This window comes from Nerophis lumbriciformis, linkage group LG29, assembly GCF_033978685.3.
Source record: "Nerophis lumbriciformis linkage group LG29, RoL_Nlum_v2.1, whole genome shotgun sequence".
Lineage (NCBI taxonomy): Eukaryota > Metazoa > Chordata > Actinopteri > Syngnathiformes > Syngnathidae > Nerophis > Nerophis lumbriciformis.
This window is the reverse complement of record NC_084576.2, coordinates 811,900-1,100,000: the sequence shown is the minus strand read 5'-3', so window position 1 is coordinate 1,100,000 and position 288,101 is coordinate 811,900. Positions and strand designations below refer to the sequence as shown.

Sequence of the window (288,101 nt, the reverse complement as noted above, 5' to 3'; positions counted from 1 at the left end):
GAAAACACTCGGGTCACCAAGTACCACCATAATGGCCAACATTGAAATACGGTAGCGTAGTAGGCCTAAGTATTTATTAAAAATGAGGCAGAGGTTTTATTTAACAGGTATATGTAATATTTTCGGCTACTGTAACATTACACACAGTTTAAATCAGAATCAGAAATACTTTATTAATCCCCGAGGGTAAAAGTAGACAGTTTTATGTCATCCACAGCTCCTTTACCACATGGGGTCCCCCAGGGCTCAATCCTTGCCCCAATTTTATTTGTGCTTTACCTTCTCCCCCTTGGTTCTATTTTTAGGAAGTACAGTATTGCATTTCATTTTTATGCCGATGATTGCCAGATTTATTTTCCCATGGCACAAAATAACACGGTTCAACGTCTTATTGACTGCCTGCACGACATCAAAGTCTGGCTTTCAGCTAACTTCCTGAGCCTAAATGAAGATAAAACAGAAGTTATGTTGTTCGGTCCAAGTCGCTCTCCCTCCCCCAACGTTGACCTCGGCACTCTGACCCCGTATCTCAGCGACTCTGTCACAAACCTGGGGGTAAAGTTTGACTCAGATTTTAAATTCGAAAAACAAATCAGCAGCGTCGTTCAAAAAAGCTTTTATCAATTACGCCAAATAGCGAAAGTGAAACCGCTTCTATCAAGACATGATCTTGAGAAATTAATCCACGCTTTTATCTCGACTCGTCTTGATTATTGTAATGCCCTGTATGTTGGCATTAGCCAGGCCTCCCTCGCCCGCCTGCAGCTCGTGCAGAACTCTGCTGCTCGTCTGCTAACACAGACCCGCAGACGTGAGCACATCACCCCTATTTTAGCGTCCCTTCACTGGCTCCCTGTGCGTTACCGAATACATTTTAAACTCCTTTTATTTGTTTTTAAATGTCTAAACAACCTCGCGCCAACCTATCTCTCCGACCTCCTTCAGCCTTACTGCCCCACCCGATCCTTAAGATCAGCCGATCAGCTGCTGTTGACGGTCCCTGACACAAGGCTGAAGCTTAGAGGTGACAGAGCTTTCGCCGTTGCTGCTCCCAAGCTCTGGAACGACCTACCCCTGAGTGTTAGACAAGCCTCCTCTCTTCCTGTTTTTAAATCTCTCTTAAAAACATACTTTTATTCCATGGCTTTTAACACTGAGTGATATCCATCCTGCAATGGCGCCCCATAATACACCTGCTGTGATCCTGCTTTTATGTTTTTATGTTTTTATTAATTCTATTTTAATTATTTATTTTTTATCGTGTTCTGTTTGTGTTGTGTTGTGTTTGCTCGGTACTCGTTTTATCTTTTAACCTGCTCATTGTACAGCACTTTGGCTACCCCTGTGGTACATTTTAAATGTGCTCTATAAATAAAGTTGAGGGGAAATGACATTATTCTATAAGTATAATATACACAGTGTTAAATAATGACACTGTGTATATAAAAGGGGAACATTATCACAATTTCAGAATGGTTTAAACCATTAAAAATCAGTTCCCAGTGGCTTATTATATTTTTCGAAGTTTTTTTCAAAATGTTACCCATCACGCAATATCCCTAAAAAAAGCTTCAAAGTGCCTGATTTTAACCATCGTTATATACACCCGTCCATTTTCCTGTGACGTCACATAGTGATGCCAACACAAACAAACATGGCGGAAAGAACAGCAAGCTATAGCGACATTAGCTCGGATTCAAACTCAGATTTCAGCGGCTTAAGCGATTCAACAGATTACGCATGTATTGAAACGGATGGTTGTAGTGTGGAGGCAGGTAGCGAAAACCAAATTGAAGAAGAAACTGAAGCTATTGAGCCATATCGGTTTGAACCGTATGCAAGCGAAACCGACACGACAGCCAGCGACACGGGAGAAAGTGAGGACGAATTCGGCGATCGCCTTCTAACCAACGATTGGTATGTGTTTGTTTGGCATTAAAGGAAACTAACAACTATGAACTAGGTTTACAGCATATGAAATACATTTGGCAACAACATGCACTTTGAGAGTGCAGACAGCCCAATGTTCATCAATTAATATATTCTGTAGGCATACCCTCATCCGCGCTCTTTTCCTGAAAGCTGATCCGTCCAGTTTTGGAGTTGATGTCAGCAGGCCAGGGAAGCTAGGGTCGATAGCTCGCTCGTCTGCGGGAACAAACTGCCGCCATTGCTTGCCGTGCTACCGATTTCCTACACTTTGAACGCTGCGGCTTACAAAACCATGTGACTAATTTATGGTTTTCCTTTGCTAACCGCCATAATGTTTTGTAAGATTTGTATGTTTTTATGTAGATTTTTTTGTACAGCATTTTGTGTTTGTGACTTGCCTGTGTATAATAAGTGCTACATAAAAAAGTTTGATTTGATTTGACATCGACAGACACTGAAAAGGTGTTATTGTTTTTACTATGGCGGCATCTTTTGGACGAGTTTGCTCACTGCAAGTGCTGCTGGTTGAAAATGTACTTCCTGCTTCGGACATTAAAGGAGTATATCCCGTTTTGTCTATTTGCCTATATCTTTTCTGCTCGAAAATATTCTTTATTCATCCCTCCATGCAACATTTGGCAGTTTCGCAATATAACTACAACTATTCATACTTACTAAACTGTCCCATGTGTGATGTCTGTAGGAAAGTTTTCATGCGTATTTGTACATGCTATCGTAATGTAATCAAGCTAGTGTCATTAGCATTAGCGAATATGCTAATCCATTTACAAGTGTCTGCTACTTTTAACATACAATGAGTTTTTTTTACGTTGTTTCAGTTTTGTAAATTCACCAAAACATCACCGTGGCATTATTATGTCTGTTTAGCTGATTAGCGAGCTAGCTTCCGCAGCTAGTGGGTCCATGACGATGACTTCTGTTTTGTTTGTTCATCTATTTTTACCGCCATGTTACAGACACCATTTGGAAATAATTCAGTTCTATAAATAAATATTTACAAAATCTTTCGTATTGGTATATAGCTGTGACTTCTGATTCAGAGTGGAGATTATGTATGTATGTATGTATGTACATACATGTATGTACATATATACATATACATACAATATGTATGTGTATATATTAAAGTAGCAATGATTGTCACACACACACACACACACTAGGTGTGGTGAAATTTGTCCTCTGCATTTGACTCATCCCCTTGTTCACCCCCTGGGAGGTGAGGGGAGCAGTGGGGAGCAGTGGTGCCACGCCCGGCAATCATTTTTGGTGATTTAACCCCCAATTCCAACCCTTGATGCTGAGTGCCAAGCATGAAGGTAATGGGTCCCATTTTTATAGTCTTTGGTATAACTTGGCCGGGGTTTGAATTCACAACCTATCGATCTCAGGGCGGACACTCTCTAACCACTATGTACATGTTAAAAAGTTAAAGTTAAAGTACCAATGATTGTCACACACACACTAGGTGTGGCGAAATTATTCTCTGCATTTGACCCATCACCCTTGATCACCCCCTGGGAGGTGAGGGGAGCAGTGGGCAGCAGCATGTATGTACAAACCCCGTTTCCATATGAGTTGGGAAATTGTGTTAGATGTAAATATAAACGGAATACAATGATTTGCAAATCCTTTTCTACCCATATTCAATTGAATGCACTAAAAAGACAACATATTTGATGTTCAAACTCATAAACTTTATTTTTTTTTTGCAAATAATACTTAACTTAGAATTTCATGGCTGCAACACGTGCCAAAGTAGTTGGGAAAGGGCATGTTCACCACTGTGCTACATGGCCTTTCCTTTTAACAACACTCAGTACACGTTTGGGAATGAGGAGACACATTTTTGAAGCTTCTCAGGTGGAATTCTTTCCCATTCTTGCTTGATGTACAGCTTAAGTTGTTCAACAGTCCGGGGGTCTCCGTTGTGGTATTTTAGGCTTCATAATGCGCCACACATTTTCAATGGGAGACAGGTCTGGACTACAGGCAGGCCAGTCTAGTACCCGCACTCTTTTACTATGAAGCCATGTTGATGTAACACGTGGCTTGGCATTGTCTTGCTGAAATAAGCAGGGGCGTCCATGGTAACGTTGCTTGGATGGCAACATATGTTGTTCCAAAACCTGTATGTACCTTTCAGCATTAATGGCGCCTTCACAGATGTGTAAGTTACCCATGTCTTGGGCACTAATACACCCCCATACCATCACAGATGCTGGCTTTTACACTTTGCGCCTATAACAATCCAGATGGTTCTTTTCCTCTTTGGTCCGGAGGACACGACGTCCACAGTTTCCAAAAACAATTTGAAATGTGGACTCGTCAGACCACAGAACACTTTTCCACTTTGTATCAGTCCATCTTAGATGAGCTCAGGCCCAGCGAAGCCGACGGTGTTTCTGGGTGTTGTTGATAAACTGTTCCGCCTTGCATAGGAGAGTTTTAACTTGCACTTTCAGATGTAGCGACCAACTGTAGTTACTGACAGTGGGTTTCTGAAGTGTTCCTGAGCCCATTTGGTGATATCCTTTACACACTGATGTCACTTGTTGATGCAGTACAGCCTGAGGGATCGAAGGTCACCGGCTTAGCTGCTTACGTGCAGTGATTTCTGCAGATTCTCTGAACCCTTTGATGATATTACGGACCGTAGATGGTGAAATCCCTAAATTCCTTGCAATAGCTGGTTGAGAAAGGTTTTTCTTAAACTGTTCAAAAATGTGCTCACGCATTTGTTGACAAAGTGGTGACCCTCGCCCCATCCTTGTTTGTGAATGACTGAGCATTTCATGGAATCGACTTTTATACCAAAATCATGGCACCCACCTGTTCCCAATTTGCCTGTTCACCTGTGGGATGTTCCAAATAAGTGTTTGATGAGCATTCCTCAACTTTATCAGTATTTATTGCCACCTTTCCCAACTTCTTTGTCACGTGTTGCTGGCAACAAATTCTAAAGTTACGTATATACGTATGTATGTATGTATATATATATATATATATATATATATATATATATATATATATATATATATATATATACGTATGTATGTATGTATGTATGTATGTATATATACATATATGTATGTATGTATAAATACATACATGTATGTATGTATGTGTGTATATATACATATGTACGTATGTATGTATGTATATATACATATATGTATGTATGTATAAATACATACATGTATGTATGTATGTGTGTATATATACATATGTACGTATGTATGTGTGTATGTATATATATATATACAATATTTATATGTATATATATATATAATATTTATATGTATATATATATAATGTATGTGTGTGTATATATTTATATAATGTGTGTGTGTATATATATATATATATATATATATATATGTGTGTGTGTGTGTATATATATATATATATATATATATATATATATATATATAATTTGTGTGTATATATATTTTTTATTTTTTTTGCATATATATATATATATATATATATATATATATATATATATATATATATATATTTATTTATTTTTTCATATATATATATATATATGTGTAAAAATATGTATTTATTCTGAAATTTTATGTGTGCAGCTTAAATACTGTTGCGCTCTATAGATCAGACATTACGGTATGTATGTCCACATATTTTAAGTTTCAGGCGTTCCATGTGGTCTGGATTTTCGAAATTACTATTTGTTACACTCATTAAACGATTAATCAAAACAACATAATATAAATCAAAGTTTTTTTTCTAATCAAATGAATCACTACAATCCTATATTATATATTATCTTTTTCATGCATGCTTAGTTAACTTTTGTTATGTTCAAAGGCAAAACTAGTTTTTACTTACTACAGTAAAAGATTAAACATATTCCAAGGTGACTAGAAAAACCTTACAAATTATTCTATGGAAAATCAATATTTCAGGCAGTAGGGGAGGACCCAATTGTATTTGATTCTCTGAGGGGAGTCTCAGTGTGCCACACATTGAAAGCCCCTGAATTAGACTACTAGTGACAAAACATTCTGTGTCTATGGGGAATCTGTTCCTTTCAATGACAAGTAATGGCGTATTCCATCACTATTTGGCTCTCAAAAGCACACGTCACTGTATCTCATTATTGACAAGTCACGACCCAGCTCACTTGTTGTGATCAATCACTTTCCAGACTGTTCCATTAGCCTTGTCTTCACCTTTTTCTCAGCCTTGATGACATCACAAAGGCCATGCAGACTCGGGATGACGACCACTGTGCCAAATGAATCCCGCGGCGTGACCTGCTTTGAGCACCGCTCTGATAAATAACTGCGCGGAATTGCTCTTGGCGACAACTGTTTGACTTCAATCAATAAAACAGGGACGAACTAATGACATGTTCTCTCATTGTTTCACGGTAATTTCACAACACAGACATGCCGGAGCTGTCAGACGCACTGTGGGAACGTCACATGCCTGGAATTTAGTCTGCCGATTCGTTCAATGCGTTTACATAGACACAAGAGAAAACCGTAAACACTTATTTTCTTGCTAGAGTAAGACGATTATTTTATTACGGCATGACCACACTAATTAAAAAAGTCTATTTGTGAGTGAAAATGAGCTGATGCCATTTAAAAAAACATGTATTTCTCTACTTTTCTCAACATTGTACCTGTTTAGTGCAAAGTAAGCCCAGAGTTAGCGCAGGGTTTTAAAATTTAAAGGGGCCCTATTATGCAAAACCAACTTTTCTAACTTATTGGTACTTGCTGTTGCGTATTTGGGATCTGCATAAGTCCTGGAAATTTGGGCTGAAACCGTAAAGGCATTGCGGGAGATATTTATAAAAACATTCTTGACTTTGTGGGTTCTCTCCAGAGGTGGGACCAAGTCATTGTTTTGCAAGTCACAAGTAAGTCTCAAGTCTTTGCCCTCAAGTCCGAGTCAAGTCCCGAGTCAAGACAGGCAAGCCCCGAGTCAAGTCCAAAGTCAAGACTGGAAAGTCTCAAGTCAAGTCCTAAGTCCTGCATTTTGAGTTTCGAGTCCTTTCAAGTCCTTTTAAGCACAGACTAATATATTAACACAGATTGTGTATGCTTTTCAAACGCTGTATTTATTTATTAAAACAAGTGCATTTTAAATTGCAGGAAAGAAAATTGTGCTGACATTGCACTTTATAATAGCACTATTAACCAGTCATTTTAAACATTAACTCATTCCTTTACAGAACAAACACATTGAAAAATAAAGTGCAAATGTACTTATTTGTACAAAAGTGTTAACATTGAAAAAACATGACATATACGTGAACATAACAAAAAAGTTGTACTTTTTATATGTCAGGGCCCTATGCTGCATTGCATTTGCAAAAGACCAAATTAGCCAAGAGTCTGTCAGTCATTTGTGCACGATGGGGGCGTAGTATGATGCCACCATGGCTGAAAACTCGCTCCACTGGAGCACTGGAGGCAGGCACTGCCAAGACTCTCATGGCCACTCGGAACAGTGAAGGAAGAGTCTTCATGTTCAATGCCCAGAACAAAAGGGGGAGAGAGTTTTTTTGGGTTGGTGCACTACTTGTAAGTGTATCTTGTGTTTTTTATGTTGATTTCATTTAAAAAAAAAAAAATTCTTGTGCGGCCCGATACCAATCGATCCACGGACCAGTACCGGGCCGCGGCCCGGTGGTTGGGGACCACTGAGGTAAACAACCAACAGTATGTCAGAAAGCTAGCTAAAACGGTACACATATTCATAATATAGTATACATTTTAACTGACCTTTATTTGACTATTTTTGTCTTTTTTTTTTTAGGTGGCTAAAATACGCGGTGCTGCTGACCGCCGTCTAGCGTTACGTGTGATATATTGACTAACGTAACCCTGCTTAAAAAAATCACTGAACAAAAAGTATGAATAAGGTAGTGAACTGCAACAGATTCCCGTGTTTGCAATAACGTTAAAACGTTAGCAGTGAGTTTACAGCCTCACTGATTTAACTACACAGCAAATAAAAGTCACGTTACTTAGCCAATAAACGTTATCTTACATTCAAAACTTACCGTTCTTTGTGCAACTTCAAATGCCGGACGAAGTTGGAAGTTGTTGCCTCTCCATCAGTCATTTTGGAACCGCATGTGTTGCATACTGCAAACCGTTTTGTGTTGACCACCTCGTAATTTTTATACCCAAACGAATTTATTTTAGGCATCATTTTTTGTTCACTGGCGTGTGGTTTGGACATGTCTTCTTCGTTGGTTGTCCTGCAATTTGATTGGATGAATGCTGTGTGATGAAAACAAAGTAGATCTAATTTGATTGGCTGTTGTACTGAGAGCACACCAGCTGACACACGCAACGCTGATAGACAAGTACACAATGAAAAATACGGAGCGCTCCCGAATAACTTTTTCATCTTTGGGTTTTGGGGAAAGTAGCAAGTCATGTCAAGTCATGTCAATTCAAAAGGCTCAAGTCCAAGTGAAGTCACAAGTCATTGATGTTAAAGTCTAAGTCGAGTTGCAAGTCTTTTTACATTTTGTCAAGTCGAGTCTAAAGTCATCAAATTCATGACTCGAGTCTGACTCGAGTCCAAGTCATGTGACTCGAGTCCACACCTCTGGTTCTCTCCGGGTACTCCGGCTTCCTCCCACCTCCAAAGACATGCAGTGAAGTGAAGTGAAGTGAATTATATTTATATAGCGCTTTTTCTCTAGTGACTCAAAGCGCTTTACATAGTGAAAGCCAATATCTAAGTTACATTTAAACCAGTGTGGGTGGCACTGGGAGCACGTGGGTAAAGTGTCTTGCCCAAGGACACAACGGCATGGCGGATGGCGGAAGCGGGGATCGAACCTGCAACCCTCAAGTTGCTGGCACGGCCATTCTACCAACCGAGCTATACCTCCCCAGCACCTGGGGATAAGTTGATTGGCAACACTAAAATGGGCCCTAGTGTGTGAATGTGAGTGTGAATGTTGTCTGTCTGTCTGTGTTGGCCCTGTGATGAGGTGACGACTTGTCCAGGGTGTACCCCGCCTTCCGCCCGATTGTAGCTGAGATAGGCTCCAGCACCCCCGCGACCCTGAAGGGAATAAGCGGTAGAAATGGATGGATGGATTCTTGCCTTCCTTCATCCTTCCGGGAAACGAGCCATTTGGAATTTGCCCCATTAGTGATGTTTTTGCAGTGGGTGACGTCAGCGGATTATCCATATATGGTCAAGTTTTACCTGAAGAGCTTTGCGCGAGTCCGCCATTGTAGTTTACTGTTGTAGTCAATAAGTGCCTTCTTATTCTCTATTCTCTTGTTGTGGGGGCGGACTGGCTCATATATTCACATGCATCCTCCGCTGTTGCCATTTCCAACACAAAGTAGCGTATAGTTCAAACTTGTATCTGTCAGTAGACTCCGAATGAAAGCGCTAAAAACTACAACATGGCTAACGGGGAGAAGACGCAGTCGAAATGGAGGCACGTAAAACAAGTCCGGCCACAAAACGACGCATCCTGAAAAGACGGTAAGAAAGCAGTTTGAAAACGGTCTGTAAAACATAATTTTTGCTCAATCTCCATTACCGTATTTTTCGGACTATAAATCGCATTTTTTTTCATAGTTTGGCCGGGCTCCAGTACGACTTATATGTTTTTTTCCTTCTTTATTATGCATTTTCGGCAGGTGCGACTTATACTCCGGTGCGACTTATACTCCAAAAAATACGGTACATGTTATGTAGACCACAAGGAAGTGTTTTAAATGTCGAGAAAAATCATAATATTACCCCTTTAAGACCCTTTAATACGGCATAATCACGGTTTGGCACATACCTCAGTTGTAAAAGGGTCATATTATGATTTGTTTTCTACATTTAAAGCAGTCTTGTTGTCAACATTTTGCATACATTTGTTTTACAGACCATCTTCACGCCGCTTTATGACTTTCTCTTCAGTATACGTCACTTTATTTAAGCCAGTGGTGTCAAAGTCAAGAATGATCTATGGCCCCAGAGATGATATTTGATTAGCACAGTGGTTCTTAACCTGGGTTCGATCGAACCCTAGGGGTTCGGTGAGTCGGCCTCAGGGGTTCGACAGAGCCTCCGCCGCGGAGGTCAAGACACGCCCGACTCATCGTGTAAACAAAAACTTCTCCCTGTCGGAGTATTATGAATACCCCCAAACAATGTTCCCTCTAATTTTCCATATGTGTGAGCAAACGCAAAAACTCCTTGAGCATTCATGTGAAGCGCATGTGAGCGACGTCAGACGTGCACATGCACTGTGGTCACACCTGCAGCACACCTGTCCCAAACCTGACTAAATAGCAAGTTAAATGTTTTATTATTGTAACCAAATGACAGCAGTCATTTCCATGAGATTATTTTCTAATATAAGTGTTTTGGCCCACTTACAATGACTATAACATATTGTTTTTCATGAGCTGTGTACTAGTATTATATGTCTGGGTGGGGGTCCTGCCTTGGAAATAATGTGTATCCCTTTCAGATATCGCATTTAGTTCCCACTAAAACATTCACATGTTGCACAATGAGATGTAAACATGGGATTGTGTGTACATTCCTGTAACTTTCCGTTTGTAAAATATATCTTTATTAGTATTTCTTAAATATAACAACATCATTTTATGATTACGGTTCGGGTTCGGTGAATGCGCATAGGAAACTGGCGGGGTTCGGTACCTCCAACAAGGTTAAGAACCACTGGATTAGTATTAGAACAGGCCCGCAGGCCACAGCCGCCTGCTGCTGTTTTGCACGCACTAATACTCCATCGGTGTTGGCTTTAGGGAATTTTCAAAATGGGGTCCCAGGAACCCCATCAAGTCAAAAAAATGGGGTCCCACAGTACATTTTTAGGGTCCCACTTTTTTTTGTAACCGTTTTGAAAACAAATGATAAATGTATGCATTATCCTGTTATATCTCACATTCTATATTGTGTTTTGGAAAAAGGTTGTCATAAACATTACTGAATTTATTTTTAAAAAATAATTCAAAAGAAAACATTTTTATGCATATGTAAATGTATTCAGTTATAAACATTCATTCACTTTCTTCTTTCCTTCACGCATCTCAACTTTACCGCTGCCGGTATTTTTTTCTATATTTGTTTTCCTAATGTATTTGTTCTATTTTTGGCCAAAGTAAGAGAAAGAAAACTATCTGAAGTTGTCTTTGTTTTTTTAGTCTTAATGCCATCATTTTAATAGTCCGGCCCCTGAGCTAGAATGAGTTTGACACCCCTGATTTAAGCCCTCCTCCAGGCCAAGCCCCATTCAACTGCATCTCCACTCTGTCAGCCCTGTTGTAGTTTTTAGCGCTTCCATCCTGACAGATATAAGTTAGAAATACAGTATACACTACTTTGTATTAGAAATGTCAACAGCGGAGGATGCATGTGCATGTAGGAGCCAGTATACCTCACAAGACGAGGATCGAGAAGACAAAGAAACGTATTCACTACCACGTCAAATTACCACTAGATAAAATGGGGGACTTGCATATAGCTCTACAGGTAAACCACCATTTATAGAGATGTCCTCTGACATAAGACAAAAGACGTCACTGAAGTCTCTAATTCCAAAAGGTTCGTTTGGAGGAAGTATGAAAGAAGGCAAGTTTATTTTATAAATATCTCTGCAATTCCTCCATGATTGAATTTCGACTTTTCAGGACTTATGAGGATCCTAAATACACAAAAACAGGTACCAAAGGGTAAGAAAAGTGGGTTTTGTATATTAGGACTGTTTTCAGGCCATGGTATCGTTCATTTGCAGTACAGAGTGTGTAAACCGTTTCAAAGGGAACCTATGATGAATTTATTCTACATTTTAAACACTTCCTTGTATTCTAGATTTAGCTTTGGGGTATATTTAGCTCCAGAGTCACATTAATAACCTACTTTTCGCTTATGTATGCAAAATGTTTGTTTATGGAGGCGTTCCCAGATTGCAAAAGAAACCATGCCCCACCCTCTCCAAAAATATATGAATGTATCTTTGGAAAATGCACCCTGTTTGAATAAATATGTTAAAGATGGTCAAAAATAAAATGTATAAACATTACATAGATTCACCAGGTCTCAATATTAACAAAACCTGCCCACTCTGATTGATACAGAGCTGCAAAAAAGGTTTGTTTTTTACCAACGTTTATTTCACTGCATTTCACACGTTGGTGTTAGAAAGACATTATGTTAACCTATACCATATCTTGCTTCCTTAAAGTATTGATAGAGTTGACTTTGTATGCTTATTTGTGTTTCATTGTATTCATTAAACCATATCCAATAGTATTTTACAATACACAAAGTATGTGAAAAACACTGTTTAAACACCACCCAATTCCACAAATTCAGTCAGCCATATTTGAATATTGTGCTCTGAATACCTTCGGCTATTTTCGGGGTTTGACATCACAGTGGGAACGCTTCTGCACTCTGACCATATTATCAGATCAGTCATACTGGAAATACGCACAAATTGGAAAGAGATGTGCTGTCTATCATTCACAATCCTTATGTAAGACATGAACACACATGCTTGGCTTTTTTATGCATTCAAAATCATAAATAAATAGCTAACAATTGATTCAACAGATCGAGGGTCCTCTGTTGCGTTCATTACTCAGTGGCATAGTACCTACTCAGTGTTCGCCCTGAGATCGGTAGGTTGTGAGTTCCAACCCCGGCCGAGTCATACCAAAGACTATAAAAATGGGACCAATTACCTCCCTGCTTGGCACTCAGCATCAAGGGTTGGAATTGGGGGTTAAATCACCAACAATTATTCTCGGGTGCGGCCACCGCTGCTGCCCACTGCTCCCCTCACCTCCCAGGTGGTGATCAAGGGTGATGGGTCAAATGCAGAGAATAATTTCGCCACACCTAGTGTGTGTGTGACAATCATTGGTACTTTAACTTTAACTTTAACTTTATTATACTCTCCGTAAAAACATCCAGAAACCACGAACAATACTCCATTTTACATGTCTTGACCTGAAAATGAACCAAATATGAGTAATATTGAATAACCGCCAATGCAGACGGACTATTTTAGCGGCACATTGATAGCAGGGAGTGTCAAGCTTGCTAAAAGTACATTTTAGATTATAATGCATGTATCTCTCACCTGGTAGTAGACAAATGTGGCCATGGTCTGACAGGCTGATGGCGAAGTAGGCCCCACAAGACTTTGTAAAATGTTGCCTATTGTTCACAATCATTATGAAAGACATGATGGATGGATTTTTTTTATTGCATTCTAAATATTAAATCAACTTAAATGCTGAGATAGGCTCCAGCGCCCCCCGCGACCCCGAAGGGAATAAGCGGTAGAAAATGGATGGATGGATGGAAATAAATGTCTGCTTACAGCGGAGCCAATGGGAGCTCCTCTATTCCGCCCATAAAATCCAATAAATAACCATTCAAAAAGCGCCAACAATACTCCGTTTACATTTCGTGACTTGAATATTAACCAAGTATTAGTGATATTGTTATTATAAGTGCTAAGCGGCGCCGTGATCACTTCCGTGTGTCCCTATGTTGACATCATCGAGTGGTCTGCTACGTCCACGCTTCCCTACTCCTTGGAAGTTTATTGTAAACCATAAATCATGCCTCTAACCTGGTAAGTAGATGGCGGAGTATGTACTCCAACATGTTGGTACACTTTGACAGTCTTTTAGGACTTTAAAATGGCAAGAACGACTCAAAAAAATGCTCGGTCCACCCGCCTGGTTTCTTGGCGAGGATTATGAGACATTCTTCATCTAAATGTGAATATATGAACATCCAAGCAGTCGGCATCCTAATGACAGCAGATTTTGTACAGTAAATGATGTTTTATTGTGTTTGTTGGCTCTCATATATTCTGCAGCGAGTAATAATCAGTGATGAAGGAAAAAAAACAAACGTGATTGAAATGAATGTGCAGCTTATACTTAAAATGATGAAAATATATACATATTAAACTAGAATAGGCTAAATGCTAAAACTAGAATTATGATGACATTTCAGTGACTAAAAATAAACAGCTCTTAAAACTAAGAACATTTCTAGAAATTAAATTCTAAATCTTGGCAAGTGGCAAATCATTTGCAATGTATATTTTATAGGCATCGAAGCAAGTGGGAGGGCGTTAATAACAAGCAGCGCTGCAGGCTGATTATACTTAATGCTAGGGATGTCCGATAATGGCTTTTTGCCGATATCCGATATTCCGACACTTTAATTACCGATACCGATATCAACCGATGTATACAGTCGAGGAATTAACACATTATTATGCCTAATTTGGACAACCAGGTATGGTGAAGATAAGGTACTTTAAAAAAATAAATAAATAAATAAAATAAGATAAATAAATTTAAAACATTTTCTTGAATAAAAAAGAAAGTAAAACAATATAAAAACAGTTACACTGAAACTAGTAATTAATGAAAATTAGTCAAATCAACTGTTAAATGTTAGTACTATTAGTGGACCAGCAGCATGTGTGCTTACGGACTGTATCCCTTGCAGACTGTATTGATATATATTGATATATAATGTAGGATTGTCACCGATTCTGTTCATAACCTTTATGGACAGAATTTCTAGGCGCAGTCAGGGCGTTGAGGGGATCTGGTTTGGTGGCTGCAGGATTAGGTCTCTGCTTTTTGCAGATGATGTGGTCCTGATGGCTTCATCTGGCCAAGATCTTCAGCTCTCACTGGATCGGTTCGCAGCCGAGTGTGAAGCGACTGGGATGGGAATCAGCACCTCCAAATCCGAGTCCATGGTTCTCGCCCGGAAAAGGGTGGAGTGCCATCTCCGGGTTGGGGAGGAGATCTTGCCCCAAGTGGAGGAGTTCAAGTACCTCGGAGTCTTGTTCACGAGTGAGGGAAGAGTGGATCGTGAGATCGACAGGCGGATCGGTGCGGCATCTTCAGTAATGCGGACGCTGTATCGATCCGTTGTGGTGAAGAAGGAGCTGAGCCAGAAGGCAAAGCTCTCGATTTACCGGTCGATCTACGTTCCCATCCTAACCTATGGTCATGAGCTTTGGGTCATGACCGAAAGGACAAGATCACGGGTACAAGCGGCCGAAATGAGTTTCCTCCGCCGGGTGGCGGGGCTCTCCCTTAGAGATAGGGTGAGAAGCTCTGTCATCCGGGGGGAGCTCAAAGTAAAGCCGCTGCTCCTCCATATCGAGAGGAGCCAGATGAGGTGGTTCGGGCATCTGGTCAGGATGCCACCCGAACGCCTCCCTCGGGAGGTGTTTCGGGCACATCCGACCAGTAGGAGGCCACGGGGAAGACCCAGGACACGCTGGGAAGACTATGTCTCCCGGCTGGCCTGGGAACGCCTCGGGATCCCCCGGGAGGAGCTGGACGAAGTGGCTGGGGAGAGGGAAGTCTGGGCTTCCCTGCTTAGGCTGCTGCCCCCGCGACCCGACCTCGGATAAGCGGAAGAAGATGGATGAAAACGGCCTTCTTTCATCTCCGTAATATCGCTAAAATTCGTTCTATTTTATCCACTAGCGACGCTGAGATCATTATTCATGCGTTCGTTACGTCTCGTCTCGACTACTGTAACGTATTATTTTCGGGTCTCCCTATGTCTAGCATTAAAAAATTACAGTTGGTACAAAATGCGGCTGCTAGACTTTTGACAAGAACAAGAAAGTTTGATCATATTACGCCTATACTGGCTCACCTGCACTGGCTTCCTGTGCACTTAAGAAGTGACTTTAAGGTTTTACTACTTACGTATAAAATACTACACGGTCTAGCTCCGTCCTATCTTGTCGATTGTATTGTACCATATGTCCCGGCAAGAAATCTGCGTTCAAAGAACTCCGGCTTATTAGTGATTCCCAGAGCCCAAAAAAAGTCTGCGGGCTATAGAGCGTTTTCTATTCGGGCTCCAGTACTATGGAATGCCCTCCCGGTAACAATTAGAGATGCTACCTCAGTAGAAGCATTTAAGTCCCATCTTAAAACTCATTTGTATACTCTAGCCTTTAAATAGCCCCCCTGTTGGACCAGTTGATCTGCCGTTTCTTTTCTTTTCTCCTCTGCTCCCCTTTTCCTTGAGGGGGGGGGGCACAGGTCCGGTGGCCATGGATGAAGTGCTGGCTGTCCAGAGTCGGGACCCGGGGTGGACCGCTCGCCTGTGCATCGGCTGGGAACATCTCTACGCTGCTGACCCGTCTCCGCTCGGGATGGTGTCCTGCTGGCCCCACTATGGACTGGACTCTTACTATTATGTTGGATCCACTATGGACTGGACTCTCACAATATTATGTCAGACCCACTCGACATCCATTGCTTTCGGTCTCCCCTAGAGGGGGGGGGGGTTACCCACATATGCGGTCCTCTCCAAGGTTTCTCATAGTCATTCACATCGACGTCCCACTGGGGTGAGTTTTTCCTTGCCCGTATGTGGGCTTTGTACCGAGGATGTCGTTGTGGCTTGTGCAGCCCTTTGAGACACTTGTGATTTAGGGCTATATAAATAAAGATTGATTGATTGATTGATTGATGGATGGATGGATGGATGTAGGAACCAGAATATTAATAACAGAAAGAAACAATCCTTTTGTGTGAATGAGTGTAAATGGGGGAGGGAGTTTTTTTGGGTTGGTGCACTAATTGTAAGTGTATCTTGTGTTTTTTATGTTGATTTAATTAAAAAAAAAAGAGAAAAAGAAAAAAAAAATGATACCGATAATAAAAAAAACGATACTAATAATTTCCGATATTACATTTTAACGCATTTATCGGCCGATAATATCGGCCTGCCATCTCTACTTAATGCCCTAATAAGTGCGCCTACCTCACTGTGATGTCACAATGGAGAATTGTTTTTTAAAAGGCTGCAAAACACAGCGGTCAGAGGCATCCAAAACTAACATGCAAGCCCATGCCCAAATGTGTGGCCCTTACTATTTGACATGACCCTCTAACATTGTAGCATTTATAAGTCAAAAAAGACAAAAATCATAATAGGTCTCCTTTGAACATTTTCATAATCCATCTATCCATCCATTTTTCTACCGCTTGTCCCGTTCGGGGTCGCGGGGGATGCTGGAACCTATCTCAGCTGCATAATGTAAAGTCAAAAAAAACTGCTATCAGGTCATTTTCCATTTAACAGAATCCCCATGTAAAAAAGTGAGCACTCATTCTTAAAGCACAAAGTTGAGAACATTAGGCCCTTTTCCACCAAAAGCTCAGTAACCTCAAGTTCCTGGAACCTCAGGTTCCTGGATCTATAGGTCCCTGTAGAAGTGTGTGGTTTGTGTTTCCATCACAAGTTCAGGGTAGTTTATACAAATCAGGCTGATGACGTATGGAGGAGTGGTTGACTATATTTTTATACTGATACCATGAGAATATACAGACAATATTAGGTCACAGTTATTTGACTAAAAAGTAAGTCAATGAAATACAAAGCAATCATGTACAAAACGATACGATTTATCAAATAAAGTGCACAGAATTGTTCATAAAAAGTCAGCTTTTTGTCTGCAATGTCCAACAGTCAGAAAGTCGTGATGAATTCATGAGCTTCGAGCGATTCCCTTTGGTCCATTTCAGCTATAAATAATATATAAATAACAAATATCAGTGTTTATCCTATGGCGGCGACACGAACACAGCTTGTTAGCGTTAGCATTCTGTCCACTCGTGTTGAGGCTAATAATTACACAAATGGAGTGTCTGACTACTTGTAATAAAGTAAGTAGTTAATATTTGATGTTATTTACCTTCCTTCCACTCGTGTGCTGCCTCCTTTTTTTCCACATTCATCCAATGAAGTCAGTCGTAAGCAGCTTCGCGTCCGGCTTCATACTCCTCTGTAAATACGTTTAAAAAGAGTCCTTCCAGTTCTCGTAGCTTCGCGTAACGAAATGAAGTTTGAACAAATAATAAAACAACAATAAACTGCATATAGTTTCCACTGACCAGCATTTCCGAAGCTCCTTTCGTTCTTCTTTCTCTCCATTGTCAAATTTGTTGTAATAGAAATACAAAACCCAAAACCAGTGAAGTTGTCACGTTGTGTAAATGGTCAATAAAAACAGAATACAATGATTTGCAAATCCTTTTCAACTTATATTCAATTGAATAGACTGCAAAGACAAGATACTTAACGTTTGAACTGGTAAACTTTATTTTTTGCAAATATTAGCTCATTTGGAATTTGATGCCTGCAACATGTTTCAAAAAAGCTGGCACAAGTGGCAAAAAAGACTGAGAAAGTTGAGGAATGCTCATCAAACACTTAATTGGAACATCCCACAGGTGAACAGGCTAATTGGGAACAGGTGGGTGCCATGATTGGGTATGAAAGCAGCTTCCATGAAATGCTCAGTCATTCACAAACAAGGATGGGGCAATTTGTGAACAAATGTGTGAGCAAATTGTCCAACAGTTTAAGAACAACATTTGTCAACAAGCTATTGCAAGGAATTTAGGGATTTCACCATCTACGGTCGCTTACGTGATGATATTACGGCTCTTCAATCCCAAAGTGGAAAGGTGTTCTGTGGTCTGACGAGTCCACATTTTAAATTGTTTTTGGAAACTGTGGACGTCGTGTCCTCTGGAACAAAGAGGAAAAGAACCATCCGGATTGTTATAGGAGCAAAGTTCTAAAGCCAGCATCTGTGATGGTATGGGGGTGTATTAGTGCCCAGGACATGGGTAACTTACACATCTGTGAAGGCACCATTAATGCTGAAAGGTACATACAGGTTTTGGAGCAACATATGTTGCCATCCAAGCAACGTTATCATGGACGCCCCTGCTTATTTTAGCAAGACAATGCCAAGCCACGTGTTACAACAGCGTGGCTTCATAGTAAAAGAGTGTGGGTACTAGATAATAATAATAATAATAATAACTGGGATTTATATAGCGCTTTTCTAAGTACCCAAAGTCGCTTTACATGTAGAACCCATCAATCATTCACACCTGGTGGTGGTAAGCTACTTTCATAGCCACAGCTGCCCTGGGGTAGACTGACGGAAGCGTGGCTGGTAATTTGCGCCAACGGCCCCTCCGACCACCACCTGTCATTCAGTTCACCGGTGTGAGTGGCACCGGGGGCAAAGGGTGAAGTGTCCCGCCCAAGGACACAACGGCAGCGATTTTTGGATGGTAAGAGGCGGGGAGCGAACCTGCAACCCTCAGGTTTCTGGCACGGTTGCTCTACCCACTACGCCATGCCGCCCCTAGACTGGCCTGCCTGTAGTCCAGACCTGTCTCCCATTGAAAATGTGTGGCGCAATATGAAGCCTAAAATACCACAACGGAGACCCCCGGACTGTTGAACAACTTAAGCTGTACATCAAGCAAGAATGGGAAAGAATTCCACCTGAAAAGCTTAAAAGAATGGTCTCCTCAGTTCCCAAACATTTACTGAGTGTTGTTAAAAGGAAATGCCATGTAACACAGTGGTAAAAATGCCCCTGTGCCAACTTTTTCGCAATGTGTTGCTGCCATTAAATTCTAAGTTAATGATTATTTGCCCAAAAAAATTAAGTTTCTCAGTTCGAACATTAAATATCTTGTATTTGCAGTCTACTCATTTGAATATAGGTTGAAAAGGATTTGCAAATCATTGTATTCTCCTTGTTGTGTGCGCAGTTGTGCACTGCACTCTCTAAAAGCCCTAGATGTTAATGTCACATATGCATGTACATTAGATGGCAGTATTGTCCTGTTTAAGAGTGTCACAACATTGCTGTTTACGGCAGACGAACTGCTTTACGGTAGACGAAAACGTGACTGCTGTTGTTGTGTGTTGTTGCCGTGCTGGGAGGACGTTAATTAAACTGTCTAACAATAAACTGGGAAAGAGGACGTGAAAACATGCTGTCGACACATCACTCAGGTACGCCTGAATTTCGGGAGATTTTCGGGAGAAAATTTGTCCTGGGAGGTTTTCGGGAGAAGCGCTGGATTTCGGGAGTCTCCCGGAAAATCCGGGAGGGTTGGCAAGTATGTGTTTCACAGTGAAGCAAGGTGGCTCTCCCGGGGCAAAGTGCTGTCACTTGCCCTGTCTTGCCAAATGCATAGCTCCTCCTTTTTTTTTGCAAAGATTGCAAAGTGGCACTTTTATTTTATTTATTTTGAACTTGATGCAAGTTATTTGATTTATTATTGAACTTGATGCAAGTTATAACACTTTTATTTGATTTATTATTGAACTTGATGCAAGTTATAACACTTTTATTTGATTTATTATTGAACTTGATGCAAGTTATAACACTTTTATTTGATTTATTATTGAACTTGATGCAAGTTGTAACACTTTTTGATTTATTATTGAACTTGATACAAGTTATAACACTTTTGTTTTATTTATCATTGAACTTGATGCAAGTTATTTTATTTATTATTGAACTTGATGCAAGTTATACCAGGCAGCACGGTGGAAGAGGGGTTAGTGCATCTGCCTCACAATACGAAGGTCCTGAGTAGTCTTGGGTTCAATCCTGGGCTCGGGATCTTTCTGTGTGGAGTTTTCATGTCCTCCCCGTGACTGCGTGGGTTCCCTCCGGGTACTCCGGCTTCCTCCCACCTCCAAAGACATGCACCTGGGGATAGGTTGATTGGCAACACTAAATGGTCCCTAGTGTGTGAATGTGAGTGTGAATGTTGTCTGTCTATCTGTGTTGGCCCTGCGATGAGGTGGCGACTTGTCCAGGGTGTACCCCGCCTTCCGCCCGATTGTAGCTGAGATAGGCTCCAGCGCCCCCCGCGACCCCAAAGGGAATAAGCGGTAGAAAATGGATGGATGGATGGATGTATTCTGTTTTTATTTACCATTTACACAACGTGCCAACTTCCCTTGTTTTGGGTTTTGTATACAAAATAAATAAAAAATAAACAGGTATATTCCAATGATGGTATATACCGTGGGTCGTGGGTTTGAAAAATAAGTTTTAGGAACGCCCCCAGCTGTGTTCAACTAATCAGTGTTGGACAGCACAGCCCGGGCAGGTTTCGGGAAGCTTGGAAAGGTTCGACCTAGCTAGGAGGAACTTTGAATGGTTCCGGAAGAACTAAATCTACCCAGGTACTTTTTGGTGGAAACCCACAGTGAACTTTATTTACCCGGGGGAAGTTGCAGAAAAGTTCCTGCAGTGGAAAAGGGCCTATTGTTGCCAGCAATTATCACGTGCACTATCAACCATCAAATTGCGTCCGTTTTTGTTGTGTGCTTTTATGCAAAAAAAAAAAAAAAAAAAAAAAGCACATTTACTGACATTTCCAGGTTTAGTTCAGCTCTTACTGCAACATGTTGTGTTATATTCAACAAACCAAAGGGTTGCCATGCACTCCAAGCACATAAATTGCAGACGGCACAGTGTTTGAAATCACCTAAACATGTTTCCTCTGCTCTAATGCATTTGAACACATGCTCAGGTTTGATGTTTTCACTTTTAGAAATGAAAAAGCAAAAAGAGGACATTTATGACCAAGCAAGGAAGATATAACAAACACCAACTGGCTGCTTAGCTTTATTCCTTGCTCTTTCGTATGTTCTTATGCCATCATAGCAATGTTTTATTGCCATGACCTAATCTGGCGAGGTTATCTAAGGTAAACATTGCAATTTAAACAAATGTTTTTATTCGCGTCACACCAACGTGGGGTGTGTTTATACTGGCCCTTTTAATGGTGTCGGGGTTATAAACCTAAGCCATTGGTCGTAACGTGAGCAGCGTCCTCCTATAGGTTGGGAGGTTACAAACATAGGCCGCCTCTCAATGGGGCTCGGAGGAAGCCATCTGTTCCTGTTTATGGTTCATTAACCTCGCTGCCCTGGAAAAACAGGCTGCCTCCACAGCAACAGGTACAGCGGGGCCGAGCGTCGGCCCGATTTGTCAATAGAAAAAGGTTTTTAAAAAAAAAAGACGAGAGGCAGAAAGTGTGCCGTCCTGGCTCTGTGGCGTTGACCATAAACAGCTGCAGGATTCTTACCTTCCCAGAAGCCCATATGTGTACTGTGAATCTGCCAGCAGTAATGTGATCTCGCCCCTGTGCATGGACAGCACGCACTCCTCCAGCGCCTGCACACACATTACAGCAGTGTGTTACTGGACAACAAGTGCACTCCCAACAAGGACTATTACGTTGCAGCATAGACAGACAAATAGATAAACATCTTGATAATCAGAGGAGTAGGTACAGTGCATCCGGAAAGTATTCGCAGTGTCACACTTGTTCCACCTTTTGGCATTTTACAGCCTTTTTCCATTCTTTTTGTTCTCAAAATTCTACACACAATACCCTTTAATGACAATGAGCACCATTCAGCAATAAGTTCCAAACTTTTCCTCTTATCTTTCTTCCTAAGCGATTTCCTAAGAGGAGTCCACTCAAATTCATGACGTGTTCTTAAACCGCCCAATTGTTCCCACCTGCTGTTCTTAAGTCGCTGAATGCTAAATGGTTAGCGCGTGCGTGTCTATCATAATTTGCATATAAACACACCATTATTTCCCCAATTTGCAGAGGTAAACGCCCTTAATTCCCCATATAAGGGCGGAATAGCCAAACATCAAACACACGGAGAAAACACAAGCAGATTACAGAAGAGAAATTCGTATTATCCCGCGGGGGAAATACATAGTGTCAAAATGTAAGTTTAAGAAAGGGGGGACTGCAGGGTTCAAATAAATATTCGTCACTTCGGGCAAATAGGTCTACATGGTCGTGAAATATGCGCTCCCTCCCCAGGGCACGATCTGCGGCATCTTGCAGTAGCAGCAAAGGCATTGCCATTGTGTGTGTGTGTGTGTGTGTGTGCATGTGTGTGTGTGTGTGTGTGCGTGTGTGCGTGTGTATGTGTATTTTGAAATGTCTATATATTGCTAATTTTCCTATATGTCTGTCCTATCTATCCATCTATCTATCTATCTATCTATCTATCTATCTATCTATCTATGATATTAATGTAACATTAGACAATAGAAGTAAGGGAACTTGTCACACTTAATTTTTTTTTTTTTTTTTTTTTTTTTGGTGTCCTGTTCAGCTTCTCAGGCAAATCATATACAGGTAAAAGCCAGTAAATTAGAATATTTTGAAAAACTTGATTTATTTCAGTAATTGCATTCAAAAGGTGTAACTTGTACATTATATTTATTCATTGCACACAGACTGATGCATTCAAATGTTTATTTCATTTAATTTTGATGATTTGAAGTGGCAACAAATGAAAATCCAAAATTCCGTGTGTCACAAAATTAGAATATTACTTAAGGCTAATACAAAAAAGGGATTTTTAGAAATGTCGGCCAACTGAAAAGTATGAAAATGAAAAATATGAGCATGTACAATACTCAATACTTGGTTGGAGCTCCTTTTGCCTCAATTACTGCGTTAATGCGGCGTGGCATGGAGTCGATGAGTTTCTGGCACTGCTCAGGTGTTATGAGAGCCCAGGTTGCTCTGATAGTGGCCTTCAACTCTTCTGCGTTTTTGGGTCTGGCATTCTGCATCTTCCTTTTCACAATACCCCACAGATTTTCTATGGGGCTAAGGTCAGGGGAGTTGGCGGGCCAATTTAGAACAGAAATACCATGGTCCGTAAACCAGGCACGGGTAGATTTTGCGCTGTGTGCAGGCGCCAAGTCCTGTTGGAACTTGAAATCTCCATCTCCATAGAGCAGGTCAGCAGCAGGAAGCATGAAGTGCTCTAAAACTTGCTGGTAGACGGCTGCGTTGACCCTGGATCTCAGGAAACAGAGTGGACCGACACCAGCAGATGACATGGCACCCCAAACCATCACTGATGGTGGAAACTTTACACTAGACTTCAGGCAACGTGGATCCTGTGCCTCTCCTGTCTTCCTCCAGACTCTGGGACCTCGATTTCCAAAGGAAATGCAAAATTTGCATGGTTGGGTGATGGTTTGGGGTGCCATGTCATCTGCTGGTGTCGGTCCACTCTGTTTCCTGAGATCCACGGTCAACGCAGCCGTCTACCAGCAAGTTTTAGAGCACTTCATGCTTTCTGCTGCTGACCTGCTCTATGGAGATGGAGATTTCAAGTTCCAACAGGACTTGGCGCCTGCACACAGCGCAAAATCTACCCGTGCCTGGTTTACGGACCATGGTATTTCTGTTCTAAATTGGCCCGCCAACTCCCCTGACCTTAGCCCCATAGAAAATCTGTGGGGTATTGTGAAAAGGAAGATGCAGAATGCCAGACCCAAAAACGCAGAAGAGTTGAAGGCCACTATCAGAGCAACCTGGGCTCTCATAACACCTGAGCAGTGCCAGAAACTCATCGACTCCATGCCACGCCGCATTAACGCAGTAATTGAGGCAAAAGGAGCTCCAACCAAGTATTGAGTATTGTACATGCTCATATTTTTTTATTTTCATACTTTTCAGTTGGCCAACATTTCTAAAAATCCCTTTTTTGTATTAGCCTTAAGTAATATTCTAATTTTGTGACACGGAATTTTGGATTTTCATTTGTTGCCACTTCAAATCATCAAAATTAAATGAAATAAACATTTGAATGCATCAGTCTGTGTGCAATGAATAAATATAATGTACAAGTTACACCTTTTGAATACAATTACTGAAATAAATCAAGTTTTTCAAAATATTCTAATTTACTGGCTTTTACCTGTAGTTGATGTAGATGCCCATGTCGGCTGTTCAGATTTACTTTACAAAAGAGAAGTGTAGGATACTTCTCTCGTTGCCTTATTTGTATTTGACTTTATTAAATGTATTTATATTATTATCATTTAGTGCAGGACGGGATAGAAAGAGAAAAAAAAGAAGACAGAGGGGGAAATTGTGGGGACAAGAGGTGGATTAGACAGAGAGACAAAAACAACAACAACAACAACAATAGAGCAACATCAGCAAATACGACATGTACAAATATGATGGTAAAAGTAATAGCAAATAAGCAGTTAGCGAAAAAAAAAATAATACAGAAATGACAATGAGCATTATTACACTACAAATGGATCAATACAAATACCAATAGAAATAGCGCTATTGATAAAGAACACTACCAATACTTTACCTTTATTATCAATAATACAGTTGTTCAAATGCAACAATACATATACGTAATGATAACTTGAGATACGAAAGAATGCAGAAAAAGGGAGGGGGAGAAAGATAAGCAACCTACATTAACCTTGTAGATTGTTATAGTAACAATAGGTTAAGCTTTGTCAGTGTGCCATGTGTTACACCCAGTTCACCCTAGGGCAACAACGTTAATATATGTTTGATGAAACGTGATTATGTGCAACTTGTCACACTTTAGAACAAATAGGCCACCCTAAAAGTGCTCTGGAGCACCCGTAGATTTTGTACTTACCTACGAACTAATCCCAGCTAAGAAAACATTGGTGAATACAAAAATCTTCTTAAAAAACTTCGTAAGTGGGTCTACGAACAAAATGTGTTTTTAAGAACAGTGGCTGAATGGGGCCCAATGTGAAGTTTTTTGGGTTGTCTTAGTTTTGCAAATTAAAAAAAATAAAAACCTAAAAAAATATGACATGTACATAAGCATTTAGAGACTTTGCTCAATACTTTGTTGATGCCACTTTGGCAGCTTGAGAGGTGCTGCAAAGAGGAATGGGTGAAACTGCCCAAAGATACGTGTGCCAAACTTGTGGTATCGTATTCAAAAATACTTGAGGCTGTGATTGTTGCCAAAGGTGCATCAACAAAGTATTGAGCAAAGGTTGTGAATACTTATGAACAGTACAGGCCAAAAGTTTGCACACTCTTGGCATTCTCTCAATGAGCTTCAAAAGGTCGTCACCTGAAATGGCTTTCACTTCACAGGTGTGCTTGAAGCTCATGGAGAGAATGCCAAGATTGTGCAAAGCAGTAATCAGAGCAACGGGTGGCTATTTTGAAAAAAATGGAATATAAAACATGTTTTCAGTTATTTCACCTTTTTTTGTTAAGTACATAACTCCACATGTGTTCATTCATAGTTTTGATGCCTTCAGTGACAATCTACAATGTAAATAGTCATGAAAATAAAGAAAACCCATTGAATGAGGAAAGGGTGTGTCCAAACTTTTGGCCTGTACTGTGTATGTGATTTTTTTTTTGTCTTTTTTTTAATTTTTTTTTTTTTTAATTTGCACAAAAATAATTGAATAAACTTTTCACAGTGTCATTATTGGGTATTGTCTGTAGAATTTTAAGGACAAAAATGAATTAATTTTATTTTGGAATAAGGCTGTAAGATAACAAAATGTGAAAAATGTGAAACACTTAATATTTTACAGATGCACTGAAATTAGTATGTTCAGCAGCATGCAAGGATGTTAGCTGAACTAATGAACAAAGTCGGTTGGTAGGTTAAAGTTAAAGTTAAAGTTAAAGTACCAATGATTGTCACACACACACTAGGTGTGGCGAAATTATTCTCTGCATTTGACCCATCACCCTTGATCACCCCCTGGGAGGTGAGGGGAGCAGTGGGCAGCAGCGGTGGCTGCGCCCGGGAATCATAATAGGTAGATAGCTAATTAGTTTGGCAGCAAACAGATTAGTAAGGATGGGAATCTTGCAACAACTCACCATTCAATTCTATTTCTTAGAGTAACGATTCGATCCAGAATCGATTTTCACAAAACTTTATCTGGTTTAAAAAAGATAAAACCTTTTCAAAAAGGTCACAGGTTATATAAGCTCCTCTTGGCTGCTGATGTACGACGTATACGCGCAGAGAGTAAACACAGCAATGGCCTAAAAACGTCTTATTTTGTTTTTTATTAGATTTTTGAAAATTGTGAATAGATTTAAAATCAGAATAAGTGAGAATTATGATTTCGAAAGTGAATCGATATTTTGAGCAACCCTACAAATTAAGGTTGCTAACCATCCCTTCAAAATTAATTGTCCCATATTTACAAAAAAGCATGCGTCCAGTGTAAGTCCTATTCTATATAATGCCACTGTGATGCAAAACCTTTTCTTTTCTTACTTATTGGTACCTGCTGTTGTGTATTTGGGATCTGCATAAGTTCGGAAAATTTGAAATCAAACCATGGAGGAGATGCGGCGATATTTAGAAAATAATCTTGCCTTCCTTCATACATCCTCCAAACCAGTCTTTTGGAATTTGCTCTGTCCTGTCACTTTCTTTCACAGCGGTAACATCAGCCGATATCACCATATATGGCATAAATTTACCCAAAGTGCTTTGCGCGAGTTGTATTCCGACGGTGTAGTTCAGTGTTTTTCAACCTTTTTTGAGTCAAGGCACATTTTTTTCATAGAAAAAGTCCGAAGGCACACCACCAGCAGAAACCATTAAAAAATGTAACTCGATATTGACAATAAACAGTAGTTGGTTATGAATTTAAACCATAACCAACCATGCATCATTATACTTGTCTCAAAGTACTGTCACCACCTGTCACATCACGCCGTGACTTATTTTGAGTTTTTTGGTGTTTTCCTGTGTGTAGTGTCTTGCGCTCCTATTTTGGTGGCTTTTCCTGTTTTGTTGGTATTTTCCTGTTGCAGTTTCATGTCTTCCCTTGAGCGCTGTTCCCCGCACCTGCTTTGTTTTAGCAATCAAGACTATTTCAGTTGTTGCTATCCTTCTTTGTGTGGACATTGTTGATTGTCATGTCATGTACGGATGTACATTGTGGACGCCGTCTTTGCTCCACAGTAAGTCTTTGCTGTCGTCCAGCATTCTGTTTTTGTTTACTTTGTAGCCAGTTCAGTTTTAGGTTCGTTCTGCATAGCCTTCCCTAAGCTTTGATGCCTTTTTTGTGGCACTCACCTTTTGTTTATTTTTGGTTAAAGCTTTAGACACCTTTTTACCTGCACGCTGCCTCCCGCTGTTTCCGACATCTACAAAGCAATTAGCTACCTGCTGCACTTACTGATATGGAAGAGTATTACAGGGTTACGCTTCCGAGCTCTAGACAGCACAGGCACTCAACAACGGCACATTATTTGCGAATTATAATTACTGGTTTGCAAAAAATATTTTTTAACCCAAATAGGTGAAACGACATAATCTCCCACGGCACACCAGACTGTATCTCACGGCACAGTGGTTGAAAAACACTGGTGTAGTTGATATGTTTCTTCTTTTTCTCTATCCTTTTGTTGTAGGGCAGACAAACTTTCATCTCTCAGTAAACTCCATTTGGATGTTCTAAACCCGACTACAATGATAGTGTGGAAAAGACACAGTCGAAGTGGAGGCACATATATAGGACCACACACAAAACAGCGCATCCTGAAGAGATGGTCAGAAAGCGGCTTGAAGACGGTCAGTATAACCTAATCTGTGACAAATTTTGACCAAAAGAACCACTATTAAATGTTATGTAGACCACAGGGGAGTGTTTTAAATGTAGAAAAAAAATCATAATACAACCCATTTTAATGTATGATTAAAAAGTATTTTTTTTAATTAACAAATGACATCGTATATCAAATTTAATGGTGAGGTTATTGCCAACCCTTTCCTGCTCTGTCACCAATAAGAGAATACAACAGCAAAATTCACCATCTCTGTTAATCACAGATGGTGTAATAATGCCTTTTTGATGCAGAAAGCGTGCGTTCCAACCTCGGCCAATGTGAACAATAAGCTGAATCATTGTGCGACTGTCTCACTGTGGCTAACTTGGAACAATTACAAAAGACAATCATTTATTTTCAACACACCCGTAGAGTTTAAACACTCGAGTTATGTATATGTATTTCAGTTGGCAACTTCACGATGGGTAAATGGAGAGATAAACAGTTAATAGATAGATTAAAATGTACCGCTAGCTAGCTTGGTTGTAAGTAGGTTCCTTAAGACATCTATAAAAATCTGTAGTTTATTAGCTTGGCAGCTAACTGATTGCACTAAATAAGTATATAGGTAGATAGGTAAGTAACTAGCTAATTGGGTTGCTAAAAAGGTGGTAGTAAACTTGTTGTTTTGGTTGGTGGTATAAAAGTGCTACCTAGCTCGATAGATAAACAGATAGGTAGGCTAGGTACTATAGCTACAACAATTTGGCTGGTAGGAAGGATAAAGTGAAGGTAATTCAGTCGGGCCGTACCAAGGTACTTTAAAGGTAGGTCGCTAATAAGCTTTGTAGCTAACAGCTAATTTGTTTTGTATATAGGTACACAGTTAGTCAGGGTACTTAGCTAACTAGCTTAATAGCCGACCGCCAGATTTTTGGAAAGTGCAGCAGATGAGTAAAGATGAAAAATGATTCAATTCACACAAGTAAACATACGGTTTACGGTCATGCACTTGAAATGAAAGCTTGGCCTAGTTTCTTTCAATGATTTCCTGTACTAACCATAAAACCCCATTTTACCTGGAAATGATCAAAGCAACAGCTGCCCTTTTTAGGGCAAGGATTCTAGGGAATACCAGTTTTATTTCTTTCTATTGAAGCTTGTGGTAGGGTACCTGAATGTAACTTTGTCACATGCATTACCATTAAACATATTTTTACACATTTAAAATGGTCATATAATGATTTTATTTCTACATTTCAAACACCTTGTGGTGTACATAACATGTAATGGTAGTGTTTGGTCAAAAAGTTGCATAGATTTTGTTTTACAGACCACTTTTTCAGGCCACTTTATGACCGTCTCTTCAGGATGCACCATTTTAGGGGCGGTCTTATCTACATGCCAAAGTCCACTTCCAGGACAGCGTCTCCAACCAGTCAGCCCGTTTGTAGAGTCTACTGTGAATTGTGAATTATATTTATATAGCGCTTTTCTCTAGTGACTGAAAGCACTTTACATAGTGGAACCCATGATCTAAGTTACGTTTAAACCAGTGTGGGTGGCACAGGTGGGTAAAGTGTCTTGCCTACGGACACAACAGCAGTAAGTAACTAGGATGGCAGAAGCGGGGATCGAACCTGGAACCTTCAAGTTGCTTCAAGAGCCACATCAACCCTACTGGCAGATATAAGTTAGAACTATACGCTACTTTTTATTAGAAATGGCAACAGCAGAGGATTTTGGCATGCACGATCCTGCTATGAGGTGGCGACTTGTCCAGGGTGCACCCCGCCTTCCGCCCGAATGCAGCTGAGATAGGCTCCAGCACCCCCCGCCACCCCGATAGGGACAAGCGGTAGAAATGGATGGATGGCTGGATCCAGTCTGCCCCACAACAAGATAGAGTAAAAGAAGGAACTTATCACAACCACTTTGGACTACAACTAAATAAAAATGTCAGACTCGCGCAAAGCTCTCTGAGTTAACCTCTGCCATATTTGGAGATATCCGCTGGCGTACAGTAACTAAGGCAAAATACGTCCCTAAAGTTTCTAATGCAAAACGACACATTTAAAAACATATTTGGAAGAAGGAAACATTGTTTTATAAATATTTCCGCCATGCCTCAATGGATCCCAAATACACAAAAACAGGTACCAATGGGTGAAAAAAAAGTTGGTTTTGCATAATAGGACCGCTTTGTTACACTACAGCGCACAAATATCGACATTTAACCGTGTGGTAGGTTAATGCGGACTGTTGTCCTTACCTGGCTTGTGTCTCCTTCACCAATAACAAACACCAACTTGCAGTCCTTCTCCACCACAGTACGGTCCTCCAAGACACCCTGCATCTTCACTGTGATTTCCTGGCCCCAGGTGGGCCTCTGGGCGTCGGGAGTTGCCAGCTCCAGCACCTTCTTCCTCAAGAGTCGGTCATCTAAAGTGCATGCAGGAGAGGAGAGGTCAGTCTGTTGGTAAGATGTTTTTTTGTTTTGTGTCATCAAGGTATGTGGGCGGAGCTTGATGATGATTACGTAATGAGCCCAATTGGCATGACTGTCCCAGACGTTGACATGTGCCCTAGATGTCATTATGGTTATTGTCCTGGCGTGCAACCAATGTTTCAGTCAGTATGTGTCCATTCTCTAAATTAGTCCGACTTCTCAAATAGTTCGGCTCTAAATAAGCAACGGGAAAACCTTAATCCGATCGTGTTCGGTTTTTGAAAAATCGGACTAACCCACCCGGATTAGGCGATTGGAAACCAGATCTCTCGAGGGGAGTGTGCGCAAGGAGAGGACCCTTAGTATCGTGCATGCTCCCGTCTCAATGGGCAGGATACAACCCGGAAGCAGATACCATTTAATAAAAACATAGCAACAATTCTAATGAAGAGGAGACTGTTTATTTGCTTCACAAATTAAAAGAACAAAACATTTTGAAGTGCATTGATGGTAAAAAGAAGAAAGAAACATATTTATTTAAGAAAGTAGCCAAGGAAATGTAGAATGTCGGCTTAATTCGAACTCCCAAATGAAATACGAATGACATGAAATAGAATGAAGCAGGTATATTAAAGGCAAATAATAAATAACCTCTTCACGCTTCATTTGTGCAAGCCAAATGATTCACTTTCTGCACAATTGGCACTATAGTCCAGAACAATAGCAAGCTTCCTCAGGATATCAGTCAGGGCACAAACTGTCTTGTCCTTCGGATTTAAAAGTCCTTCCATCAATCCACAGAGATTTTGGATGAACTTTGAGACAATCAAAAGTTTTGTTTCCATTTTTTTTTGTCAAAAAATTCCTTCGAAGAAAACTCTTCCTCCAGTTTTTCATTGCATCTAAACTGCATCCGCCCGGATAAATGCTGTCTGCTATTTAATATCAGCATAGCCATTACAGATGTAATATTTGTAATATGGTGTTAATATTACAGCGGACATCAATAAAAACAAATTGTAAGGCTCCGCAGATGGCTCGGGTGATGTCACACATCAAAAACTGTAAGATCAGCACTGTGTGAGAACATTTGAACAAGAAATGGGCAACAAATTATGTTAGTATCTGCTTTTAAATATTTAGGATTTTTAATTGATGACCACTTGAGTTTTAAGGAGCACATTCAGTATGTTGTAAAAAAAACCTGAAACTTTTACTGGAATTTTATTATAGAAACAAGTCTTGCTTTTCTTTTACTGTGAAACAGAAATAGGTGGAAACAACCTTTTTACCTGTTATTGACTATGGAGATGTGTTGTACATGAATGCTACTGCTGGTTGTCTCCACAAGCTGGATAGTGTGTACCACGGGGCACTGACATTCATCACCAACTAACTCACCATTGTGTGTTATACTCAATGGTTAACTGGACATCTTTATGTGCTCGACGCCTCAATCATTGGTATGTTTTCATCTACAAAACCATTCTGGGTATCACTCCATCTTATCTGTCTTGTCTTTTAACAAAGAAACAAGGAAGTCACAATCTTCGTTCAATGAATGATCTGCAATTTGTTGTCCCCAAAGTAAGAACTGAACTGGGCAAGAAAGCATTTAGGTTTTCAGCACCAAAGGCTTGGAATAACCTACAATCGAATATTAAACTTCAAACCCTTGTTACATTGAATAGGTTTAAAGTTTTTGTGAAAGGATTGCAGTCTACCTTGTCTGTATGCACATGTGTCATGTGAGCAAGTTTTAATGTTGTAAATGTGATGTTTTATGTGTTGTTTACTGTTTTTTAATGTAACTTTGCTGCTGCCCTCTTGGCCAGGTCTCCCTTAGAAAAGAGATCCTTGATCTCAATGGGATTTTTACCTGGTTAAATAAAAGCTAAATAAATAAAAAAATGTCATAGGCAAACCGGAAAAGGAATTTATTTGTCCGTGCAAAAAGAAAATAGCGCCCCCCGGTGCAGTGAGGACCCCTACTGAAATATGATTATCAAGCTGTACAAAGCTGAATGTTTTTATGTCGTCCTCGGACTTTCATTGCTGCTTGCTTTGATTCTACACTACATACCAACCTAGAGGTGTTGTATGGTCTACCTAGCAGGATCAAGACATTGAAACAACTTCGAGAAGGTCCTGACGTTGAACAACTCAAACTTAACGTTGGAACAACATGCTTTTTGGGGTTCTGACGTTGATTTGACCAATGAATTTTGGTCATTTCCCAACCAATATTCTACAACACAAATATAACAATGAAACGACATACTTTTTGACGACGTTTATTCAATGTTGTGACGTTGATTTTAGCATTGAAATGTGGTTATTTCCCGCAAATAACAAGGTACCGTATTTTCCGCACTATTAGCCGCACCTAAAAACCACAAATTTACTCAAAAACTGACAGTGCGGCTTATAACCCGGTGCGCTTTATAAATGGATTAATATTAAGATTCATTTTCATAAAGCTTCGGTCTCGCAACTACGGTAAACAGCCGCCATCTTTTTTCCCCGTAGAAGAGGAAGTGCTTCTTCTTCTACGCAAGCAACCGCCAAGGTAAGCACCCGCCCCCATAGAAGAGGAAGCGCTTCTTCTTCTACTGTAAGCAACCACCCGCCCCCGTAGAAGAAGAAGAAGCGCGCGGATATTACGTTTCATTTCCTTTGTGTGTTTACATCTGTAAAGACCACAAAATGGCTCCTACTAAGCGACAGGTTTCCGGTTCATGAAAAGACGCAATCTCTCCATCCGCACACGGACTACTATTTCACAGCAACTGCCTAAAGACTTTCAAGAAAAGCTGGCTACTTTCCGTGCATATTGTAAAAACAAGATAGCTGAAAAAAGATCCGGCCAGAGAACATTATCAACATGGACGAGGTTCCACTGACTTTTGATATTCCTGTGAACCGCACTGTGGATACAACGGGAGCACGTACGGTGAATATTCGCACCACAGGGAATGAGAAGTCATCCTTCACTGTGGTTCTAGCTTGCCATGCTAATGGCCAGAAAGTTCCACCCATGGTGATATTCAAAAGGAAGACCTTGCCAAAAGAGACCTTTCCAGCCGGCGTCATCATAAAAGCTAACTCGAAGGGATGGATGGATGAAGAAAAGATGAGCGAGTGGTTAAGGTAAGTTTACGCGAAAAGGCCGGGTGGCTTTTTTCACGCAGCTCCGTCCATGTTGATATACGACTCCATGCGCGCCCACATCACGCTGGTTTTTAATATATTATTAAAGTTTGACTGACCTATCTGACTGTTTTTTTTACATTCCTTTAGCGCAGTTAGATGCGCCTTATAACACGGGGCGGCTTATAGGTGGACAAAGTTTTGAAATATGCCGTTCATTGAAGGCGCGGCTTATAACCCAGGGCGGCTTATGGTGCGGAAAATACGGTAGATCCAACGTTACACATCAACGTTGCCTCAATTTACAAATACAACTATTTAGCAACGTTGTTTCAAAGTCAGTTTTAAAGGACATGTATGTAATCATCAACGTATCAATGTCTTGTGCCTGCTGGGTACCAACCCAGAAGTGTTGTATGGTCTCCTACCCAGCAGGCACAAGACATTGAAACAACGTTAAAAACGTGTTGACATAGGTCCTGACGTTGAGCAACTCAAATTTACCGTTGGAACAACATGCTTTTTGGGGTTCTGACGTTGACTTGACCACTGATTTTGAGTCATTTCCCAACCAATATTCAACAACACAAATACAACATTCAAACATGCTTTTTAACGACGGCTATTCAATGTCAGGTCATCCAACATTAGACATCAACGTTACAAATACAACTATTTTGCAACGTTGTTTCGAAGTAAGTTTTAAAGGACATGTTTCAACGCCTTGTGCCTGCTAGGTACCTGTTATGTCCTTCCAGTCTTCTTTCATGAACAGCTCCTCAAAGGAGGTCGTGGTCCACTCCTCCAGGGCATATTCTGGAAAGAGACTCTCCCCTGAGCTGTCTCTCTCCAGCACATCGTCCTCCAAGGACGGCTCTTGGAATCGCACCATCTTCCAGCTGTTTGTCTTTTTCAGCTTCGCCCGTTCTTGGCATCTTGGCGTCCTCGTGCCTTTTCCTTCAGGATCAGTGGAGGATGTGGTCTCGGTGTTCTTACTGTCTTCTTCATGCCCCACGTTGCTGGTACGCAGCTCATCGCATCCCTCGGCGGAACCACAGGGCAGCTCGCCGTGTACGACGTGGTCTGCGAGCTCCCCTGTGCCGTCTCTCATCTGATGGTCCACCACCTTGTGCTCCTCACAACAAGGCTCTGGTTCCATTTCCTCTTTCAGAGAGCGGTGGACACCATCGGCTCTCTGGAATCAGATGACCCTCTCAGATGTAAGTCAAATTGTCGCTTACACCCCTTCAAAAGCATTAGATTATTTCCATGATCATCTCATTATTCCAGACGCCATCCCAAAATCCCGCCGTCATCTGCAGCTTCTTTTTTTAAAAAGTCTGCAGTCAGAATGCACTTTGACCTCCTTTTCCCCTTGTTGGTGTCCACCACATCCTCGAGTTATGCTGCAAAGACACACACACAAAAAAGATCAATGTAAAGAAACGGGGCAGAACGACAAAACACTCTCAGGCAGCAGGCTTGTGCGGCGCTAATCTGAGGGATTAGAAGAGAAAAACCTAATCTGTCCGAACGTCTGTAAGCTTCTTAATGACTTCACCGTTGTGCCCTATAATACTGTTTCCATGAATGCATTCGACCAATAAGATGTCAGGGAACATAAACACATTTGGTGATTAATTTATTTTATTACATGCAGTGTTTATATGACATGGATGAATACGCAATTCATCATAGGTTTGCATGTTAAAGCCTCCTGACGTCAGAGTGAAGTCATGTTTGCACAGCGTCAGGAAATGATGCAGCCTCGCACATACTGTACGTGTCGGCATAAAAAAAATATTTCACACAGGGAGTTTGTTCAGAATCAGCTATGACTAAAAGGCTCCCGCATGAAAAGAGAGACAGAACCTCAAGTAACGTAGAGTGTTGGATAATTGGTCTCATTATGAAGGAGAGCATTATTAAATATAATATGTCGTCTGGCTGGGAGCCATTGGTGTTATTGTACTTTTAAATCGTTTGCTTGGTCATGCAGTTTTGCACTTTGTGTTCTCAGGGAAGGAACAGTTTGGAAAAAAAAAAAAAAAGTGGCCCAGTCAGCTTTTTATGTGATCAAAACAGGGCAGAACAACCTCAGAGGTGTAGTAATGTACAACTAGCAAATACATACTCAACTATTGACAGAGTGGCTGTGGAAGAAAGCAGTCAGGGATTCAAATAAGAGTTTTTGTATGTCAAATAATGCAGTGATTTTCAACCTTTTTTGAGCCGAGGCACATTTTTTGTGTTGACAAAATCCGGAGGCACACCACCAGCAGAAATCATTAAACAACGAAACTCAGTTGACAGAAAAAAGTGGTTGTCGCAATTGTTGGATATGAATTTAAAGCATAACCAAGCAAGTAGGTGTACTGTCACCACCTGTCACATCACCCCCTGACTTATTTGGAGTTTTTTGCTGTTTTCCTGTGTGTAGTGTTTTAGTTCTTGTCTTGCGCTCCAATTTTGGTGGCTTTTTCTCTTTTTTTGGTATTTTCCTGTAGCAGTTTCATGTCTTCCTTTGAGCGATATTTCCCGTATCTACTACGTTTTAGCAATCAAGGATATTTCAGTTGTTTTTATCCTTCTTTGCGTGGACGTTGTTGATTGTCATGTCATGTTCGGATGTACATTGCGGACGCCATCTCTGCTCCAGAGTAAGTCTTTGCTGTCGTCCAGCATTCTGTTTTTGTCTACTTAGTAGCCAGTTCAGTTTTAGTCTTGTTCTGCATAGCCTCCCCTAAGCTTCAATGCCCTTTCTTAGGGGCATTCACCTTAGTTTATTTTTGGTTTAAGCATTAGAAACCTTTTTACCTGCACACTGCCTCCCGCTGTTTCAGACATCTACAAAGCAATTAGCTACCGGCTGCCACCTACTGATATGAAAGAGTATTACAGGGTTACCCTGCCAAGCTCTAGACAGCACCGACACTCAACAACAACACATCATTTGCAGACTATAATTACTGGTTTGCAAAAAATATTTTTTTACCCCAAATAGGTGATATTAGATAATCTCCCACGGCACACCAGACTGTATCTCACAGCACACTAGTGTGCCGCGGCACAGTGGTTGAAAATCACTGAAATAATGAATATACAGTATTTCACATTTTATGAGTTAACACTATGAGAGCCTATATGTACTAAACGTGTTTAATATTGTAGTGTACAACTACACTAAATCATACTGACATTTTGTATTACATGTATTGTGGAATAGATATGTAATTATATTGAATTAGTTAATATATAGCCAGAAAAGGCAGCACATTAGGTTGTGTTGTGAAGTTTTACATTCCCTCTGTAAAACGAAAGCAAATCTTTGTTTTTTTTAGAAACTTTATGGTCCAAGATTGGTTTTGTAGTGTTACATTCATTTTCTCATAAATGTAAGACTTCATTCTCATAGCTCTATGTCATGATTCCTAAAATATTACAACTTTTATTTTGTCTTTGCGCAACTTCATTTGTGTTTCTCGAGTCCACGGCTTTCTTCTCACAACTTTAGGACATGTTGTTTTCCTTAATGCTTTAATATTCACAGCTTCATCCTCATAAAATTACAAGTTACATTTGACATAAATTAACAGGTCAGTTGTATGTTTTTTTAACAATACAACTTTTTTACAAACATACTTTCGTAACACTGATACTTTTTCTTGTAATCATCATGTTTCTTCGCAGTTTGCAGGTTTAATACAATGGATTGCGATTGCTCTTGATCTTGTGCCTTTCTAACGCATTCTTTGATGTTAGTGGTCCATCTTGTTCAGTGTCTCCCTCGTCCTCTCTTTCCATTCATTTTTCCTTCTAACAGCTGTCTCTGTATACCATCTTTCCTGATAACATGGTGTTTTAATTGTGTTGAGTTGTACTTTTACAATTCATTGTTTCTATAATGTGTTTGTTTTATAATCTGTCCTTGAGACTTTTAACATTCTTCTGTATAACCAGAACTTAAATGCTTCCCTTTATTTTAGTTCAGGTCCATGTTTCAGATGCACACAGTTGGGTAGACCACACATGGCATTTTAGCATTATTTTATTTGTTTCAATATTACATTTTTGTGATTTTAGTAGTTTTGATATATTTTCATATGATTTCCTAGCAATTTCAATTCTTTTAATTTCATCGTCAGTTCTTCCATTTTCAAAGTGCATCTGACCAAGATATATCCTATTTGATACTTGTTCTATAGGTCTGCTATCTATTTTAAGGATTATTTAAGTTGTTTTATACTCACTAGCATTGCTTTGGGTTTTTTTTTAACGTTAATTTCCATTCCATATGGTTTACCTTCATCATTCAGTACAATTAGTAGTTGTTTGAGGTTATTTGTGTTTATTGCTTACAAGAATGTATCCTCAGCATATCATAGGTTGTTTATGTTGAGACCTCCTATAGATGAACCTGCCATGTCCTTGACTTCTCTGAAAATGTTTTCGGTATATAAATTAAACAGACATGGTGACAATACACAACCATGTCTTACTCCTTTTTTAATATTAAATGTTTTGGTCGTTCCCCAATCAGTTCTTATGACAGCTGTTAGTTCCCAATACATCTTTGTGATGATTTGTAGGTCTTTCCCACATGTGGCAATTTCTGGCAGACATTCGGTCATTTTGGAGTGTTTGACTATCAAAAGCTTTGGTACAGTCCAGGGGTGCCCATTACGTCGATCGCGAGCTACCAGTCGATGGTGGAGGGTGTGTCATAAGTCGATCGCCAGCCAGGCATTTAAAAAATAGACCTAAAAATTTGCGATCATCAATCTACACTATGACGTCACTTTTGTCACTTTATTGACATTCACAGCACCCGAGGGTCTGGCTGCTGCCAGCTCATTATTAAGAAAAAATGACCGACAGGAAGGCGAGAAACACTTTTTATTTCGACAGACTCTCGCACCGTACCTGCCGTCAAAACTCTAAAGACCGACCGCACAGTTCTTGTCTTCACAATAAAAGCGCAGCTTTATCCTACCTGTGCTAACAAAATAAGAGTCTCAGATAGCTGGAGTGCACAAGCTAGCAAGCTACGGAGTTTGCCGCCAATGTATTTCTTGTATAGTGTATAAAAAAAAGTATGGAAACTGGACAAATAAGATGTCAAAAACCAACCGCTTTCATGTAGTATTGGACTTTTTTTCTCCTCCATTTGAAAATGCGGATGTTATCAGCACTACTGTCTGATTCCAATCAATGCAAGTCATCAGAATCATGTAATACACCAACTTATATTCTTGTCTTCATGAAAGAAAGGAATCTAAATGTGGGCTAAACATGCTTGTAATATCCTTAAACACATTTAATGTGACGATCTGTCACTTAATTTCTGTTTGTTTCCTTGTTTTTGTATTTACTTCCTGTCAGTGCTCTTATTTTGTTAGATTTCCTGTTTGTTCCTCACCTGCCGTTGATTGGCAGCCGGTCCACACCTGCTGCCAATCAACATGTATCCTATTTATACTTTGTCTCGAGCACTCCTTAGTGCTCGATGATAACACTCTATGTTTGGAACATTTATGCAAGACTGCTTTATTTTTTGTTACATGAGATTAAAACTCCTCTTACCTACTCATCGCTCTCCTGGTTCTTGCATCTTGGGGTCACACAAACGGCAGCCATGCCAGTTCCTCACATTCAACTTGTCAACAAAAACCTCGCTTTCATAAATAGATCAATATTGTAGCGGCTGTCTACGAGGTGTTAGCCAATGACTTTGGCTGAGGGGCGGGACTTCCGGGGAGAGATAGGGAAATGACATTGATTATAGGAAGTAAAGCGTTCGAGTATTGCCGGGAAAAGAGTGGAGACGCACATTAGGGTTTGCGGTGTGGTTGTATCGCATCTTGTGCAATAAAGACAAGACCAACAAAGAAGAACTATGAGCCTACATTCCTGGAATACTACAATATAAATGATATAGATAGGCTCCATGCAGGACCCCCCACGACCCCGAAAGGGACAAGTGGTAGAAAATGGATGGATGGATGGATATATGAATGAGGTAGATCACTTTAACTTGATCAATTGAAAAGTAGCTCGCCTGCAGAAAAAGTGTGCACACCCCTGGTATAGCCTATGAAGCAAATATAAACATATTGGTCTTTAACATTCTCTCACATATAATTCTTAAATTGAGTATCCTTTCTCGAGTGCCCATGCCTGGTCGGAAACCACTTTGTAGTTTGCTTATTTTTTCATTCATTATTTTTGTTATTCTTTGTTGTATCATTTCTAAGTCATTTTGGCACTTGACTCAGGCTGATAGTGGGGAAATCTGCACAATATTTTGCTTTTTGGGGTTTTTTTTGGCAAGGGGACAAAAATGGAATGTCCACATTCAGCTGGTATATTGGGACAATATTCTCATAATGTTTCTCCTTAATTCAATTTTTTTCCCTCTAACATTACTTTTTTTTTATTGTTACTTAAACATTAGATTGTTGTTGTTTTATGACTTTAATATTGTAACATTCCAACTTTTTTGTTGTAAAATAACAGTATGACTTTATGTTTTACAATTTTTAATATTGTAACATTACGACTTCTTTGTTGTAATGGTAACCCTTTAGTTGTTTGTTGAAATCTTACAGTAGGACACAATTGTATTGTTTCCCCTTTTTGTAATATTCAAACTTTATTCTTGGAGTTTTATGACTTTATTCCTGTAACTTAACACATTTCCTGTAGTTTTACGGTTTGTAAAGTTAAAAAAATATATATATATGATTACGAAATGTATTCTTGATCAGCTGTACCTCTGTTTTTGTACGTCTACGCCCTACTTTTTGTATGATGCGTTTTTGACAAACAATTTGCTCCAGTTTTGGTGTACCATGTCAATTATCACCCAGCCCAAAATTGCATGTAACAAACTAATCTGTTTGCCTGCGTATTATTCCCCCAAATCAGGTGTCTAAACAAGAAATCCCACGCATTGGTGACTCAATTTCTATATTTTTTTTAAATTGAGTACAACTGCAAAATAATCCAAGTAATAAAGAATGTAAACACACACACTATTGAATTCAAGAAACAACTTGTAGCAAAGTATGAAGTTGACGTCCACATGGCCCTCCCCTTGCCCTAGTCCTCCACTCATCGCCGTCTTTGCCTTTGTCTTCGATAGAAGTTAAAGCAGAGGTGTCAAACGTACGGCCCGCGGGCCTGATCCCGCGTGATGAGTTTGCTAAGTATAAAAATGAGCCAACATTTTTGAATGAAAGAAACTGCTGTTCTAAATGTGTCCACTAGATGTCGCAATAGCAATCATTTGTATCTTTGTAGATGATGCTACATATGTACAAAATAAACCACATGACGTTAGTGCACCAGTCAAGAAAAATGAGCAAACTACATAAATACTGTAATTTGATTGTGATATAATTTTTTTACCTTGATAGATTGAAAATTAACACCAATAAATTGACTGATGAACATTATCACATAATTTATTCAGAAAGTATAAATAATGACAAATAAAGATAGAATACTGTTAACCGTAACATGTAAGTGTAAAAAAACAATAACATTATGATTTGTACATTTTCAGAATGTGCTTGTTCTATTTTTAAACAAAGAAAACTATCTGAAGTTGTCTTTATTTGTAAGTTATCGTGCCGTGATTTTACCAGTCCGGCCCACTTGGGACTAGATTTTTCTCCTTGTGGCCCCCGATCTAAAATGAGTTTGACACAGTGATGTTGAATGTTCATTAATCCATTTAATTCGTCATTTATAGTTATTTCACATTTGTTTTTTGCATTTTAAACTGTAATTATAAATGATATAATGCACAAGGTCTGGAACACATTATTGCGATTTACATTATTTCTCCAGGGAAAAATGCCTTTGGTTTTTATAAGATTTGTTGTTCTTCGGCTTTTTGGAACATATTACTGGCAACAACTGACTTAACGCTGTAAATTAATTTTTATCGTATTACAACTTGCAGGTTTTTTTTTTTTTTTTTACTATTACTTGTGTTACAACACGGGTGTCAAACTCATTTTAGCTCAGGGACCGCTTGGAGGAAAATCTATTCCCACATGGGCCCGATGGGTAAAATCATGGCATAATAACTTAAAAATACAACTACGACAACTTCAGATTGTTTTCTTTGTTTTATTTTGGCCCAAAACAGAACAAGGATATTCTGAAAATGTACATATCACAACTAATCCTCTTGACAAAACACTTCAAGTTAGTAAAAAATTGGAGGAAAAAAAATGAGTGCAGTTTTAAAAACACTATTAAGAACACAATGAAATTAGAATTAATCTCAGTGCATCTACAAAGCAATTAAACTTTAAGTCATAGCCCATCTATGATTGAACAAAAACAAAACGAAGCATGAATAAAAACGCTTCTGTGTATCAACGACCTCTTTTGTCATTTCCATTGTTGACTTCCTTTAAAATGTCACAGAAGAAAATAATTTTCACAGACCAATATCAATGTGCAGTGTCTCATCCAGCATTTTAAGTGAGTTACCAATTGTTTATTTTACTCCTGTTTGATTTAGGTTGGGTCGAGTTAGAGGGGTCGCAGCCTCGCTTTACCGTGTGCCTCTTGTTTGGTATACTTGCTTGCACCGATATAAACTATTTGCTTGCCTAACAGAATTGCTATTGCGACATCCAATGGACACGTTTACAACAGCAGTTTCTTTCATTTAAAAATGCAGCTCAATTTTCAATCAATCAAAGTTTATTTATATAGCCCTTAATCACAAATGTCTCAAAGGGCTGCACAAGTCACAACGACATCCTCGGCTCAGATCCCACATCAAGGCAAGTAAAAACTCAACCCAATGGGATACAATGACAAACCTTGGAGGAGGCCCCCCCCCCCCACCTGGGCAACCGGTGAATGTGGGATTTACAATATTAACTATGGACGATAAAACACTGAATATTGACAACATATGTACGCCAACCCCCCTCTCCATCGACATATTTTACAATCAAGCGAAATGCAACAAACACAGCGACATTTTACACTTAGCAAACTCATCTCGCGGGCCGGCTTGAACCTGTTGGGCCCGCGGGCCACATGTTTGATATCTCTGTGTTACAACATCATTCTTGTTATCCCTGTGTTGCAACATAATTATTGTTTCACAGCTCGAATTGATTGATTGATTGAGACTTTTATTAGTAGGTTGCACAGTGAAGTACATATTCCGTACAATTGACCACTGAATGGTAACACCCCAATAAGTTTTTACACTTGTTTAAGTCGGGGTCCACTTATATTGATTCATGATACAGATATATACTATCATCATAATACAGTCATCACACACGATAATCATCAGAGTATATACATTTAATTATTTACATTATTTACAATCCGGGGTGTGGGATGTGTCAACAATTGTATCATCAGAGAAATGGACATTGAAACAATGTAGGTCTGACTTGGTAGGATATGTACAGCAAGAAGTGGACATAGAGAGAGAGAGAGAGATCGAGATCATGCAGAAAGCATAAGAAAAAGTATCTACTTTTGATTGTTTACATTTGATTATTAACAATGCGGGGAGGGTGTTAGTTTGGGGTTGAAGTTGCCCGGTGTTCTTTTAGTGCGGTTTTGAAGGAGGATAGAGATGCCCTTTCTTTTACACCTGAATCTCGTAACATTAAGACTTAGACATAGACTTAGACTTCCTTTTTATTGTCATTCAAATTTGAACTTTACAGCACAGATAAGAACGAAATTTCGTTACATAAGCTAATGGTAGTGCAGGATAAAAAAGCAATAAGGTGCATACAGGTAAAAGCCAGTAAATTAGAATATTTTGAAAAACTTGATTTATTTCAGTAATTGCATTCAAAAGGTGTAACTTGTACATTATATTTATTCATTGCACACAGACTGATGCATTCAAATGTTTATTTCATTTAATTTTGATGATTTGAAGTGGCAACGAATGAAAATCCAAAATTCCGTGTGTCACAAAATTAGAATATTACTTAAGGCTAATACAAAAAAGGGATTTTTAGAAATGTTGGCCAACTGAAAAGTATGAAAATGAAAAATATGAGCATGTACAATACTCAATACTTGGTTGGAGCTCCTTTTGCCTCAATTACTGCGTTAATGCGGCGTGGCATGGAGTCGATGAGTTTCTGGCACTGCTCAGGTGTTATGAGAGCCCAGGTTGCTCTGATAGTGGCCTTCAACTCTTCTGCGTTTTTGGGTCTGGCATTCTGCATTTCCTTTTCACAATACCCCACAGATTTTCTATGGGGCTAAGGTCAGGGGAGTTGGCGGGCCAATTTAGAACAGAAATACCATGGTCCGTAAACCAGGCACGGGTAGATTTTGCGCTGTGTGCAGGCGCCAAGTCCTGTTGGAACTTGAAATCTCCATCTCCATAGAGCAGGTCAGCAGCAGGAAGCATGAAGTGCTCTAAAACTTGCTGGTAGACGGCTGCGTTGACCCTGGATCTCAGGAAACAGAGTGGACCGACACCAGCAGATGACATGGCACCCCAAACCATCACCCAACCATGCAAATTTTGCATTTCCTTTGGAAATCGAGGTCCCAGAGTCTGGAGGAAGACAGGAGAGGCACAGGATCCACGTTGCCTGAAGTCTAGTGTAAAGTTTCCACCATCAGTGATGGTTTGGGGTGCCATGTCATCTGCTGGTGTCGGTCCACTCTGTTTCCTGAGATCCAGGGTCAACGCAGCCGTCTACCAGCAAGTTTTAGAGCACTTCATGCTTCCTGCTGCTGACCTGCTCTATGGAGATGGAGATTTCAAGTTCCAACAGGACTTGGCGCCTGCACACAGCGCAAAATCTACCCGTGCCTGGTTCACGGACCATGGTATTTCTGTTCTAAATCGGCCCGCCAACTCCCCTGACCTTAGCCCCATAGAAAATCTGTGGGGTATTGTGAAAAGGAAGATGCAGAATGCCAGACCCAAAAACGCAGAAGAGTTGAAGGCCACTATCAGAGCAACCTGGGCTCTCATAACACCTGAGCAGTGCCAGAAACTCATCGACTCCATGCCACGCCGCATTAACGCAGTAATTGAGGCAAAAGGAGCTCCAACCAAGTATTGAGTATTGTACATGCTCATATTTTTCATTTTCATACTTTTCAGTTGGCCAACATTTCTAAAAATCCCTTTTTTGCATTAGCCTTAAGTAATATTCTAATTTTGTGACACACGGAATTTTGGATTTTCATTTGTTGCCACTTCAAATCATCAAAATTAAATGAAATAAACATTTGAATGCATCAGTCTGTGTGCAATGAATAAATATAATGTACAAGTTACACCTTTTGAATGCAATTACTGAAATAAATCAAGTTTTTCAAAATATTCTAATTTACTGGCTTTTACCTGTATATAAATAAATAAATATATATAAATATATATATCAAATAAATAAATACATATAAATATATATAAATAAATAAATAGATTACTGTACAGATACCAGATAACCACCTCTTCCGCTTAATTGCCACAGCTTTGTGACTTGTTCTGGTAATTTTACATTTTTTTTTTTACATTTTTTTTATTTATTTAAGTGTGGTGGCACATGGCATCATGCTTTTAAATGCCTTATGTTTACAAGAACCAAACTCAGACAGAAAAAAACACAAACCAGTTTCCAGCCAGGAAGTCCTAAAATTAGAGAATAAACACCAAATGCGTGCAGTCTGGGACGTGCAAGACACAACAAGTCCAAAAGTGTGACCTGGAAAACGAAAGTAAAAAAAAAAAAAAAAAAAAAAAAAAGGATTGTTACTGTACCGTATTTAAAGTGTGTGCGCGTGTCTTTGTGCACGCTCTTGTGTGTGTGTGTGCGTGTGTGTGTGTGTGTGTGTGTGAGCCAGGCCCCGCCCCCAGTGCCGTGACGTCACAGGGCAGGATGTCGCCAGTAGGCTTCAGTTGTAGAAATGGCAGCGCTGAGACAGGAGCGTCGCTACGGGCTCTCCTGCGGCAAAATCAACAAAAACATCCCCAACAGAAGTCTTTATCACGTCAAACTCACTGACACCGCCATCCGGACCCTCGAAGCCTTCCAGAACCTTAAGGTAAAACCTCTCCTTGACGTGTCCCCCCCCCCCCCCCCCCCCTCTCTCTCTTTCTCTCTCGCTCTTTTTTTAAATCGCTCCCGAAAGTCCAGGAACTGTAAAAAAAAGAAGAAAAAAAAATCCTGCTAGGAAACTCATGTTGTTGCTAAAATGACAAAGGCAAAGTTCAAACTACATTTGTTCAAATGTCCTGGGAGAAAACAGTGCCGAGTTTTCTCTCTCTCTGCTAAATCAACAGACGCTCGACTTAGTTTGGATCATAACAGAACACTTCATATACTTTGACCAATGAAGGGATTTCATCAAGTTCTCCTGTAAGCCATCAAAACAATTTGTTTTCAGCAGAAAGAAAATCCAATCTCAGTTAGAATTGTGCTTGTTTACTAAAAACTAATCCCCACTACCAATGTTGCCATATGACCAGAAGAGATTGATGTCCTTTTTGAGGATTGGGTGATCCATGTCAGCCATGATGCATGTTTTTATACATTGACAAACAAGATCATGCCTTCATAAACACTGATATAGTCAGTAGTGCATGATACTAGAGTCAGGATTGTCGAGCTGTTCCGTATGGGTTGAAATAAATATGGAGTATAAGTATAATATCTGTGGAAAGTGGACATAGGATGTGGCAATGGCCGCTCTCTGGGTGGCACTTGTAGCTGAGATCCTGTGTGTGTGTGTTTTTGTTTGTCTTTTTGCCCTTCTCGCCACTGGAAGTGTGCCCAGCTCACTGGGGCTCACTGGGCTGTGAAGCACACACGGCCCTAAACTAAACTAAACTGCACCTCTCCAAAAAAAAAAGAAACAAGTGTGCCAAGTCCCTGAACAGAGTAGAGAAAATACTTTTTAAATGTGCGCCCGCAGAGGAGACAAGGGACTGCATGGTGGATAGCTGGGAAATAAAAAAAACTGCTACATTTGAAGACCGATATGTCAATTATTATTGGACAGGATTAAACCTAATGAGGTCTCCATTAAAGTGTGCACAACTAATTGACTCATCAATAGCTATTAAATAATGCATGACAACAACGTTTATGTTTACTGATGCTCATTGCTAATATTTGACATTATTCTGTCAATTTATTCATAAAAGTAATGAAAGGTAAACAATGCAGCCTGGCACATCCACAACTTTACCACTAGTTACATTCATATTTAAATTTAAATTAGTATAATCTTTTCTTTTTTTTTTTTTTTTACTATTTTTAATCATTATGTATTCAGGCTTCACGGTGGCAGAGGGGTTAGTGCATCTGCCTCACAATACGAAGGTCCTGAGTAGTCTTGGGTTCAATCCCGGGCTCGGGATCTTTCTGTGTGGAGTTTGCATGTTCTCCCCGTGACTGCGTGGGTTCCCTCCGGGTACTCCGGCTTCCTCCCACCTCCAAAGACATGCACCTGGGGATAAGTTGATTGGCAACACTAAATGGTCCCTAGTGTGTGAATGTTGTCTGTCTATCTGTGTTGGCCCTGCGATGAGGTGGCGACTTGTCCAGGGTGTACCCCGCCTTCCGCCCGATTGTAGCTGAGATAGGCTCCAGCGCCCCCCGCGACCCCAAAGGGAATAAGCGGTAGAAAATGGATGGATGGATGGATGGATGTATTTTTTTTCTAATTTTTATTTTTATCTGATGACAGTTGACATTGACCGAGTAAAAAAAACAACATTTTTGGAGTGTAATAATAGATGATAAAATGAACTGGGAATCGTATGATAATGTATAACATAAGGCGGCAATAAATATTTTAGTAATATACAACGCAAGATATGTACTGGACCAAAAATCCCTTCATATTCTCTACCACTCGTTACCTTATCTGCGCTATTGCGCAGAAATGATTACTAAAGCATACTTAATTTACTAACTATGTTACAAAAAAAGGTCAGTCAGAATAATACATAATGTGGGATATGTACAAGCACTTTATTTATTGAATCACAAATATTGAAATTCAATGATTTAGAGAAAAATACAATTTAAAACATTTGTATGCACGTACAACCCTTAAAACCTTTAGCATAGCTGTATGTGGAATTACATTATGGAACGGATTTAAGCAAAGAAATCAAACAATGTAGTAATATGATTCTGTTCAAACTAGAGTACAAGGAAGAATACTTTTGATAAACATCTTGAACTTTATTGATATTATTCATCTCATATGTGAATCATAATTGACTTAACTAAGAGATCTGTTGTATTTCTTGGATATAAATTGTGTTACAAAATGAGGACAGAAAGCAAACATACAGTTTGGGCTCGTAAACTGCAATGAATTGGAAAAGGGCTAGGGTTAAATAAGCTTAGTCTTTCCTACTCCTTTGCGAACATGTAAAGATAAATGTAAATTATATGATGTATTACTTGTAATTGTATAAACGTTCAAAATAAACTTAAACCAAACCAAACATCTAATTGGCTACTTTATTCCCCCCTTGTGGTGAACGACACGCCATCATTTTGACCATTAATCTGCTTCTTACGGCCCCTTAGTATTTTTATTCCATGCAACATCGAGCTGAATGGCGATGAAGAAAATCAGAACAATGCTCCCCAACAGGGAGGACATTTCCCCCAAACCATTAATAATAAATTAAAAGCCCTGTCAATCACTGGCACAGCTGTACTTCACAGATAATAACCTCATCCTATTAACTATCTATTATGTTGCCTCAAAGGCAAATATATATATATATATATATATATATATTTTAGATTTTTGTGATAGTTCTTAATCAGTAGGGGGCAAAGGGGAAAATATTAGTTGGGTTATGGCAGATCCACTTGCAAAAAAAAGAAAAAAAGCCTTTTAATGAAATATAATTGGTTTCAGAAGGAGGTTTTTCTATCCTTAGGGATCCACCGTTGCCCTTATTCGCGTAATCATTTAGTGAAGAAATCAGCTGCAACTGCTTGCCTCTCCCCCCCCCTGCAAACAATTGACAAGAGCAAAGTTTTCTGTCGACTGATTAATCACACACATTCTCGGCAAGATTAGGCGCACACACCCTTGGATTGGTTGCAGAGATTTGACAGCGAGTCGGGAGGTCAGTGCTTTAATGGGAAAGGTGTTTGCCACACTTCTTTACCACAAGGGGAGGTTTACTCGTCAAACGTCAGACAGCTTCAGAGCTGCAACATTGGTGACAAGACCGGGCGGGATCAAATGCTATGACACATAGGGATACTTCCTCCTTTTTTATGCTTTATATTCTTGTTTCAACAGCAGGTGCTGCAAACTATTCCTAAACTATATCCCATTTTATTATTTAGTTACCAGAATGAAGCAAACACAATACATTGGTACATTAGGGCTGCATTATTATTTGTTTACCACAAACAATCTTGATGTGACTTTGTGAAATTATTTTCCTATTGTGGTGTTTTTCAACTAGTGGTAGCAGCTCACATATTTAGGGCGCCCCTTGTGGGTTTTGTTCAATATGCATTGGCAGGCATGCTAGCTAATAACAGATCACCTCAAACAAACAACTCATTAGACACACCATTGACTTAGGCCCCGTTTACATTAAGCCGAATAAGGTTATCCAGGGTAAATCACCTAACCTTATCTGTGTCCACACCTGTGACGTGCAGTCAGGGGAGGCAGGTGAGGCGGTGCCTCACGTGCCATCATGGAAAGAAAAAAAATTTAAAAAGAAAAAAAAAATTAAATTGTTATATTTATCCAGTGATTATACTATAAAGTTATTTTCCATTTAACTTCACCAGTTTTAGATTATTTTTATTCAAGATCGCTGAATTTTCACATTTGCCGGTCAAATACTGAGAAGAGACTTGCGGTGAGTCAGCAGCCAGTTGAGGCACGTCACTGAGTTGAGCCTCACCATGGATTGTGCAATGACTCGGCTAACTGCTGGCCTGCTGTGCAGTGAGACCGTATTGCTATATGAATTATATTATACATTTCCATAGTTTAGTTAGCTGAGGTATATAATGTAGAGTGTATTTTGTCAACAACTGTATGTGTGTAACGTATTTCTTGTGCTGAGCAATCATAAAACTGCTGCGAAGACGCACTGTGTGAGGCTCGCAGTAATCCCGCCTCCTGGTGGTAGAGGGCGGTAGTGATCCCAGAGATCATTCTTGCGACTACACGGCTGCAGAAGAAGTGACAACAAGCAGCAACAGTTAGCAGTGATCGTTTATTTTTTTCTCTTGCCTGGACTTTTAACATGGAGGATTACATATCTAAAATAAAACAGTTTTCTAAACTGGACTTTCAATCGAAGCAGGAGGTAATAATTAAAGGAAGATCTCCATCGAGACAGAGAGACCTTTAAAACTGAAGAAAGATAAGGAAGACTTCTATAAACAAGTTATCGATGCTTTTGTTCAAAAGGATCGGCGCATGGACTTCATTTATAAGTAAAGGTAAGACCATAATAACGTTTTTTTTTTATTAAATGTGCTTTTTTGTGTGCTACAGTTTGTATGTGTAAAGTTAAAGTTAAGTTAAAGTACCAATGATTGTCACACACACACTAGGTGTGGTGAAATTTGTCCTCTGCATTTGACCCAACCCCTTGATCACCCCCTGGGAGGTGAGGGGAGCAGTGGGCAGCAGCGGCGCCGCGCCCGGGAATAATTTTTGGTGACTTAACCCCCAATTCCAACCCTTGATGCTGAGTGCCAAGCAGGGAAGAATGCTGGTATGAGCTTTTAAACATAACCCGTTAACTGCTGCCAATCAAATGGTGAATAAGATACTCTTTAGGTCTCATATGTTTGTAAATCTGACTGTGATGAAGTCAGTGCCTCACCAGCCATCAACCTCACCGCACGTCACTGGTCCACACACAACAATACCACCGTTTCAGAGACCCCCGCTGGCGCAACGCGACCTAGTACGCATGCTCGGAAAATGCGCACGTCGTAGTCATCTCCTGTGTTGCTTTGTGTGCAAGTTCTTAAATGTAACTTATCTGAACAATATCCAGTGTTGTGGTATTTCAATTAACTGGAAGCTAGTGTGCTGTGGGGCCCTATTGTAGTGAATCACACCTGAGACATCATAAATTAATAAAATCTTTATTAAACAGGTAAACAATGTGATAAAGAACATTTTACATCAATCAAACTAGGGATGTAGATATCTGGTCAGGACACTCTTCACTCTTTTACCTTCACCTTCATTGTCCATTCGTTTTTTGGTGACTTTATATACTCTGGACCTAGACGTTGAGTGCGCGACATACAAAGCACACGCTACCTTTTTTAAACACATCCACGGGAGCTCGCATTCTCGTTGTCTCTCCTTCAACAAATGGACGAAGTTTTTCGCTAAGTAGAAACACCGCTGACCCGGCCATACATTGGAAAGTTCTCTTGCTGTCTGAAAAGTGTTGTATCCCAAATAGCTGCAATCGCTTTCTCTTAAGGTATTCATGTGTGATTTCCACAAGTGCCTGTACATGTACAAGAAAGAGAAACACGGGCATGTCTGGATGACTCGCCTCCATATTTCCAGTGGTTAGCTCCAAGTTACGAAACCGCTTTATTATGAAGCTGGCTGTGGGCGTTCTTTCTGATGTCACTTCCTGTGTGGGCGTGGTCTCTCTGGCGTCAATTCCTCGCCGAACTCACTTTGTAAACGATCAATGAGTCCATACAAAGCTAAGTGCCGGAGATTCAAGAAATACACGGCTGGCTTACCTGTGTAAAAATTTGTCAGAGGAGGGGGACCTTAAACGATGATTTAGTGTGGCTGAAACGGGGCTTAGGCTAAATAATTATTTGTTTAAGGGGTTAAACGACTTAGTGTAGACATGGCCTTAGTGCTACCTGTAAAAATGTTTGACATTTTTCAACCAATCTTGTTCAAATTCTACGTACATGAGCTTGTCAGTTCCTTAAAAACGTGTACAACATTTTGTGGTGATTCAGCTTACCAACCTAAAGTTACAGGGGGTGTTTAACTAAGCGCATTGAGCTGTGTGAAAAAATTCAAGTCAGTCTAATTTATGAGGTCAAACATTGGAGTTTGAGAACTGCACCACCATGAGGGGAATTTTTCAGGAAAATAATAGCACTGGCTACACGCTAGGGGGCATGTTTTGATACACTCACCCTTTTCTTCTGCAGTAGAAACATTGCTTACATTACACCAGGGGTGTCAAACGTACGATCCGGGGGCCGGATCAGGCACGCGAACAGGTTTTATCCGGCCCGCGGGATGAGTTTGCTAAGTATAAATATTAACCTGAACATTTTTAATGAAAGAAACAGCTGTTCTACATGTGTCCACTGGATGTCACAATAGCAATTATTTGTATCTTTGTAGATGATGCTACATATGTACAAAATAAACCACATGTTAGTACATCAGTCGAGGAAAATGATCAAACTACATTAATAACATACTGTAATTTGATTTTGATATAATTTTTATATCCTGAGAGATTGAAAATGAACACCAATGAGTTGACTGATGAACATTGGCACATAATTTATTGAGAAAATATAAATAACGATAAATAAAGATAGAATACTATTAACCGCAACATGTAAGTGTAAAAAAAAAACCCAACAACATTATGATTTGTACAATTTCAGAATGTGCTTGTTCTATTTTTAAACAAAGAAAACAATCTGAAGTTGTCTTTATTTTTAAGTTATCGTGCCGTGATTTTACCAGTCCGGCCCACTTGGGAGTAGATTTTTCTCCATGTGTCCCCTGATCTAAAATTAGTTTGACACCCCAGCATTACACCATTGCTTCTCGGTTTTTTTCTGTTATGCCCCACCCCCCTCTGCATAACATTGTACATTTATTAACATTAAAGGAAACAACACATTGGCCTTTCCTCGTCTCCCACCGTGGTTACAGTGAAGCCAAGTGCTGGCATCGCACCGCACCCCACTATTTGGGAAGGACCGCACTACACAAACAAAAGCCGATATTGCATGGATGAAATAAACCACTCCTACTCGCTCATTGGTTAACCAGATTTGTATTTTTAAGCTACACTGCTAGAAATAACAAAAAAACACACATCCTATTGTTAGCGTACCGTGCTGCTGTGCATTAGCTACGGACGTTGCAGTATTATACTCCACAGTTTCCACTTCCGCTTTGTTTTCTTGCTGGATAAAATGTGTCTTCTTACCGCAGCTTACTGTTTAATCCTAAAAAGTAAATACATTACAGGTGACGGTCTTTTTCGTCTGTTATTGTTTGTTAGCTTTTCCAGTCACGACTAGTCAGAGCTTGCACAGGGGTACCGTATTTTCCGCACTATAAGGCGCACCGGATTATTAGCCGCACCTTCAATGAATGGCATATTTCATAACTTTGTCCACCAATAAGCCGCCCCGGACTATAAGCCGCGCCTACGCTGCGCTAAAGGGAATGTCAAAAAAACAGTCAGATAGGTCAGTCAAACTTTAATAATATATTAAAAACCAGCGTTCTAACAACTCTGTTCACTCCCAAAATGTACGCAAATGTGCAATCACAAACATAGTAAAATTCAAAATAGTGCAGAGCAATAGCAACATAATGTTGCTCGAACGTTAATGTCACAACACACAAAATAAACATAGCGCTCACTTTCTGAAGTTATTCTTCATTCGTAAATCCTTCGTCTTCGGTGTCCGAAGTGAAAAGTTGGGCAAATTTACGATCCACTGGCAGATGTTGGCGTCGTCTGGCGCTGCCTCCTCGTCTTAGTGAAGGTGTGTTCGCCTTCTGTCATCCATTGTTCCCACGCAGTTAGCAGTCTAGCTTCGAATGCCCTGTTGACACCAATATCTAGCGGCTGGAGGTCTTTTGTCAATCCACCCGGAATGACGGCGAGTATTGAATTAAGCGCGTAAGCGTGTCTCTCAATGTGCTGTTATGAGCTAGCAAATATAACAACTACACTACCCAGCATGCAACGATAGTTACGAGCATGCGCGGTAGCCCTGAGAAGCGTTGTTGTATGCTGGCAGTTAGAATGTGGTTATGAGCACGCTGTGAGTAAACGTTGAGAACTCAGTTAACACGCCTCGTCTGCATTATTTATAATTAGACAGACAACACACTTAATAGGAGCCATTTTGGGGTCTTTACATAAACACACAAATGGAAATGAAACGTCACATATCCCAGCATGCACCGCGCGCTTCTTCTACGGGGAAAAAAGATGGCGGCTGTTTACCGTAGTTGCGAGACCTAAACTTTATGAAAATTAATCTTAATATTTATCCATATATAAAGCGCACCGGGTTATAAGGCGCACTGTCAGCTTTTGAGAAAATTTGTGGTTTTTAGGTGCGCCTTATAGTGCGGAAAATACGGTACTTTGGTTTTTATACGTTTGTGGTATTACTCGGTTTTAGGCAAAAACTTTACCATAAATGTCTCGGTTTTAGTGCGATTAAACACACATCGGTGACTCAATCTTTGTGTTTTTTTTAACTGTGTGCGGTCTCAAAATAACGCACCACAGTGCCAAATAAGGTTACGTAGTCAAAGTCTTTGAGAGCTTTAGTGTGTAACTGAACGAACCACACTGCTATGCTAAGTATCGACGGACAATCAAGAATATTAATCCCATTTACTGACTGTCTTTCATAGTTTTGTATAGAACCTGGTCTTGCACTGTCACCTTGATGGCAGAGATGGAATTTGCTCACGCCAAAAAAGCTACAAACGCTGCTTGTGGTCAGTCACTTTAAACCTGTCATGGTCAGATTGCCTCAAAGATTAGTTCCACCCTGTACCGTATTTTTTGGACGATAAGGCATATGTAAAATCCTTTCATTTTCGAAGCAATTTGATTTTGTACATGGTGTAATGATTAGTTTGACCAGTAGATGGCAGTCACACATCAGAGATAAGTGTGGACTGCAGGATGACGCCTGTTCAATTAACGTCAGCGGATTATCCATATATGGTAAAGGTTAACCCAAAGTGCCTTGTGCAAGTTTGCCATTGCAGTGCAATGAGGTACTAAATAAGCTTCTTATTTTTCCTCTATCCTCTTGTTACGGGGCATTCATCCTCCGCTGTTGCCATTTCTAATAAAAAGCAACATGCAGTTCTAACTTATGTTTGTCAGTAGATATGGAACCGCTAAAAATTACGGGTACAACAAAGATGACGGGGAGATGACGCTGTCAAAGTGGATCCATGTAAATAAGACCGCCCACAAAATAGCGCATCCTGAAGAGACGCTCAGAAAGAGTTTTGAAGATGTTCTGCTAAACATAATCTATGCAACATTTTCATCAAAGAACCACCATTCCATAATATGTAGACCACAAGGAAGTGTTTTAAAAAAACATACTATGCCCCCTTCAATGTGCTTCATATTCCAGTGTGGTTTTTGTATGAAAATAGACCTGAATAGACCCGCTCATCGGCAGTGCGCGTTATAATCCGATGATTATGGTCCCAAAAATACAGTGTTCTTGTATAAAGAGTAGGATTAGATGATTTTTTTTTCTACGAAAGACATTACTTGTGTTGTGCATTGAATGTTTGGAATATGTCTGAAATAAATTGTTGACTATTCTCTGCTGATATAAAGGGAGGAGGGGCGACCAGGCTGCGTGTTGACGTGTGAGCCGTCTCCAGCATGCGTGCGATTGCATCAGTCGTGTGTGGGCACACATTCGCTGCCCTTGCGTTCTCGGATACAAAAGGAGTTCCAGCCTGTTGATAAATAATGTGAGAAACGGAGACTACATTTCCATGCACCAAATTAGTCTGATTTCTCTAATAGGTTTTTTCGTAGTTTCACACCTACATATGAAGTCCCAGTGTCCATACACTCTCTCTAATGGTTCTTAACCTGGGTTCGATCGAACCCTAGGGGTTCGGTGAGTCGGCCTCAGGGGTTCGGCGGAGCCTTCTTTAGAACCGCTGCTTTAGAGCAGTGGTCTTTAGTGGAAAAAATAATAAAAAATGTTTTTCAAATTCAAGACAAAGTTATATGTTTTTTTTACTGGTGCACAAAATGAACCGTGCATGAACATCACCTTGTTCAAAGAACAAAACCAACACAGTGCATGAACCACAACAAATTACACACCTGCAAATCAGATGGAAAATTAGAGGGAACATTGTTTAGGGGTATCCATAATACGCCGATAGGGAGAAGTTTTTATTTACACGATGAGTCGGGTGTGTCTTGACCTCCGCGGCGGAGGCTCTGCCGAACCACTGAGGCCGACTCATCGAACCCCTAGGGTTCGATCGAACCCAGGTTAAGAACCACTGCTTTAAAACCTTAAAACTGTGTTGGTTTTGTTCTTTGAACAAGGTGATGTTCATGCACAGTTCATTTTGTGCACCAGTAAAAAAAAAAAACATTTAACTTTGTCTTGAATTTGAAAAACATTTTTTATTTTTTTTTCCACTAAAGACGGGTTCGGTGAATGCGCATATGAAACTGGTGGGGTTCGGTACCTCCAACAAGGTTAAGAACCACTGCTCTAATGCGTCTATTGGTCATACGCCCTGTGCCTCCCGTACACTGGGTGGCGCTTATTTATTTTTAGCACGGATACATGTATAGCTTTTCCGGTTAACTTATGAGGTCACACCAAAACAAGGCATCCTTTTGGCTCCTCACAAGTCGCTCTTTATAATTGCAGACATGGGCGAGTCAAAAGCCCAGTTATTGTACCTGATGTCTGCTGTGATATTGGCACAAATTAGAAATATTAGATCTTGAATGGCTATGCTGATGTTAAATAGCAGACAGCATCATGAAACGATCTTGTATTGCACCACATACATGACGTTACTACAATGAAGGTATCGAAGTTGCTGAATGCGGGTCTGAAGCAAAGAAAGACTGGTGGGAGAGAGTTTTTTCGAAGAAATGTTCAGGTTCATTCAGCAAACTTTGTGGATTGATGGAAGGATTTTTAAGTCTGAAGGAAAAAACTATTCGTGCCCTGATACCGCTTTAAATGAGGGTTGCTATTGTTGCGTTCTAGCTTGGCAGCTCTGCTAAATACAGAGTTTTACTAATCAGTTTGGAGTGTGAAGAGGATTGTGTACACTTCCTTTGTCTTGTAATATACACAACTTGCTTCATTCTCTTCCATCTCACTCGTATTTTGTTTGGGAGTCGAAATAAAAAAAAAAATTCTTGTATCAATGCACATCAATCAATCAATGTTTATTTATATAGCCCTAAATCACAAGTGTCTCAAAGGGCTGCACAAGCCACAACGACATCCTCGGTACAGAACCCACATAAGGGCAAGGAAAAACTCACCCCAGTGGGACGTCGATGTGAATGACTATGAGAAACCTTGGAGAGGACCGCATATGTGAGTAACCCCCCCCCCTCTAGGGAGACCAAATGCAATGGATGTCGAGTGGGTCTAACATAATATTGTGAGAGTACAGTCCATAGTGGATCCAGCAAACCAGTAAGAGTCCAGTCCACAGTGGGGTCAGCAGGAAACCATCCCGAGCGGAGACGGGTCAGCAGCGCAGAGATGTTCCCAACCAATATACAGGCGAGCGGTCCACCCCGGGTCCCGACCTCGGACAGCCAGCACCCCATCTATGGCCACCGGACCTGAGTGTCTCCCCTTCCACAAGGGGGTAGGGGGGAGCAGAGGAGAGAAGAAAACAAAAGGCTGATCAACTGGTCTAAAAAAAAAGAGGGGGCTATTCAAAGGCTAGAGTATACAAACGAGTTTTGAGATGGGACTTAAATGTTTCTACTGAGGTAGTATCTCTAACTGTTACCGGAAGGGCATTCCATAGTGCTGGAGCTCGAATAGAAAACGCTCTACAGCACGCAGACTTTTTTTGGGCTCTGGGAATCACTAATAAGCCGGAGTTCTTTGAACGCAGATTTCTTGCCGGGACATATGGTACAAGGCAATCGACGAGATAGGACGGAGCTAGACCGTGTAGTATTTTATACGTAAGTAGTAAAACCTTAAAGTCGCATCTTAAGTGCACAGGAAGCCAGTGCAGGTGAGCCAGTATAGGCGTAATATGATCAAACTTTCTTGTTCTTGTCAAAAGTCTAGCAGCCGCATTTTGTACCAATTGTAATCTTTTAATGCTAGACATAGGGAGACCCGAAAATAATACGTTACAGTAGTCGAGACGAGACGTAACGAACGCATGAATAATGATCTCAGCTTCGCTAGTGGACAAAATGGAACGAATTTTTGCGATATTACGGAGATGAAAGAAGGCCGTTTTAGTAACACTCTTAATGTGTGATTTAAACAATAGAGTTGGGTGGAAGATAATAGCCAGATTCTTTACTGATTCGCCTTGTGTAATTGTTTGGTTGTCAAATGTTAAGGTGGTATTATTAAATAAATGTCGGTGTTTAGCAGGACCGATAATCAGCATTTCCGTTTTCTTAGTGTTGAGTTGCAAGAAGTTAGCGGACATCCATTGTTTAATTTCATTAAGACACGCCTCCAGCTGACTACAATCCGGTGTGTTGGTCAGCTTTAGGGGCATGTAGAGTTGGGTGTCATCAGCATAACAATGAAAGCTAACACCGTATTTGCGTATGATGTCGCCTAGCGGCAGCATGTAAATGCTAAAGAGTGCAGGGCCAAGAACCGAACCCTGAGGAACTCCGCACGTTACCTTAACATAGTCCGAGGTCACATTATTATGGGAGATGCATTGCATCCTGTCAGTAAGATAAGAGTTAAACCACGACAAGACTAAGTCTGACATACCAATACGTGTTTTGATACGCTCTAATAAAATATTATGATCGACGGTATCGAAAGCAGCGCTAAGATCAAGAAGCAGCAACATAGATGACGCATCAGAATCCATCGTTAGCAGTAGATCATTCGTCATTTTTGCGAGGGCTGTCTCCGTAGAGTGATTTGCCCTGAAACCGGATTGAAAAGGTTCACAGAGATTGTTAGACACTAAGTGTTCATTTAGCTGCTGTGCGACAATTTTTTCGAGGATTTTTGAGATAAACGGAAGGTGGGACACCGGCCGGTAGTTTACCATGAGGTCAGGATCGAGGTTAGGTCTTTTGAGCAGAGGATGAATAACCGCTTTTTTGAATGCTAGTGGAACAGTGCCAGAGGAAAGTGATAAGTTTATAATATTTAGCACTGATGGACCTAATAATACAAAAAGCTCCTTGATAAGTTTCCCAGGAAGTGGGTCAAGTAAACATGTTGTTTGTTTTGTCCCCTTAACACATCTTAACAATTCCTCTAATGTTATTTCATCAAAGAGAGAGAAACTATTTTGGAGGGCGGCATCCGTCGTAGATACAGTTGTATCTGTGTTAATAGAACCCAGTTGTAGCTGCGATGCATTGTCTTTAATCTCCTTTCTAATGAGTTCAATTTTCTTATTAAAGAAATTCATAAAATCATCTGCTGAGTGGGTGGAGCTACTGGGAGGAGTCCCTTGTTGGGTTAGCGATGCTACTGTACTAAACAAAAATTTAGGATCATTTTTGTTGAGGTGGATGAGATTTTAGTAATATTTAGCTTTAGCTAAGGTAAGCATGTGTTTATAAGTTATTAAACTATCACTCCATGCTTGATGGAAGACCTCAAGTTTAGTAGCACGCCATTTGCGTTCCAGCTTTCTACATGATAATTTATGGGCTCTAGTTTCTTCTGTAAACCATGGGGTGCGCCTTTTAGGGGCTCTTTTTAGCTTTAGCGGTGCTATACTATCAATGGTGTCGCGCAGGGCATCGTTAAAGTTGTTAGTGAGGTTATCAATACAGCCGACATAATTTGGGAATGGTTCCATTACCGAAGGCAGTAGGCCAGCAAGAGTCATCGTTGTGGCAGCATTAATGTTGCGGCTGCTATAGCAGTTGTTATTATTATTAGTTTGTTGACAATGAGTCAGAACTTCGAATTTTATAAGGTAATGATCGGACATTACTTTAGTATACGGGAGTATCGTAACTTTGGAGGTGGTGACACCCCTGACCAGCACTAGATCTATCGTATTACCGTTGCGATGCGTAGGTTCATTTATTATTTGTGTAAGACCACAGCTATCAATTATAGTCTGGAGCGCCATGCACTGAGGGTCCGATGGGGTATTTATATGGATATTAAAGTCCCCCATTATGATTATATTGTCGGCGTGCGTCACTAAATCAGCAACGAACTCTGAAAATTCACTGAAGAAGTCCGAATTGGGTCCTGGGGGGCGGTAGATAACAGCCAGGTGGAGAGGCAGCGGTGTGACAAACCTCATAGTAAGCACCTCAAACGAGTTATATTTATTATTTAGGTTCGGGGTAAGGTTAAAGTTTTTGTTGTATATGAGTGCGACTCCCCCGCCCCTTTTAATGGGACGGGCAATATGCGCTCCCGCATAGCCAGGAGGAGACGCCTCACCCAGCGCAAAGGAATCGTCTGGTTTGAGCCAGGTCTCGGCGAGACCAATGACGTCAAGATTATTGTCTCTAATGACCTCATTAACTAATAACGTTTTGGAAGATAATGATCTTATGTTTAAGAAGCCCATATTATAGGTCGTGGGCTGTTTTGAGGAGTTTTTGTTGAAATTATCCGTAGTAGCAATATTAATAATGTTGCGTTTATTATACATAGTGCACTTTAAATAATTTCGACCATATCTAGGAATTGATATGACGGGAATTTTCCAATTGTTTGTGATAAACTGAACGCATCATAACTTGCCACCTCAGTAGAGTGCATGTCTACTTCTGATAAAGCCATCACAGAAAAAACATTTCGTGAGTTGTGTATTGTTGTAAAATAATTGCTATGTGTGCAGGTATTATCCAGCCTGGCGATGGCTAGTTCTATTTTAACTAACTTCTCACCCGGACTCGCGCTTCTTTGAGGATTAGCCTTTCGCTTTGTTGTTAGCCCCGCTCGGCATCCCCGCTTCTGCTTCCGCTCACACCGCTTACGTGTCTTCCGTTGACGGTCCCCGCTGGCACTTAACTCCGCTGCTTCAGAGGCCGCTGGATGTAGCCAGCGAAGAATCCCCATGCTAGCGAGGCGGTCCGAAATACACGCATCTTTCAGCCTATAACGGCCCGATCTATCCACATCCAGAATCGTCTGTCGGTCGTATCTGATCACGAAGTGTCCACGCTGTGAGCCAGCCATGAAATAGACAGAATTGACGGGTATTTTTTGCCAAATCGCTCTACACTTCCAAGAGCGTCTGCAAGCCGCTGCCATCAGGGCGCCGCCATATACAATATAACACATCAAAATACTCTGTTTTTTAAAATTGTTAATCAAGTATTGCTGATTTTCCGACACGTGACTTCTTCCCGGAAGTGAAAAGCAGTGGTAGTCGAACAACTGAAGATGGCACAAGTACAAATGAGGCTTAAATCTTCCTGCAAAAATCCGATATGAGCAAAAACTCAAACTATGCAAAGGAACAGATCCCTATACTTAAAGGGGAACATTATCACAATTTCAGAAGGGTTAAAACCATTAAAAATCAGTTCCCAGTGGCTTATTTTATTTTTCGAAGTTTTTTTCAAAATTTTACCCATCACGCAATATCCCTAAAAAAAGCTTCAAAGTGCCTGATTTTAACCATCGTTATATACACCCGTCCATTTTCCTGTGACGTCACACAGTGATGCCAATACAAACAAACATGGCGGATAGAACAGCAAGCTATAGCGACATTAGCTCGGATTCAGACTCGGATTTCAGCGGCTTAAGCGATTCAACAGATTACGCATGTATTGAAACGGATGGTTGTAGTGTGGAGGCAGGTAGCGAAAACGAAATTGAAGAAGAAACTGAAGCCATTGAGCCATATTGGTTTGAACCGTATGCAAGCGAAACCGACGAAAACGACACTACAGCCAGCGAGGACGAATTCGGCGATTGCCTTCTAACCAACGATTGGTATGTGTTTGTTTAGCATTAAAGGAAACTAACAACTATGAACTAGGTTTACAGCATATGAAATACATTTGGCAACAACATGCACTTTGAGAGTGCAGACAGCCCAGTTTTCATCAATTATATAATAATATATTCTGTAGACATACCCTCATCCGCTCTCTTTTCCTGAAAGCTGATCTGTCCAGTCCAGTTGGAAATGCATCTGCTTTGAGTGTCGCAGGATATCCACACATTCTTGCCATCTCTGTCGTAGCATAGCTTTCGTGGGTAAAGTGTGCGGAACAAACGTCCAATTTCTTGCCACTTTGGCATCTTTGGGCCACTGGTGCAACTTGAATCCGTCCCTGTTCGTGTTGTTACACCCTCCGACAACACACCGACGAGGCATGATGTCTCCAAGGTACGAAAAACAGTCGAAAAAACGGAAAATAACAGAGCTGATTTGACTCGGTGTTTGTAATGTGTTTGAGAAAATGGCGGATTGCTTCCTGATGTGACGTCACGTTCCGAGAGCGAATAATAGAAAGGCGTTTAATTCGCCAAAATTCACCCATTTAGAGTTCGGAAATCGGTTAAAAAAATATATGGTCTTTTTTCTGCAACATCAAGGTATATATTGACGCTTACATAGGTCTGGTGATAATGTTCCCCTTTAATCAAAAAAAAAATTGTCGAGTGATACCTAGGATTACGTCCATCGCGTTCCCAGACATACCGAACAATTGTGCTCCAGACGCCGATCTACATGACAAAACTGATGGAAACTTGGAAAAGCATGGATGTCTACAACTTCTTTGTGTGGCTGGGTCAAGGAAATTAGTATCAAGACTCTCCCGGATAAATATGCATGGTTTTTGCTTGGGTAAGGTTGCATTTCATGATTTAATTTTGCGTCCAAGCTGCGATGTTTGTTGCTGTTGTACGCGCCGTTTACGAGTAGCTTGTTTTTCACCCTCTTTCTCAAACTATAACAATAGATGTCAACATTGTGTATGTGCTTAAAGCTTCATTTATGATTGTTGCCTTTGGTAAAAGCTTGACTCTTTAAGGTTTTGCTCACATTTGCTTTCTTTTATTTAGACTCGCCGAGTGGGTGCTTTTCAAAACACTCATAGCAAACGTGTTTAAGAAATACAAATAATATCAAGATAATGCTTAAATGGGAAATAATAACCGTTAAAAGTATATCAAACAAACCTTCAACGAAGTGATCACTGCAAACTAATGCGTTCTTCCACTCTGCTCCTTTGGACTAGAGTGTGAGATGCTTTTCTCATTGTTTCGTAAAATCTTGCACTTTTCCGCCCTTTTTGATTACCTCTTGAGGAACTCTGAAGAAACGTTTATCCTTTCCGCTATTAGAATGGGTCGTACAGCTAAAATCACACGAGCGTAGGGCATTTTTAATTCAAGAAAGGCTAAATAGCGCCGAGTACCCATTGAAAGCAGAGCTAGCTTGACCACCACCAGTATTCATTGGGCGGGACTTTAGCCGGACGAGACGTCAGTAACATCCCAGCAATACAGTCACCTCCAATTGTTGCCTGTGTTTTTATCGAACGGGATCTGCTTCCGGGTTATATGCCACGCGTTAAGACTGGAGCTCTTTGGCACTTGATACATCTGGTGTGTTAGTCCGACTTTTCACAAGTCAAATACGATCAAATTAAGGTGTTTTCGTGGGTTGTATAATTCTTCTTTTTTGCCAAATTATTTGAAGAATCAGACTAACTTAGTACTTTGCAACGTAGTCACTAATTTGGGCACCATGGCTCAGATGGTGTCCAGTGGTCGTCCAGAAACTTTAGGGTTCCTGGTATGCATCCAGCTTCCGCCATCCTAGTTACTACTGTTGTGTCCTTGGGCCAGACACTTAATGGCCCAAGTGTCTGGCCATTAAGACACTTGTTGATGGGACTTAAATGCTTCTACTGAGGTAGCATCTCTAATTGTTACCGGGAGGGCATTCCATAGTACTGGAGCCCCAATAGAAAACGCTCTATAGCCCGCAGACTTTTTTTGGGCTCTGGGAATCACTAATAAGCCGGAGTTCTTTGAACGCAGATTTCTTGCCGGGACACATGGTACAATACAATCGACAAGATAGGCTGGAGCTAGACCGTGTAGTATTTTATACGTAAGTAGTAAAACCTTAAAGTCACATCTTAAGTGCACAGGAAGCCAGTGCAGGTGAGCCAGTATAGGCGTAATATGATCAAACTTTCTTGTTCTTGTCAAAAGTCTAGCAGCCGCATTTTGTACCAATTGTAATCTTTTAATGCTAGACATAGGGAGACCCGAAAATAATACGTTACAGTAGTCGAGACGAGATGTAACGAACGCATGAATAATGATCTCAGCGTCGCTAGTGGATAAAATAGAACGGATTTTAGCGATATTACGGAGATGAAAGAAGGCCGTTTTAGTAACACTCTTAATGTGTGATTCAAACGAGAGAGTTGGGTGGAAGATAATACCCAGATTCTTTACTGATTCGCCTTGTGTAATTGTTTGGTTGTCAAATGTTAAGGTGGTATTATTAAATAAATGTCGGTGTTTAGCAGGACCGATAATCAGCATTTCCGTTTTCTTGGCGTTGAGTTGCAAGAAGTTAGCGGACATCCATTGTTTGATTTCATTAAGACACGCCTCCACCTGACTACAATCCGGCGTGTTGGTCAGCTTTAGGGGCATGTAGAGTTGGGTGTCATCAGCATAACAATGAAAGCTAACACCATATTTGCGTATGATGTCGCCTAGCAGCAGCATGTAAATACTAAAGAGTGCAGGGCCAAGAACCGAACCCTGAGGAACTCCGCACGTTACCTTAACATAGTCCGAGGTCACATTATTATGGGAGACGCACTGCATCCTGAATGAAGGTTTGGTGGTGGTCGAAGAGGACCCTGTCGCAAACTTTATCCATTTATTGCGTCATTTATATGCATTCTGCATTGTTTCATGCTTGTAAAAACATAACTATTGTCTATAAAAAGAGTTTTCTTTTGACATTTTTGGGTGTCTGCTATGTAATAATTGGATTTACATCATTTTCAATGGGTTTTCAATTAACTCTTTGGACTTGATTAATAATGAAAGATGGGGTATCACTGTACTATGAAGAATGCACAGAAAAGGACACATTCTGTGTATTGTAACATTGTTGGGTGTGGGCTCCATCACTAAACCAGTGGTTTCTTCTCTCCTATAGGCATCACTACCCAATCGGCCGTCCATTTGCTTCAAGGAAAGCCAGGGGGTAAGTCCAGTTACATACACTCTCTAATGCATCAGAAATTGAATGCACTAATTGCTTCTGGTTTGCCATGAAAGCACACTTGTGACTGCTCTGAAGCACCCTAGATGCCCTCGCTTGTGCAAACTGAGGTCAGCCTTGTGACTCACCAGATGTCGATGCGTTTTTAAGTCACGTTTGCAATTGTCTAAAGCGTGAAGCCACTGATTAAGTTGCCAGGGAGAGAGTTTAGTACTCCGACACATATCTTGGTAGCGGACATTCATATGAAGGAGTAGCAAGAAAGAAAATCCTCCCACAGCGCCGCTTGCCTGGCTGCTTTACATTTACCTCACACTCGTCCCCCGTCTAAAAGAAGTCCCTCTAATCCCTGCAAGAGCCGATTGCTCGGACGAAAGTGACTTTGCTGTGTACACAAATACTGGCCGTGTGCGCTCCCACGGGCCAAAAACAGGGTACACTATACCCTCATACTGCTCGCCAGGTTACTGGGTCAGACCTGCAACTGGGGAGGCTTTGTTCGGGAAGGGGGGTAGGGAGGCGGCGAACCCCAGGGAGCCCCATGCCTCCATGCCTGTTGTCTGTGTGCAGACATGAAAGCTCTGACTTACAGTAATTGTGCAAGTACGACGGAATTTTTCTCTGGAAGCGTGCAAAAAAGAATATCCGAACGCCTATAAATACATGTCAACATAAAAGGAGCAGCTAATTATCATATGGTGCTTGTATGTTAAGTGAGAACATGTGAAGTGCGTTTTCATCATTGAATAGGATTTAGTGATTATATCTCAACTGGCGCATTACATATTCAAATTGCTTTCTAGAAATCCAAGAACTAGACTCCCTCCCTCCCTCCCTTCGACGAGGCTCCCATAGCTGGACGATTGGGCGTTAATGAGAGAGCTGCCTCCATTGGTGGGGGGGAGGCCAGATTAAGCCGTTAGTGTTGGGGGAGGTTGTTGGTGAACATGGTAGTCTGGCATACAACACAGCAAGAGGATAAGCAGTATCTGTGTCTGCAGGTTGGAGGCTTGGCAAGTCCTCATCCCAAATGACTAGTCGTATCCAGCTTTTCCGAAAAGGTTCAATAGGTCACGAGGAGCACGAGAGAAGTTTGTGATCTTTGTCCTCATCGCTGCTTGTCACGCTTCTCTTTAAAAAGGAGCACATTCATAGCCCGCTAAAAACCAAAGGAATTCTTCAAATCACTGTTCTGGCATCCATCCAGGGCCCTGTGGTATCAGGGGCCCAGGCGCCTATGGAGAACTAGCATGCTGTGGTTTTTTAGTGGGCCTCTTTCTCTTGCTGACCCTGCGGCATTTAGCCTGATTATTGTCAAGTGTACACCACGCTTGTGTTCTGGCCATGCGAGCGTCTGTTTACTACCACACTGCTGGAGTGGGCACGACGGCGCCTTACAAATGATTGCATAAACACAGCCCGAACTGATCAATAACCTACATGTGGAAATGGGGCAGACAAAAAGGTGATGCAATGAGACCGAAATGAGAGTCAAAACCAGGCAAGGAGCTCAACGTTTGAAAGGAAATTGTGGACTTTGAAATCGTCACTGGGGGATTAAGGAATATATTCAGAGCGGCTCTGCGTTCCCATGGCCAGGAATTTCACAGCCTGATGAGGATTCCCTCTTAGTGCTAGCTCGGAACTGGGACGATCTATCTCGTATACCAGGACTGTCCAGACTTTTTCCATTGAGGCTCGCATACTGAAAAAGAATGTGGCGAGGCCACTTTGATTTTTAAATTTTGTAGGCTTAAAAACAAAACTGTGTGTGTGTGTGTGTGTGTGTGTGTGTGTGTGTGTGTGTGTGTGTGTGTGTGTGTGTGCGTGTGTGTGTGTGTGTGTGCGTGTGTGTGTGTGCGTGTGTGTGTGTGCGTGTGTGTGTGTGTGTGTGTGTGCGCGCGTGTGTATGTATATATACTGTATGTGTATGTATATATGTACATATATATATACGTATGTGTATATATGTATATATATATATATATATATATATATATATATATATGTATATATATATATATATATATACATGTGTATATATATATATACATGTGTTTATATATATATATGTGTGTATATATATATACATGTATATATATATATATATAAAAATTGTTTTTTTTTTATGTAACATTAAAAATGAGCTGATTATGATAACTGGGCTGTTTAGTTGCTATATCTTGTTTTCTTATAAAAAATATTTAAAAAAAATAAGGCTGTCAAATTATTATTGTTTTAATACGATTCATCACACTATAGAATTTGAATTAATCATGATTAATCACAGTGGATTACTATATTGCATAGTTGAAATTAGCCTAAGAAAAGACCCCAAAATGTGTACACAAATGCAATTTTATTGTCAGAATGTCCTTCAGAAACGTTTTTAACGTTTTACTTGAATGCGTCTCATTTATTTGCACAAAACTCTTTAAAAGTTTTATCTAAAGTTTTTTCAGGTTGAAATTTTGGGGTAAAATTTGCCAGCAAGCACACCATTTGGATTCCCTTCACTCAATGTTGTACTGATGTATGCATTGATCTGATCACTGACCATAAAGCGACCAAGGTAAAAGAGCTTGTATGGTCAAAAATAAACTGCGTGATTAATGTAATTGTTTCCATGATTAATGCGTTAATTTGTGATTAATCACATGGGTTAACTCATTAATTTCGACAGCCCAAATTTTTTAAAATAAAAAACTCATTTGCAAGTATTTCATAGTAGACGCTGCATGCCTTTGCAATTTTAAGATGTTCGGTGGCAGTAGTATATAGATTACGGTGTGTTTCCCAGCTAAGAATAAGCCTTTGTCATGAAGTTGAAAGTGGCGTTTTAGGTGGCTTTTAAGGTTCGATGTGTTGAAGCTCTATGTTTTCCCCTCCTCACAGAATGTTTGCAGAACATTTGCTGCAAATAGCACAAAAATATCTTCCTCTGAAATAGTGAAGAAGTCCCACACAATAGACGCCATGTTTGTTTATAGTGAGCGCGGGCACAGGCCGTTTACAGCATGAGCAGGAGAAAAACAAGTGTTTTGATTTGCCTAGGGTACCGTACGGGTTATCTTGCCACATTGGAGCGGTTTGTTTTTGGTTATCTAAGCTGATTTTCAATGTCATCAGATTTATTGATATGACATCACAATTCCTCATATCGGCCCATTATCTGTCCAATAGTTATTGTGCACCACTAGTTATCTTTAATCAACATTTCAGCTTTTTCCTATATAAATCTATTTGACTATTTGTGCAGTTTTTTGTTGTTTTTTTACATACAGTTGTAACGCAAGCCCAAAAAATAAAGTTGCGGGAACACAAAAGACCCCTAAGACACACTTTGGACACCCCTGTAGTACTTTCGTATCAACTGTGCGTTAATTGTGTTACTTTAAGTTTGGCGTTAACTAAGAATATTCATTAAACTACAGACCTGAACATAAGATAACACTGAATATAATAAGGCAAAAAAGGTAAAAAAATAGAACTGGTAGGTTGCAACTCTGCAACTCTTTTTCACCCTTTACTTTAATTCACTGTTTCTTACCCCTTCATTGACTCCCAGTTACTTTTAGAGTTAATTTTAAATTGTACTTATTGTGCTTAAATGCTCAGTGTATCTTATTGAGCTCCTCCTGGCTGTCCCCAAAAACTAGGCTAAAAACCAGAGGAGATTCTCAGTGGCAGGGCCCAGACTGGAACGACCTTCCAATATCTATTAGATCCTCCCAGTCTCTGATCCAATTTAAATCTAGGTTAAAAACATAATTTTACTCCCTGGCGTTCAAATCCAGTTAGACAGAATATCTTGGTTATTTTTATTTCTGGTTTTATAATTTTTTCTTTTTTTTTTATTGCATGTTAGTATTTTGGGTGATCTCTTCTGCACTTCTTTGAAGATATATTTTACTCCTGTATTTTATTCATCCTTCCGTGTTATCAATAAATGTGACACTATGTGCCTCTTTTCTTATGTCTGTACAGCACTTTGGCCAACTGGGCTTGTTTTTAAATGTGCTATATAAATAAATAAACTCAATTGAACTGAACTAAAGGTAAGGCCGGGCCCAATGTTGGGTTGCTAGAGAACCACAAAAAATATTTGTTTCTCAGCTGTGGTCCGTATGGTACTCAGCTGTAATACACGTTTTCACCACTTGTGGCAGTAATAACAATCTCGAAGCTAAAGTCATAGATACGTTTCTTAAGCGCAAAAATTATGACTAAAGTGGTGAAACTGTATTTTCATTTGAACTTTAATTTTATTGACAGTTTAGTTAATCATATTCATTATAATTTAATACATTTTTTAGCACATGTATTTTTCATCAGTCCCTTCGTATGCGGTATATTTGGTTAATATGTATTTTTCTAATCAGCCTAAGGGGTTGTGTGTTAAATAAAAAAATAATCTTTAATAATAGGTTAGATATAATTATTGAAAACAATCAAAATCAAGAGTAAAGTAGCTAATTCAGTGTTAACATTCAAAGTTGGGCCCAGAGGTCAAAAAAGTTAAGAACCCTTGTTTTAAATTAGCATCGTAACTCCTCTTCTGTTCTGTTGCTCTTTTGCTATCAATATTTGAGACACTTCTCTTCCAAGATCACCGGCGTGTGCTGTTGCTGTTGTGTGAGTGACAGTAAGAAAAGCCTTGACTTACTTGACTAGAAGTCGTTAGTGCTGTATGCTGGTCTGCATGTATACATCTATAGACTCCAGATATAAGACTAGTGTTTTACTTCAAATAGGCAAAAATAAGAAAAAAAAACATTTTCAAATATATTTATAACGGAATGTGAGAAATTCCCTCAATGTTCTGAATTCTTGTTTCAATACTGATCTTATTGATCAGAAATATACTGCATGGTTGCTCAACTTCCTGTAGCTGACATAATGTTGTTCTGCTTTAGATATGTATGCATGTTCACAATAAGTAAAAACCACATCTACAGCACCTCTGCTGGTTGCAGCCAAGGAGTGCACTCCATTTTTGTCAAGTTGCTTGATTATTCGACACAATTATTGATGATAGACGGTACAGTAGACGTACATTTTACGGTGACATTACATTGCACATCAACACTGTTTGATCTCTGAATTGCAGATGTGTACACGTCTTTGTATGTTTGCAGCTGTCACTCAAAGGCAGCGGCAGTCAGGCTGAGGGGAATTAAGTGGTACTCTCAGGCCATGTCTACACTAAGTCATTTAACCCCTTAAACAAATAATTATTTAGCCTAAGCCCCGTTTCAGCCACACTAAACCATCGTTTAAGGTCCCCCTCCTCGGACAAATTTCTACACGGGTAAGTCAGTCGTGTTTTTCTTGAATCTCCGGCACTTAGCTTTGTATGGACTCATTGATCGTTTACAAAGTGAGTTCGGAAAGGAATTGATGCCAGGAAGACCACGCCCACACAGGAAGTGACATCAGAAAGAACTCCCACAGCCAGCTTCATAATAAAGCGGTTTCGTAACTCGGAGCTAACCACTGGAAATATGGAGACGAGTCATCCAGATATGACCGTGTTTCTCCTTCTTGTACATGTACAGACACTTGTGGAAATCACACACCTTAAGAGAAAGCCATTGCAGCTATTTGGGATACAACACTTCTCAGACAGCAAGATAACTTTTCAATGTCTGGCCGGGTCGGCTGTGTTTCTACTTAGAGAAATACATCGTCCATTTGTTAAAAGTTAAAGTTAAAGTACCAATGATTGTCACACACACACTCTAGGTGTGGCGAGATTATTCCCTGCATTTGACCCATCACCCTTGATCACCCCCTGGGAGGTGAGGGGAGTAGTGGGCAGCAGCGGTTGCCGCGCCCGGGAATCATTTTTGGTGATTTAACCCCCAATTCCAACCCTTGAGTGCCAAGCAGGGAGGTAATGGGTCCCATTTTTATAGTCTTTGGTACGACTCGGCCGGGATTTGAACTCACAACCTACCGATCTCAGGGCGGACACTCTAACCACTAGGCCACTGAGTAGGTTGTCGAAGGAGAGACAACGAGAATGCGAGCTCCCGTGGATGTGTTTTAAAAAAAAAAGGTAGCTTGTGATTTGTATTACCTGGCCGTCGAGGAAAACGGCGAATGCATTTGGACTGGCAAAGCAGACTGTATCAGTTATTGTCCGCCATGTATGTTGCGGACTTGACATCTAGGTCCAGAGTAGGGCTGCAACTAACAATTACTTTGATAATCGATTAATCTGTCGATTATTACTTCGATTAATCGATTAATAATTGGATTAAAGAGACAAACCACATTTCTATCCTTTCCAGTATTTTATTGGGAAAAAAACAGCATACTGGCACCATACTTATTTTGATTATTGTTTCTCAGCTGTTTGTACATGTTGCAGTTTATAAATAAAGGTTTATAAAAAAATAAAATAAAATAAAATAAATTGCCTATGCGCATAGCATAGATCCAACGAATCGATGACTAAATTAATCGCCAACTATTTCTATAATCGATTTTATCGATTAATTGTTGCAGCCCTAGTCCAGAGTATATAAAGTCACCAAAAACGAATGGACAATGAAGGTGAAGGCAAAAGAGTGAGGAGTGTCCTGACAAGATATCTACATCCCGAGATTGATTCATGTAAAACGTTCTTTATCACATTGTTTACGTGTCTAATAAAGATGTGATTAATTTATGATGTCTCAGGTGTGATTCACTACAATAGGGCCCCACAGCACACTGGATTCCAGTTCATTGAAATACCACAACACTGGATATTGTTCAGATAAGTTACATTTAAGAACTTAGCAACACTGGAGATCACTACGACGTGCACATTTTCCGCGCATGCGTACTAGGTCGCGTTGCGCCGGCGGACGGCATTGTTAACAATGCCACCGTTTAAGACCCCCGCCCCACTCCATCCGCCGGCGCAACGCGACCAAGTACGCATGCGCGAAAAGAAAAAAACAAAAAACACCTGAGCGTCCATCTGCTCCAATCTTTCCAGTAGATGACTTTACTTCACTGTGAAGGTATTTAAAAGAGCTACATTATATTGTAAATAGTTTGCTGTGCATTTTACATTTGTTTGCTGTGTTTTGTGTGCAAGTTTTTAAATTCAAATGTATCTCCTTTGAACAATATCCAGTGTTGTGGTATTTATATGCACTAGGATCCAGTGTGCTGTGGGGCCCTATTGTAGTGAATCACACCTGAGACATCATACATGAATGAAATCTTTAATCGACATGAGAAAGTAGACAATGCGATAAAGAACATTTTACAACAATTAATCTCCACAGAGGATACCCAAAGTATTGTTGTTGTGGGTTGACTCCGCCGTTGGGGTATTCTTTCGTGAGATATGGCGTCAAGGGATAAGCTGGGTCACCCAAAATAAAAAAAAGGGCCCGGATCGTCATCTTCCAGCAGTTGTTTGGGACACGAGGGTTTGGTTCCATCTTTCCTAATGGCGGAGTTAGCGAAGATGCGGGCATCATGCACGCTGCCTGGCCATTTCACAGTCACACCCACAAAGCAATATTTATAGTCACACACTGGCTATCACGATCAAATCCACAGGAGGAAGGGACCAAGTTTTTCGGTAAATAGACTCACAGCTGACCCGGACATTTGAAAGTTATCTTGCCGTCTGAGAAGTGTTGTATCCCAAATAGCTGCAATCTTAAGGTATTGATTTGTGATTTCCACAAGCGTCTGTACATGTAGAAGAAGGAGAAACACGGACATGTCTGGATGATCCGCCTCCATCTTTGTTATGAAGCTGACTATGGCGCGTTCTTTCTGATGTCTCTTCCTGGCCTCACTTCCTCTCCGAACTCACTTTGTAAACGATCAATGAGTCCATACAAAGCTAAGGGCCGGAGATTCAAGAAATACACGGCTGACTTACCCGTGTAAAAATGTGTCGGAGGAGGGGGACCTTAAACGATGGTTTAGTGTGACTGAAACGGGGCTTAGGCTAAATAATTATTCATTTAAAGCAGGGGTGTCAAACTCAAATACAGAGTGGGCCAAAATTTTAAACTGAACAAAGCCGCGGGCCAAGGTTGAACAAATTAACCTTTTAATAGGGACCCAAATAAGTTTTGCATTAAATATTGAACAAGCAAGGCTTATATAACTTTATAGTGACATGCAAAATCGAGTTTCAATTAATAATAATTATAATTAAAAAATATGAATGGCATATCAAATACAATTTAAATAAAAATTGAACGCCTCTTTTCTATTCGCAGCCTTCTGAGGTAAATATCAACATTAACTTTTTCCACAGGCTAATAAATTAGAAAATAAAATAACAATGAATAAACCAACCATTCAGGACTTTAAACTGCTCAGTTTTCAACACACTGATCTAATCTGATGTGCCCAAGCCAGATACCTGCCATCTTTTCTTGGATGCTAGTTCATTAATGTCGGGGCTCAGGCTTTGAGCTGAGGCAACCTTCATTATCGAACAAAGGTGTTCATCAGTCATTATATCTCGTATTCCACAGTCTTGGGGGCGTGCCTTACAGGCACTGCTTTTAACGTCCTCTACAAGCTGACGTCACGTCCGCTTTTCATCCCTTCTAACAACGTGCCCGGCCAGTCACAAGATATGAGCGGCTCCTGTACGCACACACACGTAAAAGCAAAGCATACTTCATCAACAGCGATACAGTTTACACTGAGAGTGGCCGTATAAGCAACTTTAACATTATTAGAAATATACGCCACACTGTAAATCCACACCAAACAAGAATGACAAACACATTTTGGGAGAACATCCGCACAGTAACACAACATAAACACAACAGAACAAATACCCAGAACCCTTTGCAGCACTAACTCTTCCAGGACGCTACAATATACACCCCCGCTACCTCCAAACCCCGCTCCCCACACACATACACACACCTTGTAGCGTCCCGGAAGAGTTAGTGCTGCAAAGGATTCTGGGTATTTGTTCTGTTGTGTTTATGTTGTGTTACTGTGCGGATGTTCTCCCGAAATGTGTTTGTCATTCTTGTTTGGTGTGGATTCACAGTGTGGCGTATATTTCTAACAATGTTAAAGTTGTTTATACTGGCACCCTCAGTGTAACCTGTATCGCTGAAGATCAAGTATGCGTTGCATTCACTTCTGTGTGCGTGCCAAAGCCGCACTTATTATGTAACTGAGCCAGCACTCGTTGGACTGGACTAAAAGGGGACGTTACAATTCTCGAGAGGGGCACTGAAATTTGGGAGTCCCTCGGGAGGTTTGGCAAGTATGAGAATTAGCGTTGTACCGCGGAACCGCCGCTGTATATAATCGGCGGGCCAGCTCTAGTGGTAATTTGATATCACCTCACGGGCCAAGTGAAATTACACGGCGGGCCAAATTTGGCCCGCGGGCCAGAGTTTGACACCCATGATTTAAGGGGTTAAACGACTTAGTGTAGACATGGCCTTAGATACATTCTGACGACAACTGTGTGTGTGTGTGTGTGAGCGCTCAATAACTAACATCTCCCAACCCCACCCCCACCCGCCCTCTTGATTATCGTGCCATTTCACCATCGGGGCCCACACAGCACATACACGCACACACGCCTTACTCCACCCCCCTCCTGCCTGCCGTTGCATTGCTTTGCCGCACACCGCCAATCAGCCTTTTTGCACAATGTGGCATACGTGTGCATACACTTGTCATTTCTAACCCCTCCCCCTACCATCTTTAAGCTAATTACAATAACAATTACAGGAATGCGGTTTTAAAGCGGTCCTGCCACAGCAAGAGGGGAGAGTTGTCGCACGTTCCTTGAAAGGGCACACGCCGATCTATTCTTCCAGTTGTGTTAAGCTAAAGCCCCACTGCCAGTGTTTATTTTAGGAGCGAACTTCACGAGATCCCACACAGTTTGAGGATTTTTTTTTTTGTCAGTCCGTCTGTCATCACGATGACTGGAGCGGTGTTTATGGGTGGTAAGTGTTGTCAAAGTTCAGAAAAAGGTCGCTCACAATAAGTTGGTTCATGCACCAGAAATATACCAGAGCATAAGCTTTTGGGAAATTGAAGTTAATTATATATACCGTATTTTTCTGAGTATAAGTCGCACCGGAGTATAAGTCGCACCTGCCGAAAATGCATAATAAAAAAGGAAAAAACCATATATAAGTCACACTGGCGCCCAACCAAACTATGAAAAAAACTGCGACTTATAGTCCGAAAAATACGGTATATATATATATATATATATATATATATATATATATATATATATATATATATATATTAGAGATGCGCGGTTTGCGGACACAACCGCGGAGTCCGCGGATTATCCGCGGATCGGGCGGATGAAATTAAAAACAATAAGATTTTATCCGCTCGCGGGTCGGGTCGGGCGGATTAATTAGATATTTTTTTTATTTTTTTATTTTTTTTGCGGGTGGCAGTTAAACCAATTCGGAAATATATATACATAGTTAAATGTTGTTACCCACATACGAAAAACGAGCAGGCACCTGCTGCATATGCCACAACAGAAGAAAAAAAAAAGAAAAGAGATGGACACTTTTACGGAGCGGAGAAGGGACGCCTCGCCGGGGTCCGGGACCGAGGCCCCTTCCCCCGAGAGGGCCCCACCGGGAGCCGTAGCTGAGGCGATCCGCGAGAAGGGCCCGACGCACGTCCAGGGTCACTACCGCGCCCACCGCACCGACACCCCGCCTCGTCCGCTTTCGCAGTGCGCTCACGAAAGGGGTGGGGCTCACCCTGGTTGATATAGAGAGCAGGACGGTGGCCATGGAATTTCATTTAAGGTTTGTGATAAACCATCAAACTCATTCGTTAAAAGGACTCTATAGTAATATAAAGCAAATTTTTCTGGACATTATCATGCAAGAAAAGTTTATTTTTGGGATCGCGATCACCGCGTAATGATTTTTAAAGGTTGCATTACATTATTAACTGTCCCATGTGATCAGCCAGTGCGATTGGAAGTCCATGCTCAATTATTGCCTCCGTAAATAAAACTTCGGCATTTATCACATCCAAAGAATCTGTTTGGGCGACGAAAAACGTTGAAAGTTTTCCACTTGTATCGCTAGCAACGGCATTAGACTTGTGTTTTTTTGTCCCAACGTGGTCTTTTACATCGCTAATTCCTCCGTGTCCGATCGAAAAATCTTGTCTGCACAAGGTGCAATTCGCGTAGTTTTCACCCTTTTTTTATTTTTTTTATTAATATTAGATATATAACAACGGGCGGATGGCGGGCGGGTGCAGTTCTGATCAAACGTTACATCGGGTGGATGGCGGATGGTTGACGACTTTCTGACGCGGTTGCGGATGAAATAAATTGCCTATCCGCGCCTCTCTAATATATATATATATATATATATATAATGGGCAGCACGGTGGAACAAGGGTTACTCCATGTGCCTCACAATACGAAGGTCCTGAGTTCAATCCCGGGCTCGGGATCTTTCTGTGTGGAGTTTGCATGTTCACCTCCAAAGACATGCACCTGGGGATAGGTTGATTGGCAACACTAAATGGGCCCTAGTGTGTGAATGTGAGTGGGAATGTTGTCTGCGATGAGGTGGAGACTTGTCCAGGGTGTAAACCGCCTTCTACCCCAATGCAACTGAGGTAGGCTCCAGCTCCCCCCGCCACCCCGAAAGGGACAAGCGGTAGAAAATGAATGGATGGAAGTTGATTATAGGGATTATCTACGCAGACATTAGGATAGTCACTTGTTCCTGTCATGACCTGTCACATGTTGGCGTTTTCTCGTGTTTGGTGTTTTAGTTCCTGTCTTGCGCTCTTATTTTGGTTGCACTTCCTGTTTTGTGTGCGTTCACTTTACCCACGCCTCCGAGCGCTGGCTCCACACACCTGCTTTCAATGAACAATCGAAGTCTATTTAAGTTGAGCCGTGGTTGCTTTCTGTTGTCGGGACATTGTGTTAGTATTCACACTGCTTCTCCAAGCGTTTCTGTTAGTTTACTTTGAAGCCTGTTTTAGTTCTTTTGTCACTGCATAGCTGCACTCGTCTTGTGTTTTTGTGTAAGATTAAATACCGTTTCACCCCCACGCCGCCCCCTTGCTGCCTTCTGCATATTGGGATCATGACACCCACAACAATCTACAATGCAAGCCAAACGTCACAGTTCTTGTTTTGTGTTTTTAATTAAAAAAAACAGACACAAAAAGTCCTTTTTGTTGTTTTTTGGAAAAACAATTTGGAAAAAAAAACCTCACAGTGCTAGTATGAAACACGTACACTCAACAAACATAAGGCACGTCTAATGCTATTTTGTGATCATTTGACATCAAATGGAGGCGGTCTGAATTTTACAGTTCTGAAAATACTAATCATATCCAATTCATTTGATTTAAATGTCTCTTTTAAAAGGTACTCAGACACACATAATCAAAAGAAAACATGATCATGATCATTAAAGCACAGAGTATAATAATAAAACTGGTTAAAATCAACATAAATTGGGACAAATGAAAGAACATTGTATTATGAGATTACTTATTCAGTATTAAAGTGGACCGATTCTGGCAACTTTTCTTACCTAATGGTACCTGCTTTTGTGTGTTTGGGACCTGCATAAGACCGAAAATTTGAAATCAAACCATGGAGGCATGGCAGAGATATTTGTGAAATAATCTTGCCTTCCTTCATACATCCTGGAAACAAGCCGTTTGGAATTTGTCCCATTGGTGGCGTTTTTGCCATTAGTAACGTCAGCGGATTATCCATCTATAGTAGAGATTTACCCAAAGGACTTTGCCCTAGTCCGACGTGGTAGTCCATAAATTCCTTCTTTTTCTCTATCCTCTTGTTGTGGGGCAGACTGGCTCGTACATGCACATGCATCCTCCGCTGATGCCATTTCTTATATAAAGTAGCGAATGGTTCTAACTTCAATTTGTCAGGAGACTCTATGGATGCGCTAAAAACTACACCAAAATGACGGAGAGAAGACCGTCGAAGTAGAGCCACGTAAATAAGACAGCCCACAAAACAGCATTCAGAAAGCGGCTTTAAGATAGTCTGTAAAACTTAATCTATACGACATTTTCACCAAAGAAGCACCATTACATGGTATGTAGACCACAAGGAAGTGTTTTTAATGTAGAAAAATATATATAATATGTCCCCTTTAAAAGCAGTTTTGAAGATGTGAGTTTTTAACAGTCTTTTGAACATTGTAGGGTTGACACAAAGGACAAGGCACGGTTTAGAATTGAAGCAAAAATTATTTGACCCTTTGGTGAGTAACTCAAAATCAGGTGTCAAGCTACCTGAGCTATGTTTCCAAAAATCTGCATTTGCATAGATATTTTGGGCATGTCTTTGTCAAAAAACACAACACAAAACGAGATCATCAAGAACATTTTTGGACCTCATAATTTTTTTTTTTTTTTTTTTTTACAATTTACCTGACAAAATTGTTCTAAAACTGACTATAAATATTAGAATGACATATTCCCACAGATGATTCTATTCTGTCTGTTTACAACAAGGCAGCATTGAGTTTTTGGGGAGTTTTATGCTGCTGATTCCTATACCATCATCCAAGTACCGTATTTTTCAGAGTATAAGTCGCACCGGAGTATAAGTCGCACCTGCCGAAAATGCATAATAAAGACGGAAAAAAACATAAGTCGCACTGGAGTATAAATCGCATTTTTGGGGGAAATTTATTTGATAAAACCCAACACCAAGAATAGACATTTGAAAGGCAATTTAAAATAAATAAAGAATAGTGAACAACAGGCTGAATAAGTGTACGTTATATGAGGCATAAATAACCAACTGGTATGTTAACGTAACATATTATGGTAAGAGTCATTCAAATAACTATAACATATAGAACATGCTATACGTTTACCAAACAATCTGTCACTCCAAATCGCTAAATCCCATGAAATCTTATACGTCTAGTCTCTTCCGTGAATGAGCTAAATAATATTATTTAATATTTTACGGTAATGTGTTAATAAGTTCACACATAAGTCGCTCCTGAGTATAAGTCGCACCCCCGGCCAAACTACGAAAAAAACTGCGACTTATAGTCCGAAAAATACGGTAAGATTGGCCGATACCAATAACATGCATTCATTTAAAATTGTAGTAGTAATGGGCCATACCCGGATTTGGATATCGATCCAATACCATGTAGTTACAGGAGCAGTACTGATACCAATACGTTTACTTTAAAAATATTTAAGATGACTGAATGATTTTGCTTTTCAAACTTGTCCAGGGTGTACCCCGCCTCCCGCCCGAATGCAGCTGAGATCGGGGTCGCGGGGGGCGCTGGAGCCTAAGGGGACAAGCAGTAGAAAATAGATGGATGGATGGAAACTTAAATCACAATTATAATGAAACCTGAACACAGGACGGTAGATTAGTAATATCAACACAAAATTATATCAGTCTTTTATTACATACAATTGTTTAAGCAACATAAAGTCAACAGTACACAATAATTAAATGAACGCATGGAAAAGTATAGATTTAATCATTCCAGTCTTGATCATTTACTGATTCTACCCTTGGTATCGGCACTACCGTTATGTCAATTGCCACTACACAGGAACCAAGCACTGTTATATCATCCTCTCTCTAGAGTTTTATTAATCTACTTGTTGATTTCCTGTTAATAACTGCTTACTTTCTGCTGTAACATGGTTCCATTTATACTTCCTAAAACTAAACTATGCATTTATTTCTTATGTTGTTTCAAGCTAGATTAGCGGGAAGCAATCTGCATATTATCTTCTCTGCCTCTTTTGCACGTACTCAGTGTGTAACATGATTAGCATTGTCCTTCAGTGATCATGTTACTTGTAATTAATATAGTTTATTTGATGCAATGGAGGTGATGATTATTACCTCAGCAGAGCAGCTTCACACTGTGTATGGACACAGTTAGCTGGTACCGTATTTTTCGGACCATAAGTCGCAGTTTTTTTCATAGTTTGGCCGAGGGTGCGACTTATACTCAGGAGGGACTTATACTCCGAAAAATACGGTAGCCACCAGCCGAAATTATTAACACATTAGCGTAAAATATCAAATAATATCATTTAGCTCATTCACGTAAGAGACTAGACGTATAAGATTTCATGGGATTTAGCGATTAGGAGTGACAGATTGTATAGCATGTTCTATATGTTATAGTTATTTGAATGACTCTTTCCATAATATGTTACGTTATCATACCAGGCACGTTCTCAATTGGTTATTTATGCCTCGTATAACGTACACTTATTCAGCCGGTTGTTCACTATTCTTTATTTATTTTAAATTGTCTTTCAAATGTATATTCTTGGTGTTGGGTTTTATCAAATACATTTCCCGAGAAAATGCGACTTATACTCTAGTGCGACTTATATATGTTTTTTTTCCCTTCTTTATTATGCATTTTCGGCCGGTGCGACTTATACTCCGGAGCGACTTATACTCCAAAAAATACGGTAGCCACCGGCCGGGGGTTCAAAAATAAAAAAACATGGAGGGGAACAGTTTCTGTGATTGAAAAGCATTAAATCGGGATTGGTCGATCACATTTTCACAGAAATTGGCCAATACTGATCGGTGACTGATAAGCTAGTGTTTTTATATGGTAAAATGTGCAACTAAAGCATTATTGAGACAAGTATGCAGTCAATTAAAACATTTCCAATACTCTATAAGGTAAAGTTTCAAGTAGTCTTTCATGTGAGTTTATGCATGCACATGCCTTGAAATTAATGTAGAAAAGTCCTGACATTTTTATTTTAAAAGGACTTCTTGCATTTTTCGTTTTAACGTGATCTACTCTTAAAGGGGAACTGCACTTTATTGAAATTTTTCCTATCAGTCACAATCCTTATGCGAGACAAGGACACATTCTTTTTTCGTATGCATTCTAACTAGTAAATAAACATTAGCAAAGATCAGCAAACAATGGAGCTAATGGTAGTCGCTCTATTCCGCCTATAGGGCTCGAAAGTGTGATATGGAAATGCAATGCATTGTGGTTCTTGCTGGCCTCTGATGGCTTATTTACATGGCCGAAGGCAAGACTTCCAAACACGGCGCAATATTGCGACATAAAAAACACACAATGCCACAATGGTTGTCATGACGGCTTCAGGAAAAACAATTTTTTGGTGAGACTTGTTTCATTTCCAGGGTAGAAGCAAAGTCACCGGGCGCCTGTTGGTGTGTTTACAGCATTTTTTGCAGTGGTAAGTTTGAATGAAAGCATGTTTCATTTTGTTGCACACGTAGCATTTAGTGGGCTGTTAGCGTAGCTAAGTTATCTGCGGGTTATGAACAATGTACAGGATTTGGAAAAAAAAACTAAACCCCTATTCATAGATCAATAACTCAGAAGACTTTAAATATTTCCCACATTAACGCGCAGCGTATTTCAGACTTGAAATATATTTAGTTTGAAACAAATTTTTCCAATAGACACGTCGCGTTGATTTACCTCTGAAAGTTCGACAGTTTTTTTATTTTCTGATGTACAATTCTGAGTTCTTGCACACCCAGAGTTGGTTTGTCCGTGAGCCTTTACCGACTTTGCGTTCCAAAATGTTTGGCCTGTATAAAAACTGACAATGTTGACGATCAGGATAAAGAACACGTTTGGCAGCTTGCTCAAATCTTGTCTATTGGACATGCTCGTATGGATCAGTTACATCAATTTGACTTATTTTTTAAGTTGGCGAGCCTTAGGAACACGGGTCAGTTTGTTTTGGTACAGCTCCAAGATTTTTCTATTTTGTAAGATTCATTTTAATCTAGTTTGTTGCTTTCTCTCACAATACCGCTAGTTGAGTACAGCCATGTAAAAAAAACAACTTTGTCAAGCAACAATGGCTACCCAGCCCCCAGAATGCATTGCAAAATCATATGCTCTTTCTATACAGCGCTCGAAAATAACCTTCAAACGTATTTTGCTCATTGCGTATTAATTTCCCAGACGCATCACAACGTTCGCTATTCCTTTGAAAACATCACTACTAATCATGGGATAGAACTTCATGAGGGACAACACTACTTTGGAAACAATTATGATCCAGAAACTTGTATATTTTTTAGCTTGATTATACTGATTGTAAGAAGGATGAGCGACACGTTTTAGAAGCTATGTGCTAAACAGATCCAGCTTTAGTGAAACAATAAGCATTATGTACAAACCCTGTTTCCATATGAGTTGGGAAATTGTGTTAGATGTAAATATAAACGGAATACAATGATTTGCAAATCATTTTCAACCCATATTCAGTTGAATACAAAGACAATATATTTGATGTTCAAACTCATAAACTTTTTTTTTGTTGCAAATAATCATTAACTTTAGAATTTGATGCCAGCAACACGTGACAAAGAAGTTGGGAAAGGTGGCAATAAATACTGATAAAGTTGAGGAATGCTCATCAAACACTTATTTGGAACATCCCACAGGTGTGCAGGCTAATTGGGAACAGGTGGGTGCCATGATTGGGTATAAAAACAACTTCCCAAAAAATGCTCAGTCTTTCACAAGAAAGGATGGGGTGAGGTACACCCCTTTGTCCACAACTGCGTGAGCAAATAGTCAAACAGTTTAAGAACAACGTTTCTCAAAGTGCAATTGCAAGACATTTAGGGATTTCACCATCTACGGTCCATAATATCATCAAAAGGTTCAGAGAATCTGGAGAAATCACTCCACGTAAGCGGCATGGCCAGAAACCAACATTGAATGACCGTGACCTTCCATCCCTCAGACAGCACTGTATCAAAAACCGACATCAATCTCGAAAGGATATCACCACATGGGCTCAGGAACACTTCAGAAAACCACTGTCACTAAATACAGTTGGTCGCTACATCTGTAAGTGCAAGTTAAAGCTCTACTATGCAAAGCAAAAGCCATTTATCAACAACATCCAGAAACGCCGCCGGCTTCTCTGGGCCCGAGATCATCTAAGATGGACTCATGCAAAGTGGAAATGTGTTCTGTGGTCTGACGAGTCCACATTTCAAATTTTTTTTGGAAATATTCGACATCGTGTCATCCGGACCAAAGGGGAAGCGAACAATCCAGACTGTTATCGACGCAAAGTTCAAAAGCCAGCATCTGTGATGGTATGGGGGTGCATTAGTGCCCAAGGCATGGGTAACTTACACATCTGTGAAGGCACCATTAATGCTGAAAGGTACATACAGGTTTTAGAACAACATATGCTGCCATCTAAGCGCCGTCTTTTTCATTGACGCCCCTGCTTATTTCAGCAAGACAGCTCCAAGCCACATTCAGCACGTGTTACAACAGTGTGGCTTCGTAAAAAAAGAGTGCGGGTACGTTCTTGGCCCGCCTGCAGTCCAGACCTGTCTTCCATCGAAAATGTGTGGCGCATTATGAAGCGTAAAATACGACAGCGGAGACCCTGGACTGTTGAACGACTGAAGCTCTACATAAAACAAGAATGGGAAAGAATTCCACTTTCAAAGCTTCAACAATTAGCTTCCTCAGTTCCCAATTTTTTATTGAGTGTTGGTAAAAGAAAAGGTGATGTAACACAGTGGTGAACATGCCCTTTCCCAACTACTTTGGCACGTGTTGCAGCCATGAAATTCAAAGTTAATTATTACTTGCAAAAAAAAATAAAGTTTATGAGTTTGAACATCAAATATCTTGTCTTTGTAGTGCATTCAATTGAATATGGGTTGAAAAGGATTTTCAAATCATTGTATTCCGTTTATATTTACATCCAACACAATTTGACTAATGGGATGTTCTTATTGTTCCAGTTTGGACAAATAATTAATTATAATCCTCAAGCAGGGTTTATAAAAAAAGTTTTCACAAACAAGCGTTTTTTCATATAAGTTGAATGTCAAAGTTGACCAACTTCTTAGTTTATGGCCACAACCTTCTGCCATCCAGGTGAGAGGTATGATTTATAATCAAGAATTAACTTTTACCAATTTAGAAGTGATGCAGCAGCAGGTCAACGGCACAATGAGTCAATATAGCAGCATAAGCTAGTGATAGGTTGTCTGCGTTTGCGCTTATAATAACAATATCCTTAATATTAGGGTCACAAGATGTAAATTGAGTATTGTAAGCGGTTTTTGGATGGTTATTTAGTGGGCTTCACGGGCAGAATAGTGTACTCCCATTAGCTGCATTGTAAGCCGCCTCATAAATGCTGTTTATTACAAGTCAGAATGCATAAAAAAAAGAAAAACATGTTCTTGCCTTACATAGGGATTGGGAATGATAGACAAAATTGCCAAAAAAAAGTGCAGTTGCCCTTTAACGCATGTGACAAGTAACAATTGAAACCCAGACAGAGCGTCTGTTTCCATTGCCTCCGCATTCCTGTGTTAGACATTACTGACGTTTTGGATTTTCCCGTCTCTCTCTGCGAGTCAGTCAGGGTCAAGCAAACGTTTTCATCCCAGCAAACTCAGAACCGGCAAACGGTTAAAGGATTGCAGCCATTTTTGCGTGGAGAGAAAAGTATAACACTGCGCTCCAAGTGGTTTGTGGGCTTGTAGGAAATAACAAGGTATCAACAAGGGAAGCGCGGTATTGTCTTTGCATCTGAGCTAGAAAAAAGAAAGAGTAGTGGAAAGGGAATTCCCAACTGCCACTATGCAAAAACAATTAGTTCAGGCACAGCTGATGGGAATGCTATTAAAGGGGAACATTATCACCAGACCTATGTAAGCGTCAATATATACCTTGATGTTGCAGAAAAAAGACCATATATTTTTTTAACCCATTTCCCAACTCTAAATGGGTGAATTTTGGCGAATTAAATATTCGCTCTCGGAGCGATGACGTCACAACGTGACGTCACATCGGGAAGCAATCCGCCATTTTCTCAAACACCGGGTCAAAACAGCTCTGTTATTTTCCGTTTTTTCGACTGTTTTCCGTACCTTGGAGACATCATGCCTCGTCGGTGTGTTGTCGGAGGGTGTAACAACACCAACAGGGACGGATTCAAGTTGCACCAGTGGCCCAAAGATGCCAAAGTGGCAAGAAATTGGACGTTTGTTCCGCACACTTTACCCACGAAAGCTGTGCTACAACAGAGATGACAAGAATGTGTGGATATCCTGCGACACTCAAAGCAGATGCATTTCCAACGATACAGTCAAAGAAATCTGCCGCCAGACCCCCATTGAATCTGCCGGAGTGTGTGAGCAATTCAGGGACAAAGGCCCTCGCTATCACGGCAAGCAATGGCGGCAGTTTGTTCCCGCAGATGAGCGAGCTAAACCCCCTGGATGTCTTGGCTCACACCGTCCCAAGATGATCAAGAGAAGAATATCGACCCTAGCTTCCCTGGCCTGCTGACATGAGGGTATGTCTACAGAATATATTAATTGATGAAAATTGGGCTGTTTGCACTCTCGAAGTGCATGTTGTTGCCAAATGTATTTCATATGCTGTAAACCTAGTTCATAGTTGTTAGTTTCCTTTAATGCCAAACAAACACATACCAATCGTTGGCTAGAAGGCGACCGCCAAATTCGTCCTCGCTTTCTCCCGTGTCGCTGGCTGTCGTGTCGTTTTCGTCGTTTTCGCTTGCATACGGTTCAAACCGATATGGCTCAATAGCTTCAGTTTCTTCTTCAATTTCGTTTTCGCTACCTGCCTCCACACTACAACCATCCGTTTCAATACATGCGTAATCTGTTGAATTGCTTAAGCCGCGGAAATCCGAGTCTGAATCCGAGCTAATGTCGCTATAGCTTGCTGTTCTTTCCGCCATGTTTGTTTGTGTTGGCTTCACTATGTGACGTCACAGGAAAATGGACGAGTGTATATAACGATGGTTAAAATCAGGCACTTTGAAGCTTTTTTTAGGGATATTGCGTGATGGGTAAAATTTTGAAAAAAACTTCGAAAAATATAATAAGCCACTGGGAACTGATTTTTAATGGTTTTAACAATTCTGAAATTGTGATAATGTTCCCCTTTAAGAGAAAACTGTTGATTTTTCAAACAAAATATTCCAACTGCAGCGAGAGAAGATCATGTCTTTCGTGCCATAAAAGTGAAGATTTTTGGCCTCTGTCCCTGTGTCACCTACAGTAAAGACAGGGAGTGGTGGAGGATGGTAGAGCGGTTGTTGAGGTTGACAGATTAGCCTCGGCTTCTTAGAGGAAGACTGATTCTGCTTGGCATAACAAGCCAGTACCTTGGGGGATGCTCGACAGTTGCCCATCCCCATATCCTCGCACAACCAGCGCCACCGCCGCCCCCACTCCTTCTTCTCCCTGCTCCTCTGCCTCCACCAACCCCCCTTCCAATAGATCCTCCAGCACTGGAGCCACCGCATCCAGTCAGGCTGACTGAAAGCGCGATTTCAAAACATAATTGAGATGTGGGGCGTGTATACGCTGTTTTTAGTCCGAGGTCTGTCGTCGGTGAATAGGATTTATTGATTTGACCCCTGTGTGGTTGTCTTACACAAGACTAAAATGGATACAAACAATGTCATGGTTTTCATTTTGAAGCCTGAAAACATGAAAATAGGTCAAAATGTGTGAAGTACTGGAAATGAATAAAAGTAGCACACTGAAAACAACAATGGCCACAGTGCTGTTGGAGCAAAGTGTGCATTTACTTCAACAGAGTATCAGTACTTATGCATGTATATTTTCAGCCCTTGCTTACATCAACGAATGGTATTTAAAGGGGAACATTATCACCAGACCTATGTAAGCGTCAATATATACCTCGATGTTGCAGAAAAAAGACCATATATTTTTTTTACCGATTTCCGAACTCTAAATGGGTGAATTTTGGCGAATTAAACGCCTTTCTATTATTCGCTCTCGGAGCGATGACGTCACATCGGGAAGCAATCCGCCATTTTCTCAAACACATTACAAACGCCGAATCAAATCAGCTCTGTTATTTTCGTTTTTTTCGACTGTTTTCCGTACCTTGGAGACATCATGCTTCGTCGGTGTGTTGTCGGAGGGTGTAACAACACCAACAGGGACGGATTCAAGTTGCACCAGTGGCCCAAAGATGCCAAAGTGGCAAGAAATTGGACGACATTTGTTCAAAATACGAGGGTGTGGGGAAAGCCGACGAAAATGGTCAGTCGTTTGTTCCGCACACTTTACCGACGAAAGCTATGCTACGACAGAGACGGCAATAATGTGTGGATATCCTGCGACACTCAAAGCAGATGCATTTTCAACGATAAAGTCAAAGAAATCTGCCGCCAGACCCCCATTGAATCTGCCGGAGTGTGTGAGCAATTCAGGGACAAAGGACCTTGCTAGCACGGCAAGCAATGGCGGCAGTTTGTTCCCGCAGACGAGCGAGCTAAACCCCCTGGATGTCTTGGCTCACACCATCCCTTATGCCACCGAAGATGATCAAGAGAAGAATATCGACCCTAGCTTCCCTGGCCTGATGACATCAACTCCAAAACTGGACAGATCAGCTTTCAGGAAAAGAGAGCGGATGAGGGTATGTCTACAGAATATAGTAATTGGATAAAACTTTATTCATTACTCGCGGTTTTACGTAAATTATTATACATAAACTGTGTTTACCAATAATTTAGCTTAAAAACATTACAACACTTAAAAACAAACACATACCAATCGTTGGTTAGAAGGCGATCGCCGAATTCGTCCTCGCTTTCTCCCGTGTCGCTGGCTGTCGTGTCGTTTTTGTCGGTTTCGCTTACATACGGTTCAAACCGATATGGCTCAATAGCTTCAGTTTCTTCTTCAATTTCGCTTAAGCCGCTGAAATCCGAGTCTGAATCCGAGCTAAAGTCGCGATAGTTTGCTGTTCTACCCGCCATGTTTGTTTGTGTTGGCATCACTATGTGACGTCACAGGAAAATGGACGGGTGTATATAACGATGGTTAAAATCAGGCACTTTGAAGCTTTTTTTTAGGGATATTGCGTGATGGGTAAAATTTTGAAAAAAACTTCGAAAAATAAAATAAGCCACTGGGAACTGATTTTTAATGGTTTTAACCCTTCTGAAATTGTGATAATGTTCCCCTTTAAAAGATGGTTTTGGTAATATCCAGGATAGGGGTGTAAAGAGTTGTTTGGTTTGTGAATTTGTGTTACGGAAGGAAAGCGTCTCGCGAGGTAAAGTAAATGCAACAACTGCCTCGTGCTCTGTCTTTGTTTTTGTGAATGTGATGTACAGCTAAGGATGTAACAATATGAACATTTAATATCACAGTTATTAGAGGTGGGGGAAATAATCTATTTTTAGATGCATGGACGATTATAAAATCGATTAATAAATGTAAAAATAATTGATACTCGATTGAATTGTTGTAAATAAAGTAATGCAGACAGTTAAAACATTTGGCAGCAAGCCACCTCACTGAGCGACCTGCTGCTTTATTATTGGGTACTTATGTTCCAGTTTTGCACACATTTGTATTACTTTAAAAAATGTGATGGCAATTCATTTAAATGCTTCTTATTTCAAATGCACTGTTTTTAGATGGTGCAAGTGATAAACGCCTATTTAGTGAAACGAAAACAAATGTAAAACTGCATCAATATACAGTACAGGCCAAAAGTTTGTTTTCTTTATTGTCATGACTATTTACATTGTAGATTGTCACTGAAGGCATCAGAACTATGAATGAACACATGTGGAGTTATGTACTTAACAAAACATGTTGAAATAACTAAAAACATGTTTTATATTGTAGTTTCTTCAAAGTAGCCACCCTTTGCTCTGATTACTGCTTTGCACACTCTTGGCATTCTCTCGATGAGCTTCAAAAGGTAGTCACCTGAAATGGTTTTCACTTCACAGGTGTGCTTGAAGCTCATGGAGAGAATGCCAAGAGTGTGCAAAGCAGTAATCAGAGCAAAGGGTGGCTATTTTGAAGAAACTGGAATATAAAACATATTTTTAATTATTTCACCTTTTTTTGTTAAGTACATAACTCCACATGTGTTCATTCATAGTTTTGATGCCTTCAGTGACAATCGACAATGTAAATAGTCATGGAAATAAAGAAAACGCATTGAATGAGAAGGTGTGTCCAAACTTTCGGCATGTACTGCACATAAATTACAGAGGCATCAATAATATTTTTTTTAATGGAATTGTAGCTCCTGAATCGTAATCAAATCGTGAGTTACCCAAATATTCCCACCTCAATGGTTAATGTGAGCAAACATATCTGGGTCATCATTATTATCGCGGTATTGTTGAATGTGCTCTTTTGAGCTATTTTTATTTTTTTATTTAAAGGGGAACATTATCACCAGACCTATGTAAGCGTCAATATATACCTTGATGTTGCAGAAAAAAGACCATATATTTTTTTAACCGATTTCCGAACTCTAAATGGGTGAATTTTGGCGAATTAAACGCCTTTCTATTATTCGCTCTCGGAGCGATGACGTCACAACGTGACGTCACATCGGGAAGCAATCCGTCATTTTCTCAAACACCGAGTCAAATCAGCTCTGTTATTTTCCGTTTTTTCGACTGTTTTCCGTACCTTGGAGACATCATGCCTCGTCGGTGTGTTGTCGGAGGGTGTAACAACACCAACAGGGACGGATTCAAGTTGCACCAGTGGCCCAAAGATGCCAAAGTGGCAAGAAATTGGACATTTGTTCCGCACACTTTACCGAAGAAAGCTATGCTACGACAGAGATGGCAAGAATGTGTGGATATCCTGCGACACTCAAAGCAGATGCATTTCCAACCATAAAGTCAAAGAAATCTGCCGCCAGACCCCCATTGAATCTGCCGGAGTGTGTGAGCAATTCAGGGACAAAGGACCTCTGTAGCACGGCAAGCAATGGCGGCAGTTTGTTCCCGCAGACGAGCGACCCCTGGATGTCTTGGCTCACACCGTCCCTTATGCCACCGAAGATGATCAAGAGAAGAATATCGACCCTAGCTTCCCTGGCCTGCTGACATGAGGGTATGTCTACAGAATATATTAAGTGATGAAAATTGGGCTGTCTGCACTCTCAAAGTGCATGTTGTTGCCAAATGTATTTCATATGCTGTAAACCTAGTTCATAGTTGTTAGTTTCCTTTAATGCCAAACAAACACATACCAATCGTTGGTTAGAAGGCGATCTCCGAATTCGTCCTCGCTTTCTCCCGTGTCGCTGGCTGTCGTGTCGTTTTCGTCGTTTTCGCTTGCATACGGTTCAAACCGATATGGCTCAATAGCTTCAGTTTCTTCTTCAATTTCGTTTTCGCTACCTGCCTCCACACTACAACCATCCGTTTCAATACATGCGTAATCTGTTGAATCGCTTAAGCCGCTGAAATCCGAGTCTGAATCCGAGCTAATGTCGCTATAGCTTGCTGTTCTTTCCGCCATGTTTGTTTGTGTTGGCATCACTATGTGACGTCACAGGAAAATGGACGGGTGTATATAACGATGGTTAAAATCAGGCACTTTGAAGCTTTTTTTTAGGGATATTGCGTGATGGGTAAAATTTTGAAAAAAACTTCGAAAAATAAAATAAGCCACTGGGAACTGATTTTTAATGGTTTTAACCCTTCTGAAATTGTGATAATGTTCCCCTTTAAAATAAATCAACACACAATATACTTTCTTGGCAAAAAACATTAAATATTATTCTGGCATTTTAAGAGATGTACTTTTTTGAGTGTTTGAATATGTTTATTTTCCATTTTAATTTGTAAACATTTTAAAAAATGTTAACGATTTGATAACATTTTATTGATAAAGGCACAATAGTTTTTACATACACTTCCTGTCGTAGATACCTCTCCGATTGTGTTAATACAATTGTTTAAAATAAAACACCTGTTTGTGTCATATTCTTTTGAGTATAGAACGACCACTCTGTTGTAAGAGAGCACAGCTTGTATGTTCCATGTACACAATTGAATATTTAGTTGCTCAGACAGCAATGTTTTTTTATATAAATTTAAATTGGGTATATCTTTCTTCATGGGGAAAGACGTTACTGTGTCTCGTATTCATTTTAGCTTTTCAAGCTAGCTAACGAGTCTGTGAGTTTAGGAAAGTTTGGTTATTGATTGATCATATTAATTTAAAACTAACCATACTAACCATCTGAATTTTTACAGAGGTTATCATTATCACCGTTTATCGTTACATCTCTATGTACAGTGCATGTGGTTTTCAGAAGGAACAATACGATTGTTTTTTTTAAAAGATTGGAAATTGTTTTCAGTCTCAAAAAACTGCCATTATACAAAACCCAAAAGCAGTAAAGTTGGCACGTTGTGTAATTCGTAAATACAAACAGAATACAATGATTTGCAAATCCTTTTCAACTTGTATTCAATTGAAAGGACTGCAAAGACAAGATATTTACTGTTCAAACACACGGCGCTCAAAAATCTGTCAAAATGTTTTAGTACGACTTTGGTAAGCTACAAAGCCGCACCATTTGATGGTTTGTGGGCGCATTATGGCGACCTCGGTGCTTCAACATATGGGTTTTATTATGGTGTTTGTGTATAAGGAGCCCAACATGGCATCCATTAGGAGACATGTTATCTTGTGGGTGTTTGTTTTCCGCAATATTACGCAAAACCAACTTTTCTTACCCATTGGTACCTGCTGATGTGTATTTTGGATCTGCATAAGTCCCGACAATGTCCACCATTGTAGTTCGTGCCTTAGTCATTCCTCCTCTGCTGTTGCCATTTCTAATATAAAGTAGCATACAGTTCTAACTAGGGTAGTATGGTATATACTGGTGTTAGTATAGTACCGCGATACTAATGAATCATTTTCATTACTATACCGCCTCTGAAAAGTACCAGTCCGCAACCCCAATTTGTGGTATCATCCAAAACTAACAGAAGAATATGTGATTATTACATTTTAACAGAAGTGTAGATAGAACATGTTGAAAGAGAAAGTAAGCAGTTTTTAACAGTAAATGAACAAGTAGATTAATAATTTATTTTCTACCACTTGTCCTTAATAATTTTGACAAAATAATAAATGAGAAATGGGTTGTACTTGTATAGCGCTTTTCTACCTTCAAGGTACTCAAAGCGCTTTGACACTACTTCCACATTTACCCATTCACACACACATTCACACACTGATGGAGGGAGCTGCCATGCAAGGCGCTAACCAGCACCCATCAGGAGCAAGGGTGAAGTGTCTTGCTCAGGACACAACGAACATGACGAGGTTGGTACTAGGTGGGGATTGAACCAGGGACCCTCGGGTCGCGCACGGCCATTCTTCCACTGCGCCACGCCGTCCCATAGAATGGAAAATGACACAATATGTTACTGCATATGTCAGCAGCTAAATTAGGAGCCTATGCTTGCTTACTTACTAATAAAAGACAAGTTGTCTAGTATGTTCACTACTTTATTTAAGGACAAACTTGCAATAAGAAACATATGTTTAAAGGCCTACTGAAACCCACTACTACTGACCACGCAGTCTGATAGTTTATATATCAATGATGAAATCTTAACATTGCAACACATGCCAATACGGCCGGGTTAGCTTACTAAAGTGCAATTTTAAATTTCGTGTGAAATATCCTGCTGAAAACGTCTCGGTATGATGACGTCAGCGCATGACGTCACGGATTGTGGAGGACATTTTGGGACAGCATGGTGGCCAGCTATTAAGTCGTCTGTTTTCATCGCAAAATTCCACAGTATTCTGGACATCTGTGTTGGTGAATCTTTTGCGATTTGTTCAATGAACAATGGAGACGGCAAAGAAGAAGGCTGTAGGTGGGAAGCGGTGTATTGCAGCCGACTGCAGCAACACAAACACAGCCGGTGTTTCATTGTTTACATTCCCGGAAGACGACAGTCAAGCTTTACCATTGGCCTGTGGAGAACTGGGACAACAGAGACTCTTACCAGGAGGACTTTGAGTTGGATACGCAGACACGGTACCGTGAGTACGCATGCAGCTGCGGCTTCCAAACATTTGATCGCTTGCCCGTACGTGCGTGCCGCTATGTGCATGTCACGTACGTAACTTTGGGGAAATATATGTGCTGTATGAACTTTGGGGAGGTGAACGGTACTTTGGGCTGTGGGATTGAGTGTGTTGTGCAGGTGTTTGAGTTGTATTGGCGGGTTGTATGGACGGAAGGGGGGAGGTGTTTGTTATGCGGGATTAATTTGTGGCATATTAAATATAAGCCTGGTTGTGTTGTGGCTAATAGAGTATATATATGTCTTGTGTTTATTTACTGTTTTAGTCATTCCCAGCTGAATATCAGGTCCCACCCGCCTCTCACAGCATCTTCCCTATCTGAATCGCTCCCACTGCCCTCTAGTCCTTCACTCTCACTTTCCTAATCCACGAATCTTTCATCCTCGCTCAAATTAATGGGGAAATCGTCGCTTTCTCGGTCCGAATCGCTCTCGCTGCTGGTGGCCATGATTGTAAACAATGTGCAGATGTGAGGAGCTCCACAACCTGTGACGTCACGCTACTCGTCTGCTACTTCCGGTACAGGCAAGGCTTTTTTATCAGCGACCAAAAGTTGCAAACTATATCGTCAATGTTCTCTACTAAATCCTTTTAGCAAAAATATGGCAATATCGCGAAATGATCAAGTATGACACATAGAATGGACTTGCTATCCCCGTTTGAATAAGAAAATCACATTTCAGTAGGCCTTTAATGTACCCGAAGATTTTTTTGTTAAAATAAAGCCAATAATGTAATTTTTGTGGTCCCCTTTTATTTAGAAACATACTGAGAAGTATCAAAATAATTTTGGTACGGGTACCAAAATATTGGTATCGGGAAACACTAGTCCTAACTTTTATCTGTCGGTAGACTCGTTATGGAAGTGCTAAAAACTACGGGTACAACAAAGATGACGGGGAGAAGACTCTGTCGAAGTAAATAGGTATGAGTATTGACCTGAATAGACCCGATCATTCAATCTTTATTTATATAGCCCTAAATCACAAGTGTCTCAAAGGGCTGCACAAGCCACAACGACATCCTCGGCACAAAGCCCACACACGGGCAAGGAAAAACTCACCCCAGTGGGACGTCGATGTGAATGACTATGAGAAACCTTGGAGAGGACCGCATATGTGGGTAACCCCCCCCCTCTAGGGGAGACCGAAAGCAATGGATGTCGAGTGGGTCTGACATAATATTGTGAGAGTCCAGTCCATAGTGGATCCAACATAATAGTAAGAGTCCAGTCCATAGTGGGGCCAGCAGGACACCATCCCGAGCGGAGACGGGTCAGCAGCGCAGAGATGTTCCCAGCCAATGCACAGGCGAGCGGTCCACCCCGGGTCCCGACTCTGGACAGCCAGCACTTCATCCATGGCCACCGGACCTGTGCCCCCCCCCCCCCCCCCCACCCCCCCCCTCAAGGAAAAGGGGAGCAGAGGAGAAAAGAAAAGAAACGGCAGATCAACTGGTCTAACAGGGGGGCTATTTAAAGGCTAGAGTATACAAATGAGTTTTAAGATGGGACTTAAATGCTTCTACTGAGGTAGCATCTCTAATTGTTACCGGGAGGGCATTCCATAGTACTGGAGCCCCAATAGAAAACGCTCTATAGCCCGCAGACTTTTTTTGGGCTCTGGGAATCACTAATAAGCCGGAGTTCTTTGAACGCAGATTTCTTGCCGGGACATATGGTACAATGCAATCGACAAGATAGGACGGAGCTAGACCGTGTAGTATTTTATACGTAAGTAGTAAAACCTTAAAGTCACATCTTAAGTGCACAGGAAGCCAGTGCAGGTGAGCCAGTATAGGCGTAATATGATCAAACTTTCATTGACAGTGGGCCTTATAATCCGGTGTTTCCTAAACTCCGAAAAATTTGGTACTACAATAATCCATAACTGAAGTCCAGTGTGAATGACCCCTAAAACCAGCAGCTGAACTTGAGTTTGATAATGACAGATGATGCCACTGCATTTGTGGTTCTACAGGGGAGAAGGAATCAGGTAGGAATTAACCTCAATTCATCCCCCTCCACTTCTCTTCTGCGTGGCACATTCCTAAAGAAAGACTATTTAGGGCCAACCCTCATGCACTGGCTTTACTGGAAGCCACCCTTCATACACACACACACACACACACACACACACACACCAAATCCCTCCCTTTACCCCCCAAAGACACACAGCCACACGTCCCCGCTGTTCATGAATAATCCAGGCCAGCCGACAGGCCATCGCACTCAGCCTTGTGGGGGGAAGACGCTAGAACAAAAGACGGGCAGCTATTGCTGTGTAGGCTCCGATGAGAACACAATGGGGACCAGTGTGAGTACAGACCAGGGCAAGAGGACTTCACAGCAGAACCACGTATCCAAGGCCCGCCATGCCAGAGAGCAGCGCCGGGAACTGTGCCTGCTTGGCTTCATTCGGATAATAAAACTATCCTCTCATCTCTGCCTGCCAAAGCACAAGACATGAAAAAAAGAAGATCCCCTTAGTGAAGCCCTTCTCGCTTAAACGGGTTAGAAAACTCTGTTTAACCCCATCAAGATGAGCTGCTCAGGGACTTAAAGATGGACATTTTTATTTTAACAAGGACATCAGCGCCCTTTGTCCTGATTCGACCGCTGAGCAGCGCATCCCCCCCCGGTCCCCCCACCGCGGTTTTCTGTTCCAGTCCAGTTCACACCTTACGACGCCTTGAAAGTATTTGACATCTCCAAACACAGAACGCGCCCGGAGGAGCAGATGTGGCCGGGCCGGGGGCCACAGAAGCAGTTATTGTATCAGACTTCTTGCTCTTCGTGGCGGGGGGAGTCATGATGCTAGGATCACCGCATGCCCCGTCACGAACCGTCCCAACGGCCACACGGCGGGTGGCATTGCGACACGCGTGCCACTCACTTTTATTGCTAAAGTGCCTCATGTTAATAATACGCCCTGATGTTGCTAATACGCCATTAAGCTCTTCTCTCAGCAATTAATCATCAGATTAAATTTGCACACTCGTAATTAGGACACAGCAGAGACTAAGCCTTTTAATGAATTCTCTCCCTCATACCGAGCTGGACAAATACGCCTCATTTGCATATCTCAGGGACGGCAACATAAGGAGAAACACTGCATACAGCATTGGCAATGTGGACCCAAATCCAGTAAAGATTGAAATATGAAAATGTTTTAATAATTATTAGGGGTGCTCCAAAAAATAGATGTACATCCCAACCTCAATTTTTGTTCATTCCCATTCTAAATCAATTCATTATTTTTGAAAATCGATTAATAAAAATAATTTTTGTGATTTTTTAATTTTTTGGAAAAACATTTAACAACTATTATTGGTATTATTATTGTCATTATTATTGTTATTAGGGACCGAGTCCCTTTGGGACAGAGGACCCTATTGTATTTCTAGCTTTTTATTATTATATCGCCGCCTCTTTGAGCTGTAATTTGACCCCCTTAACAAAAACTCACCAAATTGGACACACACATCAGGACTGGCGAATATTGCGATCTAATCAAAAAACCAAACCCCAAAACTCAAAATTGCGCTCTAGCGCCCCCTCGGAAGAAAACACAGACAAAACTGCCTGTAACTCCCAGTAGGAATGTCATAGAGACATGAAACAAAAACCTCTCTGTAGGTCTCACTTAGAAGTATATTTCGTACACTGACAACCCCCAGCAAAAATCAACAGGAAGTTTGCAATTCCCCCTTCAAAACAAAAGTTGTGCAAAAACAGTCACCTTTTTTCAAACATTATCTCCTCTGAGCGCGTTTGTCGTGTCGGCTTCAAATTAGCACAGGAGAGAGATTGAACTCTTCTGATTAAAAGTTGATGAAAGAGTTTTAATTACTGCTCCGGTTTGGATTTTATGAGCCCTTAAAGTCGGTTCCGTCCATCGCTGTTTGCAGCTTTAATTATTACTGATCCTGTTGCTTTAATTATTTGTGTTTTTTTAGTATTCTATAGTATGTCTTCTAAATTGCTTGATAAATTGTGTTTATTTTACTTAGTAAATGATGTAAAGATGGGATTGGGTTGGAGTTGCTCTATTTTCTTTTATTAGATTGATTACCATTCTGTGATTCTGTGTAAATACATTTTTTAAATACATTTTAAAAATATGTTCTGTAGGCCAACACTGTGCGTACAAGTCTTAGGTGAGCAGCAAAGAGGAACTATTATAAACTATAACCTGTAAAGTTTTATTATGATTTATGCTCAGTGGTTAGAGTGTCCGCCCTGAGATCGGTAGGTCGTGAGTTCAAACCCCAGCCGAGTCATACCAAAGACTATAAAAATGGGACCCGTTACCTCCCTGATTGTCACTCAGCATCAAGGGTTGGAATTGGGGTTTAAATCACCAAAATGATTCCCAAGCATGGCCACCGCTACTGCTTACTGCTCCCCTCACCTACAAGGGGGTGGAACAAGGGGATGAGTCAAATGCAGAGGGTAATTTCACCACATCTAGTGTGTGTGTGATTATCAGTGGCACTTTTAACTTTTATATTAAATACTGTATTACGAGAATTGTGCTAATTGAGAATCAATTCTGAATCGAATCATCCGCCCAAGAATCGGAATCGTATGAAATCGTGAAGTGTTCAATGATTCCCACCTCTAATGATTATGGGCTTCCAGTGCCACTCACACTGGTTTAAATGTAACTTAAAGGGTTTCATTATGTAAAGCGCTTTGAGTCTCTAGATAAAAAAAGCGCTGTATAAATATAATTCACTTCACTATGGCGGTGGGGGTGTGGCTTGGGTTGTGGTCAATATGACATCAAATTATTTGCTGTGAGGCATATATTTTCTTTAAAAAAGCAAAAGAATAGCCATCAATTTTCTACCGCTTGTCCCTCTCAGGGTCGAAGGGGTGGCTGGAACCTATCCCAGCTGCATTTGGGCGCAAGGCGGGGTAAACCCTGGACAAGTCGCTACCTCATTGCAGGGACAACACAGATAGACAACATTGACACCCAAATTCACACACTAGATGAATACATTTAAAACACATCTGTTATTAATTATACTATTAACATGCAAAACCCAAAACCAGTGAAGTTAGCACGTTGTGTAATTCGTAAATAAGAACAGAATACAATGATTTGCAAATCCTTTTCAACTTATATTCAGTTAAATAGACTGCAAAGACAAGATCTTTAACGTTCGAACTGGTAAACTTTGTTATTTTTTGCAAATAATCATTAATTTAGAATTTAATGGCAGCAACACATTGCAAAAAGGTTGGCACAGGGGCATGTTCACCACTGTGTTACATGGCCTTTCCTTTTAACAACACCCAGTAAACGTTTGGGAACTGAGGAGACACATTTTTGAAGCTTCTCAGGTGGAATTATTTCCCATTCTTGCTTGATGTACAGCTTAAGTTGTTCAACAGTCCGGGGGTCTCCGTTGTGCTATTTTAGGCTTCATAATGTGCCACACATTTTCAATGGTATACATGTCTGGACTACAGTTCTAGTACCCGCACTCTTTTACTATGAAGTCACGCTGTTGTAACACGTGCAGAATGTGGCTTGGCATTGTCTTGCTGAAATAAGCAGGGGTGTCCATGAAAAAGACCTTGCTTGGATGGCAACATATGTTGCTCCAAAACCTGTATGTACCTTTCAGCATTAATGGTGCCTTCACAGATGTGTAAGTTACCCATGCTTTGGGCACTAATACACCCCCATACCATCACATATGCTGGCTTTTACACTTTGCGCCTATAACAGTCCGGATGGTTCTTTTCCTCTTGGTCCGTGGGACACAACGTCCACAGTTTCCAAAAACTAAATGTGAACTCGTCAGACCACAGAAAACTTTTCCAGTTTGCATCAGTCCATCTTAGATGAGCTCAGGCCCACGAAGCCGGCGGTGTGTCTGGGTGTTGTTGATAAATGGCTTTCAATTTGCATAGTAGAGTTTTAACTTGCACTTACAGATGTAGCGACAAACTGTAGTTATTGACAGTGGTTTTCTGAAGTGTTCCTGAGCCCACATGGTGATATCCTTTACACAGTGATGTCGCTTTTTGATGCTGTACAGCCTGAGGTATCCAAGGTCATGGGCATCGCCACTTACGTGCAGTGATTTCTCCAGATTCTCTGAACCTTTTGATGATATTACGGACCGTAGATGGTGAAATCCCTAAATTATTTGCAATAGCTCGTTCAGAAATGTTGTTCTTAAGCTGGTAGACAATTTGCTCACGCATTTGTTGACAAAGTGGTGACCCTCGCTCCATCCTTGTTTGTAAATGACTGAGCATTTCATGGAAGCTGCTTTTATATCCAATCATGGCACCCACCTGTTCCCAATTAGCCTGTTCACCTGTGGGATGTTCCAAATAAGTGTTTGATGAGCATTCCTCAACTTTCTCAGTTTTTTTTGCCACTAGTGCTAGCTTTTTTGAAACATGTTGCAAATTTTTGCAAAAAATAACAAAGTTTACCAGTTTGATTGTTAAGTATCTTGTCTTTGCAGTCTATTGAAGTGAATATGGGTTGGAAAGGATTTGCAAATCATTGTATTGATTTACACAACGTGCCAACTTCACTGGTTTTAGGTTTTGTATTTATGTATGTTGTGTATATATACAGTGCGTGTGTGTGTGTGTGTGTATATGTATAATATATATATATATATATATATATATATATATATATATATATATATATATATATATACATATATATATATATATATATATATATATATATATATATAAACCCGTTTTTTTGTCCTATGCTTTGAACCCTATGGCTTATAAAATGGTGCAGCTAATTGATGGCTTTTATTTTTCACTAACGACCGTAATGTTTTGTATTCAACAAATAGTTTTCAGAAACATTTTCAGAGACATTGAAATGGTGTGTTATTGTTTGTGTTATGGCGCCATCTTTTGGTCGAGTTTACTCACTGCACTTACTACGCTCACTACACCATTTCCTTCTGTTTACTGCTTTGAAGTACCATTCCGTCTACTAGCCATTCATAGCGTTCTACTCAAATTATTTCTTAATTCGTACTCCAAGCACATTTGTAAGTTTTACAACATAACTAAAACAACTTACTGGTGCTAAACAGTCACGTGTTTGATAGTAGCGTTTTTATGCATATTAGTACGAGCTATCGTGATGTAATCAAGCTAGCGTTGTTAGCATTAGCTAATATGCTAACACTTTTACAAGTGTCTGTGTTATTATTATTATCATCCAGAACGGCATTCTTTTTGTGTTGTTTTAGTTTCACAAATTCTTCAGTAATTTCACCAAAACGTCACCGTGGAGTTATTGAGTCTGTTTAGCTGATTGGAGAGCTAGCTTCAGCAGCTAGTGGGTCCATGATGATGACTTTTGCTTTGTTTGATCAGCCGTTTTACTGCCCTGTTACAGACACCGTTTGGAAACAATTAAAGTATGTAAATAAGCATTTACAGAATATTTTTGTGTAAATAACTCATTTCACAATTTGTATATCTGTGGCTAATAGTCCAGTGCGGCTAATATATGGAAAATATTTCTTTTCTTCTAAAATGTAGTCTGTCCGGATTATATACCGGTGCGCTCTATAGTCCGGTAAATGCGGTAATTATTCCAGAAGTTTGAGGATGTATGTATTAGCATGTTTTACATATCAACCCAGAGGGGAGTGCAGTGAATTTTAAAACGTAAACAGATACGCACCAGTGCCTCCCGTTGACACAAGCAGTCAGAGAGTTGGATCTCTGTGTATCTTTGAGCTGTTAATAGATGTCAAATGAACACTTTACTGTTCGTACGCTCTATGACTCATTTACTGGTTGTTCATGTTTTGGGCTTCGGTTTCATCTCTCTGTGTCACAAACACTAGGGTGTGTGTTTAGACTTGTTATGGTCTGTAGTGTGTGTGGTGTACTAAGACCTGACCATTGACAGTGTGTGCTGTGTTACGCCAACAATCAGACGTTACCTAACGTGGTACTTTGAGAGCAGGAGGGCAGAAAGACTGCCAACTCCATTGTGGTGGCATATAAACACTTTGTCCGACTTACTCCGAGCTTCATTCTGTTGTTTTGCTCCAGAAGTGTCGGTCAGTTTAATGTCCCAGGCGGAAAAAGTGTGTTGAAACCCTGATCTCCAGTCTCATAAACAAACCTACTAAGAGTTAGCCGAAGAGACGTTTGAACTCTCGACCATCATGTGTCCCGAGCAGTCCTTCGTCCACAGATCCCTCCCACAGCCTGAAGGTAGGGAATCAGACCTCAGAGCTCTGTGACTCACTTTCTGTATGACAATCTAGCAACAGCTCCGGGATGGAGGAACTGTCATCCAACTGGCCTTCTTTGCGTCAATGAGCGCTGATGCTTGTACACCTCATTATCTAGTAGTGTTCAAATGTTAGCACACACCATGACAACAACGGCATGCATGCCATTTTTGTACTCGATGCTTTTAGGAATGTAACAGATTGATAGAGTAGATCAATAGATGGAGGTGGGAATCACAAAGAAAATCATCTCATCATGCATTATCTTGAATGTAGGAACATCTTGTAGTCTTAAGTGTTTTCTCATCAATTGCATCACATTCACATAAAATGTTGTTTTTGTCATATATACCACAACTTTATTCTGTAATATTTGAACAACATTCTTGTCTAATAATTACCTGTTCCCGTGCACATGAATACTTTTTTTCAACCTTATTCACACATTAACTTTTTTTTTCTCATTAATCAGAACTTCAAGTTTATAGTTTAAACATGTATTTGGTGGGTATTTTATTTTGTATTATTTTTTTCACTCATTAAAAGAAATATTTCTCAAATACTGACTATTTCTCTAAAATGTTTAGCTTTTTTGTTGCACAAATTGTGCCTTTACTCTAATACTCTTTATTCTCAGAATATTTAATTTGATATTTAATACTTAAAAACAATTTTTTTTAACTTTAATTTTCTAAATACTTTTTTCCCTTGTAATTTTATCTATTTGATCATTTGCACATTATCTATTGATGTAACAACTTAATAATTGTACCCACTTGGCATCAATAGTGTCACAGCGTTTTTAAGTTTTTCTTTGCCCGGATGTGAGTTCAGATCAGGGGACGTTGTTGCGGTTTGTGAAGGCATTTGAAGCACTTGTGATAATTAATTATTATTGGGGCGACATAGCTCGGTTGGTAGAGCGGCCGTGCCAGCAACTTGAGGGTTGCAGGTTCGATCCCCGCTTCCGCCATCCTAGTCACTGTCGTTGTGTCCTTGGGCAAGACACTTTACCCACCTGCTCCCAGTGCCACCCAGTGCCACCCACACTGGTTTAAATGTAACTTAGATATTGGGTTTCACTATGTAAAGCGCTTTGAGTCACTAGAGAAAAGCGCTATATAAATATAATTCACTTCACTTCCCCTAAGAGCTTTATACAAACCCCGTTTCCACAGTTTCCAAAAACAATTTGAAATGTGGACTCGTCAGACCACAGAACACTTTTCCACTTTGTATCAGTCCATCTTAGATGAGCTCAGGCCCAGCGAAGCCGACGGCGTTTCTGGGTGTTGTTGATAAACGGTTTTCGCCTTGCATAGGAGAGTTTTCACTTGCACTTACAGATGTAGCGACCAACTGTAGTTACTGACAGTGGGTTTCTGAAGTGTTCCTGAGCCCATGTGGTGATATCCTTTACACACTGATGTCGCTTGTTGATGCAGTACAGCCTGAGGGATCAAAGGTCACGGGCTTAGCTGCTTACGTGCAGTGATTTCTCCAGATTCTCTGAACCCTTTGATGATATTACGAACCGTAGATGGTGAAATCCCTAAATTCCTTGCAATAGCTGGTTGAGAAAAGTTTTTCTTAAACCGTTCAACAATTTGCTCACGCATTTGTTGACAAAGTGGTGACCCTCGCCCCATCCTTGTTTGTGAATGACTGAGCATTTCATGGAATCTACTTTTATACCCAATCATGGCACCCACCTGTTCCCAATTTGCCTGTTCACCTGTGGGATGTTCCAAATAAGTGTTTGATGAGCATTCCTCAACTTTATCAGTATTTATTGCCACCTTTCCCAACTTCTTTGTCACGTGTTGCTGGCATCAAATTCTAAAGTTAATGATTATTTGCAAAAAAAAAAAAGTTTAACAGTTTGAACATCAAATATTTTGTTTTTGTAGCATATTCATCTGAATATGGGTTGAACATTTTTTGCAAATCATTGCATTCTGTTTATATTTACATCTAACACAATTTCCCAACTCATATGGAAACAGGGTTTGTAAATAAATTGTGATTGATTGATTGCAGCTGAGATAGGCTGGCTCCAGCACCCCCCGCGACCCTGAACGGGACAAGCGGTAGCAAATGGATGGATGATTAAAATGTTTACCTGTTACTTACATTTCAACTTTATCCTTATTTTAAAACTTTTTTCCCCCAACATAAAGTCTGACATTTTTGAAAGTTGATCTATTTTCTTATCCTCATTGGGGTCCCGGGTAAACTGGATCATATCCTAGCTGACTTTGGACAAAAAGCAGAGTGCACCTCAGACTAGAGGCCAGCCAAACACAGTCTTCCAAGTGTATTTTTGCTGACTTTTGAAATTTTTATTTTTATGGTATTCTTTTAACACCATGATGTAATGCAATTAAAAAAAGTTAGACATACATGTTTTTGTACAAGCTCGTGTCGGATGAAGTAGTCGCCAGAGTTCAGTGTGAGAAGTAAAGGCACACATTTGTTTAAAAGTTGTGACATTGAACCTTTTCATTGTTCAGAGTCCAGCCAGTAGACTTTGTTACGTAACCTTGTTTGTGATTATATAACTGAGCAGCTAACATATTGTATCCCACACTGATCTGAATGTCAACCACAGTCACACAATTTGTCTAACCTGGGTAAATGGCTTTTAAGTTGGGTCAACATAATAATAATAATGACTAGTGCTTTCAAACTATTAAACATTAATCACACTTGAATAATCACGATTAATCGCAGTAAATTACTTGTGTGCATAATTTAAATTACCGGTACCTTAAAAAAAAGACCTTAATATTTTGAAACAAATTACATCGTCCGAATATCATATAGGGAAATGTTCTTTAAATATTTTACTTGAATGCATGTCATTTATTTGTTCACAACTTGGAAACAGTTTTATCTAAAGTACCGGCGGGGTGTAAATTCTCGGTAAAATTTTCCCGCAAGCAAACCAATCGGAGTCTCCTTACTCATTTCTGGACTCCGCCTTTCAGGCAAACCACCTGCATGCGCAATCAAAATAAATTGCAAGATTAATCTGTGTTTTACATGATTAACGCGATCATTTTTAGTGATTAATTGGACGAGTTAAAGCCGCCACCTCATCACAGATAGATATATATATATATATATATATATATATATATATATATATATATATATATATATATATGTGTGGGAAAAAATCACAAGACTATTTCATCTCTACAGGCCTGTTTCATGAGGGGGGGTACCCTCAATCGTCAGGAGATTTTAATGGGAGCATTCGCATACCATGGTTTATATAGGGCACAGAGTGGGTGGGTACAGGCTGGCCTAGGGGCGTGGTGATTGGCTCATGTGTTACCTAGGAGGTGTTTCCGTCTATGGCGGCATGCTGTTACAATTTCGCTGCGCTTGTTGAGGGATGACAGGTCTGGACGGTAAATAATAAACAGTTTCTCTTTCAAGCATAGGTTGCATCTTTTATTACCACTATTGTAAGGTGTGCTGGATGCAAGAATTTGCCATGTTATTGAATATTCAACATTATTGTCTTTGAGGTCCCAAATGTGTTTGCTGAGTTCTGTGGTATTTCGCAGGTTTTTGTTCCTGAAAGAAGCCTTGTGATTGTTCCATCTGGTTTTGAATTCTCCCTCGGTTAATCCTACATATGTGTCGGATGTGTTAATGTCCTTGCGTATTACCTTAGATTGGTAGACAACTGATGTTTGTAAGCACCCCCCGTTGAGAGGGCAATCAGGTTTCTTTCGACAATTACATCCTTTGTTGGTTTTGGAGTCGTTCTGTCTGAGGGCCGACGGCTCATTTGCAATTGTTTTGTTGTGGTTTGAGATGATTTGTCGTATATTGTTCATGCAGCTGTAGCTCAATTTAATGTTGTTCTTATTGAATACTTTTCTTAGGATGTTGTCTTTGGGAAAGTGTTTGTCAATCAGATTGAGGAATTTGTGTCCAATGTTCGTTGAGACGTTTTTGCTGTATGGAGGGTTGTACCAGATGATGTCGTTCCGTTTTCTGTTCTTTTTTGGCTGGTTTCCTGGCGTGGGTTCATAGGTGAGGGTGAAATTGTATCCGCTTTCATCAAGGGCTTTTTGGTACGGGGGGGTTGCTTGGTCAATATATATATATATATATATATATATATACATATATATTCCGAGCGCGATGATGTCACGTCATCGATGGGAAAATGCATTTTTATACAATATGATTTGCCTGAGCGACTAGGAGACACCAAGTGTAACAAGCGGTGGAAAATAGATTAGAAAGGACAGATTTAAAAAAATAATTAAAAAAAGTTGGAAGTTGGCAGACCCGATCGTGTTCTGTCTCCCTGTAATGTTTGTCAGATCTTGAAAGGGATTGTGATGAAAATCTAAATTTCCCCTCGGGGAATAATAAAGTACATCTGATTCTGAAATTTTTTATTTATTTTTCAACTTGGGACTGACTTCCCGCGGGCCGGATTTTGGACGCTGGCGGGTCGTAGTTTGGGCAGACCTGAGTTAAAGCATTAAGATTTTTGTTTTATTTTTTATTTATACATTGTGCAATCGTTAGTGCGCAATAAGTATTTTTTATTAGGGTTGTGAATCTTTGGGCACCTAACTAGGGATGTCCCGATCCGATATGTGGATCGGATCGGCCGCCGATATTTGCCAAAAAATGCGTATCGGCAAGGCATGGGAAAATGCAGATCCAGATCCAGTTTAAAAAAAACCCTCTGGTCCGTGTTTTCCAACGCACAGATTCAAATAATACATTCCACTTTTCTGCTGCTCCCTATTTCCGTTCCGCATTTTCCAGCACACCTTCAACACATCCACAGGTCTATGGATTCTCAAGCAGTTGCTTTTAGTTGCTGGCATTGCACTACAGGCTCTTCCCACTCCTTCTTCTGTCTCCTTCTCACAGACAACAAGCGCAACCTCTTACACACGTCACACGTCACATACGTATACGTCCTCTCCCAGCAGAGAGGTAGCAGCATGGCTAACGTTAGCTGTGATGCTAGCGCAGCCGCTAAGGTGCGCGCCTGCTCAAACGTCCTCTGCGCACGGCAAATCTATGCCACGCACAAAATCAAATAAACAAATAAGCGCATAACAATTTTCGACACACGGACACGACAGAGAAAACGGTTTTCGTCATCATTGTTCAAATATTGTAACGTCTGTCGAGACGCTTATCTCCATTCGGTGCCACACGTCCACACCATCAAAATGCCGAGGCAAAAATTTCCACATCAACACCGTATGAAAAAATTAGTGATTTTTTTAGTTGTGATTTCCTTCTCTGTAGCATATATTAATGCAGTATGAAGAAGAATGTTTTAATGTAGACATGCAAGCCTTGAAAGAACATTTTGAAAATCAAGACTACATTTCCTGCAAATGGGTGCATTTCTACCCTATATTTTAACTTTAGATTTATTCTCATATCAAACTCTTTTGGCTGTCTTTTTGACACTTACATCAGGCGCCCCCCTCCACACCCTGGATTATAAATAATGTAAATAATTCAATGTGATTATCTTGTGTGATGACTGTATTATGATGATAGTATATATCTGTATCATGAATCAATTTAAGTGGACCCCGACTTAAACAATTTGAAAAACTTATTGGGGTGTTACCATTTAGTGGTCAATTGTACGGAATATGTACTTCACTGTGCAACCTACTAATAAAAGTCTCAATCAATCAATCAAAACACATAGAATCATCATACTGCTGTGATTATATGCATCAAGTGTTCATTCAAGGCTAAGGCAAAATATCGAGATATATATGGTGTATCGCAATATGGCCTTAAATTATCGCAATATTAAAAAAAGGCCATATCGCCCAGCCCTAGTTTCAATGATGCCATTTCTGTTTGTCATGTATAATTTTGTCTATTTTGTGTTTATCCTTGAATAAACAGGTCAGTTTCTTGTTACCAACCATTGTGTATTATTCAAACTCCCCTAATTCAGCTGGCTACTTGTTATCAAGAGTACTAAAACCCTTTTCAACATGATTCTGACAACTAAATAGGCTAAATAACTTTATACTTTAATACATGCTCGGATAGGCCAGTATCGGTCAGTATCGGTATCGGATCGGAAGTGCAAAAACAATATCGGTATCGGATCGGAAGTGCAAAAACCTGGATCGGGACATCACTACACCTAACGATTCGATCCAATTCCTGCGGTGACGATTCTATTCAGAATCGATTCAACAAGATTCTCAAACCGATTCTTGCAATGTATTATTTGGTTGAATAAATACAAATGTAACTTTTTCAAAATGGGTTACAGGTTAAAAAAAACTCTCTGATTGCATGGAGATAGCCTGGTCTTTTTAAAAATGCGTTTTTATCTAAAAAAAATGTTTAAAGCAATTTTGGAAAATGAATGGATCAATTTAGAATTGAGATGAGTAAGAATCACGATGTGAATACATTTTTAGTGCACCCTTATTCATTACTCATTTTTAGTTTTTCATTATGTATGTGACATTCTGTTACTTTATGTAAAAATCTGCACCGCAACCACATCATTTCCCAATTCAGATGGGATAAATACAAATCTATCCTATTAGCCCTAATAACACATTTGAAAATCTCTCTTATTTTGCATTGAAACTCAACAAGAGGAGAATATGGCTTTAACCAAGAAGCAAAAACATCCTTTCTCTTATTAAAAGAGCTACATTTCTATAGTCAAACTACGTGGCCGTGTCCTTCGGGACCTCATGGGTTAAATGACATATGGTTATGAAGCTGGAGAGGGAAGCTGTGAATAAAACGGGGGCAACCTCTAAACTGTCTGACCTGAGTGACATTGATTAGAATGAGAATGTGAAGTGTGCACGGTGGCATATAGATGGCTGGGGGGGGGATGAGTGCAACGGTTGAGGGGTGGGGGTCTTGTACTGAGAAAGAGGAGACACTACGCCAGAAGTGTACCCAGAAGCCGCCATTGCGTTTAATTAGCATTTCTGCAACTTGTTGCTTCTAATTGTGACCAAGACGGCTCCTGCCTCACTTTTAAAGCACTACGTCCCGAGGACATAGCCCCCCGTCTCCTGGTCATGTGCACTTTGATGCTTTGATGGCTCTTAATTAGCCGAAACCCCAACGCAGAGACCACTTCATGTGAAGGTCCGGACAGAAATAGGTCAGAATTAATGGTCAGCTGTGTGTCTCAAGTGTCTGCGGCCCTGCTTTGAGTTCCATGTTGACATGGGTGGGCCATGCTGGTGGAGGAGAGGCCGATGGGGGTGTAGGGTAAATAGCATGCGTTGGGTTTCAGACAGGAGGAGGAGGAGGGGTGCCGTTGTTCATTGGCTCGCCGTTCCATGCTTATGGCTTTGCTGCATGACTGGGCATTTGTGACAGCCATAGTCCTGCCTGCCACATCTGCCAGGGGGCACTGAGCCCCGAGCCAGTCAGATTAGAATCAATCACTTACTGCCATTTGTTTTTCCTTGAGCCCGGCAGTTAAAAACGCATGTGCTGCTTTTGCCTTCAGGTGCTTTTTGGTTGCTGGAGTGAAGCAAACACACAAGAGATGTGACAGAGGAGCAAATAGAAATATACAAGCAATTAGCACAAATACAAGACGGATGATAGTTATTGGGATTTCCTAAATCTAGGGCATTCTGAAAACAAATACGCTCCACTTATGAGGCTGAAAGACAGCTGTAGGCCGTATCGGCCGAGAGCCGCGCTAAACGACATATTACCTGCACAGTAATGACTTTCTGAGCTGAACCTTCCTTTTAGTGGAAGTAGGTTTTTGGGTCGCTAATGTAATGTGTCCCTGACAAGAGATAGCCTTCACCACGCCGGCTCGTCTGTTGCCATGGAAGCATGGACAGCCCATGATAAACGAGGATAAGACGCAAGTTGTTGTTTTTTTTTTTAAGGTGGGGGGGGGGTTGTCTTCCATTGTTATGTTTTGCCTTTCAGCCAGGCTCCTCCTAGAAATGGCAACAGGTCGTCATCCTTGACCTGGGAGGTTCTTTATGGAGGAGCTGGTTTCACGCAGATACATTGTTTTACTTGCTTGAAATGACCAAAAATCAGAGCATCAGGGATAAACAAAACATGCTTATTATGCAAGTTGAATGTACACTACAGCTTATACATGTAACACAATGGATAGTGTACTTAAAGGCCTACTGAAATGCGATTTTCTTATTTAAACGGGGATAGCAGGTCCATTCTATGTGTCATACTTGATCATTTCGCGATATTGCCATATTTTTGCTGAAAGGATTTAGTAGAGAACATCGACGATAAAGTTTGCAACTTTTGGTCGCTGATAAAAAAGCCTTGCCTGTACCGGAAGTAGCAGACGAGTAGCGTGACGTCACAGGTTGTGGAGCTCCTCACATCTGCACATTGTTTACAATCATGGCCACCAGCAGCGAGAGCGATTCGGACCGAGAAAGCGACGATTTCCCCATTAATTTGAGCGAGGTTGAAAGATTCGTGGATGAGGAAAGTGAGAGTGAAGGACTAGAGGGCAGTGGGAGAGATTCAGATAGGGAAGATGCTGTGAGAGGCGGGTGGGACCTGATATTCAGCTGGGAATGACTAAAACAGTAAATAAACACAAGACATATATATACTCTATTAGCCACAACACAACCAGGCTTATATTTAATATGCCACAAATTAATCCCGCATAACAAACACCTCCCCCCTCCCGTCCATATAACCCGCCAATACAACTCAAACACCTGCACAACACACTCAATCCCACAGCCCAAAGTACCGTTCACCTCCCCAAAGTTCATACGGCACATATATTTCCCCAAAGTCCCCAAAGTTACGTACGTGACATGCACATAGCGGCACGCACGTACGGGCTAGCGATCAAATGTTTGGAAGCCGCAGCTGCATGCGTACTCACGGTACCGTGTCTGCGTATCCAACTCAAAGTCCTCCTGGTAAGAGTCTCTGTTGTCCCAGTTCTCCACAGGCCAATGGTAAAGCTTGACTGTCATCTTCCGGGAATGTAAACAATGAAACACCGGCTGTGTTTGTGTTGCTGCAGTCGGCCGCAATACACCGCTTCCCACCTACAGCTTTCTTCTTTGCTGTCTCCATTGTTCATTGAACAAATTGCAAAAGATTCACCAACACAGATGTCCAGAATACTGTGGAATTTTGCGATGAAAACAGACGACTTAATAGCTGGCCACCATGCTGTCCCAAAATGTCCTCCACAATCCGTGACGTCACGCACTGACGTCATCATACCGAGACGTTTTCAGCAGGATATTTCGCACAAAATTTAAAATTGCACTTTAGTAAGCTAACCCGGCCGTATTGACATGTGTTGCAATGTTAAGATTTCATCATTGATATATAAACTATCAGACTGCATGGTCGGTAGTAGTGGCTTTCAGTAGGCCTTTAATCACTCATTGCCAACACGTTCTTCTCCTCGACGTCAACGTGCGAATAACCCCGTTCTCTTTTGTTCCCCGCAGTATATCAAGATCCCTACTCCAACTTCAGAATCTCCCGGTGGATTCCGAGTCTTCTCCTTCTACCTATCCAGCGACAGCAAGGACAAGCCTCAGTCCAGCTTCGACTGCATTCATCAGTATGTTTCAGGGTAAGCAGCACACGTTACACATGGAGAAAGTCTTTCCAAATAGAAGCAAGGCATACATATGACTAAAATATGCATATCAAAGATAGAAAACAGTTAAAAGAACCGGTTGTGAAGTAAAAAAAAAAAAAAAAAAGAGTATTTAGTAGCCCTAACGATGTATCCGGTATTAGTTGGCCAACTTTAGGGTTGCAAAAGGTTGGAAAGTTTCCGCAAAATATCCATGGGACGTCAATTAAGGAGGGTATCATATTTTCCGGACGATAGAGGTCATCGGTATATTAGCCGCACCCACTAAATTTCAGGGAAAAATATGTTTTCCATATATTAGCCGCATCGGACTATAAGCTGCAGATATATACGTAGTAAAATGCTTTGTTTACACAGAAATATTTTGCAAATGTTTATTTACATACCTTTATTGTTTCCAAACGGTGCCTGTGACACAGCAGTAAAACTGTTCATCAAACAAAACCTTAGCAATCAAACAGACTTAATAACTCCACAGTGACGTTTTGGTGAATTTACTGAGGAATTTGTGAAACTGAAACAATACAAAAGTAACGCCATTGTAAGTTAATAATACTAACACAGACCCTCGTAAACGAGTTAGCGTATTAGATAGTGCTAACGACGCCAGCTTCATTACATTACTATAGCACGTACAAATACTGTATGCATGAAAACACTCCTGCAGATGGGACGGTTTAGTGAGTAAGAATTGTTTTAGTTATATTGTAAAACTTACAAACGTTGCTTGGAGTTATGAAGAATTCATACGAGTAGAACCATTATGGACAGTTAAACAAAACGCCACTTCTACTTCCAGTTTAAAGCTTTAAACAGCAGAAAACACTTGCAGGCATTCACCCAGCAGCATCTGCAGTTAGCGAACTCGTCCAGAAGATGGCGTTGTTGCACAAACAATAACACACCATTTAAATGTATTTGCATGTGTTTAATGAAAAGTATTTGCTTTATGGACGTCAACGAAAAAAAAATCCATAAATTAGTCGCACTGTTTTATAAGCCACGGGAGTCACAGCGTGGGGGAAAAAGTAGCCGCTTTTAGTCTGGAATTTATGGTAGTTTTGGAAATATTCCAAATCAGAAACTTGATTTACAGTATTTGATAAAAGCAGGGATTACTACATGGATTACATATTCAAACCACATGCGATATATCCTACATTTCCCACCTCTTTCCAACCCTCGTCAATCAATAGCCATTAAATAAATATATTCCAGAGTGAAACTGTCACCATCATTAAACATTTTTGACTTTAAATGCAATGTAAAGTAACTGTAAACCAAGTGTAAACTACTGTAATAGTAGGGTTGCACAATTATGGCAACATTTATAATCATGATTACGTTACATCTACATTAAAAACACAATTATTCATTTTGATTATTTTGAGAGGGACAAGCGGTAGAAAATGTTAGGTAAAATATAGTGTTTCCCACAGATCCCAGACGATCACCTTTATTTAATCTGGCAGCCAGAATTGTGAGCATGGTTACAATTGTAATAATTGTGCAGCTCTATCTAATATGATACAAACAATAAGAGTAAATACTCTCCTAAGCCTAATTACAAATGACACAGGTACGATTAAAGTCACATAGCATGTTTTTTTTTCCTTTACAGTCCAATGTTTTTTAACTGTGGTCCAGTTGTAATTCACTTTTCCACCACTTGTGGCAGTAATAAAAATATCATACTAACAGAAGAAGTCTGGAGCTTAATTCACAGATAAGTAGCTTAAGCGCAAAAATTATGACTTAAGTGGTGACACTGTATTTTCATTTTTAGGCACATCCGACAGTACCGTGATAATAATAACTGATCATTTTGGTCACAATAACCTTGATATTAAATGTTTATGTCGTTACAGTAGCTCCTTGCAGTTAATTTTTTCAACCTCAGTTGTGCAGGTTTCGATCTATATTTTCCCTTCAGTGTTAATTACATTAAAAATGGTACTGCTGTTGCAGTGTTGGGATTTTGAAGTGCTAGTGTTACGCCAACATCAGATGATTCAGGCATTATACAATCACTTAACCTAGTTTTCACAAGAATGCACAAGAACCAGTTGTGTAGTCTTGCTAAAGATCTCAAGTGAGATACTATTTGGTATTAATAAAGCACAGTTTAGGGTAGGGCTGGGTGATATGGCCTTTTATTAATGTCTCGATATTTTTAAGCCATGTCACGATACACGATATATCTCTCGATATTTTGCCTTAGCCTTGAATGAACACTTGATGCATATAATCACAGCAGTATGATGATTCTATGTGTCTACATTAAAACATTCTTCTTCATACTGCATTAATATATGCTAAATTTAAACTTTCATGCAGAGAGGGAAACCACAATTAAGTCAATTGACCAATACTGTATTTATGAAACAGTGGCACAAACATTCATGTCATTTCAAAACAGAAAGTGCAAGATTGTCAGAGACATTTTAAAACAAGCTATAAGTGCACTTGTGTGCATGATGTCACTAAGATCAAAACAACACTAAATTAAAGTGCACTTTTTGTACAGAATGCAACTACAATAGTTTAAAACAAATAAAGTGCACTTTTGTGCATGATGTCACAGAAGATATTTCAATAAGTGTCAAATAAAAATGAGCTGCATAATAGGAAATCAAATGGTTTATGTCCTTCGCTATGTGGTAGGTTCCTGCGGACGTTATCTCCTTCTGTTGTTGACACATTTTTTCATATGGTGTTGATGTGGAAATGGTTGCTTCGGCATTTTGTGGGTGTGGCACCAAACGGAGATGTTGACATGCGGAGTTTCAAGCACTCTTCATTCTCTAGCGGGTGACTTTTCAAATGATGCTACAATTTAGCAGTAGGTGCTACTTTTTGTAGCGACGCTTTTGCCGCATACTTGTTCGACATCTTCCCGCTTGAAGCCAAACCACCGCCAGACGATGGACCCTGTGCTGTTTTTCTTAGGCATTAATTCTTCCTTCATTTGTTACCAGATTCGCACCTTCTTTCTCTCGTATTACCACTCCGCTAGCATCACAGCTAATGTTACCCATGCCGCTCCCTCTCTGCTCAGCTAGAGCGTATGTGACGTATGTAAGAAGGTGCGCTTGTTTTTAGTCTCTGTGAGAAGGAGAGACAAGAAAGAGTGAAAAAAGCCTGTAGTGTAAGGCCCGCAGCTAAAAGCAACTGCGTGAGAACGTATACTCGATTTATCACGATATAGTCATTTTCTATATCGCACAGAGACAAACCAATGATATATCGAGTATATCGATATATCGCCCAGCCCTAGTTTAGGGGCAAAGGGTTGAAGATACAATTCATGTGTTACTGGTTTTGGATCAATTGATATCACTCAGCGCACTAAACCAATGGTTGACAAGAAACCAGTGAAAAAAGCAGTTGTGTGGTTTCTCTAAAGACCACAAAGATGTGACCAGTATTAATAATGCACACGTGTGTTAATTTCAGCTGATGGTTTTGGACTAATGAATAGTCTAAGTTAGTCAAAGAAGGGGTTGTGTAGTGTTAGCAAAGAGCTCAAAGATGTTGCCAGTAGCATCCAAATGCACTAAACTGATGCTTGACGAGGGAGCAGTCAAAGAAGCACTTGTGTGGTGTTGGCAAAGCGCTGAGCCAGAGACTCCTTTGTAAATCTGATACACATTTGTCCTTCTTCTGGAAAGAGAGGGCAGGGATCAGCTGGAGGGCCAGGGCAGCATTCAGGACAAGATCACAGTTTGTGCCACCGATGACTCCTACCAGGCGACACGGGAGCGCATGTCCCAGGTGGAGAAGGACATCTGGAGCCGGTCAGCCATCGAGATAAAACCCGGGCCAAGTAAGTGTTCAAATACCAAGTGGGGTTAATGTACCTCGAAAGCTTCTCGACTACTTTTTCCTCACTATTCCATCCTGCTGGGAATTGCCATATGGCGTTGAGGCTATCACATATTCAAAGTACATTTTTGCAATTATTCATGCCTCTTTGTCTGATTGTTGCTTGGATTTTGACCAGATTGCTCTGGCGGTCTGCCAACATTCCCGCCAGAGCAATAATATAACTCGCTAACAAGTCTCGCACTGATCAGGATTCGCTAAAAATGGAATTTCATGACCGAGATTTAATCCACTTGATGAAATACTTGATAGTGTCTTCTTAAGCAGAGAATATAGTCAACTGGAGAGAACTGGAAGTGAAATGGAGAAAGCAGTTTGAGCTGTAAAGTCGTATGTATAATAAAAGGACACATTCTGTGTGAAAGGACGCCTGAAGCATACTAGTTTTGTTGGACGATGTAGGAAACACAAGCGTATACAAAATAATTCTCCTTGACAGTTGTCACATAACAGTCCTAATGAATAGATCATTTATGTGCATTATGTAATAACGCACCCCGTCGTCCGGTGTACTCTTTAAAATGTCAGTAATAATAAAAATGTTGCAAAGATGGGATTTCAAAACTGCATGGTACCTACTTGGCTCGGCACCACCAGATACTATGAAACACCCCAGTACACACCGCTCTTTGTATGACTTGGTTTCCGAGTTTTTGCAGAAATATGAGGGGGATAAGACAGAGAGACAGCAAAAATAACAACAAAATAGAAAAACATCAGCAAATACCATGTGTACAAATATGATACGAAAAATGATGGGAAAGAACCAGTTTGTTAAGTAAATATTAATAACACAGAAACACAATGAACATTATTGCACTACAAATGCCATCCATCCATCTTCTTCCGCTTATCCGAGGTCGGGTCGCGGGGGCAGCAGCCTAAGCAGGGAAGCCCAGACTTCCCTCTCCCCAGCCACTTCGTCCAGCTCTTCCCGGAGGATCCCGAGGCGTTCCCAGGCCAGCCGAGAGACATAGTCTTCCCAACGTGTCCTGGGTCTTCCCCGTGGCCTCCTACCAGTCGGACGTGCCCTAAACACTTCCCTAGGGAGGCGATCAGGTGGCATCCTGACCAGATGCCCGAACCACCTCATCTGGCTCCTCTCGATGTGGAGGAGCAGCGGCTTTACTTTGAGCTCCTCCCGGATGACAGAGCTTCTCACCCTATCTCTAAGGGAGAGCCCCGCCACCTGGCGGAGGAAACTCATTTCGGTCGCTTGTACCCGTGATCTTGTCCTTTCGGTCATAACCCAAAGCTCATGACCATAGGTGAGGATGGGAACGTAGATCGACCGGTAAATAGAGAGCTTTGCCTTCCGGCTCAGCTCCTTCTTCACCACAACGGATCGATACAGCATCCGCATTACTGAAGACGCCGCACCGATCCGCCTGTCGATCTGACGATCCACTCTTCCCTCACTCGTGAACAAGACTCCGAGGTCCTTGAACTCCTCCACTTGGGGCAAGATCTCCTCCCCAACCTGGAGATGGCACTCCACCCTTTTCCGGGCGAGAACCATGGACTCGGACTTGGAGGTGCTGATTCCCATCCCAGTCGCTTCACACTCGGCTGCGAACCGATCCAGTGAGAGCTGCAGATCTTGGCCAGATGAAGCCATCAGGACCACATCATCTGCAAATAGCAGAGACCTAATCCTGCAGCCTCCAAACCAGATACCCTCAACGCCCTGACTGCGCCTAGAAATTCTGTCCATAAAGGTTATGATCTTGTCCTTTCGGTCATAACCCAAAGCTCATGACCATCGGTGAGGATGGGAACGTAGATCGACCGGTAAATTGAGAGCTTTGCCTTCCGGCTCAGCTCCTTCTTCACCACAACGGATCAATACAGCGTCCGCATTACTGAAGACGCCGCACCAATCCGCCTGTCGATCTCACGATCCACTCTTCCCTCACTCGTCAACAAGACTCCCCGAAGGCGGAAGGAAGCTACCCTCTCGTCCACCGGGTTGAACTCCAACGTGCAGGCTCTGAGCCGGGGGGCAACAAGAATTGCCACCCCAGCCCGTCGCCTCTCACTGCTGGCAACGCCAGAGTGGAAGAGAGTCCAGCCCCTCTCGAGAGAACTGGTTCCATAGCCCTTGCTGTGCGTCGAAGTGAGTCCGACTATATCTAGCCGGAACTTCTCGACCTCGCGCACTTGCGCAGGCTCCTTACCCCCCAGCGAGGTGACGTTCCACGTATCAAGAGCTAGCTTCTGTATCCGAGGATCGGACCGCCAAGTGCCCTGCCTTCGGCTTCCGCCCAGCTCACACTGCACCCGACCTCTATGGCCCCTGCTATGGGTGGTGAGCTCATTGGAGGGGGGACCCACGTTGCCTCTTCGGGCTGTGCCCGGCCGGGCCCCATGGAGAAAGGCCCGGCCACCAGGCGCTCGCCATCGTGCCCCACCTCCGGGCCTGTCTCCAGAGGGGGGCCCCGGTGACCCGCGTCCGGGCGAGGAAAATCCTTTGTTTTTATTCTTCATGGAGGTCTTCGAGCTGCTCTTTGTCTGATCCCTCACCTAGGACTAGTTTGTCTTGGGAGACCCTACCAGGGGGCTTTATGCCACCGGACAACATAGCTCCTAGGATCATTGGGACACGCAAACTCCTCCACCACGGTAAGGTGGCAGCTCAGAGAGGAGGCACTACAAATGGAGCAATAAAAATACCAATAGAAATAACACTATTGATAATGAATAACAATAATAATTACCTCTATTATCACCATTAAAATTGCTTCAAATGCAACAATATATAAATGTAGTGAATACTTGAATTACAAATAAGGGGAGGTGGATGAAAGAGGAGTGGACTATATTAACCTTATACATTGTTATGGTAAAAATAGGATAATTCTACGCAGTTTCTCCCGTATGTTTGTATGTTGGTACAGTGAATGTGCGTGTGGGTCTATACCTATGTGCAACTTTCCCTCTAAGGTGCGCACTGCTCAAGCGTCCTCTGCGCACAGCAAATTTATGCCGTGCACAAAATCAAATCCCATCTGAATTCTAAACAAAATAAACACATCATTTATCCTGTATGATTTTGCAATGCAACTCTGTGAGTGACAGTGACAACAAGCAGTTAAAACAATGTTCGTCAACATCGTTCAATTATTGTATCGCCCGTCGAGACGCTTCGAGGACAGGAATTATATGCATCACTTTATTGAGCAAAACTGTTTATATTCGGCCATAACCACACCAAAAACATGAGTAAAAAACTTCCATCTTGAAAAACGAGTCATTTTCTGCCGTACAAACCAGGCCAAAACCAACTCTGTCGTCTGTCATATCTACAGCAACCGCTCGCTCTCTTTCACCTGCACCAACTCATAGCACTTAGCCAGTGGTGCGTTCAAGGCCACCCAAAAAGTCGCACAACTCAAACACCACACAGTTACACTATGACTCCTCAATCATATGTGTGCTTATTGTACTGTCATTTATTATTAATGTTAATTTATGGATGTTAATCGTGAAATGCTGTTACTAGAGAAAGTTACAGTAATTTACACTTTACCCCATGCTTACATTTCATTGTGCAACATGTGAATGTTTAAGGGGAACTAAATGTGATCTCCATTTATTTCCAAAGCAGGACCCATAGCTTATGAAAAACAAGATTTATTTTGTTATTTCCATTACAAGTGAGCCAAATCACTAATATTAGAAAATCATTTCATGAAAATGACTCCTGTCATTTGAGTGTTATAATAAAATATTGAAATTGGTTTGAGACAGGTGTGCTGCTGGTATTTCCACGTGTAATGTTGCTCACATGTGCTCCACTACATGGAGTTTATGTGTTTGCTCACACACATGAACAATTAGAGGGAACATTGCCTTGTGTCTATTAAGCTGTCCGCGATTGTATTAGTATTTTACATTTTTTACGTAAACAAGTAATTTGTGGTGATGGGCAAATGAGTGTCCGTCAATGAGTGTGTAGCTCACTCACTGACTCTATTGACACCGCATCGATATGAGGGCTGCAGTTATCGATTATTTTAGTAATCGAGTAATCTATCGATTAATCGAATAAAACACACTTTTTAGCCTCAATGTGACTTTTAGGAAAAGTAGTTGAAAGAAACAATGATTTTGCTAATTACCTTAATTGTTCCTTATAAATGCATATAACATGTATATTGCACTTTTAAAATGGGAGCATCACTACATGTAACTTACATTAAAAACATTTTTTTTTAAATACACTGTGTATTTTACCTGCTGATCAAAAATACAAATCGATGCTTTTTTCTGATCGAAACAATTGATTTAATCGATGAGCCGTTGCATCCCTAACTGATATTATAAGGTGTTGGTGTTTCATAATGGCGCCATCTGCTGGATTAAAAACAATTGCTACATTTGATCTGCAATTAAAATGAATAGGTAACAACTATAATTGTTTTTCTTTTGAACAAATAGTTGTGCTGAAAGGAATATGAAACATGCGACTCTTGTCAATGGCAAACAGGAAAAGAAGAATATTAAATGGCCCGATAAGAACTTTTCATTTGTCTTTGATGGAATAGATGGAACCATCTTACAACAGAAAGTAACCAGATATTAACAATGAAGCAACTGGAAATGATGTACCGTATTTTTCGGACTATAAGTCGCAGTTTTTTTTATAGTTTGGCCGGGGGTGCGACTTATACTCAGGAGCCACTTATGTGTGAAATTATTAACACATTACCGTAAAATATCAAATAATATTATTTAGCTCATTCACGTAAGAGACTAGACGTATAAGATTTCATGGGATTTAGCGATTAGGAGTGACAGATTGTATAGCATGTTCTATATGTTATAGTTATTTGAATGACTCTTACCATAATATGTTACGTTAACATACCAGTTGGTTATTTATGCCTCATATAACGTACACTTATTCAGCCTGTTGTTCACTATTCTTTATTTATTTTAAATTGCCTTTCAAATGTCTATTCTTGGTGTTGGCTTTTATCAAATACATTTCCCCAAAAATGCGACTTATACTCCAGTGCGACTTATATATGTTTTTTTCCTTCTTTATTATACATTTTCGGCCGGTGCGACTTATACTCCGCAGCGACTTATACTCCGAAAAATACGGTAATATGTTACTACATACTATATGTCAGCAGCCTAATTAAGAACCTTTTAAATCCATTTTGAAACGGTTCTATCACTATTTTATATATATAAAATGATAGATTGTGATACATGCCTTTATCGCAGGAGGCTGCAATATATTTGGCAATATAGATTTTAGGCTCTGTCGTTGATTGTTGATTTGTTAGTACAGAGGTACAAAATGCATGCACCAACTACCGTATTTTCCGCACCATAAGCCGCCCTGGGCTATAAGCCGCGCCTTCAATGAACGGCATATTTCAAAACTTTGTCCACCTATAAGTCGCCCCGTGTTATAAGCCGCATCTAACTGCGCTAAAGGAATGTCAAAAAAACAGTCAGATAGGTCAGTCAAACTTTAATAATATATTAAAAACCAGCGTGATGTGGGCGCCCATGGAGTCGTATATCAACATGGACGGAGCTGCGTGAAAAAATCCACCCGGCCTCTTCGCGTAAACTTACCTTAACCACTCGCTCATCTTTTCTTCATCCATCCATCCCTTCGAGTTAGCTTTTATGATGACGCCGGCTGGAAAGGTCTCTTTTGGCAAGGTCTCCCTTTTGAATATCACCATGGGTGGAAGTTTCTGGCCATTAGCATGGCAAGCTAGAACCACAGTGAAGGATGACTTCTCATTCCCTGTGGTGCGAATATTCACCGTACGTGCTCCCGTTGTATCCACAGTGCGGTTCACAGGAATATCAAAAGTCAGTGGAACCTCGTCCATGTTGATAATGTTCTCTGGCCGGATCTTTTTTTCAGCTATCTTGTTTTTACAATATGCACGGAAAGTAGCCAGCTTTTCTTGAAAGTCTTTAGGCAGTTGCTGTGAAATAGTACCGGTAGTCCGTGTGCGGATGGAGAGATTGCGTCTTTTCATGAACCGGAAACCTGTCGCTTAGTAGGAGCCATTTTGTGGTCTTTACAGATGTAAACACACAAAGGAAATGAAACGTAATATCTGCGCGCTTCTTCTTCTTCTACGCGGGCGGGTGGTTGCTTACAGTAGTAGAAGAAGCGCTTCCTGTTCTATGGGGGCGGGTGCTTACCTTGGCGGTTGCTTGCGTAGAAGAAGAAGCACTTCCTCTTCTACGGGGAAAAAAGATGGCGGCTGTTTACCGTAGTTGCGAGACCGAAACTTTATGAAAATGAATCTTAATATTAATCCATATATAAAGCGCACCGGGTTATAAGCCGCACTGTCAGCTTTTGAGTAAATTTGTGGTTTTTAGGTGCGGCTAATAGTGCGGAAAATACGGTACTATACGTTCCTCTGAATGTGTCGTTCAGTCTCTGACCTTTAGCAACCTCCAAAGTATGGCTTAAAGTTGTAATGAGATTATGGACTGCAGAAATCTATAAGGAGTGCCTGCACGGGTGCAGTTGAATTAGTGCAAGAAAGGGCCTCTGTTTGCTAGTTGCTTGAACTTTCCATGCTCTACTGTTTACCAAGCAGTTAGGGTCCAGGCGCTCTTGTGGTGCTGGAGCAAGACCTGGTTCACTTTTTATGTTCTTAAAGCTGCTTTTTCAACATCGGGGAGAACGTGCTACTCATAATGCCTCAGCACTGTTTGCAGAATGTAGTCTGCCAAAAAAACCAAGTCAAACAGAAGGTATTTGTGGAACTGGACAGAAGACTTGGTTTTGTGTATTTTGTGCATATACAGTACAGGCCAAACGTTTGGACACACCTTCTCATTCACAACCCAACTGATGGTCCCAACTCCATTGATAAAGCAATACATTCCATTAATCAACCCTGATAAGGCACACCTGTGAAGTGAAAACCATTTCAGGTGACTACCTCTTGAAACTCATGGAGAGAATTCCAAGAGTGTGCAAAGCAGTAATCAGAGCAAAGGGTGCCTATTTTGAAGAAACTAGAATATTAAACATGTTTTTAGTTATTTTGCCTTTTTTTGTACATAACTCCACATGTTCATTCATAGTTTTGATGCCTTCAGTGACAATTTACAATGTAAATAGTCATGAAAATAAAGAAAACACATTGAATGAGAAGGTGTGTCCAAACTTTTGGCCTGTACTGTATATTAAATTAGAATAACGTGCAAAGGTTTCTTCATTCCAGCAATTAGTTTCACAAGGTCAAACTAATATATGACATAGGCTCGTAATATGCCACTCAAAATATTCCAAACCTTCTTTTGATGGAGGTTTGATAATTATGGTTTACATGAAAACCTCGAATTGAAAATCTCAGAAAATTTGGAGTTTTCAAAAACGGTAAGCCATGATCGTCAAAAGTATAAGAAATAAAACCTTGGCATATCTCACTTTGCATATAATAAATGTATATCACATATTAGTTAGGGCTTCACGGTGGCAGAGGGGTTAGTGCATCTGCCTCACAATACGAAGGTCCTGAGTAGTCTTGGGTTCAATCCCGGGCTCGGGATCTTTCTGTGTGGAGTTTGCATGTTCTCCCCGTGACTGCGTGGGTTCCCTCCGGGTACTCCGGCTTCCTCCCACCTCCAAAGACATGCACCTGGGGATAGGTTGATTGGCAACACTAAATTGGCCCTAGTGTGTGAATGTTGTCTGTCTATCTGTGTTGGCCCTGCGATGAGGTGGCGACTTGTCCAGGGTGTACCCCGCCTTCCGCCTGATTGTAGCTGAGATAGGCTCCAGCGCCCCCCGCGACCCCAAAAGGGAATAGGCGGTAGAAAATGGATGGATGGATGGATGGATGGATATTAGTTTCACATTTTACGTTGAATTGCTGAATGACTAAACTTTTGCACGATATTCAAATTTTAGGAGTTTCGCCTGTATATCCACAAAATAATATGTTGATTACCGCTGCAAAAGGCTTTCTTTTTTTTCCACAGATGTTCTATTGGGACTTAAGTAGGTGTGCCTTTGTTTTGTTCTCAGGTAAGTGTGTGAAGGTCCAGAGGAAGCAGGGTCTGGTTTCAGGCTCAGATAGCAGCAGCAGCAGCAGCAACAAGCACTCCCCCAGCAATAAGAGGAGCCTAGTTCCCAGCCCTGTGGCACACAGGCCTTTAAGGGACCGAGTCATCCATCTCCTGGCCTTAAAACCTTACAGGAAACCTGAGCTGCTACTGTGGTTGGAGAGGGAACGGGCTAGTCCAAAAGACAAGGCTGACCTGACCTCAGTGCTGGATGAGGTGAGACATCCGGCAAGTTGCTATGTAAACACATCAAGTAGCCATGAGAAAAAAATCTATACATTCTATAAATGTTTGTGCTGGGACGTTAAGTTGGTTTTACACTGCAGGTTTACGTACTGATTTAGTGTCTATATCCAATTTGTTGGAGTGAATATTTACATGTATTTTCAAGCGACAGCACACAAGTAGACTTCACTCACTCCTAATGGTCTATGCACATCTAATGTAAATCAACTAGGACTGGCAAAGATAACGCACATGCGTCCTGACTCCTTTTTGACCCTCATTCATTCCGTAGTTTGGGGAAAGGCAATGACGTTTAGTTACTGTTGAGCCACAAGCTCGAAAAAAGCGAGCAGAAATCCAAAAAGAAAAAGGGTACATTATCGCAATCCTAGGTCCAAAGCCACGACAAGTCGTTCTTCGGACAAGACAAGACTATCTTCAATCGCTGTGAGACGACATCATTGGAGCGAATGCCTGCTGACGCACCTTGCTTCTTTACATCCATGTTTGGGTTACAGTTGAGTGCATTGATAACATAAAATGCAGATTATTACACTAACTGCTTTAGTAAAATGGAATACAAGCTCAGCAGCAAAGAAAGACTGTCGTCAGGAAGTCTAGACCCACTTTTTGTGAAAGACTTTTACGTCGTCAAAACATATCAAGACACCTCTTCTCATACCAATCACATACTTCAGGATTCACAATAATTGTGCTATGCATCAAATCCGCTCTTACCATATCTGAAAAATCATTTTACATTACGATCATGCTTTGTCAAATATGTTTTGTAGTGTAACCTGTGATATTTCTACCATAAATAAAGATTTTCTAGCAGATTGAAATAAAGCGTACCGTAGTTTTTGTCATAGTTTGGCCGTGGGTGCGACTTATACTCAGGAGCCACTTATGTGTGAAATTATTAACACATTACCGTAAAATATCAAATAATATTATTGATCTCATTCACATAAGAGACTAGACGTATAAGATTTCATGGGATTTAGCGATTAGGAGTGACAGATTGTTTGGTAAACGTATAGCATGTTCTATATGTTATAGTTATTTGAATGACTCTTACCATAATATGTTACGTTAACATACCAGTTGCTTATTTATGCCTCATATAACGTACACTTATTCAGCCTGTTGTTCGCTATTCTTTATTTATTTTAAATTGCCTTTCAAATGTCTATTCTTGGTGTTGGCTTTTATCAAATAAATGTCCCCAAAAAATCCGACTTATACTCCAGTGCGACTTATATATGTTTTTTTCTTTCTTTATTATGCATTTTCGGCCGGTGCGACTTATACTCCGGAGCGACTTATAGTCCGAAAAATACGGTATATTCTTTTATAACCTGATCTGCTTGATAGTCCGCAATTATCGAATGTTTAGTAGGCGGAATATTACAATTTATTAATAAACAAAAAAGGATAAAACATTAATATGCAGCAAGATGAAGACCATTAACTGATACAACAGAATATCAGAAGCATTTATTCAGGTAGAAATATCACAGATTACATTAACAAACATCTTTTGACAATCAAACATGCAAGTGTAGCTCCTCTTCTGAATGCAAGTTCTCCTACAGCAAGAATACAAATTCTGAATTCCTACAAAATCTGGCAAGACACCAACCAATGCAGGTATATTTTTTTATTGTCATTAAAAGCATGTTTATCTTCATTTTGTTTTGAGCTGTCCAAAAAAGCATAATCTTTAAAAAAAACAATTGATTAAAGCAAACTAATTTTCCAGCAGTCATGGTAATAAGTATTATATCTATCTGTGATTAATTACGATTAATTTTGAGTTAACTATGACCAACTGCGAGTAATCGCATTCAAAGATGTTTATCGTTCGACAGCCCTAAACACAATCTAAATGTTCCATTTAGCGACTCGATTTAATTAACCGCACAGTCTCCTATAGTTTCTTACATATTGCCTGTTTTAAATTAACGCCTCCTCCTTTTTTGCGGCTCAGACAAACAAACATGCTGGCTATCATTAGAGCATTCATATTTATGGCTGCAGTTTTGATTTACTGTGGGTGTTTTTTATTAAGCCCCGGGTGTGTTCGTCTAGACTTGCGTAAACGCCATTTATTGGCATATTTCAATGATGCCACAGCTTTAGAAAGGGTAGTAAATGTGACTGCAAAGTAAAAGATTGTAAAAACCTGTCCCCAGCGAGTCTTTTACAGTCACACAGCATTCATCGCATGGAGACGGAGCTGAAAGTGGTGTCTCATTGGGGCCGCTTAAATGATCTATAAAGAAGATTAGGTTTTCACAGATGAGAGGTGGGCTACCTTCAGGAAGGAACCATGTGGCTTGATTTGTATCAGCAGAGTTGTTTAGCATCCAAACAATCAGTGATGTCTAGATATTCTCAGAAGTGGCTTAATGACCTGGTTTTATTAAAATATTATTAATAAGGGGGACTGTTGTTGTTTTCAGGTTGGCAAGCAGAGCCTGAAAGATCACAGCTTTTCTCTGAAGGAGGAGCTCTACAGACATGTCCAGAGAGACTGGCCTGGTTATCTCGAGGAGGAGAAGCAGCTCATACACAGACTTCTGATCAGGTGAGTCTCAGTAATGAAAGGTTTTTAGAGATTCTTTTGTGGTGTAAATGGACCACGTTTTTGTTTTCAATTCCAATTGCGCAATTTCTTCGAAAGTGTGCTGTATCTTTGAGATTTAAGAAAGAGCTTGAGTTGAAATCAGTTGTTACCAAACTTGGCGTCAAGACTCCATTCAGTCTCTGGATATTTATCTATATCTCTGTCAGTTGTCACTGATGTTATGTTGCGTCTCTGTAGACACCACTGAATCAACAACCAAGTAGTGCACTTTATTTTGTTACCAAACTTTTTTCCCCATTGATGCCAAATAAGGAGTCATCATACTAGAGGTAACCGAGGTTGAATGGGCATTTTTTTTGCAACAGAAACAGGCCACTCTCCGCCGTGTTGTGTTGAAGCTGGGCTTTTCAAAAATATCCATATTTAAAAAGTACGTTGTCATAAGTCTGCATGATTAGTAGTAGTTGTTGTGGAAGGAAAAAGCGAACACAGTGATGCCTCCAGGACATTAATGTGCTACCGTATGCTTAAATTGAGCAAAATACATCAATATTCAATGTTATTATGAATGTACCTGTTACTACATTACATCATGTACAGGTAAAAGCCAGTAAATTAGAATATTTTGAAAAACTTGATTTATTTCAGTAATTGCATTCAAAAGGTGTAACTTGTACATTATATTTATTCATTGCACACAGACTGATGCATTCAAATGTTTATTTCATTTAATTTTGATGATTTGAAGTGGCAACAAATGAAAATCCAAAATTCCGTGTGTCACAAAATTAGAATATTACTTAAGGCTAATACAAAAAAGGGATTTTTAGAAATGTTGGCCAACTGAAAAGTATGAAAATGAAAAATATGAGCATGTACAATACTCAATACTTGGTTGGAGCTCCTTTTGCCTCAATTACTGCGTTAATGCGGCGTGGCATGGAGTCGATGAGTTTCTGGCACTGCTCAGGTGTTATGAGAGCCCAGGTTGCTCTGATAGTGGCCTTCAACTCTTCTGCGTTTTTGGGTCTGGCATTCTGCATCTTCCTTTTCACAATACCCCACAGATTTTCTATGGGGCTAAGGTCAGGGGAGTTGGCGGGCCAATTTAGAACAGAAATACCATGGTTCGTAAACCAGGCACGGGGAGATTTTGCGCTGTGTGCAGGCGCCAAGTCCTGTTGGAACTTGAAATCTCCATCTCCATAGAGCAGGTCAGCAGCAGGAAGCATGAAGTGCTCTAAAATTTGCTGGTAGACGGCTGCGTTGACCCTGGATCTCAGGAAACAGAGTGGACCGACACCAGCAGATGACATGGCACCCCAAACCATCACTGATGGTGGAAACTTTACACTAGACTTCAGGCAACGTGGATCCTGTGCCTCTCCTGTCTTCCTCCAGACTCTGGGACCTCGATTTCCAAAGGAAATGCAAAATTTGCATGGTTGGGTGATGGTTTGGGGTGCCATGTCATCTGCTGGTGTCGGTCCACTCTGTTTCCTGAGATCCAGGGTCAACGCAGCCGTCTACCAGCAAGTTTTAGAGCACTTCATGCTTCCTGCTGCTGACCTGCTCTATGGAGATGGAGATTTCAAGTTCCAACAGGACTTGGCGCCTGCACACAGCGCAAAATCTACCCGTGCCTGGTTTACGGACCATGATATTTCTGTTCTAAATTGGCCCGCCAACTCCCCTGACCTTAGCCCCATAGAAAATCTGTGGGGTATTGTGAAAAGGAAGATGCAGAATGCCAGACCCAAAAACGCAGAAGAGTTGAAGGCCACTATCAGAGCAACCTGGGCTCTCATAACACCTGAGCAGTGCCAGAAACTCATCGACTCCATGCCACGCCGCATTAACGCAGTAATTGAGGCAAAAGGAGCTCCAACCAAGTATTGAGTATTGTACATGCTCATATTTTTCATTTTCATACTTTTCAGTTGGCCAACATTTCTAAAAATCCCTTTTTTGTATTAGCCTTAAGTAATATTCTAATTTTGTGACACACGGAATTTTGGATTTTCATTTGTTGCCACTTCAAATCATCAAAATTAAATGAAATAAACATTTGAATGCATCAGTCTGTGTGCAATGAATAAATATAATGTACAAGTTACACCTTTTGAATGTAATTACTGAAATAAATCAAGTTTTTCAAAATATTCTAATTTACTGGCTTTTACCTGTATATACCATGTTGATGGAGGTTTTGGGATGTTTTTAGAGCCCTTTATAGGTGGAATAGAGTGACTTCCATTGTTAACAAACTTAAAGTTAGAATGCATCAAAAAAAGAAACACACTGTGCATCTGGAAAGTATTAACAGCGCTTCACTTTTTCCACATTTTGTTATGTTATAACCTTATTCCAAAATTGAATAGATTCATTTTTGTTTTCAAAATGTATTATTTTTGTTGCAATACTTCAAACAACCTAAAACTTTTTATCATAGCTGCAGTTTCTTTGTGCATTTATTATTACGATTTAACCTGTGGTTGTTTTTATTGTTACGTGTTGTAATAGTGTTGGTTTTGGCATTTTTCTTGTTGTTAAAAACATTTCTGTTATTGTTTTTAATCCCTGTGGCATTGAAAATAGTATAGAGAATGTATTATTTTCCTGAGCATTGCTTCATATATAGTTGAAGCAATTGTCGTTGTGTGAAGAACACCTAACATTATCAAAATATCAAGATGCCTTTTGCTGTGTGAAAGTGCACACGGTTCTGGAAATATTCAGTGTTTATGGTTCTGTATAAAAGGCACAGGTAACTAGATGAGGCAATTCCTGAAGGAATTGTGTGTGAATGCTCCAATGCTGAAGTTGAACTAACATGCAGATAAAATGTAGTCTGAATGTAAGAACAGTTTGAATGTTGGAATGGTTTCAATGTTGAGGAGTTTGAATTTTCAGGAAAACCGGAATTTGGTTTGGAACTTGGAAAAGTGTTAGTTTGAATGTCCAGGAAGAGTGAAATGTGTTGATGTTGGAATGGGTTAAAAGTTTGAAAAATGTGGGAATTGTGCAACTTGGAAAAATGTCCCATTCATTTCAATGGGAACTTCCTGGAATATTGGGAAAAGCGGGATTTTTTTGAAAATCATTAGGATCATGAATGTCCTGCATGAGCTGAATTGGTTAGTGTTAGAATTGTTTAAATCGGTCAAGAAATGTCGAAGTAGTAACAATGTTTTAATTGAGAAATGGTATTACGGAATTTCGGGAAAACCGGGAATTTTTCCAGTTCAAAAACAACTTTGTTTTTTGTCCTAATTAAGGGGAATTTTTTGACGGTGGAACGGTTGAAATGCGTTGAAAAATGTTAGAAAAAAGGGTGGAAATAGGACTTTGGAAAACCAGGAATTCTGGAAAATCTTGGAATTGTTTTGAACTTGGAAAAAGGGTAGTTTGAATTTCCAGGATGGTGGAATGGTTTGAATCGGTTGGAAATGGTGGAAGTTTGGAAAATGGCCAATTCATCTTGAATGGGTTAAAGTTAAAGTACCACTGATAGTCACCAACACACTCGGTGGGGGGAAATTACCCTCTGCATTTGATTCATCCCATTGTTCCACCCTCTGGGAGGCCGGAAAACCTGGATTTCTGGTCATTTTTGGAATTTGCAAAGGGAAAGCCTGTGATTCCCGAATAGGCTGGAGCATTCACACAATAAAAAGCTGGATATTCAGTAACTGTGATAGCTATTTTTGTGTGATCCTTGTGTTAAAAAAGGCAAAAAGTAAACAACAAGGTGATCAGTGCAAGTGGTTGTCAACAATGTGGGGTCACTCTGCCTGAAAGAAATGTCAAACGGCTGCTTGCAGGTTGTTGTTGACTTCTGCAGACGTTAATGGGCCTTTGCAAAGACCAAAGGATGGATGTGTTTATGGCAGTAGTAGTGCCACTAAATGACTAGAAAAGCGTGCTGTGATCATTGTTCGAAAATGACTCCTTCTCTGGGCTGTTGAATCTCTTAATGGGCACATGAAAGTGGGAAGAGGAAAAAACATATCCCTTCTACTCGCTTGCCAAAATGGTATTAGCATGGAAAGGTTGAGGCTCGCAGGGTTTCTTCCCTTCATGTGTCTGCCAGTAAACACGCAGGCCATGTGCTTGCAGAGCGTTTTGCGTAATTGCACAACCCCCCTTGGTTTACAACCCCCGCTCAGAGCAAAAAAAAACAATAATTAAATTGTAGGCGAAGTAATAAAAGCGATGCAAATACTATTTGGCTCCTTATGATTTTGTCACAAAGTGAATTCCAATTCAGGCTTTGTTGTGGCATTCAGATGATTTGGACCGTAACTCGCACCAGTGAGTTGATTAAGTATGGGAGTGACTTGTTGCTGGGAGCGTCTCTATGAGGAAGGAACTGTAGGAAGCAGATTAAGGGTTTGGTACATCTGCTGCTATTGTTCTGCTCACTGGACTGCGTTCAGTCTGCGTGGTCGCGTCTTGTCGATGGTATCGCCGGAACACTCAAAACACACCAGAGAAACTACATTCTGTCGGTGCGGTCTGTTGGTTCCCAGCGTGAGTGAGCAGCGTTCATCCATCTTCCTCCTCATAAATCCGCCAGCTTCATTATCTACATGCTTCCTGTTTAACATGACAGCCCATTGACCTGGCTATTACTGTGTTCTTCATCTTGTCTCCAGGAAGCTTCAGCCACTCCACACGAGTTGCCAGTTGAAAAGTCCCCAGGCCAACCAGTCATTCCACAAAACTACCGGGGATTCTCCTTCCCAACTCAGCCCTGCCAAGACGCTCTCTGCGGTAATTTTTCACTTTGAATACTTTGGTCTTTCTCTCGCTGTCACGAAATAAGTGAGGGAATTTCCTTTGTTGCAGGTACAAAATACCTCTTTAATTAGTGTAACGAGGCTTTCGTCAAGCTCTCCCGAGCCACGTTTATTACCAGCATATTGCAAAACACAGAACCAATGTTTTAAAGGCCTACTGAAATTAATTTTTTTAATTTAAACGGGGATAGCAGATCCATTCTATGTGTCATACTTGATCATTTCGCGATATTGCCATATTTTTGCTGAAAGGATTTAGTAGAGAACAACGACGATAAAGTTCGCAACTTTTGGTCGCTGATAAAAAAAAGCCTTGCCTGTACCGGAAGTAGCGTGACGTCACAAGTTGAAAGTCTCCTCACATTTCCCCATTGTTTACACCAGCAGCGAGAGCGATTGGGACCGAGAAAGCGACGATTACCCTTTTAATTTGAGCCAGGATGAAAGATTTGTGGATGAGAAAAGTGAGAGTGAAGTATTAGAGTGGACGTATCTTTTTTCGCTCTGACCGTAACTTAGGTACAAGGGCTCATTGGATTCCACACTCTATCCTTTTTCTATTGTGGATCACGGATTTGTATTTTAAACCACCTGGGATACTATATCCTCTTGAAAATGAGAGTCGAGAACGCGAAATGGACATTCACAGTGACTTTTATCTCCACGACAATACATCGGTGAAGCACTTTAGCTACGGAGCTAACGTGATAGCATCGGGCTTAACTGCAGATAGAAACAAAAGAAATAAACCCCTGACTGGAAGGATAGACAGAAAATCAACAATACTATTAAACCATGGACCTGTAACTACACGGTTAATGCTTTCCAGCCTGGCGAAGCACTTTAGCTACGGAGCTAACGTGATAGCATCGGGCTTAACTGCAGATAGAAACAAAATAAATAAACCCCTGACTGGAAGGATAGACAGAAAATCAACAATACTATTAAACCATGGACCTGCAACTACACGGTTAATGCTTTCCACCCTGGCGAAGCTTAACAATGCTGTTGCTAACGACGCCATTGAATCTAACTTAGCTACGGACCTCGACAGAGCTATGATAAAAACATTAGCTCTCCACCTCCGCCAACCCTCATCTGCTCATCAACACCGAAGCTCACCTGCGTTCCAGCGATCGACGGAGCGACGAAGGACTTCACCCGATCATCGATGCGGTCGGCGGCTAGCGTCAGATAGCGCGTCTGCTACCCAAGTCAAAGTCCTCCTGGTTGTGTTGCTGTAGCCAGACGCTAATACACCGCTTCCCACCTACAGCTTTCTTCTTTGCAGTCTCCATTGTTCATTAAACAAATTGCAAAAGATTCACCAACACAGATGTCCAGAATACTGTTGAATTTTGCGATGAAAACTAAGCTTTTTGTATTGGATACAATGGCGTCCCAATACTTCCGTTTCAACCATCGACGTCACGAGCATACGTCATCATACCTAGACGTTTTCAACCGGAAGTTTCGCAGGAAATTTAAAATTGCACTTTATAAGTTAACCTGGCCGTATTGGCATGTGTTGCAATGTTAAGATTTCATCATTGATATATAAACTATCAGACTGCGTGGTCGGTACTAGTGGGTTTCAGTAGGCCTTTAATAGTGGTAAGGCGCAATCTGCTTAAACTGCATTAAAAAGGCTGCAAACCAGGGGTGTCCAAACTTTTTCCAACAAGGGCCGCATACTGAAAGTCATTATACTACATGCTGAAAACAGATATTATATACCATATTTTCTGGACTATGAACGCACTAGTACGTACATAAGCCGCACCCACTAAGTTTTAGAACGATTTTTTTTCAAAAACGGTATATTAGCCGATAAATACGTTGTGAAATGGGTTATGTACACAGAAAGATTTTGTAAATTTTTATTTACATACCTTAATTGTTTCCAAACTGTGTCTGTAGCAAAACAGCTAAACAGACTCAATAACTCCTCGGTGACGTTTTGGTGAATTTACGAAACTCAAACAATACAAAAAGAATGTTATTGTAAGTTAATAATACTAACATATTATTGAATGTTAACGACGCTAGCTTCAATACATTTACGATAGCAAGTACAAAAATGCGTGAAAACACTCCTACAGACATCACACATAGGACGGTTTAGTAAGTAGGAATTCTTATAGTTATATTGTAAAACTTACAAACCTGGCTTGGAGCGATGACTAAAGAATCCATATGAGTAGTAACGCTAGAGATGACTAGAAGACGGAACGGCACATGTACTTCCAGTTGAAAGCTCTAAACAGAAGGAAATACTGTCTACATTCACCCAACAGCACCTGCAGTGAGCAAACATGTCCAAAAGATGACATCATAGCATAAACAATAACACGCAATTTCAGTGTCTTTGCATGTGTTTTATGAAAACTATTTGCAATAAACATCCATAAATGAGCTGCACTGTTTTATAAACCGCAGGGTTTAAAGCATAGGAAAAAAGTAGCGGCTTACAGTCCAGAATTTACAGTATATTTAAAGACACAGCCATGTGTTATCGGTCAGGAGTTCTTAACCTTTTTTACTTCGGGGCCCAACTATTACAGTACAAAGTAGTACTCAAGTATTATTAACACTGGATTAGTAATCTTACTCTTGATTTTAATACTATTCAATAATGATATCTAACCTACCGATACTTACAGTGTACACCCTTGTCAAATGATATGAAACCATATGTTAATCACAAAGATTAATATTTATTTAACACAAAATTCTTAGGCTTAGGTCAGGCTGATTAGAAAAATTATATATTTAGTGCATAAGGACTCATAAATGAAAGTAAGGAATGAAGGACTTTGTCATTGCGCAAGAACAATAAAATGTCATTTTCAGCACAAAGCCGTTGAAGAGCAGACATACATTGTACAGGGCGACAGAACAGGCATGCTGATGGGTCGCCACATTGAAGGTGGGAAAAAGATGGACGTGGGGGGGGTGTAAGTAAAAAAAGAAAACGTGATGCCAGACTGCACTCCTGTTAGGTGGGGTACCAGTGTGGGCGCGGAAAAAAAAAAACCAGAGCCACGGTAAGCACATATACACATGTTGCGACACACTGCAGCCATCTGTCGCCCCTAAGGAGTTAAGCGGTGGCTACATCAATGTACATACAATTATGTTGTACTGAAATAAATAAAGTACAATTAATAACAAATGTTTCTTAACTACAAACCCTGTTTCCATATGAGTTGGGAAATTGTGTTAGATGTAAATATAAACGGAATACAATGATTTGCAAATCATTTTCAAGCCATATTCAGTTGAATATGCTACAAAGACAACATATTTGATGTTCAAACTCATAAACATTTTTTTTTTGCAAATAATCATTAACTTTAGAATTTGATGCCAGCAACACGTGACAAAGAAGTTGGGAAAGGTGGCAAAAAATACTGATAAAGTTGAGGAATGCTCATCAAACACTTATTTGGAACATCCCACAGGTGAGCAGGCAAATTGGGAACAGGTGGGTGCCATGATTGGGTATAAAAGTAGATTCCATGAAATGCTCAGTCATTCACAAACAAGGATGGGGCGAGGGTCACCACTTTGTCAACAAATGCGTGAGCAAATTGTTGAACAGTTTAAGAAAAACCTTTCTCAAGCAGCTATTGCAAGGAATTTAGGGATTTCACCATCTACGGTCCGTAATATCATCAAAGGGTTCAGAGAATCTGGAGAAATCACTGCACGTAAGCAGCTAAGCCCGTGACCTTCCATCCCTCAGGCTGTACTGCATCAACAAGCGACATCAGTGTGTAAAGGATATCACCACATGGGCTCAGGAACACTTCAGAAACCTACTGTCAGTAACTACAGTTCGTAGCTACATCTGTAAGTGCAAGTCAAAACTCTCCTATGCAAGGCGAAAACCGTTTATCAACAACACCCAGAAACGCCGTCGGCTTCGCTGGGCCTGAGCTCATCTAAGATGGACTGATACAAAGTGGAAAAGTGTTCTGTGGTCTGACGAGTCCACATTTCAAATTGTTTTTGGAAACTGTGGACGTCGTGTCCTCCGGATCAAAGAGGAAAAGAACCATCCGGATTGTTATAGGCGCAAAGTTGAAAAGCCAGCATCTGTGATGGTATGGGGGTGTATTAGTGCCCAAGACATGGGTAACTTACACATCTGTGAAGGCGCCATTGATGCTGAAAGGTACATACAGGTTTTGGAGCAACATATGTTGCCATCCAAGCAACATTGCCATGGACGCCCCTGCTTATTTCAGCAAGACAATGCCAAGCCACGTGTTACATCAACGTGGCTTCATAGTAAAAGAGTGCGGGTACTAGACTGGCCTGCCTGTAGTCCAGACCTGTCCCCCATTGAAAATGTGTGGCGCATTATGAAGCCTAAAATAGCACAACGGAGACCCCCGGACTGTTGAACAACTTAAGCTGTACATCAAGCAAGAATGGGAAAGAATTCCACCTGAGAAGCTTCAAAAATGTGTCTCCTCAGTTCCCAAACGTTTACTGAGTGTTGTTAAAAGGAAAGGCCATGTAACACAGTGGTGAACATGCCCTTTCCCAACTACTTTGGCACGTGTTGCAGCCATGAAATTCTAAGTTAATTATTATTTGCAAAAAAAGTTTATGAGTTTGAACGTCAAATATCTTGTCTTTGTAGTGCATTCAATTGAATATGGGTTGAAAAGGATTCGCAAATCATTGTATTCTGTTTAAATTTGCATCCAACACAATTTCCTAACCCATATGGAAACAGGGTTTGTAAATTATTTAATAACATTTAAGTGCAAATTAAATACAGCTTCACCACTTTAGTCATCATTTTGCCCTTAAGAAACCTCTCTATGGCTTTAGCTCCAGACTTCTTCTGTTTGATATTATAATTACTGCCACAAGTGGTGGAAAAGTGTATTACAACTGAGTACTGTTGCGGCCCATACGGACCACAGCTGCACAACCCAACAATGACTCCCGGCCCTATGGTTAAGAAACACTGTTACAGGTGACAAAGCATATTATTTTAGTATTACAATCTCAGCTTTTTCTCATTACATTATCAATCAATCAATCAATCAATCTTTATTTATATAGCCCTAAATCACAAGTGTCTCAAAGGGCTGCACAAGCCACAACGACATCCTCGGTACAAAGCCCACATACGGGCAAGGAAAAACTCACCCCAGTGGGACGTCGATGTGAATGACTATGAGAAACCTTGGAGAGGACCGCATATGTGGGTAACCCCCCCCCTCTAGGGGAGACCGAAAGCAATGGATGTCGAGTGGGTCTGACATAATATTGTGAGAGTCCAGTCCATAGTGGATCCAACATAATAGTAAGAGTCCAGTCCATAGTGGGGCCAGCAGGACACCATCCCGAGCGGAGACGGGTCAGCAGCGCAGAGATGTTCCCAGCCGATGCACAGGCGAGCGGTCCACCCCGGGTCCCGACTCTGGACAGCCAGCACTTCATCCATGGCCACCGGACCTGTGCCCCCCCCCCCTCAAGGAAAAGGGGAGCAGAGGAGAAAAGAAAAGAAACGGCAGATCAACTGGTCTAACAGGGGGGCTATTTAAAGGCTAGAGTATACAAATGAGTTTTAAGATGGGACTTAAATGCTTCTACTGAGGTAGCATCTCTAATTGTTACCGGGAGGGCATTCCATAGTACTGGAGCCCCAATAGAAAACGCTCTATAGCCCGCAGACTTTTTTTGGGCTCTGGGAATCACTAATAAGCCGGAGTTCTTTGAACGCAGATTTCTTGCCGGGACATATGGTACAATGCAATCGACGAGATAGGACGGAGCTAGACCGTGTAGTATTTTATACGTAAGTAGTAAAACCTTAAAGTCACATCTTAAGTGCACAGGAAGCCAGTGCAGGTGAGCCAGTATAGGCGTAATATGATCAAACTTTCTTGTTCTTGTCAAAAGTCTAGCAGCCGCATTTTGTACCAACTGTAATTTTTTAATGCTAGACATAGGGAGACCCGAAAATAATACGTTACAATAGTCGAGACGAGACATAACGAACGCATGAATAATGATCTCAGCGTCGCTAGTGGATAAAATAGAACGAATTTTAGCGATATTACGGAGATAAAAGAAGGCCGTTTTAGTAACACTCTTAATGTGTGACTCAAACGAGAGAGTTGGGTGGAAGATAATACCCAGATTCTTTACTGATTCGCCTTGTGTAATTGTTTGGTTGTCAAATGTTAAGGTGGTATTATTAAATAAATGTCGGTGTTTAGCAGGACCGATAATCAGCATTTCCGTTTTCTTGGCGTTGAGTTGCAAGAAGTTAGCGGACATCCATTGTTTAATTTCATTAAGACACGCCTCCAGCTGACTACAATCCGGCGTGTTGGTCAGCTTTAGGGGCATGTAGAGTTGGGTGTCATCAGCATAACAATGAAAGCTAACACCGTATTTGCGTATGATGTCGCCTAGCGGCAACATGTAAATACTAAAGAGTGCAGGGCCAAGAACCGAACCCTGAGGAACTCCGCACGTTACCTTAACATAGTCCGAGGTCACATTATTATGGGAGACGCACTGCATCCTGTCAGTAAGATAAGAGTTAAACCACGACAAAGCTAAGTCTGACATACCAATACGTGTTTTGATACGCTCTAATAAAATATTATGATCGACGGTATCGAAAGCAGCGCTAAAATCAAGAAGCAGCAACATAGATTATATTATATCCTTTTTGTCACATTTTTACTGCTGTTTTTTTGTTGGATTTTTTTTCGACATTATGCTGCGAGCCCCCAAGGCCCCAGGTCCACACTTTGGACACCCTGCTGTAAAAGATGCACATGTTCCAAAAAACGGATTATTTCAATTTTCAGTGCAAAGCTACTGAATAGCCACAAGCAAGTCCAAAAAATAGAGCGTTAAAAGGCATTTTGGCAAATGTTTTGACAATAACTAAACACTAACATATGCTTTCTTTCCTGTAGAAACGCCCTTTGCCTTCGGATCCCTCTAACTGCCAGACCCCCAAAAAACAAAGACTAATAGACCCCTGCTTGCCTCGGCAGTCTCCATCTCAGGGAGACTGCGGCGCCAACGGGACGCCCCAAAGCTCCTCCAGCCACACCGCTGCTGGTGTGCACATCAAAACAGAGCAAACCAACAATCATCTCCAGACGCGTCTTAATGGTCTGCACTCGCCGCTGAAACTGAACGCATCGTCTACAACTACTACTGCGACTACGACGACGACTACTACTCCCAAAGTGGAGAGGAATGCGCCGGCGTCCACTGCACTTAGCCCCAAGTCCCCATGCTTGAACACAAAGGTTTGCACTGACGAGCAAATGCACAACGGCCAGCATAAAAAGAAGAAGTCCAAAAAGCACAAAGAGAAGGAGCGGGAGCGCTTAAAACCAGAGTGGATCGAGACCAGCCCAGACCTGAAGAAGAACAAGGAAAATCTCAAAGGTAAGTTTGACAAATATTCACTCGCCACATCACGCTTTCAAGGTTGCAGCCTCACTCTACTGCAAAGGTCTTTTAAAAGTATATTTTCATGCATTTTTACATACAAAACCAGTGAAGTTGGCACGTTGTGTAAATGGTCAATAAAAACAGAATACAATGATTTGCAAATTCAATTGAATAGACTGCAAAGACAAGAAAAACGTTTGAACTGGAAAATGTAATTTTTTGCAAATATTAGCTCATTTGGAATTTGATGCCTGCAACATGTTTCAAAAAAGCTGGCACAAGAGGCAAAAAAGACTTAGAAAGTTGAGGAACGCTCATCAAGCACTCATTTGGAACATCCCGCAGGTGAACAGGCTAATTGGGAACAGGTGGGTGCCAGGATTGGGTATAAAAGCAGCTTCCGTGGAATGCTCGGTCATTCACAAACAAGGATAGGGCGAGGGTCACCACTTTGTCAACAAATGCGTGAGCAAATTGTCGAACATTTTAAGAACAACATTTCTCAACGAGCTATTGCAACAAATTTAGGGATTTCACCATCTACGGTCCGTAATATCATCAAAAGGTTCAGAGAATTTGGAGAAATCACTGCACGTAAGCGATAATATTACAGACCTCCGATCTCTCAGGCGGTACTGCATCAAAAAGCGACATCAGTGTGTAAAGGATATCATCACATGGGCTCAGGAACACCTCAAAAAAACACTGTCAGTAACTACAGTTGGTCGCTACATCTGTAAGTGCAAGTTAAAACTCTACTATGCAAAGCCAAAGCCATTTATCAACAACACCCAGAAATGCTGCCGGCTTCACTGGGCCCGAGCTCATCTAAGACGGACTGATGCAAAGTGGAAAAGTGTTCTGTGGTCTGACGAGTCCACATTTAAAATTGTTTTTGGAAACTGTGGACGTGGTGTCCTCCGGAACAAAGAGGAAAAGAACCATCCGGATTGTTATAGGCGGAAAGTTCAAAAGCCAGCATCTGTGATGGTATGGGGGTGTAATAGTGCCCAAGACATGGGCACTAATACTGATTAATGCTGAAAGGTGCATACAAGTTTTGGAGCAACATACTGTATGTTGCCATCCAAGCAACGTTGTTATGGACGCCCCTGCTTATTTCAGCAAGACAATGCCAAGCCACGTGTTACAACAGCGTGGCTTTGTAGTAAAAGAGTGTGGGTACTAGACTGGCCTGTAGCCCAGACCTGTCTCCCGTTGAAAATGTGTGGCGCAATATGAAGCTTAAAATACCACAACGGAGACCTCGGACTGTTGAACAACTTAAGCTGTACATCAGGGGTGCTCATTACGTCGATCGCGATCTACCGGTCGATCTCGGAGGATGTGTCAGTCGATCACCAGCCAGGCATGAAAAAAATAGTCCTAAAAATGAGCGATCATAAATCTTCACTATGACGTCACTTTCGTCACTTGATTGACATTCACGGCACCCGAGGGTCTTCTGAGATGACTCATTCAAATTACCGACTGGTAGGCGAGAAACACTTTATTTCAACAGACTCTGGCGCCGTACCTGTCGTCAAAACTCCAAAGACCGACTGCACAGTTGCACAATAAAAGCTCTGCTTCATCCTGCCTGCGCTACCAAAATAAGAGTCTCAGAAAGCTGGCGTGCACAAGCTAGCAAGCTACGGAGTTTGCCGACAATGTATTTCTTGTAAAGTGTATACAAAGGAGTACGGAAGCTGGACAAATAAGATGCCAAAAACCAACCACTTTCATGTGATATTGGACAGAAAGGAGGACTTTTTTTCTCCTCCATTCGAAAATGCGGACGTTATCATCACCACTGTCTGATTACAATCAATGCAAGTCATCACAATCAGGTAATACACCAACTTATATTCTTGTCTTCATGAAAGAAAGGAATATATATGTGTTAAACATGCTTGTATTATCTTTAACCACCTTTAACTTGTTAACAATATTAACTATATGTGTTAAACATGCTTGCATTATCTTTAAACACCTTTAACTTGTTAACAATATTAACTATATGTGTTAAACATGCTTGTATTATCTTTAACCACCTTTAACTTATTAACAATATTAACTATATGTGTTAAACATGCTTGTATTATCTTTAACCACCTTTAACTTGTTAACAATATTAACTATATGTGTTAAACATGCTTGTATTATCTTTAACCACCTTTAAGTTGTTAACAATATTAACTATATGTGTTAAACATGCTTGTATTATCTTTAACCACCTTTAAGTTGTTAACAATATTAACTATATGTGTTAAACATGCTTGCATTATCTTTAAACACCTTTAACTTGTTAACAATATTAACTATATGTATTAAACATACTTGTATTTTCATTAAACACCTTTAATGTATTAACAATATTAACTATATGTGTTAAACATGCTTGCATTATCATTAAACACCTTTAACTTGTTAACAAAAACATATATTTCATAAATAAGTAAATATAAATGATATATATGAATGAGGTAGATCCCCACGACTTGATCAATTGAAAAGTAGCTCGCCTGCAGAAAAAGTGTGAGCACCCCTGCTGTACATCAAGCAAGAATGGGAAAGAATTCCACCTGAAAAGCTTCAAAAATGTGTCTCCTCAGTTCCCAAACATTTACTGAGTGTTGTTAAAAGGAAAGGCCATGTAACACAGTGTTAAAAATGCCCCTGTGCCAACTTTTTTGCAATGTGTTGATGCCATTAAATTCTAAGTTAATTGTTATTTGCAAAAACAAATGAAGTTTCTCAGTTGGAACATGAAATATCTTGTCTTTGCAGTCTACTCAATTGAATATAAGTTGAAAAGGATTTGCAAATCATTGTATTTTGTTTTTATTTACGAATTACACAATGTGTCAACTTCATTGGTTTTGGGTTTTGTACAAAAATGGCTTAAGGAACTAAAAATATCAATTCTGCTGACTACAGTAGTATTGACCACAAGATAAAACCATGGCTACTAAAGTCAGTACTAGAGATGGGCAGCAAAACCTGGTTCTATGATGGCACACGCCGACTTTCGGTCCTAAATGCAGACTCGGCCACCTGCAAAAAGTACCATATTTTTCGGACTGGTAAATAAGCCGCATTCATGAAATTAAGAAAAAAAAACATTCCATATATCAGCTGCACCTGACTTTAATTCGCAGAAATATACTGTATGTTGTGACATTTGTTATTTACTCTTTTGTAAATGTTTATTTACATACTTTAATTGTGTCTGTAACAGGGCAGTAAAATGAATCCTCAAACAAAACAGAAGTCATTGTCATGGACCCACTACCTGCGGAAGCTAGCTTTTCAATCAGCTAAACAGACTCAATAACTCCACGGTGACGTTTTGGTAAATTTACTGAGGAATTTGTGAAACTGAAAGAATATTTAAAAAATGCCATTGTAATTTAATAAAACTAACACAGTCACTCGTAAAAGTGTTGGCACATTACGGTATTGCTAACGACGTTAGCTTCATTACATTACGATAGCACGGGCAAATATGCATGAAAACACTCCTATGAACATCACACATGAGACGGTTTAGTAAGTTAAAATTGTTTTAGTTATATTGTAAAACTTACAAATGTTGCTTGGAATGATGAAGAAACGCTATGGAGGATTAGAAGACAGAACGGCACTTTACGTCCGGTTCGAAGCTTTAAACAGCAGGAATTCACATTCACCCAGCAGCACCTGGAGTGAGCAAACTGGTCCGAAAGTTGGCACCATAGCACAAACATTAACTCACCATTTAAATGTCTTTGCATGTGTTTAATAAAAACTATTTGCTTTATAGCTGTCGGTGAAAATAATTCCATAATTTAGCCGCATCGTTTTATAAGCCGCAGGGTTCAAAGATCAGGAAAAAAGTAGCGGTTTATAGTCTGGAATTTACAGTACTTGGTGATGATATTGTAACGTCCTGTAAGTAATGCAGCGTCTGGACACAAGCACACGCAGTATGACACTCTTTTTAAACTTTATTGCCGACAAAAACACGGCAACAGCAGCCCTCATAACACTGTTAGCGCTGCCCTAGCCTAGCCTAGCCTAGCCAGTAGCCACAACAACAACACATCACTTCCTCATTGTCCACCAATGACCATTACAGCAAGCGAGGTTGCCTTCAGGAACACCCGTATTTTTAACTATTAAACATTACAATTTAAGTAAGTCGTTTTTTACATGTTATGTAAGTTCCCTATTGCTGCGATATTTATGACAATGTATTATAGATTGTATTTCATGTATATTATTGAAGTATTTAATAGAGATGTCCGATAATGGCTTTTTTGCCGATATCCGATATTCCGATATTGTCCAACTCGTAATTACCGATTCCGATATCAACCGATATATAATATACAGTTGTGGAAATAACACATTATTATGCCTAATTTTGTTGTGATGCCCCGCTGGATGCATTAAACAATGTAACAAGGTTTTCCAAAATAAGAGAACAACTTCAACTCAAGTTATGAAAAAAAAATGCCAACATGGCACTGCCATATTTATTATTGAAGTCACAAAGTGCATTCTTTTTTTTAACACGCCTCAAAACAGCAGCTTGTAATTTGGGAGATGCTCTCCCTGAGAGAGCATAAGGAAGTTAGGGGGTGGCAAGGGTGTATATTGTAGCGTCCCGGAAGAGTTAGTGCTGCAAGGGATTCTGGGTATTTGTTCTGTTGTGTTTATGTTGTGTTACGGTGCGGATGTTCTCCCGAAATGTGTTTGTCATTCTTGTTTGGTGTGGGTTCACATATTTGTAACAGTGTTAAAGTTGTTTATACGGCCACCCTCAGTGCCTTGCATTCACTTGTGCGTGTGAAAAGCGTAGATGTTATGTGACTGGGTCGGCACGCAAAGGCAGTGCCTTCAAGGTTTATTGGCGCTCTGTACTTCTCCCTACGTCCGTGTACACAGCGGCGATTTAAAAATGTTACTTTTTGAAACCGATACCGATCATTTCCGATATTACATTTTAAAGCATTTATCGGCCGATAATAACGGAAGTCCGAAATCATCGGACATCCCTAGTATTTAACTTACTAGTCTGTTCAACTTGAATGTCACAAAATTCCACAAAAATAAAAAGGCATATTTTATTAGAGAAAATTTTAAGTACTGGTTTGGGCACAGTTTAATTTGTTTTAGTATAAGCTAAATTGTACACGATACCCATCCATAGACCGTACAATATATTTGTTATTATTAGAGTATATTATGATGTCTACTATACTTGAGTAAACGCGTGTAAAGGTGACTATGTGGGTTGTATTTCATGTCTAGATGAGCTCTCATAATTAATTTTTTTTTTGGAAAGGTCATAGAAAGTTTTTTATGCTCTCCCTCAAGGGTTCTCAAACTGGTACGCCGGCTCCATCTAGTGGTACGCCAAAGATTTGATTCATTATTTAAGTACAGTGTTTTCCATTCCTACATATAAACACAGTGTTACTACTCAAACTGTGTGTAATGTTACAGTGACCAAACACTCTTAATAAAACTTCTGCCTTGTTTTCAATGACTACTTAAGTCTACTATGTTATTGTATTTTTAATGTTGGTCATTATGTTGGTACTTGGAGAGCCAAGTGTTTTCTGAGGTGGTACTTGGTGAAAAAAGATAGAACCACCACTGCAGTCTACCTATTCAAATATTTAATTTACAATGAATTCCTTTGCGGAAATAAATTTACTAAGGTCACACCCGGAACCAATTAACAGCGATAAACGAGGGACTATGCTCAAATAATTAGTGTCTCCCAAAAGGGAGTACCGTATTTTCCGCACCATAAGGCGCCCTGGGTTAAAAGCCGCGCCTTCAATGAACGGCATATTTCAAAACTTTGTCCACCTATAAGCCGCCCCGTGTTGTAAGCCGCATCTAACTGCGCTAAAGGAATGTCAAAAAAACAGTCAGATAGGTCAGTCAAACTTTAATAATATATTAAAAACCAGCGTTCTAACAACTCTGTTCACTCCCAAAATGTACGCAAATGTGCAATCACAAACATACGTATATCAACATGGACAGAGCTGCGTGAAAAAAGCCACCCGGCCTCTTCGCGTAAACTTAAACTTACCTTAACCACTCGCTCATCTTTTCTTCATCCATCCCTTCGAGTTAGCTTTTATGATGACGCCGGCTGGAAAGGTCTCTTTTGGCAAGGTCTTCCTTTTGAATATCACCATGGGTGGAAGTTTCTGGCCATTAGCATGGCAAGCTAGAACCACAGTGAAGGATGACTTCTCATTCCCTGTGGTGCGAATATTCACCGTACGTGCTCCCGTTGTATCCACAGTGCGGTTCACAGGAATATCAGTTGCTGTGAAATAGTAATCCGTGTGTGGATGGACAGATTGCGTCTTTTCATGAACCGGATCCCTGACGAGCCATTTTGTGGTCTTTACAGATGTAAACACACAAAGGAAATGAAACGTACGGTGATATCCGCGCGCTTTTTCTTCTTCTACGCGAGCGGGTGGTTGCTTACAGTAGAAGAAGAAGCGCTTCCTGTTCTATGGGGGCGGGTGCTTACCTTGGCGGTTGCTTGCGTAGAAGAAGAAGCGCTTCCTGTTCTACCGGGAAAAAAGATGGCGGCTGTTTACCGAAGTTGCGAGATCGAAACTTTATGAAAATGAATCTTAATATTTATCCATACATAAAGCGCACCGGGTTAAAAGGCGCACTGTCAGCTTTTGAGAAAATTTGTGGTTTTTAGGTGCGGCTAATAGTGCGAAAAATACGGTACAGTACACGCATCACATTTCAATAAGCACTTTGATGTATCTTCTCCAGGGACAATACTATAGAAATGATACGTGGATATACTTTCAAGTAGTCAGTGTACAGCTTGTATGATATACTAAAAACGGGTCAAGCTCATGTTATGCTTCAGAATGTCGAAGTGTGTGCTGGTGTGAACCGCAGCTCCTCATTGCGGGCTGCACTCATGCTACCACCACCATGTTTGACTGTTGGCATAACACAATTATATTGGTACTCTACTTGTGTTGCCAGTTGTGGATAGTACATCTATACTGCTACATCCTGCACACTGACTACTCTAAAGTATACTTCCATATTGTCCTGATTTGGTTGAGTTCAGTGACCAAAGGAAGTGCACAGAATGGGTAGATTAGCCAGTCTGATTTAAAATAGAGCAAAGTGGTTGCCAGTAAGTGTTTCCAGGACTCTTTACCAAGTCCTCAGTCTGACCTTTTCTGTTGATGATTGACCGTGCAACAGCTGGGTGACCTACGGCCGAGTAAGTCAGCGGGCGACGTCGCCTGTTCCTCGGAAACGTCTGACGTCACCGCCCTGCCTGGTCTCTTGTTTACCTCTCACACGGGCCGCGATGAACGAGTCTTTCAGCCGTTTACGCCACGCTGACCTTATGACATGTGCACTGAAGGAGCAACGTGTGTGCGCTTCTTCTTCTTTCAGAGCACGGAGGAGAGAAAACGCGAGCGAGTCCAAGCACAGCAGACGACCTGCCGGACTATTTATTGTGAGTTCATTGAAAATTGTGGCTGCGACTGGGGAGTGGGATCAGTGTTTTCCACACCAGTCGGTGTCGAAACACCAGTCACCATCTCCACTCGCCTCAGATTGAAAACACTCACATCAAATCAAAGGCAATAAAACACATGTCTGCGTTCGCAAATCATCCTTGAAAAATGTCTTTGAACACAACATCTGTGCAACACATAACACTGCAAAGGCTAGTCACGCCGCTATCATGCAGCGCCCTCTGCTGGAGGTTTGAGGACAATTATTTTTTCCCTTCCTTTTAGAAAATACTGCACAATAACAGCACTGGAGCAGCGCGAGCAGTACAAGGACGACTTCTGCTCCGAGTACGACGAGTACAGAGCTCTTCACGATCGCATCAGAGCCATCACAGAGATGTTTGTCCAGTTAGGCTCAAAGATCAACTCGCTCTCGCCGGGGACGCAGGAGTACAAGGTAGCACCTGACACACTTCTTCAACTTGAACACCTCTGAACTCACCACACATGTTTTGCAGCTCATGGAGGAACAGATACTACAAAAGTACCGGCGATATAAGAAAGTAAGTATCACTTATGTGATCCTACTCTTACTTTCATGCCAATGTTCTGTCAATGAAGGTGTTTGGACCACAAGGGGGCACTGTTGCCTAACACTGTAAGGTGCAGGAAGAGTTTAGAAAGCCTAGCACAGAGCAGGGATGACCACGCCCCAATGTCTTGATCATTATGACACCTGCTGATTGAAGGAAGCATGCTTAATGTAAAGATGTGATGAAAAGTTGACGCTCGCCAGTCGTCAAATGTACACAGGAAGCAGGAACATCCACTTTTAGGGGTAGGTTAGACCATAATATTAATACTGTAAAATAGGATACAATTGCGATTGCCAACTGCATGCTCTAGTCCAGTGTTTTTCAACCTTTTTTGAACCGAGGCACATTTTCTGCCTTGAAAAAATGCGGAGGCACACCACCAGCGGAAATCATTAAAAAACGAAACTCAGTTAACAGTAAAAAGTTGTCACAATTGTTGGATATGACTTTAAAGCATAACCAAGCCTGCATCACTATAGCTCTTGTCTCAAAGTAGGTGTACTGTCACAACCTGTCACATCACGCCGTGACTTATTTGGACTTTGTTGCTGTTTTCCTGTGTGTAGTGTTTTAGTTCTTGTCTTGCGCTCCTATTTTGGTGGCTTTTTCTCTTTTTTTGGTATTTTCCTGTAGCAGTTTCATGTCTTCCTTTGAGCAATATTTCCCGCATCTACTTTGTTTTTAATCCTTCTTCGTGGGGACATTGTCGATTGTCATGTCATGTTCGGATGTACATTGTGGACGCCATCTTTGCTCCACAGTAAGTCTTTGCTGTCGTCCAGCATTCTGTTTTTGTTTACTTTGTTGCCAGTTAAATGTAAATGTAAATAAATGGTAAATGGGTTATACCTGTATAGCGCTTTTCTACCTTCAAGGTACTCAAAGTGCTTTGACACTATTTCCACATTCACACACTGATGGCGGGAGCTGCCATGCGAGGCCCTAACCATGACCCATCCGGAGCAAGGGTGAAGTGTCTTGCTCAAGGACACAACGGACGTGACGCGGTTGGTAGAAGGTGGGGAACGAGCCAGGAACCCTCAGGTTGCTGGCACGGCCAGTCTCCCAACTGCGCCACGCCGTCCCCAGTTCAGTTTTAGTTTCGTTCTGCAAAACTTCAATGCCTTTTCTTAGGGGCACTCACCTTTTGTTTATTTTTGGTTTAAGCATTAGATACCTTTTTACCTGCACACTACCTCCCGCTGTTTCCGACATTTACAACGCAATTAGCTACCAACTGCCACCTACTGATATGGAAGAGTATTACACGGTTACTCTGCCGAGCTCTAGACTGCACCGACACTCAACAACACATCAATTGCACACTATAATTACTGGTTTGCAAAAATTATTTTTAAACCAAATAGGTGAAATTAGATAATCCCCCACGGCACACCAGACTGTATCTCAGGGCACACGAGTGTGCCGCGGCACAGTGGTTGAAAAACACTGCTCTAGTCTATGTTATCGCTATGTGGCCCTTTGTTGTGAAAACTTCTTCACAAGCTGTAATGATGTTTTACTTCACAAACTATTGGGAACCCTGATGATTGAAGTTTGTTCCACAGGCAGTTGATATGTGTTGTTAGACGGTGCTTAAACAATATAACGTTAGACATTCACTAAGATTTCTGTGAGAAAAACTACATATTTCGGTCATTTTGCAAGTTATGTATGGAAGTAGAATTGTCTCAACTTACATTTATCAATATGATATTAATACATATGCATATATTGATAAATATACAAATACAAATGTGATATACAAATAAATAATTTGTATAAACATGTATTTGTAAATATATTTTTGACATTTAATATATAAATATGCTTGATTTTGTATTTGTATTTGTATTGAATTTGCATATGTGGATCGCTTTTTGGTTTTGTGTCGATGAGACATTCCTCCCACAAACAAGATGCACAAATAAATGTGACCTATACACTCCCCTGAACAACCAGCAGAGGGCACTGCAGCCAGAGCGATCTCGGTCATAGACATGGTCAGACACTGGCGAGCCAATCAGAGGCACACTAGGGAGGGTCATATGATGATTGATATATGATGATGATTTGACACACATTGCACTGATAAGAGATCAGTATCTACATCGGGACAAGGTCATTACACGGCATTGATACAATAAAATAAGCAGCTAGCACGGTCTTTCAGATTAACTGGATACATTAGCATTAGCTAATACAACGCTAATGTTAGCTAGCTCAGGCCCGTTGTGTGTTCTCTCTGTAAAGACGTGGATTGTTTTTGTGCAGAGAACTCCGGGCATTTTGCATATAATGCATATAATGCTCTGTGACCCAGACCGCTCTGGCTGCAGTGCCCTCTGCTGGTTATTCAGGGGAGTGTTTAGGTCACATTTATTTGTGCCTCTGGTTTGTGGGAGGAATGTCTCATCGACACAAAAGCAAAAAAGCGATCCACATATGCAAATTCAATATAAATACAAAATCAAGCATATTTATATTCAAATCTCAAAAAGATATTTACAGATACACGTTTATTTATACAAATTCTAGATTTATTTGTATGTCACATTTTTATATTTATACATTTTATTTGTATATATTTTCAAATCTGAAAAATATATTTAAAAATACGTGTTTATTTATACACATTATTAATTTGTATATCACATTTGTATTTGTATATTTATTAATACATGCATATGTATTAATAGCATATTGATATAAATAAGTTGATGTGAGACAATTCTACTTCCATAGTTATGCACGTAATCTGAATAAAAGTAGAGTTGTGTTTCCTTCAGTATCCAAGGCACAAGCGAGAGACTTTGCAATCAAATGAGCTCCGGGGCGAGCGGGGCGTGGTTATCCCTGCTCTGCGCTAGGCTTTCTAAACTTGCACACAGGATAGGAAGCCAAAAGCAAAGTTTCTGTTTCTTTAATTCTGCTCCGTTGGAAAGTGTTCTTTTTAAGGGTGGAAACATTCCATGAAATCTCTGGAACGTTCCATGAGAAGTTAAGCTCAGGAATTTTGGAACAATATAATAGTGATGACTTTCCACTATTTTAGACTCTTTTTATTTTTTCAATTTTTTGGGTATATTTGTAAGACAAGGGTGCTGTTTTTTGTCTTGATCTTTAATGTTCCACATTTAGACTTAGACTTCCTTTTATTGTCATTCAAATTTGAACTTTACAGTACAGATAAGAACGAAATGTTGTTGCATTAGCTCGTTGTAGTGCAGGATCCATCCATCCATCCATTTTCTACCGCTTATCCCTTTCGGGGTCGCGGGGGGTGCAATCGGGCGGAAGGCGGGGTACACCCTGGACAAGTTGCCACCTCATCGCAGGGCCAACACAGATAGACAGACAACATTCACACACTAGGGACCATTTAGTGTTGTAAAAGAGCAATAAGGTGCAGAGTGTTTGCATTTACAAAAGAAGATGCAGATATAAATAGATTACTGTTCAGATAAATATATTGCACTTTTGCATATGTCTTTATAGTCCAGTGAGTTCATCCGTTTTTTGGGAGAATTGAGGGGATTATTGTGATGACAATAATCCCCGGCTGCAGAGGCTCGTGGTAGTAATGGAACTTTTTTGGCAAATAAATCGGTCAATTCTGTAAAATGTTTTTGCGGAGGTTTCCCTCTTGTGTGGGTTCTCCTGGCCGACAGATCTTCGTAAGCCCGGTATACAGTGTGAATACAGTCTTTTTATTGGCATGCACGCCTCGTTCCAGCAATATATGTTTTTACTTTTCAGTCCCGCGTGTCTCTCCCTGGCTCCAACTCCCAACAACGTGTCTCTGCACGGCTGCCACTAATAAAGAATCAGAATCAGAATCAGCTTTATTGTCATTACGCAGGGTAACGAGATTGAGGCCATTCCATACAGTGCGATGTGTGCACAGGTGACAGGTGATTAGATAACAAACCCCAGCTTGGCAATCTAATCACCTGTCAGCTGTGTTTCAAAGCCCTGGCACACCCCGCTCCGCGGCAGGCCCGCAGGCCACGCACCCCTCCACAGTTTTCCAAATGTACTGTAATTGTATTCTTTAAAACTATTTTTAGTATATATTTTTTTTAAATGTACCATATCCATTTCAAACAATCCAAGTTATTGCTTTATTAGTAGTATTAAAATGTGTATTTATACAGAATGAGTATTTGACAAAAAAAAAAAGTATACAAATTTTTTAAAGGATATATTTTTTTTATATATAAATCCTTTATTTAAAAATATATATATTAGTGCTGTCAAAATTAATGAGTTAACTCATGTGATTTATCACAAAAAAATCCCCACTTAGATTAGGCATGCAATATATTTTGATTTTTCAAGTACCGTATTTTCCGCACTATTAGCCGCACCTAAAAACCACAAATTTACTCAAAAGCTGACAGTGCGGCTTTTAACCCGGTGCGCTTTATATATGGATAAATATTAAGATTCATTTTCATAAAGTTTCGTTCTCGCAACTTCGGTAAACAGCCGCCATCTTTTTTCCCGGTAGAGCAGGAAGCGCTTCTTCTTCTACGCAAGCAACCGCCAAGGTAAGCACCCGCCCCCATAGAACAGGAAGCGCTTCTTCTTGTACTGTAAGCAACCACCCGCCCCCGGAAGAAGAAGAAGCGCGCGGTGCATGCTGGGATATGTGACGTTTCATTTCCATTTGTGTGTTTATGTAAAGACCCCAAAATGGCTCCTATTAAGTGTGTTGTCTGTCTAATTATAAATAATGCAGACGAGGCGTGTTAACTGAGTTCTCAACGTTTACTCACAGCGTGCTCATAAGCACATTCTAACTGCCAGCATACAACAACGCTTCTCAGGGCTACCGCGCATGCTCGTCACTATCGTTGCATGCTGGGTAGTGTAGTTGTTATATTTGCTAGCTCATAACATCACATTAAGAGACACGCTTACGCGCTTAATTCAATACTCGCCGTCATTCCGGGTGGATTGACAAAAGACCTCCAGCCGCTAGATATTGGTGTCAACAGGGCATTCGAAGCTAGACTGCTAACTGCGTGGGAACAATGGATGACCGAAGGCGAACACACCTTCACTAAGACAGGGAGACAGCGCCAGACGACGCCAACATCTGCCAGTGGATCGTAAATGCCTGGGCAGATATTTCGGTCACAACTGTGGTCCGAGCTTTCCGGAAGGCAGGATTCACAGAACTGCTGGACAACAGTGACACTGACTCCGATGACTTCGACGAGACGGAACCGGCCATTTTGGATCTCACATTTGCCCAACTTTTCACTTCGGACACCGAAGACGAAGGATTTACGAATGAAGAATAACTTCAGAAAGTGAGCGCTATGTTTATTTTGTGTGTTGTGACATTAACGTTCGAGCAACATTATGTTGCTATTGCTCTGCACTATTTTGAATTTTACTATGTTTGTGATTGCACATTTGCGTACATTTTGGGAGTGAACAGAGTTGTTAGAACGCTGGTTTTTAATATATTATTAAAGTTTGACTGACCTATCTGACTGTTTTTTTGACATTCCCTTTAGCGCAGCGTAGGCGCGGCTTATAGTCCGGGGCGGCTTATTGGTGGACAAAGTTATGAAATATGCCATTCATTGAAGGTGCGGCTAATAATCCGGTGCACCTTATAGTGCGGAAAATACGGTAATGCTCGAACTGTTACGCTTCATTTAGTGGTACGCCAAAGAAACACTTGATTAAGTACAATGTTTTATTTTTCTATATTCAAACAGTGTTACTGTTCAAACTGTGTAATGGCACGATTGCCAAATATTTTAAATATACTTGTTAAATAAAACATCTGCCTGTTTTTTAATGAATACTTAGGCCTACTATGCTACTGTATTTTAATGTTGGTCATTATGGTGATACTTAATGAATACTTAGGTCTACTAAACTACAATATTTTAATGTTGGTCATTATGGTGGTACCTAATGAATACTTAGGTCTACTACCCCAGTGGTTCTCAAATGGGGGTATGTGTACCCCTGGGGGTACTTGAAGGTGTGCCAAGGGGTACGTGAGATTTTTTTTTTAATATTCTAAAAATAGCAACAATTCAAAAATCCTTTATAAATATAAATAAAAACCTATCTTTTTTTCCAAATAGTTCAAGAAAGACCACTACAAATGGGCAATATTTTGCACTGTTATACAATTTAATAAATCAGAAACTGATGACATAGTGCTGTATTTTACTTCTTTAGCTCTTTTTTTCAACCAAAAATGCTTTGCTCTGATTAGGGGGTACTTGAATTAAACAAAAATTCACAGGGGGTACATCACTGAAAAAAGGTTGAGAACCACTGAACTACACTACTGTATTTTAATGTTGTCATTATGGTGGTACCTAATGAATACTTAGGTCTACTACACTACTGTGTTTGAATACACTACTGTATTTTAATGTTGTAATTATGGTGGTACTTGGAGACCCAAGGGTTTTATGCGGTGGTACTTGGTGAAAAAAGTTTCAGAACCACTGCCTTAAACGCTATACGGTCAGTGATCAGATCAACGCATACATCAGTATAAAAATGAGTGAGGAGAATACGACTGGTTAGCTTGTTGGCAAATTTCCCACCAGAATACAGCCTGAAAGAACTTTAGATAAAACTGTTAGCATGTTTTGTGCAAATACATGACAGAAATGCATTTAAGGAAAACATTTAAAAACGGATGGCATTCTGACAATTGTGTACAAATATTGGGGTCTTTTCTAGAGAGAGAGAGAGAGAGAGAGAGAGAGAGAGAGTACCCCGCCTAAATGCAGCTGAGAAAATATATTGATGTATATGTATTTATATAATTTATTATTTTATTTTACATTTCAGTTAGCAAATTCGAAGACCTCTATGAAGAACACTAACAAAGGACCCAGATTTCCCTCGCCCGGACGCGGGTCACCGGGGCCCCCCTCTGGAGCCAGGCCCGGAGGTGGGGCACGATGGCGAGCGCCTGGTGGCCGGGCCTGTCCCCATGGGGCCCGGCCGGGCACAGCCCGAAGAGGCAATGTGGGACCCCCCTCCAATGGGCTCACCACCCATAGCAGGGGCCATAGAGGTCGGGTGCAGTGTGAGCTGGGCGGCAGCCGAGGGCGGGGCACTTGGCGGTCCGATCCTCGGCTACATAAGCTGGCTCTTGGGACGTGGAACGTCACCTCGCTGGGGGGGAAGGAGCCTGAGCTAGTGCGTGAGGTGGAGAAGTTCCGGCTAGATATAGTCGGACTCACTTCGACGCACAGCAAGGGCTCTGGAACCACTTCTCTTGAGAGGGGCTGGACTCTCTTCCACTCTGGCGTTGCCGGCAATGAGAGGCGACGGGCTGGGGTGGCAATTCTTGTTGCCCCTCGGCTCAAAGCCTGTACGTTGGAGTTCAACTCGGTGGACGAGAGGGTAGCTTCCCTCCGCCTTCGGCTGGGGGGACGGGTCCTGACTGTTGTTTGCGTTTACGCGCCAAACGGCAGCTCAGAGTACCCACCCTTTTTGGATTCACTCGAGGGAGTACTGGAGAGTGCTCCCCCGGGTGATTCCCTCGTTCTACTGGGGGACTTCAACGCTCATGTTGGCAGCGACAGTGAAACCTGGAGAGGTGTGATTGGGAAGAATGGCTGCCCGGATCTGAACCCGAGTGGTGTTCTGTTATTGGACTTTTGTGCTCGTCACAGATTGTCCATAACAAACACCATGTTCAAACATAAGGGTGTCCATATGTGCACTTGGCACCAGGACACCCTAGGCCGCAGTTCCATGATCGACTTTGTAGTTGTGTCATCGGATTTGCGGTCTCATGTTTTGGACACTCGGGTGAAGAGAGGGGCGGAGCTTTCTACCGATCACCACCTGGTGGTGAGTTGGCTGCGATGGTGGGGGAGGATGCCGGACAGACCTGGCAGGCCCAAACGCATTGTGAGGGTTTGCTGGGAACGCCTGGCAGAGTCTCCTGTCAGAGAGAGTTTCAATTCCCACCTCCGGAAGAACTTTGAACATGTCACGAGGGAGGCGCTGGACATTGAGTCCGAGTGGACCATGTTCCGCACCTCTGTTGTCGAGGCGGCCAATTGGAGCTGTGGCCGCAAGGTGGTTGGTGCCTGTCGTGGCGGTAATCCTAGAACCCGTTGGTGGACGCCGGCGGTGAGGGATGCCGTCAGGCTGAAGAAGGAGTCCTATCGGGTTCTTTTGGCTCATGGGACTCCTGAGGCAGCAGACAGGTACCGACAGGCCAAGCGGTGTGCGGCTTCAGCGGTCGCGGAGGCAAAAACTCGGACATGGGAGGAGTTCGGAGAGGCCATGGAAAAAGACTTCCGGACGGCTTCGAAGCAATTCTGGACCACCATCCGCCGCCTCAGGAAGGGGAAGCAGTGCAGTGTCAACACCGTGTATGGTGGGGATGGTGTTCTGCTGACCTCGACTGCGGATGTTGTGGATCGGTGGAGAGAATACTTCGAAGACCTCCTCAATCCTACCAGCACGTCTTCCTATGAGGAAGCAGGGCCTGGGGAATCTGTGGTGGGCTCTCCTATTTCTGGGGCTGAGGTTGCCGAGGTAGTTAAAAAGCTCCTCGGTGGCAAGGCCCCGGGGGTGGATGAGACCCGCCCGGAGTTCCTTAAGGCTCTGGATGTTGTGGGGCTGTCTTGGTTAACAAGGCTCTGCAACATCGCGTGGACATCGGGGGCGGTACCTCTGGATTGGCAGACCGGGGTGGTGGTTCCTCTCTTTAAGAAGGGGAACCGGAGGGTGTGTTCCAACTATCGTGGGATCACACTCCTCAGCTTTCCCGGTAAGGTCTATTCAGGTGTACTGGAGAGGAGGCTACGCCAGATAGTCGAACCTCGGATTCAGGAGGAACAGTGTGGTTTTCGTCCTGGTCGTGGAACTGTGGACCAGCTCTATACTCTCGGCAGGGTCCTTGAGGGTGCATGGGAGTTTGCCCAACCAGTCTACATGTGCTTTGTGGATTTGGAGAAGGCATTCGACCGTGTACCCCGGGAAGTCCTGTGGGGAGTGCTCAGAGAGTATGGGGTAACGGACTGTCTTATTGTGGCAGTTCGCTCCCTGTATAATCAGTGTCAGAGCTTGGTCCGCATTGCCGGCAGTAAGTCGGACACGTTTCCAGTGAGGGTTGGACTCTGCCAAGGCTGCCCTTTGTCACCGATTCTGTTCATAACCTTTATGGACAGAATTTCTAGGCGCAGTCAGGGCGTTGAGGGGATCTGGTTTGGTGGCTGCAGGATTAGGTCTCTGCTATTTGCAGATGATGTGGTCCTGATGGCTTCCTCCGGCCAAGATCTTCAGCTCTCACTGGATCGGTTCGCAGCCGAGTGTGAAGCGACTGGGATGGGAATCAGCACCTCCAAGTCCGAGTCCATGGTTCTCTCCCGGAAAAGGGTGGAGTGCCATCTCCGGGTTGGGGAGGAGATCTTGCCCCAAGTGGAGGAGTTCAAGTACCTCGGAGTCTTGTTCACGAGTGAGGGAAGAGTGGATCGTGAGATCGACAGGCGGATCGGTGCGGCGTCTTCAGTAATGCGGACGCTGTATCGATCCGTTGTGGTGAAGAAGGAGCTGAGCCGGAAGGCAAAGCTCTCGATTTACCGGTCGATCTACGTTCCCATCCTCACCTATGGTCATGAGCTTTGGGTCATGACCGAAAGGACAAGATCACGGATACAAGCGGCCGAAATGAGTTTCCTCCGCCGAGTGGCGGGGCTCTCCCTTAGAGATAGGGTGAGAAGCTCTGTCATCCGGGGGGAGCTCAAAGTAAAGCCGCTGCTCCTCCACATCGAGAGGAGCCAGATGAGGTGGTTCGGGCATCTGGTCAGGATGCCACCCGAACGCCTCCCTAGGAAGGTGTTTCGGGCACGTCCGACCGGTAGGAGGCCACGGGGAAGACCCAGGACACGTTGGGAAGACTATGTCTCCCGGCTGGCCTGGGAACGCCTCGGGATCCCCCGGGAGGAGCTGGACAAAGTGGCTGGGGAGAGGGAAGTCTGGGCTTCCCTGCTTAAGCTGCTGCCCCCGCGACCCGACCTCGGATAAGCGGAAGAAGATGGATGGATGGATGGATGGTTAGCAAATTCCAACCCAGTAGACTATTTGGAAAATGTCCACTTCATTGTCATTTGCTCCTGCAAACACCAAATTTTAAAAAAAACCTTCCAACTTGGAAAATTCTAGGAATTTTGCTGTGCTATTTATAAAGCAGTGCAGTCATCAAAATTGTTTTTACAAAATGTCCCTGCACTTAAATTGCTGAGTACTGACCTCAGGCCTTTTGTTTTTCTAGAGGTTTCCTGGCTACCGGGAAGAAAAGAAGCGTTGCGAGTACCTCCATCAGAAACTGTCACATATCAAAGGTCTGATCTCAGACTACGACCGAGCACGGGAACTCTCCTAGTGCCAACGGCCGCTACTAACAGGGTTGCAAACAAGACTGGACCAAAAAGACTGGCAGTGGACCAAAAGACGCTCAAACAACATTCACTTTAGTCCTCTGTGAGATGATGCAATCAAGGACCGACTTCTCAACAAAAAGTTCAAGGTGATGGTTTTTTAGTGCTGGAACAAAATGTCCTGCTGTGAACTGGGCAGATGTGCAAGTGAAAGCCAAATCTTTTCTCTTTTGAGCCTTCCTGCCGACATGCGTTTTTATTCTCTTGTTTTCCAAATGAAGTATTCAATTGATGGTACAATCAGTCTTAAGGGGGGAAACAAAAGCTACTAGTCGAGTCTTAACCGACACATTCAGTCACTTTATTAACTAACTTCAAGAAAACACAACCTCGTATTGAATTGCCGTACATTTCACTAAGACTCCTCAACAATGTTTTTATCTCACCAGCATCTCTAGATCAGTGGCTCTCAACCTTTCTACACCCTGCAAAAACACACATTTGACAGGTCATTCCCATATGAGAAGAAATAAACATTAATGACATATTTAATGTATATATTTCCATCCATTTTCTTCCGCTTATCCGAAGTGGGGTCGCGGGGGCAGCAGCCTAAGCAGAAAAGTCCAGACTATCCTCTTCTTAGCTACTTTGTCCAGCTCTTCCCGGGGGGATCCCGAGGCGTTCCCATTTCCAATACATCTATTTATTTCCTGCATGATTTGAGAATCTCAGTGGTTATCAAAATATTGAATTCATATTTTCTCCCACTATCCCCGGCGAAAAGCATATTTGAAACATAGCACTTTTGCGTTAGTAACTGTTTTATTACGCTCAAAACATTCATCTGTGGTGATCGTGCTTGAAACAACATACAATTACTTCAATTGTAAACAAAAAAAGCTATTCAAATGTATAAAATAATTATTAGTGTGGCCTCTATTGAAAATTATGATAAATATGTGTTCTTAAATGCAGATACAAATGACTTTATAAACTTTATTTTGATATTACCTATAAATACTATGACCAGTTCTGTACTTAGTGTTCATATATTTTTCATATATTTTGATATTACCTATAAATACTATGACCAGTTCTGTACTTAGTGTTCATATATTTTTTCTTAAGGAGGTACACATACAAAATAAGCAGGGGATCAAATATTTTCCCCACTAAATCTATAGTTTTACTAAATCAGAATACCGTACATCTGAATTCAGGAACTCAATTGTGCGCAGACCACTAGTTTAGAAATATTCAACTTTATCGAATTCAGTACTTTTGTAGGTACTACCATGTACAGATTCCCGTAAAATCAAAAGGTACCATATTTCAATAATTTTGTTGCACGTATCGTCACTTACGGTTGCAGACTTTAAGCACTCGGCAGCCAAACGGGCATATTCATAGCGGACCCGCCTCTAGGTAACGTTGCAGTTTTTCATGCCTGCTAGAAAGTGCTCGAAAGCAAGTGTTCACTTTTCAAAATGCACCCATCTCGATGCTAATTTATATTGGATATACACTGAGTAGCATTAGCAATTTTACATGGCGATTTCAACACATCCCAAATTTGTTAATGAAAACTACAACTAAGATGCAGGTTACAATCAAACAGCTGGTGTGTAATAAGCACAGTACCTACAGTATTCGTAGTCATACTTGCCAACCCTCCCGATTTTCCCGGGAGACTCCCGAATTTTAGTGCCCCTCCCAAAAATCTCCCGGGGCAACCATTCTCCCGATTTCCACCCGGACAACAATATTGGGAGCGTGCCTTTAGCGTCCTCTCTCACCTGAAAAGGAGACTATTATATATGTCTCTATCTATAACCCATAAAGTAGGCAGGCACGGAGCTATTTTTCAGTGTGTGTTTATTCCAGCCGGCACGTTAATACACTGACACACAACATCCGGATTCCCATCATGCATTGCTTCAAAACTACGGCAAGTAGTAATGTCCAAAAACATAACAGAGACGAAGCAGAAGAACGAAGTTCCAAAATTATTGGAAAAAAATCATTTCAGTTCATCCAGGACAGCTGGAAGGGGAAGGGGTATGCTGCCTGCACATTTTGTAGATCAGACTTCTCCATTGAACACGGTGGCCGAATCGATATACTCATTCATGAACGGATTATTTATTTATATTTATACCGTATTTTTCGGAGTATAAGTCGCACCGGAGTATAAGTCGCACCGGCCGAAAATGCATAATAAAGAAGGGGAAAAACATATATAAGTCGCACTGGAGTTTAAGTCGCATTTTTGGGGGAAATTTATTTGATAAAAGCCAACACCAAGAATAGACATTTGAAAGGCAAATTAAAATAAATAAAGAATAGTGAACAACAGGCTGAATAAGTGTACGTTATATGAGGCATAAATAACCAACTGGTATGTTAACGTAACATATTATGGTAAGAGTCATTCAAATAACTATAACATATAGAACATGCTATACATTTACCAAACAATCGCTAAATCCCATGAAATCTTATACGTCTAGTCTCTTACGTGAATGAGATAAATAATATGATTTGAAATTTTTACGGTAATGTGTTAATAATTTCACACATAAGTCGCTCCTGAGTATAAGTCGCACCCCCGGCCAAACTATGAAAAAAACTGTGACTTATAGTCCGAAAAATACGGTATAAAGAAATACTTGAAAATGTGTATACCCCCCGCCCCATCTCCCGAATTCGGAGGTCTCAAGGTTGGCAAGTATGTTGGTAGTACGCGACAGGAGACAAGACTGGCACACTCAACCTTTTGGCAAAGACTACTTCCTGACTAACACAACTGAGACCAACTGAAATGAATGCATATTTGCAACTGAGACTCCAAAGTATAAGAAAACATGAAATAACGATGCGGTCCATTTACCTCGGAAGTCGGAGCCGAGTTGTGAGCGTTCCAGTTACACGGACGGAAATCAAGCTGGTCACATCCACTGAAGCTATTCTTGCACTTGCCTTGTCTGAGTATAAACAACTTATGGGAAAATATTCACTTTCTGCAACCTTCAGACACTATCGCTCACGATTAAGAATGTTTATACCACGTTTTTTAATTGTTTACACTACAGTAACATCACTATGTAAATGTTCAACAATAAATCGTGCATGGCTCATTTAGTGCGACAAAACGTAACAGATATAGAAGCTTAAATTATTGTTTACATTCAGAGCAGCCATCTTTGAAGCCAAGTGGTGAGAATGCACTGACTTGCCTAAAGTAGCAGTAGAGTGGACAAACAAGTTGACTTTATATGCGTAGTGTTCCATTGCATCCATTAAACCATATCAATTGTATTTACAATCTGCAAAGAATGTGAAAATACAGTATAAACATCATAAAATGCCACATATTCAGTCATATTGACGTCACAGTAGTAACACTTCAGTGACACTTCTGCACTCTGACCAGTCATACTGGGAATACTAAACAATTACAGAGAGATGTGCTGTTTATCATTCACAATCCTTCTTATATATGCGTACTTATAAGCGCGAACACAGACAAACTATTTTTTTTAGTGGCGAATTGATAACCCAGCTCAGTAGACATCTGCTGCTGTACTGTGAGCCAGCAGTGAGGTCTCCCGCTTCATCGTGTCTCGGCTCGTCAAAGTTATTCCAGATTGCCTCTCATCTGGACGTTAAGAGGATTTAGCCATAAATCTAGAAGTTGTTCATCTGTGACATTCAATTTATAACCAGAGATAAACCTTGTTAACCATTTGGGTGCATGGTGATTAACTCTTCATCTAAACGGGAAGATATGGACATCCTATTAGTCGTCATCGAAGTGAGAGCAGACATTGTACAGTAAGATATTGTTTGTATTTCTTCTTTAGCACTTAGCAATACTGCTACATGATGCTTAGTGTTTCACTACAGATGGATCTGTTTAGCAGTGTAGCTCATTCTTCTTATATTCAGGATCAAAAATATATGTTTCTTTATCAACATTTTACCCAAAGTGATTTGTTTTGTTGTTGGCGGGGAAGGGATTTGCAGTTCCTACCTCTACGCCGCGCCATCACGTGACTGGCTAACATGTTATCTTTTAAAGGGGAACATTATCACCAGACCTATGTAAGCGTCAATATATACCTTGATGTTGCAGAAAAAAGACCTTTTTTTTTTTTAACCGATTTCCGAACTCTAAATGGGTGAATTTTGGCGAATTAAACGCCTTTCTAATATTCGCTCTTGGAGCGATGACGTCACAACGTGGCGTCACATCGGGAAGCAATCCGCCATTTTCTCAAACACAGAGTCAAATCAGCTCTGTTATTTTCCGTTTTTTCGACTGTTTTCCGTACCTTGGAGACATCATGCCTCGTCGGTGTGTTGTCGGAGGGTGTAACAACACCAACAGGGACGGATTCAAGTTGCACCAGTGGCCCAAAGATGCCAAAGTGGCAAGAAATTGGACGTTTGTTCCGCACACTTTACCCACGAAAGCTATGCTACGACAGAGATGGCAAGAATGTGTGGATATCCTGCGACACTCAAAGCAGATGCATTTCCAACCATAAAGTCAAAGAAATCTGCCGCCAGACCCCCATTAAATCTGCCGGAGTGTGTGAGCAATTCAGGGACAAAGGACCTCGGTAGCACGGCAAGCAATGGCGGCAGTTTGTTCCCGCAGACGAGCGAGCTAAACCCCCTATCGACCCTAGCTTCCCTGGCCTGCTGACATCAACTCCAAAACTGGACAGATCAGCTTTCAGGAAAAGAGCGCGGATGAGGGTATGTCTACAGAATATATTAATTGATGAAAACTGGGCTGTCTGCACTCTCAAAGTGCATGTTGTTGCCAAATGTATTTCATATGCTGTAAACCTAGTTCATAGTTGTTAGTTTCCTTTAATGCCAAACAAACACATACCAATCGTTGGTTAGAAGGCGATCGCCGAATTCGTCCTCGCTTTCTCCCGTGTCGCTGGCTGTCGTGTCGTTTTCGTGGGTTTCGCTTGCATACGGTTCTAACCGATATGGCTCAATAGCTTCAGTTTCTTCTTCAATTTGGTTTTCGCTACCTGCCTCCACACTACAACCATCCGTTTCAATACATGCGTAATCTGTTGAATCGCTTAAAACGCTGAAATCCGAGTCTGAATCCGAGCTAATGTCGCTATAGCTTGCTGTTCTTTCCGCCATGTTTGTTTGTGTTGGCATCACTATGTGACGTCACAGGAAAATGGACGGGTGTTTACAACGATGGTTAAAATCAGGCACTTTGAAGCTTTTTGTAGGGATATTGCGTGATGGGTAAAATTTTGAAAAAATCTTCGAAAAATATAATAAGCCACTGGGAACTGATTTTTAATGGTTTTAACCCTTCTGAAATTGTGATAATGTTCCCCTTTAAAATGGCTCAGGAATCTCTGTGATTGATACTATTTTGATCATATCTATTTATTCGCAAACTGTGTAAGACTTCCGGTGTCATACGTCAGATATGTACGATAATACTGTAGCTTCAATATAAAGGCAACTTGTTTTTCCACTCTACTGGTACTTAAAAATTTCCGACTAGGAACTCAAAAATTCACATTTCCGAGTACAAATGGAACGCACAGTTTGCATTGTCTGTATTTTGGAAATCCCAAGTACACCCAGGGGTACTGGTACCTACTTTTTTGAGAACCACTGATCTAGAAGACTATATTGTGAGTTTATTAAGAGGGAATATTATCATGATCATGTCCCGGTTTCTAGAAGGTGTCACCCACGCCGAGCCGACCATGAACTGCCTTTTTCAAAACAATCAAACACAACTTCTTATCTCCCGTCTGCTGCTAACAACATGTTTGTTTACCAGTACGAAGCACACAACGTTTATGTCGTTTAACAAGCTCACTTATTTGCCATTTGAATGTGACGCCTTGTTATACACACATTTTGGGACAGTGTACTTTATTTTAGCTCTAGCCGAGGTTGAAGGTTAAACCCCGGTGTGGAATAATTGGGTGTAAGGAACAGAGTGACCTCTAGGGGGTGCCAAACGCCAACAAGCGCTAGTGTTGCTGATGCTCAGGTAGGACATCTTCAAAACAATGTGGGATGAGATTGTGATGCTTTTAATTGGATGGGAAAAGTGAAGCTAATTATTGCCTTAACGTGCATGTCAGACATTTACACACATCTGGCATCTTTGTGCTGAACCCTGCCCGACTTTTCTGAGACTTCATGTTTATTTATTTACTGGATACTGGTCTTATTCTATCGGGGCAGTTTTTTTTCCTGTATGTGTTAATGTTGTTTTGACTTAGTATTCCGAACCGCATTGTCCAATCCTGTCGAGACAAATCATTACTGCAGCAATGTGCTCTTTTGTTGTTGTTTATTTACACAAACACACCCAATCAGACTTACTGCGTACATGCAGCAGTCTCGCTAGACAATTTGTTGGATTCGCATTCCGGGTTGTTTGAAGAATGTGGGACTTGTGTCTAAGCACATACGAGAAGAAAACGTATTTATTAGCACTGATAATTGTTTTTAATCCAGATTTTCTTGAAACGTTTTGCTCCGCTGTGGTACTTTAATTAAAGAGCGTATAATCGGACACAATTAGTTCACCAAAACCAAACAAAATGGAACTTTACAATTGTTTGATGCAATTATAAGCGTCTACAAAACAGGCTTGATGAGGCTTTTTCACCAATCACGGAAGGATTCATTACAAATTATATTAATATAATACAAACCCCGTTTCCATATGAGTTGGGAAATTGTGTTAGATGTAAATATAAACGGAATACAATGATTTGCAAACCCTTTTCAAGCCATATTCAGTTGAATGCACTACAAAGACAAGATATTTGATGTTCAAACTCATAAACTTTTTTTTTTTTTTGCTAATACTAATTAACTTAGAATTTCAAGGCTGCAACACGTGCCAAAGTAGTTGGGAAAGGGCATGTTCACCACTGTGTTACATGGCCTTTCCTTTGAACAACACTCAGTAAACAATTGGGAACTGAGGAGACACATTTTTGAAGCTTCTCAGGTGGAATTCTTTCCCATTCTTGCTTGATGTACAGCTTAAGTTGTTCAACAGTCCGGGGGTCTCCCTTCTGCTATTTTAGGCTTCATAATGCGTTACACATTTTCAATGGGAGACAGGTCTGGACTACAGGCAGGCCAGTCTTGTACCCGCACTCTTTTACTATGAAGCCACGTTGATGTAACACGTGGCTTGGCATTGTCTTGCTGAAATAAGCAGGGGCGTCCATGGCAACGTTGCTTGGATGGCAACATATGTTGCTCCAAAACCTGTATGTACCTTTCAGCATTAATGGTGCCTTCACAGATGTGTAAGTTACCCATGTCTTGGGCACTAATACACCCCCATACCATCACACATGCTGGCTTTTACACTTGGCGCCTATAACAATCCGGATGTTTTTTTTCCTCTTTGGTCCGGAGGACACGACGTCCACAGTTTCCAAAAACAATTTGGAATGTGGACTCGTCAGTCCACAGAACACTTTTCCACTTTGTATCAGTCCATCTTAGATGAGCTCAGGCCCAGCGAAGCCGACGGCGTTTCTGGGTGTTGTTGATAAACGGTTTTCGCCTTGCATAGGAGAGTTTTAACTCTTACAGATGTAGCGACCAACTGTAGTTACTGACAGTGGGTTTCTGAAGTGTTCCTGAGCCCATGTGGTGATATCCTTTACACACTGATGTCGCTTGTTGATGCAGTACAGCCTGAGGGATGGAAGGTCATGGGCTTAGCTGCTTACGTGCAGTGATTTCTCCAGATTCGCTGAACCCTTTAATGATATTACGGACCGTAGATGGTGAAATCCCTACATTCCTTGCAATAGCTGGTTGAGAAAGGTTTTTCTTAAACTGCTCAACAATTTGCTCACGCATTTGTTGACAAAGTGGTGACCCTCGCCCCATCCTTGTTTGTGAATGACTGAGCATTTCATGGAATCTACTTTTATACCCAATCATGGCACCCACCTGTTCCCAATTTGCCTGTTCACCTGTGGGATGTTCCAAATAAGTGTTTGATGAGCATTCCTCAACTTTCTCAGTATTTATTGCCACCTTTCCCAACTTCTTTGTCACGTGTTGCTGGCATCAAATTCTAAAGTTAATGATTATTTGCAAAAAAAAAAAGTTTATGAGTTTGAACATCAAATATGTTGTCTTTGTAGCATATTCAACTGAATATGGCTTGAAAATGATTTGCAAATCATTGTATTCTGTTTATATTTACATCTAACAATTTCCCAACTCATATGGAAACGGGGTTTGTACATGTGTAGATTACCAAGTAATCATTAATAGAATCCAATATGTTTGTTAATTTTTCTACAGCAGTGATTCTCAAACTATTTCAGAGTTGGTCCAAACATGGCATCCTGTAGTCACCTGAGGGGCTTTTGACCAATCATTTAAGAGATTGGTCAAAATTAGCACCCCGTTTGGGACCAACTCTGAAATCGAGTTGTCCATACCGTACTCTCTGCACAGCTCTGTTCAAACTGGTGCGCAGGCTCCATCTAGTGGTACGCCAAAGAATCACTTAATTAAATATTCACACACAGTGTTACTGTTCAAACTGTGTGGTGGCCAAAAATATTACATAAACCCTCTGCCTTGTTTTTGATAAATCCTTTGGCCTACTACGCTACTGTATTTTAATATTGGCCAATATGAATTGGAGAGTGTTTTTTAAGGTGGTACTTGGTGAAAAAGGTTTGAGAAGCACTGCTCTCGAGCAGCAAAATACAAGAGGTGCCTTTTCATGGACACAGATTTGAAGCAAACGTGTACAATATGTAGTTTCACACTGTTGCCACCACTGAAAGTGCTATGTTGTGTGTCATCTAATTAATGCCTTGTGAAATGCAATAAAAACAACATCACAGTTATACTGATAAAAGGCCTTCTGACATTTAAAACATGTTTTCAAGTGAGTTCGTCATTTGCATTAGAGACAAGGTCGCCTGAGTTGTATTAGTTCTGCCGAGTAGGAGCTATTAAGTTGTCTCTGTCCACGTTGGTTCCAGGTGTGCCTTGTTGGTGCTGGAACAACACGGTCACAAAGGAATGTGAAATAAAACAATTGTCTTAACAGAACATTGCAACAATGTACCGAGGAGAACAAACGTATTTTACTGTATTTATTGATTTCTTTCTTTTTTGTTTTTTTGTTCTTTTACGGGATTTGTCATCAATAAAACCTTAACACGTGAAAAGTACGGCGAAAGGGAATACATTTTTGCAACGCTGATGCAAATGTCATCTTTGTGAGGAGAAAAAGGAAAATGTATCGTCTCGTAAAATGAAAATTGCTATTAAAGCCATTTTCAGTTTGACGTGTGAAGAGTTTATGGGAGATGTGAACGTGTGAACAGGACACTAAATGCACATTTAAAAGAATGGAACGGTCAGCATAAATGGGAAGTTATTTTGCAGATTTTAAAAGATGAAACCAGATTTAACTGACGATTCAGCGTACTAGGCAAAATAATTGTGAGTCAATCGTTCACAATCATGAGAGACAAGAACACATATCTATTTTTCTTCTTTGGATTTTAAAGACATGCGGCTAATGGGTGTCACCGTTGTAGCCTTCAAAGCCCTCTAAATTAGGGATGTCCGATAATGGCTTTTTGCCGATATCCCATATTCCGATATTGTCCAACTCTTTAATTACCGATACAGATATCAACCGATATATACAGTCGTAGAATTAACACATTATTATGCCTAATTTGGACAGCTGGGTATGGTGAAGATAAGGTACTTTTTAAAAAAATTAATAAAATAAGATAAATACATTAAAAACATTTTCTTGAATAAAAAAGAAAGTAAAACAATATAAAAACAGTTACATAGAAACTAGTAATTAATGAAAATGAGTAAAATTAAAGGTTAGTACTATTAGTGGACCAGCAGCACGCACAATCATGTGTGCTTACGGACTGTATCCCTTGCAGACTGTATTGATATATATTGATATATAATGTAGGAACCACAATATTAATAACAGAAAGAAACAACCCTTTTGTGTGAATGAGTGTAAATGGGGGAGGGAGGTTTTTTGGGTTGGTGCACTAATTGTAAGTGTATCTTGTGTTTTTTATGTTAATTTAATAAAAAAATAAATAAAAAACATACCGATAATTTCCGATATTACATTTTAACGATATTATCGGACATCTCTACTCTAAAACAACTTCAAAACCCTCAAACGTTGTATATACACACTGGAAGTAGTAGCAGACATGTTCATAATATGTAACATGTACAATATTTACCGTAGTTTATCATTTTTTATCATCGCTGGAACCAATTCCTTGCCGCATTTATTTGTTTCCATAGCAACGCACATCCTATTTCTGGCAACAAATGTGTTCCTACTTTCAGAAAGAAAATGTGTGTGTTCTAATCATGGCAGATTCGGTAACAAACAACGAAGACGAATATTTTTGGACAAATGAGGATTCGCAACTTTATCTTTTTGAAGCTAAATAGAAGGAGGATAAAGTCCTGCTTCTAGAAGCGAGCATGAAGGAAGGCAGAGACATTGGAGCAGACGAAAGCAGAGAGAGCGAGGTGAAAGTGACTCGAAGCTGCAAAATGGGGGAACTTGGAGCCAAGCTATGCGGACATAAATGGAGTGCTTACCCAAATAAACCGGAAAAACTTCCCCGTTTTTAAAGTTATTTAGAGGTAAAATTAATTTCTCCCATTAGCTGCATTGCTAGCCACCAAGAACAAGCTGTTTTTTTACATGTTGGAATACAAAAACCCCCCAAAATTGTGTCTTCTTGTCTCTTATAATGATTGTGAATGATAGGCAGAATTTAAAAAAAAAAGGGCACTTCCCATTTGAGGTCATAGTATAATCATGAAAGTATAGGAAAAACAGTTGCAAACTTGAAAGAAAACTGAGGAGAAACATGTTAAAAGTTGCCAGTGGTGCTGACTTTTCACCCTCAAGAACATGGGCTCAGGTATGAAGTTGTTCATATACAAAATAGTCAGAATTCATACAATAGAATGTTGTTCACCGTCAGAATCAGAACAAGTCAAAAACACTGATTAAAGTGTGAAAAAAAACCCTGTAATTTGACTTTTGACCTAAGCTACCATAATATATGGAACTGATTTGTTACAATAATCTACAATACAGTTCCAAGAATGTGGACCTGGGCCAGTACCTGTGGGGTCCAATTAAAGTCCATAACACCCTCAATCCTCAATATTAACTTAACTCCCCCTTGAGGCACAACTTTATTGTTTTCTCCCTTTTTAGCAGCATTTAGATGTCAAAGCAGACCAGGAATAGTGAGGAAGTAATCCCCTAGACTAGTCCATAGTGTACCTGGGTCCAGACGTACTGTATACAATACATCAAGTAAGAACATATTAAAATGTTGCTGGCTTTGCTCCATTTTCTTTAAATCGTTTCCAAAAATACATTTTATAGACAATCAAGATATGAATTTGTGTAAAATCAAGTAGTCTTGTACTTATTATTGCCACTTTTCCACTGCATAGTACCGATTCTACTGGCTCAAGACTTAGAAAAATGTGTACATGCCTTTATTACCAGTAAGCTAGACTATTGTAATGGTCTCCTTGCAGGTCTTCCCAGAAAAACTGTCAGGCAGCTGCAGCTTGTTCAGAACGCTGCTGCTAGAGTTCTAACAAAGACCAAACACCAATTCTTAAATCCTTACATTGGCTCCCTGTACATCAGAGAATTGATTTCAAAATCCTCCTGCTCACATATAAATCACTACATGGTCTAGGGCCGAAGTATATCACCGATATGCTCCAACTATATAAGCCCTCTCGATCACTAAGATCGTCTGAGACCAATCTGTTAGCGGTTCCCAGAGTAAACTCAAATCAAGGGAGAGCATCATTCAGTCACTATGCAACAAATAGCTGGACTAAACTTCCTGAAGATGTCAGACTTTCCCCAACTCTGACTACTTTTAAAACTAGACTGAAAACTTTTATGTTCACCTTAGCTTTCAGCTAAATCTTTTAACTTTTAACGTCCGCACTGTTTTTAATTTTCTTTCATTTCACTTTGTTGTCTGTGAAGCACTTTGAGTCTATGAAAAGTGCTATACAAATAAAGTTGCCTTGCCTTGGGTTTGGGGCAGTGGGTTCTCTGCCAAAAACCAAACCACAGGGAATGCATGGGTCAGAATTTGACACACTATCAAATAACAATGGATACTTTTTCCTTTTTTTTTTTTTTTTTTTTAAAGAGGAAACTTATTTTATCCAAAAGGACACTGAGGGCAGCAAGAAAACTGGACCGCTGCAGCCAAGTGGAGACAGTCGAGCAGGGATGTCCACTGAGGGTGTCATACTGAAAAATGTAAGGATACGGAGGCCGTTTAGATTGTTTACACAGGCTAAAAGCAACCCATGTCGATATGTTAAAAAGTTATATACGTAATTGACCTCTGCCGGTGTCTTAGTTATAGCATAACTCAAAAACGTATACACAGATTTTCATGAAACGTTCAGGAAATGTCCAAAACGGGATAAGGAACAACTGATACGACTTTGTGGGTGATCTGTATCTTTTCTACTGTTACCTTACATATGTTACAATACTGAACTTCTCTATGTATGTGTACGGTATATATCCCTTCCTCCAACCACAGTGACAAAGAGAGTGGATGACTGACAAGAGGGTTCACTCCGATTATTTCAGCAACATAGCTCAAAAAATTATAGGTAGATTTTGATGAAAGTGGCTTAGTGTTTACATTTTGGGGATGATTAGGATCATCATCTGGAGTCAAGATTTTGTACTATTCGGAGGTCTGGCAGAGGTCCGTGAGTGTTTTTCTAGTCAAGATATATATACACAGGTAAAAGCCAGTAAATTAGAATATTTTGAAAAACTTGATTTATTTCAGTAATTGCATTCAAAAGGTGTAACTTGTACATTATATTTATTCATTGCACACAGACTGATGCATTCAAATGTTTATTTCATTTAATTTTGATGATTTGAAGTGGCAACAAATGAAAATCCAAAATTCCGTGTGTCACAAAATTAGAATATTACTTAAGGCTAATACAAAAAAGGGATTTTTAGAAATGTTGGCCAACTGAAAAGTATGAAAATGAAAAATATGAGCATGTACAATACTCAATACTTGGTTGGAGCTCCTTTTGCCTCAATTACTGCGTTAATGCGGCGTGGCATGGAGTCGATGAGTTTCTGGCACTGCTCAGGTGTTATGAGAGCCCAGGTTGCTCTGATAGTGGCCTTCAACTCTTCTGCGTTTTTGGGTCTGGCATTCTGCATCTTCCTTTTCACAATACCCCACAGATTTTCTATGGGGCTAAGGTCAGGGGAGTTGGCGGGCCAATTTAGAACAGAAATACCATGGTCCGTAAACCAGGCACGGGTAGATTTTGCGCTGTGTGCAGGCGCCAAGTCCTGTTGGAACTTGAAATCTCCATCTCCATAGAGCAGGTCAGCAGCAGGAAGCATGAAGTGCTCTAAAACTTGCTGGTAGACGGCTGCGTTGACCCTGGATCTCAGGAAACAGAGTGGACCGACACCAGCAGATGACATGGCACCCCAAACCATCACCCAACCATGCAAATTTTGCATTTCCTTTGGAAATCGAGGTCCCAGAGTCTGGAGGAAGACAGGAGAGGCACAGGATCCACGTTGCCTGAAGTCTAGTGTAAAGTTTCCACCATCAGTGATGGTTTGGGGTGCCATGTCATCTGCTGGTGTCGGTCCACTCTGTTTCCTGAGATCCAGGGTCAACGCAGCCGTCTACCAGCAAGTTTTAGAGCACTTCATGCTTCCTGCTGCTGACCTGCTCTATGGAGATGGAGATTTCAAGTTCCAACAGGACTTGGCGCCTGCACACAGCGCAAAATCTACCCGTGCCTGGTTTACGGACCATGGTATTTCTGTTCTAAATTGGCCCGCCAACTCCCCTGACCTTAGCCCCATAGAAAATCTGTGGGGTATTGTGAAAAGGAAGATGCAGAATGCCAGACCCAAAAACGCAGAAGAGTTGAAGGCCACTATCAGAGCAACCTGGGCTCTCATAACACCTGAGCAGTGCCAGAAACTCATCGACTCCATGCCACGCCGCATTAACGCAGTAATTGAGGCAAAAGGAGCTCCAACCAAGTATTGAGTATTGTACATGCTCATATTTTTCATTTTCATACTTTTCAGTTGGCCAACATTTCTAAAAATCCCTTTTTTGTATTAGCCTTAAGTAAAATTCTAATTTTGTGACACACAGAATTTTGGATTTTCATTTGTTGCCACTTCAAATCATCAAAATTAAATGAAATAAACATTTGAATGCATCAGTCTGTGTGCAATGAATAAATATAATGTACAAGTTACACCTTTTGAATGCAATTACTGAAATAAATCAAGTTTTTCAAAATATTCTAATTTACTGGCTTTTACCTGTATATATATATTTGTGTAAAAGGTTTTAACTTTTATTCCATATCGTTATGCCGATTGGCTCTTTTATTTTTCCAATTAATGCAATTGTTAAGCTTAGTTATTTTGTAATAGTAATTTTTTTGCAGGCCAATACGAAAAAAAAGGTCTGAGGCGTAAACACGTACTTGTCCGCCATCCGGTTTTTGCCCAATAAATTACTTGGAGAACTCACAGATTCACATTAGAAACATGATTCTTATTTATTCTAATTTAAAATGTTCAAAAATATATTAAAAAAGTATACCGTATTTTGCGATGAGGTGGCGACTTGTCCAGGGTGTACCCCGCCTTCCGCCCGATTGTAGCTGAGATAGGCTCCAGCGCCCCCCGCGACCCCAAAGGGAATAAGCGGTAGAAAATGGATGGATGGATATACCGTATTTTTCGGACTATAAGTCGCAGTTTTTTTTCATAGTTTGGCCGGGCTCCAGTGCGACTTATATGTTTTTTCCCTTCTTTATTATGCATTTTTGGCAGGTGCGACTTATACTCCGAAAAATACGGTACATTTAATTTTTTATAGAATCAATTTTCAGAATGACATTTTTCAGGCCATCTCCGTGCTTACTCACTGCACATATACGTCAAATGTTGTAACCTGTTTTGAAATGGTTTCATCATTTTTTTTTTATACCAAATAATATTTTGCGGAAATCAGTTTGAGTCGAGAATCCATTCTGAACTGAATTGTCACCCCAAGAACTGGAAATTGAATCGTGAGTTGATTTCCTGTCTCCGCCCTCCCATTTAAATAGCTTCCTGTAAATTTCCCGTACTTTAACTTTCATCAAACAACAACATACACTCTGGAAAACCGGAAATTGTGATGTATCATGTTGTATGCATGCATGTTCGAAATAAACTCAAACTTAAGTACTACAGGTAACAACATAGTGGGTAGTTAGATCTTTCCACACCCAAGGCAGGATAACCATTATTGCAGGGCGTCCAAACTTTTTCCACGGAGGGCCGAACATTTATATTTTTTATTTTAATAATAAATGCAATCTTTTTATTTTTTTAAACCAAAAAAACACAGCCTGCATGTTTGCTATGTGTTATTATAGAACAGTAGGGAAGGGATTCATATGGCCCCATTCCTGGGTGGATCTCGCACGAGAGGAAGGAGGTGTGGGGGTTAATCATTTTGCAATGCAATCTGCTGAAAACGGTGGAAACACGCTGTGGCCAAAGTTGGAATTTCCACAAAACACATTTTAAGATATTCAAAACTCTACTGCCGTCTGGTGGCTAAAGTGGATAGCGTACCTTCCAAATTTGTCACGTTTCATGTGACAGGTAAACAATGACGAATGGGGCCTTATATATGTAGCATCAACATTTCAAATTGTTCTCGTTACATTACACTCGTTAGTGTTTTTTATTAAGGAGAGTATTTTTAAGAATGAGCTGTGGGTCGCACTTAGGACACCTGATTTGAGTGGGCTCGCAGTGAGAGTAATTTCCCTTTTTTCCTGAAAAATTCCCTTATTTTCAAATGCAGATGTTGCTTTACATTGTGTGTGTAAATAAACCCCCAGGCTGCAGTTAGGACACCCGTGCTGAAAATTTGCTCAACTAATGAGCAACAAGCAGTGGTTTTTACCAGTCACCCATTTGGAACCCAAACAGTGTAGGTACTAGAAACAGTACCTGATATTACCTGCTTTGGCTAACAGGAACACGTTATAGAGCCGAGTAGGTACCATGCTGTGGAAAATAATCCCATTTAAAGTGTACAAATTGTCTGATCTCTATGTGTACAAGGTGCAAGACTACTACAGAGAGTAATTATTCAACTCTGCAGTAGTTTAAGCCATGGAGGAATGTGTCTTCACGGTTGAATTCTCAGCTTGGGATGTATGAGCGTCACAATCCCGATCAATGAAGATACCAGGCCACAAAAGGCGACCACCCCATTGTTTGACTTGTAGATGCCCAATTTGTCCAGGGGCAGGGACAGATCACAAACGTTTTTGATGGTGTCCAAGAAGACAGACGGCTGCGACTTTAAACTGTGCAGCAGCAGAAAGAGAAAAGCATCCAATTGAGGGATTATGACGTCAACTACTTCAGGACTCTGGTTGAGATGCGCATCCATCTTCTGCCTGAAGTGCTGATCTCTCGCCCTGTGCACCATCAACTGGGAGATGACGTAAACATCTCTGGTCAGGCTCGTAATGAGCGAGAGCAGGTAGCAACGGGAGGCGTTAGCGCTCCAGCGTTCCTTGTCGATACCGCGGACGAGGCCCGCGTTCCTCGCCCAGAGTGCGTTGTCGAAGATAAAGTAGAGCGCACGGTTGATGTTGGCCGTGGTAAGGCAGAGGCAAAGCACTCGGTCTGAGAGTCGCACAGCCCGCTTGGCAGCCTCAATGGCACTTACTGCGTTCCCCAGCCTCAACACTGACAAAGAGAGAAGAGAAGAGGTAATGAAAACGTCAGGGCAACACTGCACAGCGGCACAATCCAGATCGACAACCTGTAAGGCAATGTCCAATATTTGTCAGCTTATTGTTTCCCTGAAAGGAGGCAGCCTCTACCGTGTGATTACAAACTACAATATGGTTTATCCCCGTGGGTGTGTTTGCTATCAGCCTGGAGTCACATTATCCACAGGCATGAACTTATCAAGCTGTGAGACATCTTCCCCGCCGTGACCGGGAGTCAGCAACCCCGACGCTAGAGACAGGTGAGCCTCAAGGCTGCGGCTGAAAGGTACTGGAGACATAATTAAGTGCTTCGCCGATCGACCTCGGCCTATTTTGCTGTGACTTCACACGGCGTCAGGAGGTCTTATTGGCAAACTCACTCCTTAGGCTGCAACTTCATTTCCATGCCAGGCTCATATCTAGCCCGCCGCTGAATTTCAAAATGGCACCAGATCCTTTAAGTTAAAGAAGCGTTTGAGACGGTCTAGGGCAGGGGTCGGCAACCTTTACCACTCAAAGAGCCATTTTGACCTGTTTCACAAAATAAAGAAAACAATGGGAGCCACAAAACTCTTTTGAAATTTAAAATGAAATAACACTACATACAAGTTTGGTTTTTTTGCTTTGTGCTATGTACAAACCAGGGATCTCAAGACACGCAGCCCGCACCCTAATATGAAAATCTAATGTTAGTGCGGCCCGCGAGTTTTATATGAATGCCGCTTGACAGCATCACACTTGCCAACCCTCCCAATTTTTCCGGGAGACTCCCGAATTTCAGAGCAACTATTCTCTCGAATGTCTGCTGATTTTCACCAAAACAACAATAATAAGGGCGTGCTATGATGGCACTGCTTTTAGCGCCCTTTACAACCTGTACAAACAGCTTGCCAGCCCAGTCACATGTTGTATGCGGCTTCTGCAGACACACATAAGTGACTGCAAGCCATACAGGTCACACTGAGGGTGCCCGTTTAAACAACTTTAACACTCTTACTAATATGCGCCACACTCTGAACCTACACCAAACAAGAATGACAAACACATTTCGGGAGAACATCCGCACTGTAACACAACATAAACACAACAGAAGAAATACCCAGAATCCCATGCATCCCTAACTAAAACGTGTTTGTCATTCTTGTTTGTTGTGGGTTCACAGTGTGGCTCATATTAGTAAGATTGTTAAACTTGTTTATATCACAACCCTCAGTGTAACCTGTATGGCTGTTGACCAAGTATGCCTTGAAGTCACTTACGTGTGTAAGCAGAGGCCGCATACTACATGTGACCGGGTCGGCACGCAGATAGCATGGTGTAAAAGCGGACGCAACGACATGTTGTAGAGGACGTTAAAGGCAGTGCCATCACGGAAAATCGGAGAATGTTTGCCCCGGGAGATTTCCGGGAGAGGCACTGAAATCCGGGAACCTCCCTGAAAAATCGGGGAGGTCGGCAAGTATGCAGCTGAGCCGCATCAGAGTGATCAAAGAGACGCATGAGGCTCCGGAGCCGCGGGTTGCCGACCCCTGGTCTAGGGAGAAAAAAATAACACAGGCCAGCTCCTTGCTGGAGGCCTTTTTTTTTATTTGTATTGCAATGCATTATATGGCGAAAGGTGAGGGATACATCAGAAAGTACACGTTTAAGACATTAAAAACAAGGGATTCCCTTGAAGCCAGAGGCATTTCTGCAATGTTTTTATAAATAGATTAAGTGTATTAATGATTAAAAATAGCCTGGACCTGGTGGTTGTACCATGGTGGCGTGTGTGGGTGCTAATCCCAATCTTTAACTGATGGACTGACAATCTGTTACAGAACGTCAGCTCAAGGAAGTTAAGCTACTTTTACATAGACCCAATTCTGCTCAAGAGAACATGTCATACCCACATTTAAACAGTCCAGATCACTCAGAGATACTATTTAAAATAATGGTTAAGTATATTACTATTGTGACAGTGGATCAGGGCTGTTGGCGTGATACCAGGATGCAGAGAAGGTAGAAAGCAACAGAACAGAAGCACTGAACGAGGGAACTAGGTGGAACTAAAATAACGAGGAACATGTGTGTTGGCAGGACAAGAAAGGTGCTGCAAAACACAGATCAAACAGGAAATACTGACAAAACAGGAGAAATTGTTGATGAAACCAGAAAAGTCACCTCAACAGTATGACAACTTTTGGGATTTTTTTAAAACGGACTGTAGTCAGACCAAAGACCACGCCACCTCACCCGAGCACAGCCGTAACTTCCTGGCTCTAAACCTGCAGAAAATACTTCTTCTCAGGTTCCTCTCTGTTTCAATTTTCACATTTTGCACTATTTTGTTACACTTTATTAAGCATTTCTTGCGTATTGCTTATTTGAACCCCTTAATTTTAAGAGGTTATTGTTAGGTGTTTACTATTATTTTAGAAGGTTGTTTGAGTGTTTTCCATGGCTGTGATGACATTTACTTTCTACCCTGATATCTGAGTGGATTATAATTAGAGGAAGGTTAAGGAACTGTACTTTTTTTGTAATTTTGCCTATCGTTCACAATCATCACGAGAGACAAGAACACACGTCTTTTTTGTATATGATTTGAAAGATTAAAAAAAAGCTAGAAAGATGCAGCTGACGGGAGTCATCGTTGTAGCCTTCAAAGCCCTCTAAAACAATTTCAAAACCCCCAATCAACGTTTTATATACACACTGCAAGTCTATTTATAATGTAGTAACAGACACATCCATAATATGTAATATGTAAAATTGTTCCCGTATTTTGATAAGTTTATTCATTTCCGAGACTGATTTCTTCCGAGCATTCATTTCTGTTTCCATAGCAGCGCACGTCTGACTTCTGGCAACAAATATGTGTTCCTACTTCCGGCATCAAACACCACTGTGTTTTCTAATCATGGCAGACTTGGTAACAGACAATGAAGACGACTATTTTTGGACAAATGAGGATTCACAACCTTATACTTTTGAAGCTAAATATACTGCTGCTTATAGAAGCCAGCACGAACAAAGAGTGAGACGTTGGAGCAGACGGAAGCTGAGAGAGTGAGGTGAAAGCGATTTTGACGCCATAAATATGGAAATTGGAGCCAAGCTGTTCCGACATAAATGGCGTGCTTATTCAATATCAACAGGAAATGTCCCCGGCCAGCTGGATCAGACGAACAACTGTCCATCGAGTGAGTCATTATAATATTGATCATGATACACGCCAATACATGTCTGGCTAGCTTAGCTATGTACAAACAAAACATGAAATAATACTTCACGGATACTGTAATATGATTGTTCATGTTTTTCAGTCAGTACAAATTGGTGGCGTATCGAAGTGTTGTGCATAACAAACGGAAATCTGTTTCGGATTGACAAAGAAGCTAGCTTTTACGGCTAATACCGAAGCATGCTGATGTGTTACTATGCTAGAAAAAGAGTTCCTCAGTGTTTGCTCTTACAATAACAATGTCACTACAGCTTGGTTATTATACAGGTTAAGGATCGTAAATGAAGTATTGTTGACGGTTTTTAAATGCATTCTTAAAGTGATTTAGAGGTAGAATTGATTGTTCCCATTAGCTGCATTGCTAGCCACACCAAGAACAAGCTGATTTGTTTATGTTAGAAAGCTAAAAAAAACAAACTTTTGGGTTGTCTCTCATAGGGAATTGTGAACGATTACAAAAAAAAAAGTGTTGTTTCCCTTAAAATACAAATATTTACATTCAATATATTTTTCTCCTGGTCCATATTTTCACTAGGTTATAAAACATATTAATAATTATCGATCCTAAACGATATAAAACACAACTCGTGATGCAGTGATACCAGCTCTAGTTGGTACTCACTTGTGTTGCCAGCTATTTATACAATAATGGCTGTGTGTAAAGTCATTTTCAGTGGATAGTAAATCTATACTTCCATACAAGCCGTACACTCAACACTCTCTAATGTATTGTCCCTTGAGAAGATATATTTTAATTAAAATGTGATGGATGTACTTCTTTTTGTTCAAATAGACCGTAAGATTAGACCAGTTCTTCTCAAATAGTGGGGCACTGTGCGATGCCAGGAATTTGTGACCCCGGGGAACATGCTTTATCGGTATCATGCCGTGTTAGGCTTCAAACCACGCTTTGAAAAGCTGTGCACTACAAAACGTGCACATTTTGGCCATTAATTCTGACTTCCTCATTTTGATTTATTAAAAAAAATCTTCACAAATGGTTTTATTCATTTTTGTTCTGTACGTTAACGTGTTTTATATATTGTGCTCCTGAGTTGATGTTGCTGATCAATTTGAATTTTGTATTTTATTATTCTGTATCAAATAGTTCAAGTCAGTCAAAAATGTTTATAGTTTAAATAAGGATTTAATTTTTTCTTTTATTTTAAGCTAATTGAGGCACTTTAAAACAATGTTTATAAAGTTATTCTTTGTTGTAAGTTGATCTTTATTTTTTGTCTTGAATAATTAATAAGGACACAAATTTATGCAACGGTGTACTTAAAACAAGTTTATAGACAAAATTAACTATTTATAGTTGGGACAAAGAATGGGGATAGCGCAAAATATTTTCTTATTACTAGGGGGGGTCTAACAGAAAATATTTGAGAAGCACTGGATTAGACTGAGGGCGGTACAGTGGAACAGGGGTTAGTGCATGTGCCTCACAATACGAAGGTCCTGGTTTCGATCCTAGGCTCAGGGTCTTTCTGTGTGGAGTTTGCATGTTCTCCCCGTGACTGCGTGGGTTCCCTCCGGGTACTCTGGCTTCCTCCCACCTCCAAAGACATGCACCTGGGGATAGATTGGCAACACTAAATTGGCCCTAGTGTGTGAATTTGAGTGTGAATGTTGTCTGTCTATCTGTGTTGGCTCTGCGATGAGGTGGCGACTTGTCCAGGGTGTACCCCGCCTTTCGCCCAAATACAGCTGAGATAGGCTCCAGCACCCCACGCGACTCCAAGAGGGACAAGCAGTAGAAGATGGATGGATGGTTTTGGTTTTTTGAATGTTAAATGTGGTGTTTTTTTATTGTATTTATATAATATTACAGCTAAGAAGAGAGGCGAAATGTCTTCCAAGACAAACTGAACAGTCCAGTTGCGATCGATTGAATCCCTCAAGAATACAATGGCGTGAATAAATGACAATACAGACAAGCATATTTATTACATAGTTTTTGGTTGTTATATTTAGTTATGACATTTTTTTTTTGCATAACTTATTTATGGAAGTATTATTGTAGCAAAATTATTTGCAAACGTTTATCTCAATCTGTGCGCGTGTAATCTATTTTGTGTGCGCGTGTACTAATGTGTGTCTGTATATCAATTTGAGTGTGTGTATTCAGATCCACGTACGTGTGTTTGAAGTTATCTGTAAGTCCCTTAAAAGAAAGAACCTGTCGACTCACACAAGACTTTTGCGCCACTTATGGCGTGAACGAATTGAGCGCGCGCATCCAGATTTGTGAGCATGTCATACAACTCAACAACAACAAGTTTTAGGTTTTGCTATTACCAAATGTATGATGTGTGTGGATTCCCTTCATATTTCAGACTAATCTTGGGGCGTAAAAATTATACCGATCCTAATAGAATAAGTAAATTTAAATAAATATCCATCCATCCATCCATCCATTTTCTACCGCTTATTCCCTTTGGGGTCGCGGGGGGCGCTGGAGCCTATCTCAGCTACAATCGGGCGGAAGGCGGGGTACACCCTGGACAAGTCGCCACCTCATCGCAGAGCCAACACAGATAGACAGACAACATTCACACTCACATTCACACACTAGGGCCAATTTTAGTGTTGCCAATCAACTTATCCCCAGGTGCATGTCTTTGGAGGTGGGAGGAAGCCGCAGTACCCGGAGGGAACCCACGCAGTCACGGGGAGAACATGCAAACTCCACACAGAAAGATCCCGAGCCTGGGATCGAACCCCAGACTACTCAGCACCTTCGTATTGTGAGGCAGACGCACAAACCCCTCTTCCACCGTGCTGCCCAAATCTAAAGTCTAAATAAATAAATAAGAAAATCTGCAAAGACTCCTCCCACCCCCACCAAGGACTGTTTTCACTGCTGGACTCTAGAAAGAGGTTCCGCAGCCTCCGAAGCAGAACCTCCAGGTTCTGTAACAGCTTCTTCCCTCAGGCCGCAAGACTCTTGAACGCATCATAATTAAATTATCCCCTCAACTCCCCCCAAAATGGATTAACTCGCTAGAATAAAAAAGATAATATAACATGCATCCATAAACGTGGACGCATGTGAAAAAGTGCAATATATTTATCTGTACAGTAACCTATTTATTTATTTATATATATTTATTTATTTTATATATATATATATATATATATTTATATATTATTTATATATATTTATTTATTTATGTATGCACCTTATTGCTTTTTTATCCTGCACTACCATGAGCTTATGTAACAAAATGTCGTTCTTATCTATGCTGTAAAGTTCAAATTTGAATGACAATAAAAAGGAAGTCTAAGTCTAAGTCTAAATATTAAACATCACAGCCAAGGGCAGAAGATAAACAAACAGTCCAATGAAAACACGACCTGATATACTGTAACTTGAAGTAATAATATACACAAGGTACCGTATTTTACGCACTATAAGGCGCACCGGATTATAAGGCGCACCTTCAATGAATGGCCTATTTTAAAACTTTGTTCATATATAAGGCGCACCGTATTATAAGGCGCATAGAATAGACGCTACAGTAGAGGCTGGGGTTACGTTATGCATCCATTAGATGGAGATGCGCTAAAGGGAATGTCAACAAAACAAATAGTGATCGTACTGACACTTCTACTTGCTGCTCTCTGTTCAACAACCCACTGTTCGAGTTTGTCCTACAACTGTAGCCATCTCGCTTTGTTCCCTCGGAAACTCTGTTTAGTCTTCTTTACTTGGCGCAGGTCATCATGTTGCTTCCTCCACTTCCGCACCATTGATTCGATAATGTTAAATTATCTCGCTGCTGCTCTATTCCCGTGTTCTACTGCGTGACTGATCGCCTTGAGTTTAAACTCTGCGTCGTAAGCGTGTCTCTTCATCGGAGTCATTTTTGGGTCTTTACATAAAGTTTAGGTCTCGCAACTACGGGACTTCATTTTCACCTGAACGGTAAGCGGCCGCCGACTTCATTTTCCCCCTTTGTAGAAGAATTTCTTCTTCTACGGTAAGCGACCGCCGACTTCATTTTCCCCCGAAGTTCTTCTTCTTCTATGGTAAGCATCCATAGAAGGGGGAAAATTAAGTCGGCGTAGTTACCGTAGTTGCGAGACCTGTTGTGGCTCAATATTGGTCCATATATAAGGCGCACCGGATTATAAGGCGCATTGTCAGCTTTTGAGGAAATTGGATGTTTTTAGGTGCGCCGTATAGTGCGGAAAATACGGTAAATATATGTAAAGGCCTACTGAAATGCGATTTTCTTATTTAAACGGGGATAGCAGGTCCATTCTATGTGTCATACTTGATCATTTTGCGATATTGCCATATTTTTGCTGAAAGGATTTAGTAGAGAACATCGACGATAAAGTTCACAACTTTTGGTCGCTAATAAAAAAGCCTTGCCTGTACCAGAAGTAGCAGACGATATGCGCGTGACGTCACAGGTTGTGGAGCTCCTCACATCTGCACATTGTTTACAATCATGGCCACCAGCAGCGAGAGCGATTCGGACCGAGAAAGCGACGATTCCCCCATTAATTTGAGCGAGGATGAAAAATTTGTGGATTAGGTAACACGCCAATACAACTCAAACACCTGCACAACACACTCAATCCCACAGCCCAAAGTACCGTTCACCTCCCCAAAGTTCATACAGCACATATATTTCCCCAAAGTCCCCAAAGTTACGTACGTGACATGCACATAGCGGCACGCACGTACGGGCAAGCGATCAAATGTTTGGAAGCCGCAGCTGCATGCGTACTCACGGTACCGTGTCTGCGTATCCAACTCAGAGTCCTCCTGGTAAGAGTCTCTGTTGTCCCAGTTCTCCAGAGGCCAATGGTAAAGCTTGACTGTCATCTTTCGGGAATATTAACAATGAAACACCGGCCGTGTTTGTGTTGCTGAAGTCGGCCGCGATACACCGCTTCCCACCTACAGCTTTCTTCTTTGCTGTCTCCATTGTTCATTGAACAAATTGCAAAAGATTCACCAACACAGATGTCCAGAATACTGTGGAATTTTGCTATGAAAACAGACGACTTAATAGCTGGCCACCATGCTGTCCCAAAATGTCCTCCACAATCCGTGACGTCACGCACTGACGTCATCATACCAAGACGTTTTCAGCAGGATATTTCGCGCGGAATTTAAAATTGCACTTTAGTAAGCTAACCCGGCCGTATTGGCATGTGTTGCAATGTTAAGATTTCATCATTGATATATAAACTATCAGACTGCGTGGTCGGTAGTAGTGGGTTTCAGTAGGCCTTTAAGGAGCTTTTTTTTTTCATACTCGTACACATTTTCACAAATACGGTACAAAATGTATCTGTATTAAATTATTGATTGTGCATTATTGACTGAAATGATGTGTTCAGTGTTAGAAGCAAGGCGGCCTGGACTAATATCCACATAAGTATGAAATATTCACCTGAAACGTTTTAATTGAATGTAAGAAAGAACCGTCGTACTCACACTTTCGTCCAGCACTCAAGTTGGCTTCCAGACTCTTGAGTTTGTCCACAAGGTCTTTTTGCTCACAGTTGTTTCGGAGAACATGAGCACACAAAGCACAGGCGTATTGGGTTGCTCTGAAATAAGAACAAATATATGAACATCGAGTTACAAAGAAACGGGCAATGGGAGGTTGAACCAGGCCACAGGTTGCACTTTCGCAACGAAACTAATCCCTCACATGGCACAATTTCGAAGATTTTGTGGTAAACTTACCTGAAAATGCGGTCCCTTCCTTGACTTTGGTTGATAACGTTTATCAGCACGTCCATGGCGGAATAATAGTACAACTTGTTCCACTTAGTTGGCACGCTCGTTCGCGTTAATCTCTCTGTACTTATTAACACGACGGCCCGGGAATTGTGCTCACGTTCGACTAATCTTTACACATGGAAAAGATTTAACGACGACTTATTTAATTTTCTTACACTTAATTCAAGCTCTTTTTCTTCCGAACAGGTGAAACTTGAGAGTGACAGCAAAGTAGGTACCTTTGGTCCAAAGTGACAATGTGTCACCCCGGAAGTGTTTAACGACGGACAGGAAGTTTTCTTGACGGACCTCCCACGTTAGTTGTGTTACCAAGGTAACTATGCATGTTAGTTGTGTTACCAAGGTAACTATGCATGTTAGTTGTGTTACCAAGGTAACTATGCATGCTCTGTCGTAATACTTGTGGCACTAAAGCAAATATAAAGTATAACAATGTATCTATCAAATGAAATTACTATGAAGTTGTGTATGTTACTCATTACATACAATGTCTTAATATTTTGTTGCACACAGCAGCGGTGTCGAAAATTTTTACAAAACGAAAAGTCAAAAGTATGCGGGGGGCATTTTTTATTTTATTTGAACTTAGAGTCAGTTTTGTGGTGTCGGTGACATAGTATGCTATCATGAGTTATTTCAAAGTTATCCAAACTGCGGCCTGGGGGCCATTTGTGGGAAGCAGCTCGGGTGTTGTTGGCCCACAACATATTGTCGAGAAAAAAAAACAACTGAAAATGTAAAGAAATAATAACAAAAAAAGACGTAATGTAATTTTCCATCCATTCATTTTCTACCGCTTGTCCCGTTCGGGGTCACGAAGGGTGCTGGAGCCTACCCCAGCTGCGTTCGGGCGGAAGGCAGGGTACACCCTGGACAAGTCGCCACCTCATCGCAGGGCCAACATAAATAGACAGACAACATTGTAATTTTGATACTGCTAATTAATAATAATGCAATTTGTCACTTAGAACACAAAGCTGGCGCTAAGTTTTAATACGTAATCTCTGTTTGTAGCAGTTTTTATAAAATATATCAAAATATCCCCTATAGACTTTTTGAATTTTGAATCAAATTTGTAGCTTTTTCCTCATTACATTACTCCTTTTTGCCCTTTTCTATTACATATTTGCCTTTTATTTTATGCCTGACAACATGTTGCAGGCCAACAAAACTCGAGCTGAGGGCCACAAATGAACACCCCTGACTCACAGAGTTGCTAGTAGTGAAATGAGACATTATCATACCTAAACCTTAAACCTTAAAATCTATCATATTATGAGGGAAATCATCGCACATACCCAATTATATGTTGCTCAGGACCGCATGCTACAGTAAAACATTACCAAGGAGATATTGCACCTTTTTTGGAATTTTGCCTATAATTCACAATCCCTATGTAAGACAAGACACATATGTTTTTCTTTTTGTATGCATTCTAATTCGTAAAATACAGCAAGTGCTGTATGAGGTGGCTAACAATGCTGCTAATGGGAGTACACTATTCCACTTATAAAGCCCTCTTAAAAAAAACAAAAAAACACCTACAATTCTCTATTCACATTTTGTGACCTGAATATTAACCAAGTATTAGCAATATTGTTTTACAAGCACTAACGCAGACAAACTATTTTTAGCGGTGCCATGATCACAGAGCTTTTACTGCTATATTGACATATCGAGTCAGCGAGATGCTGAATCAACTCAAACTTGGTAAAAGTTAATTCTAGATTATAAATCATGCCTCTCACCTGAATGTGGTTGTGGCCATAAGCCATAAACCAAGAAGTTGGTCAACTTTGACATTCAACTTAGACGTGGAGATGGCAAGAAAGGCACAAAAAGACGCTTGTTCGCTGCATTTTAAAAAAAATTATGAATTATGATTATTTCTTCATCTAAACGGGAATATATGAACATCCTATCAGTCTGAATCCCAGTAAGAGCAGACATTGTAGAGTAAGTGATTGTTTTATTATGTTCGTAGTTTGTATTTCTTGTTTAGCACTAAGCAATATTGCTGCATGATGTTTATAGTTTTACGAAAGTTGCATCTGTTTAGCACTCAGCTTCTAAAACTCATAGCTCATCCTCCTTATATTCAGGCTCCAAAATATAAGGTTCTGGATCATAATTTGTCCCAAAGTACTCTTTTTTTATTGCTCACGAAATCTGCCATGATTACTAGTGTTGTTGTTGTTGTTGTTGAAGGAAAAAAAGCGAAAGTTGTGATGTGTCTGTGAAATTAATACGCCTCGCCGTATGCTTAAAATGAGCAAAATATGTAAATATTACATGTTATTGTGAATGTACCTGTTACTACATTACAAAACGATGATGGAGGCTTTTGGATGTTTTTAGAGCGCTTTATAGACGGAATAGAGTGACTCATTGACGCTATTATTAGTTGATTTTTACTAAGAAAAACATACCGTATATGTGCCTTTTTCCCATAAGGATTTTGAAGGATAGGCACAATTCCAAAAAAAGTGTCGGTCCCCTTTTACCCTTTTGAACTTGGGGCCCAACTTTTCCACTACGGAGGCTTAGGTCATGCTGATTAGAATAATAAGTACTCACTAAATATACTGCAAAGAGTTAAATTAAATAAACCAAACTAAAATTGAACATGTTTCCTAAATAAACTGTCAATGTAATTAAAGTGCAAACAAAGATGCAGCTTCATCACCTGAGTCATATATATTTTTTTTTCATATACCTTTATTTATAAAGTTCAACATTTACAAACATATGAAAATTTGAAATAACAATGACAATTAAAACAAGTGCAAAAAGCAATACAGTGTGTGTATATATATATATATATATATATATATATATATATATATATATATATATATATATATATATATATATATATATATATATATATATATATATATATATATATATAATTGCTTTATTGAATTAACAACACCCTGGCACTGTATTGCTTTTTGCACTTATTTTAATTGTCATTTTTATTTCATATTTTCATACGTATAGGTTTATATATATATATATATATAATTGCTTAATTGATTGTTATTTCATGGTATAGGGGTATATATATTGATACATATACATATATATATATATATATATATATATATATAATATATATATATATATATATATATATATATATATATATATATATATATATATATATATATATATATATATATATATATATATATATATATATATATATATATATATATATATATATATATATATATATATATATATATATTATCTTTTAACCTGCCCATTGTACAGCACTTTGTGTACCCCTGTGGTAAATTTTAAATGTGCTTTATAAATAAAGTTGATTTGATTTTATTTGATTTTTGATACATATACATATATATATATATATATATATATATATATATATATATATATATATATATATATATATATATATATATATATGTATATATATATATATACAGTGTTGGGTTAGTTACTGAAGTAATTAGTTACAGTTACTAGTTACTTTATTTCAAAAGTAACTCAGTTACTAACTCAGTTACTTACACCAAAAAGTAATGCGTTACTGTGAAAAGTAACTATTTAGTTACTTCTTTCCCCCCCCCCCCTTTTTTTAAGGCTCCCATTAATGCCCTTTTAGCCTTCATTTCAGTACTGTTATTGCACTGAAGAATAATACAATGTGTTGATCAACTTGACATGCATTTGCATCACTGAACTCTGCTAAGCAATGTGCTCTACATACAACACACAAAGACAAAGATATGTTTCAAAGGGCCAATTTATTTCAGGCCAGAACAAATTGACAAAACTATTTTAAATAGCTGCAACATAATGGCACTTTAACTTTAACTTTAAGTAGATAGGATCTTTGATCCAAGACACAACTTACATTTAACTAAAATGTTATTTTCTTTGTGCTCGACAAAAGAAAAGTATTGAGAATATCTCCATGTTAAAAAACTCGACTTCTGGCTTCTCCATGATGTCTTGTTAGTTGTTATGAGAGTAGCGTATGTCTGTGTGTGTGGCCCTTTAAGATATGACAGCATGTGAGGTGAGTGACGTCAGTGAGTGAGTGGGCGAGAGAGGTGAGGGAGCGGCGACAGTGAGTGCTTGCAGGTGCTCTAGCTTGGTGGATGGCTGCGTCCAATAAAGTCACAAAGTTGCAACAAACCGCCGGTCTTGTCATTCACCCTCAGCTGTAAAGACCCACTGCTGGGTAAAGTGAAGGTTGTTAGCGCCGAAGACGTACATAGGCCCTGGAGGAACGTCTCCCCTGCGCTCCTCAACTGCGGTATGGGAGTCCCCCCCGCCCCCACCCACACAAAGCATGCCTTTTCTTTTCCACCGCTGCAATAAAACACACTCAGATCTTCTGTTTCTAGCCGATACTACATGAAAAATAACGTAAAATAACGCAGTAACGCATCATGTAGTAACGGTAACTGAGTTACTGAATATAAAAAATAACGCGTTAGATTACTAGTTACCGCCGAAACTAACGGCGTTACAGTAACGCGTTACTTTGTAACGCGTTAGTCCCAACACTGTATATATATATATATATATATATATATATATATATATATATATATATATATATATATATATATATATATATATATATATATATATATATATATATATATATATATATATGTATGTGTGGGGAAAAAAAATCACAAGACTATTTCATCTCTACAGGCCTGTTTCATGAGGGGGGGTACCCTCAATCGTCAGGAGATTTTAATGGGAGCATTCACATACCATGGTTTATATAGGGCACAGAGTGGGTGGGTACAGGCTGGCCTAGGGGCGTGGTGATTGGTTCATGTGTTACCTAGGAGGTGTTTCCGTCTATGGCGGCATGTTGTTACAATTTCGCTGCGCTTGTTGAGGGATGACAGGTCTGGACGGTAGATAATAAACCGTGAATACCAAGAAGCGCATATGCCAAATTTTCAAAGAGAACGGCCTACGGATCACGATTGAAGCCAACAAGCAAACCGTCAACTTTCTTGACGTCACTTTCAACCTGAGAAATAACAGCTACCAACCATTCACGAAACCCAACACAACACTCCAATACGTGCACCATGACAGCAACCATCCACCCACCACCACGAAAAGAATACCTACCGGAATCAATAAAAGGCTATCGATGCTGTCATCTAGCAAAGCTGAATTTGACCAAGCAACCCCCCCGTACCAAAAAGCCCTTGATGAAAGCGGATACAATTTCACCCTCACCTACGAACCCACGCCAGGAAACCAGCCAAAAAAGAACAGAAAACGAAACGGCATCATCTGGTACAACCCCCCATACAGCAAAAACGTCTCAACGAACATTGGACACAAATTCCTCAACCTGATTGACAAACACTTTCCCAAAGACAACAGCCTAAGAAAAGTATTCAACAAGAACAACATCAAATTGAGCTACAGCTGCATGAACAATATACGACAAATAATCTCAAACCACAACAAAACAATTGCAAATGAGCCGTCGACCCCCAGTCAGAACGACTCCAAAACCAACAAAGCATGTAACTGTCGAAAGAAACCTGATTGCCCCCTCAACGGGGGATGCTTACAAACATCAGTTGTCTACCAATCTAAGGTAATACGCAAGGACATTAACACATCCGACACATATGTAGGATTAACCGAGGGTGAATTCAAAACCAGATGGAACAACCACAAGGCTTCTTTCAGGAACAAAAACCTGCGAAATACCACAGAACTCAGCAAACACATTTGGGACCTCAAAGACAATAATGTTGAATATTCAATAACATGGCAAATTCTTGCATCCAGCACACCTTACAATAGTGGTAATAAAAGATGCAACCTATGCTTGAAAGAGAAACTGTTTATTATCTACCGTCCAGACCTGTCATCCCTCAACAAGCGCAGCGAAATTGTAACAACATGCCGCCATAGACGGAAACACCTCCTAGGTAACACATGAACCAATCACCACGCCCCTAGGCCAGCCTGTATCCACCCACTCTGTGCCCTATATAAACCATGGTATGCGAATGCTCCCATTAAAATCTCCTGACGATTGAGGGTACCCCCCTCATGAAACAGGCCTGTAGAGATGAAATAGTCTTGTGATTTTTTTTCCCCACACATACATATATTGCGCTCTACTACGGTATCGAGCACTATTTTTTGGATAACCTTATTAAGACATATATATATATATATATATATATATATATATATATATATATATATATATATATATATATATATATTTATATATATATATATATATAGAGGCCCACACAAGTTATGTAAATATTTAAAATGTGGAGCATAGCATTATAGTTTTCATAGCTTTTTGGTTGCTAGAGGTAGAAAGCATTTTAATGTAAAGTTCTAACTCTTTTTTTAAAGGCACAAAAAACAGGTTGGGTATTAAGAACCTTACATTTGAGAATATACAACTTAGTCAATAGTATAACAAAGGTTGGAATTGGGGGTTAAATCACCAAAAATGATTCCCGGGCGCGGCCACCGCTGCTGCCCACTGCTCCCCTCACCTCCCAGGGGGTGATCAAGGGTGATGGGTCAAATGCAGAGAATAATTTCGCCACACCTCGTGTGTGTGACAATCATTGGTACTTTAACTTTAACTTTTAATGAGGTTGCATAGGTAAAATTCCTTTTCAAGTTTTTCTTATACTGTGTAAATCCAAATAACACATCTTTAAGGCAAAGCACAAATTTGTCATAAATATTGTCCAAGATGAAACGACAGATGCCCTCCCATAATAATCGAGTTCTTTCACAAGTCCAAAACAGGTGGTAAACAGTCACTAGATGCATGTTACATAGGGTGCAGGTAACATCAATGTCCTTCTTGTATCTAACCACACTTTAGTCATAATTGTTGCGCTTAAGAAAGTTCCCTGTGACTTTAGCTGCAGAGTTATTCTGTTTGTTTGGTATTGTCATTACTGCCACAAGTGGTGAAAAAGTGTATTACAACTGAGCACTGCTGCGGCCCATACAGACCACAGCTGAGAAAAATATTTATTTTTTTGGCAGCCATACAGTTAATAAATAGTGGTGTACACTATATATAGTTGTACATTCAAATAAACTAGCCACTGTTGGAAAAAGCTGCCATTGGAAGAACAGCGCCCCCTTCTGGCTGTAGAGAAGGATCTGGGACAATGTGCAACATCAGCCCCAGTGCAGGAGATATATCCTGTTTGCAAGGTGACTATTGCACACTGTTAATCAAAGTCTATTTATTTCAATAGAGCAATTACTTTTTCACATTGAAGAGAATCAATTCTAAAGAGACTTAGTCACCTGTTTTACGTCAACCAACCTGTGGTATTTTAGTTATTCGGTTTCATTAATAATTATCATATTGATACGGCTGGCTACTCATCATTCTATTTGAGCTGCACCGACGCTACGTGTCTTTTCACAGAGATAGTTTCTGTCGTGCCAGTTGCATACCAAAATGTGTCTTGAGTCAGGATTACTTTAGCGAGGGAAAAAAAAAACGAATAAAAGTAGAAAAGCCAGATAAAGGCCGTAGCTCAGACCTGAATCCAATTGGAAATCTGTGGGATGCACAGAAGAGATGTCCTCACTACTGACTGACTTGAAGTAATACGAATAGTAGACAAGAACTGAATAGGCAGGATGTGCTATACTGTTGGATTTCCTCCCAAAACAACAAATTCTAGTTGTAAGGGCACTTTAGTTTGTCGCCTATATTTGATTTCAATTGGTTTTCGAATTGAATTGCAATTTCCAGTGTTGAAATTGTTTCAAATGAATGCTGTCCTTTACCCACTCGTGCCACTAACCCACTAATTTATTTGGGGCAGCTCGCTGCACAAAATTTGGACCGCCCCAAATTGATTTGGCGCTTCTTGTTAGCACTTGCTCCTAAACACATTAAACAGCGCCTGGTCTGCCACAGAAATAAGAGGATGGAGCAGAAGGGATCAACGTTGCCAACTTAATCAAATTGTCGTTATTATTAGGCGTATCGATCTACATATTGAGAGTATTGATATCGTATGAATATTAGAGTGATGGGATCAATACTTTTAATGCAGTTTCCAGCAAATTGCTCTATTTTTCGAGTTTTTCAACAGCAGCATCTCTTCTAGTCTGTAACTGCAAACAGCACACCTCTCTCCCCCCCCCCCCCCCCTCTCTCTCCACAAATATTTGCATATGATGGTAGTTATTTGAAAGGTTTTGCTTACTTTTTAAGATTTTTATTTTTGTTGTTTTTGAATAGGCTCCAGCACCCCCCTGCGAGGGACAAGCAGTAGAAAATGGATGAATGGATGGAAGGTTTTGTTTTTTAAATGTTAAATGGTGAGTTTTTTTTATTTATTTATATATTATTACAGCTTAGATGAGAGGCGAAATGTCTTCCAAGACAAACGGAACAGTCCAGTTGCGATCGATTGAATCCCTCAAGAGTACAATGGCGTGAATAAATGACAATATCAATTAGCATATTTATTACATGGTTTTTGGTTGTTATATTTAGTTATGACAATTTTTTTTTTGCATAACTTATTTATGGAAGTAATATTTTAGCAAAATTATTTGCAAACGTTTCTCTCAATCTGTGCGCGTGTCATCCAATTGGTGTGCGCGTGTACTAATTTGTGTGTCTTTATATCAATTTGAGTGTGTGTATTCAGATCCACGTACGTGTGTTTGAAGTTGTCTGTCTTTCCCTAACCAGAAAGAACCTGTCGACTCACACATGACTTTTGCGACACTTCTGCCGTGTAAGATTTGAGCGCGCGCATCCAGATTCGTGAGCGTGTCATACAACTCGTGCTTGCGCATTCAGAAGTGCATGCGTGTAATAAATAAAAATACAGTCCCAACGATTACCACACACATAATGGGTGTGGTGAAATGTGTCCTCTGCATTTGACCCATCCCCATGTTCACACCCTGGGAGGTGAGGGGAGCAGTGAGCAGCATCGTATCTATGTACGATTTGAGTGCGCGCATCCAGATTTGTGAGCGAGTAATACAACTTGTGTGCGCAAATTCAGAAATGCGTACGTGTAACACAATCTGAGTGTGCGAATCTGAGGTGTGCTTGCATTTGACAAACCACGGAAGACGCCACGAAATTTAAACCAATCAGAAACTACGTACAGCTGAGGTGTGTGAAAGAGAGAAGCCAGGACCCGCCTTACGTTGTTTCTGATTGGTTTAAATTCCGTAGTGTCTTCCGTGGTTAGTTAAATGTAGGCACAGTGGATTGATGGCTTGGTGATACCGGTACTAAAATTATTTCGATACTTTTTGGTAATTTTCTAAATAAAGGGGACCAAAAAAAATGTCATTATTGGCTTTATTTCAACAAAAAATCTTAGGGTACATTAAACATATTTTTCTTATTGCAATTTTGTCCCTGAATAAAATAGTGAACATACAAGACAACTTGTCTTTTAGTAGTAAGTAAAAAAAACAAAGACTTCTAATTAGTCTGCTGGCGTATTCAGTAACATATTGTGTCATTTATCATTCTATTATTTTGTCAACATTATTAAGGACAAGTGGAAGTGGTTTACTGTTAATATCTGCTTAAATTCTCTTTCAACATGGTCTATCTACCAGAGGTGGGACCAAGTCATTGTTTTGCAAGTCACAAGTAAGTCTCAAGTCTTTGCCCTCAAGTCCGAGTCAAGTCCCGAGTCAAGACAGGCAAGCCCCGAGTCAAGTCCAAAGTCAAGACTGGAAAGTCTCAAGTCAAGTCCTAAGTCCTGCATTTTGCGCTTCGAGTCCTTTCAAGTCCTTTTAACCACAGACTAATATATTAACACAGATTGTGTCTGCTTTTCAAACGCTGTATTTATTTATTAAAACAAGTGCATTTTAAATTGCAGGAAAGAAAATTGTGCTGACATTGCACTTCATAATAGCACTATTAACCAGTCATTTTAAACATTAACTCATTCCTTTACAGAACAAACACATTGAAAAATAAAGTGCAAATGTACTTATTTGTACAAAAGTGTTAACATTGAAAAAACATGACATATACGTGAACATAACAAAAAAGTTGTACTTTTTATATGTCAGGGCCCTATGCTGCATTGCATTTGCAAAAGACCAAATTAGCCAAGAGTCTGTCAGTCATTTGTGCACGATGGGGGCGTAGTATGATGCCACCATGGCTGAAAACTCGCTCCACTGGAGCACTGGAGGCAGGCACTGCCAAGACTCTCATGGCCACTCGGAACAGTGAAGGAAGAGTCTTCATGTTCAATGCCCAGAACAAAAGGGGGGAGAGAGTTGTTTTGGGTTGGTGCACTACTTGTAAGTGTATCTTGTGTTTTTTATGTTGATTTAATTAAAAAAAGAAAAGGAAAAAAAATTATTTCTTGTGCGGCCCGATACCAATCGATCCACGGACCAGTACCGGGCCGTGGCCCGGTGGTTGGGGACCACTGAGGTAAACAACCAACAGTATGTCAGAAAGCTAGCTAAAATGGTACACATATTCATAATATAGTATACATTTTAACTGACCTTTATTTTACTATTTTTGTCTTTTTTTAGGTGGCTAAAATACGCGGTGCTGCTGACCGCCGTCTAACGTTACGTGTGATATATTGACTAACGTAACCCTGCTTAAAAAAAATCACTGAACAAAAAGTATGAATAAGGTAGTGAACTGCAACAGATTCCCGTGTTTGCAATAACGTTATAACGTTAGCAGTGAGTTTACAGCCTCACTGATTTAACTACACAGCAAATAAAAGTCACGTTACTTAGCCAATAAACGTTATCTTACATTCAAAACTTACCGTTCTTTGTGCAACTTCAAATGCCGGACGAAGTTGGAAGTTGTTGCCTCTCCATCAGTAATTTTCGAACCGCATGTGTTGCATACTGCAAACCGTTTTGTGTTGACCACCTCGTAATTTTTATACCCAAACAAAATTATTTTAGGTATCATTTTTTGTTCACTGGCGTGTGGTTTGGACATGTCTTCTTCGTTGGTTGTCCTGCAATTTGATTGGATGAATGCTGTGTGATGAAAACAAAGTAGATGTAATTTGATTGGCTGTTGTACTGAGAGCACACCAGCTGACACACGCAACGCTGATAGACAAGTACACAATGAAAAATACGGAGCGCTCCCGAATAACTTTTTCATCTTTGGGTTTTGGGGAAAGTAGCAAGTCATGTCAAGTCATGTCAATTCAAAAGGCTCAAGTCCAAGTGAAGTCACAAGTCATTGATGTTAAAGTCTAAGTCGAGTTGCAAGTCTTTTTACATTTTGTCAAGTCGAGTCTAAAGTCATCAAATTCATGACTCGAGTCTGACTCGAGTCCAAGTCATGTGACTCGAGTCCACACCTCTGCTATCTACACTTCTGTTAAAAATGTAATAATCACTTATTCTTCTGTTGTTTGGATACTTTACATTAGTTTTGGATGATACCACAAATGTAGGTATCAATCCGATACCAAGTCGTTACAGGATCATACATTGGTCATATTCCTCATGTGTCCAAGGACATATTTCCTGAGTTTATAAACATAATATAAATTTAAAAAAACAAAAAACGAAAGAAGATGTTGTGATGCCAAAAAATATCGACGTAATCATAGTAGTATCGCTTCTGTACTTGGTATCATTACAGTGGATGTCAGGTATAGATCCACCAATGGCGTTTGTTTACATTTTGACACCAGTGAGCTATGGTGTGTAGTGAAGCAGGTTTAGCTATTCCTCGTCCTGCAGGGATGATACTTGTAAGAAACTTACTTTACGTGTCGCCATGGAGACCAGGATTAGTGATTTAGAAGTAGCTAAAACACTGCCGACAGCGGCTGGACGTTAGCCGCTAGCTAGCTAGCCATGTCTTAAAGCACCTCTTCCTGAGGGCGTTTCAGTGTTATAACTTCACCTTTATAGTTAGTTTTCTAGCCAAAATGCGTCCGTTCTCCCTATTCTGTCTACAAATTGTGTCTGCTTGGACCGATACTTTTCAGAGGCTGTATAGTACCGAAAATGATTCATTACCGGTAGTATCGCGGTACTATACTAATACCGGTATACCATACAACACTAGTAGGCACACGTCAGATACGCACACGCAGATTGTGTTACACCTACACACTTCTGTATACGTGCGCACAAGTTGTATTACACACTCACAAATCTGGATGCACGCGCTCAAATTTTACGCGGCAGAAGTGTTGCAAAAGTCCCGTGTAAGTAGACAGCCTATCGAGGGCTGTTTCTGATCAGGGACAGACAAACAACTTAAAACACACGTACGTGGACCTAAAACACACGTACATGGATTTGGATACACACACTCAGATTGATATACAAACGCAAATTAGTACACACGCATGGCACAGATTGAGATACACGTTTACAAATAATTTTGCTCCAATAATACTTCCATACTTATTTTTCCTGTGTTCCACTAGAGGCAAATCATCACGATGATTCACAATGGTTCAATGATCATTACATTTCAAGTCAAAAATATTGGTGTCAGTATCAGTGATACTGGCACTGTATTTACTTGGTATAGAATAAAAATTCCCAGTATCACCCACCTCTAATAGTTAGTGAGTGCTCATTTTGATATTCCCTTTTAACGATTAGCGACAAATCTAGTGAAGAGTCTTTTGCAGACTCTGACAAGAAAGCACATATGGCTCTTCTCAACGAGCAACGGGTGCTCCTGTCGGCCCCTCCTCCATCTAAAAGCACTCCCAGATGACTCAGTTTTGTTTGTGTCAGTAAACAAAAAGCGACAGGAGAAAGTAAAATGTTTTGCTTTCATATTCTTTTGCCCACATTATGCAAATCCGCCGATTTCGTCATTACGTCTTTAACCACTCGCCGCAAATAGATTGCAGCCCTGTGGGAAACACTGCTTCCACGTGACCCCTGTTCAAATTCAAAGCTGTATTTGTTCTGCAGCGATGGAGGAGCAGAAACTATTCACAATTGATGTTGTGAAGGCCGAGGGCTGTATGGAGTTTAAACAAAGTGAATGATTTGCCTGAATATTCATACAGAATGGCAGTGTTTCCCCCTACATGAGCATGACTAATAACATCCAGCACCCCGAGAGGAACAAGCGGTAGAATATTAATGCATGGCATTTATAGATTAATTACATCAATGTTCCACAAACAACTCCTGAAGTGAACATGCATTTGGCAAATTCCATCTAAAATATATTTTTCATATTGATATAGCCAGTAAAAAGCCTCCACAATTGACAGCTTGATTAGCTCTTATGTTTCTTCTTGGAAATCATTGCATGATTGTACCCGGAGAATGCAATCATAATGCCTGTGGTGGTCTTCTGCTACTGTCGCTATGGAGACCAGATATGGCCAATAAACTTGACTGGACATGTTAGCAACAGAAATTGGAAATATGTTTTTGCTTCTTCTCTGCAGTGCAACTGTTGCCTTAGGTTCAGAAACAACACCGTAACGCATACTTGCCAACCTTGAGACCTCCGATTTCGGGAGGTGGGGGGCGGGGTTGGGGGCGTGGTTAAGAGGGGAGGAGTATATTTACAGCTAGGATTCACCAAGTCAAGTGTTTCATATATATATATATATATATATATATATATATATATATATATATATATATATATATATATATATAAATAAAAGAAATACTTGAATTTCAGTGTTCATTTATTTATTTATTTACACATATACACACACATAACACTCATCTACTCATTGTTGAGTTAAGGGTTGAATTGTCCATCCTTGTTCTATTTGTCACTATTTTTCTAACCATGCTGAACATGCTGTGTGGCACGCAAAAAGTGCTTTCATCAAATGCACTAGATGGCAGTATTGTACTGTTTAAGAGTGTCACAACATTGCTGTTTACGGCAGACGAACTGCTTTACGATAGACAAAACGTGACTGCTGTTGTTGTGTGTTGTTGCCGCGCTGGGAGGACGTTAATGAAACTGCCTAACAATAAACATACATAAGAAACCAAGAACTCGCCCTCGATCATTCTACAGTTATAACATGATTGGGCAGGTACGCTGTTTGTATTGTGTGCCTGAATTTCTGGAGATTTTCCGGAGAAAATTTGTCCCGGGAGGTTTTCGGGAGAGGCGCTGAATTTCGGGAGTCTCCCGGAAAATCCGGGAGGGTTGGCAAGTATGCCGTAACGTCCCTGTAAAGAAGTACAAAGCTAACTAACACAATATCTCAGCTAAAAGAAACTGTGAAAAAGAAAAGAAAAACATATTTTATCAAACATCTTATTCCTCAATGGACATACATTTTTATTTTATTTTATATATTTTTATCTACAGAAATGACACAGTGTAGCGGGGCACGATTTTGTTCTCATCACCAGATTGGGGATTGGTGGATAGGTCGGATGTGACCAGTTATAAGGGGACACACTTCTGGGAAAATAGGTTGTTATTGTTGTGGAAAGAAGTCTGATAATAAACTCACCGGCTCAGAACTACTGCTCTGAGCCTCATTATCTCGACTCCAACATTGGTGACCTCAACGTTTTTTGAACATGTTAAACGCTGCAGGTCTTGTCATGCCTGATGGCTTGGCGCCATCACAACAGCAAGTAGCGGCTACCGCCGTTTTTGCTGTAACGGTGAAACTCCCAGATCCCTGGTTGCAGCATGTGGAAGCCCAGTTTCGACTTTGGGGGTTTATAACAGATGAGACACGATACTACCATGTTGTTGCTGCTCTGGACGCTCAAACTATGTGGTGAGTTTTGGCGTGCTGAGGGATCCTCCGGCGGCTGACAAGTACGGTGCGTTAAAGACTTTATTGCTGCGGCTGTACCAGCTGTCCGACGCTGAGCGAGCTGACCACCTCTTGTCTCTCAACGGCCTGGGAGACAGCAAGCCTACCGAGCTAATGGAGAATATGCTCTCATTGCTCAATTCCGGGGATGCATCGTTCCTATTCGTGCAGCTGTTTCTCCGTCAGCTACCGCCCCCGGTACGCACGGCGCTCGCCAACTCGCCGTTAGTCACTACAAAAGATTCCTGAGGTTTGGCTGAGGAGCCGGACAGGATTCTTCTAGCTGCTCGCCAGTTCAGCATTCAAGCCCTGCAGCCTGCCACCTGGAATGCACCTGAGGAGCTCGATTCTAGCATTGTGGCTGCAGTGTTGGACCGTCGCTGCATGGAGGCGGAGTTATGCTTTTACCACCGCCGTTTTGGGACCAAGGTAAAGCGTTGCGTGCTGCCAGGGCCGGTGCTCAGTGACAGAAGTGAGCAGGGGCAGAGCGGATAAGCTGCTGTTTGTCGCCGACGGCTTGTTGGGCCACCGGTGGCTGGTGGACTCGGGCGCCCAGCGGAGTTTCCTGCCTCCATCAGCCGTGGATGCACTGGAAAATCGCCACGGGCCCCCGCTGAGTGCCGCCAATGGAACTAGCATCCGCATTTTCAGCACCAGCTCAGTGACTGTTTTGTTTTCTGAACACACATTCATCTGGGACTTCGTTATTGCCTCTGTGGTTGTACCTATTCTGAGGGCAGATTTTTTGTGTGCAAATAGACTGTTGGTGGACGTCCCAAATTGCTGTTTAATTCACTCTGTCGCTTTCTCCACTATTCCATGAACACTGGGGGAGCCGGAGCCTGTGACCATTGCCAACATGCTCGCTGTGGGGAATGTTTATCAACGGCTTCTTTCAGAGTTTCCAGAACTGATTGCAGCGGCCGCGAAGCATGGGGTGGAGCACTTCATCCCTACAGTGGGCCCGCCTGTTTATGCCCGGACACGGCGGCTTGACTCTGCTAAACTGGCCCTGGCACGGCAGGAATTTGCCACTATGGAGAGACTGGAGATTGTACGGTGTTCCAACAGTCCTTGGGCTTTGCCGTATCGAAGCCTGGTGGGCTATGGCGGCATTGTAATGACTTTCGCCGACTGAATAATGTCACCACGTGGGACCATTACCCCGTCCCGCACATTCAGGACTTTTCTTCATGGCTGGCTGGAGCGTCTATTTTCTTGAAGGTAGATTTGGTGCGTGGCTACCACCAGGTGCCTGTACATGAGTTGGACATACCGAAGACTGCCATAATAACTCCTTTTGGATTATTTGAGTTTTTGAGGATGCCATTTGGCCTGCGTGGGGCAGCACAGACTTTTCAGTGGCTCATGGACTCTTTTTTACGGGATTTACCATTTTTGTTTGTTTATTTGGACGATATTCTAGTAGCCAGTCGATCAGCTTGGGAACATTTGAAACATTTATGTCTGCTGTTTAGCCGGTTGAAGAAACATGGCCTGGTTGTGAACTAAGTGCCAGTTTGGAGTAACATACATGAACTTTTTTTGGCCACCAGGTGTCCTCGCAAGGTGCTGTTCCCCTGCCTCCACAGGTGGAGGCAATTTCCAAGTTTCCACGCCTACTAACTGTCAAGCTGCTTCAGGAGTTTCTCGGAATGGTCAATTTTTATAACTGTTTCATTCCACGTGCAGCTCATTTCATGCACCTCTATGAGGCATTAAAGGGGAGGAAATGTTCACAGGAGGTGAACTGGTCTCCTGACAAGCTGCGAGCGTTTGAAGACACAAAGTCTTCTCTGGCCAGCGCAACCTTGCTAGCACATCTCTCCCCTACTGCTCCTTTGACTCTCACTACTGATGCCTCAAATGTAGCCGTGGGTGCAGTTTGCGAGCAGTGGATGGCGGGGACATAGCAGCCCCTTGCTTTCTTCAGCAGGCAATTCAGGGCAGCTGAAAGGAAATACAGCATTTTTGACAAGGAGCTCCTGGCCTTGCTCCTGGCCTTGTTCCTGGTGATGCGACATTTCAGGTTCCTGTTGGAGGGTTGCGATTTTACGGCTTTTGTGGACCACAAACCTCTGACTTTTGCCATGGCTAAAACTTCAGACCCCTGGTCTGCCCGCCAGCAACGCCAGCTTGCATCCATCTCAGAGTTCACTACGAAAATTAGGCATGTGGCCGGAAAGCACAATGGAGTAGCGGACTATCTGTCATGGGTGCTTGTCAGTGCTGTACACCCAGGTCTCGACTTTGCGGGGATGGCAGCCTATCAGAGCAAGGATCCAGATCTTCTGGGCTGGCGCACAGCGGTAACCTGTTTGCAGTGTGTGGATGTTCCCTGCCATGGCAATGGTTCCACATTGCTCTGTGACATTTCTACTGGTCCACCTCGTCCAATGGTATCTGCGGCTTGGCGCCGGCCGGTGTTTGATGCCGTGCATGCTCTCTCTCACCCCGGCGTGAAGGCATCTGTGAGGCTGGTTAGCACCAAATTTGTCTGGCCAGGTATGCGGAAGGATGTCAGAGGGTGGGCAGCTGCATGTGTGTCCAGATGGCCAGAAGTAGTTCCACTCTCGTCCACAACAACAACGAGATTGCTCGGGCTTTTATTTTAAACTGGGTCTCGCGGTTTGGCACACCGTCTGACCTGACCTCAGACAGGGGAGCTCAGTTCACTTCAGAGCTGTGGAACGCAATGGCTGTAGGACTGGGGGTACAGCTGCATCACACTACTGCTTATCACCCTCAAGCAAACGGGCTCTACTCAGTGGCCTAGTGGTTAGAGTGTCCGCCCTGAGATCGGTAGGTTGTGAGTTCAAACCCCGGCCGAGTCATACCAAAGACTATAAAAATGGGACCCATTACCTCCCTGCTTGGCACTCAGCATCAAGGGTTGGAATTGGGGGTTAAATCACCAAAATGATTCCCGGGCGCGGCCACCGCTGCTGCCTACTGCTCCCCTCACCTCCCAGGGGGTGATCAAGGGTGATGGGTCAAATGCAGAGAATAATCTCGCCACACCTAGTGTGTGTGTGACAATCATTGGTACTTTAACTTTAACTTAACTCTATGAAAGGTTTCATCGCTCACTAAAGGCTGCCCTGTGGGCTGGTCTCACAGAAAGTGGGTAGGTTGACCGTTTACTTTAGGTAATCTTGGGCCTGCGTTCTGTTCCGAAGGAAGACCTTCAGGCCTCTGCTGATGAATTGGTCTATGGTCAGCCCCTGAGGGTGCCAGGCGACTTCCTGCCCACGACCTCGGGTCAAGGGACAAAAGTGGCCCATCACCCTGCTGCTCAGGGGGCCACCAAGGCAGTGGTGCCTGTCCCCATGCATCACCGTTTGCCTTGTTACCATATGCCCAAAGACTTCCTGCCTGCAAAGTTTGTGTTTCTCCGTCATAGTGGTCATGGCTCCCCACTCCTTACAATGGCCCCTTTCGAGTGGTGAAAGCAGGGCTCAAGAACTTTATCATAGACTTGGAGGGTCAGCATGAGCGGGTCACTGTTGATTGGATAAAGCCTGCCCATCAGGACCCGGACAGCGTGACGCTACCTGCACTCCCACCTCGTCGGGTCCGAACGCCTGCATCTGTTCTGGACCCTGTTACTTCTTTTGACAGATGGTCTGGATTGCCCGCTGTTTCTGCCCTAGCTCGTTGGCGTCGAGTTTGACCCCCAAGGGCAACATGGTTTGTACCCATGTGTACTGTGCGGATTAACCGCTATGGGCATCCTATTACACCACCCAAAAAAACTAATTTGGTGGTTTCTGTGTTTTTTAGTTAGTTGTTCTGTGTGTTTTGTGTTAGTGCCAAATCTGGTGTTTCGGTGGGGCCTGTGTAGTGGGGCACTAATTGTTCTCATCACCAGATTGGGGTTTGGTGGATAGGTTGAATGTGACCAGTTATAAGGGGACACACTTCTGGGGAAAAAAGGGTTGTTGTTGTTGTTGTTGTGGAAATAAGTCTGATACAAAATATAATAAACTCACTGGCTCAGAACTACTGCTCTATCGCCTCATTATCTCGACTACCACAACAACAGAACCATTTTCATGGAATTTATTTACTTTTATACCTTCCTTCCCCTAGGCCCAGCTCGACTCTGCACATAACCTGGAAGTCACTCACGCCACGGTGGTTGGAAAGCCTTTATCGTTATCGTCAAAACAGGTAAAAAATGAAATACTTCTGTCCCTCTTTTTGTGGATTCATCGCAGCTTGATGCAATTGAGGCAAGATATTGTGCACTACTTGGCTGTAAGGCTATAACATGAACTATTTTGATAGTCGACTAGTCAGCGATTATCTTAACGATTATTCAACTAATGAGATTGTGAAGCATAAACCTATTTTAGTGGTTCTAATTTAGCCATCTGCTTTTAAATTCAACTTAAGATATGTTTGGCATGTACTAATTAACAAAGATGACTGAATAATTCAGAAATATTTATTTATACTGTAACGGCGGTAAAATGTCTGTATTTATATCGCGCTTTACTATACCAGGAATGATACCCAAAGCGCTTTACATTATACAGGCTGCTCATTAGGCTGTTCCAAAAAACAAAATAACTTGCCCAGAGTTGACAAAAACAAAGTATTATTTTTTAGGAAAACTCCAAACACCTAAAAATTTATATTTTTTGATTATGTGTTTAAAAAGCTGCACATGTATATTATTGATTTTGATTAATTCCTGGCATTTTTAGCAATCTAATAGACTTGATTAATTCTGAACGTTTAGCTATGTAATTGTCAGGCTTGTCCCTGACAGTTTGGTCAAGTTTTAGTTTTTCCTCTGTCATTTCCTGTCAACGCTCTTATTTTGGTTCTGTTTCCTGTTTCTCCCTGAGTGCTGTGTCCCTTCAGCTGTGGCTGATTGGCACCTGGCCACACCTGGTGTCAATCAGCCAGCTACTATTTAAACCTGCCTTCTCCTCCAGTCATGGCTGGATCATTGTCACTACTACCTGTCTTAACACGTGTCGTTGTAGCCCTGTCTACTTTTGTTTCACTCTGCTCATGTCCTAGTTCCTTCATGTCACAGTAAGTGTTTTTGGTTTATTGTCCACAGTTAGCCTCTGTGCTATTTTAGTTCATAGCCAAGTTTGTTCTCCGCCTTGTGCGCGCCTTTTGTTACCTTTTTCTTTGTTGTTTTGCCATGGTGTTTAATTAAATCATGTTTTCTCGTACAATGCCTTCCGCCTTCTCTGCATCTTGGGGTTCGTCACCTACAAACTCTGACAGTAATAGATTGTATATTCATTGTTTTGTGATATCAGCACCGTGGTGTGTAATGTTTGTATGGGCGCGTGTGTGTGTCTGTGTGTGAGATTGACGTCTATTGTGCAGACGCTGCTTCACATCTGAAGTTCCTGACAAATAAAACAAGTACTTGAATTGGTTAAGACAAAGTTCAGCCTGCGTACTTTGGCTAAAATTAATCTATTTTTCACACTTGTCTCACACTTGTTAACTCGCTAGCAAGGTAACACGCTGTCTTAGAGTGTTGAGATTGGAACACCGCCGAAAAACACAAGGGATGACGTCACAGACTATTGTAAACAAAATAATTTTTCGGCGACAAATTTTATTGTCAATAAATGTTGACCAATCTTTGCGCCCCTACTTGGCTGCAACCAGCAGAGGTGCTGTTGAGTACATCCACGCAAACCTCCGTTATGGCCTAACTCCCTCGTACTGCTTTAAAGGGGGACTTGAAACATTCCCAAATAAATGTTTCTGTTATCAAGAAATAGTTTTAATTTTCTTCCGTTTAACCGAGGTCTGGTCGCAGGGGCAGCAGTCTAAGCAGAGAAGTCAAGACTTCCCTCTCCCTTGTTGATCACTAAGTGTGTAGAGGATTGTGTCTCAGTCTAAAATGAGCAAAATAGAGAGCGCAATCCATTTAGCGTGTCTATCTTTATGTACATGCAGAATATAAGCTGACTGTTACAACACCCACACATTAACAAATTTAATAATTCAGCTCTCGCAATTTATCAAGGCTGAAACTGTTTTGCAACCATCTATCTTTAGCCCTATGTTTGCAAACTGGCACAATTACACACAAATGGCTGTGAGAAAGGAAGCGATCACGCTGCAATGACAGACGATGGATGGAAAACCTTCCGCCCTACATGTGTGTGTCAACATATTTGAATTGTCAGAAATACAAATATTGAAAGTCAATCAATCAAAGTTTGTTTATATATAGCCCTTAATCACAAGTGCCTCAAAGGGCTGCACAAGCCACAACGACATCCGCAGCTCAGATCCCACATCAGGGCAAGCAAAAACTCAACCCAATGGGATACAATGAGACACCTTAGAGGGGGCCGCAGATGTGGGGAACTGCTGAATGACCTTAGTCATTCAGCAATATATGTACCGTATTTTCCGCACTATAAGGCGCACCTAAAAACCACAAATTTTCTCAAAAGCTGACAGTGCGCCTTATAATCCGGTGCGCCTTATATATGGGTTAATATTAATATTAATTTTCATAAAGTTTCGGTCTCGCAACTACGGTAAACAGCCGCCATCTTTTTTCCCCGTAGAAGAAGCGCGCGGTGCATGCTGGGATATGTGACGTTTCATTTCCATTTGTGTGTTTATGTAAAGACCCCAAAATGGCTCCTATTAAGTGTGTTGTCTGTCTAATTATAAATAATGCAGACGAGGCGTGTTAACTGAGTTCTCAACGTTTACTCACAGCGTGCTCATAACCACATTCTAACTGCCAGCATACAACAACGCTTCTCAGGGCTACCGCGCATGCTCGTCACTATCGTTGCATGCTGGGTAGTGTAGTTGTTATATTTGCTAGCTCATAACATCACATTAAGAGACACGCTTTCCGGGTGGATTGACAAAAGACCTCCAGCCGCTAGATATTGGTGTCAACAGGGCATTCGAAGCTAGACTGCTAACTGCGTGGGAACAGTGGATGACAGAAGGCGAACACACCTTCACTAAGACAGGGAGACAGCGAGACGGAGCCGGCCATTTTGGATCCCACATTCGCCCAACTTTTCAATTCGGACACCGAAAGAGAAGAATTCGAGGGATTTATGAATGAAGAATAACTTCAGAAAGTGAGCGTTATGTTTATTTTGTGTGTTGTGACATTAACGTTCGAGCAACATTATGTTGCTATTGCTCTGCACTATTTTGAATTTGACTATGTTTGTGATTGCACATTTGCGTACATTTTGGGAGTGAACAGAGTTGTTAGAACGCTGGTTTTTAATATATTATTAAAGTTTGACTGACCTATCTGACTGTTTTTTTGACATTCCTTTAGCGCAGTTAGATGCGGCTTACAACACGGGGCGGCTTATAGGTGGACAAAGTTTTGAAATATGCCGTTCATTGAAGGCGCGGCTTATAACCCAGGGCGCCTTATGGTGCGGAAAATACGGTATCTCCCACATGGAAAAAAACTTCTTGCAACATGCATTTTCATGCCTTCTTGCATGGATCTCTAGATCATTCCAAGCGCACACACAACCACAACACAGAGCCCTTAGAACAGGAGTCTCAAACTCAATTTACCTGGGGGCCACTGGATGCAGAAACTGGGTGAGGCTGGGCCGCAAGAAAAGATTTAAAAAAAAAAAAATCTAACATGCACTTTTTAATGACTTCACCTTCTTTGAATGGCTTTCCCGCCCTCGCAACCATCTCACTCACCATGTAGCTAGCTTTGACTGCTGCATCGCTCTTTTCGGTTGCTTTCTTAAAGAAATTTTGTTGCCTCAGTAGACTGGTTTTAAAATTTGCAACCCGCTTCACTCTCTCATCTCCCTGGTATTGCGCATACTCCTCAGCATGTCTAGTTGTATAATGACGTTTCAAATTGTATTCCTTGTGCACCGCAACTTTCTCTGTGCAAATAAGACACGTCGGGGTGCCCCTGTGCTCAACAAAGAAATATCGCATCTCCCACTTTTCCTTGAATTGTCTTTGCTCATCACTAACCTGTCTCTTCACTGCAGGCTTTGAAAAAGACATGTTTGGGGTTGTGGAATATATTTGTATTTAGCCGACGCACGGAAAATAATGTTATTTCCGCAATGTTTGTCGTTCCGCTTTTCCTCCCTACAGCAACACGGCAGTCGGCGGAAAGCACCGGGATAGTGAGCACAAAAAAGTGACGGCTCCCGTAGTGTTATCTGGCGTCATATAAAAATATATGTAGTGTTCATCGTGTGAGTCAATGCAAATCACCCGCCTCCAGCTAAAAACTCTAATGCCATGTCTTTGATAAAACATTATCAAAACATGTTTTTAGAAATCAGGTCTAGTCAGTCACAGCCATCCCAATTTCATGCCCCGCCCCCCAAGACTCATGCCCCACCCCCCAAGACTCAAGTCCCGCCCCCGTCACAATTTTTTTCTTTTTTTCCACCCACACAACCCCAGGTGGGGGATAAAGAAAAATATTGTGGCCAAAATAAAGGGGAAATTTCTGCCCTCCCCCGCCCACCCCTACAGAGAGTTCCAGACCGCAGGGAGCGCGTCTGGTATCCGCCCCTTGAGGAGGGGCTGGGGTCGGGAGCTGTGTAGGTGGGGTGGCTCTGCATCACCATGTCAAGCCACAGCCTCCCTCACGGCCGCCACCCCCAGTCTTCCGACCTGTCAAGCCACAGCCTCCAGCACGACCGCCCTCACCAGTCTTCCGACCCGTCAAGCCACAGCCTCCAGCACGACCGCCCTCACCAGTCTTTTACCATGCCAAGCCGCAACCCCCAGCTAGACCACCTCCACCTGCACCAAGGCTAGCACCAGTAGCTGCACCACGGCTAGCGCCAAGGCTAGCACCAGAGCCACGGCTAGCACCTGTCGTTGCTTCACGGCTCGCACCAGTAGCTGCACCACGGCTAGCGCCAAGGCTAGCACCAGAGCCACGGCTAGCACCTGTCGCTGCTCCACGGCTAGCACCAGTAGCTGCACCACGGCTAGCGCCAAGGCTAGCACCAGAGCCACGGCTAGCACCTGTCGCTGCTCCAAGGCTAGCACCTGTCGCTGCTCCAAGGCTAGCACCTGTCGATGCTCCAAGGCTAGCATCTGTCGCAGCTCCACGGCTAGCACCTGTCGCCGCACCAAGGCTAGCACCAGCTCCATGTCAAGACCAAGACCCTCCACGCCAAGTCCAAGACCCTCCACGCCAAGTCCAAGACCCTCCACGCCAAGTCCAAGACCCTCCACGCCAAGACCAAGACCCTCCACACCAAGACCCTCCACGCCAAGTCCAAGACCAAGACCCTCCACGCCAAGTCCAAGACCAAGACCCTCCACGCCAAGTGCCGCCAGTCGCAGCTCCACGACGCCAAGTGCCGCCAGTCGCAGCTCCACGACGCCAAGTGCCGCCAGTCGCAGCTCCACGACGCCAAGTGCCGCCAGTCGAAGCTCCACGACGCCAAGTGCCGCCAGTCGCAGCTCCACGACGCCAAGTGCCGCCATGCCAAGACCAAGACCAAGACCCGCCATGCCAAGACCAAGACCAAGATCCGCCATGCCAAGACCAAGACCAGCCATGCCAAGACCAAGACCAGCCATGCTAAGACCAAGACCAGCCATGCCAAGACCAAGACCCGCCATGCCAAGACCAAGACCCGCCATGCCAAGACCCGCCATGCCAAGACCCGCCATGCCAAGACCCACACCAAGACCCACACCAAGACCAAGACCCGCCATGCCAAGACCAAGACCAAGACCCGCCATGCCAAGACCAAGACCCGCCATGCCAAGACCAAGACCCGCCATGCCAAGACCTAGACCAAGACCAAGACCCACGCCTAGACCAAGACCAAGACCAAGACCAACGGCGAGCTTCGCCGCCGGACGCGCCACGCCGAGCTTCGCCGCCTGACTTGCCACACCGAGCTGCCACGCCTGCCAAGTTGTCGATGCGCCTGCCTCCTCGTCGGCCACGGATATGGCCGCTACCTGGTCGCCCGCCACGCCAAGTGCGCCCACCTCCCAGTCGGCCACGAATGTGGCCATTCCCTGGGCGCCCGCCTCGCCTGCTGCAGCGGCGTTCCACTCGCCGCCGCCACCTAACTCTGCCCCGGTGGATACGGGGACACGTGGTCTGGCGACCCACCGCCATGTCCCCCTCCTGCCCTCCCATGACTTTTGTTAAGTTTTTTTTTTTCTTGGACATCTGGTATCTGTCCTTAAGGGAGGGGCTCTGTCATGTCTGTATTATCATGTTTTGTTTTAAGTCATGTTTTGTTTAGTTTCTGTCTTTTCACTCCCTTGTCTGGTCACCATAGCAACCATTAGTTTTCACCTGTCACGTCACGCACCTGTTTCACTAATCATGTCCATAGTATTTAAGTTCATTCATTTTCTGTTGTTCGGCCTGACGACCTCACGCCACATTTATGCTCTGTCCATTCCTCTAAGATCCTGCTTCATGTCCCTTGTCAAAGTAAGTTTTGGTTCCATGTTTATAGTCTTTTTGTTTTTCATAGTTTGTTCTCCGCCACTGTGCGTGCTTTTCATTTGTATTTTTTGCTATAGTCTTTTGGTTTTATAGTTTATTCTCCGCCACTGTGCGCGCTTTCATTTATTCCTTTTTTTGATAATAATAAATCATGTACCTTCATTCCCGTCTCGCACGAGCCAACTTTCCGTTGCATCCTGGAAAAGCACACACCCCGGACCAAGTCATGACAGTAGGTCGTCAGCAGACCCGCTTTTCCGCAAGTAAGTTGGCCGAGTTGGACAATGCGGATGAAGCTTCTGTCATGACAATGGGTAACTTACACATCTGTGAAGGCACCATTAATGCTGAAAGGTACATACAGGTTTTGGAACAACATATGCTGCCATCTAAGCGCCGTCTCTTTCATGGACGCCTCTGCTTATTTCAGCAAGACAATGCCAAGCCACATTCAGCACGTGTTACAACAGCGTGGCTTCGTAAAAAAAGAGTGCGGGTACTTTCCTGGCCCGCCTGCAGTCCAGACCTGTCTCCCATCGAAAATGTGTGGCGCATTATGAAGCGTAACATACGACAGCGGAGACCCCGGACTGTTGAACGACTGAAGCTCTACATAAAACAAGAATGGGAAAGAATTCTACTTTCAAAGCTTCAACAATTAGTTTCCTCAGTTCCCAATCGTTTATTGAGTGTTGCTAAAAGAAAAGTTGATACAACACAGTGGTGAACATGCCCTTTCCCAACTACTTTGGCACGTGTTGCAGTCATGAAATTCTAAGTTAATTATTATTTGCAAAAAAAAAATTAAGTTTATGAGTTTGAACATCAAATATGTTGTCTTTGTAGTGCATTCAATTGAATATTGGTTGAAAAGGATTTGCAAATCATTGTATTCCGTTTATATTTACATCTAACACAATTTCCCAACTCGTATGTAAACGGGGTTTGTATTATGTGACTGGACTGGCATGCTGTATGGTGAAAAGCGGACGCGACGACAGGTTGTAGAGGACACTAAAGGCAGTGCCATCACGGCACGCCCTTAATAATGTTGTCCAGGTGAAAATCGGGAATTCGGGAGAATGGTTACCCTGGGAGATTTTCGGCAGGGGCACTGAAATTCGGGAGTCTCCCGGGAAAATCGGGAGGGTTGGCAAGTATGCTCGCGGGCCGCACTAACATTAAACTTTCATATTAAGGTAGAGATTGGAGATACTTTCACTTTCCGGTTTATTATTAACGGACTGTTCGATCACAGGCATCTTGGTTAAGTTTCTCTCCTTTTCCCTAGCAAAACAGTGACTATTCAAAATCGTCTGTAGGTTAGATTTAACCATCCGGTTTTATCTTAAAGAGGGCTAAATTGTATTTAGTGCCCGATAGAATATATCACTTTAAATCTGCAAATCGATAGTTGGATGTCTGCAGAGGTTTGTCTCGACAGAACAAGGTAGAGGCCGCAATTGGCTTGCGTGTCTGAGACCCCTGCCTTAGAATATATGGGTCATATTCACATGACGTCACGTCTGGCTGGTTAACTATGCTAGGCTCGAAGTGGTGGGCCAGCGAGCGTCTGTTGTCATAGCGTTCTGGGCAGCATTTTGCCTTTCTCAAAGAAAAATGCCCCATGCTTGCGCTGTTTTAGGCTGGTAGCGCTGTTCAAATAGCTAAAAGGATAAATGTTTATTCAGAGTTCCCTGAGAGGTAATCAAGAAGGGTGAAAGAGTGCAATATTTCATGAAGACGAGAAAAGGAGCACACACTCCAGTCGAAGAACGCAGAGTTGAAGAACGCACAAGTTTGCAGTGATCCCTTCGTTAAAGGTTTGTGTGATATAATTTTAACATTTATTATTTCCCATTGAAGTGTTATCTTGACATTCTTTGTATTTCTTAAAACACATTTTTGCTACAAGTGTTCTGTAAAGCACCAACTCGGCGAGTCTAAATAAAATAAAGCAAATGTGAGCAAAACCAAATAGTTAAGCTTTTACCAAAGGCAATGAAGCTTTCAGCAAATACACAATGTTGATATCTATAATTGTATTTTGATAAAAACGGGGAAAAACATGTGTACTCGTAATTGGTGTGTACAACAAAAAAGCAACAACAATGGCTGTAGACGCGAAGTTAAATCATGTAATGCAATCTTACCCGAGCAAAAACGATACATGATTTATCCGGGAGAGTCTTAATACCAATTTCCTTGACCCAGCCACACACAAAGAAGTCGTAGACTTCCATGCTTTTCCAAGTTTGTATCTGTTTTGTTGTGTAGAATGATATCTAGGGCACCAGATATTTCGACATGTCTGGGAACGTGACAGACGGATAGTCCTTGAGAATCACTCGCCAAATCTTTTTTTGATAACGTAAAGGGATCTATTCTATATTTTTGGCTCTTATCTTGCTTTTTGTGGTAAGATCTAGGCACCTTTGCTTACTCAGATAGGTCTCACTGTGTTTGCTGCACAGGAGCCATGTTGGTTGGTGGCCCACCACCTTGTTCACTTCCGTTCAAAGTCACATGTCCGAATACAACCTAAAGGTTCTGTAGTCCAGATCACGTCTCTACAGTATATCGTCCAAATAAGGGTGTGTGTGCGTCATATTCCACAACATAACAAAACAGCATAGGTTGGACAATTGGAGAATATGATGTCATGAATGGGGAAGGAAATGAGTTGTCCCCAGTCTGCTGTTTATGTATGTGCATATATTAATAATGATGAAGGAATATATTTACGGTATTTTAGACACTCAAAGCGCTTTCAAGTGGGAACTGAGAATCCATCATTCATTCACTCTACATCAGGGGTGTCAAACTCATTTTAGCTCAGGGGTCGCATGGAGGAAAATCTATTCCCACGTGGGCCATGCGGATAAAATCATGGCAAATTATTGCTCAAATAGGTTCATTATGTCTTCTTATTCATATACTTTTTCAAATGTTCTTGTAATCAGACCATATATTCGGTATTTTCGATGGAATCTTTACCTGACATGTTTCGACTGTCATCGGCAGTCTTCTTCAGTGGTCAGGTGACCCTTCTGAAGAAGACTGCAAATGACAGTTGAAACATGTCAGGTAAAGATTCCATCAAATATACTGAATATTTGGTCTGATTACAAGAACATTTGAAAAAGTACATGGCATTAAAACTTAAAAATACAACTATGACAACTTCAAATTGTTTCATTCATTCTAAAAATGTACATATCACAAATGATCCTCTTGACAAAACACTTCAAGTAAGTTGAAAATTCTCAGGATAAAATGGATGCAGTTTCAAAAACATGAGGAACACAATGAATTTAGGCTTAATCTCAGTGTATCTACAAAGCAATTCAACTTTAAGTCACAGCCCAACAAAAACAAAATAAAGCATAATTCAAAACTCTTCTATCTATCAACTACCTCATTTGTTATTTCCGCATATTAATGCTAACGCGACAAACCATACAAACTGAGGTAGAAACTATTTAATAGGGTTGCCTTCGAGGCAACACTGAAAAATAAAAATAAAAGCTGTGCAATGTGTGAACATTTTCAACAAACTAAAAATAAAAACTTCAAAGACTGACAGTATTGCAGTAAATCACACACTGTTGACTTTCTTTAACTTAGCAACGAAAACAATCATTTTCACAGAACTATTTCAATATGCAATGGCTCATGCAGTATTTTAAGTGGGGTTACCAATTGTTTATTTTACTCCTGTTTGTTTTATGTTGGGTCGAGGGGGATTAGTCACAGCCCCGCTTTATCGTGTACCTCTTGTTTTGGTAAACTTGCTCGACCCGGTATAAACTATTTGCTTGCCTAACAGAATTGCTATTGCGACATCCAGTGGACACATATATCATGATTTTCTACCAGCCTTCTTCTTTCTTCCTTTTCAACTGTAACGGTGCTTCCTTAAGAAAGTATTTATATTCTTCATGAGATTGTTCCTAGGGATGGGTCCCGTTCACATTTGAACTGATACAGTACCAATTCCCGGTACCTGGGAATCAATACCGGTACCAATTTTCGGTACTTTTGTGTGTGTTCATAAATATTGTTTTTGATGATAAAATCTCATTTTTTATTGCAACATTTAAAAATTAGCTGCTTATTATAACTGCTGTCCAGTTGTTATATCTTGTTTCACTATCATATTTCTGGGTCTGAATTACAGTTGCAAGTCCGAGACGTTCGATGGCAGTAGTGTATAGTTTATGGTGTGTTGGCTAGTCAGTTCAGTGTTTGCTGTCTAGTATTTTCTTGCGCCCTAAAAATTGTTAATACTGTAAGTATTATACAAACCCCGTTTCCATATGAGTTGGGAAATTGAGTTAGATGTAAATATAAACGGAATACAATGATTTGCAAATCATTTTCAACCCATATTCAATTGAATATGCTACAAAGGCAACATATTTGATGTTCAAACTGATAAACTTTTTTTTTTTTTGCAAATAATCATTAACTTTAGAATTTGATGCCAGCAACACGTGACAAAGAAGTTGGGGAAAGGTGGCAATAAATACTGATAAAGTTGAGGAATGCTCATCAAACACTTATTTGGAACATCCCACAGGTGTGCAGGCTAATTGGGAACAGGTGGGTGCCATGATTGGGTATAAAAACAGCTTCCCAAAAAATGCTCAGTCTTTCACAAGAAAGGATGGGGTGAGGTACACCTCTTTGTCCACAACTGCGTGAGCAAATAGTCAAACAGTTTAAGAACAACGTTTCTCAAAGTGCAATTGCAAGAAATTTAGGGATTTCAACATCTACGCTCCATAATATCATCAAAAGGTTCAGAGAATCTGGAGAAATCACTCCACGTAAGCGGCATGGCCGGAAACCAACATTGAATGACCGTGACCTTCGATCCCTCAGACGGCACTGTATCATAAACCGACATCAATCTCTAAAGGATATCACCACATGGGCTCAGGAACACTTCAGAAAACCACTGTCACTAAATACAGTTTGTCGCTACATCTGTAAGTGCAAGTTAAAGCTCTACTATGCAAAGCGAAAGCCATTTATCAACAACATCCAGAAACGCCGCCGGCTTCTCTGGGCCCGAGATCATCTAAGATGGACTCATGCAAAGTGGAAAAGTGTTCTGTGGTCTGACGAGTCCACATTTCAAATTGTTTTTGGAAATATTTGACATCGTGTCATCCGGACCAAAGGGGAAGCGAACCATCCAGAAGTTGAAAAGCCAGCGTCTGTGATGGTATGGGGGTGCATTAGTGCCCAAGGCATGGGTAACTTACACATCTGTGAAGACACCATTCATGCTGAAAGGTACATACAGGTTTTGGAACAACATATGCTGCCATCTAAGCGCCGTCTTTTCCATGGACGCCCCTGCTTATTTCAGCAAGACAATGCCAAGCCACATTCAGCACGTGTTACAACAGCGTGGCTTCGTAAAAAAAGAGTGCGGGTACTTTCCTGGCCCGCCTGCAGTCCAGACCTGTCTCCCATCGAAAATGTGTGGCGCATTATGAAACATAAAATACGACAGCGGAGACCCCGGACTGTTGAACGACTGAAGCTCTACATAAAACAAGAATGGAAAAGAATTCCACTTTCAAAGCTTCAACAATTAGTTTCCTCAGTTCCCAATCGTTTATTGAGTGCTGTTAAAAGAAAAGGTGATGTAACACAGTAGTGAACATGCCCTTTCCCAACTACTTTGGCACGTGTTGCAGTCATGAAATTCTAAGTTAATTATTATTTGCAAAAAAAAAAAAAAGGTTTATGAGTTTGAACATCAAATATGTTGTCTTTGTAGTGCATTCAATTGAATATGGCTTGAAAAGGATTTGCAAATCATTGTATTCCGTTTATATTTATATCTAACACAATTTCCCAACTCATATGGAAACGGGGTTTGTACTTATTACGCACCAGCTGTTGGATGGCAGTGTGCGTCTTAGTTTGGAGGTGTTAAAATCGCCATGTAAAATTGTTAATGCTAATTAGTAGCATCTCAACAGCAAGGCCAATGGATATTAGCACCAAGCTAGCACATTTTTGGAAAAGTGCAGCCATACTTTATTTAAGTTGGAACGTTTTTTTGAGTCAATTAGTTTGTTGGTGTTAGAAATTGCAACATTACCTTAAGGTAGTTTGGCTGGGTCCACTGTCAGTGCAGCTGGAGTAATCGTCAAGTGTAGAGGTGTGACCGGGCTTGATGCTTTCTATAACATGGCACCGTTGGATTTGACGTGAATCGGTGCCTTGTAGGACCTACGGGAATCTGTATGAAAGAGAAAAAGTACCCGATTCAGTACCCATCCCTAAATATGAGTAAGCAGCACATCAATGTTAGTGATTGGTCATTTTCTTCGAAGCTTGCCCCTGTTGTGAACATGCTTATGACAAAATGAGAAAATTCTTACATAACTAAGCAAGTTATTATACAATTTTGTATTCATACTATGTCTTCAATGTTTAGCTAGGTTAAAACAAAGACATCCCATAACTTCAACTTGACTTAGATCTTTTCGATCCTCCTGTCATCTTTTACATGTTGTACATGCAAGGCCAAGTCCACGTACAACTACTTTATGTCTCAAAGGGATTTGCAAAAAAATTGTTTTCATTCTTAACCGTTTCTTCGTTTTGGGTCTGGAAACAAATATCTGGGGGAAAAAAAAGGGGTTATTTCGTCTTCGTACTTGAACTCTTTCACTTAGTGCAAGGGGTCAAAAACCCAAAATGTTCAAAGAGCCGTATTTGACCAAAAATACAAAAGACAAATCTGTCTGGAGCCGCAAAAACTGAAAAGCCTTATATAAGTGTTATGATGAAGGCAACACATGATCCATCCATCCATCCATCTTCTTCCGCTTATCCGAGGTCGGGTCGCGGGGGCAGCAGCCTAAGCAGGGAAGCCCAGACTTCCCTCTCCCCAGCCACTTGGTCCAGCTCCTCCCGGGGGATCCCGAGGCGTTCCCAGGCCAGCCGGGAGACATAGTCTTCCCAACGTGTCCTGGGTCTTCCTCGTGGCCTCCTACCGGTCGGACGTGCCCTAAACACCTCCCTAGGGAGGCGCTCGGGTGGCATCCTGACCAGATGCCCGAACCACCTCATCTGGCTCCTCTCCATGTGGAGGAGCAGCGGCTTTACTTTGAGCTCCCCCCGGATGACAGAGCTTCTCACCCTATCAAATCAACACATGATGTAAGTGTCTATATTAGCTATAGTAGCCTACTATCACAATTACTTTAAAAGTCTTATATAAGTGTTATAATGAAGGCAACACATGATGTAAGTGTCTATATTAGCTATACTAGCCTACTATCAAAATTACTACGTGTCGCAGGCTAAAGCAAATCTTTGTTGACAGAAATGTTCAATCAATCAATCAATCAATCTTTATTTATATAGCCCTAAATCACAAGTGTCTCAAAGGGCTGCACAAGCCACAACGACATCCTCGGTACAAAGCCTACATAAGGGCAAGGAAAAACTCACCCCAGTGGGACGTCGATGTGAATGACTATGAGAAACCTTGGAGAGGACCGCATATGTGGGTAACCCCCCCCCCCCCCCCCCCCCCCCCCCCCTCTAGGGGAGACCAAAAGCAATGGATGTCGAGTGGGTCTAACATAATATTGTGAGAGTCCAGTCCATAGTGGATCCAACATAATAGTAAGAGTCCAGTCCATAGTGGGGCCAGCAGGACACCATCCCGAGCGGAGACGGGTCAGCAGCGTAGAGATGTTCCCAGCCGATGCACAGGCGAGCGGTCCACCCCGGGTCCCGACTCTGGACAGCCAGCACTTCATCCATGGCCACCGGACCTGTGCCCCCCCCCCCTCAAGGAAAAGGGGAGCAGAGGAGAAAAGAAAAGAAACGGCAGATCAACTGGTCTAACAGGGGGGCTATTTAAAGGCTAGAGTATACAAATGAGTTTTAAGATGGGACTTAAATGCTTCTACTGAGGTAGCATCTCTAATTGTTACCGGGAGGGCATTCCATAGTACTGGAGCCCGAATAGAAAACGCTCTATAGCCCGCAGACTTTTTTTGGGCTCTGGGAATCACTAATAAGCCGGAGTTCTTTGAACGCAGATTTCTTGCCGGGACATATGGTACAATGCAATCGACAAGATAGGACGGAGCTAGACCGTGTAGTATTTTATACGTAAGTAGTAAAACCTTAAAGTCACATCTTAAGTGCACAGGAAGCCAGTGCAGGTGAGCCAGTATAGGCGTAATATGATCAAACTTTCTTGTTCTTGTCAAAAGTCTAGCAGCCGCATTTTGTACCAACTGTAATCTTTTAATGCTAGACATAGGGAGACCCGAAAATAATACGTTACAGTAGTCGAGACGAGACGTAACGAACGCATGAATAATGATCTCAGCGTCGCTAGTGGATAAAATAGAACGAATTTTAGCGATATTACGGAGATGAAAGAAGGCCGTTTTAGTAACACTCTTAATGTGTGACTCAAAGGAGAGAGTTGGGTGGAAGATAATACCCAGATTCTTTACTGATTCGCCTTGTGTAATTGTTTGGTTGTCAAATGTTAAGGTGGTATTATTAAATAAATGTCGGTGTTTAGCAGGACCGATAATCAGCATTTCCGTTTTCTTAGTGTTGAGTTGCAAGAAGTTAGCGGACATCCATTGTTTAATTTCATTAAGACACGCCTCCAGCTGACTACAATCCGGCGTGTTGGTCAGCTTTAGGGGCATGTAGAGTTGGGTGTCATCAGCATAACAATGAAAGCTAACACCGTATTTGCGTATGATGTCGCCTAGCGGCAGCATGTAAATACTAAAGAGTGCAGGGCCAAGAACCGAACCCTGAGGAACTCCGCACGTTACCTTAACATAGTCCGAGGTCACATTATTATGGGAGACGCATTACATCCTGTCAGTAAGATAAGAGTTAAACCACGACAAAGCTAAGTCTGACATACCAATACGTGTTTTGATACGCTCTAATAAAATATTATGATCGACGGTATCGAAAGCAGCGCTAAGATCAAGAAGCAGCAACATAGATGACGCATCAGAATCCATCGTTAGCAGTAGATCATTAGTCATTTTTGCGAGGGCTGTCTTCGTAGAGTGATGTTGAAATGTAATATTTATTCTACACATTTTTACAACATTAGAAACCATTAGTAAATTAGAGGCTACTCAGAAGGTGAGATAACTCCTGGAAATGACTGTCTTAGAATGAACAAATGTATAGATGATCTACTAGTGCTCCAGAGCACTCTTAGGGTGGTCTGTTAGTTCTTAAGTATGACAAGTTCCCTTACTTCTATTGTCTAAGGTTAAATTAATATCATAGATAGATAGGTAGATATAGATATATATTTATATATAGATAGATAGATACACACACATATATCTATATATCAGTGTTTCCCACACATTCATTTATTTGTGGCGGCCCGCCACGAAAGAATTACGGCCGCCACAAATGGATTTTTCGGCTTTTGACTCGCTCGACCGCTCATAAAAGCAATGGGACTGGCTGTGAATGTTGCTTGTAGTTACACCTCCGGTGCAGTAGATGGCGGTAGCCTACTATGCGTTGTAACTCTGCCAATAGCACTTAATTCACCTGGTGGGCCAGAAGAAGAAGAAGAGGGACGGACGGACGGAATCAAAATACTCGCCGGCTACTTTTCATAATGATGGCGCTTCCTACGTTTCTACCTCAAACGTCCAAAAGCTGCTGAAAGCCTTGATCCAGGATGCCATGGGGAAAAAAACTTAAATGGTGCCTTTTGGCGACAGTTAGCAGCTTGGTGGCTCATAGCCGGCTAGCTAACGCTTGCTAGCGTGGTAGCATTGCTTCATTTTTACAGGTGTTATAGGTAGATAATAGTGATGGGTCCGGCAATACCGATGCATGCGTCAAGCTCATAGAGCGAAACCCTGTGTCGGTGCGCGTACCGCTTTTTGAAAGTCACGTGACCAATACGCGAACTGTGTCGCATTGACGCCTCCTCTGTGCCCTGTGAGCGGCTCTTTTCTACAGCCGGAGAAATAATAACTAAGAAGAGAAAGCGTCTAAAATTGAATACGTTGGAAAAACTGTTTTTTTTTTAATAAAAATGTGTAAAAATAAATAAATAATAATTTCCAGGTCCACAAGCATCCTCATTCACAACACGTTCTCTTAGATTTCCATAATGTTCACATTATATATTGACTGTATCTAAAAAAGACAAAAAATATATTTTTATTTAAATGAAATTATGAAATAATCCTAAATGAAATACAATGACTTGGTTTATATTATTGTATATACTAGGTCAGTGGTTCTCAACCTTTTTTCAGCAATGTACCCCCTGTGATTTTTTTAAAAATTCAAGTACCGTATTTTCCGCACCATTAGCCGCACCTAAAAACCACAAATTTACTCAAAAGCTGACAGTGCGGCTTTTAACCCGGTGCGCTTTATATATGGATAAATATTAAGATTCATTTTCATAAAGTTTCGGTCTCGTAACTACGGTAAACAGCCGCCATCTTTTTTCCCGGTAGAACAGGAAGCGCTTCTTCTTCTACGCAAGCAACCGCCAAGGTAAGCACCCGCCCCCATAGAACAGGAAGCGCTTCTTCTTCTACTGTAAGCAACCACCCGCCCGCGTAGAAGAAGAAAAAGCGCGCGGATATTACCGTACGTTTCATTTCCTGTTTACATCTGTAAAGACCACAAAATGGCTCCTACTAAGCGACAAGGATCCGGTTCATGAAAAGACGCAATCTCTCCATCCTCACACGGATTACTATTTCACAGCAACTGATATTCCTGTGAACCGCACTGTGGATACTGTGGATACAACGGGAGCACGTACGGTGAATATTCGCACCACAGGGAATGAGAAGTCATCCTTCACTGTGGTTCTAGCTTGCCATGCTATTGGCCAGAAACTTCCACCCATGGTGATATTCAAAAGGAAGACCTTGCCAAAAGAGACCTTTCCAGCCGGCGTCATCATAAAAGCTAACTCGAAGGGATGGATGGATGAAGAAAAGATGAGCGAGTGGTTAAGGGAAGTTTACGCGAAGAGGCCGGGTGGCTTTTTTCACGCAGCTCCGTCCATGTTGATATACGACCCTATGCGCGCCCACATCACAGATGGTGTCAAAAAACAAGTGAAGCACACAAATACAACACTCGCCGTCATTCCGGGTGGATTAACCAAAGAACTCCAACCGCTGGATATTGGTGTCAACAGGGCATTCAAATCACGACTGCGAACGGCGTGGGAACAATGGATGACCGAAGGCGAACACACCTTCACTAAGACAGGCAGACAGCGCCGGACGACATACGCCAACATTTGCCAGTGGATCGTAAATGCCTGGGCAGATATTTCGGTCACAACTGTGGTCCGAGCTTTCCGGAAGGCAGGATTCACAGAACTGCTGAACAGTGACACTGACTCCGATGACTTCGACGAGACGGAACCGGCCATTTTGGATCCCACATTTGCCCAACTTTTCAATTCGGACACCGAAGACGAAGAATTCGAAGGATTTACGAATGAAGAATAACTTCAGAAGGTGAGCGCTATGTTTATTTTGTGTGTTGTGACATTAACGTTCGAGCAACATTATGTTGCTATTGCTCTGCACTATTTTGAATTTTACTATGTTTGTGATTGCACATTTGCGTACATTTTGGGACAGAGTTGTTAGAACGCTGGTTTTTAATATATTATTAAAGTTTGACTGACCTATCTGACTGTTTTTTTGACATTCCCTTTAGCGCAGCGTAGGCGCGGCTTATAGTCCGGGGCGGCTTATAGGTGGACAAAGTTTTGAAATATGCCATTCATTGAAGGTGCGGCTAATAATCCGGTGCGCCTTATAGTGCGGAAAATACGGTACCCCCTAATCAGAGCAAAGCATTTTTGGTTGAAAAAAAAAAGATAAAGAAGTAAAATACAGCACTATGTCATCAGTTTCTGATTTATCAAATTGTATAACAGTGCAAAATATTGCTCATTTGTAGTGGTCTTTCTTGAACTATTTGGAAAAAAAGATATAAAAATAACTAAAAACTTATTGAAAAATAAACAAGTGATTCAATTATAAATAAAGATTTCTACACATAGAAGTAATCATCAACTTAAAGTGCCCTCTTTGGGGATTGTATTAGAGATCCATCTGGATTCATCAACTTAATTCTAAACATTTCTTCACAAAAAAAAAAAAATCTTTAACATCAATATTTATGGAACATGTCCACAAAAAATCTAGCTGTCAACACTGAATATTGCATTGTTACATTTCTTTTCACAGTTCTTTTTGACAGACATTTTAGTGACAAACCTGAGCTTGTGCTTCACTGAGTTTATGAACTTACATTCATATTTTGTTGAAGTATTATTCAATAAATATATTTATAAAGGATTTTTGAATTGTTGCTATTTTTAGAATATTTAAAAAAAATCTCACGTACCCCTTGGCATACCTTCAAGTACCCCCATTTGAGAACCACTGTACTAGGTCATAAAATCAGTGTCAGTTGAGTCGGTCCATAGGTTGCCTGTAGGGATTTTTAATGTCCAGCAGATGTCAGTATTTAGTGACACAGTATCGACACAGTATCAATACAGTTTTGCAATGTGTTGAAACGCTTCATGACGCCTCATCAACCCATCACTAGTAGATAGGTTATAGCTGCATCGCTCGCGGCTCGTCATATATTTAACGTTAATCCGTGATTTCACCGAGCGTTTCACTGACGCTGCTTCATTAACATCGCCGCTGTTTGACTCGTGGCCCGGGGCAGACGCACATAGTAACAGTCACGTGTTACAATACCGACGAGCTAACGTGTCCAGGTTATAACCATGTTATCAATAAACACACGTGGACTGAAGCTAAATTGTCCACTGTCCACTGCAGCATGTGAATGCAATGAAAAGAATACAATCTGAGCCAACCAGCTGTTAAAATGTTGTCCAGGTTAATGTTTTGGCCATTAAAGGCCCTTCATTTCAAGATTTCAACTGTGATCGGGCTTTAAACAGGTGGCTGACCTGTTCAGATGAGTGTAACTGCTACTGGTCAAATAATGTGAAATAGCATTTAATTTTACATGTATGCAATGCCATTTAAATGTAATTATAGATAATAATAATAATAAATACTGTGTAGTGTTGTAAATAGTCAACGGGAAGGATTTTAGTAAGATATAAGCCATGAGCACTACACAGCCAGAAAAAAACCTAGGCAGGACAAGTAAAAATATTGGGGCAAGTAGATTTGAGAAGTCGGGCAAGTAGAAAAAACCTTAACGTTGAACCATGCATGTGTTGAGCTGCTGCCGCTTAAGGTTAGACGGCACTGTACATAGAGCGCTTCTGCTCGTTAGTAATAAATTCTAATGTTGGATGTTCACTCCTTCACACAGATGAGTATAGAAAAATATTTTCAACGGCCGAAAAGGGCTCGACTTGGAGAGGAGGTAGGCCTACAGTCCGGACCACAGGTGCGACCTGTTCAGCAGCAGGAGGAGGAGGAGGAGGTTGACTGACTGTGGCAGGACACCTCTGCCTCTGTTTCACTTCATGTTGTGGCGCAGTGGAAGAATGGCCGTGCGCGACCCGAGGGTCCCTGGTTCAATCCCCACCTAGTACCAACCTCGTCATGTCCGTTGTGTCCTGAGCAAGACACTTCACCCTTGCTCCTGATGGGTGCTGGTTAGCGCCTTGCATGGCAGCTCCCTCCATCAGTGTGTGAATGTGTGTGTGAATGGGTAAATGTGGAAGTAGTGTCAAAGCGCTTTGAGTACCTTGAAGGTAGAAAAGCGCTATACAAGTACAACCCATTATGTTGCTGGTAAATAATATGGTTGTAGTAGTAGGCTAAAGTTAAATTATTTAGTATTCACTAATTAAAGGGGCAGAGATTTAAGAGACATTTTAGCTTTTATATTTTATAAGATATATTTTTTGTAAGAACCACAATTAATAAATATATTTCAATGAATCACTAATTGTTCAAATCTGTATATAAATATGTACATAAAATGTTGTAATTATATTCCAACTCCGCGTTCTTCTTGGTCATCGCCGCTGCCGCCACCCCCCCCGACCACACCACCACAAATAGATGCCTGTCCTGTGGGAAACACTGTATATATGTATATATATATATATATATATATATATATATATATATATATATATATATATATATATATATATATTTATATATATATATATATATATATATATATATATATATATAAAGATATATATATATATATACAGTGTGTATATATATATATACATATATATATATATAGATACATAGATAGATATCTATCTATCTATCTATCTATCTATCTATCTATCTATCTATCTATCTATCTATCTATATTTGTGTACATTAGTCCTCTTCTAATGTACACAAATATAGATAGAGGTTGCTGACCCCCGACTTAGTGGAAGGATTTCATTGCACTTCACCCATTTCTGGGCGAGACCATGGACCATGGCTCTTTTAAACCGTCCATGAAATACAATTGATGGAAGGTTTTAGTATCAATGCTATTTGATCATATGCCTACGTGTTTAAAGTTCGTTGCCGGTGAGTGCCATACAGTTAGAATTAATTTGGGCTATTTAATCGTATGCACAGAATCATTTGCGCACCGTCCAATTTGAATGCTTACAAACAATTTGGCTATTGGTGCGGCAATTTTAAACGACCAATCTGACATATCTGTTCAAAGGTCAACAACAAACAGGGAAGTGCAATGGAAGGTGATAGGGAATATCCTGCGTATTTGCTGCTGTGCCCTTCTAAAATGGCAGCAGCTGGCCATGCAGCCTTATCACACATTTTGCCAGCATGAATCTTGCACTTGTTTCCTAAGGGAAATATAAAAATAAACACAGAGCTCAATTTGCCTTCCCTTTATTCCTTACTTGACTCAATTTATTTTGTGAAACGAGAGTTTTGACTTGATGAGGTTATTCCATGCAATCCTTGTAAATACATGTGTTTATGTTACTGAAAAGGGAACTTGCCCACACATACATGTATCATGACTGTGTCTGAAAGTCAAGTTCAAAAGTAATGTTTCCAAATCCTTTGGGCTCTTTGTATTCACTTGCACAAGAGTAAAATATTATATATGGTAACCTTGGAATAGTTTCATATAATTGCTTCTCCATGTTCGATACCTTATATGTGACACAGGGGCGCCGAAAAGGGGGGGTAAAGGAGACGGATTCTAGGGGCCCATGATGGAGGGGGGCCCAGAGAGGCCCCTAATGATGATGAAATTATAATACAGAAAAAATAATGACACTGTGTTGGGGGCCCTGTAAAGACCAAAATCCCTAGCGGCGCCCCTGATGTGACATAATGATATGTATATCCAAAGCTAACTTTAGAGAGAGTACCACATCTTGGGCATGCCTGTCAATCATTATAAATGGTACTTCCCATTCTAATTTGCATATTCAAGAGGACTCAATGTCAATGGTAATGCAAATTAATTCAAATGACTTCTATACAGTGAAGTGGACTGCTGAGTGAAACGAAAACGGAAATCGACAAAATGCAATAAAATGCATACCTGAGAGTAGCGACGCTGACTGTATTTAAGGGCAAAATGCATGCAGAGTAGCGGTGTTCCGATGTTGCCGATTTCGATAATGAGTAAGATCGGCCAATACTAATCACATGTATTAAAAGGGCTGTTTGCTACCTTTACGCGGATACCTAAAGTGTTAATATTATATCCCGCCCTCTTCTGGCGATGTACAGCGGCTCTGGATTAGTTAGTTTTTGCCTCATCCCTCACTTAAAAGGTGAGTGAAGAATGCATGAAGAATGGTGTTTCCTCGATGTGAAGAACTGATAAGTCCAAAAGAGAAAGCGATAATACAATATGAGTTGGGTTGTTGAGCTCACTGCAGCTAGTCCTGGATACATTTACCAACACCCCCTCTTTCTTAATGTTAAAGTCACAGATTCTCACAGGAATGAAGTAAAAATTCATCCAGACCCGCTGTGAAATACCCCCAGACATAGCACATAAGCACACACATTAGTTGTTATTTTGATTTAAATTTAGCAAAGTTTAACTACCAGGGATGTTCACAAGTCTTTAGTCCCAAGTCCAAGTCAAGTCTCAAGTCTCAAATGACTGAATTAAAAGTTTTACTGTAAAGCAGCTGCAGTAAATCCAAAATGCTGCTTCTCAAGTCCTGACTAGAACCAAGAAAAATGACTATTAGTCAGTGTTGGGACTAATGCGTTACAAAGTAACATGTTACTGTAACGCCGTTAGTTTCGGCGGTAGCTAGTAATCTAACACGTTATTTTTTATATTCAGTAACTCAGTTACCGTTACTACATGATGCGTTACTGCGTTATTTTACGTTACTTTTGATGTAGTATCGGCTAGAAACAGAAGCGCTGCGGTGTCGTTCTTCTGAATCTTCCTCTGTCACAAGCCGGAGAGAAGAAAAGAGGCGCGGTCTATGTGTGTGTCTGGGTGTGGGTGTGGGGAGGGGAGGCACACACGTGATCCGCGGTTTGATATATGAAACAAAACAAAAAAAAGTTGTTGGCACGTTCAGTCCACACACAGCGTGGTCGTGGCGAGCGGAGTAACGGAGGAGCTTGAACGCCCCGCGCCATTGAACCGGTGTGTTTATAGGTGCAGAGTCGGTTGTGCAAAACGAGGGTTTTAAAGACATGCTGAACGTGCTTGAGCCACGTTACGACATCCCGTCGCGCACCCACTTCAGCGATAAGATTGTGCCAGATCTTTATGAGCAGGAGAAGAAAAAAGTTGTGGATGAACTATCCCGAGCATCATCTGTTGCGCTCATGACAGACGGGTGGACGTCCAGGGGAACTATAAGCGCTCACTTCATCACTGCAGACTGGGAGATAAGAAGACACGCCCCCTCTACGAGAGTCACCTTGCACAGGTACTGACACAAGCAGTGGAGGAATGGAAGATAAAGATATCCCAGTCACACGTGATAATGCCAAAAATCAAATAATTACAGTGAATGAGGCAGGACTGGGACCACAGACAGGTGCTTTGCAAGGGAATCTCAGTCAATAGGATGGAGCGCCTCCTTGGGAGGATCAGGAAGGAGGTTTCCTATTTCCACCCAAGCACAACAGCTGCTCATGTCCTTAAGACAAAGCAAGAAATGCTAAAGCTGCCTACTCATAAACTCATACATGATGTCCCAACGAGGTAGAACTCCACTTATGATATGTTGGAGCAGCAGGCAGCTATATACTCTGCATTGACCCACAACACCCTGAAGACAAATGTCACCCTGTCTGATGATGATGTGAGAGTGGCAGATGAGGTCCTCCAGGTGCTTAAACCCCTCAAAAGTGTTCCATCTCTACTGAGCACTGAAACTTTACCATCTGTGTCAATGATCCTGCCACTGAAAACAAGGATTCTACAATCCATGGCTCCAAGTGTGGAAGACAGCAGCATCACTCCACATGTCAGGCTTTATTTCACTACCTATGTTCCAAGGAAGATGATGTGCCTTCTTATGTTGCACTTTAACTTGTTTTTTATTAATGGTCATTTGTCCAAGTTTAAAGAAAGGAGGAATGCCTTTTTATGTTGCACTGTTTTTCATTCATTATGTTAAAAGGGAAATAAAAATGCATGTCAAGTTGATCAACAGATTGTATTATTCTCCAGTGCAATTACAGTACTGAAATGAAGGCTAAAAGGGCATTAATGGGAGCTTTAAAAAAAAAAGAAGAAAAAAAGAAGTAACTAAATAGTTACTTTTCACAGTAACGCATTACTTTTTGGTGTAAGTAACTGAGTTAGTAACTGAGTTACTTTTGAAATAAAGTAACTAGTAACTGTAACTAGTTACTGGTTTTCAGTAACTAACCCAACACTGCTATTAGTCCAGTGATTAGGTCACTGCACTGGCTTCCTGTTATTCAGAGAATATACTTTAAAACAGCTCTCATTATGTACAAGTCTTTTCATGGTCTTGTGCCAAAGTATATCTCTGACATGTTATGAACCATTTCAAGCTCTGAGAACCTCAAGGAGTGGTCTTTTGCTAGTGCCTAGAGTCAGGACCAAACATGGTGAAACTTTGTTTCAGTTTTATGCTCCTGAAATCTGGAATAGTCTTCCTGAAGATGTGAGGAGGGCCTCAACATTGGCGATGTTTAAATCCAGCCTGAAAACACTCTTATTTAATTATGCATATGACAACTGAAAGTATTGTATCTACACTATTTGATTGATTTTAATTTTAATCAATTATGATTGTTTTATGATGATGTTATGTTGTGCGTAATATTAAGGGAGGGTAACTATTTCTGCCTGCAATTTTCTTATGACGCTGGACAACAAATTGGAAAAACTGAAATTAGATCAATTATAAAATGGATGATTCCAGGACATTAACATTGTTCACAAGTCACAACATCAAAGTCCAACTTTTAAATTGATCAATATAATGTACCCAGAAATCATTTTTTAAATTGTATCTCTTTAAAACACGCTGTAAATAAATGCATATCCTCTGAAAGTATGTCTTTAAATAGCCATGAACTGGAAGATGCACTTTTTTATCAAGATACAATTAAGAAATTAATTAAGCTATTTTATGGAATAATAAATGATCACCATACTAGAAATGCAAATGATGCATGTTTTCGGAAATGGATGATGGACTTACACATTTTAGATGAAAGAGACATATCATGGAATGATATTTGGAAAAATGCCAATAAGCCCTTTAGAAGCATTAAAAATAAGCGGACTCAATTTAATTGAATTGAATAGATTGTATTTGACATCTTCTCAGCTGTTTAAAATTGGCGTAGTAGATAGCAAGTTATGTAAGAAGTGTCGGGCAGCCGAGGCAACTCTTGTTCATTTATTGTGGGAATGTCAGAGAAGAAAAAAGTTATGGTTGAAAACAACAAAAGAAGCAATCACATTCCTTAATATAAACATCCCAAGGACACTGCAAACTTGTATTCTTGGGGATCTCCATCACTTTAGTAACGTGTCATCAAAGAGTAAAAATGCATTTCTTTCAATATGCATAATAACAAAAAGGGTAATATTAAAAAAAAATGGATAGATGTTGATAGTCCAACACATTCTGACTGGTACACACAAGCTATGGAAATGATATCAGAAAAAAATGCATTTAGTTTAGATAATAATGAGTCATATATAGGAATATGGGATCCATTATTTAAATTAGTTGTAACTATTAAATGGACCAAAAGTATGACTTATTCTATCTATTCTATCTTACACTTGCAGTGCAAGTGTAACACTATTGTTCAGTTTTTAGTTTTTATCTTTTTTAGTAATGTCTGTAATGATAATGTCAATGAGGGATTTTTAATCACTGCTATGTTGAAATTGTTACTAATTTTGATACTGTTGTTGATAATATTCATTTTTGTTTCACTACTTTTAGATTGTTCTGTGTCATGTTTCTGTTTATTGCTATTCTGAATGTTGCTGTCATGTCTGTGTAATCATGTTTTGTTTTAGTCATGTTTTGTTTAGTTATTGGACTCTTTAGTTTCTGGCTTTTCACTCCCTTGTCTTGTTTCCATGATTACCCATTAGTTTCACCTGTTCCATGTTTGGACTCATTGTGCACTCTTGTTTGTCACCATAGCAACCCATTAGTTTTCACCTGTCACATCACGCACCTGTTTCACGTTTTGAGTCACGCACCTGTTTTCGTTAATCATGTCTGTAGTATTTAAGTTCATTGTTGTCAGTTTGTCTTTCTGATGACACCCCCACATTTATGCTCTGCACATTTCTGACACTTTTTTCATGTCCATCGTTCACGCTGCTCCTTTTGTCCATGACAAGTAAGTTTTGTTTATTAAGCCACAGTTAGTGTTTTTTGTTGTTGTTCATAGTTTCTGCCTTTGTGCAAGTATTTGTTTTCATAGCCAAGTTGTTTCTCCGCCATTGTGCGCGCCTTTTGTTTACTTCCTTTTTTTTGTAGTTATAGTGTTTAAATAAAAATGTACTTACATTCCCGTCTCGCCCGAGCCAACTTTCCGTTGCATCCCGGAAAAGCAAACACCCAGGACCAAGTCATGACAGTTGCTGGGTCGGGTTTGGTTTTGGAATTGGATTGCATTATTATGGTATTGTTGTGTATTGTTTTGTTGGATTGATTAATAAATTATTTAAAAAATAAATAATTAAAAAAAAAAAGTCTGAGTCAAGTCTCAAGTCTTTAAGGCAAAACAAAAAGTCAAGTCACGAGTCTTTGTATGACTTATTTGGTGGTTGTTGTCATGGCAGGAGTACGCCAGGGAGTGGCGCTGTGGTACTTGCAATGTTCAGGTAGACGTGTCAATAAAGTTACATTGAAGATAACATATTGTTGTAGGGACCACGGCAATAGAGACCAACAATACATGGTGTCAAAAGTGCTACACCCATGACGGATTTAGCTAAACGTCGGTGAGGACCAGTTCGCATACTTTGCTGAAGTTTGGCGTATGAAGATGTGTCACGCAAAGCTAAAACAGGAAGCTAATCCCTTGCCGTACAATGTTAGCTGACAATCGATGCTAACCCAGCACTTAGTGTGTGTGTGTGACAAACAGTGTCGGGACTAACGCGCTACAAAGTAACGCATGCTTTGTTGTAGTTTGGCAAATGAAGATGTGTCACGCAAAGCTAAAACAGGAAGCTATTCCCTTGCCGTACAGTGTTAGCTGTCAATCGATGCTAACCCAGCGCGTTACAGTAACGCGTTATTTTTTTATATCCAGTAACTCAGTTACCGTTACTACATGATGCGTTACTGCGTTATTTTACTTTTTTTTTTATATAGTAACGGCTAGAAACTGAGAAGATCTGAGTGTGTTTTATTGGAGAGTTGCAGTGTCGTTCTTCTGAATCTTCCTGTGTCACAAGGAAGAGAAGAGGTGCGCTGCATGTGAGCGTGTGTGGGGCGGGGGGGGGGGGGGGGGGGGCGTGTCTGTGTTTACTAACAAGACATCATAGCGGAGCCGAAGTCTAGTCTCTTAACATGGAGATATTCTCGCTACTTTTCTTTTGTCGAGCACAAAGAAAATAACATTTTAGTTAAATGTAAGTTGTGTCTTGGATCAAAGATCCTATCTACTAGGGGTGTGGGAAAAAAACGATTTGAATTCGAATCACGATTCTCACGTTGTGCAATTCAGAATCGATTCTCATTTTTAAAAAATCAATTTATTGAACAATGCAATCCAATTCCAAAACCAAACGCGACCCAGCAACACTCAGGGTTTATTTTTATTTTATTTTTTTTTATTTATTTTATTTTGTTTTATTTTTATTTATTTATTTTTTTCTTTTCTTTCTATTTTTTTTTCTTGTGTATATGTGGGCTTATGTATATGTGTGTGGGTGTATTAATGTGTATATATATGTGTGTGTGTGTGTGTGTGTGTGTGTGTGTGTGTGTGTGTGTGTGTGTGTGTGTGTGTGTGTGTGTGTGTGGGTGTGTATGTGTATGTGTATATGTATATGCATGTGTGTGTATATGTGTGTATGTGTATGTATATGTATATGCATATATGTATGTATATGTGTATGTGTGTATGTATGTGTGTATGTATGTGTATATGCATGTGTAGGTGTGCGTATGGGTGTGGATGTCCGGTGGCTCAATTGGCCTGGCTGTGGATGAGTTGGGGTAGGTGGGTTGGTGGCCTCGTTGGTAGCTGGGGGTGTGCGTTGTTGTGGTTTACGGGGTCGGTCGCTTTTTTGTTTTGGTTTCGGCGACCGCGGGTGTTTGCACTGCGGACGGGCGGTGGTGGTGATGGTTGCTGTGGTGATACCAGCGGTTGGCATCGCTGTGTTGGGTTGGAGTGGTTGGGGGACTGTGGCTGGTGGGGTTGTGGGGGCTGGCTGGCGTTGGCTTGCCGGCTGGTTTGGGGGCTGGCGTGCGGACGGGATGCATTGGGTTCTTCCCCCGTTGGAGGGCTCCTTCCCCTGGCCGGGACTCGTATGAGCACGTTGCTGTGTGGATGGCCGGGATGCGGTGTTTGCATTGGGCGTGGGGGCTGTGCGGTTTTTCTGCGTTTGGTTGCCGGTATGGGCTCTGCAGGGTTGGGTTGGGGCGGGCGGGGGCTGGCTTTGTTTGGCGGGGGGTGGGCTCGCGTGGCGTCACGTTAAAGTGGTCTGGTGTGGGTCACGGGCTGTGGCGGGGGGTGGCGGCCTCCTGGCCGTGGTTCCTTGTTGTCGGACGCGTGGACTGGGGGGAATGTCCGGGCCCTCTACTCCTCCTACTTATAGCGCACACAGTCACACATATATAAGACTTTGGGGATTGTCCTGTGGGGAGGCATGGCGGGGGGTTGAGGATGCCTCCAATGTGGCTCCAGTCCTCCTGTCTTGTCCCCTGCTCGTCCATCCCTCAATCTTAGCCGCATATTAGACACTTAGGATTTGGGGGGCTTGGCTTGGTTGGGACCCACCATGACCTTGATGTCCCCCAATTTTAATTGCATTATTAGTTCCCACAAGCATACATATCTCACTCACGCTACAGTACACACATCAATAGGGACCGGAGGTCGGCTGTAACGGCTGACCTCCTAATTTTAACTACACAGTAGACACTCTGGGGGCCTTGTACACATGCATTGGGCGATTGGGGTTCGGCGCACCCCTCATTGCCTCGTCGGCCGGCGGGGACTGCGGTCTGGTGGCCTGCCAGGCTTTTATTCATTTATTATTATTATTATTATTTATTTATTTATTTTTAAATGTATTTATTATTTTTATTTTTTACTTATTTTTATTTTATTTATTTAAAAAAAAAAAAACATTTTAAATCTTATTATTTATTTGTGTGTGGCGTCGCGCGGGTCTCACTTCCTGTTGGGTGGGGTCCGTGCCCGTGTGGCCCGACCTTGCGCTGTGGGGTCTCTGTTGGTGACTTGATGTGGTGGCGGTGCGGCCCCCGTGTCTGGTCTGGATGCTGTGTCTCGGTTGTTTGGGCGGTGGTGTGTTTGTGCGGGTTTGGGTTGGGGTGGGGGGGTCTTTTGGTGGGGGGAGGGGTGTTGGTGTCTCTTGTTTGCGTGTTGGCGTTCGGGCTGACTGGCGGGCTGGCGCCGGCTGGTCTCCGTGGTCCTGGTGGCGTGTGGTTGCTGGTCGCAGTTTTTATTTGATCGCTTTGATTTGATTGGCTGGTGCTGGCTGTCTGGGGTTATTGCGGCTGCTGTTTCTGCTGCCGTTTGTTTGTGGTGTGGGCGCCCGTGGCTGCTGGGTCTGGTGCAAGGGTGTGGCTGATGTTGTGACTGGTGGCAGCGCGCGCGCGTGATGGCTGTCGGGGCTGACGAACTGTGTATATGTATGTATATGTGTATGTATGTATGTATGTACAGTATATATATGTGTAGGTGTACATATGTGTATGTATGTGTATGTATATGTATATATGTGTATGTGTGTAGGTGTACATATGTGTATGTATGTGTATGTATATGTATATATGTGTATGTGTGGGTATGTATACATGTATGTGTGTATGTGTATGTATATATATATATATATATATATGTATGTATGTATATTTCTGGGGGTACGCTCTGGGCCTGCCTGTCAGACGGGGGTCGACGCCTCAGGCTACTGCATCCGAACTGTGTGTCTGGAGCTCCTGGGTCCCGCTGTCCATCCCTTCCGGGTGCCCGTCTTGGTTGGGGCCTGTTGGGCCTAGTCCCTGCGTCTATTATGGTAGTTTGGTGCTGCAAGGTATTCCGAGGTGCTGCGAGTCGGCCAGTTGCTGGGGTAGTGACCTTGTGTGTCAGCACATCTGTGATCTTCTTTTAATTCTTTTTTTTATTTTGTTTATTTATTTATTAATTTTTTAAATATATTTTATTAATATTATTTTTTAATTTTTCCCCTCCCTCAGAGGGGTGGGCTCGGCGGGGCGGTTGCTGGTTGTTCCATCTCCATCGTTGGGGTCCCTGCGGGTGGGGTGGGTGGTTCCCGTGGCCCTGTGCCGGGTGGTCCTGCGGCGGCCGATTTGGGTGGGGTGGCCGGGGGCTGGCCTCGCCGCGCTCTCCGGGGGGTGGGGGGTGGGCTCGTGGGGGCCCGGTTGCCGGTGGGGCGGGGGCGGTCTTCCCGTCCGGTTGCGGGTAGTCTCTGGGTCCCTCGGGCGGGACGCCTCGCCTTTCTGCCCGTGTGGGGTGTGGTCTCTCGCTGGCTTGGGGTCTGGCTGTCCCCTGCTTTTCTCGTGCCCTGTCCTCTGCCGGGTGCATCTGTCTGCGGCCTGCTGCTGGCCCTTGTGGGCGGTATGGTGGGCCGGGCTCTGTGGTTCCTGTCGCTGGCCGGCTTGGCTGCGTGGGGGCGGTGGTCCCTGGTTCCCTGGGCACCACGCCTACTGTTTGTGGGTTGGGCTCTCGGGGGTGATGGGGCCGTGCTCTGGCTCCCACGCACTCTGGGAGTCGAATATATGGTACATACAAATTCACATATGCTCACATACGTACATAGGTACCTACGCTCCCACATACATACACAAATACAGTACATATTTACATACCTAAAGTTCGTACATCCACACGCACATTCAATATACAAACATACACATACACATACTGTACATATACACTTACTGTACAAACACATATACACATTCTGTACATATACAAGTACATATGCATACTTACACTCATGCACATAATCACGTTTCATCAAACATATATTAACGTTGTTGCCCTAGGGTAAACTGGGTGTAACACATGGCACACTGACAAAGCTTAACCTATTGTGACTATAACAATCTACAAGGTTAATGTAGGTTGCTTCTCTTTCTCCCCCTCCATTTTTCTGCATTCTTTCGTATTTCAAGTTTTCATTACATATATGTATTGTTGCATTTAAACAACTGTATTGTTGAGAATAAAGGTAAATTATTGGTATTGTTCATTATCAATAGCGCTATTTCTATTGGTATTTGTATTGATCTATTTGTAGTGTAATAATGCTCATTGTTATTTCTGTATTATTTTTTATTTTTCGCAAACTGCTTATTTGCTATTACTTTTACCATCATATTTGTACATGTCGTATTTGCTGATGTTGCTCTATTGTTGTTGTTGTTGTTTTTGTCTCTCTGTCTAATCCCCCTCTTGTCCCCACAATTTCCCCCTCTGTCTTCTTTTTTTTCTCTTTCTATCCCCTCCTGCTCTGGCCCGGCTGCATTAAATGATAATATAAATACATTTAATAAAGTCAAATACAAATAAGGCAACAAGAGAAGTATCCTACACTTCTCTTTTGTAAAGTAAATCTGAACAGCCGACATGGGCATCTACATCAACTATATGATTTGCCTGAGAAGCTGGACAGGACACAAAAAAACAAACAAAAAAAAACAAAAACAATGCAATCCAATTCCAAAACCAAACGCGACCCAGCAACACTCAGAACTGCAATAAACAGAGCAATTGAGAGGAGACACAAACACGACACAGAACAAACCAAAAGTAGTGAAACAAAAATGAATATTATCAACAACAGTATCAATATTAGTAACAATTTCAACCTTGCAGTGATTAAAAATCCCTCATTGACATTATCATTAGACATTTATAAAAAAAATAAAAAAATTAACAATCATGTCACTGTGGCTTACACACACATCTCAAAAGTTTGACAACACACTTTGTCCAATATTTTCACGATGATAAAATAAGTCATATTTTTGGTTCATTTAATAGTTAAAACAAATTTACATTATTGCAATCAGTTCATAAAACATCGTCCTTTATAATTATAAAAGCTTTTTACAAAAATCTACTAGTCTGCTTGCATGTCAGCAGACTGGGGTAGATCCTGCTGAAATACTATGTATTGAATGAATAGAGAATCGTTTTGAATCCGGAAAAAATCGTTTTTGAATCGAGAATCGTGTTCAATTGAAAAAAAAGAAGATTTTGAATCGATATTGAATCGAATCGTGGGACACCCAAAGATTCACAGCCCTACTATCTACTGCCCAAAACAGCAATTCAAACCTGCTGAAACAGCTACAAAACCAGTATGCTTCGACGAAGCTAGTAAAGAGAGACCCACTTCACCTGAGGATTTTAACGGAGGGACTGCTAGCCAGGACAACATTGATAGAGCCATTGCAGCGTATGTGCTAGAAGACATGCAGGCTATTTCTACAGTGGAGTCACCCGCTTTCAGGCAGCTAAATAGCATGATAGCGGGCGTCAAACGGCAAATGGCACGAAAACATTTTCCAAGTTCATGGACACAGTGGACAGTGAGCACATAAATATGGAAAGCAAGCTAAAGAGCACACTCCAAACTCTGCCTCTGCTCATCATTCAGCACTGAAGGTACACACACTCTGTCAATTCTCTTATATACTATTTCATTCTAGACTTCTAGAGTGTTTGATTATCACATCACTCTAAATGTATAGACTATAAAGTTCACAAACATAAAGAGGCCAGGCCAATCTTTCCTTTTCTCTAAACTAAAAGTTGGGAAATGCGTAGAGTGTTCTGGGCTTCACTGAAGACATTATTTTATTTCACAATGCCTTGAGAGAGAAAAACGCCTGGTTAGGCGTGTGTATAGCAGTATGTGTACTGTATATAGTGACATGACATATAATCATGTCATGTGTGCCTTCCTTGGGTGAAGCCAGGTGTACAGCTATGTTGTGACATGTTGTGACATGTTATTATGTGGTTTGTTACTTATGTATGTTATGTTGCAGCTATTTAAAATAGTTTTGTCAATTTGTTCTGGCCCGAAATAACATATCCTTGTCTTTGTGTGTTGTATGTAGAGCACATTGCTTAGCAGAGTTCAGTGATGCAAATGCATGTCAAGTTGATCAACACATTGTATTATTCTCCAGTGCAATAACAGTACTGAAATGAAGGCTAAAAGGGCATTAATGGGAGCCTTAAAAAACAAAAAAAAACAAAGTAATTAAATAGTTACTTTTCACAGTAACACATTACTTTTTGGTGTAAGTAACTGAGTTAGTAACTGAGTTACTTTTGAAATAAAGTAACTAGTAACTTTAACTAGTAACTGGTTTTCAGTAACTAACCTAACACTGGTGACAATCATTGGCACTTTAACTTTAACTCAGCGCTGCTGAATTGGAGAAACTAGTAACTTTTTTCCCCGCCAGGAGCCTTTAGTTTTGAAGCCAGCTCGTGGCAGACATGGGTCAGACGGTTTGAACAATTCAAGACACCGCCAGGCTTGGCAGAAAAACAGGGGAAATATCAAGTCAATTCCTCTTTATCTGCTGTCAGGCTTGGCAGATAAAGAGGGGGATTATCAAGTAAATTCTTTTATATACATAATGGGAGACAAGGCTGATGATATCTTGGGGTTCCTATCGTTAACACAAGAGCAGCTGTTAAGAAGGCTTTTGATAAACACTTTGTCAGCGTGCACAATGTCATATATGAGCGGGTGAAATTTTACAAACGAAGCCAGGAAGTCGGGGTGTGTGCAGAGCACTTTATCACTGACATTCTTGCCAACCCTCCCGGATTTTCCGGGAGACTCCCGAAATTCAGCGCCTCTCCCGAAAACCTCCCGGGACAAATTTTCTCTCGAAAATCTCCCGAAATTCCGGCGGAGCTGGAGGCCACGCCCCCTCCAGCTCCATGCGGACCTGAGTGAGGACAGCTTGTATTCACGTCCGCTTTCCCACAATATAAACAGCGTGCCTGCCCAATCACGTTATAACTGTGGTTTCTTATGTGGGTTTATTGTTAGGCAGTTTCACTAACGTCCTCCCAGCGCGGCAACAACACACAACAACAGCAGTCACGTTTTCGTCTACCGTAAAGCAGTTCGTCTGCCGTAAACAGCAATGTTGTGACACTCTTAAACAGGACAATACTGCCATCTACTGTACATGCATATGTGACAATAACATCTAGGGCTTTTAGAGAGTGCAGTGCACAACCGCGCACACAACAAGGAGACGAAGCAGAAGAACGAGGAAGATACAGCCGTGGCGACGCCGACGACGAGTAAGATAAAGAAATACGCTTGTAAGTTCCAAGCCGCAGCTGCAATTGGACCTGGATAGCCTCTGGGAAGATGTAGTGGAGTACCAAGTGCTTGGCAGTGAAGATCTTTCTCAGGAAGCATGCTAGGGAGAGATGGACTCTCCCAGACTCTAGTGCATTTGATGAAAGCACTTTTGTGTGTGCCACACAGCAATGCATCATGAGAGAGGGTGTTCAGCATGGTTAGAAAAATAGTGACAGAGAATAGAACAAGGATGGACAATTCAACCCTTAACTCAACAATGAGTAGATGAGTGTTATGTGTGTGTATATGTGTAAATAAATGAACACTGAAATTAAAGTATGTATTTTATTTATATATATAATAATATATATATATATATATATATATATATATATATATATATATATATATATATATATATATATATATATATAGCTAGACTTCAAGCGGTAGAAAATGGATGGATGGACAGCTATAATTCACTGAAAGTCAAGTATTTCTTTTATATGTGTGTGTATGTATATATATATATATATATATATATATATATATATATATATATATATGAAATACTTGACTTGGTGAATTCTAGCTGTAAATATACTCCTCCCCTCTTAACCACACGCCCAACCACGCCCCCAACCCACCCCTGACCAATCCCCCCCGCCCCCACCCTCCACCTCCCGAAATCGTAGGTCTCAAGGTTGGCAAGTATGATCACTGATGTCCATAAGATGACAGAACACTGCAACTATGGGGACTTGTGTGAGGAAATGATCTGTGATAGGATTGTTGTGAGGATACGTGATGCTGGCTTGTCACAGAGACTACAATTAAGTGCCATATTGGATCTCACCACAGCAATCACACAAGTAAGACAGCAAAAAGCGGTGTGTGGGGCATGTGCTGACGGCGAGACACAGATGGCAGATGATTAGATTGCACAGGAGGTACGTGTTAATCTAATCATCTGTTGTCTTTAACGGTGAGCGGCCGGGTGTAGGAGAAGGAGGAAGTTGGGAGAGAGACTGAAAAGTGCTGGAGAAAAACGTATAGCTTATGAGTGTGTTGAAAAACATTAAATCTGTTGTACAACTCTGTACCCTTGTCTACTTTGACGTACGTAGTCGTAGACCCGCAAGACAGCGACTTCTACATCTGGAACCCAATGTGTTTTCAGCACCATGGACAGAGGCGGTGACCTTTACTCCTGCAAGCGCGCTGATCACACCCCCTTTCCACACACCGCTTTATGCTGTTTTACTTGTGTGATTGCTGTGGCGAGATCCAATTTGGCACTTAATTGTAGTCTCTTTGACAAGCCAGCATCACGTATCCCCACAACAATCTACTACCTCCCAGCAAGCTCTTGTATGGCCCTAATAATGTGCCACTGGACATAGGACTGGTGAATGCTGTTATAGAGAGGGTAGACAGAAAAATTGAAGAGACGTTTTTTGTCGTCAGAGATCTAGCCACACCACTGCTCGGCTACCCATCAATCATGAGACTAAACATGATTCCCCTGCTGAACAGCATCGAAGACGCAGAGACACACTTCCGCTCAGCCTACCAGGAGGTGTTTTCGGGGCTGGGACGACTAAAAGAAGAATACAAAATAAAACTGAAGGAGTCAGCGCAGCAGAGGGCTGCTCTCTTTCCCTCGACACGTGGCGCTTCCTCTTAGGACTAAAGTCAAGGAAGAGCTCGATCGAATGCAGGAGATAGGGGTCACAGCCCGTGGAACCGACTGAGGGGTGCGCAGGTATGGTCCCCCTTGTGAAGTCAACAGAAAAACTGTGTAATTATGTGGATGTGACAGTGACAGTGTGGAAAGGGAATGGCTCATCCTGCCCACAGTAGGCGAGACGCTGGCAAGACTGGAAGAAGCCACAGTCTTTGCAAAACTTGACGCTACGCCAGGGTTTTGGCAAGTGCCCCTACACAAAGTCTTGCAACTGCTCACAACTTTTATCACTCCAGAGAGCAGGTATTACTCCAAAAGGCTGCCTTTTGGCATCTCATCAGCACTGAACACTTTCAAAAGAGAATCTCTCAGCTGGTTGAAGGCATTGATGTAGTCCTCTGCCACGCTGATTACATTCTTGTGACAGTAAAGGAACGTATTGAACACAAATGACAGGCTGCACAAGGTACTGGCAAAATTCAGGGAGGCGGGGCTCATTCTAAATGACAAGTTAAAGTTTGTCATGACAGAAATCAAGTTAACATTGTCAATGCACAAGACATCAGGGCAGATCCTGATCAAATTAAAGAAATCCAGGACATGCCAGAACCAAAGAACGTGGCAGATATTTGCCGCTTTATGGCCATGGTCAACTTTGTGGGGAAATTTTCCCCACGCCTCCCTGAACTGACAAAACCAGAAGAGTGACACTCGCTGTACATGCGGGAGGAGCCTCAAATTAGAGCTTTTGTGGATGGAAAGGAAGAACCCAGTTTGTACACTGTGTTGGCTCAGTATATCCCAGCACAGGAGACAATGGTATCGGCAGATGCTTCTTACTGCGGGATGGTGGGAGTACTCACACAAAAACACATGAGTGGCTCTTGGAGGCCGGTTGTCTTCATCTCAAGGAGCCTGAGTGAAGCTGAGTCAAGATATGCGCAATAGAGAAGGAGGCTCTCGCAGTGACATGGGCATGTGATCGGCTGTGTGGATATCTGTATGGGCTGGACTTCACAATCTGCACAGACAACAAGCCTCTCATTGCGCTCCTCAAGTCAAGGGCATTGGACGACCCAGGATACTCAAATTCTGTCTGCGGCTGCTGAGGTTCACATATGACATAACACATGCCAGGCAAGAACCTGATAACCACTTACACATTGTCAAGAGCACCACTGCCAGCGGGGCTCACCAAGGCCAAAGATGACCTGGAAAAAGAATGTAAGGCATATGTTGACAGTGTGATGGCCCAATTGCCAGCAACGACTACAAAAATTTAATAAATCAAAGCAGCTCAAAACAAAGATGATGCATGCAGACGCCTCAATGGACACATAAAAAGGGGCTGACCAGACCACAGGAGACAATTTCACAAATTGTTACTTCCCTATTGGCCTCAGCGTTCAGATCTGCATGAGGGAGAAAGACTGATTATGAAAAGTGAGAGGCTGCTTATTCCAGACCACATGAGGCAGGAGGTGCTGCAGAAAATTCTCCAAGGGCATAACGGAATGAACAAATGCCTCACCAGAGCAAGAGAATCAGTCTGGTGGCCAGGTATAACATCACAAATAAAGTAAAAAGTAGGGTAGACCTGTTCCAGTGGACAAATGGAGATTATCTGGTCTTAGTGGACTATTTTTCCAGATGTATACAGGCATACAACTAGACCATCAGCACATCAGCCAAACAAGTGATTGACAGGTGCAAAGCTATCATCGCAAAGTTCGGGTGCCCAGAAGTTCTAATCTCAGATAATGGCCCACAGTTCCCCAGCAATGAGTTTTCTCTGTTTACAACTGACTTTGACTACAAACATGTGACAAGCAGCCCCAGATATCCACGCAGCAACGGAGAAAGCTGAAAGGGCTGTTAAGATTATCTAGTGTTTTTTAACTGAGAGGACTTTCACAAGTAGTTGCTGGCTTTCAGTGTGACACACCTCACACAAGGGAACTCCCCAGCACAGCTCATGATGAGAAGCTACACGAGGTAGCTTCCCATCTCGTCTAGTAAGCTACATCCACAGTGGCCAAATCTGCAGTCACTTATGAGAAAGGACGAAACCCTGAAAACGCAACAGTAGCTGCCATCATGCACCGAATCTGCCCACTCTGGCTCCGGGGAAGAAGGTTTGGATTAGGCCTTCAAACACACTTGGTACTGTGGTTCACAGTTCACAAACGCCACGCTCATATGTGGTAGACACGCCTGGGGGACAATTACGCCGCAACTGATCTCATCTGAGGGTGGTGCCGACACCGCAGATCACCAGGTCAGGGAGAATGGTTCACTCTCCAAATAGACTGGACATTTAAAGAAAAAAACAGGAAAAAAAAGAGAGGGAAATGCAAGGTAATGCTACAAGTAAAATAAATTAAACCAGTGTTTCTTGTTATGTTTATCAGTCATGTTCCTAGCTAAAATAAATTGTCATAAGTAATATACAACATGTTCTATTAAAATAGCGGAACCCTTCGCTAGAAGGGCGAGATGTAATGGCAGGAGTACGCCAGGGAGTGGCGCTGTGGTACATGTAATGTTAAAGTAGACTGTCAATAAAGTTACATTGAAGATACGATAAAATATTGTTGTTCTTAAAGATACACGGAAATAGTGACCAACTACACATTTGTCTCCACTGCTTTGCTGCCGCCTGTCTGCCTTTTTTTGCTGCGCCTCTCTGGCAGTCCTGGGCAGAGCCTTTCTCGCACACCTGCATGCGGTTAGCAATTAGGTCTTTTAATGCGCTGCTGACTGCAACAGCATTTGCAAGTTATTGTCTATGGTTCACTCTGCTCCAAAGACGTCTCTCCCGTTGGCGCCGCTCACACTTGGCTTCATCCTGGTACAGTTGTGTGCTTTGTGTTTGTTTTCCTATCCTCGTAAGTGCACTTTTTGTTATTAGACATTATTGTATTTTCTAAGTGTCCATCTTTGCTTTGGGATCCTATTCCGGCTCTCGCCGTCCTAACAACTCAAGGTCGACTGTAGTCTGAGTCTCAGGACAAACATGGATACTTTATAAATGCATACTTTTCTATGTGTTAAGGCCTTTTTTTTCCCCACGTGATTGCATACTTTTGTCCTTAAAAATGTACACTTTTGTAAACGCTGGCCAGGAAAAGAGTTTCAAAACTCTCTCCTCAGCATATGCGTGTACACGGCTTAAACGGAGACTTGTACTCATTTGATGATGTCACAGTTGTGAGCTGTCACTTCCAAAGTTCAGTATATAGTTGTCAAGACGTGGACCTTTACGCAGCTTACTGCGAGGATTGTTTTCCCGGGATGCAATCGGACTAGACCAGTCATGGCTTGAAGGAAGGAACATTTTTAATTTCTACTCAAAATAGGGTACAAACAAAAAGCGCTCACAGCGGAGGCACAAAACTTGGCGCAGGAAACAAAACTAACACTTAAATGTAAACTATGCCCATAAAACAAACAACACTTATTGTGGCATGAGCGGAGCATGAAATTATCATCAGCGTGAAACTATCAACAGGAGAGCAAAAACAGAGTAAATCCAGAGTAATGTCGCCAGGACGACTCACTGGCAAAACAGGCTTAAATAATAGTCTCTGATTAAAACAGGTGCGTGAGTCAAACACATGAGACAGGTGAAACTAATCAGTCGTCATGGAAACTAAAACAAACAAGGGTGCACAAAAACAGGAACTATGGAGTCCAAAACCAACAGAACATAACTAAACAAAACATGATCTAGACCACCGATCAGGACAATAGTAAACAACATTGTTTTGCTGGCTTTAAACACACTAAGTGGACATTTGTAGGTTTAAACAAACATAATGCTAGCTTCACTCTATCTACACTGATGGAAAATGCCTTAAAATTGTTGTTGTTGGGACAGACCATCTTCTGCGGCACTCCCAGTGTTCTGTCAACATGAGCTGCTTTGTTGAAAAATACCATATCATATCAAAAAATGCTACTTTAAGTTTCAAAATGCTGATTTAAATGTCAAATAACACTCCCGCTGTAGAATTCCTATTATTTTGTTCTTTTTTTGATATAGAGGTAACACGTTCTGACAGGCATAATTAGCCATCAAATATTGCTCTCACTACCGCTCGGGAGTAGGGCACCACTTTTATTGTCGTAAACGCAACTTTTGTTTTCACTTCATTGTTTTCATTGATATTGTGATTGATGTTTAAACGGTGATGAAAACGAAAGTGTAGCCTACTATTATAGTGCCAATGTGAAATTCTTCACGCTGTAGCTGTCACAATCAGTGGTTCTCAATCTTTTTGAAGTACCACCTCAGAAAGCACTTAGCTCTCCAAGTATCACCATATCGACCATCATTAGATTACAGTAGCGTAATAGGCCTAAATAGTCATTAAAAACAAGGCAGAGGTTGTATTTAACAAGTGTATTTAATATAATGGCCACTGTAACATTACACAAACTTTGAACGGTAACACTGTGTTTGAATATTTAATTAAGTGATTCTTTGGCATACCACTAGATCAGGGGTCGGCAACCCAAAATGTTGAAAGAGCCATATTGGACCAAAAATACAAAAACAAATCTGTCTGGAGCCGCAAAAAATTAAAAGCCATATTACATACAGATAGTGTGTCATGAGATATAAATTGAATTAAGAGGACTTAAAGGAAACTAAATGACCTTGAATATAGCTACAATAATGATGCAATATGTATACATAGCTAGCCTAAATAGCATGTTAGCATCGATTAGCTTGCAGTCATGCAGTGACCAAATATGTCTGATTAGCAGAGGTGGGACCAAGTCATTGTTTTGCAAGTCACAAGTAAGTCTCAAGTCTTTGCCCTCAAGTCCGAGTCAAGTCCCGAGTCAAGACAGGCAAGCCCCGAGTCAAGTCCAAAGTCAAGACTGGAAAGTCTCAAGTCAAGTCCTAAGTCCTGCATTTTGAGTTTCGAGTCCTTTCAAGTCCTTTTAACCACAGACTAATATATTAACACAGATTGTGTATGCTTTTCAAACGCTGTATTTATTTATTAAAACAAGTGCATTTTAAATTGCAGGAAAGAAAATTGTGCTGACATTGCACTTTATAATAGCACTATTAACCAGTCATTTTAAACATTAACTCATTCCTTTACAGAACAAACACATTGAAAAATAAAGTGCAAATGTACTTATTTGTACAAAAGTGTTAACATTGAAAAAACATGACATATACGTGAACATAACAAAAAAGTTGTACTTTTTATATGTCAGGGCCCTATTCTGCATTGCATTTGCAAAAGACCAAATTAGCCAAGAGTCTGTCAGTCATTTGTGCACGATGGGGGCGTAGTATGATGCCACCATGGCTGAAAACTCGCTCCACTGGAGCACTGGAGGCAGGCACTGCCAAGACTCTCATGGCCACTCGGAACAGTGAAGGAAGAGTCTTCATGTTCAATGCCCAGAACAAAAGGGGGGAGAGAGTTTTTTTGGGTTGGTGCACTACTTGTAAGTGTATCTTGTGTTTTTTTATGTTGATTTAATTAAAAAAAGAAAAAAAAAACAATTATTTCTTGTGCGGCCCGATACCAATCGATCCACGGACCAGTACCGGGCCGTGGCCCGGTGGTTGGGGACCACTGAGGTAAACAACCAACAGTATGTCAGAAAGCTAGCTAAAACGGTACACATATTCATAATATAGTATACATTTTAACTGACCTTTATTTGACTATTTTTGTCTTTTTTTAGGTGGCTAAAATACGCGGTGCTGCTGACCGCCGTCTAACGTTACGTGTGATATGTTGACTAACGTAACCCTGCTTAAAAAAAAATCACTGAACAAAAAGTATGAATAAGGTAGTGAACTGCAACAGATTCCTGTGTTTGCAATAACGTTAGCAGTGAGTTTACAGCCTCACTGATTTAACTACACAGCAAATAAAAGTCACGTTACTTAGCCAATAAACGTTATCTTACATTCAAAACTTACCGTTCTTTGTGCAACTTCAAATGCCGGACGAAGTTGGAAGTTGTTGCCTCTCCATCAGTCATTTTCGAACCGCATGTGTTGCATACTGCAAACCGTTTTGTGTTGACCACCTCGTAATTTTTATACCCAAACAAAATGATTTTAGGTATCATTTTTTGTTCACTGGCGTGTGGTTTGGACATGTCTTCTTCGTTGGTTGTCCTGCAATTTGATCGGATGAATGCTGTGTGATGAAAACAAAGTAGATCTAATTTGATTGGCTGTTGTACTGAGAGCACACCAGCTGACACACGCAACGCTGATAGACAAGTACACAATGAAAAATACGGAGCGCTCCCGAATAACTTTTTCATCTTTGGGTTTTGGGGAAAGTAGCAAGTCATGTCAAGTCATGTCAATTCAAAAGGCTCAAGTCCAAGTGAAGTCACAAGTCATTGATGTTAAAGTCTAAGTCGAGTTGCAAGTCTTTTTACATTTTGTCAAGTCGAGTCTAAAGTCATCAAATTCATGACTCGAGTCTGACTCGAGTCCAAGTCATGTGACTCGAGTCCACACCTCTGCTGATTAGCACTCCACACAAGTCAATAACATCAACAAAACTCTCCTTTCATGCACAACGTTAAAAGTTTTGTGGACAGAATGAGACAGAAAAAGAAGTGGCATAAAACACGTCCTAGAAAGTCGGAGAAAGTTACACATGTAAACAAACTAAGGTGAGTTCAAAGTAGTAGGACAAAACGGCGCTCGCCAAATACTGGAATCAGTGAAGCCTGTTTAATATAAACAGTGTGCTTTGTAACAATTAGGGAGGCTTGTGTCATGTTTGTCCTCCTACAGAAACCATATTAAAACAAAAAATAGATTTTTTTCCCCTCATCTTTTTCCATTTTTTATACATTTTTTAAAAAGCTCCAGAGAGCCACTAGGGCGGCGCTAAAGAGCCGCGGGTTGCCGACCCCTGCACTAGATGAAGCCTGCGTACCACTCGTGTTACTACAGTTTGAGAATCACTAGTCTAAATGCTTACTATGACATTATGAAAGAAAATATATTTAAAAATAATTACATGTAGCGCCATTGACAAAGTCAGGTCTTTATCTACACGATGAGTATTTAACTCGAGAGAACGTGTAGCGCTGATTGCATGCTCAGTAGCTTTAGGGAGCTCATTTTGATACGTAGCTCATCTCGACAGAACACCATCGGTGCCAATGACAGCTGATAAGATCCGTGTAGGACGGCCAACTGATGGGACCTTGACAAGCAAGACGTTTTGCTTTGTGTCATAAGACAGATGAAAATGTTTGAATCCTCATCCAACCACACATCATGAAGTTATTTACGTACGTGTGTTGGTTCAATTCATGTAAGTGGGGGCGCGACCGTGCCCACACGTTTGGGCGACTAAAAAAATAAAGCATGATGTATCTCGGGCGCCCTGTTAGTGTGTACTGATGTTTAAAACAATCTACTTTTAATTGTGCATGTATATCACTGTATTGATGATTAAATGTGTTATAATTTCACCAGTGTTTCGCAGCAACACACGCGCACTTAAACATTTAAGAGGTTTAATTGGCTCCTTGTCAGTGTGCGCTGGTTTGAAAGATAATGTACACTTCACTGCACATGTAATATGTCACCATGTTGCTGATTAAACATGTTTTAATTCCATGAGTGTTGGGTTCCAGCAGCAAAGGCGTGCTTTAGGCACCTCAGAAAAGATTCATAATGCTCCCCATGAGGTATAATGCCACCGAGTCAGATAATAATCTACTTGTTAATTTCCTGTTAATATCTGCTTACTGCTTACTTGCTGTAATGCGTGTCCATCTGCACTTCTTAAAATGTACTAAGAACATATTTCTTGTGTTGTTTAAAGCTAACTTAGGGGCCTTCTTCTGCTTGCTCTTTCTCAGTGTGTAACATCTTCAGTCGTCCTCCAGTGATAGTAACACTTGTAAGAAAGTTAGTTTATTTGCTGGTTATTAACTTAGGGGGGCAGCTCCACACGGTGTATGGACAAAAAGTTAGCTTGGGGACAAAAAATCAAGTATCAGCCAGAGAGCATCAGCTTTTTTTTGAAAAGCAGGGAAAACTCCCGGTACTCCCGGGCGGCCAGTCCAGCACTGTACAGGTAAAAGCCAGTAAATTAGAATATTTTGAAAAACTTGATTTATTTCAGTAATTGCATTCAAAAGGTGTAACTTGTACATTATATTTATTCATTGCACACAGACTGATGCATTCAAATGTTTATTTCATTTAATTTTGATGATTTGAAGTGGCAACAAATGAAAATCCAAAATTCCGTGTGTCACAAAATTAGAATATTACTTAAGGCTAATACAAAAAAGGGATTTTTAGAAATGTTGGCCAACTGAAAAGTATGAAAATGAAAAATACTCAATACTTGGTTGGAGCTCCTTTTGCCTCAATTACTGCGTTAATGCGGCGTGGCATGGAGTCGATGAGTTTCTGGCACTGCTCAGGTGTAATGAGAGCCCAGGTTGCTCTGATAGTGGCCTTCAACTCTTCTGCGTTTTTGGGTCTGGCATTCTGCATCTTCCTTTTCACAATACCCCACAGATTTTCTATGGGGCTAAGGTCAGGGGAGTTGGCGGGCCAATTTAGAACAGAAATACCATGGTCCGTAAACCAGGCACGGGTAGATTTTGCGCTGTGTGCAGGCGCCAAGTCCTGTTGGAACTTGAAATCTCCATCTCCATAGAGCAGGTCAGCAGCAGGAAGCATGAAGTGCTCTAAAACTTGCTGGTAGACGGCTGCGTTGACCCTGGATCTCAGGAAACAGAGTGGACCGACACCAGCAGATGACATGGCACCCCAAACCATCACTGATGGTGGAAACTTTACACTAGACTTCAGGCAACGTGGATCCTGTGCCTCTCCTGTCTTCCTCCAGACTCTGGGACCTCGATTTCCAAAGGAAATGCAAAATTTGCATGGTTGGGTGATGGTTTGGGGTGCCATGTCATCTGCTGGTGTCGGTCCACTCTGTTTCCTGAGATCCAGGGTCAACGCAGCCGTCTACCAGCAAGTTTTAGAGCACTTCATGCTTCTTGCTGCTGACCTGCTCTATGGAGATGGAGATTTCAAGTTCCAACAGGACTTGGCGCCTGCACACAGCGCAAAATCTACCCGTGCCTGGTTTACAGACCATGGTATTTCTGTTCTAAATTGGCCCGCCAACTCCCCTGACCTTAGCCCCATAGAAAATCTGTGGGGTATTGTGAAAAGGAAGATGCAGAATGCCAGACCCAAAAACGCAGAAGAGTTGAAGGCCACTATCAGAGCAACCTGGGCTCTCATAACACCTGAGCAGTGCCAGAAACTCATCGACTCCATGCCACGCCGCATTAACGCAGTAATTGAGGCAAAAGGAGCTCCAACCAAGTATTGAGTATTGTACATGCTCATATTTTTCATTTTCATACTTTTCAGTTGGCCAACATTTCTAAAAATCCCTTTTTTGTATTAGCCTTAAGTAATATTCTAATTTTGTGACACACGGAAGTTTGGATTTTCATTTGTTGCCACTTCAAATCATCAAAATTAAATGAAATAAACATTTGAATGCATCAGTCTGTGTGCAATGAATAAATATAATGTACAAGTTACACCTTTTGAATGCAGTTACTGAAATAAATCAAGTTTTTCAAAATATTCTAATTTACTGGCTTTTACCTGTACATTCCATTCTTCAATAATTATTGTTGTCATCTTTTTTGTTGAGTTACCCATGTCATATTGACGGGCCAGGACAGAGAGGTGTACCCTCCATTGCCGGTTCTATTGTCTTCATCATATTTTTTTCACTTTGGCATCATAGGTACCCATACTTGCCAACCTTGCGACCTCAGAATTAGGGAGATACTGTATTCAGCGAGCCTTTTCCCAGGTAACAAATGAACGTTATGTGAACGTTAGGAGAACGTAGTGGCATTGTTATGGGAACGTTAGTTTGTAACGTTCAAAGAACGTGAGGTTGTGGAGTTCTTGCTTGGTTAGCAGAACGTTAGCCATGAACGTTTGGCTAGAACGTTTAGGAACATGCTATTTACGTCTGTTTTTGTGCTATATTGTCAGGACTAACACCAGGGGCGTCACTAGCTTTTAAGGACAGGGGGGGCTTAGCCCCCAGGAGATGCACAGGATGCGAGCGAACGTAGCGCACAAGCACAAAACTTCACAAACGGCTAACAAAGACTTAGAAATGATTCATTGTTATTATTATTATTTAAAAAAAAATGCACGGGACGAAATGAAATGCTCCCCGGGACGATGGCTTTAACCATTTTTTTCTTTTTCTTTTTATGTATTTATTACTTTTACATTTTATATTAAATGTCTTGGTTTTTCCTCCCTCAGAAAATCCTATGAAATAACAAGCTATAATACACCAGCTATTAATGTAACAATACAATAAAACAAATATATTTAATGTTTTTTTTTCATTATTTTATGTATATTACTTGATATAGATTCTACGAATGATGTGGGCATTTTTTATATGAACAAGTCCAAGGACCGCAAGCAAGGTCGCAGAGAAAATGCGGACTGGAGTTTGAGTGATGTGGGCATTTTCTATATGAACAAGTGGAATGGATTGGATACCGACACACTAAAGGGGCTATCTACTTTACACTATGAAGTGAGGAAACTGAGTGAATAATGACAGGTTATATGATTATTTAAACTCATATTTGGGCCACTTTATAATATGTCGGCATGTATTTGTAAAAAAAATTAAATTAAAAAATAAATAAATATAACACCAAATTATTTAGGGGGGCTTAAGAATATTTTAGGGGGGCTTGAGCCCCCCGTAAAATAGGCCTAACAACGCCAATGACTAACACTCAAACAGAAAATTAAACTCTAATTCTTTATGAGTGATAATTATAATACAATAAAAATGGAATGCAGTGGTCTTGGTCGTGCGCGTCAGTGTACTCCTGCACCTTCTTGTTGGTTCTCTTCCTGGAAGTAAATAATTATAGATATTCACAAATACAACAAAGACAGCACTGGAATTTAGATGAATTGAATTTAATTAAAACATGGCATAATTTACTCCTTGTTTACCTGCTCAATGCTCACTGGTCTCACTGTCCCGTTTGCTTGGTTCTTTTCCCTTTCCCTGTTTTCATCTTCTTCACTTCCTGCAAGTATTTATAATTGCAAATTCAACACAGAATTGGGATCTTCATGAATTGAATTACAAAATTGGCATAATGACTTTATCATTTACCTGGTCACTCATCTCACTGTCACTATATTTGTTCTTTTGCTTGTTTCTTTTTCCTTTTTTGCCCTCCCTCTTCATCCTCTTCTCCTGCAAGTAGGTATAATTGCAAATTCAAAAGACATGCAGTGAAACTTCAATAAAATGGAATTCAAAATTGGGATATCTTATCTTCTCCGTACCTCAAACTTTGAACCTCCCTTTCGAAAAGTGGCCAATTTTCAGGACCTCTCCAAGCTCACAATTCACTTCAGCTGTGGTCGTCTGTTTGTAAACACCCCTGCATGCCTCTGGAATCACCAGCACAATTTAGAATTCCCTTTAGAATAAATACCGTAATAATAACAGCTAGATCAAACATATGAACCCTAAAGAGTATTTTACTCACCATTTGATTGGCAGCAGTTAACGGGTTATGTTTAAAAGCTCATACCAGCATTCTTCCCTGCTTGGCACTCAGCATCAAGGCTTGGAATTGGGGGTTAAATCACCAACAATTATTCCCGGGCGCGGCGCCACTGCTGCCCACTGCTCCCCTCACCTCCCAGGGGGTGATCAAGGGGATGGGTCAAATGCAGAGGACAAATTTCACCACACCTAGTATGTGTGTGACAATCATTGGTACTTTAACTTAACTTTAACTTTACACATACAAACTGTAGCACACAAAAAAGCACATTTAATAAAAAAAACGTTATTATGGTCTTACCTTTACGTATAAGTGCGGGAACAGTGGTGTTCGTGTTGGAGGAGTTGTGAATGAATGAAATATGAAATCCGTGCTGCAGTCTGCAGGTGTACCTAATGTTGTGTCCCTGCAGTCGTCACGGCTCCTCCGGCGCGAGCAATGTTGTTTTTGCACTTTTTGGCTTCTTGTTAAGTGACTTTTTTTGGGTGGATTCGGTCTTGCACGTGGAGGGTTTGGGTGTGGGCTTTGGGTGGTGTGGCGCTCCCGTCGGGGGGTGCAGTCTGCGGCGGAAGTGCAATAACCGGCACCAGGAGTCGGTATTACGCGAGCCTCACACAGTGCGTCTTCGCAGCAGTTTTATGATTGCTCAGCACAATAAATACGTGACAAAATACACTGTACATTATATACCTCAGCTAACTAAACTATGGAAATGTATAATATAGTTCATATAGCAATACGGTCTCACTGCACAGCAGGCCAGCAGTTAGCCGAGTCCGCAATCCATGGTGAGGCACAACTGAGTGACGTGCCTCAACTGGCTGCTGATCCCCGCACCGTCTCTTCTCAGTATTTGAACGGCAAATGTGAAAATTCAGCGATTTTGAATAAAAATATTCTAAAACTGGTGAAGTTAAACGGAAAACAACTTCATAGTATAATCACTGGATACATATAACAATTTAACTAATTTTTTTTCTTTTTACATTTTTTTTCTTTCCATGATGGCAGGGCCTCACCTGCTTCCAGTGACCGCACGTCACTGATATATATATATATATATATATATATATATATATATATATATATATATATATATATATATATATATATATATATATATATATATATATATATATATGTCTTAATAAGGTTATCCAAAAAATAGTGCTCGATACCGTAGTAGAGCGCAATATATGTATGTGTGGGGAAAAAAAATCACAAGACTATTTCATCTCTACAGGCCTGTTTCATGAGGGGGGTACCCTCAATCGTCAGGAGATTTTAATGGGAGCATGGTTTATATAGGGCACAGAGTGGGTGGGTACAGGCTGGCCTAGGGGCGTGGTGATTGGTTCATGTGTTACCTAGGAGGTGTTTCCGTCTATGGCGGCATGTTGTTACAATTTCGCTGCGCTTGTTGAGGGATGACAGGTCTGGACGGTAGATAATAAACAGTTTCTCTTTCAAGCATAGGTTGCATCTTTTATTACCACTATTGTAAGGTGTGCTGGATGCAAGAATTTGCCATGTTATTGAATATTCAACATTATTGTCTTTGAGGTCCCAAATGTGTTTGCTGAGTTCTGTGGTATTTCGCAGGTTTTTGTTCCTGAAAGAAGCCTTGTGATTGTTCCATCTGGTTTTGAATTCACCCTCGGTTAATCCTACATATGTGTCGGATGTGTTAATGTCCTTGCGTATTACCTTAGATTGGTAGACAACTGATGTTTGTAAGCATCCCCCGTTGAGGGGGCAATCAGGTTTCTTTTGACAGTTACATGCTTTGTTGGTTTTGGAGTCGTTCTGACTGGGGGTCGACGGCTCATTTGCAATTGTTTTGTTGTGGTTTGAGATGATTTGTCGTATATTGTTCATGCAGCTGTAGCTCAATTTGATGTTGTTCTTGTTGAATACTTTTCTTAGGTTGTTGTCTTTGGGAAAGTGTTTGTCAATCAGGTTGAGGAATTTATGTCCAATGTTAGTTGAGTCGTTTTTGCTGTATGGGGGGTTGTACCAGATGATGCCGTTTCGTTTTCTGTTCTTTTTTGGCTGGTTTCCTGGCGTGGGTTCATAGGTGAGGGTGAAATTGTATCCGCTTTCATCAAGGGCTTTTTGGTACGGGGGGGTTGCTTGGTCAAATTCAGCTTTGCTAGATGACAGCATCGATAGCCTTTTATTGATTCCGGTAGGTATTCTTTTCGTGGTGGTGGGTGGATGGTTGCTGTCATGGTGCACGTATTGGAGTGTTGTGTTGGGTTTCGTGAATGGTTGGTAGCTGTTATTTCTCAGGTTGAAAGTGACGTCAAGGCAGTTGACGGTTTGCTTGTTAGCTTCAATCGTGATCCGTAGGCCGTTCTCTTTGAAAATTTGGCAACACATGAACCAATCACCACGCCCCTAGGCCAGCCTGTACCCACCCACTCTGTGCCCTATATAAACCATGGTATGCGAATGCTCCCATTAAAATCTCCTGACGATTGAGGGTACCCCCCTCATGAAACAGGCCTGTAGAGATGAAATAGTCTTGTGATTTTTTTTTTCCCCACACATACATATATATATATATATATATATATATATATATATATATATATATATATATATATATATGTGTGTGTGTGTGTGTGTGTGTGTGTGTGTGTGTGTGTATAATATAATATAATATATATATACACACACACAAAAAAAAAGAAATACTTGAATTTCAGTGATCATTTATTTACACATATACACACATAACACCCTTAATACATGGTTGTATTTGAAGGAAGGTGCAATGCTTCGCAGCCAGTAGCACAGCCCTTGAAGGAGCATAGGTATGGGCAGCACCTGTGAAATTTAATTTGCAGGAAAGGAGTGAGTTAAGGGTTGAATTGTCCATCCTCGTTCTATTCTCTGTCACTGTCTTTCTAACCATGCTGAACACCCTCTCTGATGATGCTTTGCTGTGTGGCACGCACAAAAGTGCCTTCATCAAATGCACCAGAGTCTGGAATCTTCCATCTCTCCTTAGCATGGCCCAAAACCTGTCAATCCTTGCTGTACTGTACTTGCTGCTAACTTAAAAAAAAAATAATATTTAACAATTTAATCTTAAAATATAGGACGACTCCGTATTATAAGGGACGGGTGGCAACCCCATAGACTCACCTTTCACTATTTGAGTAGCCTTTGTTCTGCCATTTGCGTACTGGCGAGCGATCTCTGAATCCAGGAACATATCCTTCACAGATTTGTTGAAAACATCCACAAATGAGAACGGGATGTTGCTTGTAGCTATCAGCATAGCCATCTTGTCATGGTAATCTGAGAAATACCTCACCTGCCGATCAGAGTTTGGCGAAAGACGGCACTTCTCGTTTGCCGCCACAATGTGGATGACCAGATCAAATGTTTGGATCCCGCTGATGTAGATTCTTTTGACCCACGTCCACTCTCCGGTGACTGCTCTCCTCCAATATTCTGCTGCCGACCTCCTGCGACTTTGTTCTGGGCTGTTTCGTCCCCAGCCAGTGACGCTTTACCTCCACCCGAACATAGCCTAGCAGCCTTACCGAAGATACATCCACCGTGGGTCCCGCAGAAATCACCAGCTCAGTGACAACACGCCAATAAAATCAATTTGGTCCAAAACACGTCGCCCGCCACGGAACATTGGCCGGGGAGTCGACCACAAAGTGTTAGCCGGCCTAACTAGGTCGGCTAACCCAATACATCAAAATGACAGCGCTAACGCAAACTTCGGTCTTCTTAACATCCGCTCACTCACGAGCAAAGGACATCTCGTCCAGGATCTCCTTGCTGACCATAAACTGGACTTCATCTGCCTAACAGAAACTTGGCAACACCTCAGTGATTACACGGACCTTAATGACGCGACTCCTCCCGGGTTTGTTTACACTTCCAAACCTCGCGCCACTGGTCGCGGAGGAGGTCTCGCAATGATCGATCACGAGAAGTGGAAAGTCTCACCGGTGTCTTCTACCGTCTTCTGCTCCTTTGAATGCACAGTTTTGCAGCTATCTGGACCAACTCCCACAATCATTGCTGCTGTTTACCGACCACCAAAATACAACAAAGATTGTATTTGTGATTTTTCTGCTTTTCTTGCTCATCTTCCTTCACTTTCCCCTAATATTGTACTGCTGGGGGATTTTAATTTTCACATCACCAACAGTACAATCGCCAGTGACTTTTCATCCTGTCTTCAAAGCTTTGGTCTGTAGCAGTACATCAACTTCCCTACCCACTGTAAAGGACACACACTTGATTTGGTTTGCTGTTCAGGTGTAAATGTTGTTAATGCCACTTCCAACTCACTACCTTACTCTGATCACCTGCTAGTATCTTTTACTGTCAAAATTAAGTTTTTCTACAATTACCTTTCCTCGCAAAATCAAGGACATCAACTCTGACACTCTTTCCACCGCCATTGACAGTCTCCCCGACAGTGACTCTCTTTCCTCTCCCGATGAACTGGTCACCTACTACAACAATAATCTTCATCATCTACATTCTACTGGACATGCCGGCTCCAGAAAAAATCCGAAGCGTCTCTTTCACCAACTCTGCACCCTGGTTTACTCCCACACTCCGCAAATTAAAAACAAAGAGACGCCAACTTGAACGTCTTTACAAAAAAAATGGTCTCACTCTACACAAGGACATGTGCATTCAACACCTTCAACATTACAAAGACTGCCTGAACAACAGCAAATCATCCTACTACACAACTTTAATTAGTTCTAATGAAGGCAACTCCAAGACACTTTTTTCTATTCTTGGCAAAATTTAAAATCCTCCGCACTCACTTCCCTCTCATATGGCCTCAACTTCTTTTTGTTGTTCCCTTATGCAATTTTTCAATACCAAAATCATCCAGATTCACCAACAACTTCCTTCTTCTTCTCCTCAACCCCAGTTCACCCCCCCTGCCTCCCTCATCAATTCATTTTCTACTTTTTCACTGCCTTCTCAGTTGGACATCACTGCACTTATCCGTCGATCCAAGCCATCCACCTGTCTTTTAGATCCCCTCCCTACTGCTTTGGTGAAAGTCTGCCTCGCCTCACTGATCCACCTCATCACGAATATCATTCATTCTTCTCTCACTTCTGGAATTGTTCCCTCTGCTTTCAAAACAGCAGCCATAACACCAATTTTGAAAAAACCAGGCTCAGATCCAAATAATTGTAATACTCTTCGTCCAATTTCAAATCTGCCATTCATCTCAAAAATCCTTGAAAAAACTGTCTCCTCCCAACTTCACTCCCACCTACAGTTAAATAACCTATATGAACAATTCCAGTCTGGTTTCCGCCCCCTGCACAGCACTGAAACAGCACTAGCAAAAATCACAAACGATCTCCTCCTGGCAGCTGATTCTGGTCTTCTCACTATCCTAATCCTCTTAGATCTCACTGCAGCCTTTGACACCATTTCACACATTGTCCTCCTCCATAGATTGCACAGTATTGGCATCACAAGCACACCCCTTCACTGGTTTGGATCATATCTCTACGACCGCACTCAGTTTGTTCAACTCCGTTCATTCAAATCCCCTCCGTCTCCCGTTTCCTCTGGTGTCCCCCAGGGCTCTGTTCTTGGTCCCCTGCTTTTTATCATTTACATTCTTCCCCTTGGCAATATTTTCCATAAATTTAAAATACATTTTCACTGTTATGCGGATGACACCCAGCTCTACATCTCAACCAAACCAACTGCTTGTAATGTTTGTCCGCTCTTTAATGGGATTGTGCTGAAAATGTTAATTTCCCCTCGGGGATTATTAAAGTATTTCTGATTCTGATTCTGATTCTCTTCCTCCTTCCTCCCTTACAGACTGCCTCAGTGAACTCAAGCAGTGGTTCTCGTCCAATTTCGTTCAACTCAATAGTAATTCAAACGAAATCTTACTTGTAGGTACAAAGACCATTCTCGCCAAAACCAATAGCTTGTCCCTTACTCTCGGCAATTCCTCTGTTTCACCCTCCTCCCAAGTCAAGAGTCTGGGTGTCATCCTCGACAGCACACTCTCCTTTCAAGCCCACATAAACAACATTACCCGGTCTGCTTACTTTCATCTACAAAACATTAATCGTCTTCGCCCATCCCTTACCCCACATACTGCTGCCATACTAGTCCATAGCCTTGTCACCTCTCGCCTGGACTACTGCAACTTTCTCCTGTTTGGTCTCCCTCACAAGTCACTTCACAAACTTCAGCTGTTCCAGAACTCTGCAGCCCGGATAATCACCAGAACCCCTTCAATCCAGCACATCACCCCTGTTCTGCAGCAACTCCACTGGCTACCCATCAAACACCGTATCCACTTTAAAATAATTCTCCTCACTTTCAAAGCTATCCATTACCTCTCTCCGTCTTATCTCTCTGACCTGCTCCATGTCGCCACACCCTCACGTTCCCTAAGATCTTCTTCATCCATCCATCTCACTGTCCCTTTATTTATTAAACTGTCCACCATGGGTGCCCGAGCTTTCAGCCGCTCTGCCCCACATCTTTGGAACTCTTTACCACCAGACCATCGTAATTTAGACTCAATATCCCTCTTCAAATCAAGACTCAAAACACACCTATTCCTTACTGCTTATTCATTGTAGTCATCTTATCTTATCTATCTTTGTTGTTGTTGTTGTTTTTATCCAATTTGATTTTATTGTTTTGATTTTGTACGGTGTCCTTGAGTGCCCAAAAAGGCGCCTTATAAGTAAAATGTATTATTATTATTCTTATGTATCTTTGTCTCGGCATAAGTTACACCCTCGGGTCTCCATTTAGCAAGGTGGCCCATAATACTGGGCTGTGACCGGTGCTGCGTTGCCGCAGCCTTGTGCTTCTCTGACTGTTCATGAGTGACTAGATCCGTTCGGCTACCGTGTTCAATGGAGAAGTCTGATCTACAAAATTTGCAGGCAGCATACCCCTTCCCCTTCGAGCTGTCCTGGAGGAACTGAAATTATTTTTTCCAATTATTGTGGAACTTGCAAGCGTACTTCTTCTTTTTACTCGTCGTCGCCATGTCTCTTCTTCTGCTTCGTCTTCTTCTCCTTCTGTTCTGATTGCCGCGCTTGACTTCGAAGTGTAACCGTTATTATTGTCCGGCCGGAAACGGCGCCCTGTGAAGGATGGTGTAGCAATATTGTTGTCCGGGTGGAAATCGGGAGAAATTCATGAGAATGGTGGCCTCGGGAGATTTTCGGGTGGGGCACTGAAATTCGGGACTCTCCCGAGAAAATCGGGAGGGTTAGCAAGTATGCTGGTACCCTTCATTGGTGGCATCATAAAAAACACGAAAAAAGCAAAATAAACTCAGCAGCATGTGATATGTTCAAGGTCATAGTCCATGATGATATTAAGTAATTTCATTGTCAGAAAAATAATACTTACTGACTACAAATTATGTCACTGAGCCAACATTCCTTAGATAAAACCGAGTTGAGATCTATTATTGCATAATACTTCATATCGTAGCGCAGGTAACATCATGTTACCTGTTTGCTTTGTTTAACTATTTGCGTGTTATTTTCATGCAAATATGACCCATAGAGGCTGAGAGGAGCATCGGAGCAATGCAGTCTGATTGGATGCATACTGCATAAGTATTATATCACAAGTCCAAAACTTCAGTCCCTCTAAGTCAGGGGTGTCAAACTCATTTTAGATCGGGGGCCACATGGAGAAAAATCTACTCCCAAGTGGGCCGGACTGGTAAAATCATGGCACGATAACTTAAAAATAAAGACAAATTCAGATTGTTTTCTTCGTTTAAAAATAGAACAAGCACAAATGTACAATTCATAATGTTGTTGTTGTTTTTTTTACACTTACATGTTGCGGTTAATAATTTATTTGTCGTTATTTATAATTTCTGATTAAATTATGGGATAATGTTCATCAGTCAACTCATTGGTGTTCATTTTCAATCTATCAAGATAAAAAAATACATCAAAATCAAATTACAGGATGTTATAGCAGTTTGATCATTTTCCTCGACTGATGTACTAACATAATGTGATCTATTTTGTACGTATGTCAATCAATCAATCAATCAATGTTTATTTATATAGCCCTAAAGAACAGCTTCTTCCCCAGGGCCATAACCATCCTGAACGGACTGCCCCATTGTCCCTCATAACTGCCTTCTCTTCGGTGCAATAACCCATTCCACCAACCACCCTGTTTTTGTTTTGTTTTTTCATGTATATATTCATTTCACACCATATTCATTGCACTTCTACATTTTTTATATTTCTATATATTTGCACATTGTTTTTCTAGCATGCACACATCGCACTGTATGGAATGGCCTCAATCTCGTTACCTTGCGTAATGACAATAAAGCTGATTCTGATTCTGATTCTGAAATCACAAGTGTCTCAAAGGGCTGCACAAGCCACAACGACTTCCTCAGTACAAAGCCCACATAAGGGCAAGGAAAACTATGAGAAACCTTGAAGAGGACCGCATATGTGGGTAACCCCCCCCTAGGGGAGACCGAATGCAATGGATGTCGAGTGGGTCTGACATAATATTGTGAGAGTCCAGTCCATAGTGGATCCAACATAATAGTAAGAGTCCAGTCCATAGTGGGGCCAGCAGGACACCATCCCGGGCGGAGACGGGTCAGCAGCGCAGAGATGTTCCCAACCGATGCACAGGCGAGCCTTTCCACCCCGGGTCCCGACTCTGGACAGCCAGCACTTCATCCATGGCCACCGGACCTGTGCCCCCCCCCTCCACAAGGGAGAGGGGAGCAGAGGAGAAAAGAAAAGAAATGGCAGATCAACTGGTCTAAAAGGGGGGTCTATTTAAAGGCTAGAGTATACAAATGAGTTTTAAGATGGGACTTAAATGCTTCTACTGAGGTAGCATCTCTAACTGTTACCAGGAGGACATTCCAGAGTACTGGAGCCCGAATAGAAAACGCTCTATAGCCCGCAGACTTTTTTTGGGCTCTGGGAATCACTGTATGTAGCATCATCTACATAGATACAAATAATTGCTATTGCGACATCCAGTGGACACATTTAGAATAGCTGTTTCATTCATTAAAAAATTTCAGGTTAATTTTTATACTTAGCAAACACGTCCCACGGGCCGGATAAATCCTGTTCGCGTGCCTGATTTGGCCCTCGGGCTGTACGTTTGACACCCCTGCTCTAAGTGTTCGGTAATATCTAACCTCCTACGAACGAGGGGTACCTTTACAGTCCAAGCTGTTCCTTAATGCAAATGCACACTTTTTCAACCTGTTTACTTTGAATTTTCAAAATGTCTCGCCATCACAATAAGAAGCAAGGCCAATCATTGAGAAAAGATAACAATTGTAGTAATAAGAATGTCAATGTTATTAAATAGAAATGGTGACATTTGGAAGCGACAAACTTGTCACAGCAAAAGGGAATTCAAGCCACTTAGTGTGTGCCAATGTCAAATAACACTTAACTGTGTCCCACTGTGTGATTTTAAAAAGTAAGCCCTGACTCACCAAACTGCGAAAAACAACTTGTTGGAAGCACACTACCATTTTGTCCGGCTCCTTTCCAAAGAAGAATATCAAAGTAGCAATCGGGCTGTTGCACTGCACAATATGGTCATTATTGATTGGAAAGGCAATCATGAAACAGGCACTTCGTGACCACATTTGGCCTTTCAGCAAGCACAAAGATTTAAAAGAGAACTGCACTTTGTTTTGGGAATGTTGCCTAGCTTTCACAATCCTTATGTAAGACAAGAACACACGTTATCCTTTTTTTATGCCTTCGAAATTGTAAATAAACAATAGCTAAAGTCAGCTAACAATGAAGCCAGTTGGAGTCGCACTCTAAACACATCCAAATACCTCCATCAACGTTTTATTTACAAACCTCGTTTCCATATGAGTTGGGAAATTGTGTTAGATGTAAATATAAACGGAATACAATGATTTGCAAATCCTTTTCAAGCCATATTCAATTGAATGCACTACAAAGACAACATATTTGATGTTCAAACTCATAAACTTTATTTTTTTTTGCAAATAATAATTAACTTAGAATTTCATGGCTGCAACACGTGCCAAAGTAGTTGGGAAAGGGCATGTTCACCACTGTGTTACATCACCTTTTCTTTTAACAACACTCAATAAACGATTGGGAACTGAGGAAACTAATTGTTGAAGCTTTGAAAGTGGAATTCTTTCCCATTCTTGTTTTATGTAGAGCTTCAGTCGTTCAACAGTCCAGGGTCTCCGCTGTCGTATTTTACGCTACATAATGCGCCACACATTTTCGATGGGAGACAGGTCTGGACTGCAAGCAGGCCAGGAAAGTACCCGCACTCTTTTTTTACGAAGCTACGCTGTTGTAACATGTGCTGAATGTGGCTTGGCATTGTCTTGCTGAAATAAGCAGGGGCGTCCATGAAAAAGACGGCGCTTAGATGGCAGCATATGTTGTTCCAAAAGCTGTATGTACCTTTCAGCATGAATGGTGCCTTCACAGATGTGTAAGTTACCCATGTCTTGGGCACTAATGCACCCCCATACCATCACAGATGCTGGCTTTTCAACTTTTCGTCAATAACAGTCTGGATGGTTCGCTTCTCCTTTGGTCCGGATGACGCAATGTCGAATATTTCCAAAAACAATTTGAAATGTGGACTCGTCAGACCACAGAACACTTTTCCACTTTGCATGAGTCCATCTTAGATGATCTCGGGCCCGGAAAAGCTTTGCATAGTAGAGCTTTAACTTGCCCTTACAGATGTAGCGACCAACTGTATTTAGTGACAGTGGTTTTCTGAAGTGTTCCTGAGCCCATGTGGTGATATCCTTTAGAGATTGATGTCGGTTTTTGATACAGTGCCGTCTGAGGGATCGATGGTCACGGTCATTCAATGTTGGTTTCCGGCCATGCCGCTTACGTGGAGTGATTTCTCCAGATTCTCGGAACCTTTTGATGATATTATGGACCGTAGATGTTGAAATCCCTAAATTTCTTGCAATTGCACTTTGAGTTTACACTGTTTGACTATTTGCTCACGCAGTTGTGGACAAAGGGGTGTACCTCGCCCCATCCTTTCTTGTGAAAGACTGAGCATTTTGTGGGAAGCTGTTTTTATACCCAATCATGGCACCCACCTGTTCCCAATTAGCTTGCACACCTGTGGGATGTTCCAAATAAGTGTTTGATGAGCATTCCTCAACTTTATCAGTATTTATTGTCACCTTTCCCAACTTCTTTGTCACGTGTTACTGGCATCAAATTCTAAAGTTAATGATTATTTAAAAAAAAAATAAAGTTTATCAGTTTGAACATCAAATATGTTGTCTTTGTAGCATATTCAACTGAATATGGGTTGAAAATGATTTGCAAATCATTGTATTCCGTTTATATTTACATCTAACACAATTTCCCAACCCATATGGAAACGGGGTTTGTACATGCTGTGAGTATATATGTCATTTAGTAACAGGCACATTCATAATTACATGTAATATTCATGTATTTTGCTCATTTTTAGCATACGGCCGCATATTAATTTCAAATACTCGTCACAACGTTCCCTTTTCCCTTCAGCAACAACAAATCTACTCACGGCATACTTCGTGAGTGACAACAAACTATGATCTGGAAACTAGTTTTTTTTTGCCTGAATATATGTTACGTACGACGGGGGAAGGAGACGACACAACGGCAGGAATCAATTCAATAGGTTTAATGAACTCAATCTTGATGAAGTGGTGGAGAGTGTATGCTACTAAATGTGAATGGTGTCAGATGATGTGTAGAATTAACAATGTCAATGTTACCAGAGTTTGTTTGTAAGTGTGTGTTGGATGAATCCTTCGTCAGACCAAAGGGGCAAGGCGAGAAGGCCTTGCCCCTTTGGGCAAGCAAGCGGTCGGGGGCTGGAGAGAAGCAACAAGGTCCATGTCCAAGCAGGGGTTGAGGACCGAGTGTGACAGTCCGGAATCCAGAAGGCAATCGAGGCACACAGCTCGATCACGGGAAACAGGGGAAACACTGCGGGGAACACAGAGGACATAAGACACAGGCACAGAGAGCAAGTACACAGGAGCGAAGCCAGAGACGGGATGCTTACTACAAGGAGTGAACTACGTTCCGGCACTGGATCTTCAGGTCCGTTGGTCTTTATGCAGTCTGTCTTCATCAGTCCCAGGTGTACTACTTTGTGATTGCCTGCAGCCTTGCAGGCGCATGGCTGCGATTCGGGCAGAGCGAGCAGGGTGTGCTTCTAGCGGAGGTGCCGTCAGAGCTTTCAGCAGATGACATGAGGGATTGTGCATGTGCCGCGACAATATAAGGGAGATGGACAACAACTTTTAGAAGCCGTATGCTAAACAGATGCAGCTTTAGTGAAACACTATACGCATCATGTAGCACTATTGCTAGGTGCTAAACAAGAGATACAAACATAAACATAATTTAAAAAAATACTTACTTACTGTACAATGTCTGCTCTCACTGGGATGCCAACTAATGGAATGTTCATATCTTCTCGAATTAATCATAATCTCCACGAAGGGTTAACAAAAAAAAGTTCCACAAACAAGCGTCTTTTTGCATCTTTCTCGCTATCTCCGTCTAAGTTGCATGTCAAAGTTAACCAACTCCTCGGTTTATGGCCATCACTTTTGATTTAAAATATAGAATGAACTTACCAATTTAGAGGCATTGCAGCAGGTCACCAGCTCAATAGAGCAGCAGAAGCTAGTTACCAGTGATAGGCAGTAACAAGGTACATGTAGCTTGTGATGGGCAGTAACAAGCTACATGTAGCTAAGCTACATAGCTTAACTCCATTTTCCAGTAGCTTGGCAACAGCTGAACTACTTTTTTAACAAGTAGCTTTTTCTGTAGCTTAGCTATTTTAGACCCATTTAGCTCTGTAGCTTAGATCAAAGCTACAAGCTACAAAGAGATATTATGCATACTTGCCAACCCTCCCGGATTTTCCGGGAGACTCCCGAAATTCAGCGCCTCTCCCGAAAACCTCCTGGGACAAATTTTCTCCCGAAAATCTCCCGAAATTCAGGCGGAGCTGGAGGCCACGCCCCCTCCAGCTCCATGCGGACCTGAGTCCGCTTTCCCCCAAATAAAAAACGTCTACAGTAAAGCAGTCCGTCTGCCGTAAACAGCAATGTTGTGACACTCCTTTTCCTCAACCTGATTGACAAACACTTTCCCAAAGACAACAACCTAAGAAAAGTATTCAACAACATCAAATTGAGCTACAGCTGCATGAACAATATACGACAAATCATCTAAAACCACAACAAAACAATTGCAAATGAGCCGTCGACCCCCAGTCAGAACGACTCCAAAACCAACAAAGCATGTAACTGTCGAAAGAAACCTGATTGCCCCCTCAACGGGGGATGCTTACAAACATCAGTTGTCTACCAATCTAAGGTAATACGCAAGGACATTAACACATCCGACACATATGTAGGATTAACCGAGGGTGAATTCAAAACCAGATGGAACAACCACAAGGCTTCTTTCAGGAACAAAAACCTGCGAAATACCACAGAACTCAGCAAACACATTTGGGACCTCAAAGACAATAATGTTGAATATTAAATAACATGGCAAATTCTTGCATCCAGCACACCTTACAATAGTGGTAATAAAAGATGCAACCTATGCTTGAAAGAGAAACTGTTTATTATCTACCGTCCAGACCTGTCATCCCTCAACAAGCGCAGCGAAATTGTAACAACATGCCGCCATAGACGGAAACACCTCCTAGGTAACACATGAACCAATCACCACGCCCCTAGGCCAGCCTGTACCCACCCACTCTGTGCCCTATATAAACCATGGTATGCGAATGCTCCCATTAAAATCTCCTGACGATTGAGGGTACCCCCCTCATGAAACAGGCCTGTAGAGATGAAATAGTCTTGTGATTTTTTTTCCCCACACATACATATATTGCGCTCTACTACGGTATCGAGCACTATTTTTTGGATAACCTTATTAAGACATATATATATATATATATATATATATATATATATAGCTAGAATTCACTAAAAGTCAATTATTTCTTATATATATATATGTATATATATATATATATATATATATATATATATATATATATATATATATATATATATATATATGAAATAGAAATACTTGACTTGGTGAATTCTAGCTGTAAATATACTCCTCCCCTCTTAACCACGCCCCCGCCCCAACCACACCCCCCGCACCCACCCCCCATCTCCCGAAATTGGAGGTCTCAAGGTTGGCAAGTATGTATTATGGAATGTGAATCCAGGTCCCAAAAAATTGTGGAGAAAATCCAATGACCATGATCCATTGGTTGGTGTTCGTGTGATGAGTCACAATTGGCTAAAGTTAGGGCGAAACATTACGAACCGGCCAATCAGAGTCAAGATAAGGTGGGTCATCGAAACAAAGAAGCAAAATCATAACAGTCACGCACTCATGTCACATGACGACGAGGGAGTCAGAGACAGAGGGAAGCTTCAAGCTGACGACTCAAAAAATAAAAACAGAATTCTCTCCCACAGATTAGATTTTTCCTTTAGTGACGAAGACAACATGCAGGAAACCCCCAATAATGTGTGTCCTTGCCCATATTTAGACAAATGTATGCGTTTAGGGAAAACAATGTCCAAAACCTTAATTTTTCGTTGTTCACTCTTTAAACCAAAATCATAACTGCCCTCTTCTTCAAAGACGTGGAACACACATTTAGGAACACACATTAAGGTGAACTGAGTTCATGAAAAGTTTTACTGCACAAACAGAAACCATTACCAACTGATCACAAACAACACACAAGTCATAGTTTTTTTTGTCAAGATATAGATAGATGCTGGTTTTTTTTACTGTAGGCCAGTGGTTCTTAACCTTGTTGGAGGTACCGAACCCCACCAGTTTCATATGCGCATTCACCGAACCCTTCTTTAGTGAAAAATAAAATGTTGTTTTTTTTCAAATTCAAGACAAAGTTATATGTTTTTGGTAACACTTTAGTATGGGGAACATATTCTAAGTAACAAAGACTTCATTTAGAGTTATTTGGTGAGGGTTAGGGTTAGGGTTAGAGGGTTAGGGTTATAATGAGGCCATGCCAAATAAGGCATTAATAAGTACTTAATAATGACTAGTTAAGAGCCAATATGTTACTAATTTGCATGTTAATAAGCAACTAATTAATGGTGAATATGTTCCCCATACTAAATAAAGTGTTACCATGTTTTTTTACTGGTGCACAAAATGAAGCGTGCATGAACATCACCTTGTTCAAAGAACAAAACCAACACAGTGCATAAACTCACAACAAATTACACACCTGCAAATCAGTCTGACTTCTGCTGTTGCCGTACCCGTAATATGCTGATAGGGAGAAGTTTTTATTTACACGATGAGTCGGGTGTGTCTTTACTTCCGCCGAACCCCTGAGCCCAACTCACCGAACCCCTTGGGTTCGATCGAACCCAGGTTAGGAACCACTGCTGTGGGCAAAGAAAATTAATAACATTATTGGGGTGGGCCAAAGAAAAGGCAAACTAAATAAATACATACAGTGGGCTGCGGGGACCCCTAGAGGTACTTGTAGGGTGTCCCCAGCTAAATGACAGATAGTTAATAGTAATGGATCCTTATTGTGTTTATTTGTACACTCTCAGTTGTGTTAACATTGATGTTATACATGTGGGCCCATATATATATATATATATATATATATAAATGCTGTTAAATGTAGCTTTGATGTAGCAAGCTACTTTGTGCTACATACTTTCTGTGTAGCTTGTAGTGTACCTTGCTACAATTCTCCTGGTATTGCGTACCCTATAGTTTAGCCACATTTAATCGAGAGTAACTTGTAGCTTAGCTTATTGCATTTTCCAAGTAGCTTGCCCATCACTACGAGTTAGCTCTCTGTGATCAATGCGCCGCTAAAAATAGATTGTCTGCGTTGGCGCTTATAATAACAGTATCGCTAGTACTTGGTTAATACTCAGGTCACAAGATGGAAATGGAGTATTGTTGGCGGTTTTTGGATGGTTATTTAGAGGGCTTTATGGATCTTAAGAAAATAGTTTAATATTTAATCGCAATACAACGATAAACATGACTAATATAAATTTTTACAGTAAATTAGCTGACTAACGATTCATGAAATGTAGTAAGTTGTATATTGAAGTCCGTTTGCTGCTAGTCTGACATTGTAGTTTACTAATTACAGCCGTGTTAGCTAACAAAAACGACGAGCGATTTTAAACTGAAAACTACTTTTTAGACATCCATCCATCCATCCATCCATTTTCTACCGCTTGTCCCGTTTGGGGTCATAGCCAGTAGGGATGATGTTTGATAAGAAATTATCGAGTTCGAGCCCATTATCGAATCCTTTTATCGAACCGATTCCTTATCGATTCTCTTATCGAATCCAGATAGGTTGTTGTATATGGAAAAAAACACAATATTTGGTTTAACAAAAGCTCACTTTTATTTTATAAGAAAACAATAAAATAAAATAAATAAATAAATATTGACTGTTGCCCCCCTAAAAAAATAATATATATATATACATATATATATATATATATATATATATATATATATATATATATATATATATTGACTGTTGTTACCCAAAGTATATTAAGTGGGATTTTTCAGAAAAACAAATATATACAGTAACACAAAAACAACCTGTCTCTGTGATCACTATAGGTAAATTTTTTCCGGTCCATTATTTTTGCTGCTTGTGTGACATCACATTTCCTGTGATGTCCCAGGGCATTTCTTGTGGGACGGGATTCGTTCCCAGGGATTCGAATAAAGAACCAACTCTTTTTCTTTACTATAATGGCCTCGATAACGGGAACCGGTTCTCAAAAAGGGATTCAAGTCCATGGAATCGGTTCTTTTCTTATCGAACCGTTCTTTTCTTATCGAACAACCGGGAGAACCGGTTTCGAACATCATCCCTAATAGCCAGTGTAAATATTGACTGTAGATTAGCTGTCCAATCATTCATGAAATGTTGTAAACTGTAGTGAAGTTTGTTTGCTACTAGTCTGACATTGTAGTTTACTAGCTTTAGCCGCGTTACCTCACATGTGCGAAGAGCGATTTTAAAATTAAAAATAGCATTCTAAACACAGCTAATGTAAATTTTGACAGTAAATTAGCTGTCCAATCATTCTTGAAATGGAGTAAACAGTAGTGAAGGCAGTTTGCTGCTAGTCTGACATTGTAGTTTGCTAGATACAACCGCCTTAACCAGGATATACAACGACATTTTTTTTAAATAAAAACAACATTCTCGACATAGCCAATATGCATTTTGACGGTAGATTAGCTGTCTAATAATTCATGAAATGCAGTAAATTGTAGTGAAGTCCATTTGCTGATAGTCTGACATTGTAGTTAAATGGGAACTGCACTTTTTTGGGGAATTTTGTCTATCATTCATAAACCTTGTTTAGGAGAAGAACACTTGTTTTTCCTTTTTTAATGCATTTTAAATAGTAAATAAATGCGAGTCTACGGGAGTCACTCTAGTCTGCCAATAAAAGTCCTTAAAAAAACACCTCCATAACATGCTGTAAGTATATTTGTAATGTAGTAACCAGTACATTTATAATAGCATTTAATATTTACGTATTTTGCTCATTTTAAGCACATGTGGCGCATTTATTTCAAAAACGCATCACAACATTTGGGGTTTTTTTTCAACATCACTGATTATTACTCATTGCAGACTTCATGAGAGCCAACAAACATAATATAACGTCACTTACTGTACAATATCTGCTGTCATGAAGATGCTGATTGATAGAATCTTGTTATATTCTCGTTTAGATGAAGGATGACTCATAATCCTCGCGAGGAAAAGGGGGTGGAACCAAGCTTCTCTTCGTGTCGTTTTCGCCAATGCCGGGTCTAAATTGGCTGTCAAAGTGCACTCACTTGTCGGAATACGTCCTCGTCCTTCTACTATCCAGGTGAGAGGCATTATTTCTGATCTTGAATAAACTTCCACAAGCAAGGAAGCAGCTTACCACTTGTTGATGTCAATATAGGCACACAAGCTTGTGATCACGGCGCCGCTATAAATAGTTTGTCTGCATTAGCGCTTATAATAACAATATCATGAATACTTGGTTAATATTTAAGTCACAAAATGTAAATGGAGTATTGATGGCGCTTTTTGGATGTTTTTTGGTTGTGTTTTATGGGCGTAATAGAGGACATCCCATTGGCTTCGTTGGAAACAGACTTTTATTTACATTTATTTATGAGTTAGAATGCATTAAAAAAAAATACATCCGTCGTCATGTGATGATTGTAAACGATAGTCAAAATTTAAAAAAAAAAAGTAAGTTAAGTTAAGGCTTAATTCAAATACCCTTCCTCCGCCCTTGTTTTTGCCCTGCTTCCTTGATTATTCGCGTTCACGTCAATCAAGAGGCGTTCGAATTATCCGCCAGGTAGAGTGGAAGGGCAAATTACCTCTCTCGAAGCAAAGTGAACATGCAGCCCTCCCTACACTATCAAATGCGAGGAAAAAGATGGCAGACCAGAAACCCAGAGAAGAGTACGAATAAGTGAAAATAATGATTTTCATAATAGTGACACTGCTGGTGTAGTCAGTCTTCAAACCATTGCTACTGCACGTGAATATTGCCCTCAAACACAAATGCACAATCAAACACATTTTACATATCGCAAGCTGATGCGCGTTGTCTTCTTCTTACTAAAGACAAAGCGGAAAAAGAAATAAAAAGCACAAGCAAAGCCGAACATTGCGTAAGTAAGTACATCTTGAAAGTAAAAGTATTTGTCGCATCTGCCTTACGTTACTTCTGGCAAACGGCGAAGGTTGATGACGCAGCTAGACTCCATTGAAAAGATGCGTATTTGCAATACTTTGCCATGGCAATATAATAGATGCTAGAGCCAAGTAGAAGAGGGAAGGCGGGAGAATTTGAATTGAGCCTTACTAGCTACAACTGCATTAGCTAGGGTGTACGAAGTGCCACTTTAAAATAAAAACAGTATTCTAAAGCTAATGTAATTAGGGATGTCCGATAATGGCTTTTTGCCGATACCCGATATTCCGATATTGTCCAACTCTTTAATTACCGATACCGATATCAACCGATACCGATATCAACCGATATATACAGTCGTGGAATTAACACATTATTATGCCTAATTTGGACAACCAGGTATGGTGAAGATAAGGTACTTTAAAAAAATAATAATAAAATAAAATAAGATAAATAAATTTAAAAAAAATTATTGAATAAAAAAGAAAGTAAAACAATATAAAAACAGTTACATAGAAACTAGTAATGAATGAAAATGAGTAAAATTAACTGTTAAAGGTTAGTACTAGTTAATTTTACTCATTTTCATTAATTACTAGTTTCTATGTAACTGTTTTTATATTGTTTTACTTTCTTTTTTATTCAATTTTTTTTTTTTTTTTTTTTTTTTTTTTAATTTAAAAAAATTAACTATTAAAGGTTAGTACTAGGGCAGCTCGGTGGAAGAGGGGTTAGTGCATCTGCCTCACAATACGAAGGTCCTGAGTATTCGTGAGTTCAATCCCGGGCTCGGGATCTTTCTGTGTGGAGTTTGCATGTCCTCCCCGTGACTGCGTGGGTTCCCTCCGGGTACTCCGGCTTCCTCCCACCTCCAAAGACATGCACCTGGGGATAAGTTGATTGGCAACACTAAATGGTCCCGAGTGTGTGAATGTTGTCTGTCTGTGTTGGCCTTGCGATGAGGTGGCGACTTGTCCAGGGTGTACCCCGCCTTCCGCCCGATTGTAGCTGAGATAGGCTCCAGCAACCGCCCGCGACCCCAAAAGGGAAAAGCGGTAGAAAATGGATGGATGGATGGGTTAGTACTATTAGTGGACCAGCAGCACGCACAATCATGTGTGCTTACGGACTGTATCCCTTGCAGACTGTATTGATATATATTGATATATAATGTAGAAACCACAATATTACCGTATTTTACGGACTATAAGTCGCAGTTTTTTTCATAGTTTGGCCGGGGGTGCGACTTATACTCAAGAGTGACTTATGTGTGAAATTATTAACGCATTACCGTGAAATATGAAATAATATGATTTATCTCATTGACGTAAGAGACTAGACGTATAAGATTTCCTGGGATTTAGCGATTAGGAGTGACAGATTGTATAGCATGTTCTATATGTTATAGTTATTTGAATGACTCTTACCATAATATGTTAAGTTAACATACCAGTTGGTTATTTATGCCTCATATAACGTACACTTATTCAGCCTGTTGTTCGCTATTCTTTATTTATTTTAAATTGCCTTTCAAATGTCTATTCTTGGTGTTGGCTTTTATCAAATAAATTTCCCCAAAAAATGCAACTTACTAAAAAGTTAAAGTACCAATGATTGTCACACACACACTTATACTCCAGTGCGACTTATATATGTTTTTTTCCTTCTTTATTATGCATTTTTGGCCGGTGCGACTTATACTCCGGAGCGCCTTATACACCGAAAAATACGGTAATAACAGAAAGAAACAACCCTTTTGTGTGAATGAGTGTGAATGAGTGTAAATGGGGGAGAGAGTTTTTTTGGGTTGGTGCACTAATTGTAAGGGTATCTTGTGTTTTTTATGTTGATTTAATAAAAAAAATAAAATAAAAAAAAACAAAAAACTATACCGATAATAAAAAAACAAAACAATACCGATAATTTCCGATATTACATTTTAACGCATTTATCGACATCTCTAAATGTAATTATTGACAGCAAATTAGCAGTGTAATCATTCATAAAATGTTGTAAATTGTAGTCTGACATTGTAGTTTACTAGCTTTGGCCGCGTTTGCCAGCACATATGATGAGTGATTGTGAAAAAAAAAAAACCAGCATTTTAAACATAGCTAATGTACTTTTCAAGCCCACAGTCCCTCCTTGGGCACCAAATTCTGAACATTTCATCTTTTTTAGTCCAGCTGGGTGCTTGTGAAAAAAGACTTCCTGTTGGGGTTTTCTTAGATGTGGCGATGTGAGATGATGTGACAGACTGTTTAACAGATGGATGGAGAGCCTGAATACTTTGTGCTTTTATACATAGATGATAGACTTAGAGCCATAAAAATGTGTTAAGGTCCCCCATCACAGCATAGAAGGGTGAAGAGTTTTCGCTGAAAACTCAACGACTCGAAGCACAAAAACAATCGATCGGATAGATAAAACATGCTGCGCTGTGTGTAAAGACATACATTTTCAGCAGTGTTAGTATGGAAGCTGGGCAGTTTGTGTATGCGTGTGTATTCTGCGGCTGTGGTGTGTATGTGGGGGAGATTGTTCTATAATCTAAAGACTAACCTCAAACAACAGATTCCCTTTGCGTCTGAGGGGTCATGTTAAATGGCCCGCAGGGCGAGCGCTGTCAAATAGGAGCGTAGGAGTTGGGAGCATGGATGTGTATCGTTTATATATAGTTTAAGGGATATTTGTGCCAAATCCGTACTTTATACACAGTGCCGGTGCTTAAACAATAAAAACACAATTGGAAAACATGCAGCCCAACGCACAATGGCTTTTGAGGTTTTATGACAAGTTGTGCAAATTGGTAATTGAAATACTTTGTTTATATAAATTACATTTTGACTAAGTACCGTATTTTCCGCACTATAAGGCGCACCGGATTATTAGCCGCACCTTCAATGAATGGCATATTTCATAACTTTGTCCACCAATAAGCCGCCCCGGACTATAAGCCGCGCCTACGCTGCACTAAAGGAATGTCAAAAAAACAGTCAGATAGGTCAGTCAAACTTTAATAATATATTAAAAACCAGCGTTCTAACAACTCTGTTCACTCCCAAAATGTACGCAAATGTGCAATCACAAACATAGTAAAATTCAAAATAGTGCAGAGCAATAGCAACATAATGTTGCTCGAACGTTAATGTCACAACACACAAAATAAACATAGCGCTCACTTTCTGAAGTTATTCTTCATTCGTAAATCCTTCGTCTTCGGTGTCCGAAGTGAAAAGTTGGGCAAATGTGAGATCCAAAATGGCCGGCTCCGTCTCGTCGAAGTAATCGGAGTCAGTGTCGCTGTTGTACAGCAGTTCTGTGAATCCTGCCTTCCGGAAAGCTCGGACCACAGTTGTGACCGAAATATCTGCCCAGGCATTTACGATCCACTGGCAGATGTTGGCGTCGTCTGGCGCTGTCTCCCTGTCTTAGTGAATGTGTGTTCGCCTTCTGTCATCCATTGTTCCCACGCAGTTAGCAGTCTAGCTTCGAATGCCCTGTTGACACCAATATCTAGCGGCTGGAGGTCTTTTGTCAATCCACCCGGAATGACGGCGAGTATTGAATTAAGCGCGTAAGCGTGTCTCTTAATGTGATGTTATGAGCTAGCAAATATAACAACTACACTACCCAGCATGCAACGATAGTTACGAGCATGCGCGGTAGCCCTGAGAAGCGTTGTTGTATGCTGGCAGTTAGAATGTGGTTATGAGCACGCTGTGAGTAAACGTTGAGAACTCGTCTGCATTATTTATAATTAGACAGACAACACACTTAATAGGAGCCATTTTGGGGTCTTTACATAAACACACAAATGGAAATGAAACGTCACATATCCCAGCATGCACCGCGCGCTTCTTCTTCTTCCGGGGGCGGGTGGTTGCTTACAGTAGAAGAAGAAGCGCTTCCTGTTCTATGGGGGCGGGTGCTTACCTTGGCGGTTGCTTGCGTAGAAGAAGAAGCGCTTCCTGCTCTACCGGGAAAAAAGATGGCGGCTGTTTACCGAAGTTGCGAGAACGAAACTTTATGAAAATGAATCTTAATATTTATCCATATATAAAGCGCACCGGGTTAAAAGCCGCACTGTCAGCTTTTGAGTAAATTTGTGGTTTTTAGGTGCGGCTAATGGTGCGGAAAATACGGTAATACATTCAAAAATAAGAAATAAAATCCACAACAAATAAGTCATAATGAGTTCAGCAATACATAACAATTAGAACGTACAAAAAAACGACTTAGTTGAGTTGTAATGTTTGATGCTCATAATTCCAGGTGTTTGTGAATGCAACCTCATTCGCTTATTGGTGCATGATGAGGAAGTGCTATGTTGTTGTTGTGGAGTTAGCGGTGTTAAAAGAGCTGCTGTTGGCATGTTAAAGTACCAATTTAAAGGAAAAATGTGTTGACTTTATAGTGAAGCAATTATCATATATTTCTGATTCATACCACCAAATCACTTACAAAGTTTGCGAGTAAATAGATATGATCAAAATAATATAAACCTGAGAGAGAATGAGCATGAGCAGTCACATGATCCGTGACGTGCATTGGGGGACCACATTTCTTACTACTCACGGCATACTTTGTGAGAGACAACAAAGACTACTTTGGAATAGAGATGTCCGATAATGGCTTTTTGTCCAACTCTTAATTACCGATTCCGATATCAACCGATACCGATATATACAGTCATGGAATTAACACATTATTATGCCTAATTTTGTTGTGATGCATTAAACAATGTAACAAGGTTTTCCAAAATAAGAGAACAACTTCAACTCAAGTTATGGAAAAAAGTGCCAACATGGCACTGCCATATTTATTATTGAAGTCACAAAGTGCATTTTTTTTTTTTTTTAACATGCCTCAAAACAGCAGCTTGGAATTTGGGACATGCTCTCCCTGAGATAATCCTGATACCCACTACAACTATGGGAAATACTATACTTTGACTTTCACAAAGTGCATTGTTTTTTTTATTTTTTTAAACATGCCTCAAAACAACAGCTACAAAAACAATGAAGGCACACAGCTTCAGTCCAGAGTATACTAGAGTAATAAAGTAAACAATAACATAGTCCTCCTTTAGTGCAAAACTGCCTGGTATACTGTATAACAGGAAGTTATAAATTGGGCTCAATCTGCCCTGCTCTAATGTATTTGTATGAGTAACACAAATGTGCTGCAAGCTAGTGGTGAGTGCTTGAAGTGGCCTAGCAGTCAGTCAGAGCTTCTGAAATGCTGCGTTGAAACAGGGCACCTCTCAACTTCTGCATGAAGTACTGGACAGTGCATGTTATATGATTCAATTATTGTGTTAAGGAATATCTCATATGCGGAGTTGGTATCCGATTCACTGAATACCATACTCGCCAACCCTCCCGGATTTTCCGGGAGACTCCCGAAATTCAGCGGCTCTCCCGAAAACCTCCCGGGACAAATTTTATCCCAAAAATCTCCCGAAATTCAGGCGAAGCTGTAGGCCACGCCCCCTCCAGCTCCATACGGACCTGAGTGACGTGTTGACAGCCTGTTCACACGTCTGCTTTCCCACAATATAAACAGCTAATGATGGAGGGCGAGTTCTTGGTTTCTTATGTGGGTTTATTGTTAGGCAGTTTCATTAACGTCCTCCCAGCGCGGCAACAACACACAACAACAGCAGTCAAGTTTTCGTCTACTGTAAAGCAGTTCGTCTGCCGTAAACAGCAATGTTGTGACACTTTTAAACAGGACAATACTGCCATCTACTGTACATGCATATGTGACCCACCCATAATGTGTCACATTTTTGTGTTGATTTATTTATTTTATTTTGTGGTTTGAATTCGTTTTTGGAGCTGTCATTACACATTTATCAGTATTCACATTGGTCAGTAGGGGGCAGTAGGGCGTTTCTTCCCAATTGAATGCTATCACCTGCAGACCGGAAGTGTCTTGTCATTCTGATGAGCGCGACCAGTCTGTGAACAATTGAAACGTCACATCGAGAAGCAATCCGCCATTTTCTCAAACACCGAGTCAAATCAGCTCTGTTATTTTCCGTTTTTTCGACTGTTTTCCGTAACTTGGAGACATCATGCCTCGTCGGTGTGTTGTCGGAGGGTGTAACAACATGAACAGGGACGAATTCAAGTTGCACCAGTGGCCCAAAGATGCGAAAGTGGCAAGAAATTGGACGTTTGTTCCGCACACTTTACCGACGAAAGCTATGCTACGACAGAGATGGCAAGAATGTGTGGATATCCTGCGACACTCAAAGCAGATGCATTTCCAACCATAAAGTCAAAGAAATCTGCCGCCAGACCCATTCAATTCAGGGACAAAGGACTTCGGTAGCACGGCAAGCAGTAGCGGCAGTTTGTTCCCGCAGACGAGCGAGCATAACCCCCTGGATGTCTTGGCTCACACCAAAGATGATCAAGAGAAGAATATCGACCCTAGCTTCCCTGGCCTGCTGACATGAGGGTATGTCTACAGAATATATTAATTGATGAAAATTGGGCTGTCTGCACTCTCAAAGTGCATGTTGTTGCCAAATGTATTTCATATACTGTAAACCTAGTTCATAGTTGTTAGTTTCCTTTAATGCCAAACAAACACATACCAATCGTTGGTTAGAAGGCGATCGCCAAATTCGTCCTCGCTTTCTGGTTAGTAGAGCCACATAAGCCATGCGTTCAATTGTTTATTGTTTGTATTTACCGCTCGTTACAAAAAGCCAGCAACGCGGTTGAAGCTACTGTAGTTTATTGCTTCGGAATATTGCGTTCCTTGTGTTCTGCCTCATCAGTAATGTAACATGGAAATAAAGCTTTCAAAGACTCAACTCCATTTTCATAGAATAACTTACAGAAGGGCAGAGGTGGGTAGAGTAGCCAGAAATTGTACTCAAGTAAGAGTACTGTTACTTTAAAGATTTATTACTCAAGTAAAAGTAAGGAGTAGTCACCCAAATATTTACTTGAGTAAAAGTAAAAAGTATGTTGTGAAAAAACTACTCAAGTACTGAGTAACTGATGAGTAACATACACACACACACACACACACACACACACATATATATATATATATATATATATATATATATATATATATATATATATATATACATATATAATTTATATGTATTTATTTAGCTGTTTTTGTTTACATGTTAAAGATGTTTTAATGAATATACATGCATGTTTAACACATATAGATTCCTTTCTTTCATGAAGACAAGAATATAAGTTGGTGTATTACCTGATTCTGATGACTTGCATTGATTGGAATCAGACAGTAGTGCTGGTAACATCCACGTTTTCAAATGGAGGAGAAGAAAAGTTCCTCCTTCCTGTCTAATACCACATGAAAGTGGTGGGTTTTTGGCATCTTATTTGTCCAGCTTCCATATTCGTTTTTATACCGTATTTTCCGCACCATAAGGCGCCTTGGGTTATAAGCCGCGCCTTCAATGAACGGCATATTTCAAAACTTTGTCCACCTATAAGCCGCCCCGTGTTGTAAGCCGCATCTAACTGCGCTAAAGGAATGTCAAAAAAACAGTCAGATAGGTCAGTCAAACTTTAATAATATATTAAAAACCAGCATTCTAACAACTCTGTTCACTCCCAAAATGTACGCAAATGTGCAATCACAAACATAGTAAAATTCAAAATAGTGCAGAGCAATAGCAACATAATGTTGCTCGAACGTTAATGTCACAACACACAAAATAAACATAACGCTCACTTTCTGAAGTTATTCTTCATTCATAAATCCCTCGAATTCTTCTCCTTCGTTGTCCGAATTGAAAAGTTGGGCGAATGTGGGATCCAAAATGTCGTCTGGCGCTGTCTCCCTGTCTCCCTGTCTTGGTGAACGTCACGTGTGTTCGCCTTCTGTCATCCACTGTTCCCAAGCAGTTAGCAGTCTAGCTTCGAATGCCCTGTTGACACCAATATCTAGCGGCTGGAGGTCTTTTGTCAATCCACCCGGAATGACGGCGAGTATTGAATTAAGCGCGTAAGCGTGTCTCTTAATGTGATGTTATGAGCTAGCAAATATAACAACTACACTACCCAGCATGCAACGATAGTGACGAGCATGCGCGGTAGCCCTGAGAAGCGTTGTTGTATGCTGGCAGTTAGAATGTGGTTATGAGCACGCTGTGAGTAAACGTTGAGAACTCAGTTAACACGCCTCGTCTGCATTATTTATAATTAGACAGACAACACACTTAATAGGAGCCATTTTGGGGTCTTTACATAAACACACAAATGGAAATGAAACGTCACATATCCCAGCATGCACCGCGCACTTCTTCTACGGGGAAAAAAGATGGCGGCTGTTTACCGTAGTTGCGAGACCGAAACTTTATGAAAATTAATATTAATATTAACCCATATATAAGGCGCACCGGATTATAAGGCGCACTGTCAGCTTTTGAGAAAATTTGTGGTTTTTAGGTGCGCCTTATAGTGCGGAAAATACGGTACACTTTACAAGAAGTATATTGGCGTCAAACTCCTTAGCTTGCTAGCTTGTTTGCGCTGGCTTTCAGAGACTCTTGTTTTGAAAGCGCAGGCGCGATGGAGCGGCACTTTTATTGTGAAGACAGGAACTGTGCAGTCAGTCTTTAGGCTTTTGACGGGATGTCCGGTTGAAATAAAAAAAGTATCTTTTTTCCTTCACACTTTTGATTGATTGATTGAAACTTTTATTAGTAGATTGCACAGTACAGTACATATTCCGTACAATCGACCACTAAATGGTAACACCCGAATACGTTTTTCAACTTGTTTAAGTCAGGTCATGTGACCACCTGGCTCTGTTTGATTGGTCCAACGTCACCAGTGACTGCATCTGATTGGTGGAACGAAGTGAAACATCACCAGTAAGGCAGGCACTTTGAAGGTCTGTCTGACAGACCAAAACAAACAAAGCGTGCATTAACAGATCGATAAAAATTAGTAGCGAGTAGCGAGCTGAATGTAGATAAAAGTAGCGGAGTAAAAGTAGCGTTCCTTCTCTATAAATATACTTAAGTAAAAGTAAAAGTATGTTGCATTAAAACTACTCTTAGAAGTACAATTTATCCCAAAAGTTACTCAAGTAGATGTAACGGAGTAAATGTAGCGCGTTACTACCCACCTCTGCAGAAGGGTCTGAGATTACTTGTTTTTAAGTTGTTTTTAATGGTTTTATACATTTTTTTGACCTATCACATGTTTTTATGTTAATATATGTGTCATAATCCGTGGCCCGGATCATGTTTTTGTTATGTTCTGTTATTTTTGGACTCCCTTAGTTCCTGTTTTGTGCACCTCTGGGTTTGTTTTGGTTTCTATGGGGATTAATTTGGTTCACCTGCCTCTGGTTAGTGGTCGGCACGCTCACCTGCAGTCGACCACTAATCAGAGAGCTATTTATTCACCTCTCTCGTCACACTCGTCCTAGCTTCTTTGTTTGCTTCATGCTCTTGTCATGTAAGTTTGCTTGTCTCCTAACCTCTGCTAAGTTAGCTTCGAGTGGGATTGGCACGTGTTTTTTCTTTGATTTTTCGTCAAGAATAAACCATGCTCCTACCTGCAAATCCTGTCCGGAGTGATCCGTTTGCATCCCGGGGGAACGAACCTCGCAGCAAGCTGCAAGCCCGCCGTGACAATATGTAAGTATTTTCTTTTAACTGCTCTTTTTGTTGTTCTTATATTGTATTTCTGTAACTTTGTTTTGATACCCTCTTAGCCAGGTAACTCCTGGAAAAGAGATTTTAATCTCAATGACCGCGTACGGGACAAGCAGTAAAAAATGGATGGATGGATGGAGTCTCTTTACCTGGTTAGTTAAAGGATATTGATTTATTGAAACATGACACATGTTTGTGAAAGGTCTGCATGTTACATTCACCCTTTGCCATTGACAATGTGTAACTGCGTAAGTATCGCTGACACGTGTCAATGATCCGCTTCAGAAACAACAACAAAAAGGTCTGTTTTCTTCTTTGAGAACTGTCATGTCTGTGTGATCATGTTTTGTTTTAGTCATGTTCGGTTTTGTTTTCGGACTTTTTGTGCACTTTTGTTTTGTTTTGTCACCATAGCAACCATTAGTTTTCACCTGTCACGTCACGCACCTGTTTCACGTTTTGAGTCACGCACCTGCTTTCACTAATCATGTCTATAGTATTTAAGTTCATTGTTTTCAGTTTGTCGTTCTGGCGACATCCCACAATTATGCTCTGCACATTCCTGACACTTGATTTCATGTCCATCGTTCATGCTGCTCCTTTTAGTCCATGCCAAGTAAGTTTTTGTTTATTAATGCTATAGTCTTTTAGTTTCATAGTTTGTTCTCCGCCACTGTGCGCGCTTTTCGTTTGTACTTTTTTTTGATAATATAAAATAAATCATGTACTCACATTCCCGTCTCGCCCGAGCCAACTTTCCGTTGCCTTCCGGAAAAGCAAACACCCAGGACCAAGTCATGACAGAGAACCACTGATCTAGAATGAACTTTCACCAGCTCAGACGCTCACCGGCTCAATATGTCTATTTAGCAGCACAAGCGAGTTAGCTCTCTGTGATCAATGCGGTGCTCAGAATAGGTTGTGTGCGTTAGCGCTTATATTAACAACATCGCTGATAGTTGGTTAATATTCAAGTCACAAGATGTAAATAGGGTGTTGTTGGCGCTTTTTGGATGGTTATTTCGAGGGATTTGTCGGCAGAATAGAGGAGCCCTCGTTGACTCAATTGTTAGCTGACTTTTGCTAACATTTATTTACGATTTAGAATGCAAAAAAAAAAAAAAAAAAAAAAAGAAATGCGTATGTGTTCTTGTATTAGATAGGGATTTTCTGTTTTTGCGTATTTCCAGTCACACTGATTATGGGCAGTGTAAATCACTTCCCACCGTGACACTATCAGATCCCGAATGTATGAAAATTGCCCAAGTGGCATATGTACAATGGCTGTTTGAAATGTTGGCATTTTGTGGATGCTAAGACAATATTTTCACATCATTTGCGGATGGGTAATTGTGAGGGACGTGGCCTGCGGACCTGCAGCAAAACGGAATGTGCCAGGACCAGCTTCGAGATCAGCGACAGGTGCGTAGATCAGTGTTTTTCAACCTTTTTTGAGCCAAGGCACATTTTTTTCCATTGAAAAAATACGGAGGCACACCACCAGCAGAAATCCTAAAAAAATTAACTCAGTAGCCGATATTGACAATAAAAAGTCGTTGGATATAACTTTAAACCATAACCAAGCATGCATCACTATAGCTCTTGTCTCAAAGTAGGTGTACTGTCACCACCTGTCACATAACGCCCTGACTTATTTTGAGGTTTTTGGTGTTTTCCTGTGTGTAGTATTTTAATCCTCCTATTTTGGTGGCTTTTCCTTCTTTTGTTGGTATTTTTCTGTTGCAGTTTCATGTCTTCCTGTGAGCGCCATTCCCCGCACCTGCTTTGTTTTAGCATTCCAGAATATTTAAGTTGTTGCTATCCTTCTTTGTAAGGTACATTGTTGATTGTCATGTCATGTACTTTGTGGACGCCGTCTGCTCCACACGCTGGAAGTCTTTGCAGTAGTCCAGCATTCTGTTTTTGTTTACTTTGTACCCAGTTCGGTTTTAATTTCGTTCTACATAGCCATTCCTAAGCGTCAATGCCTTTTCTTAGCGGCACTCCCCTTCTGTTTATTTTTGGTTTAAGTATTAGACACCTTTTTACCTGCACACTGCCTCCAGCATATTGTGATCATGACAAAGCAATTGGCTACCTGCTGCCACCTACTGATATGGAAGAGTATTAAACGGTTACTCTGCCAAGCTCTAGACCAGTGGTTCTCAAATGGGGGTACGCGTACCCCTGGGGGTACTTGAAGGTATGCTAAGGGGTACGTGAGATTTTTTTTTAAAATATTCTAAAAATAGCAACAATTCAAAAATATTTTATGAATATAAATAAAAACCTATCTTTTTTTCCGAATAGTTCAAGAAAGACCACTACAAATGAGCAATATTTTGCACTCTTATACAATTTAATAAATCAGAAACTGATGACATAGTGCTGTATTTTACTTCTTTATCTCTTTTTTTTCAACCAGAAATGTTTTGCTCTGATTAGGGGGTACTTGAATTAAAAAAAAAAATTCACAGGGGGTACATCACTGAAAAAAGGTTGAGAATCAATCAATCAATCAATGTTTATTTATATAGCCCTAAATCACAAGTGTCTCAAAGGGCTGCACAAGCCACAACGACATCCTCGGTATAGCCCACATAAGGGCAAGGAAAAATTCACCCCAGTGGGACGTCGATGTGAATGACTATGAGAAACCTTGGAGAGGACCGCATATGTGGGTACCCCCCCCCCCCCCCCCCCCCCCCTCTAGGGAGACCGAATGCAATGGATGTCGAGTGGGTCTAACATAATATTGTGAGAGTACAGTCCATAGTGGATCCAGCATAACAGTAAGAGTCCAGTCCACAGTGGGGTCAGCAGGAAACCATCCCGAGCGGAGACGGGTCAGCAGCGCAGAGATGTTCCCAACCGATATACAGGCGAGCGGTCCACCCCGGGTCCCGACCCCGGACAGCCAGCACCCCATCCATGGCCACCGGATCTGTGTGTCTCCCCTTCCACAAGGGATAGGGGGGAGCAGAGGAGAAAAGAAAAGAAACGGCAGATCAACTGGTCTAAAAAAAGGGGGGCTATTCAAAGGCTAGAGTATACAAATGAGTTTTGAGATGGGACTTAAATGTTTCTACTGAGGTAGCACTGCTCTAGACAGTACAGACACTCAACAACAACACATTATTTGCGGATTATAATGACTGGTTTGCAAAAAATATTTTCAACCCAATTAGGTGAAATGACAATCTCCCACGGCACACCAGACTGTATCTCACGGCACACCAGTGTGGTTGAAAAACACTGGCGTAGATGACACAGCTGAGAGTGTCCTGTCGCTCTGTTAAAAGCAGCAGTCGGGAAGAAGAAGGGGTTGTTGTTAATGGATGGCAGAGCACGCCAAGAGCAGCAGAAAAAGCATTTGTGTGCTCAAGTGGGGAAAGAGCGAGCGTGAGGGAGCGAAGAAATGGATATTGCTGAAATGGACAAAAAGGACATTTTATTGAAAAATAAAACACTGTTCAAAACCCTGAATGCAGCTGTCATGTCCATGGTGGGTGGTCCAGAGAACCCGGAAGCAAGAGATTTCCACAGTAATATAATTGAATATGGTCTAACGCAGGGCTTGGCAACCTTTTGCAATCAAAAGAGCCATTTGAGCTCGTTTTAACCAGATCAAAACCCATTTGGAGCCACAAAACCTATTTGATCACAATATTAAAGTTAATGCTACATATACAATTTTCCTTTAAGATATCAGAATCAGAATCAGAATCGTTTTATTGCCATTATTTGAGAACGGGTTCACAAACTAGGAATTTTTCTTGGTGCAATGGTGCAACATAAAACACATGTAACACAGATTTGGTAATAACAAGAGCTGTAACTGAGCTATGAGATCTTGTTATAGACTTAGAAGGAATTCTAGGGAGCTACTGTTAGGAGTTATTGTTCATGTGCCTGATGACCGAGGGGAAAAAACTGTTCAGGTGGCGGGAGGTGTGGGTCTGGATTGACCGTAGTCTCCTGCCTGAGGGGAGAGGGGAGAATAGTGTGTGTCCAGGGTGAGAAGAGTCAGCTGTGATCCGACCCACACGCCTCCTGGTCCTGGAGAAGAACAAGTCCTGGAGGGATGGGAGCTTGCAGCCAATCACCTTCTCAGCAGCACGTACAATGCGTTGCAGTCGATGCTTATCCTGGACTGTGGCGCCGGGGAACCACACGGTGATGGAGGAGGTCAGGATGGACTCGATGATGGCTGAGTAGAACTGCACCAGCATCTCGGTCAGCATCTTAAGTTTCCTCAGCTACCGCAGGAAGTACATCCTCTGCTGGGTCTTCTTGATGAGGGAGCTGATGGTTAGCTCCCACTTGAGGTCTTGGGTGATGGTGGTGCCCAAAAAACGAAAGGAGTCCACAATGGAGACAGGGGTGGGGGAGTCAATCATGGTGAGGGTAGATGGTGGGGCTGGGACTTTTCTGAAGTCCATGATCATCTCCACTGTTTTCTGGGCGTTCAGCTCCAGGTTGTTGTGGCTGCACCAGGACGCCAGCCGGTCCACCTCTCTCCTGGAGGCGGACACATTTTTTTCATATTGTCACGTTACATTCCTGGCACACGACTTTAAGTTGAGATGTCACAGGGAGCTGTCATATTTCTCAGCTGTGCTTGAGTAAACAAATAGACAACCATTCACTCTCAATCAAATTTATGCACAATTTTGAGTCTCCAGGTAACATTTAGGGTTTTTGGGGGAAAAGTACCCACAAACACTTGAGGGAAACATGCATACTCCACAGTCCCCACAAAGAGTAATTAAAACATGTATTCAACATATTCAGTAAAGAAAATTCTTGTCTTATTTCAAAAACATGGTACTGCTTTCTCTTTTGTTGTAAACTATTTATCTCCTCTCCTAGTTCATGTAGATGCTAAAAGAGCATTGTCCTGTTTAAAAGCAGCTGTTTCCCTTCTGAATTATGTTATTGTATATTCAAGACAACATGAAGACACACAGTGTAGTAGTAGTATGAAAAGAATTGGTGGCGTACCAACCACTGACTTAGGATCAACCTGAAAAAAACAGCAGTCCGTTCTTTTATTTTCTTTCTCCTATAGACAACATTTATAATTCATGAATGTTGTCTATTTCAAATCATACTATTGTTCTCAACTGAAATAATAATCTAGCCTACATAGTAATACACATACTTGAGTCAGTGCAGAAAATCAGAAAAATCAGCATCACCCTCTATAAGGTCCCCTTCATCCTCGCTGTGCTGGTGTGGTGGAGAGTTATCAATCACCTCCAAGGCAAACAAAAGACCACATGTCTACGGCTCTCAATAAGATGACATTTTGTGGTATCTGCTTGGCTTTTGCTCCGGTTCCCGCTCTGAAATTCAGTCTAGACTTTCAATAATCTGCTGTCCGTTTTGCTTATTACATGTTTTGAATGACTTCCTAATATTGAAACTTGTTCTGTTGATAATGTGCTCGGCTTATTAAGACACTACTTTGACCTTGATTCAACAATACTTTCCTATCTTTGAGTCTCCCAGATTTCAATCAGTCTCTCAATTAGTTTTGAATGACATATGTCTAATTAAATCCGAACTTCCCCTGAGCAGATTTGATGTAGGTAAGTCTTACCCCGAACTTCCACGAGAATGAGGCTTTGTGTATTCTTTTCCTTTTATCATTAACATGCGCTGCATTCTGCTGAATATTCCACGGACATCACGGAGTGACTTCCGGACGCCGAGATGAGCAGTCGCATTTTCTTTCGCTCCCACTCGGGAATCCAAACAAATGCTCGGATGATCCCACACTTCCTCCTTTTTCTACTGTGGATCACGGATTTATATTTGAAACCACCACGGATACAATACCCTCTGAAGAATGAGAGTCGTGAACGCGGAAAGGACGAACACTGTGATTTCTACCTCCTCTGTAATTCATCGATGAAACATCCGGGTTTCGGAGGTAATGTGATTCACTCACGCCTCACAACGGATCGGAAAACAGAAGAAATAAGCACCTGACTGGAAGGATAGACCGAAGATCAACAATTTTACTATTACTTCTACTCTCAGGAGACACTGAACTAAACCCTGGACCAGTAACCACCCGGTTAATGTTGTCTCGCCTGGCGAAGCCTCGCAATGTTGTTGTTGTTCGCTGCGGGACCTCGTCGGAGCTATGCTAAAAACATTAGCTCTCCACCTACGCCAGCTCTCACTTGTTCATCACCACCCGAACTCACCTGCGTTCCAGCGGTCGGCGGCACGACGGGGGACTTCACCCCGATCATCGATGCGGTCGGCGGCCCGGAGACGGAGGAAGACAGCTCAGACACCGGTGAGGACAGCGGCCCGGCGGCGGACGGCGTAATGGCTTTCGACGACACCCCGGCCGCCATTAAAGTCAGCAGTGCGGATGTCCTCCTAACCTCTCCCGAAACCCTGAGGGTCATCACCGCGTCACCTGGACCCCCCGCGGCCTACACAGGATTCAAGGGATTCTTTGTACATCCCTGGTCATTGTTCTCAACCTCACCAAAACCCGCGAAAACTACGTCCACTCCCACCACCCCTACCTACCCCCCCTCTCTTCAACTTCTCCCCTCCCCCATCACCTGGCCGACGAACAATGGGTCTCTCTCCTCCCCCTCCCCCAAGTCTCTCCCCACAAATAGTGTATTGGACTGCAATACAACTTCAATAACAACCAACATCCCTCCATCTTCTGGACAGTGCCTCTCCCCAGCAGACTGATGTTCTTTTTGGTTCTGGTGGGCTACACATCATCCACCTTAATGTGAACAGCCTCTCTGGAACTAAACTCGACCAAATTAGAGAATTGTTCCACAACAGTAAGGTAAAAATCCTGTGTTTCTCTGAAACTAAATTAGATCAAAGTGTTTCTGACTCAGAGATAGAGATAGAATATTTCTCGGTTATCAGAAAGGACAGGAATAAACATGGTGGTGGTGTTTATATGTATATTCACCAGGATATAAAACACATAACTCGCACTGATCTTAACCACAATGCCCTTGAATCTGTGTGGGCAGAAATCAAATTTACAAACGCTAAGCCGGTACTGATAGGGACTGTATACAGACCCCCTAATCAGAGTGATTTCTATGGTGCTCTCAAGGAGTGCTTAGCTGGGGTAGACAATGTGGAGAAAATTATAACTAGAGATCTAAACACAGATATTCAACGCAGAGATGTGCCTGTCTTTGAATCTTACAGCAAACTTTGTAATCTGCACGGCCTCTCCCAGCTAATAACACTACCCACAAGGGTGTGTGATTCCACCCAATCAACCATAGATCTCATTCTCACATCAAACCGGCATAACATAAAAAATAGTGGGGTCATGATCTGTGGTCTTAGCGACCACTATCTAACCTCCTGCACCCGCAAAATAACTAAACCCAAAGCCAATGGCCACATAACAGCTCAATCCAGGTCCCTTAAAATATACTCCAGTGATAATTTCAACGTTAAATTAGGTGAGTGGGACTGGTCCCCTGTGCTCACGAGCAACCTGGTTGAAGATGCTTGGAATCGCTTCAAAACAGCGTTCCTAGCGATACTAAATGATATGGCTCCCGTGAGAACAGCCAGGATCAAAGCCCGCTCTGCACCATGGATGAATCCAGACCTATTAGCTGCCATAAAAGACAGAGACAGAAAATACTTCGAATACCAAAAGTGTAAAACCGAAGTAGATAAACAACCCAATAATAATAACCTCAAATCACTCCTTACAACACTCAAAAAACAATGCAATAAATTAAGAAATAAGGCAAACAACCTGACTAAATCCTTAAAAAAAAAATGACATTACATCAAAATAGAGGAAAACACAAATAAGCTATGTGAGCTCTGGAAAATTCTCAACAACCAGCTTCCTGGATGCAGCCAGAAACTTAAAACCAGACTCACCAACCTCAACATCAAGGAGGGTGACTCCCTCATTACAGACAAAATGGAGGGAGCAAGCAGACTCAACACCTTTTTCACCAGCATAGCCACAACTCTAGTTAACAAGCTGTCCCACCACTCTGGTCGTTTTGGTGTAGAACACATTAAAGCCTTCTACAGAAAGCTAGGAGTAATCGACAACAATTTCAAATTAGAAATGGTCTCAGCTGACTTAATAAATTGAGCGCGCTCCACCTAAACAAGGCCACCGGCCTTGACAATATTCCCTCCAGATTCCTCAGGGACTCTGCCACCAACATTGCTCCTATCATCACACACATAATTAACCTCTCAATTAAACAAGGCCAAGTACCAAAAGATTTCAAGATAGCAAGAGTAACCCCCCTTTTTAAAAAAGGAAGCAAATTAGAACCAGGTATCCACCGACCTGTTTCTATTCTCAGTTCCATTTCAAAAGTAATGGAAAAAATAGTTTACGAACAGGTCGATAGATACCTTGCTACTAAAAAACTCATGTACAAATTCCAATCCGGCTTCAGAACTAACCGCTCCACTGACACATGTTTTCTCTATCTGACCGACCACATCAAACATGAGGTGGACGCAGGCAAATACTGCGGCATGGTCATGCTGGACCTTCAGAAGGCCTTTGACGCCGTTAACCACGCTATACTGTTGGATAAGCTCAGAGCAATCGAATTTGATAAAACCTCATCGAGCCGGATGCAATCTTACTTGGAGGGGAGGAAACAGGTGGTAGAGGTGAACGGCACCGCCCCCTCTCAGTAAGCTGTGGAGTCCCCCAAGGCAGTATATTAGGGCCTTTACTGTTCCTAATATACATAGACAACATGTCATCAGCATGCGACTGTGAATTGTTCTTGTTCGCGGATGACTCGGCCCTGCTGTTATCCGGCGAGGACAAGTCACAGGTGGAAAAAATCCTCAGTGCTGAACTCCTTAGTATTTGCACCTGGCTCGCTGACAATAAACTATCCATACATTTAGGTAAAACAGAATCCATCCTATTTGGGTCCCAAATCGACCTCAAGAAAGTCAGTGACTTCACTATAAAAGTGGGTGACATAGTTATCATCAGGAAAGATGAGGTCACCTACCTAGGTTCCATTCTAGAGGCTAATCTTTCCTGTGATAAAAAGGCAACCAAGGTAATCAGAAAGGTCAACCAACGAACGAGATTTCTCTACAGAATCTCCTCTCTGGTCAACAAAAGCACCTTGAAGATTGTAGCGGGAAGTCTCGTTCAACCCTTTTTTGATTACGCTTGCACCTCCTGGTACCCTAGCACCTCCAAAACCCTCAAATCTAGACTCCAATCATCCCAGAACAAGCTAGTCAGGTTACTTTTAGACCTCCACCCCAGATCACACCTCACTCCAACCCACTTCTCCAAAGTGGGCTGGCTCAGGGTGGAGGACAGAGTAAAACAACTTGCACTGAGCTTAGTCTATAAAATCCGCTACACTTCCCTGATACCGAAGTACATGTCAAACTACTTCCATAACGTAAATGACCGCCATAACCACAACACCAGGGGAAGCTCCACAAACCATGTTAAACCCAGATTCCGATCTAACAAAGGTCTTAACATATCATCAACATATTGAACCCCAGTAACCAGATTGCTGGCACGGCCACTCTACCAACTTCGCCACGCCGTGCCCAATTACAATTTATTAATTAATAAAAGCTACTATCAGAATAAAAAGTAATTCAAAATTGAGCTACAGCACATGAACATGTTAACGTGAAAATACTGAACATGTAACATTCAAAAGCATTCAACTTTGACACGTTGCCTCATTCACAAGTTTAGTTACTTTTTTTTTTACACTCTGTTCCTGATATATCATCTCAAATAACCAAAGTATCAAAAGTATCGATATTTTGATTTAAGATATTAGAGCATAAAGATCTGGTTTCGGCGGTATTGATATTTCAGTATCAGTCACTAGTGAAAAGAGGCTAGATAGATGGCTAGTTAGATACTAAAAAAATGATACAAACTGCTAAAAGAGCCATGACTCTAGAGGGTTAATGTACCACTTTGCTGTCCACAAGCTTGCTCTTTGTTTGTGTTTGTTGTTCGGCATAAATCAAAGCCAGGGGCTCAATCTTGTATGCATCTTGAATAATATGAATAGCTGTTTGCAATAGAATGTGTCACACTGTGATCCTTTTTACTAACATTTATTTTGTCACTAGGCTGTTACTGAAAACGGTTCAATCAATAGTGGGATTTACTGTTCAGGACATTAAACTACATGAGTAGTCAAGTAGGCTTTTGTTGACTTTCAACTGGGATGATTACTTGTGTACTCAGCTCATTGCACTTGAGTGCTCCAAGTATGCGTTAATTGTTAGCCTGCCATTTGAAGTACTCCACTGTCAAATTACCTTAAAGTTGTGGTACAAGTTGGTTTCACCTATTCGGACTTATCCAACCATGCAGTCTATAGTGCTTATCCTGTTTAGGGTAAAGGCAAAGGCGAGAGCCTATTCCAGGCAACTAGACCATTGAAGGAGCACCACTGGGAATGGATGCCATGACTGCCTAATGAAAGTCAGCTGATGTACCACTTATCAACCAATGGCCTCTTTGTTCTTGTTAATG

At 41.1% G+C, this 288,101-nt stretch overlaps 3 protein-coding genes across 3 annotated transcripts in view; 1 reads left to right on the top strand and 2 right to left on the bottom strand.

Moving 5' to 3' along the window:
- Nucleotides 1-35,307, bottom strand: part of fkbp16 (FKBP prolyl isomerase 16) — a 179,870-nt gene extending 144,563 nt beyond the window's left edge. Inside the window, exons 1-3 of the mRNA XM_061924413.1 lie at nt 34,570-35,307; nt 30,502-30,671; nt 21,939-22,027 (exon numbers count right to left, since the gene is read on the bottom strand). Of these exons, the coding sequence (XP_061780397.1) occupies nt 21,939-22,027; nt 30,502-30,671; nt 34,570-34,987 (677 nt within the window). The 5' untranslated portion in view covers nt 34,988-35,307. The remainder of the gene's footprint in view (nt 1-21,938; nt 22,028-30,501; nt 30,672-34,569) is intronic.
- A 10,458-nt stretch (nt 35,308-45,765) lies between these two features.
- LOC133572326 (RNA polymerase II elongation factor ELL2) lies at nt 45,766-157,447 on the top strand. Its single transcript, XM_061925241.1, has 12 exons — nt 45,766-45,903; nt 64,978-65,025; nt 110,752-110,879; nt 114,578-114,732; nt 122,821-123,074; nt 125,552-125,676; nt 130,335-130,452; nt 137,441-137,924; nt 145,389-145,452; nt 145,739-145,910; nt 145,972-146,016; nt 156,338-157,447. The coding sequence occupies exons 1-12, from the start codon at nt 45,766-45,768 to the stop codon at nt 156,446-156,448; spliced, it is 1,842 nt and encodes a 613-aa protein (XP_061781225.1). The 3' UTR covers nt 156,449-157,447.
- Nucleotides 157,448-170,914: 13,467 nt separating this feature from the next.
- On the bottom strand, nt 170,915-182,641 carry pex11a (peroxisomal biogenesis factor 11 alpha). Its single transcript, XM_061925242.1, has 3 exons — nt 182,333-182,641; nt 182,078-182,193; nt 170,915-173,364 (listed from the first exon to the last, which is right to left on the bottom strand). Exons 1-3 carry the CDS (start codon nt 182,386-182,388, stop codon nt 172,796-172,798), a joined length of 741 nt encoding a protein of 246 aa, XP_061781226.1. The 5' UTR covers nt 182,389-182,641; the 3' UTR covers nt 170,915-172,795.
- Nucleotides 182,642-288,101: the final 105,460 nt, after the last annotated feature.

What these genes read in the sequence shown, in the direction of transcription:
- pex11a (XM_061925242.1), bottom strand. Translation starts at nt 182,388, where the DNA reads ATGGACGTGCTGATAAACGTTATCAACCAAAGTCAAGGAAGGGACCGC. An exon ending in GGAAGGGACCGCATTTTCAG is followed by an intron (nt 182,194 to 182,332) that starts GTAAGTTTACCA and finishes TTCTTATTTCAG; the next exon opens with AGCAACCCAATACGCCTGTG. An exon ending in CTTGAGTGCTGGACGAAAGT is followed by an intron (nt 173,365 to 182,077) that starts GTGAGTACGACG and finishes TCTCTTTGTCAG; the next exon opens with TGTTGAGGCTGGGGAACGCA.
- LOC133572326 (XM_061925241.1), top strand. Translation starts at nt 45,766, where the DNA reads ATGGCAGCGCTGAGACAGGAGCGTCGCTACGGGCTCTCCTGCGGCAAA. An exon ending in CGAGATAAAACCCGGGCCAA is followed by an intron (nt 114,733 to 122,820) that starts GTAAGTGTTCAA and finishes TTTTGTTCTCAG; the next exon opens with GTAAGTGTGTGAAGGTCCAG. An exon ending in AGTACCGGCGATATAAGAAA is followed by an intron (nt 146,017 to 156,337) that starts GTAAGTATCACT and finishes TTGTTTTTCTAG; the next exon opens with AGGTTTCCTGGCTACCGGGA.